The following is a 270,578-nucleotide window of genomic DNA, read 5'->3' as shown; positions in this document are numbered from 1 at the left end:
CACCAACCAGGGGAGGGGAGCATCTTCCCCAGCAGGCACCCCAGGATCCTGGTCTCTGGTCCCTGCCCAGCCCAGCCCAGGCCAGTGGCCCCACGGTCCCCACCGTGTAGCTGTCAGGCTCCTCCGAATCCTGGGGAGACGCTGCCCCCAAGAGCAACAGCAGCAGCGCCCAGAGCAGTAGAGACCCGGGGAGGCAGGAGGCGAAGGGGAGCATCCTGGGACTGGGAGGTGGTGGGCAGGGGTCAGGGCGCCCCTGTCACGGCACCCCCATTCCCTGTACCAGGACTCAGAGCCCTGGCCCCAGCCGCCTCCCCCTCGGTACCGCACTTAGGACCCCGGAATCTCCCAGAGCCGAGGGCTGACTCCTCACGCGGGCCGACTCCTCAAGCAGGCCGGGGTTCGGGGCCCACTCGCCCGGGGCCGCCCCGCCCCCGCCCGGTCCCACAGCGGCGCGGGCAGAGGAGCGCAGGCCTATCTGCTCCTCGCTGACGCCGACTGGGCCGAGGCTCCGGCTCGCTCTTTTCCCCCACGGACAGCCACTCACTTGGGCCCGCGACGCCCCCGCGGCCCGCGGCTCCGGCGGCTCGGCTGGCTCCCGCAGTGCCTGCGGGCAGACGGACGGGCAGACGGCGCAGCTCCCTGGACGCGCAGCCCCAGGAAGCGCCCCCCGCCCGCCCGCCTGCAGCGGCGCGGCCCACCCCGGCGCCTCCGCCCGCCCCTCGGCGGATTCCTGAGCCCGCGCCAGGGGGAGGGACCCCGACCCCCCGCTTCTCCGCCCCTGGCCGGCCGCAGGCCCCCACCCGGTCCCCCGCGGCGCCGCCCGGAGCCGCCTCTCGGCTCTGGGCCAGGGTCCCGTAGGGCTAGATCCTGGTAGCACTGGCCCTGATACCAGGCCCCCAGACTCACTCGGGAGTCCCCAGGCCCTCACTTTGTGCACCCCTCACACTGCGCACCCAGACCCCTACCTAATCTGCGCCCCTAGAATTCCATCCTGTGCGCCCACATCTTCATGTGGAGGCCCCCAGACTCCTGCTGAGCCTCCCAGGATGCCGTCCTGGGCCCCTAGAGCTAACCTAATACTGGGGCTACCAGGTCCTCCGTTTAGACCCTAAAAAATTGTCCTCGGTGCACCCGAAAGTCACTCTGGAAATACTACAGCTTCCTTCAGGGTCCCCAGACCTCGCCCGAGGACGAGGCGCTCCCAGGCCCAGAACCGTGGGTCTCCGTTCCCTCCCCCTCCATCCCCAGGGCCGTCTTCAGCCCGGTGGTCCCTTCACTCCAGGACAGCCTCCGCGAGCCCTCGGTCCTGGAGGCTACAACAGTTTGGGGGCGGGGGCTGCAGTTCCCTTTTGGCCCAGAATGAATGGAAGCCCCTGAAAAGGCGGACAGGGCCAAACTTGAGTGTGCAGAACGCCAGGATGTTGTGCCAGAGCCTTCCCAGCCCTCCTCCTACCCTCGTTCCCTGAGCCCCCGGGTCTCCGCCTCCTCCCCCAAGCGAAGGGTGCGCCTCTGGAGGTGGAGTTTGGGCGGAGCTGGCTCCCAGGAAGGGGCGGAGCCCCTCCCTGCGCACGTCTTTGGGCGGAGCCGGACGGAAAACGGCCGCGTGTCCAGGGATCCCCGGCCTGGGGGCAGGCGGCAAATTCGCCGTTCCCTCCCTTCCCTTTCTTACCGGTGTATCCTCACTGTAGCCCCGAATGCCGCCCTGCTAGGGGAGGGGACGTACCTAGGAAGGGACATTTCGGTGGGTCCCAAGGTGAGCTCTAGATTCAGAGTGAACTGGAGAGCGTCTCCCCCACCCTAAATGCTTCCCAGCTGCTTGGGTGAGGAGGCTAAAAATAATAGCTGTTTAAACTCAAAAAGATAGACATTAACAAGGGCTGGCAGGCACGTGGAGAACATGGAACCTTCATACAATGCGGTGGGAACGTAAGATGCTGCATCGCTTCGGAAAAATCCTGGCAGGTCCTCGACATGTTGCAGGACCCAGCAATTTCAATCCTAGGGATATACCCAGGGAAACGGAAAACGTGTCCACACAAAAACAACGTAGAGAGCAACACTATTCATAGCAACATTTCTCTTCATAGCAACATTATTCGTAAGCGCTAGAATGTAGAAAGTTTCATGTCCATCGACTTATGAATGGATAAACCTGAAGATAAAAAAAGTGGTGGAATATTATTCAGCCATAAAAAGGAATAAGGGACTGATATGCACCACCACGTGGATAGATCCTGAAAACGCTGTACTGGGTGAAAGCAGCCAGACACAAAAGGCCACGTGTTCTGTTTATGTCACAGCCAGAATAAGCAAATCAGGGAGACAAACTAGGTCAGCCTCTAGCAGGGGAAAAGGTCATGGGGAGTGACTGCTGCTGGGTATGGGGTCCCTTTGGGATGGTGAGAACACTCTGAAATTAGATCGTGGCGATTTGATGATTGCACCATTATGCAGATACACTAAAAACCACTGAAGTGTCCACAAGGGTGTTTTTAGGGTGTGTGAATTACCGCATATTATCTCAATAAAGCTGTTATTTAAAATAATATGAAAATAGCCCTGGCTGGTGTGGCTCAATGGATTGAGTGCCAGACTGTGAACCAAAAGGTCACCGGTTCAATTCCCAGTCAGGGCACATGCCTGGGTTGTCAGCCAGGTCCACAGTGGAAAGCGTTCGAGAGGCAACCACAAGCTGATGTTTCTCTCCCTCTCTTTCTTCCCCTCTCTAAAAATAAATAAATAACATCTTTAAAAAAAAGACTAAAATCTCCCAGCCTCGTGGGGCTGGCATTTAAGGGGGAAAGGAGTGGGTCACAGAGGGAGGCCACCCAGCCCCACACGCCCAGTCTCTCCTCCCCCAAATTTCCACAACCCCAGCCCCACAGAGACGGATTTTATGATGCCTCCCCCCCCACCGTTGGCGCTCACAGTGAGACCTCAAGCCCTGAGGGCTGACGTACACGGGCCTTAGTCAGAGGTCACACACAGCCCAAGGCTAGCGTGGGGCATCTGACAGGGTCCAGAACCATGGAGCCCGGTGCTGCTCTGCGGACAGTCTGTTTACTGAATTTTAGCAAAAGCAGCATGGCAGTTTTTTCCAGATAGAGGAGTCCCTTGGCTTATTGTCTGGGGTGGTAGTCAGGGTGGAGCAGCAGAACGGGACAGATTCCTAATGAATGAAGAAACGAGGTCGTGAGCACACGAACAAACGAGGCCCAGGATCGGAGCCCTTCCCCGTCCCGCCCCCCCATATATGTGGACGGAACCCCTAGGAAACGAGTTTCTTCTCCCCCATCTCTGGTCTTGGGGGCCTGGTTCCCAGCCTGCAGCCTCACAAGGGAGAACTCCAACCTAAGGACCCCTTAAAACTGAGGCAGCAGTGACACGTGCACCCCTGCCCAGCCCTGGAGCTCACAGACTTGGCCTTGCTCTGTCTGAGATGCCAATCCACTCTCTTTCTGCACCCTGACCCCCACGCAGATTGTGATGGGAAGGGGATGAGGAACAAAAGGAGGCCAGAGTCGCCTCTGGCTGTCCCTTCCCCTTGCATTTGCTTGTTTAAAACCCATGATGAAAGCCCTGGCTGGTGTAGCTCAGTGGACTGAGCGCGGGCTGAGAACCAAAGTGTCGCAGGTTCGATGCCCAGTCAGGGCACATGCCTGGGTTGCAGGCCATGACCCCCAGCAACCGCACATTGATGTTTCTCTCTCTTTCTCCCTCCCTTTCCTCTCTAAAAAATATAAATAAAATCTTTAAAAAAAACAAACCATGATGACTGATTGTTTAGTCAACAACACCCATCAAGCCTGCACTGAGCTCAGCTACATCCTGGCTCAGCTACATCCTGGGAGCTGGGGACACAGGCACCGCAGACACTTCTGGCGTGTTTGGAAGGAGGATGCCAGGCAGGCGCAGACACAGCGGGGGCTCCAGGGGTTGCAGGTCACACCAGAGGCTGGGAGAGAGAGCAGGAGGGCTTCTTGGGGGTGACCCTTGCGGCGCTAAAGGAGCTTTGTAGGATGAGCAAGAGTGCTTCCCCTAGGGCACACTGACCACCCTCCCTCCACACCCTGTGAGCGGCCAGGGGCCTCCCAGAGCCCCCTGGGCTTCCCCGTTGCAGTGCTGATGGCTTTGTGTCACTGCCTCTTAGACCCTGTTTCCTTAAGGGCAGATCCATCTCTGGATCCCGAGTTGCCCAGAACAGGGTGGGCAGAAAGCCTTTGTTGAGTAAAGAAAAATGGGTGGGAGGGGGTGTAGGCAGGCAGAGGGCTACGTAGGGACAAGTAGGGACAAAAGCTTTAGTGCCTTTCTTAATTCAAAAGCTTTAAAGCTTTTTGCTTGAGGGGTGTGCCCTCCCCTCCCAGCCTGGTTTCTCCTCAGTGGTTTCTCCAGCCACGCCCCCTCATCCCCTCCAATTTGGTGTGCACAGCTTCCTGCCTACTCTACCACTCTGGTCCGCAGCAACATGGCATTGACCGTCTGTCTCTCCTGCGTCCTGGCCCTGTTGGTGGCAGCCCCGGCCCAAGGCATCAGAGGCCAGGTAAGTGCCCACAGTCCGTTTCCCGTGCCCTTCCCTCTGCAAGCCCCACGCCTGGGGCTCACCCCTCCAGAATCCACTGTGTGCCCATTTCTCAGAGGGAGCAACTGAGGCTGGAGAGGCGACTGATATGCCCAAGCTCGCACAGGGAGACAAAACAGGCTAACTGGCTGATCTCCTCGCCCAGTCCTGGCTGGAAGCCACGGTGTGGTCCCAGCAATGATTCCTTTGTTCAACCCCCTCACCCTCCACCCTTGCTTCCTTCTAGGAGCCAGGTCCCCGGCCACTGGAACTGAAAGAGGCCTTCACTTTGTTCCAGATCCAGTACAACCGGACTTACTCCAGCCCAGCAGGTATCATGGCGCCCGTACACCTGCAGTCCAAACCCACTTCTGTTTAGCTGATGAGGAAATCAGGGCTCGGGATGAGGAATGGGCTCTGCCAGAGCTCTCAGTGGGACGGTGGCAGGGCTTGGGGTGTGCTCCCCGTTTCCCGAATGCGAAGGGGGATGGGGTCATTCTTGGCTACGAACAGGGAGGGAGCTGGCCGCTGCTGGGGGTCTGCCCCGTCCTAGAGGGTCCTTCGCCTGCACAGCCACGGTCCTCACTGCTGGCAGTGGACAGGAGACCATCTAGTCACGAGTTCATGTAGGGGACACCTAAGGATGCACCTTTTGTCCCTGAGCTGGGCACCCCTTCTCCACCCCGTTGCCAACCCTGTTCCTGCCCTCTCTCTGGGTCTCATCCACAGAGCGATAACCTGTGGGTGTCTTTCATCCCATGTGATGGACCTGTACCCCACCCTCCCCCACCCCTGCCACCCTGCCGGGTCCCAGCCCCAGGCCTGTGGTCAGAGGTGTGAAGGGGGCGACCTGACAACAGGAAGCCTGTCTGTGGTCTCCGACCACCTACTTTCTTTTCTGAGTCACTTGGTCCTCACACCTTTTACTTGGCTTCCCCCCAAACATGGGCAGAGATGTCCTTCCTGCGTCCTGGGGAAACCCAACCCTGGGTGGGCTGGGGAGCTGTTCCTCTGCCCAGATACCTGCAGCAGAGCCTGCAGGGGCCACAGGAACCAGCCCTCCTCTGGGTGAGTGTGGGAGGGAGGACGCCCAGCTCGTGACCACTTCCTGCCCCTGGGGGGCTTGGGAGGCGGCCTAGAAAGACCTTGCTTTGGTCCAGAGTACGCTCGCCGCCTGGATATCTTTGCCCGCAACCTGGACCGGGCTCAGCGGCAACAGGAGGAGGACTTGGGCACGGCGCAGTTTGGGGTGACTCCGTTCAGTGACCTCACAGGTACTGGGACACCTTCTGGCCCCTAGGTAGTGGGTGGGGAAGCAGAGCCTTGTCCAGGGGGACTGGCAGATGGACAGGACAGACTGTTGGAATTCATTTCCCAGAGAGGGACCCCGAAGACCATAGGCCTAGGTGCTTGACCCAAACTGCCGAGAGCAGGGACAGGTACCCCGGAGGCCCATGTCCCAGCTCAGTTCGAGGCTGAGGTAGCAAGTGCAAGGGAATGCATCCCAGCAAGGAACTTGGTCTCTCTCTACACCTCGGCATCCCTGCCTTTGTCCCCCAGGGCGTTACGGGGACGCAAGTGGCAGAGGATGTGGATGGCTGGAGTGGGAGAAGCAGAATACGGGGGAAGGGGGAAGGGGTCAATGAGGTAATCTTGGTGGTTCCGTCTGTCCCTCAGAGGAGGAGTTTGACCGGCTGTATGGGAATCAGAAGGCAGCTGGAAGGGCGCCCTATATGGACAGAAAGGTAGGGTCTGGTGAGAAGGGCGAGTCAGTGCCCTCCACCTGTGACTGGCGGAAGAAACCCGGCATCATCACACCTGTGAGAAACCAGGTAACATGCCCCATCCAGCCTCAGTGGTGGGAGGGAGAGGAGAGGGGCAAGGCCCAGCCCCCTTACCCAGCCCCCACCTTCTCCCCACCAGGGAGAGTATTGTAGGTGCTGCTGGGCCATGGCGGCAGTGGGCAACATCGAGGCCCTGTGGGCCATTAAATGGCAGCATTCTGTGGAACTCTCCGTGCAGGGTATGGCTGGGAAAGGGGCATGTGTGCCGGTGGGGGGTGGGGCCTGGGCTCGGGCGCCCACAGGCCCCGTTCCCCCCAGAGCTCCTCGACTGTGACCGCTGCGCGAGCGGCTGTACCGGCGGCTTCGTCTGGGACGCGTTCATGACTGTCCTGAACAACAGTGAGTGCCGGCCTCTCTGGGGGCTGCGTGCGGGGGGTGCTCCGGGGCGGCATCTCCTCCCGGCCTCCTTCACTTCCAGGTGGCCTGGCCAGCGAGGAGGACTACCCGTACCGGGGGGAGACCACAGTCCACAGGTGCCAGGCCAAGAAGTACAAAAAGGTGGCCTGGATCCAGGATTTCTTCATGCTGCCGGAAAACGAGCAAAGTACGGGCAGGGTAGAGACCCAGGCGGGCGCGGGCAGGGGGTGACGGGGACGGACGGACCAGGACAGAGGCAGCCAGACTGGGCTATGGACGGGGACGGAGGACAGAGGGGGTGGTGGGGGTGGGAGATGGAGACAACCACGAGCCAGGAGCAGGGAAGGTGGGGCGAGCACGGCCTGACGGTGCTTGTGCCCCAGGTATTGCCCGGCACCTGGCCACGGAGGGCCCCATCACTGTCACCATCAACAAGGAGCTCCTGCAGGTGGGAAACGGCCGGGACAGGGGGAGGGCCATACGGGGGTACGGCCCCAGACTCAGCCCCTCTGCCCCTGCAGCGTTACCAAAACAATGTGATCCAGCCTGCACCCGGCACCTGTGACCCTCGGACAGTGGACCACGTCGTCCTGCTGGTGGGTTTCGGCAAGACCAAGTCGGTGGAGAGCAGGCAGGCAGAGGCAGACCTGTCCCAGTCTAAACCTCGGCCTCGTCGCTCCATTCCCTACTGGATCCTGAAGAACTCCTGGGGGGCCAACTGGGGTGAGGAGGTGAGTGGGGTCAACGGGGAGGGGAAGGACAGACCTCTCCCACCTTCTGGCCCTAATGTCATCCGACTTCCTAGGGTTATTTCCGGCTGCACCGAGGGAGCAATGCCTGTGGCATCACCAAGTACCCGTTGTCTGCCCGAGTGGACGTACCGGCCAAGAAGCAGCACAAAGTCTCCTGCCCTCCCTGAGCCCGCCTCTCAGCTCTCCCCGGCCGTGCCAGCTGCCTCCTCGCTGGCCACGCCGCAAGTCTTCCCCTGTCCTCCCAGTCTTCTTGCTATGGGCCGAATAAACCAACGGAAGAGCATGGATTCCAAGTGGACTCAGTTGGGTGGGGAAGAGAACAGATTGAGCAGAGACACCACTCCCGGACAGGTCCCGGCCCCTGCGGGGCCAACACACGCGCAGATCCCTACACACCGTAACGCTCAGATGCACACACGTGCGTACCCCCCACCCACGGCCCCCGATGTGGACCTCTGCACAGGCTCCTCCAAAGTCATGGCAACTTTATTGGCAGTGTGGGCGGGGCAGTGGGAGGGGGCCTCAGTCATGGTAGAGGCGCAGGAGGCAGCCCTGGAGGGTGCCCATGTAGCGGTCCCAGAGGGCCTGGTGCCTGCAACGACAACAGCGACGGCCGAGGTTGACCGCAAGCCCCCGCGCCAGGACGCTGCTCTGAGCGATCTGTGTACCTTCCCTCTTAGTCCTCACCGTGTTCTCGTGACCCTTCCCGTTACCATCCCCCGTTTAGACATGAGGAAAATGAGGCACGGACGGAGAAGGAACCTGCCCGAGGTCGTGTCACAGCTTCCAGGAGGTGGAGCCAGGACTCTGGTCTGCAGAGCCTCCCACCCCCGGGGTGGCGAAACAGGGAACCCTGAGTCTGCAGGAGGGCCAGGCTGGCTAGGGGGGTCTCTCACCGGAAGCCCTCCAGAGAGTGGGCTGACGCTGAATACTGATTCAAGAAGAGCCGCACGTCATTCAGTGGCCAGTGGTCAGATCGGCAGGGCTCCACGAACTGTGGGTCCGAGGGAACACCTAGTACTGGTCCAGCTCAGAGACAGGCCGGGTCGGGCAGGAGTGGGCGGCGGGCAGGGGAGCTCACCTTCTCCACGAGGTCCACAAACAGGTCTCTGACGTCCTTATTGTGGATCAGCTTGGCGGCCACATTCACCAGCCCCCGGGACAGGTTCTGCGGGGCAGGGAGCCTGGGAGTTCTGCCTTCTGCCTCTCCAAATCTATCCACCTCCCACAATCAAATAACTCCCCAATGTTTAGGAGCCGGCTCCCTCCATTACAGGTGGGCAGAGGGAGCAGCTGCGCCACCTGCTGGTCAATCTGGGGCATGAGCAGAGTTGCCTGGTGGGACAGGGAACTGGAGGCGGAAGATGCCCAAGGGACATGAGCTGGCTTGGACCACAGACCTTGAAGTTGGCTTCCATCTCGGAGAAGACACTGAGCTTTCCCCGGAGGGCGGTGCACACCAGGCTGCAAGGAGACAGGGTCAAACCCAGAGCTGCCTGGGCCTCCACTTCAGGCCCCACTCCATGGAGCCCCCTCCTCAAAGTCACCTCTTGTGCAGGTCCAGAAGGTCCTTGTCAGCCACCAGCACCTTGAGCTCCTTCAGGTCCTGAAGAAACTCCTTGTCTAAGTCCACGTCCATGTCATCCACCTGGGAGTCTGAGCAAGGCCCATGGAGGGAGTTGGGGGGGAGGGGGACAAAATACCCTCCTGTGACACCCAAGCTTTGCTCACCCACCACACGGTGCCCCCACAAGACAAAAGAGAAATCAGAGTGTCAGAGAGGCGGAACGCCTTGCCAGGCCACGGAGAGGTAGTGGGCTCTTTGCAGACCAGGGAGTGTGGGGATACTGGACCCTGAGCAGAGGCGGCTGGGGAGGGGCCCTGGAGGACAAAGAATGCCGGGAACTGGGGGCCTGAGGGAGAAAGCGCCGGTGGGGTAGCAGGCCCTGAGAGGGCGGGGGGGTGTCCGGGCACCTGGGTCAGTGGGGGCCTCACCGACGGCTCCGAGGGTCCAGTTCTGGATCATGAGCTCTGCACAGAAGGCAAAGTCGCCGAAGCTCAGGTACTGCAGCTTCTTCTTCCCTGTCTCGAAGCGGTTGTTGGCAAAAAAGACGATGGCTGCATAGTCCCTGCAGGGATGGGGGAGCAGATCTGTCAGGGCTGGAAGTCCCTTCTTGGTGAGCGGCTCCCACCTGCAGCATCTGCTGGGCATCTGAGTTCCCGCCTCTCCCCGCCCTCACTCACTGCAGTGACATGTTTCAAGTCACCTTTCTTTGGGCCTCCTCATCCATGAAAAGAGGTTTCAACCCAGGTCCCCAAAGGGATATAGCAGAAGACCACAATGGTAACTGTTACCACTTCCTGAGCCCTGGGGGCTGTGCCACGTGCTTTTATGTGGCACCTCACAACAGCCCAGTTGGTCAATGGCGGGGCTAGCATTTGAACCCAGGGCAATCTGATCCACATGCAGACCAGGAGTGAGATAACCATTCCCCCAACATAGCCAGGAGGTCAGGTGGGTGGGGGTGGGGAAGATGGACCAGCCTTGGGGTCCAGGGGAGTGTGCAGAATGGGGGTCCTCGCCTGGCACCTCACCTGGCCAACCGATCAGAAAGGAGGAAGTGTTGCTGGATGTTATCCACCAAGGAGCCCCGCATTTCCTCCACCACCTTGAAGACTCGTTTAAAGTTGTCAAACTGCAGGCAGTTAGGGGAGCAAGGGCTAGTCAGAGGTCACTCACCCAATAAACTGTTTATTGAACACCACCCCTCACCTATCTCCCCATGTGGCTACAGCATCTGTTACTCCTTCAGAAAGTTATCAATTCAACAAACATCCACCAGCATTTGCCGCCTTGCCTCAGATAAACGTTTACTCATGTCTACATTAGCATGGCGTTCCCCAGTTCTTCACAAGCTTGTGCTGGAACGGACCCTGGTGGCTAAGGCCCAGAAAGGAAAAAAAAAAAGAGCAAGTGCTAAGCTGTATGCAGGGAGCTCACAGGAGACACAGAGTAAAGACGTGAAATTCCAGAAGGGTTACTTCTTACCGGCACCACCAGAAAGTCTTGTGAAGGTGACATCTGACCCTGACTTGGATTTCAAGGAGTAGACACGGCCAAGAACAGAGCCCTCCAGGATGGGGCATCATGAGCAAAACAAAGCTGGATGCTGGGGAAATGTAAACCTGGAGAGGCTGGCAGGACCAAATCTAAGGAGAGTATGAAGGGCGAGGCCGAAGAGTGTGGCTTATCCAGGAGGGAGTGGGAGCCACTGCAAGTTTATGGACAGACAGGAGGAAGCTATGGTCAGACCCAGAGTTCTGTGAGGTCACCCTGGTTGCAGAGCAGAGGATGGCCTGGAAGGGGCACGCCAGGGAGAGGAGGCCGGGTAGGAAGCAGCTGCCACAACAGAGGTGGGCAGCGGCCAAAGGGGTGGACTATAGATGGAATGCTGTGTGGGTGAGGGGGCTGCAGTGCCCACCTGTCTTCGGCAGCTCTTAAGGGTAATGCCTGTTTTGGTGCTGATGTCATCCAGATCTTTCTTGGTGCCCTTGGACAGCTTCTTGCCCAGGACCTCTCGCACAAAGGCCTCATCAAAGGCATAGTACCTGCGTGGAGGCAGAGGACACTACTGACTTTCCACAAAGGAGGGGAAAGGGGGCCTGGGTTTGGCCCCTTGTGCTCTCAACTTTCTCACGGCCTGGGGAAGGCCTGTCCCTCCCTGGACCTCAGTTTCAGCCTGCAAAATGGGTATATGGTCAGAGTGGTCGGCATCCCACCTCTCGATGAGCAGCGCCTGTCGGGAGGGTGGGATCTGGAAGATGAGCTGGTGCAGCAGCTTGGGCGGTGCGTGTAACAGGCGCTCGAGCATGTGGAAAGTTCGATAGTGGTCCATGGTGTCACTCTGTAGCACCGCTGCGGTGGCGCCCGTCTGCTCCAGGATCCCCGAGCGCACCCTCAGGGCCACAGCGTCGCTCACTGGGGAGTAGGCGCTAGCATCAGGCTTTACCCCACCGACCTCAAAGCCCCTCCAGGTATTCCAGCCCCTATCTCCATACATCCCTCATTCCTTCTGCCCGCTTCCCTATAAGATGTCCAGGCTCCGCTCCTTCACCCATCCAAAACAACCGCTCGGCCTGATGGCCTCCCCCAGAAAGTCCCCCCACAGACCCGAGTAACCATCCAGCCAGAGGCGATACACGTCCTCATCAATGAGGGTCGTGTTCCCTACGAAGATGTCCAGCTCGTTGGTCATGGTTACGCCCGGCCGGGAGCAGCCGCAGCGCCCCAACCCGAGCAAGAGCAGCCCGGGCCGGGCGCGCAGCCGCCGGGCCACTTCCGGGAGCGCTGAGATTCCGTACCGGGCACCCGGAGCCACAGAAGGACCACTTCCGGGACAGAGAGGGTGGGGCAGGCGCTGCGAGGGAAGAGGTAAAAGCGGTGGAGTAGCTCCCCCTTTCTGCAGGAAGGGGAATCCCAGGCTCCTCAGTCCCCACACGTACGCGGTCCGTACCCCGGCCTGGTCAGTCTCCCCCTTTTTGGAATCCTTCCCGGTCACTTCCTCTTGTTCCCCCCACCCCACTTTCTCTTTTCCGGGCCCCTCTGTTTTGACCAGTATCCTAAATTTAGGAGTTTCACAGGGCTCAGTCCTAAATCTTTTCTGTGCAGTAAAGACGTGTAACCGACTTCCAAAGGCCTTTGCTGGAAGCCCCTCAGTCCATCCTGCGGATGAACATCTCTCCTGCGCTGGGACACTTGCTCTTATGCTTTTAGCACCCACCATCCTCCCCGCCCCACCACTAACTAATGACCTCTCTTATTCTGCAGCTTAGAACTCTGCCTGGAAGCCCACATCAGGAGGGCAGCCTATCTGTGCGTGTTTCTTTCCACGCTGCCTCCCCACAAGCCCCCCAAAGCGAAATAGACAGACCTGTCGGTCTCCCCACTCTATTTCTTCCCTGCGTTCCTATCTCAGTGACAGCCCCAACACCCACCAAGGTCTCCTAGCAGAAACCTGGGCTTTCTCTCGGACTCCTCCTCTCTCTCCACATTCAGTTCTGCTGATTTGCCTCCTGGATATTTCTAGTATCTCTTGTCCTCCCCACCCCCACTGACACTGCCCCGGCGCCGTCCTTCTGCAGAGCTCTACTGCCCAAGGGACACAGTGTTCTTACTAATCTCCCTGCCTGCACTCCCCCTCATTGTCCACCCCACACAGAGCAGCCTGAACAATTGTTTTTAAAACACATATTTTAAAATGTTACACCCTTGATTAAAATCCTTCCTGGCCTGTGAAAATGCGCCTAGTATTGAAAGCCCTTAAGTATCTGGCTTCCCACTGCCTTTGTTTCCTCACTCTCTTACCACTTTCTCCCTCTCTTACCACTTTCAAGAAGAAATCAGCGTCGTTCACCATGCTACTCCCGCTCCCTGAACTCATTGCTTGACAAAGCCCTATGTATTGTCAGGGAGCTTCAGACATCTAAGGAAAACTTTTTCGCGGGGAGAGCTCCCTCAGACCCTGTCTGTCCCTCTTCCATTTGCTTCTTGTTTAACTCACCTTGTCTTCCCTGACTACATTAAGACTTGAGGACGGGATGAGAATCTTAACCAAGTTTATTTCTGCATGGATCTTACACACAACAAAGCTTTATTGAACAAACGAATCCCTTGAATGCGCCCCCCCCCGGCCCCGGGCAGAAAACACCCCGTGAAAGAGAGGGCAGGCTGATGGTGAGCCAGGACTTTTGGCGTTGGCAGCGATGCTCAGTGAGCCCAGTCTTTCTCGAGATCGAGCTAAACTAGGAAGGGTATTAAGGTGATAGGTCTGAGTTCTGTCTGGGGTGGAGGGGCGGTGAGCGGGAGAGTTCCCGGGCAGACACCTGAGTCTTGGTTTTGAGAAGGAGCCGAACTAGGCTTGAACTTGAGAATTGGGAGGTACGAGGCTCCTGGTTTCGGGGTGACAGGCGCTGGTGCAGGGACCCACAAACCCGAAGATCAGGGACACTGCCGTAGGGAGTGGGCGGGGAATCGGCTCCGTCTACGCTAAGGCTCCGCCCCTTTCCGTGGGGGCTTCCTCGGATTGGCCGCCCTTCCTCAACGTCATGTGGCCCCGCCCCGGCGCGCGCCCCGCCGCGTGCCCACCCCTGAGCTGCTGCTGCAGCCTACGCTAGCCGGCCAGAGCCTGCCGCGGGCGGAGCCGGGTCCTGAGCCGTGCGGGGCTCGACGTGGGGCACCTGGACCGCGGCAGCGGGCAGGCGATGCTCCAGAGACCTGAGCAGTCATGGAGGCCGAGGCAGGAGGCCTGGAGGAGCTGACGGATGAGGAGATGGCGGCGCTGGGCAAGGAGGAGCTGGTGCGGCGCCTGCGGCGGGAGGAGGCGGCGCGCCTGGCGGCTCTGGTGCAGCGCGGCCGCCTCATGCAGGAGGTGAATCGACAGCTGCAGGGTCACCTAGGCGAAATCCGCGAGCTCAAGCAGCTTAACCGGCGCCTGCAGGCCGAGAATCGGGAGCTGCGCGACCTCTGCTGCTTCCTGGACTCGGAGCGCCAGCGCGGGCGGCGCGCTGCGCGCCAGTGGCAGCTCTTCGGGACCCAGGCATCCCGGGCTGTGCGTGAGGACCTGGGCGGTTGTTGGCAGAAGCTGGCCGAGCTGGAGGGCCGCCAGGAAGAGCTGCTACGGGAGAACCTAGCGCTTAAAGAGCTCTGCCTGGCGCTGGGTGAGGAGTGGGGCCCCCGCAGCAGTCCTGGTGGCGTGGGGGGCTCAGGCACTGGGCCGACCCCGGAGCTCACCTTGCCCCCCTGCGGGCCCCGCGACCTGGGCGATGGAAGCTCCAGCACCGGCAGCGTGGGTAGTCCTGATCAGTTACCCCTGGCTTGTTCCCCAGATGACTGAGGGCGCAGCTTCCTTCGCGCCGACGCCCGCCCGGATGTCCCCCCAAGCGCCGCGGTTGCGGTGTACCTCGGGACCTGGAAGCTGCCCGGCTGCGCACGAGGGGCCGCTGGCATGGACTTAGACACCCTGGCAATGAGGAGGGCCCCTTGCTTTCGCTGGCGGGGCAAGAGGGGACTGGAAGCTGGAGCAGAGGGACTGGCAAGGGGCTGGGTGGCGGCTAATAAATTGGGACGGAAGCAGACCCATGGGCAGCGTCTGTTTGGCACTCGCCGGGGTTAGGACAAGGGCGGGGACATTGAGACGGGATATCATGCCTCTACGGAGGGGCTACACAACTAAGGTGTCTGATCCTTCCCCATTACCTCGAGCCTGGGGAGGGATATGGGACCGTGGAAAGCCGCTGGCTACAACCCCCACCCCCGCCCTGCCAGCAGGCACCGGTACAGGCTGTGATCCGGCCCCTGAAGTGGCTCCAGCTCCCTTCCCTGCTCCTTCCTGTCCAAGACAATGGGGCAGGAAGCAGGTGTTGGGGGCCTAGAAGCCACTCAGCTGCCTCCTCTTAGGCTGGAAGGGGCCTAACAATGATAACAGCGCCCTCCTGTGGTACATGCAGGAGTAAGGTGGGGTCCCACCAGGAGGATAATCCTCTTGGCTGGCATCCCACAGCATTCTTCCTCTCAGTCCTGGTGATGAGGCGGAGCAGATGTAGCTTCGTTTGTCAGATAAGTCAGTGGAGGTCCAGGAATATCAAGTAATTTGTCTAAGGTCATGCAGTGAGTCCGTGGAGCTGAGTCTTGAACCCAGCACTTCTGGATCCAAATGTTCTCCCTTTAGCCTCTGGAGCCAATGTAATGAGACTGGAGCTTCAAGCCTTTTATTTCATTTTGGCAGATTTGTATAAAAATACTCTCTTTAGGAAAATAAATAGCAGCTGCCTTTGCGGTGGAGGCTTAGTTACCCTGGAGCTAAAGTCTTCTCAGAGCCTGGGCTGCAGCTCAGCTCATCACAGAAGTCTCTGGCACCTTCTCCAGCTGTGCCATTTCTGGAGGGGCCGACAGAATGCCCTAGTTCAGTCACCTGGTGCTGCTGGCAGTGGGGCTGGGTGAGTTAGTGTTCTAGGCTGGTATATCACCTGTCAAGGGGTAGGGTTGGGTGGGTCACAGGAAGAAGGTGATAAAGACTTAGGGGAGGTCTGGAGGGGGTTAGGGCTCCAGAAAACCTGTAGGGATCTACAGAGTCATCCGGGGCTGCCTCGAGTTTTCTTGCACAAATGGGAAATATTTTGTCTCTGATTTAAAGGAAATTGTGCTAGAGACGCCTGCTCTAGAGAGGCACCTCTAGAGCAGGCAGCTTTGGTGGCCCCCAGCTGGCTCCACCAGGAAGCAAAATAGGCTCAGTCTCATCTGGTAAGATGGAGAAGAACCCGCAGGGGTTGAGCATGGAATATGGCCCAGGCCAGCTGGACCAGTGGGTGTGGGTATATTGGCTAGGTGGCACCCGCAGGGAGAGGGACCAGTAAGCCTCATAATGCCAAGAGGGTAGGGGAGCCGAGGGGGTCAGAGGATGGGTCCCCACTGCTGCTGCTGCTCCTGCGATGGGCTGAGGCACAGGGTTCAGGGGTGCTGGGGTAGGTGAAGACCAGACTGGGGGTGAAAGGAGTCAGAGAGGGTGTGGTCACGAGCGTAGGAGTGTGCAATGCTTCGGGTTCAAGCACAGGCCCCGGGGAAAGGGAGATACAAGGAACAGGGGCTGGTGCGCTGCTGATACTGCCTGTGCCGCCAGTGTCACTCTCCTTGGCTCCTGGGATTTTGCAGATGGGGCGGTGGGCTTCGAGCACCAGCTCCAGCCGCTCCTTCTGCTTCTGTAGCTCCTCAATCTCTCGCTGCAGCCCTGATTTCTCGTCCTCCAGCTTGTCGGTCTCCTGTAGGGAGAAGGTCAGGAGTCAAGAAGCTGAGGTTGGAATACCGCGTAGCCTTCCAGATGGTGGTGGTGGTGATTGGGCGGTTGGAAGTAGGGTGAGCGGGGGAGTCTCCAGCAAGTCTGGACTACAATTCCCATGAGGCCCTGGGAGAGTGCAGGACTCCAATCAAGACCCGGAGCGTTTTAGGAGATTGTCGGCTTCAGCTCTGGTCGGCTGTTGGTCCAAGTACTTTTTCCTCGTCCTTCTTCCTAAGGACTGCCCCACCAGTGTCCCCTGGGGCCCCACAGGCACCCTCCGCACCGACCAGTGCTCACCGCTTGCAGGAAGTCGGTCAGTTCCTTCCTCCGGTTCCTGCACTTGGCCGCGGCCAGTTTGTTCCGCTCGCGCCTCACTCGACGGCGCTCCTCCTCCTCCGGGCTGATCTGGGGGACAGAGGGACCAGTGAGGACCAGTGTCCTGGGCCACTGGCTGCTGGGCACTCCCCTAGTGCGCTTGCCCAGTGGTAGGACCCTGGTGGAAGGCATGGCAGGACCGGGGCACCGTCTTCCTGCACTTCCAGGACCACCGCGCACCGACGCGTCCCCAGAACTCACTTCAGCAAACTTGCACTAGTCAGATTTCTTCCTCGCACCCGGCTTTTGCCCACTACGATTCTCCTCTCGGGAGGCACAAACCCGAACCCTCTTCATCTCCCAGGACTCAACAAAGATGCCTCCGCCTGCAGGAAGCCCTCTCTCATTCCCCTGACAGAAGTACCGGTAGCTTTTACTCCTTGGAGCCTTTGGGAGGCGGCCACTCCTTTTCGAGGGACCCCTATTTTTAATCTCTTTATAACCAAGTCTCCTTTTCTCCAGGGATTGTAAGCACTAGGAGGAGCTGAGTGCTGCTAAATTGTTATTTACTGGAAATCTGTGTGCCAGCATAGTGCTTTTCTTAGATTCTTTTTCTAAACTTTATTCTTTTAGAAGAGAGAGAGAGAAACATCGATATGTGAGAGAAACATCAATCAGTTGCCCCTCACCAGTCCCCAACCAGGGACCTGGCCTGTGACCCAGGCATGTGCCCTGACCAAAACGGCAACCTTTGTGTTTGCAGAGCAACACTCAGCCAGGTGAGGCGCACAGGCCAGGGTGCTTTCTTAGATTCTTAACGCTACTTTCCATGTACGGAACTGAAGCCCAGGGGAGATGAATAACTTGATTTGGTCCTAGAGCAGAAGTTAAAATCCTCTCACTCTATTCAACATTGACTGACAGGCCAGCTGATGGAGACCATCTTCCCCACAAAGGACCCCACTCGCAGCTCACAGCCCCAGTCTGAGAGGACCCAGGGCCAAAGCGCCCTCAGGACAGGGCTCAGGGAGAAAGGCCAGAGCCTGGCCCAGGGGCTCACCCCATAGTCCTCTTCCGGGTGGTCCCGAAGGCCAGCCAGGAAAGCCTCCCCGGCACACCTTTCCCAGCCAGTAACTCATCTTTCCCAGGATCCCAGCCTCCCTCCCCATCCTCTACCCAGCTGTTAGAGCAAGCTGTTTAATGTGCAAACCTCACCCACTACCATCTCATATATTCACATGCTCCAGGGTTGCCCTTACTGGTGTAGCTCAGTGGATTGAGTAGCTAAAGGTTGGGGTTCAATTCCCCGTCAGGGCACATGCCTGAATTGCGGGCCAATGGATATATTACACATCAATTGTAATATATCCACATCAATGTTTCTCCCTCTCTCTTTCTCCCTTCCTTCCCCTCTCTCTAAAAATAAAAGATAACATTAAAAAAAAAATGCTCCGGGGAGAGGAAAGAGGTGCCACTCCCTTAAAGACTATCTCATTTATTTTGGAAAGGACATTATTAGCAGCGTGTGGGTAGGAACCCCGGTTGGGGAGGCAAAAGTTCCCAGCTCTCTCCTTCAAGCCTTCCCTTTGCTCTGAGTGAGACAGTGTGGCTTGCTGGTTAGAGTCTAACTTTAGAATTGGGCAGACCTGTCTCATTACTCAACACTTGTGTGATCTTGGGCAAGTGACTTTACCTCTCTGGGCCTTCATTTCCTTGGCTGTAATATGGGGAAAACCAGAGTACATTCCCCGGAGGGTGTTTGTGAGGTTTTCAGTGAGACAGGGAAACTGAGACTCAGAGAACAGCTAAAGGCAACCTTCCTTCTGTTCTTTCCCAGCTGCACGGACGGAGCGTAAGCTCACCCTCCTGTTCATGTCCGCAGGTGGGTACCCTCTACTGTCCATGCGCCTTTCCACATGCACCGTACATGTTCTCACTTCCACTGATGTTCTTTTTTTTTAAAAATATATTGATTTTAGAGAGAGAAAGAAAGAAAGGAGAGAAACATTGATTTGTTGTTCCACTTATTTATGCATTCTTTGGTTGCTTCTTGTATGCACCCTGACTGGGGATTGAACCTGCAACCTTGGCATATTGCGTAGATGCTCTGACCAATTGAGCTACCCGGCCAGGGCTCCACCTCCATTCTTGCTCGTGCCATCCCCTCTGCCTGGAATGTCCTTTCCTTCAACTCTATCTATGCAAATCCTACCCCTCTTCCTAGGCTTATATGCCTCCACCTCCAGGAAGCAGTCCCTCATCCAGAAGGGACCTCTTTGTCCTCTGGGTCTTCCTAGAGGCTCCTCTCACTTTCCACCTTGGCCAATAGTCGCTAGCAGTGCTACCTTCTCCCTCCTTCTAAGCCTGCGTTCTCCTTCGGGGCAAGAGCTGCCACACCCCCGTGGGCATCAGAACCATGCAAGGCCTCTGCTCCTTACCTGTTCACAGGGCCGGCGACGCACGCCTGGAGGTGGCCCCAGGGCCCGGATGACTCCTGCCCGGGGCTGTGGGTGGCTGTACTGGGGATAGGCCAGAGGTCTTGGGTAGCTACCAGGTCCCAGGAAGTGAGGCTGAACCATCCACTGTGGTTCCTGGCTGCTACTCAGCGCGCTGATGCTTGGGACGAGGTGAAATTTCTGAGGGATAAGACATGGAAGATCAGGAGTGTAGTCTGTGTTAATTGAGGGGCTTCCAGTGAACAGAAGCCACACTGCTGTCCACCCTCGAGACAGACACCGAGACACCAGAAAGAGCAAGAGCACAGCTTGGCAGTTAGAGAGACTGAATGACAGCCCCCTGTTCCTGAGCTGTGTGGCTTTAGGCAGGTCACATAACCTCTCTGGACCTCCATTTCCTCATCAGAGCTAATACTTTTAAAATACGAATTCCAGGCACTGTCCCAACCACTTCACAAATATTGACTCATATAATTTGCACAACAGTATCTTCATTTTCAGACAGGAAAACAGTTGTCCTCAGACACACAGCCAGTAAGTGGGAAGCGGGGCTTGGTCCCCGGCTGCTCAGCTCTTTGCCACTCCCGAGAGAACGTACGTGACAAGCCTGGTCAGGGCTGTGGAGGACAAGAGCCATGGCTCTGGGTTCAGGCTGTTTCAGTTCTGATCTTGGCTCGGGCTACTTACTGGCCAGGGCTTTGGGCACACTATTTGACCTCAATGTGCTTCAGTTTCCTCGTTTTTATTATTGTCATAGGCGAGGATTATGGCATTTCATCAATGCTAAGAAGTGCCCTTTTTAACCTTTAGTAGCCAATCAATTTAATTGGCTTTTTTTTTTTTTTTTTTTGGCCCCTGAGCGAGTGCGCGTTTCCCAGAGGTACTGAATCGCTGGGTCAATGAGCGGTGGCGTGGGCAGAGCAAGTCCCTATTCCATCTCCTGCTCCAAAAATCCATTTAATATGTGGTCCTCAGAGGATGTATCAGATGTGAAGCTGAAAAGAACAGATCTCTACACTTGATCTTGGCCAAAAGGCCAAGAAGCAATGATAATTGGCAACTTGAAACAATTTAGTGGCACAAAATAATGGTGGGTTTTCAAATCAATGGGGTCTGAGATTCTGTGAAATACGGTAGATAAGGAGAAACCTGCCCAGCAGGATGCCTGGTTGTACAGTTAGAGCTCCAGGTATTACCTGCCACTATCCTCTTTCAGCCAGAAATGAGAGGGATGGATTGAGATGGGGGTTCAGTGTTGGGAGACAACTGGGTTCTAGCCCTGGGGCTGGGCTCTGGGTGTGTGCGCCCAGTCCTCCGGGAAAAGGCGGTTCAAGCCCAGGCAAGTCCGTGCAGCGGTGTCCCTGGCCCGGCACTGGGGGCCCAGTGGCCCAGTGACCCCAGTTCCGGGCTCGAGGCACCGCCGGCGGTATCTCCTGCTCCCGAGGTTGTCCAGGCCCGGGCCGCTCCGGGCCAGGAAGGGAGGGGCACCCCGGGTGAGTCAGCCGCCGTGACTCGGCCTCCGTGACTCGGCGGAACGGACGCCGCTCCTTCCCTCCCCTAGCGACACGTGCTCGTGGCCCCTCGACAGGAAATGGGCACCTGCAACCTCCGGGGTCCCCCCAACCGCCAGTGGGCGCCAAGAGTCGGGGGAGCGGGAGTTGCCCGCCGCATGAACCCCGCACGTTCCCACACCTTCCGTTTTGATTGGCCCCAACCTGTAAAGGAAGGGGTCAAGATCCAGTCTCTGGAGCCCACCAGATTCCACGGCGCGGAGAAGGGGGTAGGGACTTGGCGACGGGGTAGGGAAGGACAGGCAAATGGACAGATACACAGACGACCACAGGCAGTGCCGAGGACTCCCGGTCTGGGGGGGCTAGCCTGTGGACGGATCTAGCCTCCTTCCTGTGTGGGACGCCTGGGTCGCAGTTCAGATCCCGAATCCCACCCCGGGAATTGAGTCCGAGATGAATCAGACCCTGTGATCCTGTCAGCGCTAGGGCTAACGCAGGTGCCGGGACCCCACTCTAACGCAGACGGACAAAGAAATTAGCGCTGGACAGGAGGAACTAAAGAAGTTAAGGACAAGAAGAAAGAAAGACGGAGGGACGGATAGCAGACAGCGAGAGGAAAAGGGGCGACCGAGAGAGGGGACGCTCGCAGATTTTTGTTACACCTACCCCCGCGCGCGTTTCCCTGGGCTGGGGGGAAGGTGTCCGGGGACCGCGGAGAGTGGGCAGGACCCGCGGCACGGCACCTATACCAGGTCCCTACTGCTGCTCCCGGCCCCAGTCCCAGCGCGTGTCGGAGTGGACCTCAGCGTCCCAGGCGCTGTTTCCCCCGGGTACCCCAGGCGTCAGCTCCTTCTCACCTGCTGGCCTGTCGCCGGGGGCTGCCCCGGGCCGCCGTACGCACCGCTGGCCCCGGAGCTGGGTCCGGGTTCCCCGAAGTCTCGGAACATGCCCTGCGCTGGCTGATCTACGGGGTCAGCGTCGGCGGCTTGGATTCTGACTCACCCGCTCCTCGCGTAGTCTTTTCTTTTTATGAATGAAAAGGGCTGAACCACTTCAACTAGGGGGTGGGGGCGTGGCGCAGCGGCGCGGGTCTCCTCGCGGCTCCGCCTCTCCCGACGCGCCACCTTTTGCTGGTCCGCACCGAACTGTTCAACGCCTCCCGAGGCCCCGTGAGGCCTTTTCAACGGGAAAGTGGAGGATTTGGCGTCCCCTAGCCCCAGCGGCGGGTCCGCCCCCCTCTGACGTAGCTGCCCATACATGGTGCAATTTCCTCGCCGCGCCCAGGTGAAGCAGAGGATTCCCCGGCGGATTACTAGCACCTGAGAGCTGCCGGGAGCCGGCCCCGCCCGGCTCGGCCAGCCGGCGCAGTCCGAGTCGCGCCCCACTCCGGGACTTGCTCCGGCAGCCTTCTCACGGCCGGGTCCGGCCTCACCCGGGCAGGTTTCTTTATTTGTAAAATGGGACGAAATACTCATATAGCTACCCTACTGCGCGTAGGAGTTGGAATAAAGAATGTGAAAGGGTTTGAAAACTGTAAAGTGCATTATAAATGTGATTGATATTATTATTATTATTATATTATTATTATTATTATTATTATTAACTGGGTGCTTATTTCATGCCAGGAACGTACTACTACCACCCAAGGCTGCACATCGTGGCGTGGAGCCCTTCCACTGGTATTGTTTTAAGATTCGAGGATGGTAAAAAGTAACTAAATGACGAACCAGGGTTACAAAAATGCTTGTATATTTTAAACGCTTACAGTGAACAAGTTAATGTTTTGAATTACCCACAAGTCCAGTGCAAAAGAATTGTGCTACTCACAGGATAATTTCAGAACCTATAACGAGTTCTAATTCAGAGCCCCTCTAAGCAGCGAGAGCCTGCAGTGGGACACAGGTGTCCTGTGGCCTGAAAAACACCTTCTTTAAATATTGTCTGTGCTCTTCCACGGCTGTGTGGTCACCAGCCTTGTTTGAAGATTATGTCAAAGGTCTGTGTGACCGTGAGGCCAGGCTCAAATGTCAATAACCAAAGGCCAGCAACCCTGGAAGGTAGGTTTTACCTGGAAGGCAAAATCATCATCCCATTTTACAGACAGGAAAACTGAGGCTCGGAAGTGTTGAAATGAAGTGCGTAAGATCACTGAGAGAATGGCTGAAGCAGGCTGCCCGATCAGAACTGGGGCAGCTCCAAGCCCAGGCACCTTTTCACACCTGCAGAATGTCAGGGCTGAGGGGACCACCCCAAAGTTTCTTCTCAGCTTCCAAGGCCACGTGGCTTCAGCGAGCGAGTTGGGCTCTCCCACTTTCCTCTGGTACCTCTATGGAGCCCGCTCCAGTTTCGTCCTCAGGGGAGGAAGATTTCAGAGAGGTGGGAGCCTAGGTTGCCTTCCTTGGGGAGAGAGGGGGCAGGGAGGGGACTGTGGGTACACACAGGACTTAGAACCAGAAGGCCAACTTGGCCCTGGGCTTCCCGTCCCAGTGCTACCATTTTCTGTGTCTGTGACCCTGGGTGGTGGTGACCTTCCCTCTGAGTGCCAGTCCCTGTGGGAATAATTGAGCCTCCTGCTGACCTCATGGGGCTGCGGTGGGGTCAGATGAGGTCACAAATGTGAGAGTGCTCTGTAAGGTGTAAGTTGCCGCACGCCCAGAAGGTGGTTACCAGCCTGGTGCCGCTCCCTTGCCCCTGTCCTCAATGCTTATCTTTCTCTAAAAAGAAACCAACAGCAGTTTACCTCGAGCAATATAGGGGTGTATATGAGAGAGCGAGAGATTTTTTGAGGCAGTTTGACCCATGGAATAGCACATGCATGTTGGAATCAGACAACTCTGGGTTCTGAGTTTGAATTCTGCTCCTCGCCCACTATATGACCTTGAAGAGGCAGACCATCTCTCAACACCTCTGTTTGCTCATCTGTAAAGTGGAGACATAATGGCAATTACATCTCAGAATTGCTGGAGACTGGAAATAACATAATATCCCATGTGTAGCACGGCATGTAGTAAGAACTTGACAAATATCCAAAATAAACACACATGTTAATACAGAGCCCCAGGGCTGAGAGCCCTTGGGGGTCTGATCGTTTGGTGCAGGCACTCGTGCTGCGCACGCGCCCACACACAGGGACTGGTATCTGGACTCTTTGGCTAAGTCCAAGCTGGACAGGGTGACACAGGACCAGGTAGGGGCACACGCAAGGTCTGAGTCAGGTCAGCCTTGACTACCTCCATCTGCCTGCTCCCGAAACAACACCCTGCCTGCTCCCCGGACAGCCCGGGGACCGTGACTGAGCGGGGGCTCAGGTCTCCAGTGTGTGTGTGTGTGCGTGTGTGATTACATGGCTCTGAAAGTCCCTTCCTGCTCTAACCGTCGGTGGAGCCACAAGAAGGTCTTTCAGAAGCAGCACATTCCAAGCTCCTCAGTCACTGACTCCCGCCTCGTGGCTGCAGAGACGTTCCTGGCTCCTGACCTCACCGGCTCCCGGCCAGGCGAGGATCCCAGGGGGCGCTGATCGGGGCAGTTTGGGTGCCCGGAGGTCTGCGAGACCGGGCCCTGTCTCCCGGCAGCAGCCCCGTGAGCTGGGCTCAGTCACTGCCCCCGCCCCCCAGGAGCCCGGTCTCCTGGGGCTGCAGTGACGAAAAAGGAGGCGGTGGAGGCGTGTGGTTTGCATCCAACAGGTTCTGTCAGTGCCCCCAGGGCCTTGGAGGTGATGTTTGTTTTTTCAGTTTCCATTCACTTTTAAATCAAACTTTATTTATTTTTAAAACTGAGGGGCAAGCCACCCAACATACAATTAACCGTTTTAAAGCATACACTTCAATGGACTGCTGCGCATTCCCAGTGTTATGCAACCACCACTTCCATGCAGTCTCAAAACTGTTTTCGCCGTCCCAGGAAGACACCCCATACCCTCTAATTAATCACTCCCTCCTCCCACCTCCTCCCCATCCCCCGGTGGCCACGCGTCTGCTTTCCGTCTCTACCGCTTTGCCAGGTCTGGACGCTGCACAGCAGTGGGATCCTACAGGATGTGACCTTTCCCATCTGGTTTCCTCCACTTGGCCTGTGCTTTCCAGCTTCATCCATATTGTAACTGGTACCCCATCCTTTTTATGGCTGAATAATATTCTATTGTATGGCTACACTACAACTCATTTATTCATAAGTTTATTCATTTATTTTTTTAAGATTTTATTCATTTATTTTTAGAGAGGGAAGGGAGGGAGAAAGAGAGAGAGAGAGAAACATCAGTGTGTGGTTGCTGGGGGCTATGGCCTGCAACCCAGGCATGTACCCTGACTGGGAATCGAACCTGCGACACTTTGGTTTGCAGCCCGCGCTCAATCCACTGAGCTACGCCAGCCAGGTATTCATTTATTTTTAATTTTATCGTTGTTCAAGTACAGTGTTCTGCCTTTCCCCCTGCCTCTCCGCCACCCCCCAGCCATCCCCACCTCCCTTATTTATTCGTAAGTTGATGGACATTTGGCTATTAGGAGTGATGCTCCATGGGTATTTGCGTCCAGGTTTTCGTGTGGACACATGTGTCCATTTACCTTGGGTCATCCAGAAACTCCGTTTAACCTCGCGAGGAACTGGCAGACCGTTTTACAAAGCGGTTGTGCCATTTCACGTTTTTACCAGTGTGCGTGAAACTCCCAATTTCTCCACATTCTTGCCGACACTTGTTATTTTCCATTTGCAAAATGAAAGACGTCCTAGAGGGTGGGAAGTGGTATTTCACTGTATCTGATTTGCATTTCCTTAAACCAGCCGTGTCCCTTAGTGAGCAACAAATACCTTTTTTTGTGCTTGTTGGGCATTTATATGTATTTTTTTGGACAAGTGTCTATTCTAGTCCTTTGTCCGTTTTTTATTGGATTGTTTGATTTTGTTGTTGTTGTTGTTGAATCTTTTGAGTTTTTAAAATATATTCTGGCTACCCAACCCTTATCAGATATTTGAACATTTACCCCTATTTTTTCTTCTGTTGATTGCATAATTTTGGTTTTTATATTTAGGTTGTTGACTAAATTGAAGTTTAACATACAGATAACCCTGTGGGGTAGCCCTGGCCAGGCAGCACAGTTGGTTAGAGCATCATCCCAATAAGTCAAGGTCGTGGGTTCAATCCCCAGTCAGGGCACATATAAGAATCAACCAATGGGTGCATAAATAAGTGGAACAAATAGATCTCTCTCTCTCTCTCTCTCCCCCTTCCTCTCTCTCTAAATTAATCAATTTAAAAATATCATACATACCCCTGGCTGGTGTGGCTCAGTGGATTGAGTGCCAGCTGGCGAACCAAAGAGTGGCGAACCAAAGGGTCACTGGTTCGATTCCCAGTCAGGGCACATGTCTGAATTGAGGGCCAGGTCCCCAATTTGGGGGCATGAGAGGCAACCACACATTGATGTTTCTCTCCCTCTCTTTCTCCCTCCCTTCCCCTCTCTCTAAAGTAAATAAATAAAATTTAAAAAATATATATCATACAGTAAAGTGCCCTCATCCAGCATGTTCAGCTAGGTGATTTGTACATGTATGTAAACCCATGTAGTTACCTCCCTGCCAAGATATAGGACGTTCCCAGGAGCTCAGAGGGTCCTCACGCCCCCTCCCACCTCCAGGCCTCACCCATGGGTAACCCCTACTCTGACTTCCATCATCACAGATTAGTTTTGCCTGTTCTTGAACCTCACAGAAATGGAATCATACCACATGTGCTCTGTTAGGTTCGGCTTCTTTTACTTGACCTGTCTGCGGGGACTCGTCTGCATCCCCGGGCAAAGCTGTCGCTAGGTTTTCCCAGCCGTTTTCCCAGTGGCCGTGCGGCAGTCCACTGCGAGACCAGGCTGCAGACGCCCCCACCACCCCCCTGGTGGCGGTTTGGAGGGCTCTTCCGGCCTGGGGCTGCAACGGATCAGGCCGCTGTGAGCATTCTCCGTCCGTCTGTCCCCAGGCGGCCCACTGCCCTGGTTTCTCTTGGACACGTGCCCAGAGGTGGAACCGCTGGGCTATAGGGTACACGATTGCCCTTCGTTCTCTCCAGCAGGTCCTCAGAGGGGCTGTGCTGTTCCCCACCCCACCAGCAGCGGGTAAGGTCTCTTCCGGCCACCCCACACCTGGAGGTGGCATTTCAGTTCCCTTCAACAAACACTATTCTCACTTCGTTCTGGCCCTGTCCTTTCGCTTCTGGGTGCTCTCCACAGCCTCCAACCCCGCTCTCTCCTCTCGCTGCTCACCCCCGCATCCTGAGGGATGTTTGAAACCCTGACAGCGTTGCTCTGGCGGGGAAGCTCAGCTGGTTAGCGGGTCGACGGGTACAGGACTGATCCTCTGTCAGGACGTGTACGAGAGTCACCCCATGAATACACAGATCAACGCAACGCCACATCGATGTTTCTCTCTCTCCCTTCCTCTGTGTAAAATCAATCAATAAAGTAAAATAATAAAATCAAACACGACATTATTCACAGAGGAATGTTTTAAAATCCGGAGCATTTCACCCTCAAACTTGGACCCTTCCAAGTGCTGGCACCTTTTGCGTGGAGACGCAGGAGGGCCTAAAGCCTGGGAAGGGGTGGGGTGGGGGATGCTCCACACACCCCATTTTCTTTTAGGGTGTAGTTGGTTGGGGGGGCCTAGCGGGACTTGAGGGTAACACTAGTGGCTCGAGTTCATTGTGCTCCGATGGGGCAGACATGGTTCAAAGTGATGGATGAACCCTCAGAACAACCTGCGGAGACAGAGTAATAATACACCCATTTTACAGATTCAAGAATGGAGACACAGAGAAATTAAGCAACTTGCTGAAAGCCACACAGCCAGGATTTGAACCTAAGCAGTGTCCAGAGACCGACCTTCTCACCGCCTTGTTAGTTCTGTCTCTCAAAAGAGGCCAGAATTCTTAGCACGGCATTCTAGGCCCTTCCAGGCCCTTCCAGGCCCTTCCTGCCCCGGGCCGCCTGCCCGGCCTCCTCCCGCGCCAGCACCCAGTTCCTCTCTCTGCTCTAGGCTCCCTGCTGGACTGAGCATCTCACCCATGCGCAGGCTGTCCCCTGCCCAGGCTGTCCTCCCCCGTTGCCGCAGCTGGCCGCCTCTTTCATCCTGGAGGTGACTACCCCCTCCACTTCCTCAGGAGGCCTTCCGCAAGTCCCTACTTTACACCATGCACCATGGTGTACACTTCCATGGAACACCATAGCACCATGCAGGGTATTACTTTCTTTAAAAAATATTTTTTATTTATTATTTTTGTAGAGAGAGGGGGAAGGGAGGGAGAAAGAGAGGAAGAGAAATATCAATGCGTGGTTGCCTCTCAAGGTCTCCCTTCTGGGAACCTGGCCTGCAACCCAGGCATGTGCCCTGACTGGGAATCGAACCGGTGACCCTTTGGTCCGCAGGCCGGCACTCAATCCACTGAGCCATACTATCTAAGGCTATTATTACTTTATTTTTTAACCTGCTTAGAATAAGTTTTAAAGATTTTGCATTTCGAGGAAATTACATGTACAGTGTGGAAGAGAAGAATTTATTTTAAAAGCTGATTTTCATTTTTTACTTTGCCTTATATTTTTAAATTTGTCATTGCATCTCTTTTTCAACTCTAATCCATTTCCGTGCCTCACGGTCCAGAAGCAACGCCAGGGCGTGTGGTGCAAACCCTCCCCGCCGCTGTAGCCAGTGTCTCCAGTGGCTTTTTGCCCAGAAGGTAGCCTCCTCTCCATCCTGTTTTGTTCCTTGCTTTTCTGTTTTCTTATACCTTGGTAATCCTTCCACTGACTACGTGAAAATCTGCCCCATTTAATTAATTAATTAATTAATTAATTTTAAAAAGATTTTATTTATTTATTTTTAGAGAGGGAAGGGAGGGAGAAAGAGAGAGAGAGAAACATCAGTGTGCGGTTGCTGGGGGTCATGGCCTGCAACCCAGGCATGTACCCTGCCTGGGAATCGAACCTGCAACACTTTGGTTTGCAGCCTGCACTCAATTCACTGAGCTATGCCAGCCAGGGCCTTAATTTATTTTTTATTATTATTTAAATCCTTACTCTGGGGTGTGAAGAGAGAGAGAGAGAGAGAGAGAGAGAGAGAGAGAGAGAGAGAGGGAGAGAGAGAGAGAGAGATTGGTTGCTTTCTGGTTGTGTCCTGATTTATCGAACCTGAAACCTCGGTATGTGCCCTGACCAGGAATTGAACTCGCAACTTTTTGGTGGACCGGGAATTGAATGCTCCAATCAACTGAGCCACTCAGACAGGGTAATCTGCCCCATTAAGAAACAAAACAAAACAAAACAAACAAAAAACCCAGAAAACAAAAAACCCAACTACTTTGTTGAGGTATATTTTACATTCAATAAAATTCACGCCTTTTATTTTTATTTATTTATTATTTTAAAAAAGATTTTATTTACATATTTTTTAGAGAGAGGGAAAGGGAGGGAGAAAGAGAGGGAGAGAAACATTGATGTGTGAGAGAAACATCCATCGGTTGTCTCTCATGCCCCCAACCAGGGAACCTGGCTTGCAACCCAGGCAAGTGCCCTGAGTGGGAATCGAACCTGCGCCCCTTCAGTCTGCAGGAGGAAGCCCAACCCACTGAGCAACATCAGTCAGGGCAAAATTTACACCTTTTAAATGTACTGGCATGCGTTTGACTATTATATACCCCCGTGTCAGCAGGTTCCAATCAAGATACAAAATGTTTCCACCCTCCAGAGAGCTCTCTCAAGCCTCTTTGCAGCCCCCGGGAAAGAATGACTCTTCCACTTGGGTGGGGGTGGGGAGCAGGCTTCCTGACACTGGAGCATTTGAGTTGGGGAGACAGTCCCCGAGCCGGAGCCTGGGGGCACAGAGGCCAGGGGCTGGGGGAAGGGCGGCCTGAGTGTCCTGGACCCCGAGCTGGAAGGGGGCGCTGACTGAGGCCTCCGCCAGGGCCCCTGAAGGGCGGGCTGAGGAGCTTGACTCGGGCTGGGGGACGAGGGAAGCTCTGAGTGGCGTTTGAGCAGGGACTGGTCTGTGCTCAGGTTGACGAGGCTGCAGTCTGGGGAGGAGGGGAGTCCCAGGGAGCCACTTGGTGGGGGCTGGGCAAAGGCAGGGGACAACAAGAGGGGGCTGATTCCTCCAGGGCCTGGTTACCACTCTTCCCATTCCCCGGATGCCAGCTGAGCACCCACGCATGTCCCTGTGCCGTCCTTTGAGCTCCCTGCCACTCCGCTGTCCTGGCAGTCCTGTCCCTTTGAGGGAGGTGAGGACTCTGAGACTCCAGAGAGGGACGGGAGGTGGGCTACCACCTCCCCTCCTTCCCTGCATCGCCTCCCCGCCCAGGCCAGTGCGGGAGGGAGCATCAGGCCTGGCCCCAGTCCCGGCGCATTTCTGATTGGCTACGCTATCTCAGGGCAGTCCCTTTCTCTCTGGGAGCCTCAGTTTCCCCTTCTTGCAGATGAGTGGTTGACACACTGTGATCCTTAAAACCAGAGGTTTCAGTGGCGGTCCACCAGGGGAGGGGTGCGTGGGCTAGGGAGGCCACAGGGGACGACAGCGGCAGGAAGTCCGAGTTAGGTGGTCCGGCCGCGAGTCCCAGCTCAGCCAGTCCCGGCTGTGCGACCTGGCCCATCCCTTTAACGTCTCTGTGCCTCAGTTCTCCATCTGTGAAAGGGGTGTGATCACGGCCGTGCCTGCTTTCAGGGTTGTTTGTGGGAGCCCGGGGGCGGGTGGCACCCCGAACGGGACTGGGGCAGTGAGAAGCGAACACGTGTTGGTGAGAATTTTCTTGCTGTTACGTTTAGTGCTGTGTCGACCGTTTTCTCTGAATGGAGGGCATCGAGGGTTCCTCTGCCTGTGCCCAGGTGGCCCTGCCCACTCAGCCTGGCCCGCAGGTTCCTTGGAGCAGCTCCTGTTCCCGGCAGGCCCGGGCCTGGGGTAGTCGGGGCCTGTCACTCAGTGCTTGGGCTCTTCCTAACCTCTCAGACCCGAGGCTTTCCCCCACCCCCAGACTCCAGGGTGCCAGCACCCGTTCTGGGCCAGGAGGGGGATGAAATACTCATACTCGATGAAAGGCTGACGGGCTGGGCCGGGCCAGTAAAGCGCCCCACCCTCACTGGGAGGACCTCCAGGCACCCGTGTAAACTGAGTCATGGGGGGCGAGGGGGTGAGTCATGAAGCCTGTGAGTGGGAGCCAGATGGGTCAGAGTGTGCCTGAGTGGGGCCCTTGGCTGTCCTCCGTGGAACCTCTGTTCCCCTCCAACACCCAGCAAGTCCCTGCAGGGCTCACGCGTCCACCTGGGGCCCGGGAGGGCGTGCCTGAGTGAGTGTGGTTTCGGGGAGGGGAGTGGCAGACAGGAAAGGGAGGCTCCGGCTCGCACGCTCGCTCGCTCGGGGAGGAAAGGACTGGGGTTTGGGAAGGAGTCGGAGCCCTAGCGAGGACATTTTGGCGGGAATGCTTCACTGCCCTCTCCTGGCCTCTGCAGGTTCAGCTGACTTGCCTCCCACCCCAAGGAGCCGCCGGCTTTCTCCCTTTAGCCTGGGAGAAGCCGGGGCCCAGAGGGTGGCATGTCTGTCTTCTAGGGTTCCCAGGAGCCAGAGCTGCTCAGGGACCAGGGACACAGCCCCCTGACACGGGGTGGTGTATAAGCGCTCTTGGGAGTTTTGGAGGCCACTGGAGGATTCCTAGCCTTGACCATGGCCAAGTTACTCTCTGCTTCAGTCTCCTCAGTAATAGCAGGGCTGTGAGGACCCAAATGAGAACTGCTTCGAGTAGTGCCTGGTGCGGAGGAGGTCTGTGTATGTGTTTGCTCTTACTATCTAAGCTGCAATTTCCTCATCTAAAAACACGGGTGCGGGGGCTCTGGCTGGTGTGGCTCAGTGGATTGAGTGCCAGCTTGAGAACCGGAAGGTCACTAGTTCAATTCCCAGTCAGGCACATGCCTGGGTTTCGAGCCAGGTCCCCATTTGGCGGCGTGCAAGAGGCATGCCACTGATCGATGTACTGTATCTCTGGCACGTGGATGTTTCTCTCCCTCTCTTTCTCCCTCCCTTCCCCTCTCTCTAAAAAAATGAGTGAAAAAATGTGGGCAGGATGCCAGAAGTGTCCTGTGTCCAGCTGTCGCTCGGGTTCCAGTCCCCAGGGAAACTGCCCTCTATGCCCTGCGTCCCTTTCCAACTCGGTCCCTCTGTCCAGCCTGGGGCATTTTCATGCCCTGCTGGGAGGCCAGTCAGCAAGGAGAAATGGGTCTGATGGGTTCTGAGGCAGGTGCCCTCAGGTTACCCCTCAGTGTCCGTCGGTGTCTGGGGGACGCATGGCAGAGAAGTGGGGAGTTTCCCTCCTTGGATGAATCAGCTGCGTGACCCAAGGCTCTGTCTCTGCCAGGGCCCCTCCCAGCAGACAGGAGTGGGGCGCAATTGCCCTGCTGGGAAAATCCCCAAAACCTTGCCAAAGCTTTGGCTGAAGCTTTATCCCCATTCAGCTGTTTCTTGTTCTCCCTGATTCAGCGCCCCAGCTGGGCTCGGGAGTTAGACAACGATTCTCCCCATTTCCTGGCCAGCCCCTCGTGAGCCTCCTCCCTGGGGCTTGGGGGTTCACGGTGCATGTGAGGGAGAGAAGGTGGGGTGTGGGGTGTCGCCCCTCTCTGACCTCAGCCATCCTTCCTGTGGTTTGTCGAAGGGAGCAGAGCACAAGGGTTGTCCTAAGCTGCCCAGCCTAGCCCACCCTGGACTGGGCCACCTCCTTACTCCCGGGTGGGAAAGGGCCAGATAAACAGGGCGGGATGTCGTCAGCTTGAGGGGCTGGGCCTTGGGGAGCCCTTGGCAGGGCCTGGCAGGGGAGCAATCCCCACGGCAGGCCCGGGAGGTCCTTCCTGCCCAGCCCGGCAGTCACTGTACTCTCTGGGCCTCAGTTTTGCCACCAGTAAATGGGAGTTTTAAGTCTCGGCCTGGCCTCTCCCCCAGGCAGTTCTGAGGACCCAGCGTGTGTGTGTGTGTGTGTGTGTGTGTGTGTGTGTGCTGTGCAGATCAGATCCCCCGGCCTTGCTGGGTCTCGGCTATCTTCGCAGCCCCCGAGGCACTTCCTCACAGCGGGGGCCCAACGATGCGCCCGCGCTTCGCTGCTGATGGCCTCGGAACTGAACCAGCTACCGAACCTCTCCGGGCCTCCGTCTTCTCTTCTGCGAAATGGTGACACCGACAGAGCCGGGTGAGGCTCAGATGAGAGGGTAAACGTAGACACGCAGCCCAGTGCCCGGTCCAGGCTATGACAGAAGGAAGAAACAGGCCCAGAGACACGAGTCACGTTCATTCAATCCCTTACGTATTCGGTCCTGATGATTTGGTGCGTGTGCCAGGCCGAGGTCCTGTGCTGGACACTGAGGCCACCCTGAGGGGTAGAGCGCAGCCGCTGTCCTTGAGGGGCTCCAGACACACAGGTGACAGACACGGGTGGGTGGGTGTTGCGAGAGCCCGGGGCGCAGGTGGCTGGGGGAGAAGCCGTGGAGAGAATGAGCGCGTGGCTGTGGGCCTGGGGAGCGGAGTCAGCCAGGAGACCAGGGGAAGGTCAGGTCCGCCGGGCAGAAGGGACGGCATCAGCAGAGGCGCCAAAGTGAGAAAGGCCAGAGTGTGTGCGAGAAAACCGCAAGCAGCTCGTGATTCTGGACCGTGAGCGGGAAGCGGAGAGTGGAGACATGGGGTGGAAGGGACTGGCGGGGACCGGGTTCGAGCCGCACACTCATGCACCCGCCCTGCCTTCACTGAGCGCACATTCTGGGCATGCAGCTTAGGGGCAGTGGGGGACAGGCATCACCCAAGGGAGAGCATGTGCAGCCTCCCCATCCTCGCTGCGTGACAGGTGTGCCAGCAGAAGGCACAGCCCGAGGCTCAGGGCTGTGTGCCGGGGGTGAAGGCAGTGCCAGCCGGCTCCAGTGGGGTGGGCGTGGGCAGAAAGGGGCTCCTGAGGGAAGCGGGGGGCCGTTGGTGGTGTGGGGTTAAGTCATGGCTTGGTCGGGAGAGTGGACTCTATGTGACAGGCTGGGGGTCCGCAGAAGGGCTTTGAGGAGGGGAGGGTAGCTCTGCAGGAGAGCTGGGGGGTGGAGGAGGAAGTGGGAGGGACACGGGGCAGAGGGGACAGGCAGCAAAGGTTTGGGAGTGTGAGGAATGAACTCAAGCCAGGCTGTGAGGATGGCACAGGGATGAGTGTGTGAGATGCTCAGTGACAGAAGGAGAACCAGGTGGTGTTGGCACCACCGGGACATCTTCCCGGGACCCCGAGGGCTTGGCCCGGATCCTCATAAGCTTCGGCCCACTTTGGTCAAGTGCAGAGCACCGACCGTCCGAGGTAGGCGGGGCGCCACACTCCAGTTAGACCACCCAGCTCTGGGGACTTCCCAGGGCTGGGCTGACGGGGGACGGGGAACGGACTCAGGCCTCGGGGAGCCGAGGGTGGGGAGGAAGCTGGGGAGGGGGCCAAGTCAGGATCGCGTGACTCATCCACTTCCACCCAGTCAGCCCAGTGGCATCTCCGCTCCCCTGCTCCAAATTCCGATTTGGTGAGGCTGCTGGAGGCTGAGTCAGCTCCCGCACGAGAGCAGCATCCCAAGGGGCTTCCTGCCAGACGACCTGGCCCCCGACCAAGGCCAAGGCCAGGCGGTGGGAGGGGGCAGAGCCGGGCTCTAAGGCTACAGCAGCCTCGGCCGAGTGGGATGGCCCAGCAGATCACGTGAGTGGACATGCCCCACGTGAGTGGACGTGCCCGTCGGCTGCGCGGAGCTCGCTGTGGAGGAGGCCGGCGGCCGGGCGAAGCTCGGCGGCTGCGGAGGCCTGGCTCCACTGTGCGGCCCTGAGGGTGCTCCCTTCCCCTCTTGGCTTCCATTTCCTTGACCACAGAAAGGTGGCAACATCTCCTTTAAACAGGTTGTGAGAATTAAGTAATGCATGTGGAAGTGCTTTGCCAATTGTCCAGTAACGGTCAGGGGAGGGGAGAGGCAAGGTGAACGGGAGGGCTTCCAGGGCCATGTCTGGTGCGGGCCGTCCGCCCTCTGTTCACCGGACCACGTGCCCTCACCTAGAACCGCCAGGACCAAGAGGGCACCTTTCTCTAACAGGCCTAGTAAGTACAACCCGTGGGCTAGCAGTGGCCCTTGGACTTTGCCGGGCCAAGCCCCTGGGTTTATGGGAAACCACCAAGAAACCAGTCAGGGCTCTCTAGGACAAAGCAAAGCAGGGCTGACTTTGCAGAGGCGCTCAGAGAGGTTCCCAGGCCTGGCAGCGAGGTGCGTCTTCTTGCTGGGGGCAGTTAGAAGGGGGGCCTGGTCAGGGCGGAGAGGCCGTCTCTCTCTCAGCCTGGCCTCTCTCCAGCAACCAAAGCAGGCACCCACCAACACAGTACTTTAAAAACCACTCGAGACACAGACCCAAGCTGGGCTTTATTGAAATGCCGAGAGCAGGCACATGACAAGGTAGTGAAGGAAGGCAGGAAGGTGGTGCAGGCTGTGAGGTGACAGGGACAGGCAGACCCCGTGTCCATGGCCCTGGCCTCCTCCTTCTTTGCCAGGGGCTGAGTGGGCACAAATCACCGCCCCATCCGAAAACAGTGCCATGCTCGGGCCTGCAGGGCCTCTGCGCCCTGGACCGTGGAGGTTCCCAGGAGAGGGACTGGAAGCACTACGTTTTCTCTCGTGTGAGGGAGAAAGAGAAGAAAGGGGAGGGCTGCAGGAGGGGCAGGGATACGCAAGGATGAGGTGGCCAAGGAAGGTTCTCCTCCTGGGTGTCGGCACCCAGACCGAGGTCCTGGACGCCAGAGGGGAGCAGCAGCAGAGAGGCTGAGGGTCCAGCCCTCGGAGAGCCAGAGCCTCCAGGTGATGGGGACTTGAGTCAGCCCTGAACAGAGGGCAGAAGTTCAAGGGGATCGAAGATGCAGGCAGTTCCGGAGTGACCTAGTCCTCAAAGCTGGGGGACTTGGCCTCGTGGAGACAGGGAAGAGCAAGACGGGAGGATCCATCCCTAGCAGGGGGCCCAGAGGGTGGTCGTCCGTGCATGGCCCTACTAGGTCAGCTCCACATTGTTGGCACGGTCCAGCACACGGGAGCCCCGAGCACTGCCCCCTAGCTGGAAACGGCTCTCATAGAGAGTGGGGCAGAGGTGCCAGCGGTTGGCCCGGTAGATGCCCAGGTAGGTGTAGACATCGGGCTTGTAGGTGAGCAGGCACTTGATGCCTGCCGCACGGATGGCGGCGTCTGCCTCCAGCACACCCAAGCGGTCCGTGAAGTCATCCGTGTACACGCAGATGACCTGGCGCCCGCCCTCCTTGGCCCGTGGGCTCACCTTGGCCACCTGAAGCCGGCCCTCCACCACGGCCCGAGCAATGCCAGCCCAGGCGTGGTCCAGCTTGAAGCCAGGTGCCAGGTGCATCAGCCACTTGCCTGAGAGCACGTGGTGGGTGATGGCCAGCTGGCGCAGAGTGGCTGGTGTGATGGGCCGCCCACTGGTCTGCAGAGCCTCCCAGGCTGCCTGCAGGCCCTGCACGTCGCCGGAGTTGGGGATGTAGCCCTGCCCATAGGCTGCAATCCAGCCCACTGGCTCAGAGTTGGGCGAGTTGGGGTCCCCATAGCGGGTAACTTGGGAAGGTGGGTACTTGGCCAACCAGGCATCCAGCTCGGAGGCAGGTGTGGTGCGTGCATCAAACACCAACCAGGGGTCCATGTCAGCTGCCATGGCCTCGGCCGCCAGGTGCTCAGCAGTGAAGCCATCCTCCCGGCCGCCTGGAGAGTCCTCCTCCTCCAGCTCCTCACCTGGCTCTATCCTGCTATGAGGGAACCGAGTTAGGGTTCATAGCGGATCTCCAGCTTGCTGGGCCCTAGTGGGTGCCAGGCACCAAACTAAACTGTGTGGCTTCTGGCAAGGCTAAATGTAAACGTCCCAGTGCCTCGGCTGCCTCGTATTTATAATGGATAACAACTGTTCCTGACTCACAGTGCTGCAGACAATGGTGTTATTACTACTCTCCCTGAATTACAGAAAAATGAAGCTCGGCTGAGAAGGGTCTTACCCAAGGTCACACCTATGGTGGTCGATAGGGGCCAAATGTTAATTCAGGTGTGGGAGCAACTGGCCCAGCTACCCTTCCTGGCCCCGCCAGTGACTGGCAGGCATCCCGAACGCTGGCATTTAATGCAGGGAGGCGAAGGAGCCCTGGTTCGCGCAGCACCGAGGCAGGCCCTACAGGGCCAGGCCTCCCGGGCGGCCGTTATCCAGCCCACTTAAAAATGAGGACACTGAGGCCCAGAGAAGGCAATGACGGATCCGAGGCCTGGAGGGCGATGCTCGGGTTCGAACTCAGGCTTGTTAGAGCCTACAGGAGGGCCGCGCCCCCGCCACTAGCTCCCACGGCCAGAGCTTGGTCCCCGCCCGGCCCTGCCCCCTCCCGCCGCCCTGCGGTCACCTTCGGCCTTCGCTGCGCTCGGCACCGGCCCAGCTCCGGGCCCGGCTCCGCTCCTGCCGGGGCTCCGCGCCACCGCCGCCGCGCCCCACCCCCGCCACGGCCGCCGCCGCCGCCGCCATCTTAGCGCCCCGCCGCTTCAACAACAACTTTATAGACAAGCGCAGCGCGGGGCGGGACCACCGGGCCGCCGCAGCCGCGCCGCGGGGCGGGGCCTGCCGGGGAAGAGGCGGGGCCGTGCTGACCTCAGGGGCGGGGCCAGGGGGAACCGGGAGGGGCGCGTCCGCGGGAGGCGGGGCTAACGTCCTCTCTTCTGGCCGGGGGAACCGGCAGGATTGCCGGTGCTGTCACGGGCTGACGCGCACCGCCTCGGAGGCTCCGAGGGAGGGCACTCTGGCCCTCTGAGCGGCGTTCCCACCGGCGGCGCTAGGACCGCGTGGGGCGCGGCGGGGGCGGAGCCGGCGGCACCAGGACCCAGGGGAACCTCGGCAGGCAGGAGGCGAACAGGCCCCGGGGCCGGGAGGCTGCTGGCGGCGGCGGCGCTGGGCCCGGCGCGGCAAGAGTCCCGGAGATGCCGAGCAAGAAGAAGAAATACAACGCGCGGTTCCCGCCGGTGAGCACGTGGTCGGGGCCGTGAAGAGAGGGCTCGGCTCCCGGGAGGCTCGAGCCCAGGCCCTGCTTGAGGGCGGGCGCATCGCAGTGTTAGGGGGCCCAGACGCCCCGCCCCCTTCTCGGCCCTCCCCACATCGGTGCCCCCCGCCCCCTTTTCCCCGGGATACCCCCTCGCTTCCCCAACACCCTTCTCTGGGGTAGAGGTGACGGGATCCGAGCTCTCTGCCTCCTTCCCAGGCGCGGATCAAGAAGATAATGCAGACGGACGAAGAGATTGGAAAGGTGGCGGCGGCTGTGCCTGTCATCATCTGTATCCTGTCGGGGGCTGGCCGGGTCGAGGGGTGTGGGGGAGGGAGGCAGCCCGGGGTGGGCTGGAACTCCACTCCTGCGTTCTCCTTGACGGCCCTGAGCCCGGGCGCTGGAGCTCTTCCTGGAGTCGCTTTTGAAGAAGGCCTGCCAGGTGACCCAGTCCCGAAACGCCAAGACCATGACCACATCCCATTTGTAAGTGGCGAGGGGACGAAAGGGCCCTGTGGGGCTCTGCCCCAGAAGTTCACACGCTTAAGAGAGGCTGTGCCCTCATCGGGCCCTGGGCGGGGAGGCTGCAGGTGGGAGACGACTGGGAGATCAGCAAGGCTTTAGAGGCCGGTGGGTTTGATCTTGGAGAGAAGGGGTTGGGCCTTACAGCACAAAGGCGAGGTCTGATGGTGGAAATGGGGTGGAGGTTTTCCAGCCTCCGTTCTTCTGACATCCCGAGCTTCTTGCTGCCCATTGCTGAGAGCCCAGACATCTGAGCCCTGCCAGATGCCCTGCCCTCCCCACCCCCTTTTCAGGAAGCAGTGCATTGAGCTGGAGCAGCAGTTTGACTTCTTAAAGGACCTGGTAGCATCCGTGCCTGACATGCAGGGGGATGGGGAAGACAACCATATGGACGGGGACAAGGGTGCCCGCAGGTGAGGAGCCAGGGCCAAGTGTCCTGCAGTAGAAGACCAAGGCCAGTACAGGAGTGGGAGGTGGCTGGGGGTGGTGAAGGAGCAGGGAGATGGACTGTACCTTCCCAAAGGGGCCGGAAGCCGGGTGGCGGCAGCCGGAAGAATGGTGGGATGGGAAGCAAAGGCAAAGACAAGAAGCTGTCGGGGACGGATTCGGAGCAGGAGGTGAGTGAGGCCCCCAGCCCTCTGTTCTGCTCCTCCAAGCGGGCGGGAGGCCTGATCCCATCCTCACCCGTGACCTCTTTTTGCCTCGGTTGCTTTGTAAGTGGGGGCTGTGGAGGTCACCCTCCTGTCCCTGCCCCTCCAGGGGTCTAGGCTTTCCAGTGATGGGTCCATGCCCTTCTTGTCATCTCTGACCCCTGCCTTGCTCCCAGGATGAGTCTGAGGACACTGACACTGACGGGGAAGAGGAGACACCCCAGGCCCCACCCCAGTCCAGCCACCCCCCTGCCCACTTTCAGAGGTAAGCAGCTCAGTGGCTCCAGGAGGGGACCAGCAGACTTGTTCCTCTGGCCCCCCTGGCCCCTTGCTTCTGTGGATCGTGGCAGATCTGGGGAGTGGGAAGGGGGGAGCTAAGGTGGGCTTACAGACAAGGGACTGTGCTCTCAGAAGGGCCCTTCCTCCCTGGCGCAGAAGGGAGGTGGATGGGCCTGGGCGGGGGCTGTGGGGCCTGGACTTGGCCCCTGTTTGGTTCCGAGGGCGTGGGCTATGCGCTGCATGTGTGGAGGGTGGGGTGGGGCTCAGTGGGCACTGGAGAGTGACCTGACCTTCCTCTCCTGCTTTCTGCCCTGCAGCCCCCCAACACCCTTCATGCCCTTCACCTCGACTCTGCCTCTGCCCCCGGCACCCCCGGGCCCCTCAGCACCCGATGCAGAGGACGAAGAGGACTATGACTCCTAGCGCCCTCTGCCCCCCAGGCCACACCCCCTTTTAGTTGATTTTAGTTGTTCTGGGGGGAGGAGAGCTGTTCTTAAATTTATTAAAAAAATAAATAAAAGGGGACACCCGTGTCTGTCCCGGCCTCTGTCCAGGGCGTTGTGGCCACCTTCCCATCCATCCGCCTGCCTTCCCCACGCTGAGCAGTGAAGGGAGGGGCTGGAGGCCGGGCGTCTGCCGGGGCAGGACCAGGGGTGCTGATGGAATGAAGGTGGGCGGAGTGGTATGGGGCCGAGCCAGCAGGTGCTGGTCATGCTCGGGGACAACCTGTGTCTTGTCGTGTGACCCTGGGCAGGTCCCACCCTTCTCTGAGCAGTGTCTTCTCATCTCTCCGGTGGAGACCCTTCTGCCCTGCTGTGGGCCACTTCACGGGACAGAGAGCAGGAGCAGCAGAACTGTGGCTGGAGCGCCGCCTGCCACCATGAGGGGCGGGGGAAGGGGCAGTGGGAGCAGTCGGGTGAGGCTGTGCAGGGTCTCGGAGCTTGTGCTGCGCGGGCCGTGGCACCGGCGCTCAGCCTGTGCCTGTTCCGGAGCACAGATGTGCTCTCAGCGTGCGACGACGGCCCAGTGAGGCCAGGCCGGGGGCCTGGGGAGCAGTGGTAGGACTTGAGCCGGCTTGAGAGCGCTGGCGGCCGACTGGACGTGGGCTGAGAGGGAGGGAACCCTCAAGGACTCTCGGGTTTCTTTCTGTGGCACTTGGGCAGGGGCCTTTTCTAGTGGGGACACAGGAGGAAGAGCAGGGTTGGGCCTGAGGGTCGTAAGTTAGGCTCTGAGGGACCTGGGGTGCCTGGGGCTGCTGAGGAGGGGTGTGGAGGGGCTCCTTGGATACTGGGGACCTAGAGAGGAGGGGACCTCACGCTGCAGGGAGGGGCGGTCCATCAAAGGAGACCAAAGAGCAGCCAGAACCAGGGGCCCCCCCAACAGGAGCCACTGGTGGTGCCCACCCAGGGGTGCTGGGAGGTGGGAGGGCCAGCTGAACGCCAGGACCCCTTGCAGGCGCTAGGGAAGCCTTGCCGGAGCTGGCTCAGTGGCTCCGTGGTTGGCGAGGTTGGTGAGGAGGGGGCGGAGCTGGCGGTGAGAAAGTGAGGGCAGCAGCAGCAGCAGCAGCAGCAGCCGTGGTGGTGACACTGCCCCAGGCTGTGACACGGAGAGAGCAGTGGCCCAGAGCAAGGAGGAAGGGAGGCTTTGTTTCTGTTTTTGAAGATGCCAGAAATGCAAGCTTGGAGTGGTGGAGGGCAACGGGAGAGGATGGGGGACAATTGACTCAGTGAGGTGGAGGGTGCCCGAGGCAGCGTCCCCCCCCCCGCCGCCCCCCGACGTGGGAGGGTGGGGTGAGTCAGTTTAGGCGGCTGGACTGCGGGGCTGAGTTTTCACCGGAGGTGTCTGGCTTCTGTGACACGGGAGGCTGCCGGCACGTGGGTCCTGGCTGCCCCCTCCCATCTGCTCGCCCTCTGGGTGCGGTGGCACCTCTCGGGGAACTGTCTCTCCTCTGCGCAGCCTGCGGTGTGTGTGGCAGACCCCACTCCCTGGGGTTCAGGGGCGAGAACGTGGTGCCAGCCTGGCCAGTCACAGCGCCACCCACGCCCTGGCCACAGTGGGCGGGGCAGGCCGGCCGTGACCCCTGGGGTTTCGGGCGGGACTGCAGGGAGAGGGCTTTGGTGTGGTCGCTGGCTCCCCTGTGGCTTGAGGGACAGCAGGAACCCTCTCGAGGGCCCAGGTGAGGGTGACAGCGGCCACACCGGGGAGGCAGAGCTGGCGGGAGGAAGGCCGGGCGCTGCTGGAAGCTGCTTCGGACCCTGAGGGGCGATCCTGGCCAAGAACAGGGCCGGCACGGTAGCACCAGCAGGCTCAGAGTCACGACGTCCGGTGATGTCTGACCACCTGCCCAAGGCCTGTATGCCTAGGCTTGCTGGTCGCGTGAGCCCGTAAACACTCCCCCTTAAAGGGAGCCGGGTTTCTGTGTCCGGGAACTGGATCTGAGCTCTGGCTGACAAGGGACCACGAATGGGGGTGGTCCCCGTGGGCCCAGGAGTGCGGTGGTTTCTCTGGCATATGGGGGGGGGCTCAGGCCCAGGGACGGTGGGCGCCTGGGCCCACAGAGTGGGGAGCACGCCGAGAGGCCAGGAGGGATGGCGGCGGGAGAGGGAGACACCCTGTGAGCCTGCCACTGGGGTCTGTCTGAGCTCGGGATGCCAGGGCTGGGTGGCGACTGCGGTGGGCAGGGAGGCCAGGGTGCAGGGAGCACCGTGGTGCAGGGGAAAGTCTCGAGGAGGCGCAGGTGGGGGTGGGATGTCCAGGAGCCCTGTTTCTGCTGCAGGACCTCACAGGCCGTGGGGAAGGGCCTGGCTCGGCCTTGGCCAAGTGGTGGGGGTGCAGCCCCCTGTCAGAGGACAGGGCCTGGCAGCCTCTGGGCGCCTCCTGGGAGTGGGGCACCATGGCCTTGCCCTGTGGGCTCCCCTGGGCACAGGACGGGGGCAGCCTGTGAATATCCCATCTGCAGAGCTACACCTGGGAACCCGGTGATTTCTTCCTTTCTTTAAGGTTTTATTTATTTTTAGAGGGGAAGGGAGAGAGAAAGGGAAAGGGAGAGAAACATCAGTGTGTGGTTACCTCTTGTGTGCCCCCCAATGGGGACCTGGCCCACAACCCAGGCATGTGCCCTGACTGGGAATCGAACCGGCGACCCCTTGTTTTACAGGCCGGCACTTAATTCACTGAGCTACACCAGTCGGGGCTCTTCCTTTATTCTCTATCCATTGAAGAGCCTTGAGCCTCAGGCCAAGTGTGTCTGAGTGCCACAGCCAGCCTCAGCTGCACCCTAGGGTGTGAGTGTGACCGATGTGTGAAATGGGGCAGCTTTTGAGGTCAGTGTGGGAGTCGAGGACCTTGACCTTCATGTGAAGAGTATTGATCCACCATCCCTGCCAAGTGGAGAGCCTCCCTGCACAGCCCACCTGAGGACGCAGCCAGCAAACGTTCATCGAGCACCCGACACCGTCACTCAGCAGGGAAATGAGATGCTCTGTCAGCGCGGGAAGCCGGGAACTGGGGAGTCTGGCGTCGCCAAGTGCTGGAGAGGAGGGGGCAGCCCCCAAAGTCACACTGCCAGTGGGGCTGTCAGCGGGCGCCACCGCCTCAGAAACAGTGTCTCCTTGAGACTACTGACAGACGCTCCCCGTGACACAGCAGTCCCACCGCTAGGCACACGTCCACCACAAGACACGTGTGAGAACGCGCATGGCCCCCAGGTGGAAACGAGCCAAAGGCCCGCCGACCGGCGCGTGGGCAGAGCAGCGGTGGGACGCTGTGTGCAGAACAGCAACGAGGAACGGGCCACCTCGCGCGCAGCAGCGCGGCTGGACCCGTAGTTGTTGTGCTGAGCAGGGGAAGCCAGACACAAGAGTACACACTGGGACAGCGTTCGTTTGCACGAGTTCAGGGCAGGTGAGACTAGTTCCTGGTGATGGGAGTGAGAGTAATGGTCACTTCCAGGGCTGGGGCAGGCTGGGAGGCGCACGAGGGAGCCTTCCGGAACGGGTCTACGCTTCGAACCGAGTGGCGGTTTGATATAAAAATATATTGAGCTGCACACTTAGAATGTGTGCGCTTTTAGGGTATCGTAAAATTTGAATTGATCTGCTGAGACCCTATCACGCAGCAGACGCTTCCAGGTAGTGGCGACTGTGGGGGCAAAACGTCCTTGGGGTTTGCTTCTGATGGGGAGACACAAAGAAGTTACATAGGATGATACGGTGGGAAAAGCGGGGAGTGGGGAGCCCCGGCAGGAGGAGCTGCCCCGGCCGTTCTATAGGGGGCACAGGGGAGACCCCGAGAAGGCGAGGTGTAAGTACAAGGGCCCGTGAGGGAAGGCGGGCAGGTCACACCGCTCTCTGCTGGCAGAGCAGCTGCGGGGCAAAGGCCAGGGGCACTGAGACATGACTCTCTCGAGTTTCCCTCTGTGGTCCCCTCACTGTCACTTCCTCAGGCACCACGCAGGGGCCCCCGCTCCAGAGCCACCAGCCCTCTCCTCCGCCTGCCTTGGCTGAGGGGTGCCACTGGCAGCCCCTCGGGGCCCCAGACGCTCTGTGGGAGGGAAGAAGGTAGTGGTGTCTGTGTAGGAGGGGCTGCTCCCACACACCTGCCCCAGGGGCAGGGGGGAGGTGGGGAGGAAGGAGAGCTGAGGGGTGGAGAGATCTTGCCGGACCTGAGGTGTGAGCGGGCCTGGCTGTGGGCTCTGTGTGGGCTCCTCTCTTCCCTCTCCGGCTGCACCTTCCACACCCATCGGCTGGGGCCTCCAACAGCGCCCCTCGTGGTCCCTGGGCAGGGCGAGTGTGTGGCCCTCTTCCTGCAGCGGTGTCACCGTCCTGGTTTTACAAACGGGCGACTGAGGCTCTGAAAGCGGGAGCAGTGCTCTGCGTTTGCTCCCTGGCTCAGAGGCCGGCTGGGGCTTCTGCACAGGCCCTGGCAGGGGTGGGGGATCCAGTGTGCGTGTGGGTGAAGCCAACAAACTCCTCTCTCTGAGGCTGCCCACTCCCATCCCTTCTCAGGCTCCATAGGCTTGGTCCAGGGCACGCACGGGACCAAGTTCCCACTCCTCTGGGCTATGAGCTCTGTGCCAGAGGAATGGCACCCTGGGTCACGGGGCCTGGTGCCTCCTCTCCTAGGGCCCAGCTTTTGTTGAGAGTGGCAGGTGGTTCCGGACTCTCTCAGGGGGCTCCTTGGAGCTGGCTGGGGGTGGGTCAGGGGCTGTGTGATGCTCCCCCTCCACCATCAGAGTGAGCTATCTTTATTGTGAAACTGCATCCTTCCTACTCTGTGTGCATGCATGCGTTCAGGTAAGACTTCTGCTCCCACCGCAGTAAATCATAGCTGCAAAGGAAGATACAAGGTCCACCCTGGCTGGAGTGCCTCAGTGGACCGAGTACCAGCCTGCTAACCAAGGCGTCGCCGGTTCGATTCCCAGTTGGGGCACGTGCCTGGTTTGCAGGCTGGCGATCACCGGCCAGCAGTGACCGCAGAACGCTGTGGATGGCTCGTCAACACGCGAGAAAAACATACACAGAGACAAGCAGTTTCTGTGGGGAAGTAGGACCGAAATGGCCACTCTCCGGTGGAAAAGAGCGCCCCGTTCCCCCTCCAGAGAGGCTTTTTATTGGTTTCGTTTGCATAAGAATTCAAGTAAAGCTCATTAGTCGTTGCTAGGAAGTAAGGATCAAACAATAGATAACAAGGAAGTCTGAGAGCCTATTGTGAGTCAGGGTCAAAGAGCTGTAAAACTTTGAGGAACAAACTTACTTCTTCTTTGGACCCTTATCATTCAACTGAGAGGATTCTAAACAAAGCAGGTTTCACAGGAGTTTACATATTCTTTCTTAGACCTGATCACCCAGGAACCTGCCCTTTTTAGCAGAGCTGCACCACCCTGTCATTGTTTTAGGCTTAGGCGGAGCAAGGGAACTAAGGCAGCCAAGAGATAAGGAGATTTTCTCCCAGATGATGAGGACTCAGGCTATGTCAAAGCCGAGGAGTGAGGGTCCATCACCCCCTTTTGCTGTAGCCCCCAAAGTCCTTTCTTGGGGGCCTCCCACGTGATCGTGCCTGTCTTAGATTGTTCCCCCTGTGGGGAATCTTACCTGTCATTGGCTAACCGACCAAGCATTGGGGTTCAGTTATGAATGAAGCAGCAGAAGCAGCACTCCTACCAGGGAGATAAGCTTTTGTCTCCTTGCTGGCTTATGGTCCCAAGGGCATTCTTCAGCCTTAGCCTTGGCGGGGGTTACAGCTTCCGATACCAGGCAGGTCCCTAACAGGTTCCTAGTTGGGGGTGTGTGCGAGGCAACCACACATTGATGCTTCTCTCCCTTTCTCCATCCCTTTCCCTCTCTCTAGAAAGTAAATAAATAAAATCTTAAAAAAAAAAAAAAATACAAGGTCCGGCATGACACGCGTCAGGTTGGCGGGACTAGGAAGTCAGATGACCGACTGCCGGAGGGAGCAGGGGACTGGGAGTCCGGAGTGTGGGGTACGAATGTGAACCAGAGGGACCTTTGAAAGGGTAGCTTTGCAGCCAAGTGTCCCCCCGGCAGTTCCACTCCTTGGTAAAACCTCACAAATGGAAAGACATGACTTAGGTGTTGGTTTGAGGTGGCCAAGAGTAGGAGGCTGGCGGTGTCTGTCACTGGGGACCATGCAGCAGACAGAAATGTCGACCACTCTCCAGTGCATGTGTTCAGTGAAAAACAGAGAAAGGCACCACCAGATCCGCAGCACAGCAGCGTCTGTACAAACTAAACACAGGCCAGCACAGGAAGCGGGTACATTTCTGCCCCGGGCTCTGTGACTTGAGCAAGTGACTGCAGCTGTCCACGCTTCAGTTTCCTCATCTAGTTTCCTCGTCTGTACAATGGGGGCAGCAACAGCGCCCCCTTCAGGGACAGGTGATGTTTACGTGAGAGATGACACGAAGAGCTCAGCACAGCGCCCGTATTGAGTCCACATTACCCTGGCTGGCGTAGCTCAGTGGATTGAGCGCGGGCTGTGAACCAAAGGGTTGCAGGTTCGATTCCCAGTCAGGGCACATGCCTGGGTTGCAGGCCACGGCCCCCAGCAACCACACATTGATGTTTCTCTCTATCTCCCTCCCTTCCCTCTCTAAAAATAAATAAATAAAATCTTTTAAAAAACAGTCCACATTAAAGGGAGGTTTGGCGGGGGGGACCCTGGTGATGCATGGAGTGCCCCAAACCAAGGAGCATGAACTGCTTAAGTCTAGGTACCCCATGTTTAAAGGGAAAAGTAAAAAATACTGCCAACTGTCTTTCAGAGTGGGCTAAACCAATCTGTCCCCCGGATAGTGTCTAGAGAGGACGCACGGAGAGTGGCCCTGCTGTGTGCCCAGGGTCACACGTGTTTTCTCGGTCCACTCACTCCACAATGTTCCCTGAGCGCCTCCTCGGTGCCGGGTGCTGTTCTGGGCCCTGGCAGAGGAGCTCCTTCGGGGCTTCCTCGCTAGGTGTCGAGGGACCCGCTGCCGGCAAACACACCCACAGCTCATGTCAGAGGCAGCGAGTGCTGTGAAGGAAAAGAAAACGGGGGTGGGGTGAGGTGGGGCAGGGCAGCGGGGTAGTGTGCCCAGCACTGGGGAGGGAGGGGGGCTGCTGCCCTAGTTTCCAGCCGCAGGTTCTTCCCCAGCCCCTGTCCCCGAGCTGCTGGCTCCTTTCACTTTCCCCTTCCCCTAAGTTCTTCGGGTTTTGTTTCTGCCTCTGGGTTTCCTGCCCCCGCCCACCACCTTTATCTGGAGTTGTCACCTCTTACCGGCAGCTTGGGGGTGGAGGGGCGGGTGACAGACAGGGTGGGGGCCTGGGCCCTCCATATCTCCTCAGAAGGCTCCTCTGCATCATCGCCCACGTGCTCTGACCCCTGGGGGTCCCACTCGCTGCCACGCTCAAGGGAGGAGGGGCGCCCAGTCGGGGTGTGGGCTCCGGGGCGGCACTCCCTGCATGTTAGTTCTAGCACCGCCCCGTCGGCCTGGCGCTTAGCAGACGACCCGACCTCTCTGTGCCTCAGTCTCCTTACTATAAATGGGCAGGGTGGAAGGGTGTGGTGAGCTTCGCCCGGTGTTCACAGAGATCCGCTGACCACCGTGTCGCGCCAGGCTCCGTTCTAGGCACTGGCATGCGGCTGTGAAGGAATCTGGTCCCGGGCCCTCTGTGCTTGACCTTTGGTGAGGGCAGGGATTCTCACTCCGGCCACGCACCGGAGTCCCTGGGGAGCTCTGAAGGTGACTGGTGCCCCGGGCCCGTCTCCGAAGGTTCTGATCCAGCTGGCTGGGAGGCCCGGGCCTTGGCGCACTTGGACGGCCTCCCGCGGGTTCTAACCCGCAGCCCGCAGCCGGGGTGGAGAACCACAGCTGAGAGGAGCCCTATGATGACACTGAACGAGGCCGTGCTCCGAGACGCCCAGCAGACGATGCTGTTCTGTCGACAACCTTCCAGCGTTCGCTGCCTGTGTAACCGGAAAGGACACCGGCGTTCGGGCTGTCTGTCACCACCAAACCCAATCAGCAATGACAGCGATTGAATCTTTACGGACGCTTTCCTCAGATGGCCAGCGATCCCAGAAGATGGTGGGTTCACACCCTCACATACCATCTTGCCTTCTCTTTTCAGGCCAGACTTTTTATAAGGGGGTGGGGGTGGGGTGGGGGAGATAAACAAGGAGCGGTGAGGGCTTGGAGATTCAGAAGCTGCAACATTCCTGTCCTGGGCAGTTAGCTGTTCCCAGGGGACGGTGGTCCTCCGTCTCTCCCTGGAACACAAAGGTCCGGATGCTTCCAGTTGTCCCCAGGCGGTGATCTCTGGCCAGTGCCCCAGGAGGTCGGCTGTTTTCCCAGGAGCCAGGACGGGCCTTATCTGTAGTTTCTGAAACAAAAGCTTTAACGTATACATTACTTGCTAGGCTTATAGCTTTTCACCTTAAGCTAAAATTTCCCAACTCTTGAGTCCCCTGTTGCCTGGGTGATCCCAGCAGACCCCTCGCTGGCCGCCCTGCCTCCAGGGCCCCGCTGGCTGCCCAGGCTCTCTCCTGGGCGGGACTGGAACACGAAAGTTTTAATGTTCGTGAAACCTTATCTATTTGTTCCTTCTTGTTATTAGTGCTTGTGGTGTTGTATCTAATAGACCATTGCCAAATCTAAAATCATTCCTATTTTTTCCCCTGAATTTTAGCTCTTACCCTTAAATCTGTGGTTCATTGTGAGTTAACATTTGTATATGGTGTGAGGCAAAGGTCCACACTTCATTCTTTCACACGCGGAAATCCAGCTGTTGCAGCATCGTCTTCTGAAAAGGCTCTTCTCCTCCCCCTGGGTGGTTTTGGCAGCCTGTCTAAAATCAATGACCATAGGCCCAGGCAGGGCGGCTCGTTGGTTAGAGCGATGTCTCAGTGTGCCAAGGCTGCGGGTTCGATTCCCAGTCAAGGCACATATAAGACAGACAAGAATCAAACAATGAACGCATAAATAAGTGGAACAAAAAATTACCATTCTTCTCTCTCTCTCATCAATAAATTTAAAAAATAGCCCTGGCTGGCGTAGCTCAGTGGATTGAGCGCGGGCTTCGAACCAAAGTGTCGCAGGTTCGATTCCCAGTCAGGGCACATGCCTGGGTTGCAGGCCACGGCCCCCAGCAACTGCACATTGATGTTTCTCTCTCTCTTTCTCCCTCTCTTCCCTCTCTAAGAAATAAGTAAATAAAATCTTTAAAAATAATAAAATAAAATAAATCTAATGGACCGTAAAGGTAAGAGCTCTTATTTCTGGACTCACAGTTCTAGTCCACTGATGTCCGTGTCTGTCCTAATGCCGGTGCCACACTGTCTTGATTGTAGTAGCTTTACACTATGTTTTGTCACTGGGAAATATGAGCCTTCCAACTTAGTTCTTTCTCAAGATTGTTTGTTCATTCTGGGTCCCTTGACTTTCCATGTAATTTTAGGATCAGCTTGTCAATTCCTGTAACAAGCAGCTGTGATTTCAATAGGGTTGGAGTTGAATCGGTTTGGAGAGTGTCCCCATCTTCTGGGTTAGTTTTTCCTGACAGACACTGTCTCCTGGTTCTTCATGAGATTTTTCTCCTTCTTTGTGTGTGTCTTCATTTCTTATTGGGTGCCCAGCATTGTGAATTTTACACCACTGATCTGGACTGTATTGAATTCCTTTAGAGAGTGTTGGACTTTTCCTGGCAATTCAATTGTTACATGGGGATTACTCTGATCACATCTAGACTCATTTCAAGCTTTTCAATGATGGGTCCGGACGAGGGTAGCCTTATTAAGGGCAGCCTGCTTTGGGTGCGCTTCTCAGGCACGGCCTGTCTGGGTCTCTGCTGAGTTTTCCGTGTGTGCGGTGAGATTTCTCTGCTCTGACCGGAGATGATCTCCTCACGGAGATTTCCAGTCTGGGGGTTCCCCCCCCATGCCTGCACAGAGCAGTACCCCCCAAAGCTCAGAGGGGCCTCTCTGCAGCATCTGGAGGTCTTTCTCTGAGCAGGTGCCGCTCTTGGGTGCCCTACCCCACAAATTCTAGCTGCCCTTCGCCTCTCCAAACTCTGGTCTCTGTCTCCTTAACTCAGGCAAGCTCACTGAGCCCCTCTGTCCGCTCCTGCCGCGCACGGCAGGGAGGCAACTGGTTCCCTCTGGGCGGGGTGGCAGGTGGAGATGACGTGGAAGGAAGGGGATGATAGGGCTCGCCTCCTTTGCTCTCCTGCCCTCAGGGGTCACAGTCCTGTGCTGGCAGATTTCTAACATCTGAAAGGAGTTGTTTCTTCTACTTTGTCCGGTTTCTCAATTGTCTGTGATAAAAGGATAAAAGGATCGTTTCAGTCCCCGTTACTTCCTCCTGGCCAGAGTCAGAAACCCCTCTCACTCCTCGGAACGCCCCTCATCCCTTTTGCAAGGCTCCCCCCACGCGCTGACCTGGATTACAGTTATGGGTGCGTGCTTTACCTGCCCACTGGACTGGGCCCATCTCGAGGGGAGGGGGCTTGTCTCATTCACAGATGCATCTCCAGGGCGTCTCACAGGGCCTGGCACGGGGTGGGAGGTGGCGGGCAGGTTTGTCTGCCCTGCCCTCTCGCTTTAGGCCGCCCTCAAGTCACGCCTCCATCTTTAGAGAGCTGCCCCCGCTACGCCAGCCAGGTGGTGCCACCTGGACCGCTGTCAAAGCCCCTCCCTGCCAGGTCCTTGTGCATGGCCCAGAAACAGCCGTGAGACTCACAGCAGGACATGCCGGTATCCTTCCGCGGGGCTTTTCTGCCCCGTGTGGGGAGAGTCCTCGCTCTGCTCGGGTGGCAGAGGTCCGAGGACAGCAGCCTGGCGCTGTCTGCAGCCAACATCCCCGTCGGACAGACTGACGCGGACAGAGAGAAACAGAGACACAATGAGGAAGAATGAGGCACACACACGCACACACACGTACACGCATACACACACACACACACACGCACGCGCTCACACAGAGAGGCGACAGGACTCGATTCCCTCCCTCCCGGCAAAGCTGAGGTCAGCAACATCCCTGATGGTTTTATGACTTAGCAAAGCCAGCCAGTTACTTATTTTGATCATTTATGGCTTAATTTAGTTCTGTCCATTGCAACCCCGAGGGGCCTGACTGGTGCGAGGCATTTCCATGTGTTTGCTGAGCCGGTGGGACTCATTTGCATACGCGCCTCCTTCCCGGTGCAGCTGAGGTCGCTTCCAGTGAGAACACGGAAGGCGAGAGAAAAAGAGATGCAGGTTGGAGAGCACGAAAATATAATTAAACAGAGAAAATGCACATCGGAACTTAAACACTGAACATATAAACCCACAGCCCACAGCGTTCTATAAGGCGCTGTATTAACTGAATGTCACAGATTTGACTCCGATTTCCTGGCAGCCAAAGCAAAAAAAAGGGAAACACAGTAACTTAGCACCCCCTCCCCACGGGCAAAGAAGACAGAGTCTGCATGTTTCCTGGGGGAAAGGAAGTTTTTCCTAGACCTTAGCTAAATTTTTCCTGAACTTTTCCTTTTAGCTCCAAAGGGGAAGTTTCAGACAGGGCTCTGTGGGGAGGAGCTGAGTGATGGGGACAGCCCCACTGCACCGCCACCACCGCTGGAGTTCGACAAGCCTGCCCTTGCCGTGTGCAAGCCTTGGGTTGTGGGCCTAGGGAACAAGGAAGGTGGCCCACTCTAGTTGTTAACTGGCGACCTGGCCTTGACCTCTCGGTAGCTCTTGTCGCAGCTGGTCACTCACTGCTCTCTGAAACATTTCCTTCCCTTGGCTGGCAGCCCTCATGCCCCTGGCTCCCTTCTTCCCCACCGACCGACCTCAAGGGGCGGCGGGTCCAGGCTCACAGTCCCCGGGCCCTCCTCCCCTTTCCTCTCTCGGCCCTGCCCGGCCCGGTCCTGCAGACCCTCTCGCCCCGGCCCTCCAGTTTACTCTCTACACAGCAGATGGAGGGGGTCTTTTAAAGATTTTATTTATTTCTTTTCAGAGAGAGAGGGGAAGAGAGAGAGGCAGAAAGTCAGAGGAACATCCATTGGTTGCCTCTCACATGCCTCCACCTGGGGACCTGGCGCACAACCCAGGTGTGTGCCCTGACCGGGAATCGAACCAGCAATCTTGGGTTTGCAGGCCAGTGCGCAATCCACTGAGCCACACAGGCGAGAGGAGTCTTTTAAAAACACAGATCAGCTCATATCACTGCCCCTCTTAAAACCCTCCACTGTGATGGCTGCTTTGGCCAACCCAGATTGATGGGCTACAATAAAAGATTATTTTTGTCTCCCAATGTCCCTCTAAAGTTCATAAGGGAACCTGCTTCTCTGCCCCCTAAAGGCCATGACGACTTCCTGTGCTGTGTACCCTCACAGTGCGGCGGTCCCCTGAGGCCAGTGGGCAGGGTCTATCAGGAAGCCCAGTTTTGTGTGGCGGCTAAATCTCTAACCTCCATGCGACAGTCTCTCTCCACTTCCCCAGCCGTTTGGGCCCCACGGACAAGGAGGGAAGTCAGTGGACAGAAAGTGGGTGCAATGTTCTTCCTCCGTCCTGGGCAAGACGGCATCTTGCTTTCTGGGTGACCCTGGACTAAGGCGGGCTCTCACCCCGGGGGAGCTGTGATGGCTCCTTTGTAGCTTCCCCCTTGATTGCAACTCCCCTCCCCGGGGGAGCGGGCAGGGCCTCCCTCTTGGCTGGTTCTGGTTTTCTCTGGATGGGCACACACAGACCCACACTGTTGGGTAACCCCCTCCTCGCCCGCCGCCAGGTAGCAGAAGCCCCCTGGGCAAGACCCCCTGCTGCCCTGCCGAGGGTCAGTCCCCAGCGTGGTTCCGCAGCCTCTCCTGGAGGTCTCATAGATCGCTCGCCCCCTGGGCTGCCATGACTCCGTGAAGCCCACCTCGGGCTCTCCACACGGCTCCTCAAAGCACTTCTCCCAGGATTTGGGACTAGAAGGCAGCCCCCCAGCCGTCCTCGGAAGGGAGTGCTGGAATTCAGTGCGGCGTCAGCTCTTTCAGACGACCCTCCTCGCAGAACCCCGTTTCCGGATCCACCCTCCCTCCCTTTACGCTCTCGAGTGGTCCAGGGCTCGAGAGTGACACGTGATTTCTTTCTGTTTTCTTTACGATTAGGACCTTGGCCCGCGGCAGCTGAGTGTGGAGCTTCCTTCCCTCTGTGCTGGCCCCAGTGCCACTCCCCGGATCCTGTCGCACCTGCCGTCACGCTCATGACGACAAATCCAAGGTCCTTTCCGTGGCCTTCGGGCCCCACGGGACGTGATCTGACCCCCCGAGCTCCCACAAAAGTTTAAAATATCAAAATGTTAAAGGATATGACCCATAATTGTATGTTAGTCCATATACAAACTTAATCAAAGTGAATGCCTCCCCAGAAAAGTATGACACGCCAAAATTGGCAGAGAAGTGTAAAAACACTGCAACAGATCAGTACCAGCAGATAAAATTATAGTCGAAGACTCCGACGTGACAGAGCCCTGACGGGGACGCTCGTGCAGGGACGCGCCGCCAGGCTTTCCGGGAACAGATGGTCCTTATCTTATCCAAGTTGTTCCCGGAGACAGACAACGAGAGAAAGCTGCGCGGTTCCTCGTGTGACTCAGACCAGATGAGGACAGCGACAGAAAAGGAAAGGACAAAGCACGTCACTCTGCACACGGACGTTACACTGTCCGCTCACAGACAAAATTATAGGAGAATGCCCACCTGGGGGCCGGTAAAGGACTTCAGGCAGCCGAAATCCAGACCCCTGTCCAAAACATGCACAGATCGGGGAGGGGCGGGGGAGTGGAGACAACTGTGTGCTTCAAGAACAATGATAAAAAAAAAAAATTTACAGATTCATGTCAATATCAAGGATTTCTGCTCCACAAAGGCCCTCAGTGATGGTGCTGACCGACAGATGGCTGCGACCTCGTGAATAAAGAACTCCTGCCAGTCAATAAGAAAAAGACAAGAGCCTTGGCTGGCATGGCTCAGTAGACTGAGCACCGGCCTGCAAACCAAAGAAAGGGTCACGGGTTCGATTCCCAGTCAGGGCACATGCCTGGGTTGCAGGCCAGGCCCCCAGCAGGGGGCGCACAAGAGGCAACCACACATTGATATTTCTCTCCCTCTCTTTCTCCCTCCCTTCTCCTCTCTCTAAAAATAAATAAATAAGATCTTTAAAAAAGAGAGAGAAATGCTTCATCAGGTGATTTCGGCCTGTGTGCGAACATCACAGAGGCACCTACCCAGACCCAGGTGGTCTAGCGTCCCACACACCGAGGCCGTGTGGCGGCGCCTACCACACGCCCGGACAGCGTGTCACTGTACAGAACAACATGAGATTAAGTCAAGCACAGGAGGAACAGATGCCATCGAGGGGCACGTGAAGCTGCTGCGTTTGGAGGAGCCTGGACTACGGAGGGGAGGGTTGGGGCCGAGGCGTGCACACCGGGGCAGCTGGGAGGCCGCGGATGAGCTCCCTTGCAGAAGAGCGCGTGAGGCTAGAGACGCGGTCTGAAAGCACCTGGTGAAAACGGTGCCCTGAGGAGCCCAGACCTGTCCTCTGCCAAGCATGTCAGTGGCCAGACTTGGTTCAAAAAATCAGTTGTGTCGGGGTCTGCAGGGCCCTAGTTCCCTGAAAATGAAACCCCCGTGCCTTCCACCTGAGGTCCCGGGGGTAACAGTCAGCAGAGGAGGTGGATGTGGGCGGGGGGGGATGGGATGACAGCTCACCAGAAAGAGCTGAGCTTACCTGTTTGGGGAGACAGGAGACCTCCTTCACCTGCAGCGTCCTTTAGGCTGTCGAGTAGGTTGGGCTGGTTGCGGAGGTGTTAGTCTGAGCGCAGGTGAGGGTCTGCAGCAACAGGCGGCTGAGAAAACGTGCCTGCCTCCGGGGCATCTGCTGGGAGGTACTTCCATAACCCCTGTCACCGGGCCGTGCTGTGGGCTCACTAACACCTCTCACGCAGCCACCACGGGCTGCGGGGCTGTGTGTACCTGTGTGTGTGTGAGCCGACTCAGTCCTCACCGCAGCCCTGGGAGACAGAGGCAGTCATCACCACCCGCGAGTCGCTCACGAGGAAACTGAGGCGCCGAGAAAGTACGCAGCCAGTGGAGGGGCTGGGATTTGAACCCCAGTGCCTCCTCCATGCGCATAGCCCTTATGTTCCACTGCCTCCTAGTGATGGTTAGTTGTCATTACAACAGTAAAAACAGACGTTTACTGAGTGCATTGCCTTTGGGGTTTCATTTTCCTTGCAACAAACCTAAGGGATGGGCCGGTTCGGCGGAGAAGGGAAGAAGAGACTGGTCCAAGGTCACAGAGCTGGTGAGAGGCCACTCCAGGGCCTCAGGCTGGCGCCGTGGGTGGTAGTGGTCAGCACCGGGTGTCCCTCCGGGGTTTACCGCAGCAAGGCTTTATGGCGCTGCTAGGCGTTGGAGATGAGGCTCAAATTCTCTCACCCCCTGAAGAGCTTTCCTCGGGTTTGAGCTCACCTGCTGCCTTGCTCTGGGACGTGGTATTCAGCGTCCTGGCCTTTCCTGCCTGGCCAGGGCCTGGGAGGGCAAGTGGTTTGAGCAAGACCTCGTGAGAGTTCAGTTCGGTTCCCACAGGGCCTCCTCCACCAGGGCTGGGGGCAGCCCCGGAGGCAGGCGGAGGGAAAGGGCCCGTCTCAGGCGCCGCCTGGCCATCCTCGTAGGGCCTGAGGGCCCTTCCAGGTGGTCGAATCTTGAGGTCCATTTTACAGACAGGTGGGGAAACGCAGGCCAAGGAGAGACAGGGGACTCAGACCCGGTCAGTGTGGCGGCCTAAAGAGGCGGGACTTGGCCCTGAACTCCCAGGCTTGGACTGCTCCTCAGCATCCTGCTGAACTGTCCCATCCGGAAGGAAGTTGGGCTCCCATACCCTGGCTGACCCTTCCTGGCCTGCTGTTCGCCAGGGCCCTGGAGACTGGCTGAGGACTGGTTGCCATAGAGATGGTGGGGAGGACAGTTCCAAGGCTGGCAGATGGGGCTGGGGGGCGGGGCCGGACACCAATATGCTAAACGCCCACCAACAGTTGGCCAGGACCAGGTCGCGGAGGCCAGGGCAGGAACCCCGGCTCCAGGCTCCAGGGACAGCTCCAGGGCTGCTCAAGCTCCTCTCAGGCATCCCCCAGGCTGAGCAGGTGAGGGCGGCCCTGCCGGGGGACTTCCAACGGCTCACTTCCAACCTTCCCAGAGAGCAGGCTGGCTCTCTGGGGTCGGGGCGGCCAGGGGTGAGGCAGGCCCTTGAGAGGCCGCGAGGCTGGAGCTGAGGCCCAGGTGAGAGCCAGGGAGGCTCGAGGGTGGAAGGGTCCGAGGGAAGCCTGCCAGGATGGGGCGAAGGCCAGAGGATACCAGGGGAGGACTCCCAGGCCTCTGGAGGAGCGGCGCTGCAGGGGGCGCAGCGTCGTGGGGAGGACACCGAGTTTCTTCCACGTCGGCTGAACAAATCCGGGGCCCTGCGGGGCATTCAGAAGAGCCGCCCGGGGCCAGAGGCAGCACAGTGCAATGGTGACAAATCTGGGCTGTGGGGACAGACTCAACGTGTGCAGGTCCTGGCTCCGCTTACTGGCTGTGTGACCTTAGCCAAATGACGTCATTCTGAACCTCGGTGTTCTCATCGGCGTGAGGGGCAGCGTGAAGGGAAGGTGAAAGTCCTGAGCTGCTGCGGTTTGAATATCATGGACTGAGGTGGCTGGCAGTCCGCTTCAGGGCCAGCCAAGGCGCAGAGAAGCGGAGGCCCCCTGGGGAGGCGCGAGGTGCTCTAGGAGCTGGGCCCCCTCTCCTGTCTCTGCCCAGAGGAGGCCCGGGAGCGGTGACAGTGCGATTCAGGACCAGCAGCCGCGATCTCAGAGCGTAGGGCGGGCTGCGAAGAAGGACCGGACGTCCAGGGCCAGGAACAAGAAAGGGCATGCTTCTGCCGAGGCTGAGGAGTAAGCAGCTGTGGGAAGGGCCGAGGGTGGGTGGGTGGGATGCTGGATGTCAGGCCCCGCTGGGGGCTGGCACCCTGACCCTGACCTCTGCCCCCTGCCCTCTCCCTCCTCAGTCTCTTCTTCCCCTGCCCTCGGAAACCCTCCTTCCCTTTCCAGTGGGCCTGGGAGCGCGTCGCCAGAAACAGTCGAGCTACGCTTCAGCCTGGCTCCCCCTCGGCCCCTGGCCAGCATGCCCCGCTCTTGGCCTTGGTATCCCCCAAGCACAAGTCCAGCTGCAAGTCCACTGCCAACCTCCTGGAGGCTCACGGCTCACGCCGGAAGACGAAGACTCAGAACGTGGAGACAAGTCGGCAGCTCAGAGCCTGGAGCTGCGTCTCCATCCCTTCCAACCGAGAGGACGGCCGAGAGCTGGCGCTGCCCCGTGGGCATGAGCGTGGCCTCCAGCCGCCTGGGAAGAGGTCAGGGTCCGAGTCGGAGTCCGAGGAGGCTGCTGAGCTGGAGGCCCCCAGTGCTGAGGAGGCGGAGAGGGGTCTGAGCCCGAGGGATCTGCCCCAGCTCCCCAGGAAAGGGCCGATCCCCAGGGAGAAGTGGTTTGCAGAGGCAGCGGAGGAGGGTGAGGAGGAAGAGCACAGGGCCCCCCCCAGAAGGAGGGCGGGGGCTCTGAGAAAGGGGTGGAATTCCTGCGAGGAGGCCTCCGAGGAGGGGGAGCTGCAGTGGCAAGGGAGCAGCGCCGGCTCCGGCAACTCCCGAGGACCACGGAGGAGGAAGGCAAGGGCCCCGAAGCTGGAGGGGACAAGGGACCTGGAAGAGCTGCGGCAGCAATTACAGCAAGACCTGGACTGTGGTGAGCGTGAGGGTCGATGCCCGGGTGCCCCAGGAGGTTCCACATCGGGGAGAAGGCTGGGGGGCCAGGGCCTGAGCCAGGAGTTCAGGCAGGTGGCAGGCCTGGGCTCCAGGGGCTGGGCGGGATTGCCCAGTCGGCGGAGAGAGAGGGCAGTCTCTGACTCTTCCCCGCAGGGGCTGGTCCCACAAAGCATCTCTCAAAGGCTTTGCGGGCTGCCGTCCAGACCTCCAACAGGAGCGAGTGGGCCCATGCCTCGGGGGATGACGAGACCCTCCTGTTCGTCAACTTCCCCAACCGCACCTTCCACAAACGGCAGGCGGCCACCAGGTGAGGTGGAGAGGGGAGGAGGCTGGGTGGGGGCCCGGGCAGAGCGTAGGGAAGGGGGCAGTTCTCCAAGTGACGCTTAGTCATCCATCCTCTCCTTCTCTTCCTTCGTCTCTTCATCAGTCTTCTGTCCATCCATCCATCCATCCATCCATCCATCTCTCCGTCCACCCATCTGTCTGTGTGTCTGTCCGTCTGCTTGGCCAACTGTCTGTTGACGTGGGCAACTTTTTCAGTCTCTTCCCATCTTCTATCCACTCCTAATTTACTAACTAAGTGATCAATGCAGCACATACGGAGTGTACACTTATGGTCCGTGGGATATAAAGGTTGAACACTCGGTCCAGACCGACGAGGCTCTGGGCCTGCGGGCGGAGCGACAACAATGGCGGCAGAGTTGGGTGATCGCCGTGCCCGGGGCTTGCACGGGAGACGGGGGTGGGGGACGGAGGGCGCAGTCCGGATAGCCTGTGCAGCTGCCGGCATCAGTGGGGGCTGGGACGGGCCTGAACCAGGTGGCCAGGGGAGAGGCGAGAGGGGTGTCCACTTGGAGGCTGGCTCAGTGGGCCTCAGGGACGGGTTAGAGGTGGCAGGTGAGAATCCGTTCGGCATTCTGGTAGTGCCCTCCATGCCTACCCTGTCATCTCCTGCCTGAAATCCGCCCGTGCCTCCTGCGCCCTCGGGACAAAGCCCGGCGCCCTCGGTAAGGAGGCTCCTGTCTCCATGCCCACCGGTCAGAGTGGCTGTTGTGGCCCGTGCTGGCCCTCTCTGCTGTCCTGGGACTGGCCCTCTCCCTGCTCTGCCCAGCTCGCTCAGATGCACCTTTCGGCTCTCCAGTCAGGGGCCCCGCCAGTTCTCCTCCGTGCTCGCCTCCGTCATGGCTCTTGCCTGCCCCGCCATGTGGCAGGGGTGCCGGGCTGTCCATCGGTCCCTGTGCACAGCCTGAGGGCGGGCGGGTGCCAGGCCTTGTCAATCACAGCATCTCTGATGCCCAACATGGGACCAGGTACGTAGTAGATGCTCAATAAATACATGCTAACTGAATAACTGCATCTACCCCTTTGCCTGTCTGTCCATCTTTCCATCTGACCACACCCAGGTCTGCAGGAACTCCCCAAAACCAAGTGTCTGTCCAGGCTGGGCACTGTTCTAGCTGCCGGGGATACGTCGGCGGTGAATGTATCAGGACAGACGAGAAACTGTGCTGCCGGGAGGCTTACATTGTACTCGGGCAGAAGGAGAATTGATAAAGGAACCAAGCGTTTAGCTAGAGCTGGGCAGTACCAGAGGGGTCGATGGGCCGGTGAGGGACTCTCTGTCCCCGGCACGCGAGCCAGGGCCTGACTGATGAGAAGGAACTGGCCTGAGATCTGGGGGAAGAAGCTTCCAGGCCAACCGAGGTGGTGTCTATTCAACCGTCCGCACCATGCACCCGCCCCTCCGTCCATCCATTTTGTTTCTTCTTTCCATCCATTCATCCATCCACCTGTCCCTCAGACCAAAATACACTAACCTAGCCCCGCACTGCCCTACCTGGTCCCTGAACCCGCCCCCCCCCCCCGCCCCCGCCACCATGAGGCTCCTGTGCCCCCCACACCTCTCTTCCTGTTCTCCCCCACCCCGCCCAAGGAGCCTGCTGCAGGCCTGGGAGCGGCGGCAGCGGGAGGAGCAGCAGCAGGCCGAGCTGCGGCGCGCCCGGGAGCAGCAGGTCCAGCAGCAGGTGGCCCGCTGCCTGGCGGCCTATGCGCCCAGAGGGGGCCGAGGGCCGGGGGCCGCCCGGCAGAAACTGGAAGAGCTGAGGTAGGAAGCCCGGCTTCGGGGGGGCCTGGCGGGGACGGACAGAAGGTCCCAAGAGACCCAGTCCTCCCCTGCCCTCCCCTGCCCTCAGGCCTGAGCCTCCGCTGCCACCCTCCGGCGGCTCGGGCGGGCCGGCCGGCCCCTTTGCTGCACTTCACAGACCAGGACAAGGGGGCTCAGGGGGAGGGGCTGGGCCAGCGTCGCCTGGGGAGTACCAATCTCAGGAGCTGTCAGGCGCTCAGGTTCAATGTGCTACGTGCTTCATCACTTTCAAATCTTGTTCTGTTCCAAAGCCAGGCATACTTGCTATAAAAGTTCAGCTATTACCAAGAGTGGATGCACAAGGTGAACAGCACCTATAATCCCACTCCTGAAGAAGGCAATGCCCATGGTCAAGGTGAAGAGTCATCTGTTTTAGTCTCTTCCTATAGCTTGACCATTAAAAAAAAGACAAATGCGTATTTAAAAGAAAATCTCTTTGAGACTTATAACAGGCCCATGAGGTGGGTATTATCGCCATCCCCATGATTCTACAGATGAGGAAACAGAGGCTCAGAGAACGGAAATAATGTACCAAAGGTAGCAAGTGAGCAGCGAAGCTGGGATTCCAACCCAGGCAGCCCGTTGGCCGCCCGCCCCACTGCCTGGGAGGGCTCGGTGCTCACCCAGTCCTCAGGCAGAGGGCACCGGGATCTTCCCCCAAAGCCCAGCCAGGTGAAACAGATAACGCTGAGGTCACCACTGCCGTGGACAAGGAGCACCTACTGGGCGCCGCTGGCACCAGGGCGGCCCCTTCCTGGCTCCGTCTCCCTTCCCCCTGGGAGATGCCTTCTGACCAGACCTCAAGTTCATTGCTTTTCACAAAGGCAGAAAGCGGAAGGTTTCAAACTCCAAGGGGCAGATGGCAGTGAGATGAGTATTTCAAACCCTCACCTTTCATTTGCCTCTTGGGAGCAGGTATTTCCCACGGGGCCTCGCAGCCTGGGAACTTTCCTCCGTCTGAGCTGCAGCGGAGACTCCGGCCTGCCCAGGAGGGAGGGCACAGAGAGGTTGCCCTGGGCGGGGAGGTGAAGTGCCTTGCATGGGATCAGAGGTGATGATGGCGGACGGGGCCGACATCCACGGACACCGCCCCCTTCCTCACTCGGGCTCCCAGACCCGTGCTTTCTCTGAATTCTAACAGAAATGACAGAAGGATCAGGCAGGAGAGCGCACGTGACATCACGGGCAGGACGGAGACTGAATGGCAGCTCATGTTTCCCAGCGCCCCGCCCCCTTGTAACTGCTGTAAATTCCCTCCTACACGGCAGACTCCTTGTGGCAGTAACTTCTGTTCCTGGCCATGAGTTTTCAAGTCTCCCTCTCTTTCTTTTTAAAAATATTTTACTTATGTATTTTTAGACAGAAGGGAAGGGAGGGAAAGGGAAACAATGTGTAGTTGTCTCCCTCACGCCCCCTACTGGGGACCTGGCCCACAACCCAGGCATGTGCCCTGACTGGGAATCGAACCAGTGACCCTTTGGTTCGCAGGCCGGCACTCAGTCCACTGAGCCACAGCAGCCAGGGCTCAAGTCTATGTCCTTTTCCTGACCAGAGGAAGATTCCCTCCCTGGCTCACAGCCAAGGGTCTGGGCCCTGCAAGGCAGTGTTTTCTGCAGGGCCCGGGGGCCAGCGAGAGCTAGCCTCCCCTCCCCTCCCACACTGTCTGTGGGTGCTGCCACCACGCCCTGTGGCCTCTCTTTCGTGCCTCTCGGATGGGTACCCGGACCTGTGTGTGATGGGGCCGGAGGGCCCCTCCCGCTGTCAGGAGGCTCAGCTTGCTGAGCAGACACATTTCTGAGAAGGGCACAGACTGGATTTTGTAAGTGGGTTTGTGCTTCTCCAGCGGAAATCTTTCGGGATGTGTCCTTTCATTTGCAACACATTGTCTAGTTCCTGTGTCCCATTTCCTAAGCTGTCTGCTTATGGGAACCGCAGCAAATGCTGGCAAGCTTGTCCGATCCCTGCCACAGCACAGAGGAGAAAACAGCCCAGAGCCCAGCGCAGGGCTGTGGCCAAAGCCACAGCTTCCTCCTCACAGGCGCAGTGGGAGAAGGTGCGGGCGTGGACCAGGGAGGGGAGAGGCTGCGCGAGCAGATGCCCAGTTGCTCAGAAGCCAGCGTTGGCCCCTCTCCCTCAGGGGCGGCTGGGAGGACGGGCGAGCCCTGGCTGCACAGCCCGGAGACTTCAGCTCGGGTCCCAGCTGTGCAACCTTGGCCAAGCCGCTCAACCCTCCTGAGCCCTAGGGGAGCTGCGGTAGAGTGGGGCAAACACTAATTCCTACCCCAGTGACCTCAGGAGGGATCCAGGGCGAGGACAGGCGTGAAATGGCCTTGTAAAGGTGAGGGCGGGAGGACTCATAGTCCTCAGTGAAGACGAGTGGCTCACGAGTGGGGATGGGTTGTGTCCAGGGCTAGCTGCCCAGAGGCCCGTCTCCCCGCAGGCGCCAGGAGCGAGAGCGCTTTGTTGAGTACCAGGCCGAGCTGCAGGGCATCCAGCACAGGGTGCAGGCCCGGCCCTACCTGTTCCAGCAGGCCATGCAGGTGAGGCAGGCAGGTGGCCTCCCCCTGAGAACACGGCTTCTCACTGGGCCTGTGGGTAGGGGGTGCAGAGTGGGAGAGGGCCCCCTTAGATGGGACCCCAGGCTGCAGCCCATGTGGAAGCCCTGGACCCCCTCAGTAAGCAGAGCCCCACTTGTCCTCGGTGGCCCTGGTGCAGAGCAGGACACCGCCCCCCTTTCTCTCTCCCCAGGCCAATGCCCGGCTCACCGTGACCAGGCGTTTCTCCCAGGTGCTGTCGGCCCTGGGCCTGGATGAGAAACAGCTGCTGGCTGAGACAAGCAAGGGCACCTCCAGGAAACCCAGGTGAGGCCGTCCAGCTGGCCAAGACTCTGGCTCTGTCCAGCTGTGGGGAGAAGGGGCGCCACCACCAGCACTCCGGGTCCCGCAGGGTCTCCTCCTGCCATCTCCCTGTCGCCCTTCAACTTGGGCTGGGAGTCTGGGGAAAGGCCGAGGGAACTCGGTGGGCAGCCCTGAACCCAAGCTTCAGTCCTGCCCTGTCCACCCCGCATCCCCCCTCCATGACCCCGAAGACTCCGCTCCTCTAGCAGGCAGCAGGTACATCCCCAGGCTCTGCCCTCCATGTCACCTGAGGAAGGTGGGGCCAGGGTTATTCCCCCACTTCTCCGTGAAGAAACTCAAGACCTGAGGGGGCAGGGTCTCTCCCAAGGACACGGGAGTGAATAAGCAGCAGAGTCAGTCTGGGAATCTCGGCCATCTGAGTGGCTACACATCAAGCCTCCGTTGTGAACTGGCTGCATGCCAGTCCCCCCCTGTATACTGTCCCTTATGCTTTAGAGTAACCCGCTGCAGAGCAGGGATTATGAAGCCTAATTCACAAGAAGGAAACTGAGGCTCAAAGACAGGAAGTCAGTCCCTCAGGGTCCCACAGCATAGGAGCCAGATTTGAACCTGTATCATAAACGGCAGTGCCCTTTCCCCTCCTACAGCCCGGGTGTCCCTGGGTGGGGGGCTGGGCAGCAGCGGAGCCCAGTGGCCTCTACCCTAGTGTTCATCTTTAAGGAGGCATAGGTCAACAGAGAGAGTGGAGCGCTGTTCTCAAAGCCCCCCAAGGACAGAATCCGTCGGCAGCCAGCCCGAGAGGCAGTCCACCCCAAGCCCAGACTGGAGATCCAGTCCCTTAGATAAAAATTAAAGGCTTTATGAAAAACACAGTGTGGAACTGCTGGTGGTGGTGGGAAGAGGCTGTGGGCTGGGAGGAGGATGTGGTGGGTGGGTAGGCAGCAGATTGAGCTCATCTCCCCATCCCCCCAGGGGCTCTGGGTGTTTCAGCCGCCAGCACCCAGCACACACGGCCTTCTGTCTGCTGCCGAGAAGTGGGGCATCTCACAGAGCACCCCCACCCCACCCCACCCCCCAGCCTCCAGCACATATGCTGGGTCCTAGAAATTCGAGAGTGAATAGGACAGGATGGCCTCTGCCTTTGAGAACTCCCAGTCCGTTGGGGGCGTGGGCAGACCTTTGAAGGGGCGCGTACATCACACCATAGCAGATGTATGCTTGGGGAACGCCAGATGGCGCAACTCGGGGGTGGGGGTGTGGGGGGAGTCAGGAGGGATTGCGTGAACTGGGCTTTTAACTTTAAGTAACTTCAAGTTATAGCCCCTCTCACGGGGGGAAAAAAAGCACACACACACAGTTGTGCCAAATTTTGCACCCCATTTCAGGGGTTTCACAAGCACACAGTTCTTCTGGAGCTCCTTAGCAGTTCACGGAGCGCAGGTTAGAACACCCATTCCGACCCAGGCCGGGTAGCTCAGTTGGTTAGAGCGTCAGCCCCATAGCCAAGGTTGCCGGTTAGATACGGTCAGGGCACATACAAGAATCAACCAATGAATGCATAGCTAATCAGAACAACAAATTAGTGTTCTTCTTTCTAAAATCGATACATAAAAATTGGGGGGGAAAGTCCAGAGAACCGGGGAAGGCAGCCTTTGCTGACAAAACTGGTTAGAGGGACTCAGGCTGGGCTGTGGAGCTCGGAGGAGAGTAAGCTGGGTCCTCCAGCACCCGAAGGAGGCACGACCCCAGGGAGTCCATTGGGGGACGCCTCACTGGAGCGGGGGAGCTGTCCACGGAAAGTCCGTGAGACAGTGCGCATCCCGCGGCTGGGCTGTGCAAGCGCAGGGAAGCCCGGCAGGGGCCGCCAGCTCCGGGGACGCCGGCTCAGATGCCCTTTAGGCCCTCATAGCTCTGGGGCCCAGAGCTCCATCAGGTCCGCGCACCCAGATGAGCGCACGCGCCATTGCACCACCGACTCAAAGACGCCCATCCGGCGGGAGGGAGCCGAGACCCAGCACTCCGGCTCCAATCCCGGCCTTCCCATGAACCTCTGGGGCAGGCGCTGGCCGAATGACGGAAGCAGCCGCTCTTAGTTTCCGGCAACACGACAGCGGCTGCCGGGCGACCCGGAAGTTTTCCCATTTTGCGTCGTCTGGGCTCGGTGGCGGCCGGGCTCGGGGCAGACGTACCACCATGGGGTCGTCAAAGAAGCACCGCGGGGAGAAGGAGGCGACCGGGACGACGGCAGCGGCCGGCACCGGGGGCGCCACCGAGCAGCCGCCGCGACATCGGGAGCACAAAAAACACAAGCACCGGAGCGGCGGCGGCGGCGGCGGCAGCAGCGGTGGCGAACGACGGAAGCGGAGCCGGGAACGGGGCACCGAGCGCGGGAGCGGGCGGCGCGAGACCGAGGCCCGCAGCAGTGCGCACGGGCGGGAGCGCAGCCAGGCCGAGCCCTCCGAGCGGCGCGTGAAGCGGGAAAAGCGCGACGATGGCTACGAGGCCGGTGAGGCACGGGGCCTGCGCAGGGGGCGGGGCGGGGCGGGCGGCCGGCCGGGGGTCCCAGGGTCCCAGGGTCCCAGGGTCCCAGGCTGTGGAGGCAGGGCCCGCCCAGCTTTGCAAGTGGAGGCAGCCACAGGTTGTCTTCGTCAGCACCTACCAAAAGGCCTTTTTAAGGGTATTTGGTGTTAAAGGTTGCCCTCCTCTACTAATCTCTGAGGACAGAGATTTTGTTTTCCTTAATTGGCTATTCACAGGCCCTCAATGAATGAATGAATGAAGGGAGGAGGGAGGGAGGGAGGGACAGGAATGGTGTCAACGTGTCAGAAGCAAGACAAAACCTGGTAAGGTGAGGGCAAATCGTGTAGGGCGCGCAGGAGAGACCTGAGGCTGTGAGATAGGTAGGGGTCTGAACAGAAAGGGCCCTGTGGGCTGTATTAAGAACTCTGAACTTTGTCCTGGGGGGTGGTAGAGAGCCATGGATTTGAAGCGGGAGTGAGTTGATCCCGTGCACATTTTGCAAAGATCACCGCATGGAGAACTGGGTCGAGGGCGGTGGAGGCTGGAGGCCAGAAGTGGCCTGCACCAAAGTGGCGGCAGCGGCGGTGGTGTGGAGAGACTCGGCCCGACGGCAGGGGTAGTTCCAAAGAGGAGTGAACGCGCTTGCGTGAGGGTGGAAGGGAAAGAAGGAATTGAGGGTGACTGGAATTTCGGCTTGAGCAGCTAGGTGGGTCGTGGCGTCGTCCACTGAAGTTGAGGAGTTTGAAAGAGAAGCAGATGTGGGGGGCAAGATAATGAACTCAGTTTTGGGGAGTGTTGCATTTGCTGTGCACTGGCGAGACCCAGGGTCTGGGCTCGATGGAGCGATGTGGGAGAGGCGAGTGACTCGGTGGCAAATGAAGGCCCCCGGGAGAGTGGGGAGCGTGAAGCCAGGGTCAGGGGCAGAGCCCAAGAAATGCTAATACTTTAGTAGAAGGTGGAGCATAACACCACGGGAAAGGTGGAGAGTGGCCAAAAGGCAGGAGAAGCACTGAGCCTTGTGTCACGGGGTCTGTGGGAGGAGGGCTGTTGGAAGGACGTGGTCGGAAGCATCGCACACCGCCGGCCGTCAGAACCGGAGCTGCAAAGAGTCCGTTGGATTTAGACGTAAGGAGGCTGGCGAGCCTGGAGACGGGGCACCGGAGGGGTTGGAATCCAGGGTCCCCGTGGGAGGGAAGGGGAGGAGGAGGGTCGTGGGGTGGGGGTGCAGGAAGGACCGGCGTGCCGCGGGAGTTCGGTCGGGGCAGCGCCACCTGAGGGTGTCTAGCTTCCGCCTGTGTTCGGTGAAGTTGTTTTCTCTTCGTGAGGTGGATGGAGGGAGTTTGAAATGCTGCTTTACCTCTGCGTTCCCAACATCCAGCACAGAGCAGGACAGCAAGGAGTGTTTTTCTTGACTCCGTGAATTGCAGAAGACACGGCCATGCTGCCGACACGGTCCCTGCCTCGCGGGGAGTAACGGGCCCAGAAGTGGCCGACCGTGCTGTGGAGTCTGGGGGAGCAGCTCGTTCTGATTGATGTACGGTTGAACCGGACGTCCTGAGGGACGTGGCACGTGGTCTTGCCGTTTGGCTGGGACTTTGTCGTTCGGAGTGAAGCCCGAGCGGGCAGTGCAGGTTCCAAACACAGAACACACAAAGGGAAGGCGTAGCAAAGAGAGGGGTGCGGAAAGTCGGGCATTTGGGGCCAAGGAGAGAAGGTGTGTCGATGAGGAGGGCTCCTCAGGACTGGGACTCAGCCAGAAGGAGGCACGCGGCTGGGCGACAGCTGCCGTGTTCCCGAGTCTCAGGGAGGCCGGTGCTGGCGAGGGCCCTCGTCTGCGGCCCTGCAGCCGGGGCCGAGGATGTGGCTTCTTGGATGCGCGTTCAGCTCCTGAGCCCTGCGTCCTGTCGTTCCAGCTGCCAGTTCCAAACCCAGCTCGGGAGATGCCTCGTCACTCAGCATCGAGGAGACCAAGTAAGTCCTGTTCCCCTGTCTCCACCTCTTCCTCCTGAAACAGGCAGGTGTGGAGCGGCCGCGTTAGGGAGGCTGTTCGCATACAAGGGCGCTCCGGTTGGAACCGGACGTGCCGTAAACCACGTTAGCCCACCGTCTGAGCTCTGGGGAGGACACTGAGCCCCCGGCCCGGGGCAGGAGGGCCCAGCACCCTCGTTCCCTGGTTTGGAGGCCAGGCCCTCCCATGCCGCGGACCGCCCCGGTCCGGCCCTGTGTCTGGGACCCTTCGCGCCGCTCAGTCCCATGTGTGTCCAGAAATGCATTTGGTGCCCCGACTCATTTTTATTTTTTGACAGCTCCTAACACTTGTATCTCTTGTCCTCAGTAAACTCCGGGCAAAGCTGGGGCTGAAACCCTTGGAGGTCAATGCCGTCAAGAAGGGTGAGTGTGTGGCCGAGGACGGGGGTGAGGCAGGGCGTGTGGGTGGAGGAGAGCAGGGCTGGAGCAGACGCTCAGTCGCCGTCGCGGTCTGTGTGTGTGCGCTCTCGGTGGGGACGGGACTCCTTGCTGTCGCCATGGCCCTCGGCTTGTTCTCCAAGTTTGGACGGTGGGCGTTGCCACCTCGCTCGGGCGCCAGGCGGCATTAGAAGGGCTGAGGGATGCACGCAGTCGCCACAGACTGATCGGGGCCGTGTGGGTGTTGGGTTGTTTTTTTAAGCGTGATTTGGGGGGGGTTGGAAGGCACAGAGGGTCCCATCATGCTGTGTGGGATGGCATGGGAGTGGGGGGTAAAGCGGGGGTAGGGAAGGGAAGGATCCTTCCCCCTTCCCTTGGCCCCTTCTGGCCCCCCGAGCTGGAAGGGGGCCGGGTGAGTGCCTCCCTCCTCTCCCCACCAGCCGTGGGCAGGCATGGGCTCACGTCTGGGCCCCCCTTCCAGAGGCGGGCACCAAGGAGGAGCCCGTGGCGGCCGACATCATCAACCCCATGGCCTTGCGGCAGCGAGAGGAGCTACGAGAGAAGCTGGCGGCTGCCAAAGAAAAGCGCCTCCTGAACCAAAAGCTGGGGTGAGGGGGGCCCCAGCCAGGGCGGGCAGGGGAAGGGCCCAAGGAGGCCGCCGAGGAGCTCTGTGGCCGGGGTTGGGCAGGAGGGGCTGGGCTCCCGAAGGCTCACGTGTTCCCTCTTCAGGAAGATCAAGACTCTGGGAGAGGACGACCCCTGGCTGGACGACACTGCGGCCTGGATCGAGAGGAGCCGGCAGCTTCAGAAGGAGAAGGACTTGGCAGAGAAGAGGGTGAGGACCTGGGTGGCCGGGGGCGTTGCTCGGTGCCTCTGGCGCCAGGGGAGCTGGTGAGGCAGGAGGCTGACCCAGGGAGGGGAGGCCGGGCTCAGGGGGCTGGGAGGTCCGTGGTCAATGGCATCTGCTCTGCATTCTTGGTGGCTTTCCCACAAGGTCTACGCTTTTTGTACTCCCACTTGAGAAAGCACTGTGGGTCTTCCGGTGACCCTCAGTAGCCCTGAGGTCATAGGTCCTTGTGCCCCGCCCCTTGTCCCGCAGGCCAAGCTGCTGGAGGAGATGGACCAAGAGTTTGGTGTCAGCACTCTGGTGGAGGAGGAGTTCGGGCAGAGGCGGCAGGTGAGGGGGGTGGGGTGGGGGCGGCACGCTGTCCTTGGTGCTGGGGCTCCGGGACTGCGTGGGTCAGGGCTCCTGACCCGGCTGGACCCTCCCCCTTCCTTCTAGAACCTGTACAGCGCCCGGGACCTGCAGGGCCTCACCGTGGAGCACGCCGTGGATTCCTTCAGGGAGGGGGAGACGATGATCCTCACCCTCAAGGACAAGGGTGGGTTGCGCTGGGGTCCTCTGGGTGGGGCGCAGGCGCTGCTGAGTTGAGGGCAGGTGTGACTGCCCGCTGCCCCCGCCGTGTCCCCAGGGGTGCTGCAGGAGGAGGAGGACGTGCTGGTGAACGTGAACCTGGTGGACAAGGAGCGGGCAGAGAAGAACGTGGAGTTGCGGAAGAAGAAGCCCGACTACCTGCCCTACGCAGAGGACGAGAGCGTGGACGACTTGGCCCAGGCAGGCGGGCAGCGCGGGGCTGGGGCAGGGCACCTGGGCCGTGCGGGCTCTGAGGGGTTGGCGGCTCTGGGGCTCTCCACTGGCCAGGCTGGGTCCCAACCTGTACCTCTCGCCTTGCAGCAAAAGCCCCGCTCCATCCTGTCCAAGTACGACGAGGAGCTGGAGGGCGAGCGGCCGCACTCCTTCCGCCTGGAGCAGGGCGGCGTGGCCGACGGCCTCCGGGAACGCGAGCTCGAAGAGATCCGGGCCAGGCTGCGGCTGCAAGCTCAGTCCCTGAGCGCGGTCGGGCCCCGGCTGGCCTCCGAGTACCTCACACCGGAGGAGATGGTGAGCTCCGTGGTCGGCAGCCCCGGGGAGGTGCTGGGGCGGCAGTGGGGGTGGGCAGAGCAGGGACCGGGAGCCAGGTGGGCCTGCGTCTGAGCTCAGGCTCTGCCCGGTGGCCAGCCTGTGCCACAGGCGAGCCTCGTAACTGTGAGCCTGAGGTGCACCATCTGAAGTGGGGGTGGTGGGAGCCCCCTCTTTCGGGCTGGTGCAGGGTTAGTGACGATCTGGTAAGTGGCGATTCTGGGGCTGTGTGTGGGTTTCGCTTTGGGGATTCCTGGGTGAACACAGAGGTCGATCGGCCGGCTCAGCAGCCTGCATGGCTGAGTGGCCAAGAGCAGGCCCTGGGGCCTCACGGCCGAGAGTCACAGCCCCAACTCTCCCCCTGAGCTGCTGGGGGACCCTGGGCAAGGCACTTAGGCGCTGTGCCTCAGTTTCCTCACCTCGCTGGTGGGGTGACACGCACACACCCCACGTCTTGTTTCCTGTAGGAAGCGTTCATCCTCGTGGGCTGGTGGTGGCCCGCCTCCCCGCTTCCCCCTTCACGTCTCCCCTCTCCTCCCCTCCCCTCAGGTGACCTTCAAAAAGACCAAGCGGAAGGTGAAGAAAATCCGCAAAAAGGAGAAGGAGGTGATAGTGCAGGCCGACGACTTGCTGCCTCTTGGGGACCAGACTCAAGACGGGGACTTCGGCTCCAGGTGGGCTTGGACACCGGGGCGGGGGGTGGGGGCGGGCCGGCCTGGGGGCCGCTGCCCACTGGAGCGGTCTCTCTCGCCCAGGCTGCGGGGCCGGGGTCGGCGCCGAGTGCCCGAGGGGGACGAGGAGGCCCCGGAGGAGGAGGAGAAGGAGCCCGCGCCCCAGCCCCCGCAGTCGGATGACACTCGCGTGGAGAACATGGACATCAGCGATGAGGGTGAGCGCCCGCCGGCTGAGGACGGGTGGAGGGGCCGGCGGGGAGAGCCGGGGGGGTCCCAGAGGGCGGCCTGAGCAGGCATCTCCTTGTCTCCACCAGAGGAGGGCGGAGGGCCGCCGCCCGGGTCCCCGGAGGCGCTGGAGGAGGACGAGGCGGAGCTGGAGCTGCAGAAGCAGCTGGAGAAGGGGCGCCGGCTGCGGCAGCTGCAGCAGCTGCGGGACAGCGGCGAGAAGGTAGGGACCCCGCGGCCGGGTGTGGGCACGGGGGGCCGGGCCTCAGCGGGGCCGAGCCGGACCTGACGCCGACCCGGAGTTCACTTGCAGATGGGGCAGGTGTCCAAGGTGAAAACACGGTGTTTCAGAAAACACAGGGGGTTGTGTTTACGACTTGATGGTAGAGAAAGATTTTTTCCTCTTTTGTGTTCAAAATACACAAAAAGAGGAAAAAAGGAATACACATGATGACACATATCATCTTATTTTTAAGTGTATAGTCTAGTAGCGCATCCATATTGTTGCGCAGACGCCACCGTGCATCCCCGTAACTCCGTTCCTCTCGTGAGACGGAAACCCCGTTGGCCCCGGCACTCGCTCCCACCCCGCCCGCCCCGGCACCCCGCGCTCTGCTCTCTGTCTGTGAGTGGGACTCCTCGCGGGGCCTCCTTGGGGTGGAACCGCAGAGTGTTTGTCTTCTTGTGATGGGCCTATTTCAAGAGAGAGGTTTTTAAAGATGTAAATGTAAAGCATAAGCCATGTAGGAAAAAACCTAACATTTCTTCTTAGAAATTAGGAACTTAAGTTTTCTTTAAAAGGTATCATGAAGAATGTGAAAAGGCCCCAAGAAGAGACTCGCCCATATGTGTAACTGTCCGTGGGCTGGTGTCAAGAATGTGTAAAGAACAAAGACTTGGCAAGACAGAAACGGGCCAAAGACCCAGCAGGCAGTGCACAGACCAGGGAAGGTGAGCGGCCAGGGGAATGCCCGGCGGGGCTCAGCTCCTGCCGTGGTCCCGGACGGGAGAGCTGGAGCAGTGACTCACAGGCCACGCCCCCGCCGCCTGTCTCAGACGCCCGAGTCTGACGAAGCCTAGCGTGCGGCGTGGAGCTGCCAGAATCCTTAGCACTTTGCAGGGCTCGTGAGTCTAATCAGATAGGGGAGACGGCAGCACATGCTTTTATAGTGAAAGTGTGTGTGTGCACGCACGTGTGAGTGTGTGTGTGTCACCTGCGGCCCGGAGAAACGCTTGCCCGTGCGCACAGGAAACAAGCCCGTGGCCGCATCCCGAGTGGCGGCAGGACACGCCCATCCTCGCTGCACGAGACGCCCGGACTGAGTTCTGCTCCCGTCGTGGGAGGTGACCGTGCAGTGGGAAGCCAGCGAACTGGAGCCACTCATGTCAAGATTCACTGTTAAAATATTTTTTTAAAAAGCAAATCAAGGTGCCTCATTAGCTTAGTAGCATGTTAGTTTCATAAAAAGCAGATCAGCCCTGGCTGGCGTGGCTCAGTGGACTGCGCACCGTCCTGTGGACCGAAAGGTCGCCGGTTCAGTTCCCAGTCAGGGCGCACGCCTGGGTTGCAGGCCAGGTTGCCAGTTGGGGGCGTGTGAGAGGCAACCAGACATGGATGTTTCTCTCCCCCTTCCTTCCTCTCTTTCTCTGAAAAAATAAATGAGTAAAATCTAAAAAAAAAATGCAAACTAGAAGAATTACAAGATTCAGATTCCATGATGTTTGAAGAACGCACGGCAAAATGACACACTGTTTGTGGTCGTCCCGACGTGGTGAACCTGGAAGGAAGGACAGGGAATTGTGACCACAGATGTGGGGCCCTGAAGGGTACTCGGGTGGTGGGTGTGCGTTTGCTTATTGCTATTATTTTAAAAGAAAAATGCATTGTTAGATACAACCCTTTTAGGTTTATGGTGACGTTCATTAAAAAAGAAGTACAGTAACGTGGAAGGGAAGGGGTGCAGAAGTGGGTGCCCTGGCTAGAAACTTCTCTGAGGAGGTTGCTTTGGAGGGCAGAGCAGTGAGGCTGCGTGTTGAAGACCACTTTTTTCAGGGTGGGGGTCCCAGATTATCCTGTGCTCTGGCGGTGACGCCACAGAGGGGACAGAGTGGGTGCAGTCGGGGCGTAGTGTCAGGAGCAGAGTTTGAGCGGCCTCGGCCGTACCAGGTAGGGGGGTGGGCGTCCGAGACAGGAGGGAAGGCAGGGGTGTGGGTGGTCGGGGCACTCAGTGCTGGGAGCACGGGAAAGTTCCAGGGGGCGTCTGAGTGCCCTGCAGCGTCGGGAGGGTGGGGGGTTCTAGAAGAGGTGGGTGGCAAGGAAGCGGCAAGAGAGGCCCTGGTGCACTCCCGGCCCTGGAGGGGGGCGTCTGAGGCTGAGGTAGTCAGTTGAGGGGCTTTGGAAAAGGGTTGGCAGGGCCATGGTCACGATGGCCACGTAGGGTTTTGGATGTTGGTCCAAAGGGCAGTAGGGAGCCACTGATGGCTTTGGAGCAGCGGAGTGACCTAGTCCAGCGAGATTGGTGCAGGTGCAGAGTGGACAGCAGACTGGGGTCAGGGAGGACGTGGGGGCCGTCAGAGGTCCGCTGTGGGCAGTGGGCATGGCGTGTCTTGCTGCTCCCAGGGAGGACCTTGGGTTCCTGGGTCTCCGTGGCAGCGTCCCGGCGCCTTCTGGGTTTGCCCACAGCCGCTCGCTGCTCCTCCAGGTGGTGGAGATCGTGAAGAAGCTGGAGTCCCGCCAGCGGGGCTGGGAGGAGGAGGAGGACCCCGAGCGGAAGGGGGCCATCGTGTTCAACGCCACGTCGGAGTTCTGCCGCACCCTGGGGGAGATCCCCACCTACGGGCTGGCTGGCAACCGCGAGGAGCAGGAGGAGCTCATGGTGGGTGTTCGGGCAGCCCCCTGCCCCCACAGACCTGCGCTGCTCGGGACCGGGGGCGGGGTGGGCTTCCCTGGGGGTCCGCAGGGGTGCGCCTGGGCTGATGCTGGGCTTGCATCCTCAGGACTTTGAACGGGACGAGGACCGCTCGGCCAACGGCGGCTCCGAGTCCGATGGGGAGGAGAACATCGGCTGGAGCACGGTCAACCTGGACGAGGAGAAGCAGCACCAGGACGTGAGGAGGGGCGGCGCGGAGGGGCTGGGGGCGTGGACGGGCCGGGACCACACAGCCTTGGCGGGGGGGGGGCGGTGCGGTTCGAGGCTTCGGCTGGTGGCAAGCCCCTCGGTGTCTCAGCGCCTCAGCCTCCCAGGCTCCCCGCGAGGCTTGAGGGAGGCGTCTGGGCACGCGGGGCCCGGCCGAGGGAAGGACCACAGCCGGGTGAGGTGGGGGCTGACTGGTGGGTACAGGGGGAGAAGAGTCCCCCTGGCCCACTCGCCCCCGTGTGTCGCCCCCCCAGTTCTCGGCCTCCTCCACCACCATCCTGGACGAGGAGCCCATCGTGAACAGAGGGCTGGCGGCCGCGCTGCTCCTGTGCCAGAACAAAGGTGAGAGGCTCCGGGCGCCGTGCAGCCAGGTGCCCGCACAGCCTGCTCCGGTCCCCTCCGCTGTCTCTCCCCTGCGCCCGGGGCTGCTAGCCGCTCCGTTTGCACCCAGTGGGGGGCGGTCTTGGGGCTGTACGGCCTGCTCTTTATCATCCCACCTGTGACGGCTTTGCTCACGTGCCCCCGACAGAGCACCGTTTGTCTCTCGGTGCCCAGTGTCTCCCCTGAGGAAGGATGGGGGGCCTTGAAGCAGTCCGGGCCACGGCACGGAGACCCCGGCGTTAGGATCCCAGCTCCACCATTTACTTGGTCGGTGGCCCTCGACAAGGGCTGATTCCTCCGGGTCTCTTCCGTTTGTCTGCAAAGCAGGCCTGACGCCTTTGCTCGCACAGCCCGGCTGTGAGGTCCCCGCAGGGCCCCCTGTGCAGTCGAGGGTGCCAGGCCCCCCTGGGGCTGCGCCCCTGGGCTGGGGTGGACAGTCCGGGGTCTCACTGCCTCCCTCCCCAGGGCTGCTGGAGACGACGGTGCAGAAGGTGGCCCGGGTGAAGGCCCCCAACAAGTCCCTGCCGTCGGCGGTGTACTGCATCGAGGACAAGATGTGAGTGCGGCAGGGTGGGCGGAGGCTGGGGGCTGGCGCCCGCTTGGGACCGCCCGGCCCCCAGGCAGGGTGGGCGGGGGCCGGCCCTGACGCCCCTTCTGCCTCGGGTCAGGGCCATCGATGACAAGTACAGCCGGCGGGAGGAGTACCGCGGCTTCACCCAGGACTTCAAGGAGAAGGACGGCTACAAGCCGGACGTTAAGATCGAGTACGTGGACGAGACGGGCCGGAAGCTCACCCCAAAGGAGGTGAGGGCCTCTGGGGGCCAGGGGGCACGGCGGAGCCCGGGCTCAGTTGGCCGCTGGCCAGGGGCCATGGGGAAGCATCCGGCGCTCTGTCGTCCCCCCGTGTCGTCCTCTCTGGTGGGCATAGCGGTCCCCCTCACAGGCCTGGTGGGAGGGGCAGCGGGCTCCTCTGCTCAGCTGCCCCTGTAGTGGCTGCGCCTGCCCTCGGGGCACCATTCTGGCGGGCAGGGTGCGGGCCCTGGACTTGCTCCTGTGCCCCCCCGACCCCCAGCTCCCGCTGGCGGCGCTTGCCTGACTGTGCTGCCCCCTCCCCGTCTTGCACCCCCACCCCACCCCACCTGTGCTGTTCCCCACACACGCCCCGGGGTTGCTGGCCTCCCCCGACCCCATGTGACCTGGCCCGCCTCAGCCCAGCAGGTCTCACCCGAGACCCTGCGTGCCCCCAGCGCAGCGCGCCTCTCTCCAGAGCCCGTCTCCCCTTCTCCCAGCCCCTGCCCGCCACCCTGGGTCAGCCGGGTGTCCACTCCTCCCCTGCCCTGTGGGGCATGGGCAGCTCTGACACAGTCCCTGCCGGTGTCCTCAGGCTTTCCGGCAGCTGTCCCACCGCTTCCACGGGAAAGGCTCGGGCAAGATGAAGACAGAGCGGCGGATGAAGAAGCTGGACGAGGAGGCGGTGGGTGGCCCTTGGGGAAGGGGGGGGGGTGGCTTCTGCATCCGCCGGTGCCGGGGGGCTGGTGGCTGGGGCTGGTCCTTCTGGTGCTAACTGGCCACGGCCCCGCAGCTCCTGAAGAAGATGAGCTCCAGCGACACGCCCCTGGGCACCGTGGCTCTGCTCCAGGAGAAGCAGAAGGCCCAGAAGACACCGTACATCGTGCTCAGTGGCAGTGGGAAGAGCATGAATGCGTGAGTGGGCCGGCGCGGGGGCCCGGGAGGGGGGCGGGCGGTGGGCCCGGTGCTCGCACTGCAGCCTCATGCCTGTCTTCTCTCTGCAGGAACACCATCACCAAGTGAGGCCGCCCTCGCTTCCACTCCCTGCCCCGACTTTAATATTAAATAAAGGTCCCTTCTTATTTTTTCCTCCCTGGTCATGGTGCAGAGTCCAGGGTTAGACCAGGAGGAGAGGCAGGCAGTGTTGGCAGGAGCATCGACGCCATCCTCGGGCAGGCTGAGTGGTCCGCTGTGCGACCTCGGGCAAGTCACTGAGCCTCTCTGAGCCTCAGTTCCGCCATTTGTGCAGGGCGTCTTACGGAGATCAAATGAGCTCATTCACTCATCCATTCACCGGGAATTCGGAGGTGACATGGCTCAGAGTCTGGCCTTTGCGAGGTGAGGCCTGGTCGTCGGAAGACGTGAATAACTAAACAAGATGCAGGGAGAGAACCAGCCTGGACCCTCTAAGGCGCTCCCCCCGACCCTGGCCACCAGCCAGCCGAAGCCAGGCCAGTGGTTTACGTTGTCAACCCCCTCCCCCACCACCCTGAAGGTCACGATCTGTCTCCTGCAAGACAGACCTTCTGGTAAGAAGTGGAGGCTCGGGCACCCAGTTTCCAGTGCCACACAAGTCACTGCCTGCCAGGCCCCAGACTGCCCAGCCTGGCAGGGCAGGGCCTGGGTCGAGTGTCCCCCCGGAGACCGGTCCCGGGAGCGGCTGCAGCGGGGAAGACGGGCGTCCTGGGGTGACTCGGAGGAGGAGGCCTGCAGTGCTGCCGAGGGGCCGCCGGGCCCGGAAACGGGGAAGGGTGACACGCGGCTCCCCAAGGGAGCTGGACAGACCGGGTCCCGCCCCCGCCTACGTCCGGATGTGTTCCAGATGGCTCAGGTTGTTTCAAAAATGAGAAACGTAAGCAAAGAACAGAATACAGCCGCCTTAGCCGACGGCTCTGGGCGGCAGCTTCTGCTCGGCAGACGCGCCCTGCAGTCTCCTTTCTTGGGCCCCCGCCTCCCCGCCCTGCGGTCGGCCCGACTGAGTCTGTGCCTCAGCTCCTCCCTCGGGCCCCTCGGTGGTGCCCTGGTGCCCGCGGGGCGTCCGGCCTGCGCTTAGGGTTTGAGGAGCCTCAGTCCGTTTCTCCCAGAAGCCCACACGGGCCGTCTGGTGTCGACAGGCAGTGCCGTGTCCCTGGGGGTGGCCCGTGGCACCGGCCCTGGCCAAGCTCGTTGCGAAGCCCACGCTTCATCCCCTGCAGGCGACAGTCCAATGGTCAGGGGGCCGTCGCCATCGTCGGAGCCAGAAGGGCCTGCGGCAGCCGTGGACCAGGCTTCCTCTGAACTCCGACCCTGGCGACTGGGAGGGCAGGAAGTGGCGGACAGGGGCTTGGCAGGTCTTGCAGAGGTGGGCCTCCTCCAGGAAGCCTGTCCAGTTGACACCATCGTGACCTCCTGTCCTGTCCTGTGGCTGCTGACCCCCAGGCCAGGTGCCTACCCTTCCCTGCCTGATGCACGCTAACACCTCCCCAGAGCGCCTGTCCACCTGGCCGGGCCAGGGGCGGGGATTGAGTCAGTTCAGCCCCTAGGAGGGATCGGGGTCCCTGAACCCTTTGGTGCCCGACCCCCAGGGAGGGTGTGCATCCGGCCTGGCCGCCCAGTGGAGGGCCCGCCGGCAGTGCTTCGGCGGCCCGGGGGCACTGAGGCAGCGGTGCCGTGGAGCAGGCCGGTATGACGGTCAGCGAGCTCTCAGCCGGGGCTGGGGGCAAGCTGGGCGCTGACCCCGGGCGCTCTTCCGTTCACTCGCTGGTTGACCTTGGGCAACAAATACCACTGAACCCCGGCGTTCCTGTGTGCGTCTCGGGACGTGATCTCAGACTCGCGGGGCTGGCGTAAAGCAGAGCTGAGAACTCCTGTCCTCTCGTGACTTCAGCACACGCGTGCTGAGCACCTGCTGCCCGGGCCCGTGGGGCTCCGACGAGGCGCAGCCACTGACCAAGGACACTGCCGGATGTGAAGGCCCTTCTCGGCCTGGTGTGGGTCCTCCGTGCCGACTGTCCGAGGCAGGCGCGGCCCGGGCCTTGTGCAGGGGCAGGATGGGGCCCCTCTTCTCTGGTGGTCCTGCTCTCTCTGGCTGTGCCCACCCCCTTCAGGTCCTCCAGACCCCTTCAGCCTGTGCCCCTCCTGTCAGCTAATGGTCCCTTTTGGTGCTTCCCCCACAGTGTGGTGAGGACTGTCCAGCCCACAGGACCAGGAACCTGCTCCCTCCCCTCCTCCTCCTCCAGAGCTGGCTGGGTTTAACACGCCTTCTCTCCAATTCATACTCTGGGGGCCCAGGCAGGGCCCTGCATCCTAGGCACCCTGGTGCAGTGGGGGAAAGGTGCCCCTCGGGGCTGCCGGGCACAGGCCCTTGGAGCACGCTGGTGGGCTGAGTTCCCACCCGTCTTCACCCAAGGTGCTATTCTTGGTGCCCCTGGGACCGAGCGAGGCCCCCTGTCCCGGCTTCCCCATCTGATCCTGTCATTGTCCCGTGGTGGCCTCAGGACCCAGGCGGTCCATGTGCAGACTGGGGGTGACCTGAGGGGCCAGTCAGGCGAGGGGCCCGCTCTGCGGGGTCGGGCTTCTGGGGCTTGAACGTCTGGTGACATGATAAACATTGAAGTTCCCTTCCCTTCCTTGGCCGTGGGCCTGGGTCTTCCCGCCACCCACTGCCTGCGTGATTCTGGCACGTTCCCCAGCTCCAGAGCCCCCCTGGCTCCCACTCGGGTGGTAGCTGCTGCTTCCAGTTCTCAGTGGTATCTCAGAGCCCACCTTTTGCCTTTACGGTGCTCAAAGATCTCATCAACAACTCTTTCGATAAAATTCTCACAGTTCCAGTAACTGATCGGGCCCTGGCTGGCGTGGCTCAGTGGATTGAGCTTGGGCCTGCGAACCAAGGGGTCACTGGTTCGATTCCCAGTCAGAGCACGTGCCTGGGTTGTGGGCCAGGTCCCCAGTATGGGATGCATGAGAAGCAACCACACATTGATGTTTCTCTCCCTCTCTATCTCCCTCCCTTCCCTAAGAAGAAATAGATAAAATTCTTTAAAAAAAAGTAACTGATAAACGTTTAAATCTCCTGACTGGGCTCCGACTCTTTACACTAAATCTTTAGTATAGCACTGAATCTTTATGCTGAAATTGGTTTAAGAGGAAGAAAAAGACAAAAAAAAAATCCAGGATTTCCCTGCCTCTCCTGTACTAATTGTATTTCAGAGTAACCAAATGGTTGATGATGGAGAGCTTGTCCTTACGGAAAAATCCCAGCTCAAGATAGAGAACTGGGGATAGCACTGGGAAGCCACCTGTTTTCAGTGCCTCGTTAACTCGTTAACGAAGGATGCGGGCAGTGATGGTCAGCGGCCGCCAAGCCCGCAGGTGAAAGTCGACAGGAAACCTTGTAACAAGCGCACGTTGCCATCAGCTGCTGAACCCACTTTCAACGTTGACATTGTTAAAAGCAGAACAGGCCTCCCTGCACGATGCGGTAACATCACCTGGGAAGCATTCTTTTCCGAATAATGGCCCTGGGTTTACCTGCCGGTGTCCAGAAAGCAGGGGGGGACAGAGGAACGTGTTAGGCGTCATCACCAGGGAGATTCCACAGGCAGATGAGCTGGTTGAATAAAACAGAAGGCATGAGAAAAGGCGACAGATGAAAAAGGTGCAGGAGACATTGAGAGGGACACAATGGACACTTCGTTTGGATCCCGATTCAAATAAAAAAATTGAGATTACCAGGCAAATTTGAACAGATTGGCTACTAGATGACATTAAGGAATTAATTGCGTTGGGCGTGGTACTGGCGTGGTGGTTAGGGAAAAATTAACTCTTATGCTAGAGACACACATGTATGAATGTAATCTGCACATACATTCACATGTATACTCCAGTACTGAAGAATAAAAAGCCCTGACCGGCCTGGCTCACCGGGTTGGGCATCAGCCTGTAAAGTGAAAGGTCACCAGTTCGATTCCTGGTCAGGTCCCTGGTTGCGGATGTGTGAGAGGAAGGAGATTGATCTTTCTCTTGCACATGGATGTTTCTCTTCCTCTCTTTCTCCCTTCCTTCCCCTGTCTCTAAAAATAAATGGGTAAAATATTAAAAAAAATAAAAAGACATGGGGAGTAGGTACATGTGAGGCAGGATTAGCAAGATGTTAATAGTATTGAAACTGAAAGATGGGCACAGGGGTTTAATTATTCCATTCCATCCACGTTTGAGCATGTTTCAAAATGTCCACTAGCCCTGGCTGGTGTGGTTCAGAGGATTCAGCAATGGCCTGCGAACCGAAAGGTCAAGGTCGATTCCCAGTCAGGGCACACGCCTGGGTTGCGGGCCAGGTCCCCAGTGGGGGACACGCGAGAGGCAGCCTATCTATTGCATATTGACGTTTCTCTTCCTCTCTTTCTCCCTCCCTTCCTCTCTCTGAAAATGAAATAAAATCTAAAAAAAAAATTCCATGATAAAACTTTGTTGAAAAAGAGAGCTAAAAAATGTTGGCTTAGCAACAGAAAAAAAGGACATCTGTGCAGCCAAAGACACGAACAAGAATGCTCAGAACAGCGCTATTTATAACCGCCCCACGCTGGGAACAGCCCGCGTGTCGGTCTGCAGTGCAGCGCATCAATGGTGGAGAGTCACATCGTGGAGCGAAGAGTATGGGTGCGTCTCAGACATGACGGAGGTAGAGGCCAGACATAAAATCAGACACTGCCTGCTTCAATTCAGTGCAAAACCAGGCAAAAATGACCTGTGCTGTCAGAAGTGGGCATAGTGTTTCCCGAGGTGCAGACGGAAACAGCAAGAGCGGCCTGAGAGGGGCCACGTTCGTCCGGGCGGGCGGCGGATGTCCCAGCCCAAACGGCAAACCCTTCTTCCCTCCTCCGCCTTTCTGCCTTTTCTGTCCAGGTGCTCGACAAACGGGATGGCGCTCCCCTGCAGCTCCCCTGCAGCTCCCCTGCGCCGGTGCGGGAACTCCTTACTCAGCCTGCTGATCCGAATGTTCCTCTCTTCCAGAAACACCCTCACAAACACACCCAGAAACAGTGTTTGCCCAGCCCTCGGGCATTCCTTGGCCCGGTCTAGTTGACACATAAGGTTAACCAATACAGAGAGCCACCTAAAATGGTCTAGAAAATTACTTTTCTTAAAAACACTGGGTCCTCTTCCATGCAAGCAATATTTTCTGCCCTTCTATTGTTTTTCTCCTTATGTCTTCTGAGTTTTTAATACCTTTTCTTTTTACTGGCTTGGAGGTTACACACTGTATTTCTTTTCTTTCTTTCTTTTTTTTTTTTTAGAGAGGGGAAGAGAGGGAGAGAAATATCAATGTGTGGTTGCCACTCATTCACCCCCCTACTGGGGACCTGGCCTGCAACCCAGGCACATGCCCTGACTGGGAATCGAACCAGCAACCCCTTGGTTCACAGGCCAGCACTCAATCCACTGAGCCACACCAGCCAGGGCTCTATTTCTATTTCTTAGGTTACTCTTAGCATTTTCACATGTGTGTTAACCAAGTCTAAACTTAGTCAGTAGGTCTTTCTCCCTATTGCACATGGATGTTTCTTTCCCTTTCTTTCTCCCTTCCTTTCTCTCAACTATACAAAGCCTTCACAACCCTCTAATTATAACTGTTCCCTCTAGTCTTGTTTTTGTTCTGCAGAACCTGATCTTGACTTTTTAAGAACCACCCCCAAATTAGCATCATCATTAATGAACTTGCTCCTTGTTCCTTCTTGCTTCTCGGGTCTCTCCTCTGGGGTCATTTTCATTCTTTCTGAAGCTCATCTTCTAGAAGTCCCTCCTGTCTGCTGGTGGCAAACTCCCACACTCTGCCGGCCTGCACGCCATCATGTTGGCACAGGGTGGGGACGGCTGCGCTCACTCATGGGGCTGTGGGGAGGCTTAAAGTGGGTCCCGCTGGCCGTGGGTCTGAGGCTCTGACGCCCTGGACAGATGGCGCTGGCCTCACTCAAGGCCTCCGCTCGGCAGGCTGGGTCCCGGCCATCCTGCAACTCCCCTTCCCTGAAGCTCGGGGCACCACCAGATCCTGCCATCTGGGGTGACCCTCATCAAAACCCCTCAGCCTGGCATTGCGGGCTCCGCACCTCCCGGAGTCAACAGGCCCAACACACACACGTTACCTGCCCTTCCTCAGACCCCGGCCTTTCCCTCCTGTGTGCACCTGCTCTGGAGGACACTTAGAGATGCCAAATGTCCCTGTGTCAATATACGCTCCATCTTGGGGAGTGGGGGAGAGACAGGAGGGGTCCCCCAAAGGTTCTGATTTGTTAGCCCTGCACAGAAAGAAAGGGGGGACCAAAAAGGGGGACCTCGCTGCTGAGCCTCATCTCACAAAGCTCCGCATGCCCCCAGGTAGCAAAGAGGATTGATCGCCAAAACGCTAAATTAATGGGAGATGTCAGGTGACTGGGGACCTACGTGAAGGAGGAAGGCACGCGGAGGCTTCAGAGATGAGGCAAAGAGGACAGGTGAGTCCGAAAGCCTTGGCTGTTTCTAGAAGGGGAGCAGTTGCAACAGTGGGGTGAGGGGGTCCCTGGGGAGAAAGCCCCTTCAGAGATCAGGGTTCTGAGATCTCAGCCCCTCTGCCCACCTGACAGTGTCCCGTGGCCTCCTGAGTCCCGAGCCATTTTCTGCAGCCAGGTTTCCGGAGGAGCCGTGCACAGCCCAGGCGCTGCTGTGCGGGGCCCCTGCACCTGACTCGGGTACTTTAAAACGGAAAGACCGAGGCAGCTCCCTCCTGTCTCCAAGTTCGTGAGCACATGCTCATCTGTGTACGCCAGAGGGCAGGGGCTGGGGAGGCCTCCACAGCGAATTCCCCCTGCGGGTGCGGAACCCGTGTCGCCAGCGGCGGACCCTTTGGCTGGACAGGGGCCGTCGCTACCGGACTGTGTAAGCACAGTGGATGGTTTGGGGTGCTGCCCCCCGGGACACAGGATGACTTGCAGGTTGGACGTGCTTATGGTGACCCCTGCTGGCAGCTTCTGTAAATGTTGACTGAACATGGAGCCAGGAGCCGATGCAGCAGGAACCACAGTGCACACCACCAGGGGCAAGAGTCTCCTCACACGAGAACTGATGAGACCGGAGGGACCCCCAGCACGGTCCCCATGCTGGACAACCTGGAGTAGCTAGTGACAAAGCTTCTGGCACGTGGCGCCTTGCTGTGAACTAGCAAGGGTTACATCACGGAGTGGGTACTTCAGCCTCCGGTATGGTCAGACTCGTCATAGCCGTAGCTGGGAAGATGGCCGCCCCCACCGGTGCTCGGTAGCCGGCCTCGGCAGGCTGTTGCTGGCCCTCCATTCCCACCACCAGGGGAGACGCGCCTTTACACCTTCCGCAGGGACTTCGGCTTGTCTTGCAATGTGGAGTTGGGCCAAATTCAAACCCGTGAGCCCGCTGGTGTCCTGACTTTGTGTGACATCAATGACAGTTGGACAGTGGTTCCTACTGAGCGAACGCCTGCTGCCTTGCACGCCCCTCGGGCACTGGTGAGCGGGGATGCTTGGGCTTGCACGAGGACAAGATCCAGGGTGCTGCAGCCCAACCGGCCTCCTGGGGAGGCATCTGGGGCAACTTTCTAGGAGTTAGTTGCTGGCTTGATACCTCCAACCACACGGAAGGAGGCCCCACACCACTTTAGCTCCTCTGTACATCAAAGGCAGCATCCTCCACTTCTTTTTTATTTTTAATTTTTTTTTATCTTTTTAGAGAGGGAAGAGAGGGAGAAAGACAAAGAGAGAGAAACATCAATGTGCAGTTGCTGGGGGCCGTGGCCTGCAACCCAGGCATGTGCCCTGACTGGGAATCGAACCTGCGACATTTTGGTTTGCAGCCCGCGCTCAATCCACTGAGCTACGCCAGCCAGGGCCCACTTCTAAGAATTTTATAAAAGTCTGTGAACTGGGCCACCAGACGAGAGACTGAGCCTGCACGGGCCCCTGTGCAGGAAGCCTTGAGGGTCAGGAAGCTGTGGGCCAAGCCCTGCCCCTGAGCCCCTCTCCTTGGATGTTCGGACCTTGTCTCAGCCTCAGAAACCACATTCCACCGGCACTCGCTGGCCCCCGGGCTCCCGCACTCACAGACGTGTTCCTGCTGCTGAGAAGTGCGAGTGCCCATACTCGTCGTGGGTGCTGGCCAGGTTTCAGCGGCCAGATGCTGCCACACTTTGCCTGAGGATTTCCCTGCCACTGAAGCCGACCTACCCACACACCTGTCTACCCACACACGGGCAGGCCGGGCCAATGCCCACCTTCGGTGACGACTGGTGGGAGTTGAAGGGGACACAGCCCGGCTGCCTGGCTCCTCAGGGGCCATCGTCGAAATGGCTCCCGAAGTTCTCTACAAAGGAGATTTCCAGTGCGGTCCCCTGTAGTTTAAACCTGCCACGGAACTCACCCTGAGCTGAAAAAGAACAGGAGGGACGGGCTACACAACAGAAAGGGCACACTTGAGAAGCTAAGAGATGTGGAAGACAGCAAGATCTGAACACTAGGAAGTCTAGAGAGAAATGTCACCAGGGAGGGAGAACACATCTGAAGAAATGGTGGTGATACATTTCCCGGAATAACACGAACACGAAGCACCGTGGATCGAAAAAAAAAAAAAACCCAAAGAGTGCCAAAAGGAGAGAAAAGGAATTACCCACACCTGCATACATTACACAGAACTTTAAGAGTATCAGAGAGAATGCTTAGCAGAGAGACAAAAACACGTCATAGACACGGAAACAATGATCAACTGATGTCAGGTTGTTCAACAGCACCACTGGATGTGAGAAGACAAAGCAATATTTTCAAAGTATTAAAGGAAAAGAATTTGGAATCTAGAACATCCTGTCTCTCCAAAATGTCTCTTTACTATAACAGATGGGTCCCCACATACCAATTATTACAATGAGTTCAGTGAATTAAACATTTCAGTTCAAAGACAAATAGTGAGTCTTGGCCCCATGACTCAGTTGGTTGGAGCGTTGTCCCGTGTGCCCAAAGGTTGTGGGCTCGAATCCTGGTCAGGGAACATATCCAGATTGTGGGTTCGATCCCCGGTTGGGGCACGTATGGGAGGCAATCAATGAATGTCTCTCCCATCAACGTTTCTCTCCCCCCACTTCCTCTCTCTAAAAATCAATAAACATATCCTCAGGTAATGATGAAAAAAAAAGACAAACAGTGATTCAGGTTTTGAGAATCCACCGAACGCCTGGAGACACCTGGCGCACGGAAACACGCAGTAGCAGACGCGGATGGGAGCCGTTTCACCGGGCAGAGAGAGCCCTAACCGGAAGATGCCCGGGCGGCTCTTCCAACATCCAGTGAAATGAACCCAGGTGCAAACGCATCCGCAGAGATGGGAAGAGTCCCTCTGCAATCAAGGGCTCAGTGACAAAAAGAGGTAGCGATCTTAACATGCTGTACTTCACACGGTAAACTGGAGATGTATCCAGCAAAAACTGAGCCTACAGAAGCAATCATTACCCGACTGCTGGGGCCCACGGACAGCGAACGCCAACGGGCCCGGTCGGGGGGAAAACACCTCCTGGCACTGCCCGCGGCCGCAATGGAGGGACGCCTCACCCGGGCGCTGTCCCAAGACAAACCCTCCCACACGAACACGAACACAAACAAGGATGGTTGGGACAGCAAAACGTGGTGTGGCAGGAGAAGAAAACCCCCATGAAAAAGTTTCTATGCTCTATAGCTTCTTTGATAAGCAGTGCTCTCTGTAACACTTGCAAAAAGCTATTTTTAGGTAAGGAGTCTTCACCAAGGCAATGGCCGGTTATCTCAAGGCCAAAACTGACCTTCGCTGCTTGCTTTCAGAGGCTGGTTCCCCCTCCCTTTCTGCCTGTGTAACTAGTATATAAAGAAAGCTCCAGCTTAGACTCTGCTCAGAGGATTTGCATGGTTTACCCACCCCCCCAGCCCATGCGTAATAAAGTTTGTGCTTCGTCATCTCCGAGTGTGAGTGATTTTCCGCAACATTTTGGTTCCCTGACCGGGAAACGACTCACGCAAGCAGGCATTTTGCCTCCGGTGAAGGTGACCGGGGGAGTCGGAGGGGGAGCCCTGCCACAAGGGAAGGAGCACGTGCCCTGGTTGTTTCAGGCTTCCCGGGGCGGAGACTCCCGCGCCGCATCCCCAACCTCTCTAAGACCCAGGTGGAGGGGGAGAGATGAACCACGAAGTGTCAGAGGTGCCAATCGGAATCGGTAAGTGCCCCGGGAACCTGACCCGAGAATCAGAGAGAGATCGATCACCTCTTGACCGGAAAATTTAGGAGTCTGGGCCAAGACCCAGGCCATTGGACTCCTTCTCGGGAGAGAAACAGTTAACCTCTGTATGACTGTGTGTGTGAATGTATCTGTGACTCCACGAGCCGGCCAGGCTTACGGAGTCTGATTGGGCCCTCGCCTATGGCGGGCGTGTGAAAGATCCCCTTTTCCTTTGTTTGTCTGCGTCAGTTGGGAGAATTCATCATGGGGTGGGGGGTTTTTGCCACAGTACTATATTGCATGTATGTGGGAGATCGGACTGCAAGCCATGTGGGTGCGCCGCCATTTTGGGTAAAATGGAGGACGAGCCACGTGAGTGCCCCCCACCCCGGAGGGTGGAGCGTGAATTGTTGTCATCATCTTGGACAAATAGTCATGTGAGAGCCCCTCCATCTTGGAACTGGGCAAGGTGCCAGGCTAAGGGCTCTCTTCAGATTATAGGCTGTATGCTGCTGTGTGAGCACTGCATAAGTCTGGTTCCCTGTGTAACTGGCTCTGAAGGACGTGAACTGAGGTCCAAGGGTGAGTATCTGACCTATAGGGTGTTTTCAGTGTCTGAGCTTCAGAAAGCTGCGGGATGTCCCTGCAAATCTAGGGAATTTTAGTAGAAGGTACCTGCAGTGCCAGGGACTTTCGGCTGTCACATGCTGAGTTTAAGTATAGTCCTTCCCAGAATGGGAAAGGAACCAGGATTAAAAAAGAATAATGGTTAAATCTGAATGAGTAAAATTATGTATAAAGAATGTAAAGTTTTAAACCTGGAATAAAGGAAACCTCAACTATTTGTTTTCTGGTTTTGTGGGAAAAGAGCAGTGTTGTTTCTGATCAGAAACCCTCTATACTTAAAATCTGTTTAAGGTTGCCTGTAACCGGTTGGGGAGAATGCCTTTGCCACTCGGGACCCAGGAAGGGTCATTTGGGGCTGATGAGTGCTTCAGCTAGAGGCAAAGCAGCATGTCTCTGCCAAAAGACTGGGCCTGAAGGAGCACGTCTCTGCAAGGCACCAATGAACGCATTGGTGCAAGAGAATGCCCCTACCTGTGTATTGTTCTGGAAACTCTGTGTTTTGGATTTTGCTCTGTATCTGCTCTAAAAGGAAATTAAGGATTCCAGAGAAGGTTGAAACTTCATACTCTGTAAGAAAGTAAATAAGAATATTTATACTTATAAGAATAAGAATATATATATGTGTGTGTGTGTGTGTGTGTGTGTGTGTATGAATAATAAAAGGTTTGTGGGAAACTGCAAAGATAAAAGGAAAAGGAAAAGTTTTAGGAAGGAATTATGTGGTGTTAGTTAATAATAAAAGGTATAGGGCATGGAGATGCAATCTTGGTGGATATCAGGAGCTGTATAAAAGAAAAATAAAGGGTTTGTGAATGTTGCAGAAAGTCTGTGGAAGTAAAGGTTTTAAGAAGCCTGGCGGATATCAGAAGTAAAAGGATTTTACTTCACACTTTGTATTTTTCTCCCTACCTGATCCCTCCAGAATTTGGCATTCTGAAGGAGTAAGTAATGACATAAGGTTTCTTTGCATAAAACCAATAAGACCAGTCGTTAATAGTGGTTTTGTTAACCAAGACTTTGACTGGAATGTCACGCCTGAAGGAGGCATGTATGGGTTCTGGTCGTCACCAGAAAGCCCTGAGGAACTGGGATTGACTTGCAAAGCTAGCGTAAGCCCACGAGAAAAGCCTGGTACTTTGGTTGGTTGTGCAGTTCATGGCAGTCTTTCCAGGGAAGGAACAAAGGTTGCTTTCCTGAAAGATGGCCAAAAAGGAACCTGTGGGCACAATAAAAGCCTTAAGGATCTGAGTGAAACAACCGGTACAGGTAAAGCCAGATGGCGGATGTGTGGCTCTGCTTCTGTGCCCCGAGGGGCGGACTGAGAAGTCAACCTAAAGGTTCCCTGTGTGAGTTCCAGCAAAGTGGAACTAAAGATCATAAGTAATCCAGGTTGCCCTTGGTGTGTTTATGCAAACGAACAGTCAAAATAATAAAAAACCCCACAGAACTCAAAGTAGTCCCTTTAATAACAGTGAGGGTGATCTTAGGGAGAAAAATTGTGGTTCAAGGAAAATCACAGTGCTCAGTATTAAATATCTGAATGATGCAGCTGTCTTAAAAGCATCTTTTTGTTTAAAAGTTAAAACTGGTTTTGTAATATCATCAAAGATGTATAGTTTACAGGTATGAAAAACCTGTCAACTTGCCATTGGTAAATGTCATTGCAGGAAAGACCTTGCAACTAAACGACTTTCCAACAAAACAATCTCACAGGCACAGAGACTGGTTTGGGGACTATTGTGTGAATTAACCTGTGTGTTCTTCTGTTTTCATAGGACGTATGCCTGTAAGGTCCTTCCCCTTACAGGAAGGACTCGTCTCCATGCTGCACACCCGCCCCCCGACTTCAGGGCACCCCAGACCCACAGGTAGGTAGAACAACGTCCATTTCCAGCTGGAAGCAGTTACAAGACGATAAGACCTTTGTCCATTGTCCTTTAAAAGAATTTAAAGTGGATGTATATCTAAAATGAGAAACTGTTACAGGGTGCCGCCAAGAGAGGGGACCCCAAATGGGTATTTAAAATGGGGTCTAGAACTCAAAGTGTCCAGAAGATTTTAAGATGTCTTCACCCCTTCCCCCACAAGTGTAAGTTGGGGAGGGACACACAGAGCAAGAACATGCAGGGCTGTTTTGTACAGCAACAGCTTTACAGCTAACCCATGGCATGGTCATTTAACATACCTACAGCCTTCGGCTGGTCACTTAGATATGCTGAATAGCTGTGGCCATGCTCTGGGCCAGGGAGATAAAGAAAGACTCCCCTGCCCAGGATGTGACTGGGAGGCAGGTCCCCCGAGTTACAGCACCTGTGTGGGAACTTGAAGAAGATTGGCTCCATAACATGGGGCCACACCTGCCCAGACCCATGATGGCAGCCGGATGGGAGCAGGTACCGGCCCGTCCAGAATCTGCGGGCCATCAGCGAAGCAGCCGACAGCCGCCACCTGGTGGTCCCGAACCCATATACCCTCCTGAGCCAGCTTCCCCCAACAGCAACGTGGTTTACCTGCCTTGATCTGAAGGATGCCTTCTCCTGCATTCCTGTGGCACCTTCTAGCCAACCCATTTTTGCCTTTGAATGGAAAATCCACACACAGCGGTCAAGACTCAGTTAACCTGGACTAGGCTGCCCCAGGGGTTTAAGAACTCCCCAACCTTATTTGGGGAAGCCCTAGCAGGAGACCTGAAGCCCCTCGCTAAGAGGGGCTGGACCTGACGATTCTGCAGTACATGGACGACCTCCTCCTGGTGGCCCTCCCAGGAACGGTGCCGGGAGGGAACGCACATGCTGCTGAAGTGCCTGGCTGAATGAAGGAAAGAACACCAGAAGCACATCCTGAACACACTCCTGCTCTTCACGTCGAGTTGCAGAGGGCACGCACTGAGTGTCTGAAGTGCCCCCACAGCCGTCCGTGCAGTCCTCCGTCATGGCCCTTCACGGTGCTCTGTTGGATTCGCCTGCCCCAGTGGCCTGCAAGCTCCCTCGGGGCTCTGGCAGTGTCCCCAGGCTCAGAGCTCAGCAACCAGGCTTGTTGGAAGTACTCATGGTGTGATCAGGGGCATGGACAGAAAATGGCAGAGTTGCCAACACCCTCCAGAACCTTGTCTGATTTCTGAGGAAAATGCTTGTTCTCCTGAGGAAAAGCCAGCCTGCACCCTGCGGCTGTAGAACTTGGCCCTACTACCAGGCTTTCAAGGGTCCAGACATTAAGCCCCTAGAATGGGGAGGAAATGAAGAGAAAGCCTTCCAAGATATCAAGGGGTGCCTTAGTAATGTTCCTGCCCTTGGACTGTCAGAGCCGGGGCAGCCTTTTGATCTGTATACCCACAAGAGAGACAAGGTAGCCTTTGGGTCCTGACCCAGCCTGTCGGACCAAGGCAACACCCGGTGGCTCACCTGTCTAAGCAGTTGGACCATGTCGCCACCAGCTGGCCACCTCGTCTAAGGGCAGTCGCTGCTGCCGTAACCCTCTTGCAAGAGGCAGACAAGTTAACTCTAGGCTAAGAAGTCAGTCTTCATGTACCACACGCAGTGGACAGCCTCCTTGCTGGGCGGGGGCATAAGTGGCTGTCGAACCCTAGACTGACTCAGTACCAGGGCATCCTCCTCCAAGGAAACCCGAGGGTGCATGTTAAGACCATGAAACAAGTCAATCCAGCCACCTACTTACCAGCAGAACTCGGAGAGCTGGACCATGACTGTCTTAAAGTAACCAAAAAGGTCCATGCCAGCTGGCCAGAACTCCAGGACCAGCCCCTGGCCCAACCTGATGTCACCCACTACATGGATGGAAGCAGCTATATGGTTGAGGGCAGGAGAGTCCCTGGGTATGCAGACCAGAAAACTGGACTTCCCTGGACAGACTTACTGCCGCTAGCATTGTCTAGGTTGCAGGAGTCACCCCTTGGATCCACTACAGCTGGGCCAGGACAGCAGCAGATCCCGAGGACCTGAGGACTAGGCCTGCACCTAGAATACCCACACTGAGGCACGGGAGGACGCCAGCCAGTAAAGAAGACACCAAGGAATGGACCATTGTCCCACAGGGTACCTGACTTTAATCGGCACCTTCGCAGGAGCATTGGCAATTGGACTAGTGACTGTGGCCCCTGGGGAATGGAATTCCCGCAAAGCGGGTCACCCTAGAAATAGTTTGTCTCTGTTTAATCTCTGTATTTTAATTTATTGTATGCTTTGCTTAACAAATGCGGCCCCTGTCTCAGCCCCAGTCTGCAAATGTAATACCCCTGGGCATAAAGTTGTGCTCAATGGTAGAGTGGTCTCTTGCTATCTCCCAGGGTCAGCTTTCAGCTCCTCCACTGGCATGCCATTGGGTTGCGTTCAGCCACAGCAATCCCTCTGCACTTGGAGAGGGAAGGTATACCGTACTGGAGTAATATCCAGGACCATGGAGTACCAGACCTGGAGGTGTCAGGCATATGGGACCCTGCAGCCTCTGGACCTTAGTCCAACACCTAGGGCTACAGTGACTCGTAGGGAAGCCACCAAAGCGCTAGCCCTCCAGCGGTACCAACACCAGTATCAGCAGTTGTAACCCTCCCAAGGACCTCAGCCTTATAGCCAGGTATTAGTGATGCTAAAAGGGATAAAACACCTTATAGCATCAAAGGGGGGAATGTGGCAGAAGAAAAACCCTATGAAAAAGCTTCTATGCTCTGTAGTTTCTTTGATAAGCAGTGCTCTCTGTAACACTTGCAAAAAGCTATTTTTAGGTAAGGAGCTGTCACCAAGGCAACGGCCGGTTATCTCAAGGCCAAAACTGACCTTCGCTGCTTGCTTTCAGCGGCTGGTTCCCCCTCCCTTTCTGCCTGTGTAACTAGTATATAAAGAAAGCTCCAGCTTAGACTCTTTGCTCAGAGGATTTGGATGGTTAACCACCCCCCTGAGCCCGCGCGTAATAAAGTTTGTGTTTCGTCATCTCCGCGTGTGAGTGATTTTCCACAACAGTGGGAGAACCCAAAGGCTGTCAGCGGAGGGAAAAACATGACACAGACCCGCAGAGAGAACATACTGACAGTCAGACGCACCACAGCGGCACGGCAACAGGGAGAACCGCGGGAACGCACGACGGAATGCAAGAAGTCGCCTCCCAAACATGAGTCTGTTGACCTTCTCATAGGGCTGAAATGCCTTTTAAAAGCTCTTTTAAAAATACATACAGATATAAAAAGGAAACAAGGGCATCTGAAAATCAAGAAGAGGGTTACCTTGCCCAGGAGAACAGAGAATGGAGTGGGCGGGGCAGGGTGGAGGTGTACGGTCACCTGGGTTACCGTCCAAACTCCCGCTTTTGTGGCAGTGGGTCTGAAGCTGTTTACACGACCAAAAATATCCAAGTAAATATTTAAATACATTTTATGGACCAAGAGAGGAATCATAATGGAAATTAAAAAACATTATAAACTATACTTCACACCTATCAGAATGACTATTTTTTTTAAGTTGTTTTAGTAACTTTCTTTTTTTTAAGATTTTATTTATTTATTTTTAGAGAGGGAAGGGAGGGAGAAAGAGAGAGAGAGAAACATCAATGTGCAGTTGCTGGGGGCCGTGGCCTGCAACCCAGGCATCTGCTCTTACTGGGAATTGAACCTGCGACACTTTAGTTCGCAGCCCGCGATCAATCCAAGAATGACTACTATTAAAAGAAAAAAACCTGAACAGAAAATAGTGTACTGGGGAGTGTGTGGAGGAACTGGAACCCCTGGGCATCGCTGGTGGGAATGTAAAATGGTGCAGCCACTATGGAAGACAGTATAGCAGTAGCTCCTTGAAAAATTAAATATAGAGCCCAGGCTGGTGTGGCTCAGTATATTGAGTGCCGGCTGGTGAACCGAAAAGTCGCTGGTTTGATTCCCAGTCAGGGTACCTGTCTGGGTTGTGGGACAGGCCTCCCAGCTGGGGGCGCAAGAGGCACCAATCTATGTTTCTCTGACATGTTGATGTTTCTTTCTCCCTCCCTTCCCTCTCAAAATAAATAATTAATCTTTAAAAAAATTAAATATAGAATTACCATACAGTACAGCCAATCTACTTCTAGGCATATATCCAAAAAAATTGAAAGCACGGTCTCTAGCAGGCACCTGTGCAGCCATGTTCGGAGCAGCACTATTCACAACGATTAAAGGTGGAAGGAGTCCCAAGTGTCCGCTGACCGTGCATGGGTCAGTCAAACGTGGCATATTAACACACATACAGCGGGATATCATCAGCCCCAAAAAGGGAAGGAAACTGCCCTGGCTGGTGTGGCTCAGTGGATTGAGCGACAACCTGCAAACCAAAGGGTCATGGGTTCGATTCCCAGTCAGGGCACACGCCTGGGTTGCAGGCCAGGTTCCCGTGTGGGGGTGTGCAAGAGGCAACCATGCATTGATATTTCTCTCTTTCTCTTTCCCTTCCCTTCTCTCTAAAAATAAATACAATCTCTAAAAAGAAAAAGGAAGGACATTCTGACATGTGCTACACTGCAAACAAGCCCTGAGGGCTCAGTGAAATAAGCCCAGACACAGAAGGACAAATACGTGTGATCCCACTTGTCCGAGGCTGTCCAGTCAAACCGCAGCAACAGGAAGCAGAGGGGTGGTTGTCAGGGCCCGCGGCAGGGGCAGATGGGGAAGCGTTAAAGGGCATAAAAACATTCCGGAGATGGGTTGCACAATAATGTAGAAGGATGGAACTCTACTAAACTGTATTTTTTAAAATGGTTAAAACACTAAATGTTATGTATGTGTATTTGAAATACAACTTTAGAAAACGAGATACAAGTATGTGCAGAGCCGCATCAGGGAGATTTTAGCCTGGTTAAAATCTCCAGGTTAAAACACTCACGGGTTACCTACTTGCAAAGGGGGAACGGCACCACTAGTGGGGCGTGGCCGGGGAGCGGCCCCTTTAGCCATGCATCAGTGTCAGCTTGACGCTGTACCACGCGCCTCGTGGCCGGCTCGAGGCTCTGTCGGCTACACCTGTTTCACCCAAATCCGAGCACAAAAACGACGACACGAATTCAACTGCAGGGCGTCTTTATAAGGTAGCTGGACGGAACCTGCCACGAGTCCATTTTATAAAGAACAAAAAAACATTAAGGCATCTCCTGTTCTAAATTAAAAAGGGCTACAGAGATGTAACAATTAAATATACAACCCGTGCGTGCTGTGTCTACAGAGAAATAGAACTTGCAAATGTTCTACCCTGATGAGGGGTATTATGGGTACTTATATTACAATTCTTTAGGTTTGAAAATTCCCTTTACAGTTTCGGGTGGGTGAGGAGGTACAGCTGAACACTCATGAGCTAAGCACCCAACCGAAAAGGTCAGAAAACCGCAGGACAGACCCAAAGGGAGCATATGAGTTCAGGGGAACAGAACAAGAGCAGGAATTAGATAAAAAGAAGGAAGCTGACAATGACGAGGAATGACAACACAGAGTTGGTATTTGAAAGAGACTAATAACTAAACACCCGCTGACACTACAAACATAAGGCCAGTCTACACATGATTCTGTGCCAACAAATTTAAACCCATCGGTAAAAAAAAAATGAGGAAATGTGAAAACATTGTTCCTTGAAAGTATAGCTGATTCGGGAACAGAAACCTGAGCAATCCGTCATCAGTAACGACCTGGAGTTGAAAGTCCCCCCACCATTCCCCAAATGCCAAGCATAGCGGGTTTTACAGTAAGTGTTCCCAGAAGTGTTAGGAGTGCAAAATTCCAACCTTCTACGAGCATGTGGAATGCAGATAAAGACTCAAGAACACCCTCCAAGTCATGTCAGGAGGTGCCGCCACCGCCACCCGGACAGAGAAACCAGACAGGGGCCGTCCAGGAAAGGGGGAGCTCAAGCCATCTCCCCCACGAACCTGGATGCCCAAACCCCCAATGTCAAAAACCAGCTCCAGCAATACACTGAAAAGCACGTCACGACTCTCTCACTGCAGGGCTGCAAGGGTGTTCTGACGGCAGAAACCGTGTCGAGCGGTCTCGCCACATTCACAGACTGGAGGAGAAGATCCACGCGGCAGCTCGGAGGGCCAAGCGCACTCCTCGGCGCACACACGGGGCGGGGCAGAAGCAGGTTTCCGTTGTTCGCACGGAAGGTAATGCAATAACGAATAGGTAGTAACACGAGAACAAACTCTGTGTTTCACACACTCACAACCGTAAGCCTGCTTCTGCCCCACCTCGTGCCTGGGTGGCCGGGTGACAAGGGGAGAACGAGAGCTGGGCTGCCTGGGGGAAGCCCTAGGGGAACCAGCCCGGCTGAGACGGCTGGTCCCACAGGGGCAGAGGGGCAGAGGCCGACGGGCCACAGGTCTCAAGCCTGACTGCGGCGGGGACCAGTACTGTCGGGCAACCGGTCGCCAGGACTGTCCGCGGCAGCTGGGAGGGGGAGAGAGTGTTTAGGGCACTCAGCTCGTTCTGGGAGATCTAGTCACGCAGGGGGAGCCCACCACGGAGCTGGGAAACAGAGGTAGAGACGAGCCTCAGAGAAGGACAAAGTGGGGAAGCACGCAGAATACAAGGACTCTACTTCCCCCAGGAGCTGACTGGCTGGTAAGAGATGGAGACTCGGAGAGGAAAAGGTTTCAGGGAGCAGGGTCTACCAGGCAAGCGGCAGGCCTGCTGTGAGCTGGAGGAGAGCGCAAGGCCTGGCTTGCAGAAGCAGTGCCAGAACAGTCACTCAGAGGAGTGCTCAGAGGGAAACGTACAGCCCTAAATATAAGGAAAAACAAGACTGAAATTCAATCAATAAAACATACAACTCAGAAGCTAAAAGTGAGAAAATAAACCCGAAGAACCAGGAAAAGACTAACAAGGACATTCTGCAAAGCTAGTCCAAGAAAATACGCAGAAACCAGGACACATTCTTGCGGGTCTGATCTGCGGCTCTCTCTCGGCCACGTCCCTTTTGCTGGTGCAGGAACCAGGTCATGTGGATCAGGTGTGGCTCATCTCGCGTCCCCCAGCCCCCACCTCCCTACCCAGCTGCAGGGATTGCTCAGGAGCGGGCAAGGGACTGAGCAGAGCCAGCGGTCTTCCCGGGGATGCCTGCACCCGGAGGAAGGGACCCTTTGGAAGGACTGAGAGGAGACAGGAGTTTCCCGAGGAAAACACTTGTAGGGAGAAAGGGATCATCAGCTCAGAGGAGCAGAGGTAACTCGAGAAGTAACCGGGCAGGGAGCCCGGTGGGGTCCTGCCGGCCTGGGTCAGCTCTGCCTGAAGCTCCGCTCTTATGCCTCGGGTCGCCTCGGGTCGCCGAGCCAAGTTTTGCTTCTGCTCATTCAAATTAGATTTTGTCGCTTTATGAGTAATTTACAAAAGCCCTAAATACAAACTACGACGCATGACTTTTTGCCCCCCAAACCTTAAATGTACATCAACTATATGATTCTCCAAAAAAAAAAAAAAAAAGTGATAAAAATGGACTCAAAAAGAGAAAACTTGAATCAGAAAAAAATTAAAAGGCAAAGATCCACCCAGAAATAAAGGCATCAAGCACCGATGTTTTTTATAAATACATTTTACCAGACTTTAAAGAAACAAATCATTCCTTTCTAGAAATTCAAGCTGGAAAAAAAAAAAACAACGATGAAATGTTTCTAAACCCATTCCACATGCTAGCCTAATTCTGTTATCAAAATGCGGCAGGGCGATCAGATCGCTGAAACAAAAAGTGAAACTGGCCCAGAGACAGCTATAAAACCCCCAGCTAAATACACATTACAGAACTAAGCAGGGTTTACATCAGAATGTGAAAGCGGTTCCACATTAGGGAATGTATCAATCAGTACAGAAAATCAGTACAATAAAACACAATCTTCTGATTATCTCAGCAGACGTCAGAATTCATCACGATGTGCTGACTGGAGGAGAAACCCCCCAGTGGGCTGGAACCGGACACACCTTCGGCCCAGTGAAGGTTATTCACCAGAAACCCAGAGACGGGCTCAGATTTCTTCAGGAAACGTGAGACCCACCCCTGCCCACACAGGAGCAGATGAGGGCGCCCTTCAGCATGACGCCGGAGGTCCTGGCCTCTCCAGTCCAAGCAAAAGAAATGAGCACAAAGGATCGGACGAATCCTCCTCTAGTGGAAGATCTGACTTTTAATCAGAAAGAGAAGAGAATCAACTGAAGAGTGAATGAGAATGAGAAAACTCAATGAGATCAGTGAGGTGAGCCCACGAAGAGCGACAGCCTTCTGTAGACACCAGCAGCGGTCAGAAACGTAATTTCGAAAGACCCATTTGTAACAATAAATAACTCTTAAGAATCCTAAGACTAAACTGAACTGGAAACACTAGACACCAATATGAAGACAACACTTTGCAGAAGGACAAACATGACCTCATTTTCGGACAAGAAGACTCAGGAACCCTCGCCAGGCAACTCAATATGCCCCAATATGGTTAGAGCGTCAGCCCCAATATGCCAAGGTGGCAGGTTCAATCCCCAGTCAGGGCACATACAAAAATCAACCAATGAACGCATCAATAAATGGAACAACAAATCGATGTTCCTCTAAAAATCAGTAAATAAAAACTTTTAAAAAGATTCAAAAGTGTTAAGACAGCACTTCTCTCCATATCAAGCTGTAAGATTTAAATTCATGCCAATGAAAACCTCAACAGGACTTTTAAATGAAAACTGACAAGCCCACTCTGAAGTTCTTACGTAAAAAAAAAAAAAGAGGAAATTTTCAAGGAACAGTGGGGCAGGGAGGAGGGAGCAGTATCGATCACACTATAAAACGTGCAACAGATCAACAGATTAGAAATTTCACAGACATCCGTACATATATGCACAGGAATGCAGTTTATTTAAAAGAGGTATTTAAATTGGTGGGGAGAGAATGACCCATTCCATAGACAGTACAGGGACAAGCGGCCATCCCTTCACAAGAAAAGTTAGCCATTTCCCATAAAACATAAACACAAGCAAGTTAAAAAACACACATACGTATATATACACCTCTACCTCCTCTGGGTTTTTGTGTGTACGTAGATGTTCTGAAACATGTACATATACATACACACAAGCACATACACATACACACACATTTCAAGCTGCACTAAGCAAACAGAAGAGTGTGATGAGGAGCAGATGGAGGACAGGCCGGGGTCCCACTGAATTACAGTGGGAGGTGGAAAGACTGAAGACCCACAGGCACACTTGCGGGGTTGGTGAGGAGGGGAGAGTTCCCACCAGTGGCTACTATTTCTACTTCTTTTTTTAATCCTCACCAGAGAACATGCTTATTGATTCCAGAGAGGGAGAGAAACATCGATGTAAGAGGAACATCAATTGGTTGCCTCTCATACATGCCCCAGTGGTGGACCGAACCCGCACCCTAGGCATGTGCCCCAATCAGGAATCGAAGCCACGACCTCAGCTTACATGGCGACGCTTCCACTGACTGGGCCGCACCGGCCGGGGCTGGCTACCACTTCCTAATGACGTGTGCGCTGTGGTAACTAGCAGAGGAGGGGGATGCAGACAAGGTAAGAAGTGTTGACATGCACCTGAGTCGACCTGCTAGGCAGTGCTGAGGGCCCACCTGCAGTCTGTAATGACAAATTTAAGGTACAACCAGCGAGCCGCGCTGGCGGTTTTCTCTAACAGCGGCAGGCCCAGCAGGGACGAGTGACTGGGTTGGCCGGGGTGAGGTCCGAACAGGTGCGCACAGTGGAGGAAGACAAGGGAGTGGAGGGTGTGGGCCATGGAATCTGTGTTGCACAAGGAGGAAACTGAAGATAGGAGAATAATGGTGGGAAGGTGGTGGGGATGGAGGACGAAGATAAAAAATTTCTGCAGAGGCGGGAATTGAGCAAGTGAGCAAGAAAGCCAGGAGGCGGTGATTGCACAGGTACCCGCATTGAAAAGGTGCTGCGGTTTGTACTGATGCCAGGTGTCCAGGAACGAGGGGTGTGGGCAGCAGGCGCGGATTGGAAGACACGAGCATTGGTGATGGGAATGGAAGGAACACAGCGCTGAGTGGGCCCTTCCACGGGACGGAGGAAATGAAGATGGGCAGAAGGAAAAGACTCTACGCCAGGAGACCAACTCTCCGACGCCCGAGCGGTGGCGAGAAGGCCAACGCCAGCGCTGAGCGGTGTGGTCCAGCTGGATGAGTGACCTTCCTTAAAGGGGAAGGTCACCATTTCACTCCTGGTCAGGGCGCATGCCCAGGCTATGGGTTCAGTGGATGTGTCCCTCTCACACTGCTGTTTCTCTCCCTTCTCCCCCTCCCTTCTCCCCCTCCCCCCTCTCTAAAAATAAACAAAATCTTAAAAGGTCAATGCCAGCAATGAGGAAGAAGGGTGTATAGCCAGAGGTTAAAAAAATAAAACAACCCACAAGCGAGACGAGGTGGTTCACAAGAGGGTGGAGGAGCAGCGGTCCGAGCTGCCACGAGGGCCCAGCGACCGGGGGTGTACACGGCCGCACGGAGGTGGGCACCCCGGCAGCCACGGGTGACGGGAAAGGCAGGGGCAGCAGCTCACGAGGCACTGTGAAGTCATCCTGAGCGTTTCTGAGAGGTAACAGGGACCAGGCCCTATGGCTGTGATCCTGGATCCGTGCGGACTGCGAGCAGGCAAGAAAGTGGGACTGTCTGTCCCCAGCTATGATATACACTCCAGGAGGGACAGCATAAGGCCTGACACTTACTGGGAACCCGCCCCTTACTAGGTGCCCAGTGAGAAGAGAGCAAGAACCCGGAAAAGACTGCGGCCATTCCCCACTTCCTGCTCGCTCGGCCCACATGCCCACGCAGCCTCCAACTCAAGCTCAAGGGGAAACCTTTAACGTCACCACAGGCCCCTCCACCCCAGAGAGCCACTCGGACACCAGCACGCGTCGTCACCCGCCAGGGGTTTAATTCTCCTAGGTCGGAAGGCCAGTTCAGAGAGGGGTCCTGCCTCGTCCCCACCCGGGGGGGAGAGCTGCAGAGCGCCCTGGAATGTCCGAGCTCAGAGGGGCCGAGGACCAGTCTCTGAGCACGAGGAGAAGTGGGTCCTGGGGTCTCAGGCTGCCTCCTCCTCCTCCTCGCTCTCCTCCTCACTCTCGTGGTACTGCCTGCGGTTGGTGTTCACGAAGAGGTCGGAATCGTCTTCAGAGCTGGACTCGTCTCCTGATGACTGCGGCTCAGCTGGGAGTTCTGGCTGGGTCTGTCTTCATGGGGGAAAAAAAACAGAGTTAGCGCGATGCCTTCTGGGAAAGCCCCACCTGCAGTCAAGAAGCCTCAAAAAAAAATAGGGCCCCTAGTCCAAGCAGTCAGGGCTCAGTGAGTCAGACAGAGGCAGAATGAGAGCAAAAAGCAGAAAAACTCAGCCAAAGGAATCAGGCTAAAGACCACCCATCCCCCCACCTCAAAAGTTTACTACAGTCAATGCTTTTCATAGTAATGACTCTGATACCAATATGCAATGGACCCACAATGCGTGCCAGAGACTATACTAGCAATTCTACAAGCTCCTATAGTCCTCGTGAGGCTCCCATTTTATAAGGAAGGAAACCCAGGCTTAAGAGATTAAGCAGCCTGCTTAAAGCCCAAAAGTGGGAAAGCCCGGATTTTAACCCACAGCACCTAACTTTCAAGCCATGTGTACTGACACCCATGTAGGCGCTCTAACCAGGGAGAAAGGCAGGCTCTACCTCCCCCTCTAGGCACTAAAGCCGGACGCCCTGTTTGCTGTCTTCCCTACCCCACAGCTCCATCCTAACCTGTTCCTGCTGCTGTTGTGTTTCTCAGCCACTTCAGAGAAGGCCTCGGGCCTGTGTCAAGAGAAGAGCCAGGGTCAGAGGGAACAGAGAAAGCTCTCAGCATAAACACTGTTTCCAGCTGCCTGCGATGCCATGATCTTCCTCCTCCAGTTTCACCACTAGGAAGTCAGTGCCCCCAGAAATCAGCCAACCAATGACCAAGGGGACCACCTACCAGAGCCCCTCCTTCTGCAGAGAGCGCACATGGTCTTTGCAGAGCACAAACGAGATCTCAGCCTTCACCTTTTCTCCCTCTTCAATAGGGTCAACAATGAGAAAGTCCCCTGCAGGCAGAGAAAAAGCGCAGTCAATCCAGCTCGCAGTGGCAGCAGCGGAGGCCGAGGTCCCAGGGAATGGTTGCAGCTCCTGGAGGGCCGTCTCTCTCACCTCTCTTGATCCAGATGTTCTTGCGGTACTTGGAGGGCATGCTCACCAGGAAGCGCTGCCCCTGGGCTGTCTCCACTTCGTGCAGATTGTTCCCCGGGGTCCTGAGTACCTGATCCAGGAGACCAAGAGCCAGTGAGCCTCAGCAGCCAGCTCACAGACTCAGTGAGCTGCGCTGCACCCTCCCCCCACCCTAGGGGCCCAGCAGGAGCTTGCGCCCAGTGCTACTCACCCTCACGATCTGCTGCTGGTCAGAGGGCACCATGTGCTCCCCCAGCACCTCCTTCACCACATGCTTCCTTTTGGTGGCCTGAGACATGCCGGGTCCTATCCCAGGGCGGCGAGGGACACAGAGGCCGTCGACTTTTCCTCCTGACTTTCTTGGGTGGCAGGGTGAGAATCCAGGACTGTTTTGAAGATGGGAAGGGACTGTTAGCTGAGTGACACAATGGCCTGGTTAAGAACGTGAGTTCTGAAATCTAATTGTTTGCACTGAAATCCTACCATGACTATTTCCTGTGGACAAAAAAAAAAGGGGGGGGGGGTTCTATGTAGAAGTAACCTCCCAGGGTGCTCCTAAATGGGCAGGTCATGGTGGGCGGTTGTGCCTCAGGCCTGTAACTTCTTCAGTGGAAGCTGTTTTGTTTTGTTTTTTAGGAGTTTCTTTATTTATTTTTAGAGAAAGGGGAAGAGAGGGAGAAAGGGAAGGGGAGAAATGTCCACATGAGAGAAACATCAGATGGTTGTCTCCTGTTAAGTGCCCTGACTGGGGACTGAATCGGCAACCTGGGCATGTGCCCTGACCAGGAATTGAACTGGTGACCCTTTGCTCTGACGGATGATGCCCAACCAACTGAGCCAGGGTCACTGGTCAGGGCAGTGAAAGGTTGTAAGGCAGCCAAGTAATACCCCTGGAAAGCATGACCAAGCTCAAGGAACACATAATCTTGTTAACTATCCTGTAATCCAATCCCTACCTAGCTTCCTCCTACCCTCGTGTAATCTCTTTAGCTCCCTCGATTTCAAGTGCATAAAAGAAACTGAAAAATTTCTAGAGCGCTCAAGATCTGGCTCCCTGGCATATGTTGTCAGGTTGGCTCAAATAACTCCCCCCCCCAAATTCTCTTCACGTTTGTTTGTCACGTTGGTGATCCTTGCTGTTCAACTCCTCTAGGCCTCTGAGAAAAAGAATAGCTAACCCAGAACATTGCTATTAGAATGGGATGATGTAAGCAAAGCATTCAGTACTGTGTATGACACGCAGAAATAACACGTTGTCCTAAGCACTGGCGTAATCACAAAAACTAAATCGTTCTGGCAATCGATCAAGGAGGAAAAGATAAACTGTATCTTCCTCAACATAGTTGTGCGTCCCAGAGTAGCACAGCTACACAACACAGATACACAATCTCTCAAAACACTCCAGGCAGAGGATAGTTAGGAGACCACCGCAAACGGTCCGAGCCAGGAGCGAGTTCAGTAAAGGGCGAGGTGAGCCGCCTTGGTTTAAGGTATCTGCTCTATTTGACTTGGGTTCTCAAGATGATAAGGACTCGCACCGCCAAGACTGGTGGTTTTCAAAAGAAACTCCAAAGTGCTACCGCTAGCTGCCGTTCCCGGCCTTCGTCCCTTCCCTACCACGGAGGAAAGGTGCCCTGAGAGAGACCCACACTTACTTTCTGACCCCTTTCTCCCGCGGGCGCTGCCTGAACGACCCCGTTCTCCAGGCTGGACGCCGGGAGCGGCTGGCTCACGACTCACTTCGCAGCCGAGCGAAGCCGAAAGCTCAGAAAAGAAACTTGCCGGCTGTCACAACGGTGGAGTCGGCTTAGACTCAGGTGCCGGTTCCTGCCCCACTCTTAAAAGCTCGATTGAGACGAGGGCGACACGAGTCGGCCTAAGTCGGACCCTTCCGAGCACCGTACTTCCGGCGCTCTGCGGTAAGCCTCCGGCCACACTTCTTCCGGCTTGTCCGTCCCTCTAACTCTTCCCTCCGCCAGGCCGGCCAAGGCTAGGTCCTTGAGTTCCGGACTTCGTGCAGTGGGGAAATGAAGTTTTCTCCACAGAGGTTTCTGCTTTCTGAGACCGAAACGCTGCCCGAGAACCGAGACTATACAAGGGACCCCGGCTTCCCGCGAATGGACCGGAAGGGGGCGCCTAATAAGGTCACGGTCGAGGTCCAGAGCGCCTCATCTCTATGGCTGTAAGGGGCTAGAAGTACCAAATTTAACTTTTTAGGCGGCTCTGGAGGCGACCCGGAAGCGGAAGTGGAAGAAAGTTCTAGTGGGTTGAGGTATTAGCGGGAGCAGCCGGGCGGCGGGAGGAGCCGTTACGGGAGCTGGAGCTGTCGGTGAGTGCCAGGCGCGGAGCAGGACCTGGCTTGGAGAACAGTGGAGGTGCACGGAGGAGGAGCGGAGAGAGGGGTCGCAAGCGCTGCGGCCGGCCGAGGGATGGGCCCTCCAAGAGGGCGAGGCGGCGGGACCCGGCGCGTGGGCGCGGCGGCGCGTGGAGGGGTCGGGGCGGGGCTGGCGGGGCGGGGCTGGCGGGCGCGGCGGGAACACAGGCGTGGACCCGGCCGGGCTGGGAGTAGGTGGACGCGTTCTGGCCTGCGTCCGTGGGCAGCCTGTGGGGCGAGTGGGACAGGGAGACCCTTTGTTTGCTTTTCAGGCCAGGTAGCTGTTCCGGGCTGTGTCAGTGCCTTCTTTTGCCAGCCAAGGTCACAGAGGGTGTGACACTTTCAGGATGAGCCCTGAATGCCGACTGGGAATTTCCCCACTGCCCTGCGCGCGCCACCTGATAGGGCGGGATAGTCTTTCCTCTAGAGCAGTCCAAAATGTACCTCCTGCAGGGAGTCGAAGAGATTTCTTTCTCGAGCAGTGGGGGAGACTCGCTTTGGCTCTCAGTTTTCTTATCTGTGAAATGAGGGGTGTCGAGTGGGCACCCTAATGGCTGGTTTCGCTTCCTCTGAATAATAGGAGATTTGGACTGGTGGGCCTTTGGGACCTCCCGGGTTTTCAGCCCTAACCTACCGTTTCTTGGGATACCCAGGTAAACCCTGAGCAAGATGACCACCTCCCAAAAGCACCGAGACTTCGTGGCAGAGCCCATGGGGGAAAAGCCAGTGGGGAGCCTGGCCGGAATTGGCGAAGTCCTGGGCAAGAAGCTGGAGGAAAGGGGCTTTGACAAGGTGTGGGTGGCTGCGTGCAGCTGGGGAGGGCTGGGGTGGCCGACCGCGGTATCGCAGGGCAGCTTGGGAGTGGGGAAGTGAGTTGACCTGTTGGGGGTGGGCAGTGATACGTAGTCTGGAGAGAGAGCGGGGGCGGGCCCTGCCTCCTAGGCTCCTGTGCTTTGAACTGCGCGGAAGTGGCCTCCTGGTTCTCAGTCTCAGAGCACTGAGCCGCCCGTCCTGTACTTTGCCTGTGTTGCAGGCCTACGTGGTCCTTGGCCAGTTTCTGGTGCTAAAGAAAGATGAAGACCTCTTCCGGGAATGGCTAAAGGACACATGTGGCGCCAATGCCAAGCAGTCCCGGGACTGCTTCGGGTGCCTTCGGGAGTGGTGCGACGCCTTCTTGTGATGCCCTCTGGGGAGCCCCCGACCCCTGACCCCAGCGTTGAGTCTCCGGAGTTCGCAGCTGAGCGGGGGCTCCTCCCTCGTCCTCTACAAAGGAAACAGTTGCTGTCTACTCACCTCCGATATCCTCCAGGGTCTTTGTGGGAGTTCTCTCCCCTCACCATTTCAACTTTTTTGGGATTCTTGCTCTTGCATGCGTCTCCCTTCTCCTTCCCCTCCCAGTTTCAGGTCGATAATTATTAGCTTTTCTGAGTGGATTCCCGGTTCCCTCCCTCACCCCCACCCTCACCTCTGGTCTGTTTTATGCCATTTGGCTTCTCTTTTGACAGAACCGTCACTGTCCATACAAAGTTTTTTGAGTCAATAAAGTCAGTGGCCTTCAAGACTGGGCTCTGTGGGTTGACAAGCAGCTGGGTTGGGAGTCGCCTCGTCCCTGCAGGCAGACAGGTCTGCCGCACTCCTTATCAGCACAGATCGAAACTGGCAGCTTCCTCCTCACTCTGGAGGACAGCCACCCTGGCTGCACAAACCTCGGACAGGTGCCTTGGAGTGTCTCAATCCCTTCGTAATGTGGGAGAGTGTGGGTTAGCCCCTTCCTGGGATCCAGATGGGCTGTGGCGTTCCAGATGCCAGTTGAGTCAACAGCTGGGCTAGGCAGCACCTGATGGAAAACTCAGTGGGAGTCGAAGGTACCAGGAAGGGGTGGGGCCCAACGTGGGTAAAAGTTCAACTGATTGCTGTGTGCTCTCCCGGCCTCTGGGAGGAGCGGGCAGGACTCTTGCCCTGCTACCTGAGCGAGGCAGAAGAGCACAGGTATCACGGGGGGGCGGGGGGGGGTACCCTTTCGCCTGGTACACTTGTGTCCTCTTCTTGGTTGAGCACTTAGTGAACCAGGCCCATAGCTAAGATTTTTGCAAACACTCTAATTCCACGATAATAAGTAGGCGTTTCCTCTTCCACAGGTGAGGAAACTAGGGGCTCAGAGACCAGCAAGTAATATGTTCATGGACTTGCTGGTGGGAGGCACCAGAGCGGCCCTCAGACAACTTGGGAACGTGTACCTGAGAGCCCCGTGCTCCTTGGTCATGAGCCTCAGTTTCCCCACTTGGAAAATGAAAAGGAGGTTGTTGCAGTGATCAGAGGGGATGCTAGCTGTGCGGCACCCAGCCCAGCTTGGCTTTCAGTCCGTCAGTACAGCAAGAGGAACTACTTGCTTACAGAATTTTCCTGTGTCAGCAGAGCTTGAATGTCAGGTTCTTGAGTCTCATTGTCATAGAAATGAGCACTGAACTCAGTATGAGATCGAGCAGATAGCGTTTATTAAAAAGAGCTTGCCTCCCTAACGGGTGTAGCTCAGTTGGTAGGGCATTGGCCCGCAAATCAAAAGGTCACCAGTTGGGATGCAAATGAAGGGCTGCTGATCAACGTTTCTCTCCCTTTCTCCCTCCTCTCCCCTCTCTAAAAATAAGTAGTTATTTTTAAACGTGAAAAAGTTGGTGCACAAGAGAGCTAGCCAGAAAAGAGAAGGCGAGCTCCCCAGCGGGTTCTCGTGGACGGGTTACACTGGGGCCTCGGGGTGGGCGTAGGGCTCGGAAATGCCGGCGAGGCCGGTGTCCCCCATCGTCATCTGGCGGTGGTCGAGCGCCCAGGTAGTCACAGGTGTGTGCCACAGTCAGCGGGTCACTCAAGGGACCTGTGAAACAGTGCACACACAAATACTGTAGTGGCCATTTGACCAAGTAACGATTTTACAGAATACCGATGTTAAGGGTGTCACAGCACTGGATACTAACCGAGCTATCTGTGTCCCGGCCTTGCGTCAAAGGCTTGGGATGCGTCGTGATAGCTGGGTTCAAGAAGTGCAATATTAAAACAAAAGCCATGAGGTCTTAAGCCCAGCGTGTAAAGACACACACTGAGTTATAACTCAGCGGCACAGCCAGAAAAGAAAAAGGCAAGGATGTTGTGGTTGGTTGCGCCCTCTTTCCCCGAAAGGCGTGGCTAGGTTCATTTCAGCTCCAAGATGTGACAGAAAGCAAGGAGTCACAGTCAGGCCCCTCGCCTGAGTTCTTTCCATCAGGGTGGAGTCCGCTTGCGACCCCCTGCACGGTCCCGGGAGGCTTACTGTCTGGTGAGGAGAGGCTGGCATATTCAGTACAGAAACGGGCAATGGGAGAGAGTCTCACGGTCTCAGCAGGGAAAAGTAGGGAGAGAAGGTTGATCAATTCTACTGCATTGACAGAAACTTTCTCCAAAGGTACCACCCACAGGCGAAGGGCACCACTCACCCGGAGCGGGCAAGGGCGCCTGCAGCGCAGAGACCGTGGGGGCTCTGTCCAGAGCGCGTGCGGGACTGCGGTGCAGGGAGGGGGCCGGACGGGGAAGCCTGGTGAGGGCCTGGGAGGCAGCCCCAGGGGACACCCCAGTGCAGGGCAAGCCCACGAACAGACTCGGACTCGAAGTGCGAGTGAGGGGCGGCGTGCTGGTGAGGGAGTGGCGCACGGGAGCCGACGGGAATGCCCACTGGTGCGAACGCCGGGGGGAACGGTCGGGTGTTTTCTCGTAAAACTGAAGTCCCACCCTGGGGCCCAGCAGCTCCACTCCCGCGGGGCTGTGACCGAGGACCAGCGCGGCTGCTCCAGCACCCGCCTGCGCTGTGACACCAGCTCTGTAACAGCCCCGACTGGAGCTGCTAGTGGCTGTGACACCAGTGAACATGAACTTGCTGCCACACAAGGGTTGAATCTCAAAACGTCAAGTAGTGTGCTTCCATTCTTGGACAGTTAAGTAAATTGTGGCTTGGGGATCTCTGTGAAGGTGGTAAAAGGAGAAAAGCTTGTTGCGGAAGTCAGCGGTGACTGCCTTCGGGCAGGGGCGAGGAGCGGGGCAGCCTGGGGGCGGCGGCGGCGGCAGCCAGCACGGGCACTGACCGATCGTTCAAGGAACCCGTGTCCTGTGCGCTCTTCTGTGTGTCGGCCGCACCTGGGAACAGGAGACGAAGAGAAGGGAAACGAGAGAGACCCGGGGGGGGAGGGGGGCACGCGTGCACGCAGCCGGGAGCTGGCGGTGGTGCGCAGGGGAGAGGCCTGAGTGCAGGGCTGGCTCTGGGGAGTGTGGGCGGCCCCTTGGAAGGGCACCAGCTGGTCGGCAGGGCCCGGCTCGCGTTACAGGCCGCTTGCTGGGAGTGCGCCAGCGTGAAGCACAGACCCAGGTGGAAATAGGGGCTGTCCCAGGAGCCTCGGGCCGTGCTGTGTTTCTGATGCTCTCCTGGGTGTGTCCAAGTGCACTTCAGAGTCCCCTCAGCCTTGACCCTTGTACTGGGATGCTGCCCCGCAAGCCTAGTGTCCTTGGAGGCAGGGGGGGGTGGTGTCGGTGCCCAGCAGGGCCACAGCTTCTCCCCATCCGAGTCCTGATCCTGCCCGGCTGTTGTCGGCACTCCCTGAGGTGTTCCTCCTCCTCGACGCCCTCACCTGGCACCTGCCCACGCTCGTTGCCCGGCGCTGCTGCCCTTGGCTCTGGCGCTGGGGCCCGTCTGCCGGAACTGTGGGACGCGCTGCCTGCCCCGCGCGGTGGTGGGCTCTCCCTGCCTCACCCGCAGGCTCTGTCTCTGAGCAGCTGGAGCCGGTTTCTCACCGCTCCCTCGGGGCCCAGGCAGACCTGTGACGGCTCGGAAAGGCCCAAACCCTGTGTCTGGGCCGCTGAGTCCGTCCCACACAGCTTCCTGGGTCAGTCCCAGGGCAACAGGAGACTCGGCGTCTAGAATGTGCGCTGTGCCACTGGCCTCTCAGAGACACAGCCCCAGCTCGGCCGGCAGCCGGGGTGTCGGAGGAAGCGGACACAGGTGGGGATGGGGGGTGGGGAGAAACGAGCTTATCTGTCAGCCCACACGGCCCAACGGGCCTGCTTTGTTGGCAGGCACAGGTGGGCCTGCGAGTTGACAAGTACTGACTCAGTGTCATTGTCCCACCCACACCCTGCTGCCCCTGCGCCCAGCCAGAGCTTGGCCCCCTCAGCCAGTGTGGTGTGAGTGTTCAGACCTGGCCCAGCGCCCTCGGGTCCTGCGGGGGTCCTGCCACCCCTGGAGAGGAAGTAGGGGAGGCTACAGGGCGAACCCCAGCCCACCGCATCGGCCCAGTGGCAGCCCAGACAGTGTGAAGGCTCGCAGTGTGGGTGCTGGTGACTGTCAGCCCCCCTTTCACGTTGCCCCCTCCCTGCAGGGGCCAGGACTCCTGACCTCGAGGGGTCGTAGCCTGAAAGAGCAGCTGGGTCCAGGTCTGGTCTCCGTTCCTCCTTTGGTCCCTGCAGCCTGCAGCGAGGTGCCTCGCTGCCCTCGGCCCCCACTCAGCGGTGCGGGGGGGTGGGGGAGTGAGGATGCAGCTCTCCCTGCTGCAAAGTCACCCTTCCAGGATGGGGTCAGGCGGGAAAGGGGAGCAGAGCCCTGGGGTAAGGGATAAAGGTTAAGGGTTCAACGAAGAGGGTTTCAGGGGGTCAGCATGAAGCCCCTTGGTGGCCTGACCCTGGGGTGAAGGGAGTGTCGAGGGCCCACCCTGGTCAGTGAGACCCATTGGCCAGGGCCAAGGGAGTGGCCCCTTGGGCACCGTGGGCTGCAGCAAAACTGGAGGCCCTGTGGCCAGTGGGGCTGGCCAGCCTTGGGCTCACACCTGGCTGGGGCCTCCTGGAAGCCAGAGTGGTCCTTCAAGGGTCAACGGGCTGGAGCCCGGCCCTGGGAAGCCCTCCTGCGGTGGAAACCACCTCCAGGGGTTTGCGCCTGCACCGCAGGCCTCGTACTCCGGTGGAGCAGTCTGGGACTGACACACTGGGATGCTGGCCCTTGGGTGCCACCCCGGACCCGCGCCCCCCCGCCGCCCCCACTGACCTGCTTTAACCTCTAATTTCTTCCCTGTAAAAAGAGGAAATGCCACCTCTGCAGAGCTGCTAGGAGGATGAGCGTGCCAGTGTTGAGTCCCTGGCACGTACCAGGAGTTCAGTGGGTGTCCGTTTCCCTCCCCCCACCCCTCTTTTCTCTCCAAGACCCTGCTTCCAGCTGTGTGACCTCAGACAAGATGTCCTCACCTCTCTGGTTAACTTTCTTCATCTGCAAAATAAAGGTGATGCTTACTACTTTGTGCTGCTTATGAGAATAGACCAGGGGGAAAGTCTTTGCTAATTGTTGGGTTGGGGTGCAGGAGACTCGGCATCACCCAAGTGTCGCAGGTTTGATTCCCAGCCAGGGTACATGCCTGGGCTGCAGGCCATGACTCCCAGCAACCGCACATGGATGTTTCTCTCTCTCTCTCTCCCCCTCCCTTCCCTCTCTAAAAATAAATAAATAAAATCTTAAAAAAAAAAAAAAAGACTCGGCATCAGCACAGAGGAATGGCAGGTAGGTGGGGGGGCCCGGCCTCCGCTGGTTTCCCGGGAGTTGTCGGGGGTAAGTGTGGCCGTGGCTGAACTCCAAGTGACGTGACAGCAGACCTGGGACAGCCAGAGGGGGCTCCTGGCCCCTTGGGGCTGCCCCTTCCTTTCCCTGGGCCTCTTATTCCCCCTCCTGCTTCTCTCAGGTCAGGTTCCTGCCCCTCCTCCCCAAACCCACCTCGAGCCAGCCAGCGGCTCTCTCACAGACTGGGGTCTGTCCCTAAGGCAGGCACCTGGGCCCACAGCAAACGTGACAGTCCTTGGGATCCCAAGATTGTTTTCACAGCTGGGAAGAGAGGGTGGGGCAGCTTCCAAACTAGGCAGTGACCGCACTCGGTACTGGAAGATGCTGGATGCTTAGTCACTGATCACGGTACGGTTGGCCCTTGAACACCGATGGCCACCCCAAACTACTAGCTCTCTACTGACCAGGAACCTTCCCAATAACAAAACAGGCCATTCACACATGTCTATGTTGTATGTATTATACCCTGTATTCTAACACTAAAGTAAGCCAGAGAAAAGATGTTAAGAAAATCATGAGCCCTGGCTGGTATGGCTCAGTGGATTGAGCACCTGCCTGTGAACCAAAGGGTCGTTGGTTCGATTCCCAGTCACGGCACATGCTTGGGTTGCAGGCCAGGTCCCCAGTGTGTGTGTGTGTGGGGGGGGTGCGTGAGAGGCAACCACACATTAGTGTTTCTCTCCCTCTCTGTCTTCCTCCCCCTCCCCCCTCTCTAAAAATAAATAAATAAAATATTTAAAAAATAAAACCTCAGAAGTGGCAGCATTAAAAAAAAATCATGAGGATACATTTACAGTATTTCTTCAGGGGGGGGGGACATGCATAAGTGGACTCATGCAGCCCAAACCCCTGTCACTCAAGGGTCAGCTGTAGTAATGACCACTTACCCAGCACGGACTGTGTGTCACACCCGATAAACCACTGCCTCTGCCAAGGCCGGGTGCAGGTCCTCGACCCCAAGCACTGACTGGACCTTAGTGTCCCACGGGCAAAAGGCCTGCTTCCCCCTGCCACGGGGTGCAGGGTGGGTACCGTGCTCCCAGCCAGACACAGGGAATCCCAGCAAAGTCCGGGCTGCGTCATGCTCACCTCCATACTGCTGTGATGTTACCAGATTGTTCCACCCCTGCAAGAACTACAGTGCCCTGTTCTGCTGGTACTTCCAGCCCACGCCCGGCTTCCCTGCGAGTGACCCAGTCTTGGGCCGGTTATTAATAGAACAACCCTGAAAGGGATTAGTCGTCCCCTTCGGATGAGGGCACTGAGGCTCTGGAAGCTCGAGGGGCTTGTCAGAAGTCACCCAGCTAGTAAGGGGCAGAGCTGCTATGACAAACCCTTCTGGCCAGTTATCATGCTTTGGTCTCGGTGTGGTGCAAGGGCGAAGGTTTGAGTGGGACTGTTGGGGCTCAAACGCCAGCGCCACTGTTTACTGTTCACCCTCCGGGGCCCTGGCAGGTCGCTAGTCCCTGGCGGCCTGTGTCCTCTGCTGTTGAGTGGGACGTAGATTCCCTCCTCCTGCCGGCTGCGAGGGTCACACAGCGTCCAGCGCAGCACAGCCACGTCCCTGCCTACCTGCTGTTCACACGGTGCCCTGCCTGCTCCGAGCACGGTGCCCGTGGGGTCCTCACAGCGCCCCATTTTACAGAGGAGCAAGCCGAGGCAGTGACGGGTCAAGTACATTCTCCGAGGTACTGTCAGTGCATTGGGCGGTAGTAAGAACTTGCTCACAGCTGCCAGTATTTCGGACTGAATGGGCCTCCTGTGAACCGTCCCGGCACTTTTTGCGGGTGAATGCCACTGTCCTTTCCTTCACAGGACTGGGTGTGTCCCGGAAGGCAGGGCAAGAATCGTGGCGCAGAGGTGTGCTGGGAAGGGGTCCTTGCCAACCTGGGCAGCCCAAGCGATCTGTCCGTAAGCGGGGGCGCCCGGCAGCCGCGGGGCGGGGCGGGGCGGGGCGGGGCCGTGTGTGGTTGGGCGGGGCCTCGGAGTCCTGAGCCCTTAAAAGCCGGCGGCGCCGGGTAGCCAGGCACTGACGACTATGGCGCATCCTAACACCCCGCGGACGCTGGGCCTGGCCCTGCTGGCGTTCTGCCTCCTGGCGCTGCCCCACGACACCGGGGCCCGGCCAGGGGAGACCTTCGTCGGAGGACGGCAGGACCTGGAGCTCAACGATCCGCAGGTGCAGAAGGCGGCGCAGGCGGCCGTGGCCAGCTACAACATGGGCAGCAACAGCCTCTACTACTTCCGAGACACGCGCATCCTCAAGGCGCAGAGCCAGGTGCGGCTGGGCCCACGGGACGGGGGGCCGTGGGACTGAGGCGAGGGAGGCGCCAGGTTAGGGGAGAGTCACAAGAGTAATCAGGATATTCTAACACAACATTTTTAAAAAAGGTTTTATTTTTAGAGAAAGAGGAAGGGAAGGGGAGAGGGAGAGAAACATCAATGTACAAGAGATACATCCATTGGTTGGTACTCGCCCCCCCCCGCTGCAGCTAGGGACTTGGCCCACGACCCAGGCGTGTGCCCTGACCAGCATCCAACCCGTGACCTTTGAGTTATTCGTAGGCCAGCGCTCAATACACTGAGCCACACCAGCCAGAACACACACATTTTTTAAAATAAAATTTTAAAAACTAAAATTCATACCAAACATTCACAATGAACAAAATACCTACATTTCCGATAGACAGAATCCAACCCTGACCGTGCACAGCTGTTTCGCCGGCCTCACACTAGTCCCTGCCCTGCCCTGCCCTGCCCAGCTGACTGGGCGGGGAGGCCATGGGCTTCGGGGTGGCGTGCACCCTTGGGTCAGCCCCCCGCCTGGCCTGGACTCTGGCCTACTTCCCAGGGACCCCGGCCGGGATGGGCCTGTCCCCCCACTACCCCCGTGTCTGATGCTGGTGTGCCCAGGGGACGGGGAAGGGGAGTGGGAGACTGGAGAAGGGTGCGGGGTCTGGGTCAGGGGTACTGTCCCGGCACGTCTGACCTGCCTCTGCCCTCCGCCCCAGCTGGTGGCTGGCATTAAGTACTACCTGACCGTGGAGATGGGGAGCACAGCCTGCCGGAAGAATGCGGTGACAGGAGACCACATGGACCTCACCACCTGCCCCCTGGCCGCAGGAGCGCAGGAGGAGGTAACGTCCCCGCAGCCCCAGGCCCTCGGGCTGGCCAGCCTGAACGAGTCTGGCCGGCCAGGCGGAGCCTCTCCCAGCCTCCCGGATGACTCAGCCCCGGGTTGGGGCGGCCCCGCGGGCAGAGGACACTGGGGCTTCCGCAGCGAGTGAGCGCGCTGACTAGGAGGACCAGGGATCTGTCTCTCATCCCCTGAGCCAGTGACGGCCCCTCATGGTGGGCCCGGGCCGACTGTCGGGAGGAGGCAGGCCTGGACCCAGGCTCACCCCTCCTTCTCTTCCCTTGCTCTGCCTGCAGACGCTGCGCTGCGACTTCGAGATCCTGGTGGTGCCCTGGGAGAACTCCTCCAAACTTCTAAAGCACCACTGCGTGCCCGTGTAGTCGGCCCTGCAGTCGGCCCGCCCCTGTGGCCATGGGTGTGGGAGGGAGCGGGGCCATCGGTGGAGGGCACTTCCGGTCAGTGGGCCGCATGTTGCAATAAACTGCTAGCATTGCTCCTTGCAGTCATCTCTTCGGGGTGCTTCGCTCCGCCCTCGCGCGTCCACCGCCCCCACTCCTGGCAGCTCCCCTCCGACCCCCAGCCCAGCTGAGCTGCTGCTGGCCCAGCCCAGATGGTGCTGAGGGGTACAGGGTTCAGCCCCGAATCTGGAGTCCTTCAGGCACCCCAGGGTGACAGACACGGGAACGATGCTCCCGATTCTCAATATTCTCAGAGTTCAGGGGTGGGAGACGAAGTCAGGAGAGGGATGGCACCCCATCGGAGGGGAAAGGGTAGGAGTGGGTGAATTCTCTGGGGAGCACCTGCGCACCCCTCCCTGTCAGCCCCCAGGACAACTCAGGGTGGCATAAGAGGGAGGGGGGCGTGTAGGTCAGCCAGCACGGTCTTGGGACTCTGAGCTCTCAGCCTGTGAGATTTCTCTACCCACATGTGGCCCAGAGATGGCAGAGCCCCCGCAGGCCAACACCAGGAGGGCTGAGACAGTGACTCTCAAGGACACACCGCGGGCCACACACCAGCGCGGCTCTCCAGGGCTTTGCCCTGGGCAGGACCCCTGGAAGGGGCTGGACCAGGAGCTTCCAGGGGCTGGTGGGGTCAGATCTGCTGCCCACAGGAGGAGTAAGGGGCAGGCACAATTGAAGGAAAACAGAGTTGCAACATTTTTTTGCACATCTGAATTTGCAGCTACAATTCGTACTGCTCCCTCCCACACACACCCAGAACTCCTTAACACACTAGACACGCACATACAGAGAAACCCAAAGCACACACTTGGGTGCACCCAGACACCACACACACATCCAGAAAAACACGGACACAACCTAGCAACCCAGAAGCACAGACGCACACACGCGGACACACCCCCACCTAGAAACCCCCCGGGGATGCACACGCGATTCCCAAACACGGTGCCAGAGACCCACACGCTCCGCCCAGGGCTGTCCGACACCCACACCTGGGACGGGGGGGCGGCGACCGATTCCTTGGGAGCACTAGGCGTGGACACCGTCAAGCCCAGGCAGGCAGAACGCGGTGGCTGTGGAGAGCACCGCCACCCCTGCCCGCTGGCTCCTAACAGGCAAGGACTCACACCGGGGCTCCCAGCCCTGGGCAGGGACCTGGTGAGGAACAGTCCCAGCGCCCAGGCCCTGCCCTCTGCCTTAAAGGCCACCTGCCTTAGAGGAGGGGACCGGGAAGTGTAAAGTAGGTGTGACTTGTACGTGGAAGACGGATGAGCCGGGTTTGACCAGAGTGAGGGCTGCAGGAGAAACTTCCGGTCCCGCCGCTTCTGCTCCAGCCTGTCGGATGCTGCAGCTCAGACGCACCAGGGGCAGGTGGCCGGGGCCACTGTTGGGGAGGGCTCCCACGTGTCACCGAGCAGGAGTTCCCAGCATGCAGCCGGCACAGGGAGGGGGCAGGAAATGCTTGTTGAATGAATGTGTGAGGTGGTGGAGTGAGGCGAGGCCTGGAGACACCTACCAGATGGCCTCTCCGCCAGGTGGCCCAAACCCCAGATGGCATGTCCTCTGCACGGCCATCCCTGGGCCCCGGGCCAGCCAGTGCCCACACCAGGCCAGAGGGACGGGGAGGTGCTGCTCCTGTTCTGGGGCCTGGAGCCTTCGCCACTACCTGTCCAGCGTAGAGGTGCAGGGGTGGTTGGGAAAACTGTTTGCCCCACCCTGGAGTCCCACTCCTGACACCCTCCAGCCTGTGCTGCGTGACGGCTTCACTCTGCCAGAGGTGAGGTGGGTGCTGTGGATCGTGGGAGGCCCTCCTCTGGACGGGAGCCCCCAGAGCCAGGGCTGGGCATGTGCCTGACTCGGTGCTAGATGTCCGGCGCCCAGCACAGGCCCAGGCACTTGGGGCCTTCTGGGCTCGTGACACCCCTATAGTGGACACTGCAGGTGCTGGTAGGCCTGGATTCCTGAGTGCTCAGCCCCCGTTCTGCATTCTGTGGGTTTCCTGCATCCCGAAACAGGGGGCCAGCCCTGGCTGACGTAGCTCAGTGGATTGAGCGCGGGTGGCAAAACAAAGCATCGCAGGTTCGATTCCCAGTCAGGGTACATGCCTGGGTTGCAGGCCACAGCCCCCAGCAACCGCACATTGATGTTTCTCTCTCTCTCTCTCTTTCTCCCTCCCTTCCCTCTCTAAAAATGGATGAATAAAATCTTAGAAAAAAAACAACAAAAAAACAGGGGGCCTGTTCCCGCCAGTTGTTTCTCTCCTGACTCCCGGGCCAGAGACGGCTTCCTCCCCGAAGCAGGATGACCGCCCACTCACCCTCTGGCTCTGAGCCGGTCTACTTTCCAGCTCCCCCCGTGGAGCAACAGGCTAGGGCACGGGGCCCTGGTGGGGCTGGGAGAGGGTACGGACGGCGCCTGTCACGTGCAACACGCACACGCACACACGTGCACACACACAAGACCCCCTGCCCGCGCCCGGCCCAGCCAGTGAAGACACGGGGCCCGCTGGGCTTTCAACACTCTGTTGGGGCCCAGCCCCGCAGCCTGGACAATCGCTCCAGCGTGTCTGGGGACTTGTCCCGACCGCCCCGGTGGGCAGCGTGCCAGGGGCCGAAGTCTGTACCCGCCGTGTCCGTCCAGGAGTCACTTCCTGAAGTCCTCTTCTCCAGCCTGCGGGGCGGGGCGGGGCGGGAGGGTGGCTGAGCCGCCGGCCTCTGCCTTCTCAAGCGCCCATGGGGCTGTGGCTCAGGGCCGGCCGCTCTGGGCATGGCCCCCCACCCCCCGCCTGGCCGTCCAGGGTCCCCTACCCCGGCCCTCCCTCCTGGCCCTGCCTGGTTCACCTCAAACGCGGTGTCCACGATCTCGTCGATGACCGACGCCTGGGAGCGGAACTTCTGCTGGTAGTGCTCCACCCCGGCGGCCAGCTGCAGGAAGTGGAACAGGAGCTCCTGCTGCCTGTGGGGAGGGGGCGGAGGCGAGCCCTGGCCGGCCTGCCTGGCTGGGCCCGGGAGACGGTTCTTCTTGCCTGCCTCCCCCGCCCCCACCCATACACTCACATCGCCCTTGACCTCCGTTCCCAGGCAGGACCACAACTTTTCCGAGTGTGGCCTTGCCCCTCCTAAACCACCCCCCACCCCATCTGCCCGTACCACAGAGGGTATTCATGGTGCGTCCTCCCAACCCTCCGTCCCCTCCACCCTTCCGCCATCTGCCTGCCCCTCCCACTCCCCCATACCTCCCCGTGCACCGTTCACCCCCAGTTCATCCACTCGCCCATCTGATCACCCCACCTTTTCACTCACTCGCCTGTCCCTCCATCCACCCTGCTCGTCCCTGGGCCCCCATCGCACCCCTTCACCACGCTGAGCAGTCAGTCACCCCCCTAAGCCCCACCCACTCCCCATTCACTGACGCCTTCGCCGCCTGCCCGTCTCACTGACCCGTCCCTCCGATGACACTGAAACCAGCCTACACGGCAAGGCGCGTGGAGAACATAAACGAGAGACAGCCCCTGCCCTCAAGAAGCGCAGTCTGCGGCGGAGCCAGCAAAGCAAACTGAGTGTGTTTACACTGTGACACGTGCACACACGGGATCGGGAAGGGCTCCCAGAGCGAGCACTGCTTGGCTGAGTTGGAAAGGTGCGAGTGTTTGCTGGGCTCACGCAGGGCCCTCAGTTCCCCATTCCAGAACTGCGGGGCACGTCCCGGGGGGGCTGGGGCAGGCCTCAGGTCGGGGGAGGCTTCAGGGAAAGGCTGGATGGAGGTGGAGACGCCCAGGCAAGGTCAGAGCAAGACACCTGGACCTTATCCTCGAGGAGGCAGGGGCCCTTGTAGGGTTTCAAAATCGGGAGGAGAGAAAAGCCGAAAATGCTCTTTAACAGAGACCACTCTCTAAATAAATCAAAAGGAAAGAAAATGATTTAAACAAGCCCTGGCTGATGTAGCTCAGTGGATTGAGCTCGGGTTGCGAACCAAAGTGTCGCAGGTTTGATTCCCAGTCAGGGTACATGCCTGGGTTGCAGGCCATGACCCCCAGCAACTACACATTGATGTTTCTCTCTCTCTCTCTATCTCCTGACTTTCCCTCTCTAAAAATAAATAAATAAAATCTTTAAAAAAATGATTTAAACAAACACAACACAACACAGAGTGCTCTTGGTGGAGGTGGACTAGTGGGGGAGGAGCTGGAGGCCAAGACACTCCCTGGAAGGACAGCACAGGCACCGAGGGCCCAGGCAAGAGGCCGAGGGCTGGAGAGCTGGGGCGTGGAGGGTGGATGGGGGCGGGGCCAGGAGGTGGAGCGGGCAGGGTCGGATCTCAGCTCTCCCAACTCCTGGTCACTGGAGCCTGGTATCGACAAGCCAAGAACATTCCAGGGACAGAGGACAGTGTGGACAAAGGCCCAGGGGTGGAGAACTACGTGCTCTGCTGGGGACATGCTGGGCGAAGCCAGGGTGTGAGGGGGCAGCAGTGGCTGCAGTGCCATGAGCAGGGTTGGCAAAGGCTCGACCACGGGGCCCCTTGGGGCTTGGGCTCTGTCGGTGGGGGACGAGCATGAGGTGGGTGCGGGAGTCCGGCGCCCTATCTGCTGCTTTAGGGCCAGTCTGGACGTGGTGGGGGGAGGCCCGATGGTTAGAGACAGGGCTCTCTGGGAGCCGGGCGGCAGGAGCCCGTGCCAAGGTGCCCCCACCTCAGTGAGCACAGCCCTGAGCCCCTAGCTGTCCTGGCCCAGCTGACCACCCAAGTCCACAGAAATGGGCTGTGGCCCACCCGCCTCATCCTTGCACTCGGCTGGAGGCCAGCACCACCTCGAGGTGGGGCCCTGCGTGCGCAGGTGCTCGTCTGAGCCCTCTGTGTGTCCCTGGAGTCCTCGCTGGGCCTGGCCCGGAGCAGGGCCCGGGGATGCTCCTTCAGTGAGAAGATGAGCAGAATCACCGCCCTCCGGGGTCTCTCCGCGGCCTCTCCTCGGCCTCTGCCCGTGGGCCCTGGCCTCAGCGGGGCTCTCACGGCCCTTCCGGTGCAGCTGGGGGTCACACGCGGTGGCACAGGGCAACTCTTGGTGGCAGAAGCCTCTCGTGCTCTGCACACCTGACCCACAGGCTCTGCATACGCCTGGGCGCTCCGCCCCCTGCCACAGAGGGGGCCCGTGGACCTTTCCCTGCCAGCCCGGCGGCCGGGCCCCGGAGCTCTCCCCTCACACCCACCGCCCCCCTCCCTTCGGGTCTCCTTACTTCTCGGTCATGGTCCCAAACTTCTTCTCCAGGAGGCGCTTCTGCCTGGCGTGCTCACTCATCACCTCTTCAGGCTCTGGGAGTGGAGAAAGAGCAGGGAGGTGCAGGAGGTGCCTGGGCTGAGAGGGAGTGGAGGGAGGGAACCCCACGCGCCACGGAGCTATGCAAACAGGGGCCGACAAGGTTTTGCCCAGGACTCCCGCAAAGAGCTCTCGCTTCTCCAGGCGCGGAGTGTGTGGCAGTTTTATGTGATGAACTCAGGCCCGCAGGCTCTTCTGCACTGAGTGTCTGTCCCTGACGGAGAGGACGGGAAGGAGGAAGTGGGGGAGCAGGCGACCCCAGAGGACCTTGGCTCCCCGTTAATGGTCCTAACAGTGGGAGCCTGGAGCTCAGGTTCTGAAGTTCTGAAGATTTTTTTTTTAAGTTTATTTATTTACTTTTAGAGAGAGGGGAAGGGTGGGAGAAAGAGAGGGAGAAAAACAGCAGTGTGTGAAAGGTACATCCATCAGTTAGTTGCCTCTCACACACCCCCAACTGGGGCCTGGCCCGCAACCCAGGCATGTGCCCTGACTGGGAATCGAACCAGTGACCTTTCGGTTCACAGTCTGCCGCTCAGTGCACTGAGCCACACCAGCCAGGGCTCTGAGGACCTTTCAGCAGGAAGCAAGAGTAGTGGGCTCAATATAAATGCACACAGAAAGTCACGGGTGTACGTATGAACAAGTACAGGAAACTTCACGTTTGTGAGCCGCTCTGGACAAGTGTGTATGTACTTGACCTCGACAAAAGCCTCAGACAGCCGGAGCCATCTCATGAAGACCGCTGCTGGAAACTTATTAACAGAAACGAATGTTTGGTAAACCATAATCTGGCTAATTAGCCATTTCGCCAACGGGTCTTTCAAGAACTGACTCTCCGTGTAATTGGCTTTTGGAGGACTGCCTTAGTCTCTTTGGACCAAAGTTGTAAGCTTTGAAAGCTCATGGGGGAGGCAGCCAATCAATGAGAGAGAGATGTTTCTCTCCCTCCCTTCCCCTTTCTCTCAAGAAAACAAAAAATAGAAACAAAAAAGGAAAGAAGGAAGGAGGGAAAGAAGGAAGGAAGGAAGGGAGGGAGGGAGGAAGGGAGGGAGGGAGGGAGGGAGGGAGAAAAGGTCGTTCTCTTGAGCCTCAAGATTCTAAAACTTGGCCCTGGCCGGCGTAGCTCAGTGGATTGAGTGTGGGCTGTGAACCAAAGCGTCGCAGGTTCGATTCCCAGTCAGGGCACATGCCTGGGTCGCGGGCCAGATCCCCAGTGGGGGCCACATGAGAAGCAACCACACATTGATGTTTCTCTCTCTCTTTCTCCCTCCCTTCCCCTCTCTAAAAATAAATAAATGAAATCTTAAAAAAAAAAAAAAGATTCTAAAACTCTAAGACTGAGCCTGGAACCCTGTGGCCGAGCGTGGAAGGCGGGGAGGGCCGATACCTGCGTCGGCGAGCTCCGTCAGCGACTCACACAGCAGCGTCTCGTGGAACTTGGCGGCCCTCTGGGAAGAAGAGGCCTCGGTCCCGTGGGAGTCCCAGGCCTGCCCGCCCCACCCCGGAAGCCGCCTGCCAGACCCCCAGCCTCGGCGCCCCCCCCCCACGCTTCCCTGATTGGCCGCCCCGCCCAGCCCCGCCCCGCCCAGCCCCGCACCTCCTGCTTCACTTTCTCCAGGCCCTTGAGCAGTGCCATCTGGAAGTTGTCCACCAGGACGGCAATCACGAGGCTGGAGGTGGGGGAACAGTGGGGTGCTCTCAAGGACGAGGCTGGAGGGGAGGCCAGCACCCTTCTCTGGGTTCCTCCGGGCCCGACCAGGGTGAGAGGGCTGGGAGGGGCTGCCCTGGGGTTGGGGGCGGGGGCGGAGTGGAGCTGGGAGCCCAGCAGGGCAGCGTCCTTACTTGAGGAAGATGAAGTACTGGATGATGATGTAAATCATGAGGATGGGGATGATGTGCCAGGCCCCTGGGACGCGGGGAGGGGGTTGAGGCTGTGAGTCACTCTCCCCCTCCCCCGCCCAGCCCTCAGGGCACCGCTGCCAGCAAGGTCAGAAACCCCACTTTGGAGACGGAGAACCAGCCCTCAGGGGCTGCCCCCCGCCCCCCCCCGCCAGCCTCCTGCCCTGCACCCAGCCCGGGGCCTGCCCCACCCTGGGCCTGGCTGTCCAGGTAGATTTGGGACCAGTCGTCCAGAGTGAGCAGGGTGAAGAGGGTGAAGATGGTGGTGAGGATGTTCTGGAAACGCTTGGGGTCCGACTGGCGGAACATCGCCCGGAGCACCACGGAGAAGAGGACTGGCTGTCAGGGCCAAACCCGGCTGGCAGGGCCCCTTGCACCCTCTCCTCCTGCCCCGGCCCCTGCCCCGCACCCGCCTGACAGGCTCCGGCCCCGGCCCCCGCAGCGCAGGATACAGAGGCAGGTAAACATGAGGACAAGGATGGCGGCGATGGACGGCAAGGACCGCACCAGGGTCCCGGTCACTTCCTGGAGGCTGGTCAGGAAGCTGTGGGCAGAGGTGGACAGGGAGGCAGTCAGTGGCGGTCGGGCTCTGTGCCCAGGAGGAGCCAGAGCTGATGCTGAGCCCAAGGGGTCCCCCACGTGCTCATGACTTGGAGGAGTCCCGGCCCCTCTCTGGAAGACGAAGAGGATGATCCGACAGGAGGCCAATCAGAAACGGGCTGGAGTCTGCAGCCTCCTCCTCCCCGATCCCTGCAACAGGTCCAGGCCCGTGTCCCCTTTTCCTTCGGAGTCCCCGCGCCAGGGCGGGCCGCTGTGGCCCCGCTGACCTGAGCCTCCGCAGGACCCGAACGGCCCTCAGGGCCCGCAGGCTCTTGAAGACCTTGAAGATCCGGAAGACGCTTTGGTTGTAGATGGTGCGCTTGAAGGAGCGGGAGTTGAACTGCATGAGCGAGAAGTCCAGCACGGCCATGACCATGATGACGAAATCTGAGGGCACAGGGCACCTGAGTGCCACCCACGGCGCCCCCAACGCTCAAACCCCTGCTCCCCCATCCCCTTTCGTCCTTAGCCTCCCTCGGGCAGTTCAGTGGCACTCGCGAGTGTGCGTGAGCGCACACACACACACACACACACACACACACAGACGGCCCCATTCCCACACACCTAGGTTGTTCCAGACGTCATAAAAATAGTCGAGGCCCATAGCAATGATCTTGAGCACAGCTTCCACCACGTAGATGGAGAGGAAGATGGAGTCAAAGGCCATGAAGCACCACTCTGCAGGGACAGCAGGGGCTTGCTCAGGGCCGACCCGGGCAGCTCTGACCCCTCTCCCCTCCTCCCCATGGGAACCGCTCACACAGCCATTTGGGGAGAGCCTCGCTCTGCTCAAATAGCTGTGTGTCTTAACTGCTCTTTGCCTCAGTTTTCTCGCCTGTAATCGGTGACAGTAACGGCCAGCCTGATAGGGTTTTCGTGAGCGCGAAAGGCATTTAACACAGTAAAACGCTTATAACGGAGCCTGCACCAGGGAGCATGCAAGAAATGTCAGCCATTCGTTTTCTTCTTCTTCTCTCCTTAGGTATGCCCTGTATTTCACCCTGCTGCCGGGGTTTGAGGGGCCGTCTTCTCCGGTTTTCTACTCTTACCCCTCCAGGGTCTACTCAGAATCTCCTGGCCCCTGGGGCCCGCCTGGGCTCCCAGCACCTTTCCGCGCGATGCGGCATCCTGAGGGCGGGCGCGCCACCTCGTGGCCGCGGCCGCAAACAGCACACCCTGCAGCTCAGCAGGCCTTTCTGACTGGCTGCCCCAGGGACCTCGGCTCGCTCTCCGCGCCTGCCTGGTCTCTAACACTGAGAACGTGTCCGCTTCCCAGGGGTGAGATTCAGGTAAGGTCAGTGATCCGAATCACTCGGCACTGAGTCAGGCCAACGCGAAGCCTGAAGCTGCAATAGCCTCCTCCTCCTCCATGTGAATGGCCCCCCCGGCTCTTACCACCCCGGATCTCGACTTCAGCGAAGGTCTGGGCCACCAGCATGATGGTGTTGAGGCAGACGACGAGGAAGATGAAGGCGTCAAAGACCAGGGAGTCGGTCAGGGTCCTGAGCATTTTCCGCAGGCCTTGAAAGAGGTTGCTGAATTTTTCCCACAACCAAATGTGCAGCTTCTTGTGAGCCCGCTGGACCCTGCCGGCTGTAAGGGAGCCAGAAGGTCAAGTCAGTGTGGGAGGAGGCCCCCCGCCCCGGCCTCCTCTCGGGCTGGGCTGCCATTCAGCTTCAAGCCTGCCTGCTTGCTTGCCGTTCGCTCACTGAGGTGCCTGGGTTGGCCCTGTACTGGTACGGGGCCACGGGCCCGACCCCTTCCCTGGGAGATGCCAGCCTGTTTGGGGTTCGGGGTCTGCTTGGGCACGTCTTGAGGGTGCATGCTCCTACATCTCCACACCTTTCTTTACTCACATGGCAACTTCTGCGTGGAAACCCAGTCCTCCACACCACCCCATCCTCTGGGTAAACTCTCCCTTTCCTTTTAAGATTCCGCTGAAATATCTTCCTTTGGCCGCTTTCCCTACCTGCCCCCCCCACCCCCCAACTCCCACCCCGGTCTGTTAAACATTCACCCACCTCTGCTGGTCTGTGTGGCTGTTGCCACGTCTACTGAACTACTAGAGGCCGAGGTTGGGGGTGGTGTATTAACAGCCAAGGTCGGTCCCTCCCTGCCCTCAGACAAGGCCCTCATTCAGGTACTGCTCCCCGGTGTCTGTCCTTAGGAAGCTCACAGTTTGGGGTGGGAAATATGAGAAAATAGAATCCACAAATGTTCTGACATGGAGGACAGTTCTCCATCACTGGGTGGTCTGGGATTAGTTGGTTAAGTGACCACCTTTGGCCTTGAAGCCCCTTGGGGGCCGGTCTTCCCTGTGCTGCCAAGGTCCAGGTAGGCCAGGTACTCATATTAGGTAGGAGGGGATGTTCGAGAAGTGAACGTGTGAATGAATGAAGCAGTGACTGAATGAATGAACAGCCGATGGCCGAAGAGGTGCCTGCCTGGTCCTAGGAATGAATGAACGCCTGCACGATGAAGTCAGGTGAGTGCACGCCGATCAGACACACCTGCAGGGAGTCAGGCCTCAGTCTGCACGGTCCGGTGCAGGGCCTAAGCGAGGTCTGGAGTCTGGGTCGGGCAGTGGGAGTTGGAGGGGAGGGCGAAGACTCACTTTTGCGCTTCTGCAGTTGCTCATCTTCAGCCCAGCTTCCTGAGGTTTTAGAGAAGGAATCCCAAGGATGGACTTTGCCGGAGCCCTTGGCGGCATGCGGGTGCCCTGCACCGTGGGGTCGAGCCAAGCTCTGTGTGCGCGCCACGCCGGGTGGGAGGGCTGCGGAGGAAGACCGGGCGGGGCCGAGCCGGATCGCGCTGCGGGACCTGTGCGAGCCAAAGCCCCGGGCTCCGGCGTGGTGGTACTCCTCGTAGTGCTCGCTGGGGATGCGGAGGGGGCGCTGTGTGCCCTGCTGCTGCTCTCTGTGGCGGTGCTCGCCGTGGTGGCCACGGTGGCCGTGGGGGTGCTGGCTGGAGTAGTGAGGTATGGCTTGCTGGGAGGACGCCCCGTAGGCAGGGTGGGGATGGGTCTCTCCAGGATGAAGAGGCCTTTTGTGGTGGCGGGCTTGATGACGGTGGCGCCTGCCCTGGTCCGAAGCATCGTGGTTCTGGGGCCCCCCGTGGTCGGAGGCCTCGCTGTCATGGTAGACCTCTTTGTGGGAGGAAGGCTCGCCTTCCGGAGGGAGCCCACTGTGGCGGCGGGGCCCCCTGGCGGGGTGGGACTCACTGGGGTCGTAGAGTCTACTGTTGAGCCTCCCGCGGCTCTGCTGGCGCTCGTCATCCAAGACGTCCTCCGCAGAGGAGTGCCGGGAGGGGACAGTGTCGCGGGAAGCAGCCGTGGCAGGGGGTGTGGAGCGCTGGGCTCTGCCACGACGCAGGGAGTGGCGGCGGCGGCGGCGGTGCGAATGGCGGGAGACGGTGCGATCAAGGGAGTCTTGGAGTTCGCTGCGGACTCCAAGGCGCTGGGGCGCCTCGGTGTGATAGGACACACCGCGGTGACGGGACCGGGACCTGTGGTGGCGGCGGGCTCCCCCGCGACCGGGCCGGCGGAGCAGGGCTGGGGCGCCGGGGTCAGAGGTCACGTCCAAGTCACTGGCATCTGCCTCGTGTGGAGCCTTTTCGGCCGCTGAAGATTGATCCATGACGACGATGGGAACCCCGAACAAGAAGAAGTCAAGACCAAAGCCCAGCGGGCCCCTGGCCGTTCGGCGCTTCTCACCGGAGCCGGGGCAGCGGGGCTTCTGGGAAGGCCCGGCTCTTCCCGCGGAACCCTCCCCTCTGTGACGTCACAGGCAGACCCCACCCCCCCCACCCCGGTTCACAAATGCCTCCCGCGGGGCTGCAGCTCAGAATCAAAGATCATCGAGACTAACTCCTTCCCTGTAAACTTGGGAAACCGAGGTCAAGGAAAGGGAAGGGAATGGTCCAAGGTGACCCCTCGGGTCAATGGCAAAGCTCGACAAAGAGCACAGCGATCTTCTGTCACACACCGAGGGCCAGTGGCTTTGCCCTTCCCGTGGGTCCGTTGAGAAGCACCACTTTGCCTGGGGACAGAGGCAGGCTCAGTCAATAGCGTGGGCCATCTCACGTGGCAAGGACACGCGGCCTGTGCCGCCGCCGCTGCCTCTGCTGCCGCCACCGATCGCCTCCCCGTGGGAGTTCGCACGGTTCACGAGTACGCTCCCACTCGGCGAGCATTTTCGGAAGCCTGCCGCAGACCTCTGTCGTGGGCCCACAAACACATCATCGAGTTCCCAGTCGTGTTCTTCCCAAGTCTCTGCGAGTGGCCAGCCCCTCAGGTACTGCTCATGAGCTTATGGCGATGGGCACCACAGGCCTTCTTTCCTTCCCCACCAAGAGGATCGCCCCGGCTCCTCCCACTGGGGGGATTTCCCCTCCCTTCACCACCCACTGCCAGGGCGCCCTGCAGCGGGGCCTTCCGTAAGTCAGGTTCCCTGTTCCCCTTGAGGCTGTCGAGTGTGAACCACAGGGGAGCAGGGGCGGCTGTGTGAACAAGCACCATGGGACTCGGAGGCACCCGCCTGGCCTGTTCCTTTGTGCAGTTCTGGATCCGCCTGGCCCCAGTATCGTCTACCCCGCTCCAGCTCCCAGTGGGATGCCGCTGTGCGAGTCCAATGTCACGATTCTGGGGCTCAGAGAACACTCAGTTTATCGCGAACGTTCAGTTCCCGTAATCACTCGGCATTCCATAAACCGGGCAGTCAGCCTTTCCTGAGGTCCAGCAACAAGCCAGAAACTGCTTTTCAGAGTGTCGAATTGTTGGCAGAGGCCAGCGCGGCTAAAACTCCAGGAGTCGTAACTCTGATACCCCTACTGGGACTTGCCAGGGGTACCACATGGCATCGTTGGCCGACACCTAAGTCAGGCACGTGGACATACCAGGCACGATGCCCAAGCGCTAGGGCCGCTTGTATCACGGCCTCTCCAAGAGCCTGTTTCAGATCCGGACCTGACACTGTGGTATTTATAGTTTGCCCCATACGTGAGTCAAAGCACCTCGTCCACGAGTGATACGTGCTGGCTCCAAACTCTAAAAGACACGCTGTGCGTGTATCACTTCTCTTTCTTCCTAGTGTCTGGTGTGGGGCGACGTGCCCCTCACATGAGAAGGTATCTGACATTCCCCAGACCTCTGCTGCACCAGGAACTTTCCTGCTGTGGCAGGCCCTTGAACTTCCACAGGGCTCACCTCCAGCTCTCCGGCACACCCCTGTCTGCGGCACCGGAGGTGCTTGATGTTTCCTGCTCAGAGTCTGGTTGGCACAATGGCATCCATTGAATGTATCAGCGCAGTGCTCTCTGTGTTGTCAAAACTCTCGTGGTCCCCCTGGACCCTGCCGTTTGCAGGGCATGGAAAAACCTGTTCTATGTAAATGCAAACTGAGTGCAGTTCACCGCACTCGGGGGAATGGAAGAGAAAGCACTTGCTGGTTCAAGAGCCACACACCGGTTGCTGGGGCTGGCATTGATTTTCTCCCATGAAGATATCACATCTACTCGCAGCTGTGATTGGCGTCGCCACATCATTGAGTTCCCTTTTTTGCCTGTAAGAAAAAAGAGTTATAAGGAGATGTGTTTAGAATCACTACTGTTGCATCTCTCACATCCTTGGTGGTGGCAGTAACCTCAGCTATTTCCCCAGGGCCGTGCCATCACTTTGGGTTTATAACTTGGCAGGGGCAGAAGGAACATTCCAGGGGTTTCCGCTTGGCCCCCTTTTTTGCAGTGTCAGGGAACCGGTGGGGGATTCTGCCAGCTGCTGAGGACTGATCTCGTGGTACATTCCGGGAGGGGAATAGCCACAGCACACATCCGAGGGCCTCAGGACTGTGGCCTTGGGTCTCTAAAGGCCTCCGGTGCTAACTGGTCTCCATGGGTGTGATATTCAAATGAACATCTGTAGCTGCAGTGAATCTGTCATTTTAGCAGAGCCGGAACTATGTTCCCCAGAATTCTCTCCCCTGCAGTCCTGTCTTAGCGGGGGCCACAAGTGACATTTTGTGCCAGATTTGGAGAGTAGGAGTGAAAGAGGAGTTGTGTCCTTTTTCCACCAGGAAGGTTGGCGCGGGGCCACCAGAAGCAGTCACAGCTCATTCGCAATGACCTTCCTTGCTGGCTCACCTTGCTGGCAGCGGCTGGGCCCACGGCTCCTCCAGCTTCCGCCAGATCCTCCAGCTTCCGTCACTCCCGTTCCAGGTGTACGTTGAGCCCCTGGACAGTGTGCCAGCCTCTCCTGTAGGTCCCGTGCGTCATCAAAGCTGGAGGCTGAGATGCAGCAAAATGTGGACTCGGCTTCTGCTCCATGCTGTGTGGGTTCCAGCTCGCCCTCGCAGGTGCCTCCCCCCCACATACACACGTTCGTCCCAGCTGCCTGCTGGCTGCTTCAGGCTCCAGCGCCAGCTAAAGAGACAGTGGGTCATGTAGGTCTTCTCCCTACAATATAATCGCTCCCCATAACTTTGTTTCTCTGATCGGATCCTGGCTGATATAGTAGCTTTAAAAGATACAAACTGCCAGTGTTCTTTGTTAGAAGAGCCTCAGAGCTCCACCCATGTCTCGTGCCTTTGTGCACGAGGGCACATGAACCGATGCCCCTGGCAGACTCCTTATGTTAGCCAAGCGCTTGTGCCGGGTTTGCTGCGCCCCCGAGCAGTGCTGCGTGAGCCCTGCGTCAGGAGCAGCACCACAGCTCGGGGAAAGGGGGGGAAGTGGGGTGAGTATATAAGCAGCTCCAGTTCTGCCCCGACTTCAGTCCAGAATGCCCCTTGAAACATGACTTCGAAGTATCCGTGCCCCTACTCCTCCAATACGGACTGGCCTCGTGACCCGCTTTGGCCAATCAAACGTGGCGGAAGTGCCGAAGCGAGAACTTGTCCCTGTTTCGCCTGCTCTCTTGGACCCACACTTGGCGGATGAGAAAAAGCCCAGGCTCCTCTGCTGCAGATCAGAGAGGCCAGATTTTTCTGTGTCCCTTCCACCACGGGAGGCTACAAAGAGAAGTCGACTTTCTGCACCCTGGAAGGGGACCCTCCCAGAGCCCCGCCATGCTGGCACCCTCGCCTCAAACGTCCAGCTCCAGAAACTCTGAGAAATAAATGTTTGTTACTTAAACAAACAGACAAACAGAAAACATAAGAAAGACCACGTGGGGCACAGCCGAGTCACCGCGGCTGAGGCCGTCTCAGAGCAGCCAGCCCCAGCCCCCAGCCACCCTGATGGCTGGCCCCTGAGTGAGCTCAGCAGCCTGCAACCAGTCAAGCTCAGCCCGGGTCAGCGGAGCCACAGAGATGAACCAGAATCTGGGGAGAAATAGTTTTTTTTAAAGCCATTATATGTTGGGGGGCGGGGTTTGTTACGCAGCACATAGCTAACCGATACAGGTGGCATGGGAAAAGGGACGCTTGCATTGGATTTTGGAGAACAGGTACGAGCTCTCCCGGTGGGGAAGAAACAAGCACTGTGGGTGCGGCACCTTCAGGCAGCAATGTGCTGCTGGTGAGTGTTTAATGCCCATTTCTCCACATGTCGTTCTGACGTGAGTGTTGGCCGATGTTTTAATTTTTGTTAATGAGTGACACGCTTTTCTCATGAAGGGCCGAGCAGTACACGTTTTCGGCTTTGGGGGCCACACACTCTCCATCGCAATGACTCAACTCCGCTGTGGTGGTGCAAAATGCCCCAGGGTGATAAGCAAATGAATGAGTGTGGCTGTGTTGCGATACATCTTTATTTACAAAGAAAGGCGGTGGGCCGGATTTGGCTTGTAGTGTGCTGATCCCTCGTCTAGATGAACAAAAAAGCGATAAATCAATCTCTGACTTACAGTGTTCGTTGATTTGTAGTGTAACTCCGCCCACCGTGGCTGATGCCCACCACCAGTGTGAAGTCACCGAACACTGTTTGGGTGAAACATGCAGCACACGATTCTACAAGACTTCCACCAGACACATACCATGGATACAGATATCCTTAAGAGTATGAATAATAATAGTCCTGGCTGGTGTGGCTCAGTGGATTGACTGCCGGACTGCAAAGCAAAGGGTGGCCAGATCAATTCCCAGTCAGGGCACACACCTGGGTTGCGGGCCAGGTCCCCGGTAGGGGGCATGTGAGAGGCAACCACACATGGATGTTTCTTTCCCCCTTTCTCCCTCCCTTCCCCTCTCTAAAAATAAATAAAATCTTTTAAAAAAATGCAGTCTGCCTACAGAGAGGAGACTGCGTTTGCCGTGGGGAGCCTGAGGCAGGTAGGCAGGTGAGGGGGCTGTTGATGTAACCAGTACAAAGAGAACGAAGTTTCTCTTTGGAAAGAAACTCCAAAGGCTTGGACAAAGAAGACAAAGATGTGGTGGGGAAGGAGGGGAGATGCCAGTTATTCGGGAGTCAGAACGTCCGGGACATCGTGACAGGCAGGTGGCGCTGTGCAAAGGCTGAGGGAGACGTTGAAGAGACCAAGGACCAGGGCCTGAGTGTCCGCGGGAACCGGCGCCAGCCCCTGAAACTGAGAGCACGGGAGGAGCTGGTCTGGGCAGAAGATGAGCCGCTTGGTTTCGAACATGGTGCGTCTGATGAGCCTGGGGACACCCACTGGGAAGGGAGCCCCAGGCCAGAGACAAAGCCGGGACAGAGGGCCAGGGTCTGGCCTCTCGTGGCTCCAGCTCCTGGGAGTGTCCTCACTCCTGCCTCTGGCCTGGCCCTGGGTCACCACCTGTGGAAGCCGCATCCCCTCTCTGGGACTCAGTCCCCGCATTCGTAATGGGGTATCAGGCCCTGACTCCCATGCCCCGCCTGCATGTTGTGAAAATCCCATGAGATCGGGGCGGGCGTGGAGGAGGCCCTTCCTGTCCTGTGCTTTGCCCGCCGGAGCGTGGCAGGAACTCCTGGGGTGGAGAGGCAGGGCTGGCTGGGGTGCTCGGATCCCTGCAGTCCTGCTGGTTCACAGGAGCGAATCTCAGGCTTATGAGGCGGAGGAAGGGGCTGCCACGGGGGGATGTGATCCCCCCATCACATCCCCTCCCCTCGGGCGCTCCTGCCCTCCGGTGCCCTTTCCAGTCCACCAGCACCTCCTGGGCAGCTGCCCAATGCAGGTGGCAGACGGCCAGCTTCCTCTGCCTGTGCCCCCGCCTTCCTTACCTCTGCCCCTTCCTCCCACTCCCGGGGTGGGGGTGCTCATCTCAGGGGGCTCTTTGAGAAGGAGCCGGTAGGGGTTGCTGGGTGTGTGTGAGGGGGGTGGGGTGGGGGGGATGGGACGGACGGCGACAATGTGTCCCTGTGGTGGACACGGGCTCGGGAGCCCGAGCGCTCTGCTTTCTGTCCCAGAGCAGCTTCTTCCAGCCGGTGAGCCTGGGCACGTCGGCTTTTTTGTATCTCAGTTTGCCCTTCTGTGACAGAGGTACAAGAGTAATCCCCATGTCACCAGGGCGTTGTAAGAACCCAGTATATTAAAGTACATAAAGCACGGAGAAAAGCGCCAAGCACATGGTGAGTGCTCGCCCAGTACATGTCTCCTCTCCTGAGCGTGCCTCCTCTCAGCGGCACCCGTGCTGTATCCAAGGCCTCGCTCCTGCCGACTCAGTGACCTCCCCCTTCCTGTGCAACAGAGGTCCCTACCTCGGGTGCTGCTGTGTCAGGAGTGGGTTACAGATGGGCTGTGGTGGCGACCCCCTCCGCTCTGGGGACAGCCTGGCTTCCCCTGCTGGTCACCTCGGCCATTCTGTTGACTGCAGTGTCCCATGCAGAACAATCTGAACTCGGAAGCGTGATGATCAAGGCCTTCCATAACCCGGCGTTGGCGCCTGTCTGGAGTACCCTCCCATGTCCCTGTTCTCTGCTGACACCTCTCTCCTGCAGAGGCTCAGCTCAGGCAGATGCGCCTGCCCTCCTCTTCACTCCCACCGCTCTGCCCGTCCTCCCAAAACCATCACCAGCAAGGCCCCGCCTGCCCGTGCAGCGCCTCAGGGCGAACCGGGAACAGGTACCCTTACCTCAAAATGCCTTCTTCTACCTGCCGGAAGGCTCTAGGGACGGATGTGCCAACCCGTTAACATCTACAACGTGGAGGGTGTTGGGCCTGGGGGAGCCCTGACAACACCGGTGCCTCGGGGACACCTCCATGGGCCACGCACTGTGCTGGGTGCCTTATGTCAAATACTGCTCATTCCCCAGGGGGCAATCATCACTTCGAAGGTGAGCAAAGTGAGGCTCGGAGGCTGAGACCAAGGCCAGGTGAGCGGTAGGTGGCAGAGCCAGGGTGTGAACCCCGAAGCCTCTGAGGTAATCACCTCCATTAGAGTTGCCACCTTGGTTGCTACTTACACGCCTGCCCGAGACGGTAGCGGGAGCTCCCCCAGGCAGGGGCCGCGTCTCCCCCACTGCCGAAGCCCCGGAAACACGACGCAGAGCGGGCACGGGGTGAGCGGCACCACGTGTGTGTGGACGGGAGGAGCCTCTCTGCAGGGCATCGGGGTCCCGGGGGCTGTTCCCCTGAGGGGTGGCTGAAGCCGGAGAGGTTTGGACCAAGGCGTCCCAGAGACCCCTTTCAGCCGCCAAAGGCTAACGTTTAGCACAGTGACTGCTCGGGGTCTGTGCTTGCTGCCACGTCGGAGAAACCGTCTCCCAGGCACTGTTGGTCCCAGGGAGCCCCTCATCCAGGTCTCCTGAGCCCAGAGGCGGGCTCTCTGCTGAGAGGCGCGGGTTTGAGAAGGAGAGTCCACCCACCCGAGGGGGGGTGGCGGGACAGGCCTATCGGGGCAAATCTGAAAGCCGAGTTTCCCAGGGGGATCCAGAGCAAGGGGAAGGGTGTTCCTGGCAAACACATGACGGGAGGCCAGGGCTGGAGACGGGGAGACGGGGGTGGGGTGGGGGCTGGAGGTGGGGGTGGGAGTGGCAGACAGACAGACACCTTCTTGGCCCGGGGCCCCAGCACGCTTGTCTTTGGGTAGGTGACTTGGAGTCGAGTGCAATATTTTACTGCAGTTTAATGCTGGAAGCCTGATTGTACATTTGCCTGTCTGTAGTTACTGCCTTACTTGCCTTTCCAGAGCTCCACTGCTACAAAGCGGGGTGCTGTCCACACAGCCCCCTTTCAAGCCCAGGGTGTGTCATACAATCTGTCCACCAGCCGCTGCGAGCTCCGTGGCCCGAGCAGGCCAACGACGGTCTCCGTGGGAAATGGAGAGGAGCTGCTAGCACCGCCTCGGCGTCCCCGCTCGCCCTTCTTCTGGGGCAAGGCCCGGGTCAGCCTGGCCTGGGACAGGCGAACTTCTCCCTTCGAGTGGCCCAGTGGCAGCACCCAGGAGCACAGACTCCAAAGCTGTACTGTCTGGGATTGGATCCTGGGGGCCGCTTTCTAGCCGTGTGACCTCTCCGAGGTTCAGCTCCCTCACCCATAGAACGGTGCCTGTCTCCTGGGGGAAGGTATAGACGCCCCTTGCACGAGCGGCTGGCACACAGCAGACCACGCCAGCTTTGCTCACGTGTCTGGGTAGGTCCATGTAGCTGTACGTTGTAAAGAAGAAAAGAAAGTGACAGGAAACGTCCTGATTCTCTGCTGGTCTTCAGAGACAGAGAGAGCTTTGCTCTGCCAGAGGACAGTAGAGGCAGGGAATGGCCCTCCTTTGGGTCGGGATTGCCGCCTCCATGCAGGAAGAAGGCCAGGGGTGAAGTTGGTGATGCAAAAAGGGGAGGAACCACGCGGAGTCCCGCACCTCCTCCCGTGGAATGAGCCCTCCCCCCACCCCTCTGCCTGAGCCCTGTCCGAGGAGCTGCTGTTCCGCTCTGACCTCCCGAGGTCCCTAGGTCCCTCCTCTGTGTCCTTCTGTCCCGTGTGAGCTCCAGGAGGAAGGAGAAAGGCCCCTAGCTGCCTTGGTCCCCGGGTCCCAGGTTACAGAGATGGTGCTCGAAAAAGGTTGCTGAATGGAATGAAAATAATGTCGATTCTCTTGAAGGGAATGAATGGGGCTGAGGCGGCTCAGTCCATCCAGGTTGAGCTTCTGCGAAGAGCAGTGGAGGGTCCCCCCCCCCCCGCCCCTTATAGTGCCCACAGCCGTTCCTGGGCACCTGGCTCATCCTCAAATGTGGGGCATCTGGCTTCCAATGAATGACACACAGCCTGCACATCTTAAGGATATTTTATTTAAAAAACAAAAACCAACAAAAAGCCCAACCCAAGAACTCTTGGTTCTGGGAGTCTGGGAGCAGCTTAGGTCTGTGGTGAGGGTGGAACCTGGAAGACAGGTGGTGTGGGGGCCTCTGACCCTGTGAAGAAGAGCAAGAGCCCCCGGAGGCTGGCAGGCAGAGCCCCCCTCTGCGGCCTGCGCTCATTCGCTGGGAAAAGACCCAGAGAAAGGCAAACTAGACAGTTCTGGACAGGCCCGAGACCGCCTGGAAAAGTCGCCAGCCAGTTAGGAAGCAGGACAGGATGGCCCGGGCCTCAGTCGGGCCTATCCGCACCCTCCCGGGTGGCAGGGTTCAGCCCACCCCAGGGAGGCGGGCTCAGATAGGGAGACGCACCCCCAAGGACGGCGTGAGGCTTAAGCCTTTCGGAAGTTGGGGCCCAAATGAGGCAGAACCTGGAGGCAGCCCCAGGCCAGACTCCAGGAGCTCAGTGGCCTTGGGGAATGCGGGGCAGTGCCCGGATGGGCCGAGGCGGTGGGGGATTGTCCAGGACCGGTTCGGGCCGGGCCCGAACACCAACCCGGCGCTTCTGCTTGCGCAGCAGGTAGTTGGAGTACTGTACTTCGGGCATGGCCAGCTTGAGGCAGGCCTCAGTGGCCGGGCCGGCAACACCGCTGGGCAGGTCGTAGCCCATGATGTCCACCTTGCGGCTGGGCTGCCAGGGCTGCAGCTGCTTGGTGCGGATCTGCGCGGCGGGCCGTAGCACGGGCTCCTCGCCGAAGCAGCTCCGCAGCAGGCGCTCCCGGGCCTCACGCAGCTCCCGCGCCTCGCGCTCCACGCAGGCACGGCCAGCATGCGCCACGCGGCGCCAGAAGGTGGCGTTGAAGTGGTCGTAGAGGCCCGCGTCGAGCGCGTTCCAGGCGCGTGCGGCCTGCGCCAGAGACGCGGGGATGCTGGCCAGGCGCGAGCTGGCCGCGCGCGCGTTGAGCTTGGCGTAGAGCACGTCCTCCAGGTCCCAGGCCAGGAGCCGCCGCAGCAGCACGAGCGACTCGTCGAAGTACTCGGCGATCATGACCAGCGAGAAGACTTCCTCCACCTGGCGGATGAGGCCCGCCAAGTAGGCGGCGTCCTCACGCGGGCTGCGCTCATTGTCGCCGCCCAGGTCGTAGGCCAGCGTGTTGTGCGCGAACATGGCGAAGTGCTCGCCCGCGCGGTAGTAGGTCTCGGGCGCGTGCAAGAAGGCCTCGAGCGACGCGTTGGGCACGCGCCGGAAGGCGGGGCAGTACTGGTTGTAGTAGCTGAAGAGCGACTCGAACATGGCAGCCGGCTCGCGCAGGATGGTGACGTAGACGGTGCCCGGTGGCATGAGGCGCTCGAGCTCCGCCCGGTCGAAGCGCAGGTGGCTGGCCAGCACGTGCGGCAGGCGCGTGGCCGGGTGCACGAAGTGCGCCGAGAAGTTTCGCGGATAGCAGAACTGGTGCTCGCAGGTCGGGTGCGGCAGGGCCACCGTCAGGTTGTGGCGCTCCGCGAAGCGGAACAGGATGTTCTGCACCGTAGTGCCCGCAGTCTTATGTGTCTTCAGGAAGGCCACGGTCATGTGCTTGGGGCGCGGCGGCGAGTCCCGCAGAGGCGGGCAACTCAGAGGGAACAGCTTGGGGTACCTGCAGGATCCAGGGAGGGGTGCAGGGAGGAGGGTGTAAGAGGTGTAGCAGGACTTCTGCCCCTCCCCAAGGACTGTGGGGTGGGCCACAGAGCGGCTTATTTTGGGCTTTACCCACAGAGCAGTGGAGGGGCATGGAAGGCGGCCTCTAAGATGACCCACGTGATCCCTGCTGGCCTCCTGGTATTCATGCTCTTGTGTATTTCCTTCCCCTTGAGTGTGGGCGGGACTTATTGATGGCTCTAGGGAATAGAATGGGGCAGAAATGATGGGTGTCACTTGTGAGATTGTGGTACAGAAAGGCTATGGCTTTTATGTTGGTGTCTTTCTCTAAGAAAACTCATGCAGAAGGGACAGCAAGCCGCCGTCCTGTGAGCAGCCCTGCGGGGAGGCACCATGGGGCAACAACTCCCAAGGACCTGGGCCTGCCTTCAGTCCATCCCCCTACTCAGGCCTGCGAACAACCGGAGAGTGAGCTTGGAAGGGGGCCTTCCCATCAGACCTGCAGAGGGCGCTGCAGCCTCGTTAGCAGACCTCCAGCCACAGGCACCCGGCTGAGCCCCGCTGGGATTCCTGATCCGCGGAAGTGAGGTCATACGTGTTTGATACGCGCAGCTGCTAAGTTTTGAGGCCGTTCGGTTACACAGAAATAGGTCATTAATACAGGGCCAGTGGCTCCTGGAGATCCTTGAGGAATTCTGCTCTGCGGGTGCAGAGAGCGAAGACCAGAAGGAAAAGACTCATTTACAGAAGTCTGGCAACTCAGATAAAGTCACCAAATGCTCTTGCTATCTGTGTTCTTTTTCTTTTAAAGATTTTATTTATTTATTTTTAGAGAGGGAGGGAGGAAGGAAGGGAGAGAGGAACATCCATGTGTGGTTGCCTCTTGAGTGCCTCCTACTGGGGACCTGGCCACAACCCAGCCATGTGCCCTGACTGGGAATCAAACCCGTGACCTTTTGGTTTGCAGGCGGGAGCTCAGCCCACTGAGCCACACCAGCCAGGGCTCTGTTTCCTTGTTCATGTTTACTTTGCCTCCGGCTCCCCACCTTGTGGAGGCGTGGCTTGGGCTCTGAGGCAACCCGACTGTCACATGATTCTGGTAAGACCTCCGGATCTTGATTCACTCATTCAGCCCATGTGTTTTTTTTTAACATTTCTTATGTGCCAGGCACTGTTCTAGACTCCAGAAATATGATAGTATAAAAAAACAGAGAACAATGCTAGTCTTCAAGAAGCTTTCATTTCTGTGTCCTTGACCCTGAAACAGGGTGTTCGGGATTACAGGTGAGCCACGAGCGCTCTTCAGACTCTGCGTCGCTCTCCGGTTTCTTTCCTGCCACCGTAAGCACAGTGTCGGGAGGACAACTCTAAGCAGCTTTGAGGACAGCATGGAGATTTCCTGTCCGCGGCTGATTCAGGCTCGCGATAACGTCTACACAGACATTAAAGACCAGCCAATCCTCTGGCAAGGGGCCCAGGCCCACTGACACCCCTGTCCGGGGCAGACGCCGTAGGAAATAGGGAAGGGGAGGCCCTGAGGGGGTGCCGAGGTGTGTTGGGGTCACCTGTGAGCCAGGAGTGGGGTCGGGACTCCTGTTAGTTGTCCCATGGCATTCTGCGTCAGGGTGACAGGCTGGGGCACACATACCATCGTTTCTACTTCACAGACGAGGAAACTGGGGCCCGGAGAAGTGAGGGCACTTGCCCGGCACAGCAGAAGCAGTGGGAAGTCTGCGGTGCTCTGTGGGGGGCGCCCCGTGATGGGCGCGGAGGTCCTGGGCCAGACTAGAGTCCCCGGCGAGGTCACTGACCGACTTTGGGACTCTGAGCAAGTCACCCACCCTCTGCATGAAGGTCAGTCCCTGACCTGGGAGGCTGTGTGGTTACAAAGATGTGCGGGAAGCACTTTCAGGAGAGAGAGGGAAGGAACAAAGCCCGGGAGAAGACAGACTCTTGCGGCAGGTGCGTGGAATGGGAAGGAGCGCTCTCAGGTCTGGTGCGAACCAGGCAGCTGGCCGCAGGAGAACCGCCCCTCCCCCCACTGAAGGCCCCAACCCCTTACCAGCTGAGTTGTGTCCCCTGGTGGATGAGGAGGCTCAACGTGCTGCACCCCAGCACCAGCAGCAGGATTTTCCTGCGGCTCATCATCTTCGTGGCCTGCTGCAGGCGCTGGAGGACGGTGGGCATGACGGGGCGCGCACCCCCGGGCTGGCCAGGGTCTCACTATCCGGGACGCCCTTCGCTGGCGCTCATGGGGGCTCCTGAGGCTCTGGCAGCAGGGCCAGGGTTCCTGCGAGGCCTGGCAGGAGAAGGAGGCGAACAGGTTTACCGTGGGCAGAGGCTGATGGGCGCCGAGCCCCAGCGGACTGCTGCAAAGGAGCGCTCCCCAGAGTGGGGCGAGCAGAGAGGCCAGGGAAGATCAGATTCCTGCCTCCCTTCACCAAGACCCTATCTCCGCGTTGCTCCAGATAACTCCGTCTTGGGTGGAATTACAGCCTCTGGGGTGTGGCCAGCCCTGCAGGCTACAGCCACGGCCTCCCCTGGGCCCCGTCTCCGCTTCTCCGCCTGCCCCTAATCAGTCTCTGTCTCCTCGCCGTCTGTGTCTGTCTCCCCGGCAGACTGGCCTTAGCACCGGGGCTTGGCTCGGAGCACAGAAGCCTCACCCCAGGGTCCCCCCTGCCCGAGGGCTCCTTACCTGATGGTCGCAGCCAAGGGTTGGTCTTGACGCCCCAGAAACTGAGCTCCTCAGAAATTGACCAAGCCTTCACCTTCTCAAATCTCTGACCGAGGGAAGGGTCCGTACTGCAGGCTACTGTGTGTGCTGCACTATCACCTACTCAGTCCTGCTCGGTCACCTAACCCCCAGCAGGCACTCCACTTTACAGACGAGGAAACTGAGGCTCTGACAGATGACGCCCCTTGTCTGGGCCTCACTGCTGGTGCCAGCGGAACCTGGAGTCAGGCCCGCTCTTTCTGGCTGCAGAGTCCATGCCCTCAGATGGGGGTGCTGCTCCCGCAGAGAGCTGGTTTCCGCAGCCCGCCCGGGCTCCGGCACTCCCGCACGCTTCTGAGCCCCCAGCCCTCCCAGCTGGGCTCCTGCCCTGAGGGGCCCTGAGGGCCCCAGACCAATACATCCTCGAGGGAAAGGAAGGAAGGACCTGAAATCCCGGAACCCTATCCGGATTCCACCCCCGGACACCCGAAACCCTGGCCACCCCGTGCGCTCGCTCTGTGATGAGGCAGCGAGATGGCCGCGTGGGAGGTGCACGGCGGTGCGGGGAGTGCAGAGGGGCTCCCGCTGGCTGTCCTGCTGAGAGTCTCCGGGAGAAGGTGGGCCTCCGTCCCCGGTGAGGGACGGCGTGAGGGGCCGAAGGGCCTGCTTCCCGGCCACTCACCTGTCCCCACACACGGATGCCTCGGCTCAAGGGCAGTGCAGCCCCTGGCAGTGCCTGTGGAAAGTCTGCTTTGGAAGCAGTGCCTGTCCCCTGGCCACAGGTGGGGTGTCTGCCCCAGGGCCCTCCGTGCCCAGATGCTGGTTCAGCTTCTGCCTCACCTACGCTGCTCTCCAAGGGGGGGGGGGCTGGGACCCGACGGGCACGTGCAGGTGCGGAACTAGGGCACCTGGGCCCCAGGAGGGGTGAGCTAATGTGGAAGCTCTCTGACCGTCCCCTCGCCTGGCAGCCCTGGCCTTGGCTTCCGGTCCCGCTCCTTCCCCCCCCTGCCCCCCCGCCCCCGACCCCAATTAATCCTGGATTACGTTTAAACCCGTTCGGGGGAAAGGTGTCTGGTCAGGCCTCGCCCCGCTCCCCGAGCCCCGTCTCCTGGTTTCTGCCAGCAGCTGGCAGACACACTTAACCCGTCTCTGGAGCCAAGGAGGGTGAAGCGTGCAACCACAGGGGGCAGCCGAGGGCCTGGCCGAGAAGGGAAGCCCAAGCCCGCTCACCCCGGGTCTTCCCCAGGACTGTGGGGGCCGGCGAGGGCCAGCCCTGCCTGCAGGAGGAGGGCAGAGCGCGTGGCCCCTCGGCATGCGGACCTTCTTCCCTTCGTTGCTGAGCCTGCCTAGGGGACTTGGTGACCGCACGGTCTCCCAGAGGCGCACAGTGGGGAGCCAGCCCGTTGCCATCTTTGCTGAACTCGCTGAGGCCACCCTAAGTTTTCAGAGGACGGTGGGTCAGCCGAAGGCCTCCAGCCTTGAGGAGCCCGCCGTGGAACTTCCTCAGGCCGGATGCTTCAACCAGGCCCCCCAGAAAGGGACGGCGGCCTGCCTGGTGGTCTTCTCCACCCCATTCCCCGTCGCCCAGGGAGACAGCCAGCCAGCCAGCCAGCCAGAGCCCCGCGTGGGGCTGCCCTGGAACAGGGAGGGCGTCATCACAAGAGTTCTCCGGGCACCGGTTTCCGCTTGGCCACCAGCAGTGACGGGCCACTCATCACCATCCGATACAGCCCGGCCCACTTCTCAGCAGCCCTGGCTGTCCACACGTTCTTTCTGGGACAGCTGGGAGCTTCAGCTTAGGCCCTGCCACCGTCCTTCCGCTCCGCACGGTTGCTCATGCCGCCCTCCTAGACCCCACGGACCCTCTTTCTCCACGACAGGCCTTCAGGTGTTTGAAAGCAGTAACCCTGTCTCCTCTGGGTGGGCACTGGGCCAGGGCAAACACTCCGGGTCCCGCAGAGGGTGCTGCTCAGACACCCGGACATCAGAGGCAGCCCTCCCTCCCTTGGCAAGTTCACCACGTGGTGCCTGATCTGGAGACGGAGTCAGGGCTCTGGCGCCCAGGAGGGGCCGAGTTCCCCCCTCTCATCGCCAGGCTGGGGTGAGGCGGGTCTGCTGGGGCCAGGCCCTGGCTCCTGCCCATCCTACGCTTCAAACTACTTCCCAGCTCCCCCCCATGCCTCCTCCGCGGGGAGCGGGGAGCGTGTCCCTCAGCCATCCCAGACGGGTCAGCGCGCCCAGCCTCATCAGAGAGTCAGTGCTAATTTTAGGCAGAACGCCCTACCTCAGGCTGCTGCCCGCTTTTTGCAAATTGCTTTTCTTTCTCCAGGGAACCAAAGAAGAAAGGGAAGAGCTAACCAGAGCTCTGCAAACTGGCCTGGACGCCCACCCACCCTCAGAGGAGCCCTTTTCTCTCCCTGCTCCAAGCTCTCAGGCTGATACTGGTGTGTGTAGAGGAAGAGGGCGCCCTGTCCTGGACCACCCAGCCCTGACGACCTGGCCGACCCTTGGCTGACCTGGAGACTCCATCCTCACCTGAGGACCGTGCAGCCCAGTGAACGGGGACATCGCCCCTGGCACTCGAGAGGAAGGGGCCAGAGGCTGAGAAGGCTGCAAATTAGTGTCCCAGGAGATCAAGTATCTTTCCACCCCCCGCCTCTCCTGCCCTCATCCCGGCCTGCACGCGGTCCCTCTAGCCCCCTTTCCCTGTCATCCTTCCCCACGTCATCCCCACCTGCACATTCCCTTCCTCTCTTCTCTCCATCACTGCCTACCTCCCCTCGCCCCAATTCCCTCCGTTTCATCACATCCTCCCCCAGGGATCTGTCATTGGGATCTGCTCACCCTAGGGGATAGGCCAGATTCGCTCCCTCACCCAGTCCTCTGTCACTCCCCAGGGGGCCCCAAGTCCTCCTCCTCAGGGTCTCCAGGCGCTGGGTCCCCAGGACACTCTCCCGCCCACCCATCGTCCTCATCCCGGTCCAGTCCCCCCTGCCCCCCAGCCGCAGGTTGACTACCGCAGTACTCACGCGAGGGCTCTGCCTCCGACCTGGGTGGCGGGTGGTCGCCGCTACCTCCCAACCCGTCTCCTGAGATCCGCTGCGGGGCCGCGGGTGCTGGGGCCCTGCGCACCAAGTACCCGTTGCTCGCCTCTCGGAGCCTGGATGGGATCAGGTGGCAGCGTCTGCTGGGCTTCGCTGCTCTCGACTCTGCCCGCTGCCCGCCCCCCATCGCACGCTGGAGGCGGGGCGGGGGCGGGGGCCAGCAGCAGCGCGGGGGAGAGGGAGGGGAAGGGAAGGGGGCAGCGCTGGCTCGCGGGCAGCTGAACAGTCTCCGGGAGGGCGGCATCTTCGGATGCGGTCATCTTCCCTGGCGATCTTGCTGAGTCCGGACACCAGCGTGGCCGGCTCCTTGCCCTCATCGTACAGAAGGGGAAACTGAGCCCCAGAAGGTGTCCGGATACGACAGCACTGCTGCACATCCCTGGATCCCACTGGTCGTTGTTGGACTGGTGGGTCCCCGGGGGAGTTAGAGGCACAAGTACATTTATCTATAAGCATGCGATGCTCCCTGCTTCCTCCCCTTCTCTTCCACCCCCACCCCTGGGTCTGGTCTCATTTGCCCTCACACCCCTGGGTACCTGTTCCCCTCCAGCCCGAGGGAGCCCCTTGCTGCTGACCCACTCCCACTCTTTACGAGGACCCCAGACCCACTTATTCCTGACCAGAGCCTTTGTGGGCCTGGGACCTCTTGCCCAGGCACTTCGCCTGGGCCTGGCTGCTTCCACAGTTCTGAGGCTGCAGCAGTGATGGATGTAAAGGCTCTGTGTGAGCTCGTGTGTGTGTGTGTGTGTGTGTGTGTGTGTGTGTGTGTGTGTGGCGGCGGCGGGGGAGGGGGAAGGTCTTCAGTTTTCTACTGCCCTCTTAGTTCTTAGCTCCCACCACCTGGGCGCTGGGCAGCAGCACCTCCCAGAGTCCCGCCAGACACCAGGAGCCCCACATTTAGTTCTGTGGTTCTCCCAGACCCCTGCTTTCTGTTGCCCTCTTGGCCTGGTGCAGCAAGGATCCTGGAGTTGCAGCAGCCACCCTGAAGCTGGCTCTGGAAGGGACTGGATTCATTCTAGACTTGCACAGATAGGTTTCGTGTGAGGACCCTAACTAAGGAGGAGAAGGGAAAGGGGATGCTCAGCAGCAGGATAACTGCTTGTGGTCTCTGTTTGGGTTTTCAGTCTTCCCCTCTGGACAGTGGGGGTCCTACCCTGCTTGGGTCCCAGAGCTCTTAGGACAACATGGGGCCCTGCTTGGGCTGTCACTTTCTGGCCTAAGCAATGCTACCTCCTCAGCCATCAGTCCTTAGTTCTCCTGCCTCGGAGACTCGCAGCCCCTTCCCTGCCGCATACACAGGCCTCGGGGCCTCTAGCCTCAGATGACCCGCCATTAGCTCTCCAGTTTCAGGGAGCAGAGAGACACTTCCTTTGTATCAGGACTGGTTCTGCTCGAGTGGCCTGACAAGCTGGAGGGGAGGGCAGCGCTGCTTTTCCTTGTCCCTGCTGGCTTTGGCTTCTCCTCAGGGAGTGTCAGGAGACTGGGATGGTGGTAGTGATCGAAGTGGGGAGGGTCAAGGTTCAGGCAGGAGCGAAGAGAATTTCCTAGCCAGTCCTTTACTCGGTCTCTCAAACCTCAGCTGCACTGGACCTGGCGGCCCATTCTTTCACTGCTGCCAGCGATTTCTCTGCTGGAGGCGGTGGGTGAAGTGGAGCATGCTAGAGATCTGAGGGGCGTGGGCGTTTGCGGGGGAATGAGACCATTTCACCTGAGTTTCCTGGTTGTTTCCCCCCATGCACACATACGCACACAGGTAGTGAGCCTGCCAGTCGGAGACAGAGCTAGCCTGGCAGAGGAACCTCGGAGCTCGAGGCAGGCGTGGGGAGAGAAACTGAATTGACTGGTCAGGATAGGGAGAGGTGAAGCCGGGCAGGCAAGGGCGCACCTGTCCATTTCTCTCCCAGGGACACGGGCCACTGGTGCGGGGTGGGGCAGGAGGCAGGGTCGACTTCCCAGGAGGCTCCTGGGGATGAGGGAAAAGTTCCTGAGTTTATTTTGGACATTTAAAAAGACACAAATCCTGTCGCTGGAAAGACTGTTTCATTTGCTTCCCCTCCAGTAATCATTTATGGAGCATTTCTTGAACGCCAGCAGGCCCCTTCTCACGTTCTTGGGGATAAAGGTGGGGAAGATGGGGCAAGAAAGACTTGAAAACAAATGGTGGAGGTTTGAACGTGTTATGGGAGCTCCATGCAAGGACAGGGACATGGGAGAAAACCTAACGAGACGACATTTCAGCCGGCCTGAATGTTGGGAAAAAAGGGCTTTAAGCGTGGCCCTCTCCCCCAGGTTGGTAGCTGGAGCTCAGCCCGGGGAGGTCCGCTCTTCTACCGGCTCTGATCCCATTTCAGCGCGTTCACCTGGGCTGGGGGTGGGCGGCAGACAATCACACAGTTTTATCACAGGTATGGGCTGCAACTTCCCGCTTTTTGGCGCCCTCAATGCCTGGCCGCCGGGGAGTGAGTCCTTAGGGGTCCTTGGGAACGTCAGCGTCCGGGCCTCTCTCGCTTGATTTGGGTGTCGAGCCGGGAGACAGCCGGCCGGCGAACCGGCAGATCAGACACTGAAAACAGCCCGGTTTGCTCCGGCCCCCAGCGTGCCCAGCGCAGTGGCCGGACGCCGTACTACAACTCCCAGAATGCTTCGTGGCGAGGCTGCCTAGAGACAATTGGAGAACAGCAGGGGGTGGGTCTCTATCCCAAAGGCCTTCCAACCCCGGAGGGGACGTGGCGGACGGCGCTGCCGGAAGTTCCGGGAAGTGGGCCCCCCAGTCCGGCCCGAGCTTCCGGTTTGGTCGCGCGCTTTGCTGTGGCTAAGATGGCGGCCGAGCATCTTGAGCCTCCCAAAGGAGAGTTGCAGCTGCCGCCGCCGCCGCCACCTGGGCACTATGGCGCCTGGGCTGCCCAGGAGCTTCAGGCCAAACTGGCAGAGATCGGAGCTCCAATCCAGGGTGAGGGGCCCTGGAGGTCAAGAGCGGGCAGCGCAGGCCTGCGGGGAAGCGGAGTCTGGTTACCCCGGAGACCCGGGGGCGGGTGGCGGAGGAGGGCTGCCGGGGCTTGACTAGGGCCGCCTGGCCTGCTCGGCCTGTGCTACGCGCTTAATCCTCTGCTTTGTCCAGCAGGGAGTCGCGAGGAGCTGGTGGAACGGCTGCAGAGCTACACCCGCCAGGTAAGAGTTGCCAGCAGGGTGTCGGGATAGGCCGAGCTTCTGCAGGAAGCCTTCATTCTTTGTGTACCTCCACACAGCAAGCGGGTCTTGCCCTTTTTGTCTGTTACTGCCTTTACATGCTCTATTGTAACCGCTTCTGTACACATACTGATTTCCCCCAGTGCTCAGCCGGAGCTCCGGCCGACAGGCACGGGGCAAATTTTGTGGCATGAGCGGGAGCGAACGTCGTTTAGTGGAACAGCATGTTCTTGGACTGACCAAGAGCCCTTTCTCTTCTGCAGACCGGCATCGTACTGAATCGGCCCGTTCTGAGAGGCGAAGATGGGGACAAGGCTGCTCCCCCTCCCATGTCAGCACAGGTAGGGAGATTGTTCCCCTTTACCACGCCCCTTCTGGTTAGGGTATCCTTTCCCACGGGTGGTGTACCGGGGATGCAAGTAGCTGATTGGGCAGGGACTTAACTGCAGTGACAGAGGTAGGAGCTCTTCAGTTCTCCCATGGTCCTATCCTGGCCTCCTTCCCCAGTGTCTTCTCCTCCAAATTCTACCGATCGGTTAAGATTCAGCTTAAGTATCTGGAAGCTTGACTTGATTCCCCCCTACGCAGCTGGATGTAATGATCATCTTTGTCCTGGGGCACAGTTCCTGTGTTATTCATTAAAACATTAGGGCTCACTTTCTGATTTGACTTCATACTACCTACATTTAGTGAGTTATTGGGGCATACTGCCTCCTGCTTATTTAAGTCCTTTCAAATTCCCTGTTCTTCATGATCCAGGATATGAGTCTGTTTCTCTGGAGTGGTGTTTCTGACCGGGGGCCCATTGACTTCTGTGTGTGGGGCAAGGAGTCCTCAGATGGCTTTTAGAGCTGTCCATGAGTCTCCTGACGTTGTATGCAAAATCTGTGCTCAAGATATTTTTCTGGAGAGAGTACCACTAGCTTTCTTTGGTTGGTGCCCCAGCGTTAACATCTGCTCTTGGTGTTGGTATGGAGCATCGTCTGAGTGCAAGAACTGTGCGTCATTTGACTTTGGATCCCGGCATCTGCGTGATAGTAGATCCCCAGCAAGCGTCCGCGGTAGATAAATGCTTCTGAGATTATGGTCATGTTTTCCCCACAGCTGTCTGGGATTCCCATGCCTCCGCCACCCATGGGACTGCCCCCTCTGCAGCCTCCTCCACCACCCCCACCACCTCCACCAGGCCTTGGCCTTGGCTTTCCTATGGCAGTTGGACCCCGCCCCCCCAACTTGGGGCCCCCGCCTCCTCTTCGCGGGGGTGAGCCTGTGGCACTGTCAGAGGAGGAGCGGCTGAAGCTGGCCCAGCAGCAGGCGGCGTTGTTGATGCAGCAGGAGGAGCGCGCCAAGCAGGTAGGGCAGCTGGCAGCCTGGCCTGGGGTGTGAAGGGGGAGTGGAGTCTTAGAGGTGGGTTTGGGGGCCAAGCCTTCTGGGAAGGTCTGGGTCAAAGACTAGGGCTTAGGCCCGAAGCTGGAAGGGGACCCCAGGAAGCAGAGCTGTAGTGGGCTGGCCTGGGGGCACCGGTGCTGGTGTGAGCTGGTTTTCCTTTTTAAGCAGGGAGATCACTCACTGAAGGAACATGAGCTCTTGGAGCAACAGAAGCGGGTAAGGCCCCTCATTTCCATCTTTGACCCCACGGCCTGGTTCCTTGGCTGTCACTTCTATAGCTTCGTGTCCCAAACAAGATGGGCCATGCCAGGTTACTTCGTCCTCGACGGAGTTTCAGCCAGCCTCTCCCAAATAATTTCATCTTTCTTGTAGCTGAGGCGCTGGTGAGCTGTGGACTGCAGCCTCTGTGTGTGCGTGTGTGTGCATGTGTTTGTTTGATTGGTATGAAATGCAAGCTAAGAGTGGTTTTCATATTACTGTAGGAAAAAAACCCACGAGTGTGTAAAAGGGTCTATACAGTGGCTTAAGTGTTTACTGTCTGGCCTGTTACAGGAAAAGTGTGATGATCCCTCCTAGTCTCACCGGATGTCATTTTAGGTGCTGTGAAGAGGGCTCTGGGCTAGTGTAGTCATTCATATCTGATTGAGACTAAACGTGATGCAGGAGACACTCGGCCCACCAGGTGTCCTATGTCAGTTGTTACCTGACGGAGCGTTAGGAAAATGGCACTAATAGCATCAGCTGTGAAAATAGAAATATTCATGAAGTACTGTCTTTGCCCAGATTGTGCTAGATCTTGGGGCAGACATAAGTCAAGAATTCACTCTTTGTTAGAAAAAACTTAATCTTTTGGACCAAACTCTGGCTAAAAAATAGAAGTCAGGGTTTAGCTAAATATCAAATTCTCTGCTGGGAATCAGAAGTCTCCTGGAGTGTTTCTTGGTGTTATTTCCAGGGTGTGTGTGTGTGTGTGTGTACGTGTTTGTATGTATGTATGTATATATGTATATGTATGTGTGAGAGAGAGAGATGAGATGAGAAGGGCTCCTTTGTTTGGATCAGTGTCCCGGGGTGGCGGGGCCGCCAGAACGCCGGCGGTGCCTGATTGTTCTCCTGGGGCCTGTTGCCCGGCTGAAAGGACGCACTGCCAGGGCTGCCTGCCCGGCGGATTGCCCGACTGCGGCCCCACGTGCACTTCCCCCCTGTAGGCCGCGGTGTTGCTGGAGCAAGAACGGCAGCAGGAGATTGCCAAGATGGGCACCCCAGTCCCTCGGCCCCCACAGGACCTGGGCCAGATCGGTGTTCGCACTCCTCTGGGTCCTCGAGGTGAGGCCTTGATAGCGGAAGGGAAGGGCGAGGATGGTGGTGAAGAGTTTATTTATTTAAGTATGGATCACATTAAAAAAGGACGCACGTCAAAAGTACGTAGTTCCACGAACTTTCATAAACGGAACACACCTGTACACCTGTACAGCCAGTACCTGGGCCAAGGACCGAAACAGAACCAGCACCCCAAAAGTCCTCCTGGCTCCCTCCCATCCACTCCTTCTCCCAAGGGCACTGTCGCCCTGACCTTTAGCCAGGAAGGTAATATTTAAAATGAGTGTTCTGTCTCCTCTCACGCCGGGTTTCTTTCTTAGTTGCCGCTCCAGTGGGCCCCACTCCCACTGTTTTGCCCATGGGGGCCCCAGTTCCCCGGCCTCGTGGCCCCCCACCGCCCCCTGGAGATGAGAACAGAGAGGTGAGGTTGCCGATTCCTTTGCAGGGAGAGGAAGGAGAGCGGTTCAGAAGGGGCTACTTCCGGGCTTTCAGAGGAGGGTTCTGAGAGAAGGCAGGCGGACTTCCGGTGGGGAGGGAGGGGCACACGTGGTTCAGACGTGCGTAGGTAGGCCGGGGGGACATCTCTGGGGCAGGGCCCTGCAGTTCGCTCAGAGGGGGCGGGGAGCCCGGCTGGTATCGTCCGCTCTCTGCTGGTTGTGTTGTCGTCTGGCCAGCAGCTTTCCCAGTACGGGAGGCGGACGTCCTCGGGAAAGAGGCGCTGAGGTTACCCCTTCTTCCTGGCTTGTCTGGCAGATGGACGACCCCTCTGTGGGCCCCAAGATCCCCCAGGCTTTGGAGAAGATCCTGCAGCTGAAGGAGAGCCGCCAGGAGGAGATGAACTCGCAACAGGGTGAGTGCCTTGCGGTGTCCTGAGGGCTGCAGGAACAGGGAACCCGGAGGGGCTGCCGCCCGAGGCTGCATTCCTCTCTCCGGTCCGAGGAGGGTGTGGGAGGGTGTGGGACAGGACCCGCCCTTGATAGGGAGGGGCTGCTGGGAGCACGTGGCGGGGCAGCCACCTTGAGAGGAGACCCATGGCCGCCTCCCTCCCTGCAGAGGAAGAGGAGATGGAGACAGACATGCGCTCGTCCCTGGGCCAGTCAGCGTCGGAGACTGAGGAGGACGCAGTGTCTGTGTCCAAAAAAGAGGTACGGAGCGGTCCGGAAGCAGTGGCTGCAGGGGGTCTGGGCACCGAGGTCACTCCCCTTCTCGGTGCTCAGTGCGCAGCAGCTGCTGTCGTGCCGGGTTTTGTCCCCGGCATCTCGTAGGTGTTTTTCACTCAGTTGCCGTAAGTTCTTCAAGTTCTTCTTTTTTTTTTAGGTTTTATTTATTTTTAGAGGGAGGGAGAGGAAAGGAGAAAGGGAGAGAAACATCAGTGTGTGGTTGCCTCTCATGCACCCCCTACTGTGGGCCTGGCCTGCAACCCAGGCATGTGCCCAGATTGGGAATCGAACTGGCGACCCTTTGGTTCACAGGCCAGTGCTCAATCCATTGAGCCACCCCAGCCAGGGCAGTCGTTTGAGTTCTGAGTACAATGCATGTTTACATTTTAAAGCTAAAAGACCTGAGTTTCTGAGAAGTATGGTAATTTATCCAGAGGCCCACAACTTAAGAGGGGCAGAACTTTGGAGTCTGACTTCAAAGTCTCTTTTCTTTTTAATAAAATATTTATTTACTTTTAGAGAGAGGGGAAGGGAGGGGGGTAGGGAGGGAGAACGACAGGGGGAGATACATCGCTCAGCTGCCTGTCGCATGGCCCCAGCTGGGGCCTCGCCTGCCACCCAAGCACGTGTCCTGACCAGGAGTCGAACTGCTGGCCTTTTGGCTTGTGGGAGGAGGCCCAACCCACTGAGCCACCCCAGTCAGGGCTCAGGGCCTCTTTTCTCAGCCTCTTGAGGAAACTGGGGGAGACTAGAGGTTGGGGGCCAGCACGGTGCTTGGATGCTCTGACCCAGTTGGTTTCACTTGTTCTGGCAGAAAAACCGGAAGCGTAGGAACCGGAAGAAGAAGAAGAAGCCGCAGCGGTCCCGGGCGGCGTCATCTGAGAGTTCTGGGGACCGGGAGAAAGAGCCAGCCCGGTCCCGCGGCTCCGAATCCCCGGCCGCCGACGTTGAAATTGAGTACGTGACCGAAGAACCTGAAATATACGAGCCCAACTTCATCTTCTTCAAGAGGATTTTCGAGGCTTTCAAGGTACAAGGAGCAGCCCTCCCTGGGGCGGGGCTGAGCGGGGAGGGGGCAGGGATGGGGAAAGGCGGGGTGAGCAGGACGTTCCCTTGGGGGCGGGGCTCAGGAACTGGGGCGGGGCCTGGGGCCCCGGGGCCGGGGTTTCCACGCCGTCTGCCTCCTCAGCTCACGGACGACGTGAAGAAGGAGAAGGAGAAGGAGCCAGAGAAACTCGACAAGCTGGAGAACTCTGCGGTCCCCAAGAAGAAGGGCTTTGAGGAGGAGCACAAGGACAGCGACGACGACAGCAGCGACGATGAGGCGGTGAGGCCCCTACCCTCCCCCTGGGGCCGGGGACTCCAGGGCGGGCTGGCGGTGAACGCTGGTGGGGGAGGGCCCCTGTGGTGGCGAAGGTTTGGGGTGGGGTGGGCTGGGCAGCCTGACGGGCACCGATGAGTCCTGCTCTAAAGAGAGAGCCCTCCTGTTCCAGGAGAAGAAGCCGGAAGCCCCCAAGCTGTCCAAGAAGAAGCTGCGCCGAATGAATCGCTTCACTGTGGCTGAGCTGAAGCAGGTGAGACGGAGCTGGTCCGGCAGGCGTGGAGCTCCTCGACGCCCCGTGGGCGGTTTTGCTGTGGGCAGGGGAGCCTTGAAGGAGGCTGGGTGGGGGCGGCTTCGGCAGGAGCCCTTGCAGAAGGAGAAAGAAGAAGCTGTGGACCGGAGAGGCTGGGGCTTTTCTGAGGTGTGTTGCTGTTTCTCAGCTCGTGGCTCGGCCCGACGTCGTGGAGATGCACGATGTGACGGCACAGGACCCCAAGCTCCTGGTCCACCTCAAGGCCACTCGGAATTCCGTGCCCGTGCCGCGCCACTGGTGTTTCAAGCGCAAGTACCTGCAGGGCAAACGCGGCATCGAGAAGCCCCCCTTCGAGCTGCCCGACTTCATCAAACGCACAGGCATCCAGGAGATGCGGGAGGCCCTGCAGGAGAAGGTGAGGCCTGCCTGGGGCCCCGAGGCGCCCTGTGCGAACCATGTCCTGCCTGGGGGCCTGCTTCAGAATCGGGGTCTGGTTCCCCAAACCCACCTTCTTAAGAATTGTCCCATTTCCTGATCTCTGGTTTGGACGTCAGCACTGGAGGTGACACGTGGTGGGAGGGTCAGTCCTCACCTTGGCGCCCAGAGCTAGCTCTCCTGTCTGCTCCCGGAGATGCCTGGTCCTGAGCGGCTCCAGTGTCCCCCTCTCCCCCTCGCCCCCTCGCCCCCTGTGCCGGCTCTCGGCCAGCCGTCTTCGGTCCCCACACGGCGCCTCCTTCCTCTGCTGGTTGCTCTGGCTTCGTCTGCAGTTACCTGCTTCCAACGTGACCGCGATCCACTTCGGGGCTAGAGATTCACGGTGGTTGTGTGACTTTTAAATTTAAAAGTCTTAATTAAATACCTTGAGTGGGTGGCAGTTGTGTGTCCCGCAAACGTTCAGGAGGTGCCAGAGCACCAGGGGAGGTCTCTGCCTCCCAGCGAGGCGCTCCCCTGCCAGGCCTCTCGGGGGCCGTTCGTGAGTTCGCTTCGTAGGGCGCGTGTGTTCTGTTCAACACGGAGTCTGTCACGTTGAGGGGTTTGAGCAGGAGGGACGTTGGTGACTTTCTGAAGGAGACAAATGAGGTTTCATTTCAGCTGGTCTGGGAGCGGGGAGCCAGATCTGTTAGGAATTGAACTTGCTGAATCCCTTTTCTGCCATCCTCCCCAGGAAGAACAGAAGACGATGAAGTCAAAAATGCGAGAGAAGGTTCGGCCCAAGATGGGCAAGATCGACATCGACTACCAGAAGCTGCACGACGCCTTCTTCAAGTGGCAGACCAAGCCAAAGCTGACGATCCACGGGGACCTGTACTATGAGGTTCGGGGGGCTCGGGGGTGGGGACTGGGGCAGCGAGGCGAGGCTGGGCCTTGGGTCGTGGCTCCGGGACTCCTGGTCTGAAGGGCTTTGGAAGCTGGTACAGTGTGGCCCCTCCCCTCGGCCTCCAAGTTGTCCATTAACTCTCCCAGAGCGGGATGGAACTGGGAATCTTCAGATGAGGCGGTTTTTTGGAGAGGTGCAGACCATGTCTTTGAAGGGATATTTGTCAATGGGTGGTTTAGGGACAGAGGCAGATGCTTTTCGGAAACATTTAATATTGGGGAAGGGACAAAACTTCTTTTCTGATTCTTAAATTATTACTGACTGCGACATCCTGGAATTCTTGAGGCGGGAGGGTCTTGGCAGTCATCCGGTCGAATGCCCTCGTTTCACAGATGAGAGAGCAGCCCGGAGTCTGCCCGGACCTCACAGTGGACTGGTCAGAGGACTGGGAGTCTTGCTTTCCAGACCCCTCCTTCCTGGCCTTTGTCCCTTCGGCTGCGCCGGCCGGGGAACGAGGCGACGGGAGGCGGACTGGGAACTCGGCCGTGCTCAGTGTGGGCTGGGACGTCTCGTCTTTGTTCTCGCGTCCTCTTGCCGGCGAGTCCCTGGTGTGTGTCTGGTGCCCACAATACAGCCTGCCCTGCTTTCTCCCCAGGGGAAGGAGTTCGAGACACGGCTGAAGGAGAAGAAGCCAGGAGATCTGTCCGATGAGCTAAGGATCTCCTTGGGGATGCCGGTGGGGCCAGTGAGTGCCAGCGACCCGGCGGGACACGGAGAAGAGGGCGGGAACTGGGGCGGAAGGGAGACAAAGGGGTAGGGCCGGGCAGACGGTATTCCGTTCCCTCTCTCCTGCAGAATGCCCACAAGGTCCCTCCCCCGTGGCTGATTGCCATGCAGCGATACGGACCACCCCCGTCGTACCCGAACCTGAAAATCCCTGGGCTGAACTCGCCCATCCCCGAGGTGAGCGCTCTGCTTTCCTTTGTTCTCAGCTGCCTCTGCTCTGAACTAGAGCGAGGTTTTCTTTCTCATTCCCCCATGCGTTTTTATTTTTTTGGAAAAATAAAAAAGAATAATGGATTTTGTTATTTAAAAACCCTGACATGCTCATCTAAAATAAATCAGAATCAAGAAGTACAAAGATGAAAACAAATCACAATTTTATCGCTCAGAAATAACCGGACTTAACATTTGGTGAACGTGTTTCCAGCTATCGCCCTGGTATGGACGTGGATGGATACAGAAATAATTTTATGTCAGGAATGGCATTAAGTTCATTTTTATTAAAAAAAAAAAAAACCCACAAACAAACCGTTGCCTTGGCCGGGTGGCCCAGCTGGCTGGAGCGCTGCCCTGAGGCACCGAGATCGCAGTTGTGATGCTCGGTCAGGGCACGGGGAGGAAGCAGGGGATGAACGCATAAATCAGTGCAACAACGAACCGATGGATCTCTCTCTCTCTCTCTCTCTCTCTCTCTCTCTCTCTCTCTCTCTCCCCCGCCCTCCCTCCCTCTCTAAAATCAATAAATAAAGTTTTTTTAAAAGAATTAAAAAAAATTAACAGACAACAAAGTCATTGAAGTAAAAAAGAAGTAATTGTTCAACTTCAGAATTTATTTTCTTAAGATTTTATGTAATTTTTAGAGGGGAAGGGAAGAAGAGGGAGAGAAACATAAATGTGTGGCTGCCTCTCATGCGCCCCCTACTGGGGACCTGGCGCACAACCCAGACATGTGCCCTGGCTGGGGATTGATCAGGTGACCCTTTGGTTCGCAGGCCAGCACTCAGCCCACTGAGCCACAGCAGCCAGGGCAGAATTTCTCAAGAGAAGTAGATTTTCTAAAGGCTTTTCAAAAGTTAGGAAAGCGTCAGGTAGAAGCGGGGGTCGTGTTTTTTAATGAATGTGTTTCAGTTTTAGACAGCATGGGCTACACAAAAGCTGAAGTCATTCACATACTTTCCGTCTCTCATCTCCCTGTCCCGTCGCCTCCAGATTTTTGTTGATTATTACTGTTGCTTTATAATACCTTTTTACATAAAGGTATTAACTCGTCTCTGAGACCATAATTTCCGGAGTCCCCAAGTGTTACTTTTCTGTACTTGGGAGCGTGACGTTGTGCTAGGCCTGCAGTGCTCCTTGCGGAGCGTGGGGGTGGCACTGACCGGCCTTTCCTGTCTTGCAGAGCTGCTCCTTTGGGTACCACGCTGGAGGCTGGGGCAAACCCCCCGTGGACGAGACAGGGAAGCCACTCTACGGGGACGTGTTCGGAACCAACGCGGCCGAGTTCCAGGTGCGGGCCACGGCTGGCCAGCTTGGCCTTACTGAAGGTCATGAAGTTTGAGAGAGAGTTGGTTTATCGCAGGGGTGTCCAGCCTTTTGGCATCTCCGGGCCGCACTGGAAGAAGCAGAGTTATCTTGGGCCACACGTGAAATACATTGTGACACGTTAAATATATTGTAACGTGTAATCACAAGAAAATCTCCAGTGTTCTAAGGACATTTACAATTTCGTGTTGGGCCGCATTCACAGCCATCCTGGGCCTCGTGCAACCCACGGGCCACGGTTTGGACACCCCTGGTTTATGGCTTCATTGCCAGTGCGCTGGGCGTTGCGAATTTTCAGTGTCTGAAGAAGGGCGCGTGTTCTTCCGCGCTGTACTGCGCGTGCGAGCCCCGCCGGAACACGAGCTCCCACTGCGCGGAGGCGGTGTGCCCCTGGCGGTGCCAGTTTCCCTTTACAGCAGCCTGACGCAGGATAGGCAGCGGACGTTTGTTAAGTGAATGAGTGATCTCTTCCAGACCAAGACTGAAGAAGAGGAGATTGACCGGACCCCCTGGGGGGAGCTGGAGCCATCTGACGAAGAGTCTTCGGAAGAGGAGGAAGAGGAGGAAAGTGATGAAGACAAGCCGGATGAAACAGGCTTCATCACTCCTGCAGACAGGTGGGGAAGCAGAGTCGGCCTCTCTGAACTGGTCGGTCTGTCCTTGGGGACCTTGTCGTCACTCCAGGGCTCGTTCCTCTCTCCACAGTGGCCTCATCACTCCTGGGGGCTTCTCCTCGGTGCCAGCGGGAATGGAGACCCCGGAACTCATTGAGCTGAGGAAGAAGAAGATCGAGGAGGCGATGGATGGGTGAGGAAACGAGCAGACCGAGGGGGAGGCCTTTCTCCTCCCTCCGGCATCCAGGTTGGCTGGCCAACGTTTGTTGTCGCCTGCCCCCCTGGACACACAGTTACTGAACTGCAGCTCTGTGCCGGGCGCCGCTCCGGGCAGAGGGGCGGCAGCAGTGGGAAAGGCAGGGCAGATGAAGTTGGCAGAGGACAAGATCGTTTCCGACGTGGATAGGACGGGGAAGCTGGGGAGACTGCGTAGTGGGGTACAGAGGGGCTGGGGGTGGGGGGGCTTTGGGAAGGCCTCACGGAGCGGGAGGCATCTGAGCTGAGAGCTGACAGTTAGGAAAGAGCCAGCCTCAGCTCGGGGACAGAGGAGCTGTGAGTGCAAGCAGCGGGAAGGCCCTAACACAGGTTTGACACAATTGTGCTTCTGAAGCTCTTGTCATTAGGTATGTAAACATGTGGGATTGTTACATCTGAGTGAATTGATCCTCTTTGTTGTGTAATGATCTATTCTGTTTTTTTGTTCCCTTTTTTCTGTTTTCCTGTTTTTTGGATGAATGAACTTTCTTTTTTTAAGATTTTTTTTTTTTAGAGAGAGGGGAAGGGAAGGAGAAAGAGAGGGAGAGAAACATCAATGTGTGGTTGCCTCTGGAGCTCCCCCTACTGGGAACCTGCCCCAGGTCTCTGCCCTGACGGGGAATTGAACTGGTGACCCTTTGTTTCGCAGCCTGCACTCAATTCAATGAGCTGCACCAGCCAGGGCCTAATTGAACGTTTTTTATGATTCCATTTTGTCTCCTATCTTGACTTAGTGACTGTAGGTCTTCGTTTTATCATGTTAGTGGGTGCCTTAGGGTTTGAAATATCCATCTTTATCACAGTCTGCCTTCAGATAGTGTTATACCACTTCCGGGTAGTATCAAGAACTTCACAAAAGTGTCTTGCATTTCTTCCCTCCTGACTTTGTCGTGCATTTTACTTTTAGGTTAGAAGTCCTACTCGCCATGATTATTAGTTTTGTTTCAGTGGTCAGTTATCTTCTAGAGAGAGTTAAATAGTAAGAGTCATATGGTAACCTACGTAATTGCCAGGCATTCTTCCTTTTCTTCTGCTGTGTCTAGGTGGATGCCCGGTATCATTTTCCTTCCGCCTCAAAGTGTCCCTTCAGCTTTGCTCGTCGTGACACTGCTGGTCGTGGGTTCTTTCAGCTCCCGCAGTCCGAACACGTCCTCGCTCGGCCGCCTCTCCAAGAGATGTGTGTGTGTCAGGCATGGGGTTCTAGACCAGCTGTTTCTTCCTTCCTTCCAGGGGGTTTAAAGGTGCTCCGTTGTCTTCTTTCCTCTGTGGCTGCTGATGAGCAATCTGTCGTCTGCACCCTTCCTTTGTGCCTCTGCACACGCGGTACTTTTCTCTGGCTGCTTGTAAGATTTTCTCACTGTTTCGAACAATTCGATTATGCTGTGCACTCCAGGGCAGTGTATTGTGTGGTTTTCTTTAAGTTTCTTTGGAGTTTGTGAAACATCTTGAATCTGGGTTTATGGTTTTTATTAACTTTTGAAAAATTTTAGCCATTTTTCTAAACATTCTTTTTGTTCCCTTTCTCCTCTCCTTTGGGAACTCCAATTATGCATCTGTTAGACCTCTTAAAATTGTTCCGCTTTTCACTGATGCTCTTCATTTTTAAAATGTGTTTTTTCTCTTTGTATTATGTTTTAGAAAATTTCTGTTCCTTTTCTCTGGTTTCTAATCTGACTTTTAATCACATCCATTATAGTTTTTATCTCTAGCAGTGTGATTTGGGACTTTGTTTTTTTTTCCCCAGTCCTCACTTGAGGATATGTGTGTTGATTTTTAGGGAGGGAGAGAAACATCAGTGAGAGAGGGAAACATTGGTTGCCTCCTGTTTGCACCCTGACAAGGGACCAAACTGACAACCTAGGTATGTGCCCTGAAAGGGGATTGAACCTGTGATATTTTGTATGGAATGATGCTCCAACCAACTGAGCCACCTGGCCAGGGCAGTTTTGGGTCTTTTATATCTTCTGTGTCTCTTATTTAACTTTTGAACAAATGGAATGTAGTTATAACATTTTAGCCCTGGCTGCCATGGCTCAATAGATTGAGTGCCAGCCTACAAACCAAAGGGTTGCTGGTTCAATTCCCAGCCAGGGTGCCTGCCTGGGTTGTAGGTCAGGTCCCCAGTCGGGGGTGTGCAAGAGGCAACCATGCTCTGATGTTTCTCTCCCTCTCTTTCTCCTTCCCTTCCCCACTCTCTAAAAATAAATAAATAAAATTTGTAAAAAAAAAAAAAAGATTTTAATGTACTTGCCTGCTAAATGCCAACATCTGTGCCAGTTCTGGGTTGATTTAAACTGATTATTTTTCTCATTAAGGATTGGATTTTCCTGCTTCCATACATGGGTGTTGGTTTTTGACTGGATGCTAGACTTCGTAAAACGTACCTTGCTAGATCGAGGATACTTTTGTCTTCCTGTAAATCTTTAGCTTTGCTCAGGGATACAGTGGAACCTCAGCTCTCGACCTAATATGTTCTGGAAAACTTTACAAGCAGTTTGTTCAAAAACCACATCTTTTGTTGCCTGAGAGACGCGTGACTGATCACATAGGTACCGACACGAAAGGGTCGTCGGGAAGAGAATCGAGGCCTGAAGTTTTTTTAGACAACTGAGACATTTTTTTCCTTGAACAGCTTGGTTGAATTGTTCGAGAACCAAGACGTTTGAGAACCAAGGCATGACTGTACTTGGAAACAGTTTGATCCTTTCAGGTCTTGCCCTCAGGCTCAGTGGGCGGGACTGAGGCGGTTGCCGCCCCCCGTTGCTGAGGCGCAGGATGCTCCGTGCGCTCTGCCCGCTGCCTGGTTAACCAGGCGGTGTTTTCTGTCCTGCTGGGACCGGGCGCTGTTCTCAGTCCCGGGTAAGCGGCCGGTACTGTTCCCAGCAGTCCTTTCGGGTGCTTCCTCCCCCGGCCCGGGTACTGCCTCACATGCAGTGCTTGCCTGAGTCCTTGAGGGGGACCTTCTGCAGGTGTTGTGAGCCCTTGGGTCTCTGGCCTGCTTTCTGTTCTCCAGTGCCCTGTCCTGCGATCTCCAGCACTTGCGGCTTTCTCTCTTCAACTCGTGGAGCCCTTCAGCTTCTCCATGGGTTACCCCTCGTTCTGTGGTCTGCAGGCTCTCCGTGCAGGGGGCTGGGCGACCGGGGGACTCACTTCATTTGTTACCTATCTCTCAGGAATCACTGTCCTTCACTGTCTCGTGTCCAGGGGCTTGGCAGCCACTGTTAACCACTTCTGGGCAGTATTTAGAAACTTACATCTATTTTGCCCCCTTATTTTGGTGGTTTTAGGTGGGAGGGTACATGTGTCCCTGTTGCACCTCAATAGGAAGCAGAAATCTCAAGTTTTGCATGTTTGAGAAATAAAAAGAGAGACGGGTACTGTGGCTGAGTGTGGTGAGCAGGAATCAGGGACGGGGTCAGACTGTGAACCCTTCAGACCATGGTAAAGAGTAGGAGCGGCATTCATTGTGACCAGAAGCCTCACTGGGTTTTGAGCAAAGGAAGGACAGCATCTGGATTCCATTTTAAGGCGTTTGCTCTGCCTGCTGTGTGAGAGTAGACTGTCACTGCTCCCAGGGGAAGAGGTGGGGGTGAAGCCCTGTCTGGGTTGACAGTGGTCGATTTGCTCTTGTGTTTCAAATGGAATCCTTTAGGTAGCTGGTGAGACTGGCTGTGGATGGTGCTTACACCAATGGAACGGTTGGAAGTTGGAGTTATTTCTGTATGCTGAAACTCCAGGCACAGCGTTGGGCAGGAACTGCCGTAGCCTCTTCTCTTCTCTTAGCTTCTCTGTACCCGAGATCTTCTGGAAACTTTCAGCCTCTGACCCTTCGCCCTTCTTTGCACGTGGTATAGTCCTGGTCTGTGATAACCTGAACTTGGTTCAGGGGGTCCCTTCGCTCAGTCTCTGCACTCCTTCCAGGCTGTGTGCCCCGCAGTCAGCACCGAGCTAGTTCTGTTCTCGCATGGGTTTCCGTGACCTGCAGAGGAAGCTTGGGCATCATTTCCCTCCAGTGTCTCAGGATCTCTCCCGCTGGGTGCTGGGTGGAGGTGCTGTTTGTGTCCTTTTGCTTCCCTTTCATTTTGGTCTTGACCCCTTTGTTCTCTGCAGAAGTGAGACGCCCCAGCTGTTCACTGTGCTGCCAGAGAAGAGAACGGCCACCGTTGGGGGAGCCATAATGGGATCGACCCACATCTATGACATGTCCACGGTGAGCACTCGGTGGATGCTGCTTTTGAGGACTGGATACGGGGCAGAAGCCGGGGTGTCTGAGCCTCTCTCTGGAAATGACAAGGCTCTGATCCCCTTTGTAGGTTATGAGCCGGAAGGGCCCGGCCCCTGAGCTGCAAGGTGTGGAAGTGGCTCTGGCACCTGAAGAGTTGGAGCTGGACCCCATGGCCATGACCCAGAAGTATGAGGAGCATGTGCGGGAGCAGCAGGCACAAGTGGAGAAGGAAGACTTCAGTGACATGGTGGCTGAGCATGCTGCCAAACAGAAGGTAGGAGCTCCCAGCAGAACCTCTGGCTGGGGCCTGGGACTCCTTTTTCAGTGGAGTGGTGTCCTCTAGTGGGGAGAGTGAGGGACAGCTCAGGGCCTGCTGCCCTGAGCTTCCTGGGTGCTGAAACCTTAGAAATGGTCTGGTGGGCTGCCCTCCTTAAGGGTGACGAAACAGGCACAGGGAGGGGAAGGAACTCATCCAAGTCTGAGAAGCCAGTTTCAGCACTTTTTCCACAGACCTCTGTGGCTGTGTCAGGCTGCCCACCCTTGTTTGGGGGATCAGTGGGTTGTTTAACCTGTTGTGACCTGTTTCTCTTTCTCTCCTTTAGCAAAAGAAACGGAAAGCACAGCCCCAGGACAGCCGTGGGGGCAGCAAGAAATACAAGGAGTTCAAATTTTAGGTCCCCGTCACACCCCCAGCCCTCCTTCATACCCTCTGCCTGGATGCCTGGGCTTCACACATGGGTTCCCAAGAGCCAGCTCTCCCACATTCCCAAGGGCTTGTCATTTCATGTTCTTATTTTAGACCTGTTTTGTAAATAAAGCTGTTTCCCAAGGAAAGAGATGAATATGTTAACACTCCTGACCCTCCTTTGTCTCCTTTTAGTCCCCCTCCTGCAAAAGGACTAAAACAGCCTTTTTCTACACCTTCAGGGCTGCCCCAGTGACCAGGGGCATGCACCTGGATCAGATGGTGTGGTTGAGACTGGTGATGAAGCCCAAGCTGGGCAGAAACTGTGTTTTACCACGACCTGTCTTTGTAGGAAGGCTCTGGGGAAAGTACCTGAAGCTCTGGTTTGACCTTACTACTTTGTCCTTGGGGGCTAAAAATAGCCAGCTTAGCGCCCAGGCTGGGCGAGGAAGTACAGTGGGCTTGGGAAGTAGGCCAGGTCGGGCCTTTCTAACAGACCTCGTGGCCAGAAGAGTCCAAGTCCTATGGCGCAGAGACAGCCCAAAGTCTAGATTGTCCCGGGACCTTGCCATCCATGGGAGGTTTCGATCGTGGGGGCTTGCTCTGGGGGTTAAACGGCATTTGCCGAGCACTGGGGAGGTGTCTCCTCCTGCTGTCCTACCGCGGGTGTTGGGAGCGCACCAACAGCGGTGCCCGTGTGGCGGCAGGCTTCGAGATGGTTTCTGGAGCAGGGAGTGTGGGAAATCCCACGGAGGACGTGCAAATTGAGCAAGGCTTTGGGGGAATAGAATTTTAGGTATTTTCTAAGTAGAAAAAAACATTCCAAGAGGAAGAAATTGAGGGCAAGGGTGATGGCCTTGGGCCTCTGAAATGGTTTTTTGGGAATGGGGCTGTAGAGACAGAACAGGGTTGGTTCTAGAAGGGCCAGAGTTTAGCTTTTGAATTCACCCGTGCCAAAGGCCTTTTGGACTCTAGGTCCCTGAGCTCCCCCTTACACTAGAGCAAAGCAGGAGAGGAAACAACGGCCCGTGGGCGCCTGGCCGCTGGGTGTTCACACCCGGGGGCTGCCGGACTGGGTGCCAGGTCTGCCCGCGGGAAAGCGGGCTAGGAGCGCCAGCGGCTTTTGCCTGTCCTCTGCAGACTCGAGGGGGCCGAGGCGCGCTCTCGCGGCAGCCCCCCTTCCCTGGGCTGCGGCCGCGCCCCGGAAAAGCGGGGTTTCCGCTGGCATGGCTGGCCTGGCTACTGCGGTCGGGAGGACAACGGGGGAGGGGAGGACTGCATCTGCCCGCTGCGCTCTCGTGCAGTGGATTTGGGGGAAGAGCCCAGCTGTGCCTGCGCAAGCCACAGACCCCCTCTCCGAGGGAGCGAGGAGTGCGCGCCCACAGACCCGCCGGCCGAGCGCGAGCCCGGGCCCCGCCCCTCGGCGCTGGGTGGGGCCGGCGCGAGGCTGGGCTCCCCGCCCCTCCCCGGACACGCCCACCCCAGTGTCTCGGCGGCGCGAGCCGCAACAGGCAGCGGCAGGCGAGCGCGAGGACAGCGCGCCGTGAGGCCCCGCGCCTGCGTGCAGCCTCTCGCTCGCTCGCGCGCTCGGGCGGGCGGGCTGAGGAGACCAGTCGAGCCCCCGCCGCCGCCGCTGCCGCCGGGGGGGAAAAGCCTAGGCGTCCTCTTGGCGTCGCCTCGATTCCCGTAACCCCTCACCCCTCACCCCCGCCAGGGCCATGGCGGAACGCGGAGGGGTGGGCGGTGGTCCCGGAGGCGCCGGGGCTGGCAGCGGCCAGCGGGGCTCTGGGGTCGCCCAGTCTCCGCAGCAGCAGCCGGCGCCGCAGCAGCCAACGCCGCAGCAGCCAACGCCCCCCAAGCTGGCCCAGGCCACCTCGTCGTCCTCGTCCACCTCGGCGGCGGCCGCTTCCTCCTCGTCCTCTTCCACCTCCACCTCCATGGCCGTCGCGGTGGCCTCGGGCTCCGCGCCTCCCGGCGGCCCGGGGCCAGGCCGCACCCCTGCCCCGGTGCAGATGAACCTGTACGCCACCTGGGAGGTGGACCGGAGCTCGTCCAGCTGCGTGCCCAGGTGAGAGTCGGGCGGGGGGACCGGGCCCTAGGGCCAGGGCTGGGGTAGGCCCCCGCCTCCCATTCCCCTCTGTCCCATCGCCCAAGGGGACGCCCCCTTCTAGACACCCCCCCCCCCTCCACGCTCCCGCTGGCGGCCCCGCCGCCCGCCTGGCCCTTGCCTGGCCTCCGGAGACTCCTCCCGCGGAGACCCCGCCCTCTCCTGGCAGCCGCACCTTCTGGGTCGGGCCGGGACCACCCTCTTCCCTCCCAAAGCGGGGCCTTCGGGATTTTCAAGCCCTGGGCCTTCCTTTCTTTGCTCTGACCGAATCCGGCCTTCCTGACCGTTTCCCCGCATAAATCAGACTTTCCCCCCTGCCTTGCCGGTGCCCGTGGGCTGTACATACGTTACATAGATGAAGGAATAGATCTCTTTTGATATTATTGTTTCCCAATATACTCAGCATGTGCCAAAGTCAGCTGTCACCTCCTGCCAGGGAAAGCCCATACATTAACCCTAGGGGCCTCTAGTTAGTCGTCAGTACACATGTTCATTTGAACTTAAAATCACATACATTCTCTGCCGGCCTCTACGGTCTCGGAAAAGCCCTATTCAGTGTGTCTTCAGCTGTATTTTCCATCCCCCTCCTTCCTCCTCCAGGAACTGGTCACAAATTCTCCCAGCTCTGTAGGGCTACATAAAATTACCGCCTTGCTCCCAAACTCAATCCATTCCTGACTGTTGGAACCATCTGGGGACTTCCCTTCTTCCATTGGTAAAATTTGCCCGAGTTTGGGATCTTTTCTGGCAAGGCAGTCGCTCTACCACTCGTGCGGGGCCCTGTGCAGCCGCCCGGCTTCCTCTGGGATAGACACTGGGGCAGGTGTTGCCCAGCAAGCCCGGAGAGGTGCCTGGAGGTGATCTTTTTGTCGCCTCGGAGTTGAGTCTGTTGCCCTGGAGTCTTGGGCTCACTTTTTACTGCGAGCCCAGCCTTGGGCAGATGGCTGTGTGCCTGGGGAAGAGGGAGCATTTGTGTGGTTCCACCCTCAGCTGCATTTTTTTTTCTCCCCTCCCTCTTTACTTTGAGTTATTGCACGCATAGAAAATTTTGTCGATATGTATATGTCCTAGATAGACCATTAAAAAAGGATGCGGAGTACGTCTCTGGCCTTGACTCGGCCTGAGAAATAGAGCATTACCAATTATGCAGAAGCCCTCAGGGTGCCCCTTCCCGACCACATTCCCTTCTTCCCCCGCAAAGGTAAACACTGTCCTGAATTGTGTGTGTTTATCGTTCCCCTTGTCTTTGAAAACTGGCTTTATTATATGTGTACATCTGGTTTTTAAACTTCTAATGTTTTTGAAGTTTATGTAAATGCTATTATAACTCTGTGTTCTGTGACCTATTTTAGTGTGTGTGTTAAGTTTTTTTAAACTTAACATTAGGTTTGTGAGAATCACCACCGTTGCATGCTAACTGTAGTTTAAATGTTTTCACCAGTGGGTAGAATTTCACTGTACGAATGTATCATCATTCTCCTTTTGATGAACATTTGGGTTGCTTCCTGTTTGTTAACATAAACAGTCACGCTGTAAACATTTTTGTCCAGGACTCCTGGCGCTCCTTGTAAAAGTTCCTTTCGGCTGTCCTTCTGTGTGGGGTGGAATTGTGCTTTCAGGGTATGCATCTGGAACCTGTTAAGATAACGCTAGTTTGTTTTCCATTCGCTCCACTCTGCTCTCCAGGTACTTTGTGTTTCATCATTCACTGTACCTACTTACACTTGCTTTTTATTCTGTCCTTCCCTTAGGGTCATCAGGAGCCACAGTAGTTTAGTTTGCTTTGGCCAGCACCGTAGCACAACACCCAACGCAAGTGGGAGTTTAGTATTTGTTTCTATTCCTCTCTTGGGCCTGAGCAGGCCTCTCTTTATATAGGCTCCTCTCCAGATGAAGTATTCTAATCTCCCTCTTTGAAACATAAAAGCACAGCACCCTTCCCTTGTGAATCCGGTGCGTCAGTGGATGCTCGCCCATCCTTTCTTCATGTGGGTCTCCGTGTCGGACTGGTGACGTTGGGGCCGCCGCAGCTGCCTTCTCCAGCTTGTTAGGTTGTGAAGGCATGAGCCGACTGGCAGGAAGCTGCTGTGCAGTGGGAGTTGGGGTGGTGGGAGGGTTGGGGGGGGTGGAGGGTATGTATGTGGGGTGTGTAAAGAAAATCAAGGATTGCTATTGATTTTGGGTCTGCTCCTCCGACAAGTCCTCGTTTATTAGCCCAAGAAACAGCCAGGCGTCCTGATCACGTCGGTAGTTGTTATGCTCACTTGGTGTGAGAGGAGGCTTAGGCTGGCTGGCTTTCACCTGCAGGGGGTGGGCAGTGTGTCTGGTCCGTGACCAGTCCGTGAGCTTGTCAGCTGCCCTGCTCTGACTTTGTTTTTCCTGGCTCCTTGGGGAACACTTGTGCTCTTTGGAGCCTGCCGTTTTATCTGCAGGACGGAAAGTAACGCCCCGTGGAGGAAAACGGCTTGCTGTTGGTCCTTCGCGTTATTAGAGCCACCTGGTTAATTTGAGGTCTCCTCGGTGTACTTGTTCATGTTGTTCAGAACGTATTGGCAGTGTGCACCCCGTATGGAGTCTAGGATTAACATTCTTGTGGCGTGCAACGCAGGACGCAAACGGGAGACATATGCTCTGAAGACATATAGACGTGATTGGGATACAGGAATGTTACGGGAGTCAGTCTTGTGAAATGTGATTCCCTGCCTGGCGCAGAGAGTTGAAAAGTTGAATGTTAGCGTGGTCACGCTCCTTTTCTTGCTCCCTATAGAAGTATAATTTGCTTTTGAAAAAAATCCCTTCCCTTTTATTAGGGATTTAAATAAAGATGGGCATTGTAGTTGTTTTTGAGGAATATACAATGCTCTTTTTTTTTTTTTTTTACATCTTCCCCCGAAGAGGGGTAAATATAGGGTTTGGCAGAAATAACGCCTGCTTGAGAGTGGTTGGTAGGGTAATGACATGGGTGTTATAATTTGTAGTTTTAACTTGAGCATTTCACCTCAAATGCCATATGATGTGCTTGAGTGTGATATCGTTATGTTATAGAATTTCATGTTTATCATTTTGAATAAAAAGGGGGCGTTATTTGTGCCGGACCTGTATGTGTTTATTTATTTTCAAGAGAGGAAGTTGGGGGTGGGGAGAGAAAGAGAGGGGAACATCGATGTGGAAAATATTGATCAGTTGCCTCCCGTATGCACCCCAACATTGAACCTGCAACCTAGGTATGTGCCCTGACCCGAAATTAAACCCTCAGCCTTTCGGTGTGTGGGACAACGCTCCCACCAGGTGAGCCACCCCAGCAGGGCTGTATTCTGCTTTTATTCAATACCTACTAACTTTCCTTATAACCCATAGTAATTAAAACAAAAAGCTTTTTATGGATGAAGAGCATACATACAGTTTGGCTTTAAGATAATTAAATTAGTAGAAATTGGAGGGAGGTGGGGAGGAATGGGTGGGTGGGCTGGGATGGGAGTAAAGGACAGAAAACTGTACTTGAACAATGATGAAAATAAAATAAATAAAAGATAATTAAATTATTCTAGTCATTGCCATTTTTACCAGCATTTTTTAAAATAAAAAGATTAATACGTGTTCAAGATTAGAAATTTTAAGAGGACAGGAAAATGGAAAGTGTAAAGGAAAAAGCCCTAGTCCTGTCTGTTCTCACTCCCTAGAGACAGTCACAGGGAAACACAGTTGGCTTTGTGATTCTGTTATGAGTAGGAAGGTCTATTACAGTTTTATGAAATTCACAGCTTTTTTTTATAAGACTTTATTTATTTTACTTTTTAGAGAGAAAGAGAGAAAGAGAGACATCATTGTGTGAGGGATACATTGATTGGTTGCCAGACCCCCCCAACCAGGGACCTGGCCCCCAACCCAGGCACCTGCCCTGAATGGGAATCGAACTGGCGGTCTTTTGGTTCACAGGCTGGCTCTCAGTCCGCCGAGCCACACCAGTCTGGGGGCAGTTCACAGCTGTCGAAGCTGGCATTGTCTTCCTGCCGTACTCAGGTGGCCTTTTCTACTGCGGGTGGTCCGTGACGTGGGTGGTGGCGTGGCACCGTGGTAGGCGCCGTGTGGCGTGTTGATCCTCAAGAAAGGGTTTTGGAGTCTCACGTTGGTTCCTTCTCTCCACTTTGTACATGAAGTTTTTCCCGGTATGTTTTCTGGTTTCGAATTGCTTAAGAAGGAGGTGTAGAACAATTATTAAAATTATTAAATTTCACAAGTATACAACATTTCCTCAGTGGCGTAAAACTGTTAGGAGACAAAACACGCTCTCCGGTATTACTCAGACTGTGTCACATTTGTCCTTGAACAAAGCACATGTGCATACCCTTGTCTACGTGTCTACCAAGGGAAGGACTCGGCAGTTATCAGTCACGTGTCTCCTTAGTCCACTTCTTTTACGTGGGTACTGAAGTTAAGCCTTATCTTATACAAGTGCTAAGGCCAAAGGAGGTGGCCATGGCTAGGCTGGCATGACTGGCCCGCACAAGTGTTTCCTGAAGGCCATGAAGGCACGTGGGGGCAGCTGCCTCTCTGACCGCGAAAGCACCAGGCAAGCCAGGAGTTTTGCTCTGTGTTCTTATGGTATACTAGGGAAAACTCTTCCACACCTTAGTTTTTTTTTTTTTTTTCATGCATTGCTTGCGAATACTTTTATTTACTCTGTATTCTAAGATGTTGTGGATAAAATATTCAATAAATATACAGAGTTCGGCACAGATAACACCCCTTTTTTATTACAAAATCTTTTATTACAAATTCATAAGCAGGTAATTCTGTAACATAACAATATCACACTCAAGCACACCATGTGACATTTTAGGTGAAATGTTCAAATAAAACTATAAATTATTACACCCATATTATTACCCTACCAACCACACTTAAGCAAGCGTTGCTTCTGCTGGACCCTATGTAATAGGAGCTATAGCTTCACAGGAAAAAGTACTTGAATGATAGGTATGAAGTAAATGTAATTGCCCTGGCTGGTGTGGCTCAGTGAATTGAGTGCAGGCCTGTGAACCAAAGGGTCGCTGGTTTGATTCCCAGTCTAGGGCACATGCCAGGGTTGCGGCTGGTCTCTCTGGTGGGTTGCAGTAGGGGGTAGGGGGTGCTGCATAAGAGGAAACCACACATTGGTGTTTCTCTCCCTCTTTCTCCCTTCCCCTCTGTCTAAAAATAAATAAATAAAATCCTTTTTTTTTTAAGTAAATGTAATTGATCAAATAAGAGAGACCTGGTGAAATTTCTGTTATTTCCCTAGCATTAAAAGTCTTAAAAGCATATTTGTGTCTTAGAAGATTTGAATTTCACAGTGTGAGTGGTGTAACAGGATACCCTCTCTGGCAGGGTAATACTATCCACCGTTCCTGTGGAAGCTCAGATTCCTTAAGGTAGCGAGAGAATGACTTTCACAGAGTCCGTTTTACGTGTATCGATTTACAGATCTTTTGGACACATTAATGGTTATGTGATTTCTTTTTAAACTAGTTTTCCCGTTTCTTAGCTGAACTGGTAAGCTGCCACTGTCACTCTCAGCGCTTGCCTCTGTGCGCGGGAGGGAGGGAGTGCCAGTCAGAAACTGTGCGGGCTGAGTCTTTCCACTGCTTCACCCCCGGAGGCTTCGTCCTGTCTCGGCCCGGGCTTGAAGGCTCAGTGGGCCCTCTGAAGTTCCGAGTCACTTGGCGTGCGTCTGCAGCGTCGCATTCTGGGCGTGCTACCCTGGGCACGCAGGGTAGAGGTGGGAATGATGGCAAGAGCCGGTCTTTTTCCAGTCCGGGTCCGAGTGGTATTAAGGGCTCTTGAGAAAAGACAGGGTTTGAAGTTGGTCTTACGTCATCTTTCAGAGGTCCCTTGGGCTGGACGTGAGCAAGGCGGTTTGGCTCCAGGTCGGCAAGCACTGACAGAGTCCTCCCTTCTCTAGGCCTACTTAGACGACTAGCCAGCGCGGCTTGCGAGGGCTCTGGAAAACCGAGATGTGCCTAGGTACCGGCTCTCGGGGGTGCTTCCCTCTCACTGCCATTCACAGGCCAGTTGTTCGGTTTTGTCTTCTTACGAACGGAAGAACAGCTGTAGTTGCAGCTCAGAGATCCACTCCGGCAGACCTGCCGCCCGCCTCCACCTCGGGGAGCACAGTAGTGGAGAAGGAGAGTAAGTGATGATACGTTGTTACCCAGCTTATGTGTCTCCCTGAAAACGCTTCCTTAAAACATTCCATTCGACATTCAATTATGTCTTTAGGGCATAAGCTGTTTCATCTTCAAAGCTGTGCCAGTACAGTAGCCACTGGCTGTATGCGGTCTGGGCGTGTACGGGAGGGAACAGATTGATGTTTCTCTCTCCGGTCAATGTTTGTCTGCCTCCCGCCTCCCTCTCCCTCCCACTCTTCCTCCCTCTCTCTCCAAAACCAATAAACATGTCCTTGGGTGAGGATTAAAATACATACATACATACATACATGCATGCATGCCTCTTCTCGCTATTCAAGGGCTCGTTAGTTTTCAGTTGTTAGTTTTTTTCCCTTTAAACCGTGTCACCTTCGAGGCCTCTCACCCCTTCCTGGAGGGAACCGGCTTCCTGGAGCCTCCCCGCCCTTCGTCTCCCGCATCTTTAGGTCTTAGTGTCCGTGGAGAACACCGCCCGGAGGTGTGTAGACGGTAGGGTCATGTATTATACTAATTTTTGTATTTTATGTATTACTTGGTGATTTCTAGACTATCTACCATAAACGTATATTACAGAAAATACCAGTAAATGTTGTTTTTAAAAATACGTATTTAAAAATACACATTGACACTACTTGACTGTATACCTCAAAGGAATGAACATTACACATTTATATCACAATAAAGCTATAAAAAAAGTACATACTGAATGGATGAAGACATGGGGGGTTAAAGCTTCACCCCACTCATGACCTTCCTTGGCCCTAGAATTGCTTGTTCATTTTTATTGATAGCAAAAATGGTGACTGGATGGAGAACATTCTAGAACATTGCTTTTTCGTGGTGGATGGGTGGTGAGGCAGGCGCAGGTGGTGAGGTAATATCGATAATGGCACATTTATTTATTTAATGTTTGTGTAAATTCCTTTAGAATGTAAAGTACATGAAAAGCCAAAGTATCTGAGTTCAGTTCTAGCTTCACTAGTTTTTCTGAGCCTGAATACTCTTCTTCCTCCTTTCCCTGGGGGAGTCACGACCCTGCGAACTCCCAGACGCACCTGTGTCTCATTCATCCTCCCAGCACCCTCGGGGCTTTCAGTCCTGTAAACACAGACATTACTAGGTAATATTCCATAGGTTATTTTGGCAAGAAAAAAAAATAGAACTGTGATGTGCATCTTAGAAATCACACTGTGAGTAGTTTATGCTGCATTTAGTGTGTGTGACCTAGTATAGATCTAGGCAGATGCGAAAAGAGGGATGTTTTAGAACTTGATTCCTACTACAGCACCTGGTCCTCTCCTGCAGGCTGCGGAACTCCTCCAAATGACAGTCTGCCTCTCAAAGTGTTATTGTGAGCAAGATTCCTCCCAGGTGGCATTTCGGATGTAAGTTTCCTCATTGTCTCAGAGGAAATTTAGGCTGGTTGCTGTGCTTAGATACAGGGAGGTGTTTCTTTTTTCCAAAACACTGTGTGTTTGTCTGTCTGTCTGTCTGTGAGTTTCCTTTCGTTCTTCTTTTCATAGGTGAGATAGTCCTTTAAAAAAAATTTTTTTTTTTTGCCCTGGCTGGCATAGCTCAGTGAATTGAGCGCAGGCTGCGAACCAAAGCATCGCAGGTTCGATTCCCAGTCAGGGCACATGCCTGGGTTGCAGGCCATGGCCCCCAGCAACTGCACATTGATGTTTCTCTCTCTCTCTCTCTCTCTCTCTCTCTCTCTCCCTCTCCCTCTCTCTCCCTTTCTCCCTCCCTTCCTTCTCTAAAAATGGATGAATAAAATCTTAAAAAAAAAATTTTTATCCTCACCCAAGGACACGTTTTTTCATTGCTTTAGCTTCCAGTTTGAGAGAGTAGCTTTTCCTTGCTTTATGGTACCTCTCAGCACACGGCACTCGGCTATTTGTCATTGGCCCCATCCGCCGCCAGCCCGGTCTCCTCCCAGAAGGCAACCACTGGTAGCAGTTTGGAGGGATAGTTAACAGTGAAAGTCAGATCCTGTGACTCCCCTCCTCATAATCTTCCCAGTTAATTCGTTTAGCAGATGTCTCTTTGAATAAGACTTCTTTTCCTGACTTAGGAGATCTTCCTGGTGTGGCTTTTCCTGGGTCTGCGCCCTGATCCTTGACCACTCTCCCCCGGCCCCGGGCAGGCTGGGCCTAGGCACGTCGCCCTCCTCGCCTTGGGGCTTTTGCTGTTCTCTTGGGCTGGATGCCCTGTGCCCGGATCACCATGTGGCGGGCTCCTGGGTACCATTAAGGTCATCATTCAGTTGACTTGCCACCTTGATAGCTGACCTCACCTGCCCAGTCCATTATGGGAGTTTATACAGATCTTTACCAGTAATTATTATCATTTGAAATGATCCTGTTCATTTATGTACAAGAATTACTTTGTAGGTGCTTAATAGATTTGTTAAATGAACAGTGCCCATTTATTTATAATGTTTATTGAGTGAAAATCTATTATACACACTTCATTCATTTAGCAAACATTTATTAAGTATTCCCGTGTACCAAGCACTGCCCTAGGTGCTGGGGAAAACGGCAGCAAACAGGTTGATTAACAAAGTCCGTGCTCTCCTAGTGTACTTGCTAGTAGAGGGCGACAGTCTTAAAATAATTAGATCTTTGATGAATGGTCAGATGGTGAGTAGCACTGTGGTGAAAAATAGGTGGGGAAGTGAGGGTGCTGGAGGAGGGCTGTTTCAGGTAGCGTGGTCAGAGGACACCCCTGGTGAGGCGACCTTCGAGCCCGTGCCCGAACGGAGTGAACCTGGCCATTGAGCGCTGAAGGAAGGTGCCGTGGTAACCTGCCCAGGTGGTGATGGAGCTCCCCTTCCCAGAAGGGGACATCGCGGTCCAGCGAGGTGAGGGCATTTTTGCAAGGCTACTCAGTTTAGAGGTGGGTAAGACAGGGATTTGTCTTCATGACTCACGACTGTCGGACCCCAGAGCTATTTCTCTGTGTGAACTTGGCGTCCCCCAAACCCTGTCTGGTTCTCATAGCTGACACATAGTATTTAACATAGTGTTTAATGCTTTATACTTTATCGTGTTGGAATTACAGAATGCTGCTCTATTACCAAATTGTAGGCAGGGAGATGCTTCATAGCTTAGTGGCTGTGAGTATCTGTTCCAGAGCCAGTAGCCAGGATTTCAGTCCTGACTCTATTGTTTACCATTAGAGTGACTTGGGCAAATTATTTCACCTCTCTAATACTTCAATCTTCTCACCTGTAAAGTGGGCATAATAATGGTCCCTATCCCTCATTTATTTATTTATATTTTTTTACATTTTATTTATTTAATTTTAGAGAGAGGGGAAGGGAGGGAGAAAGATGAGGGGGAGAAACACCAATGTGTGGTTGCCTCTCATGCGCCCCCCTACTGGGGACCTGGCCTGGTACCCAGGCATGTGCCCTGACTGGGAATTGAACCAGCGACCTTTGGTTCACAGGCTGGCACTCAATCCATTGAACCACAGTAGCCAAGGCCCTAGCCCTCATTTATAATGAGGGTTAAGTGAGATTAATACAAGTTCAATGCCTATGTGGCATATAGAAAATACTTTAAAATATTAGCTATTACTATTATTACTTCTATCTTAATGCCAGTCCAGCATCTCTGTCTCCTCCACACCCTCCAAAAACTGCTTTCTTTCTAGAAATAGGGTAGTTCTCTGTTAGTATTCTGATTTCCTCACTGGGACCCTGAGTGCACAGTCAAGGTCCCAGTGAGGGACCTTGAAAAAAAGGTCTAAAGTGAACCTGGAGTTCACTTTAGACACAGCTCCTGCCAAGCCCCAGGCTTAATAGACTAGAAAGTCAAAGCAAAATATTTTGGTTCTCTGAAGCAGTGGCTGAGTCGGGATCCTGTTTCTACATCCTGCCAGCTTATACGAACGGAAGAGATGGCGCAGGCCCCGCCTGCAAACCACAACTTTGTTTTGAGCCGGCTTGACTTGACAGCTTCCCTGTTCTGCCCGCTGGCTTCTTAGCTCTGCTTCGGCAGCCAGAGGAGCAGCTAAACCGGTTTACAGCTAGCCATTTATCACCCGGAAAGGCTGAGCGACTCCAAGGCAAATTGAGGGTTTAAATTGAGTTGATACTTTTCTCTTGTTTCCTTAAGCTTTCCTTTTCATGTTTCAAGCTGTGGAAAAACCACTCTCCTTTTACAGGAGAAACCTGAAAATGATGCAAGGGCTATCATGAAGCATTGGAGTCTTTGTATGTATGTTAATTTTCTCCATCAGTAAGCACCAAGCCTTTATTTTCCCATTTTGGTTGGAAAGCTATAGGAGTATTTGCATGTTTCTGGTTCTTCCTGGAAAATTAAACAGACTGGCCTCTTCTCGCGGGTGGACAGCCGTGATGAATGAGGTCCTCACAGTGGTCACCGGGGCTTGAAATGAGGAGTGTGGACTGGGGCCTGGTGCCTGACCGTTGTTAAACTTGTGTTCGCTTTTAGTGTTGTTTCTGTCTTTGTTTCTCTCCCTGGCTGCCAGTGTGCCTTCTTTCTGCTTTGTTGCTTCTAATAGTACACCATGGGCTGAAGAACCAGATAGTCAAATATGTTAAGAATGAATAGGCTCTGAAATCAAGGGATTGTAAAATATAGCTCAGGGAATATAGTCAATAATATTGTAGTATGAAACTATATATGGGGCCCGGTTGGTACTTGAAATATCGGAGGGGTCATTTTGTAAAGTATGTGTGGTCTAACCACTGTGCAGGAATGAATGGGCTTTGAACGTAGTGCTAGGAGCAATGAGCCTTGTAAACTGAGACCAGGAGAGTCACAGCTGGGGTCTTTTAGGGGCTGAGCAGAAACTTTCTGCTTGCTTCTCTTAGGTTGTGCTCCAGAGAGGCAGGGCCACTGGTGAGTTTAAGGTTGGGGTTTAATCTTCTAAAGTCTTAGGGAGTGAGGAACTCTGTTGAAGACACAGTTAGAGATACAAGTCAAATTTTATGCTTGGATTAGAGAATTATGGATTAGTAAATAGAGCCCTCTATCTTGTGCTTGGTTAAATTTTTTTGATTGCCTCCGGGCAAGTCACTTTTCTTCCTGATTTTAATTTTTATTTTATTTGTTTATTTTGAGATTGCATGTATTAAAGCTGGGGACAGTGAAAGCAGGAAAGGCTCAGGACAGAAGAAGCACCAAACAGGAGAGAGCCCAGCCAGGGTCAGCCTGGGGCGAGCTACCGCTGCCCATCGCGCCCCTGGTTTCGATCCCGTGGGGACCCTCACAGTCTGGGAGATGCACACCTGAGACGGCGGGGAAAGGGGTGGGCGGGCTCCTGGGAGGGAGACGGTGCCTCTTCCTGACTTTGAAAAGCAAAGACACTTGTTTTGTTGTTGCTTTGTTGATTTGTTATGGAGGGAAACACAATGTTTGTAAGATGTTTGCGCATCCGTGTTCCTAGGCATCGTTGCCTCAACGTCTCTGGGCGACGGCGGTGGAGCTGTGGGCGTGGTGGCGTGTTTGCAGGCCTGCGGTAGGCCGTGTTCGCGGTGGGCATCATCCGTGTTGCCGCGCAGGCGGGTTTCTGTTTGGCACTTTTCAGCTCACAATCCATGGAATGTGGCAGTATTATCTACCTTAAGTCTTATCAAAATTAATAAAATTGTCCTATCAAAATTAAAAGATGTGGAGAGTAGTCTGCAGCATCCTGTCATCTCCGCCATGCACCATGTTTGCTGTGGATGGAAATGAACAAGCAACTCTGGAAACCAAGGTCCTCTGGGAACATAAAAACTCTTGTGGCTATTAATGGATTTAATTGTGCTTCCTCTCTGCCACCAAAATGTGCAATAAATTGTTTATGCCCTTGCCAGTTAATTGTTCATTAACTGTACGTAATATCATTATTGCATTGTTTTTATTACTCGTAGGTAATTCCCTATATCTTTCCTTTATAAATTTATAAAAAGGAATAGCTATAATATTATTAAACATTGCTCATTAATCTTTTCAGTTTATTTTTCTCTCCGTGGAGAGAAAGGAAAGAATCTCATTGGAGAAACAAAAACTTGGGCTGGAAATGGGAAATGCTCTTCTAAACTAAGATTTGGCATGAGATAAGCTTGGTGTGCTTTGGACGCAGGCCAAGTGATACGCTTCCTCAGTTCTCAGGCGGCCTCGCTGACAAACGAACACCATGTCTCCGTGTGGTCAGGCATCGTCTGGTTTGAGTTCATTTAGGAGAAGGTTTTATAGACAAAGGACTGTTTGGGATGACACTCTTTGGGTTTTGTTTTGCTTTGTTTTGTTTTGTTTGATACCCATTCAAGTATTTCCTCCTATTGTTACAATATATCTGGAAGAAAAATGTATCAGCTAGTTGCTGTAATTTTTTTTTTTAAAACCCCGAGCCCAGAATGCTTTGGCTTTAGAATTTGGTCTCTTATTTGGCTTTACTTCACTACGCAGGTTTGGATAAGTGTCTGTAACTCTTCCCCTGCCTGTTAGTAACTTCATTTAGTCAGCAGATGCCTACCAGTGTGCATGCCTGTCACCGTCTCAGACCCCGAGGAGAGAGCCGTCGATTAAACAGACAAAAGCCTGGCTCTCCTGAGGGTTACCTTCCAGGGGGCAGGCAGGGTGGGCAGCAAGTGAGTGAGCCAGTGTCATAGGGTGTGTCACATGGGGAAAATTAAACTGGGAAAGGGGGATGAGCGGGGCAGAGAGTGTTACAGTTCTGAGCAGGGCACTCTAGGAGACCTCGGGAGGTGAGCCGCCCCTGTGGAGCCCGGGTTTAGGCAAATGGGCAGAGGAAACAGCAAGCACCGGTGGATTCCAGGAACGTCCAGGAGGCCAGTGGGCTGGATCCACGTGAGCCAGGCGGAGAGCGGCGGGAGGGAAATCAGAGAGGTAAACAGGACCAGGTCTTCCGGCTTTGACCTTGAGCGAGATGGGAAGCCGTTTGGGGGTTTCTTCCAGAGGAGAGGCACGATAGTGACTTCTGCGTTAAAACAACCACTGGCTGCTGTGTGTAGAGTGGCCTGTAGAGAGGGGCAGGGGTGGAAGCAGGGAGTCAGTCCAGTTAGGGGTATTGAGATGATGCGGTGGGTGCTGATGCCGGCTTGGCCCAGGGTGACAGAGGCGGAAGAGGTGAGCAGTCTTCAGATTCTGGGTGTATTTTCAAGACTAAACAATTTGCTTATGGATTGGATTTGGGGTATGATAGAAGAAAAGGATTCAAGGATGACTTCAAAGTTCCATTTAACTTCCTTTTGTCAGTTTTCTATTTTTTTTTTTTTACCAAAGTTAATTATTGTTTTCATTTCTGTCTTAAGTGACATTATGTGAGATAAGAAACCTGTTACAGAACTCTTCAAAGCTCTTGAGGAAATTTATTTCTATTTTTGCCATATGTAATTGGGAGTAAGTTTCCTTGGGAATTTACTGGGCGATGGAGTAATCCATAGGTTGGTAATTGATTGTGTTAGAAATCTAGATAACTTCTTTTTATGCTGTGGGCCATGTTGATGCTATTGGAGCAGCTGAGTCTTAACACCCCTAATTATTCTGCTGTCATAATTGCTTGGTCTGGTATCTCCTCTGTGAATCTTACTGATCTGATCGTTTTTGATGAGGGAGCTGTGCTGCAGAAGCTATTAACAACTACAGCACAGGGCCTTCGTTGGTCACCCAATGAAGCTGAAAAGGAAGAAGCATCTGTTTCCTGCCCCCCCACCCCACCCCCCAAATGACTGGTTTGCTACAGTAGACAGCCTCCCTCTGCTTCCTAGGAGCTGCTCTGTAAGGAGGAATCCTGCTGCAGAGTGATCTAATTTGTGTAATCTTGAAGGTGGAGCTATTTTTGAAAGAGAACCGAAAAATAATGGAGCCCTTTGCTTGTGACTGCCAAACTGGGTCTCACTGATCTAAAAGGAAGAGGACTCAGACCTCGTACTTGGAACTCTTATTTTCCTCCTGTTCTGCTCACCTCTAGATCAAGTTTACGATGGATATATTTAAGTAATTACTCTTGGAAATGGCAGCTGGGCTTTTTTCCTCCCCTCTCCTCCTCCTCCTTCTCCTCCTCTTTCTTCTTTTTTAGATAAGTATATTACTTAACGTGTGATTTGGAAAATGTGACTGGCAGAAAAGAACAGCTACAAAGTTCAGGAATTAGGATTCTCTTTCCAGTTCTTTTGGTAGGCCGATGGGTTGTAACTGGTTTTCAGCACTCTCAGACTTTATGGCCTCTTTTCTACCCTGAAATTCCCAGACAATAAAACTCACCAGCATATTTATAACATCTTAATTGTAATATCATGAAAGGAGGGCTATTCGTAATACAGTATGTGTTTCTAAATGCAAATTCCCAGGAGACATTTGTACATGTTCACAGCACATTAGAAACTATAGCCATTGGGTGCTGGCAAGCACACATAGCTTATCTCTGAACATGACACCCATAAACAGAGACTGATACAGGTGTATTGCGTGGGCGACTCAGGTGATATGTGGCAATGCCATCGGTGTATGATTTTGTAGAATGCTGAATAAATCTTCATCTAGTTCTACACAAAACCAAATACAGTCTTTCCTCTATTTACACAGTAGTTACAGTTCAGTGTACGTTAAATGGTGTAAAAGTCTATTTAGTTCTAGGTTTAGGTAATTATAAACTGCTTCTTATTTGCATATGTATGTGTCCTGCAGGACCAAATGCAGATTTATTATGAAGCTAATGAAGCTTAAGCTTCGAGGCCCTTCATGCGCACCTGCCACCTCCATGGCCCTATACTTAATTTTTAAAGAAAACTTTTAATTGAAGTCTAATACATACTTAGAAGAGTACACATAGAATAAGTATAGTTGATGAATTTTTACAAATTGAGCATACCCACATAACTAGCACCCGTATCAGGGAACAGAACATTACCGACACCCCAGACATTGCCTTGCCCCCTTCTAGTCTCTGCCTGTCCCTTCCGCCAAAGAGAACTGGTACCCTAACTTCTAGTAGCCTTAGTGTTCCTGCCTTTGTCCTCCACACGGTGCGCACTCTTGCGTCTCACTACTTTTGCTCAGCCTGATGTTGGTGTGATTCACCCACATTATTGCCCACGGTTGCACTTCTTACATTCCGGTTGTATAGCATTCCGTGTGTGACTGTATCACAGCTTATTAACCGTTCTGCTGGTGATGGTCACGTGGAAGATGTCCAGTTTGGAGCTGCTGTGAGCAGCGCCACTGTGAACAGCCTCGTACCTGTCTGCTGGCGGACGTGACAAGCACTCTCGTGCACGTCATCTCATTTTTCTCGAGTTTACAGCCAGGAGTGGGATTGCAGGGTCGGGGGGTCTAAGTCTGTCCCGCTCAGCAATACCAACAGTTGGTATTCTCTATCTTTTTCATTTTAGTCATTCTGGCTGGAGGTAAAAATGGTGTCTCCAGTGGTCTCACTTTGCTTTTCCCTCATTATGTTGAGTACCTTTTCATAAACTTATCAGCCGTTTGCAATACCGCCTTTTATGAATCGTGTGTTCAGGTCATTGCCCAGGGGATTGAGAAATCCCTGGCTTGTTATTGCATAAAAAGGTGATAGGAGTTTGGAAAGTAAGTTGTGAGGGAGGAAGGATATATTGTCTGTGCAGTTTTAACATGGAATAAACTCCGTGCCCATTAGACAGTCTCCATAGTTAAATACCTGTAGAATGCAGACGCTTGCCCTTTTATTTATTTATTTATTTTTAAAAATATTTACTTATTTTTTAGAGAGGGAGGTAGGGAGGGAGAAAAAGAGGGAGAGAAACACTGGAGCAAACGAGAAACATCAGTCGGTTGCCTCTCACACGTGCCTGACCAGAGACTGAACCCGCAGCCCAGGCGTGTTCCCTGACCCCGAACTGAACTGGCGACCTCTCACTTCGTGGGACGGTGCGCGACCAGGTGAGCCACGCCGGTCAGGGCCGTACACACATGTTAGAGTCAAGTTGTTCTCTGAGGCTTATTTCAAAACAATCTTTTGATGTTATCTGGTAGATCCAAATATGGAAGGTTGTTTGTTTTTCACCATTACCTCATCCTCCCAATAAAATGAATAATGTTGGTTTGATTATTATTCAGGGTTTTATTATTATAACTATAGAAAGGCAAGTCACTGTTGAGCTATGTAGTAAACTATGATTTTCTTTTTCTGGCCAACTTTAATTTTTCCTGGCATTAAAAATTGTCTTTCTGGTTTTGTTTAATAATAGCTAATATTAATTGAATACATAATATGTACTAGGTGCTGTTCGAATTGCTGTCCGTGTGTTGATTTATTTATCAGATTAAATTAGTAGATTAAATCAGATTAAATGACCAAAGTTATAAATATATCTTTCCTTAATATTTTATTTATTCATTTGTAGAGACGGGGGAGGGGGGAGGCGCCGAGGGGTTAGGCGACTCGCCCGAGGAAGCGATGTGGCCCGAGTTCAGACCCTGGCGGCCTGGCCTCAGGATCTGTGCTCTCAAGTACCATGCTGAGTGGCTTTTCTATTAATATATACCTACACATTTATTTTATTGAGGTAAAATTTAAATGCAGTGAAATGCACAGATTTTGGGCTTCTGATTTGATGAGTTTTGACAAACATACGCATTTGTGTAACCAACACCTTAAACAAGATATAGAGTATTCTTACCCCCGCCGGTCAGCCCCCACCTCCCACCGGCAGTCACTGTTCTGGTGTGTGTCGCCACAGGTTGGTTTTGTTGGTTGTTGAACCTCGTGTAAATGGGATCATATGGTATGTGTTCTCGTGTTGACCTTTTGCCAGATTCATCCATGCTGTGTGTGTGTGAGCTCATTCCTTTTTATTTTCAAGTAGCATTTCACTGGAACAGATACTACAGTTTGTTTCTTCATTCTCCTGTCGATGGACATATGGGTTGTTTACAGTTTTTGGATTTCCTGACTAAAGCTGCTCTGAGCATTCTTGTACAAGTCTTTTTATGGACACATTTTCGTTTCTTTAGGGGTAAATATGTAGGAGTAGAATGGTAGCTCTTAGTGTAGGTGTATGTTTAACTTTTTTAAAAAGATTTTATTCATTTATTTTTGGAGAGAGTGGAAGGGAGGGAGAAAGAGAGGGAGAGAAACATTGTTCAGTTGCTTTTCGCACACCCCCAACCTGGGATCTGGCGGGCAACCTGGGCCTGTGCCCTGACTTGTGCCTTGACCCGGAATTAAACCTTTTGGTTCACAGACTGGCACTCAGTCCACTGGACCACACCAGCCGGGGCCTCATCAGGGCTTTTAAAAAAACTGATTTTTGCATCTTTCTTTTCTCACTGAACACCTTGTGGAAATCACTGTAGGTCAAGAGATTTTTGTTCCACTTTGTTCTTAATGGCTGCACACATTCTATTTTAGGATTTGGTTGTTTGATCATAAAGGGATAGGCGCTGGACTCAAGGAGTAAGAATGGAGTGGGAGAGGCTTTCCAGCAAAGGTGGACGGAATGAGACAGAGAGGAGGACTCGGCAGAGCGGATCTGCCGCCTGAGGAGACAGGACAGCTAGAAAAATGTGGTGGGGAGCTGTGTCACTTGGTTTTGTTCGAGAAATGAATGTTTTTGCCTCCAGCATACCAGGCAGTCGGAGGCACAAGCCATGCACACAAGTCCAAGGGCAGGACTGGAGTTGGAGCGGACGGACAGAGCTGCGGGACAGAGTCGATGACCCCTTGGGAGAGGGCGGAGTCTGGCCGGTGGGCTCTTCATTGGTGTAGACCCACAAAATGGGGTCTCTTCCTTCCAGGCCACGATCCTGTGTCTTTACATTTGATGCAGTTAAGTTCTGTTCTTTAAAAAAGCTGTCCATTTTTTCAGAAGCAGAGTTTTTATTTTCATTTTATATAACATGGGCTGAGAGAGTCTTTTGCTAAATATAACAATGTGAGGCACTGAAGACATTTAAAAGTTGAAACCAGAGCTACCTGATTGGAACTCCCTTGATCTCTGAGGTGAAGCCAACCTAGGCTGCACGTGTGATTAGCATCATTGAGGTCTCTTTTACGCCGGAGAGAGGATTGTAGTAAGTACTAAGTGATGGATGCGTGCTGAGTGGGACAGACCCTCGGCTATTCTACTGAGACTCTTAGCCTTGGTACCACATGGATCCACTGGGATGGTGAGGATGTTTAAAATCCTGGGGTCCTCAAAGTCAGTAGTGGAAAATAATAATGCCAGCTCCTGTTTAGGAACAAAAATCTAGCCCTCCCCAAACCCCACTCCAGGAAAGTTAAGAGGGATGGTTGTTTTTTTTTGTTTTGTTTTGTTTTGTTTTCAGATTGGATTACTGAAGTTCAAAGCTGGAGATGACCTACTAGCTCTGTGTAAATAGTAGAGTTGAAACGATAAAAGCCCTGTTGACTTCATTTTGATCAGGGGAGGGGAAGTGAAAGGTGCCCCTGTTACTGTTTTCCCGGTAACTTCAAGAGACAATACCAGATGTCAAGTATATGTAAAGTGTGCTGGGGAGGCTGCACGGATGAGTATGTTACAGGCCTGTCCTTAGAAGAGTTGCTGTCCTGGTGTGAACGGCTAACAGCGATCCGAAGCGTGTTGAAATCGGTGAGAAGCAGAGGCACATGCTGAGGTAGTACAGGAGGAAGGGGTGTTGATTCCTCTGTCGGGTCTGGTATTGGAACTGGAATTTTGTCTTCAACTGTTTGTTCTGGAAAAAAAATTTTTAATACACAAAAAACAGAGAAAATGGGTAGTGAATCCCGATGACCACGTCACCCAGCTTCATTACCAGCTCAAGGTAGTGTCAGCTGTTTCCCCACCCCTCCCCCGCTTTCCTCCCGAGATTATTTTGGAGCAAATCCCAGACATCATAGGGTTTCTTCTACAACAGTTTTGGTATGTGTGTCTAAGAGATAGGGACACTTTTAAAAATTCATAACAACAATACCATTACCCCTCCTAAAATAATTAACAGGAAGTCCGTAATTTCTAACTTACAGTCAGCTGAGCAGGACCTCACAGAGAAGATTTTGGTAGGCGGTGAGTGGGGGAAGGAGGATTCGGGCCGCGGGAACAGCCTGTGCAAAGCGGACAAATGTGCCGCAGTGAGAGGCAGTGAAAGTCCGATTCCGGCTGCGGCCACGGAAGTGGAAAGGAAACGGCAAGCCTGAGTCACTGTGGAGGAAAACTCAGCGGGGTTTTCCAGCCGAGGACAGTGTGCGTATCTTCCCTGGGCGTCTGGCTCCCGGCGTGGGAGTGGGCGTGTTGAGCCATCTCGAACGGGGCCAGCCAGCCCCGTCCTCCTCTCGGCCAGGGCCAGCGCCTGTGAGTGAGCCTCCGCTGGCGCACAGCCCCGGCCGCTCGTCCACGCGCCGTCTGTCTGTGGCCGCCGCCCGCGCCCTTCAGCCGCAGAGTGGGCGGTTGCCGCGGGGACCCCACGGCCTGCCAAGCCCCGAGTGGTTACTGCTTGGCCCTTTATGGAAAAAGGAGTTTCTCTAAGAATTTCTCTTCCTGTTTGATTGTTATTTGGTTATTTTGTTTGTTGTCTTTCTCCCCCCACTAGAGGTAAGGTCTTTTGTCCACTGCTCTGTCCCCAGTGTCTGGATCAGTGCCAGACACTTACCAGGCGCTCAGTAGACAGTCGTTGAGGGAATGAGTGAATGCACTGGCCTTTTTGCTCCTCTTCTGCGTCAGACATCGGAGCATCTTGGGGCACGAGGATGGTGTGTTTTTAGGTGGCAGTGATGCTATTACATAAATTTCTTATAATTCCCCCCTACAAAGTTTAGAAAATTGTTTCATCAAAACAATGGAGTCTTAATTTTTTTTTTTTTTATCCTCACCCAAGGACATGTTCTCATTGCTTTCAGAGAGGAAGGGGAAGAGAGAGAGAAACATCTATGTGAGAGGGACACATCGGTTGGTTGCCTTCTCGTACATGCCCCGACTGGGGATCAGACCTGCAACCTGGGTGTGTTCCCCGACTGGGAATCAAACCTGTGACGTTTCGATCTCTGGGATGATGCTCCAACCAACTGAACCACACCAGCCAGGGCGATACAATGAAGTCTTAAGGAGCAGTGAAAACTAGTAATTAGGGAGACTGCAGAAATGTGGGGACGTGTTTCTGATGGGTCAGAGTCTTACACATGGCGACTCACTAAAATACACATGAGTATGGACAAAGACCAGAGGATAATGCAAAAATGAAGTCACTGTTTTAAGACAGTGGATACCTTGGAGATGCTGTGGGTTCGGCTCAGAACGCTGCAGTAAAAGGAATATTGCAGTACAGCAAGTCACAGGAACGTTGGTGTCCCAGCAGATCTAGAAGTTATGCTTACACTATACTGTAGTCTGTTGAGTTTAGAGTAGCATTATGTCTAATAAACAGTGTACAGACCTTAATAAAATACTTTATTGCTTAAAAAATGCTGACCATCATCTGAATTTTCAGCAAGTTGTAATCCTTTTGCTGGTGGAGAGTCTTACCTTCAATTTGTAAAAAAAGTACAAGTAAAGCAAAGTGCAATGAAATGAGGTATGCCTGCATTGTTTTCTCACTTCAGTAATTAATTTTAAAATATGTAATTTCTCCATGCCTCCCTCCCTCCCCACCTTCCATCTCTGCACCATGTCCAGAAATCCAAACTTTAGTGTGGATCACAAATAATGCAGTAATCAGAGATAAGAGTTTATGTGGAATCGCGGCATTGGAAAGATTGATGGGCATTATGGATCGATGTTTCACTCTATCCCTTGATAAACAACTACAGTATGCCTTCCAGCAGCAAGTATGCCTGCGAGCATCCTGGTTTGGGTTTAATTTTGTAAGTTCTCATTTAGACAGAAGCCCTTTTACTTGGAGTGGAGCATGAACAGGCATGGTGGAGTGGTCTAGATGACACTGTCTTATGTTGGTGGCCCCCCTGCTCCTATTCAGAGATGCGCGTTCTGGTGGCTTTGTCCGTGGTGCCATAGAAAGGCAGCATTTCTCTCGTGGATTCAGGCCGTCATTTGGAGTAGTCATTTGGGTTTTTTCCCATGTCACTTTCAGGCTTCTTTTAAAAACATGGATAAGTCTTTTCTTTGTACCTCTGTTTCTCCATGTGCAAAATTTTTGTTCTCTCATCTCCCAAGGACGTGTGGGAGTCTTTTTATTGAAATAGATTTGTGTTTGTCCTACCAAATTACATTTCTGGGTTATATATAGTTAGGTTTCCAGCCATTGCCTCTAAGCCTCGTCTGAGTTTCTCGTTGGGGCAGCACAAAACAAAATACAGAAAGGTTTCACAGTTTCAGAAGCTCACTCTTGAAGGGAATATTACTTCCCAGGTATAGCAGATGGGAGGATGATGAAGTACCTTATTTTAACTTAAAATAAAACCCAAACTCTTTCCAGTAGTCACAAGAGTTACGTGATAGAACTAACTCCCTGCCCAGGCTTATAATCTGACCACCTACTACTTCCTTGTGGGTCGCACTGTTTTGCCCACGCGGGCCTCTTGTTCTTTACGTCCCAAGCGTTTTACTGTCTTACCAACCAGTGACTTTCCTCTTCATGCTCTGTTGAAAGTTACTGACTCTTTTTTTGTAATCTCTTTTCCTTGAGGTGAGTTGAACCTAGTTCTCTCCAAAGGCAATTCCTGGTGTTAAGTGGAAACTGTTCCTGTCGGAGCCAGTGTTGCCATTAATACGTGAAAAAGAATGTTGTCAGCCAGCACAGTGCTCTGCTTATGAAATTGCACTTACTGATGCTGCATTCTGTGAAGTTCTCACGATATAAATGGCACAAGTAATTTGATAAGTTATGACTCCAGAGAATTCCTTACATAGTAAGCCAGCATTTTGTTTTCCTCCTCAGAGGGATACATACAACATTAAATTAAGTTTGTCTTGATTGCCATACACTTTATTTTTTTATTTTTTAAGTATATTTTATTGATTATGCTATTACAGTTGTTGCATATTTTTCCTCCCCTTTATTCCCCTCCGTCCCGCATTCCCCCTCCCGTCAGGGTTCCCCCGCTTAGTTCATGTCCATGGGTCGTCCATATAAGTTCTTTGGCTTCTGTATTTCCTATATTATTCTTAACCTCCTCCTGTCTGTTTTTAACCTACCATTTATGCTTCTTATTCCCTGTACCTTTTCCCTCATTCTCCACCCCCACCACTGATAGCCCTTCATGTGATCTGCATTTCTGTGATTCTGTTCCTGTTCTAGTTGTTTGTTTTTTAGATTCAGTTGTTGATAGTTGTGAGTTTGTTGTCATTTTACTGTTAATAGTTTTGATCTTCTTTTTGTTAAATAAGTCCCTTTAACATTTTATGTAACAATGGCTTAGTGACGATGAACTTTAACTTGACCTTATCTGGGAAGCACTTATCTGCTCTTCCATTCTAAATGATAGCTGTGCAGGATAGCGCAATCTTGGATGTAGGTCCTTGCCTTTCATGACTTTGAATACTTCTTGCCAGCCCCTTCTTGCCTGGAAGGTTGGTTGCCATACCCTTTGAGCTGGTTTTCCTGCCTGTGCTGAGACACACATATGAGAGTATAATTGATTTCTCTACTAGTACAGAGATGGAGGGAGTATCCTCTTCCTGCCTTCGTCTCATGTTGGTTCATGGTCTTGAAATAATCAAAAGGCACTTATCACGTGCCTTATTGCTTCATGATCCTTTGATAAACTACCAGAGCTATGACCAAATGCCTTTGGATCTCAATGTCATGTGTTTTTACTTCGTAGCACATTCCACAAAACACTGAAAATCTGGTGGGTGTTCTCTGTGATCCTTTTCTGTAGATTCTCTTCCCGAGTCTGTTAACCATGTTTCTTGTCCTGGGTGTTAGCTTCTTCCCCAGACTGGTGATCTGCTGGTAGGTAAGTTGAACTCAGTTCCAATAGCTTTTATAATTGTGTAGTAGAGGCTTTTTAAAAAGTTTTTAAATGTCTTTTTTGCCCTTTTATCCTTCTTTATTTGTTCACCCATCCATCTGTTCTTCTGTTTTTCCATCTGACATTTATTGAACATTCACTAGGTATTAGTTGTTGTGGAACCTCCTTGGTCCTCTTCGCTGTAGCCCTGGCCTTAACATATTTCTTTTTGTCTTCTTACTCCATTTTTCTTTTTCATCCTCACACTGAATATTTGCTAATACTCTGTTAACTGTAACTTCTAATTAGTGAAGTTAATTTCTTCAGTAGATGATTCTCTTCTTTATTAACTTTAGCATTTTACTTGTTTTATAAATAGGTCTATCACAAATGCTATTATACAAACAGAAATAAATATGATTTTCTTTCTTCCGTTTTTTCCTTCCTTCATTCCTTCCCTCCTTCTCATTATTACTGTAATCGACTCATGTAACTTCAGAAATGGAGAAATGGTCACTGTCAAATTGAAATACAGTGTAAAACACAGCTTCGTTGAAATGCTGTTTGCATACTATACATTCATTTAAATTCACTCATTGAAAATGTACAGTCCATTGGATTTTAGCATTTACAGACATAAGTACTTTTAAATTTTCTAATAACCATATTAAAAAGAGAAGTAGCAACAGATAAAATTAATTTTATTTTTAAAAATATTTTATTTATTTAATTTTAGAGAGAGGGTAAGGGACAGAGAAAGGTAAGGGAAGAAACATCAGCATTCAAGAGAAACATCGATCAACTGCCTTTCCCACACCCCCAACTGGGGACCTGGCCGGCAGCCCAGGCATGTGCCCTGACCCCAAATTGAACCAATGACCTTTTGCTCTGCAGGACATTGCCCAACCCACTGAGCAATACTGGTTAGGGCCAGATGAAATTCATTTTAAAAATAAATTTTATTTATTTATCCACTTCATCTAAAGTAAATGTAATCGATATAATAAAAGAATTTACCACTGCTGCAGTTTTTAAATTTAAATTCATTAAAGTTAAGTCAAAATTTAAACTGTAGTTTCTTAGGCTCACTAGCCACACTTTAAGAGCTTAGTAACATGTGGTTAAATGGTTATCATATTGAACCACGGAGCCCTAGAAGGGCTGTCTTGTTGTTGCAGGATAATACTGCCTCGGGCAATTGTGATATTTATTGAAAATGCAAATCTTCTGACTCTTTGGTGATGAAGACATTTTGGGCCATGAATCAATTACTTGGCTGATGTAGTCAAGAGACAATGTGTTTCTTTGATGATGGACCGTGAGAGAGAGAACCGAAGATGCAGCAAGAGCCTTTTAAAAGTTACTCTGAAGGAATGGAAAAATTGGCCAAAAATCTCACTTGGTTTTATAACTTTCCGATTTATACATACCCAACTTCAACATATGGATGCACTTAATTGATATTTAGTACCTGTTTTTCTCTTAAATAAATATGATTTTGGCTTTTTTTTTACCCAGTTTGTCTCGTAAAGCTTTTCAGTGTTTTGAGGAGCAAATAAAGGTCTAGAGTTCTCTTTTTCTGGCTTTTTCATTACTCTCTCTTTTCTTCATGCTCACCTTTTCCTCTAGACTTTAGTACAAACTTAAAAATCATTGAACAATTTAAAACTATTAGAAATGAAAGTAATTTCAGATCCCCAGAGGTGTTGGCTGGAAATTAGTTACCATCGTTTACTTAGTTGGAGCTCACTGTATTGACTCTTAACAGTCTGGCGGTGCTCAAAGATTAAACAGTTTAACCATTTCTCTCAGCCTACGCCATTCCTGGACATACACCTAAGAGAAGCGAAAACACATGCCCATGTAAAAACTCGTATGTCAATGTTCATAGCAGCATTACTCACGATAGTTAAAAATCAGAAACAGCAAGTGTCCATCAACTGACGGTGGGATAAATAAAATGTGTTATATCGGCCTAGTAGAATACAGTTTAGTAATAAAATAGAATGAAGTACTGATTCATGCTTCAACATGAGTGAATTTTGGAAACATTGTGCTAAGTGGAAGAATCCAGTCACTTCTGGTCAAGGTGGAGGCATAGGTAACACAGCTTGCCTCCTCATGCAACCACCTCAGAATTACAACTAAACTACTTAGTAGAGAACAGCCGTCGTTCAGAACTGTCAGAAATCGAGTTGAATGGAAGTCTGACAACTACAGAATTAAAGAAACCACATCCATCCAGACTGATGGGAGGGAGGGATGGAGATGTGAAGTGGGCTGGTCCCACACCCACGTGCAGTGAAGAGAAATCAGGAGGGATGTCTCAGCCCCACAGCAGGACCCCAGCGCAGGTTTCCAGTGCCAGGAAGATAAGTCCCCATAGCTTCTGGCTGCAAAACCCAGTGGGGATTGAGTTGGTGGAAGAAACTCCTGGAGCCCTAAGCTGTTCCTCTTAAAGAACCAGCACACAGACTTACTCAGATTCGCTCCCTCTGAGCTCCAGCACCAGGAAAGCAGCTTGAAAGGCACCAGTGGCACACACGGAGGGACTGAAGTGTCTGGCATTAAAGCGAGTGCTGGGGGACAGCTTTCTCCCAGACAGAAAGGCAGGCAGAGGCCATTGTTCCTTTTCTGAACTCTCTCCCCACAGTCACAGAGCAGGCAGGCAGTTGCCATATCTGAGACTCCATCAACCTGGCTAACACTGTTTGCCCCGCCCTGGAGATACCCTGAAGTTCTGCCCCACCCAACTTATGGGCTCACCCAGGCTGTTAGCAGTGGCTTTTCCATATGAATGTCTGATCTTGGCTCATGCGTCACAACTTCCTAAATTCTCTTAAATAGGCAAAAGCCAGCCTCAGTGAACCCCCAGCTGCCTGTACCTCTTGCCAAGTGCCAGGCCAGGCACTAGCAGTGGCCAGGCTAGGTTCACAGCTTGACTTCACCTGGGAACCTTTAAGCCCAGCACAAGTAACAGCCCTCTGCAGATTGCTTTGTAGCTCATGCAGGGTGACCCTGGGAAGAGTACAGGTGGGGGCTGACCTTGGCCTGCACTACCCAGGAAACCCCAAAGCGTGTGCACCCAGTGGACAACTACAGACCACATCGGAACACCGCCACCCTGTCCCCGCATAGCTGATCCTCCACAGAGGGCAGAGTCTGGTGGTCAGTGGTCACAGCCAGTCCTTACAGCTGACTGACCTGGGTAAATCCCTCACATCGACCTGCCAATAACATTCAAGACTCAACTACAAGAGGAGGGTGTACTCAGACCACACAGAGGGCACATCTCAAGTACCCAGCTTGTGTGATAGGGGAGGCTTTGCCACTGGACCCTATAGGGCACCTACTACATTAGGCTGCACTACCAAGACATGGAGTCAAAGCAGCTCTACCTAATACAAAGAAACAAACACAGGGAGGCAGCCAAAATGAAGAGGCAAAGAGACATGGCTCAAATGAAAGAACAGATCAAAACTCCAGAAAAAAGAACTAAACAAAATGAAGATAAGCAATCTATCAGATGCAGAATTCAAAACACTGGTTATGAGAAGCTCAGAGAACTTAGTGAGGACTTTAACGGCATAAAAAAGATCCAATCGGAAACAAAGGATACACTGATTGAAATAAGAACAATTTACAGGGAAACAACAGTAGAGTGAATGAAGCTGAGATCAATGGGATCAATGATATGGAACATAAGGAAGCAAAAAATAACCAATCAGAACAAGAAGAAAAAAGAATCCATAAAAAACCGAGGATAGTATAAGTAGCCTCTGGGACAACTTCAAGTGTTTCAACATCTGCATCATAGGGGTGCCAGAAGGAGAAGAGGAAAAAAATTGGAAATCTATTTTTTAAAATAACGAAAGAAAACGTATCTAATTTGGTGAAGGAAATAGACATGCAAGTCCAGGAAGCACAGAAAGTCCCAAACAAGGTGGATGCAAAGAGTCCCTCCAAGACACATCATAATTAAAATGCAAAGGTTAAAGACAAAGAGAGAATCTTAAAAGCAGCAAGAGAAAAGCAGTTAGTTACTTAAAGGGGACTTCCCATAAGAGTGTCAGCTGATTTCTCAAAAGAAACTTTGCAGGCTAGAAGGGATTGGTAAGAAATATTCAAAGTCCTGAAAAGTGGGGACCTACAGCCAAAATTGCTCTACCCAACAAAACTATCATTTAGAACAGAAGGGCAGATAAAGAGCTTCCCAGACAAGAAAAAAAAGAAGTTCATCTTCACTAAACCATTATTATGTGAAATGTTAAAGGAAATAATTCAAGAAAAAGATCAAAACTATGAACAATAAAATGGCAATAAACAAACATCTATCAACAATTGAATCTAAAAAACAAACTAAGCAAACAAGAACAGAGACAGAATCATGGATAGGGAGAGCACTTTGATGGCTGCCAGACGGGAGTGGAGTGTGGGGGAATGGGGGTAGAGGGGAGGGGACTGAGAAGCACAGACAGGTACAGAAGCGCCACGGGGATGTGAAGTGCAGCACAGGAAGCGGAGCGGCCAAGGAACTTACGTGCAGGACACATGGACATGGACAAAAATGGGGGCATTGCCTGAGGGACTGGGGGGTGCTGGGTGGAGGAGGGCAAAGGGGGAAAACTGGGACAACTGTAATAGCATAATCAATAAAATATAATTAAAAAAGAATCCAGTCACATAGTTTATTTATATGAAATGTCCAGAACAGGCAAATTTACAGAGACAGAAAGCAGGTTAGTGGTTGCCTAGGGCTTGTGGGATTGGGGGCAAGTAGGGAGTGACGGCCAGCTAACGGGTATGGGTTTTCTCTGGGGGATGATGAAGGTGTTCTGAAATGGATTGTGGTGCTGGTCGCACAACTCGGGCTGCCGTGGCGACAGGTGAATGGTGCACTTTAAGGGGACGGATTGTGCAGCGCAGGAATTATCTCCAAGAAGCTGAGAGGCAATAGTTCCGACGGTTAGTGTGCAGTAATGGCAGTTCACCACCTCCCCACATGGCCTTACCTTCTTTTCTGTCTTTACCTACTCCCCTTCAAATAAAAATGAAAAGAAATAAAGCTAAAAACCTTCCTTTTTCTCTTTATTAGTCTTTTTCAGCCCAAATTTCAATGCTTTCCTGACCACGCCTACCAATCATGTTCAGCATTTTTCATGGGTAACTTACATTATTATCCTTTTGTAAATATATGTCTTGTGAGTGTCATTAGACCCTGAGGCCCTGGAGAGAGAACATACTGGGGGTGAACGTTTAATCCGAGGCAGTGCCGAGGTGCATTGCATGTGCTCTGGTATTTCCCCCCATGAGGGTTCCTGTCCCACGCTAGTAAGCAGCAAGGGGAGGATTCGAACCTAGGTCCATTTGACTCTGAACTCTGTATGCAAGTCAATGTCCTTAACGACTCTACTGCTCTCTCTCCATGATCTCCGAAGCTGAGGGCTCAGTGGTCTGGTCTGTGGGTTAAATATTTTCTGATTAATTGTTGTGTGTTCTGATGCCTGTTTAACTTTTTTCCTGAAACATTCCAAGAGACAGATGAAAATGTATCACTAGGGGTCTTGTTTAATCCAAAGACCACCTGCTACAAACACAAAATTTCTTTGGAATCCTGTGTTTAACCTTGAAAATTTGTGTAAATTCAGCATTTTACTCTGTGCGCGTGCACACACAAATATAAAATCATCCCTCCCTACTCCCCTGACCCCGATTCCAAGTAAAACTGCTTGTGGAGTCCTGGTTCCTGGTGTGATCCCGGTGCACTGAGGGGTGTGTGTATACTACTTCCAGGAGCAAATTGTGTGGTCCGCTCCTTAGTCCCACACACTAGCCCGAACCCTGCATTCCCACCAGTGACCTTCCCTCCCAGCTCCAGACCCACGTGTCCGAGCGCCTCTTCGACATCTGCGTCTGGATGTTCAGTCGGCGTCACAAGCCTGCTGTGACTTGGGATGGAGCGCGATTCTCCCCACAGCCGCACACCTACTTTCCCTCCAGCTCCCCCATCTCAGTAAATGGTCCTGTCACCCACTTAGTAGCCTAAGCCACACACCTGGGAATTCTCCTGTATTCTTCTTCATACCTGCCACATCTAATCCATCGGCAGGAGCTGTTGATTCTGCTTGGAAGATACCTTGGAGCCGTTCCCATTTCTCGTGTTTCCCTTGCTTTCTCTGTAGTCCGAGCCATCAGCGCCTGCGCCACGCAGGAGCTACCTAACTGGTCTGCGTCCACTCTCGCCCTTTACAGTTCTCTACCCAGCGAGAGTGATCTTGAGTGCAAATCTGGTTATTTTACTCTCCTGCTTAATACTCTCCAGTAAAACCCAGACTTCTTATCATGGCCTACAAGATTCTGTTTGGCTTGATTTCTCCCTGCCTCCCCAGCCTCGTCTCTTACCTCCCGGGTGTCATCCCGGGCACATACCTGGGTTGTGGATTCAATCCCCAGTTGGGGTGCGTGTGGGAGGCAACCAATCGATGTTTCCCTCTCACCGGGATGTTTCTCTTTCTCTCTCTCTCTTTCTAAAAGTCAGTAAACATTTCCTCAGGTGAGGAATAAGACAGGAAGATCTAGTCTACAGTAACAGAAACGTGCTTATCTGGGGCCAGGGATGGGAGCAGATTGGCTGGGATGGGGCACCAGAAAATTAGGTTTTCAGGTTATGAAAACTTTAGGGGGGTGATTACACGGGTGTATAAATTTGTCAAATCTTATTGAAATGCACAGTTAAAATTAGTCCATTTTGCCCTGGCTGGTGTGGCTCAGTGGATTGCGCGCCGGCCTGTAAACCAGAGGGTTGCTGGTTCGATTCCCAGTCAGGGCACCTGCCTGTGTTGTGGGCCAGGTCCTGGTTGGGGATACGTGAGAGGCAACCACACATTGATGTCTCTCTCCTCCTTTCTCCCTCTCTTCCCCTTTCTCTGAAAAGAAGTAAATAAAATCTTTCAAAAAAAGAATTTAAAATTAGTCCATTTTATTACATACGAACTTACATCTCAATAAAGTTGATGAAGATCTTCTGGTGCCTACATGCAGGAACACTGGGGTTCTTTTGTCTTGTTTACCTCCCTGCTTCCTGGGCAGATAACTTTAAATTTCAGGGTCCCCGGGCCTTCTGCTGACTCATCCTGGTCATCTGGCATTCTTGTTTATGAGTAAGTATCAACATCTTTTGGGTCTCTTGTCTTCTATATCTAGCTGGTAAAGCATCTTTTTAATTGCAGCGCTATTGGTTATTTTCAGAGGTTCTATTGGAACTTGACTGCTTGGGCTTCAATACCAAAGAATAAGTACTTCCGACAGAAGTATGGCTATTTTACAATACAACAAGAAAAAAAATGCAGTTCATTTAGCTTGATAGGAAGACATAAACAAGTGAATATTTTAAACTTTCCGTTGTTTTAGATATGATGACTTGCGTATTTGGATTATAGGGTAGACGTACTACTTCAAAAATCTTAATTCTTTATGATTTATTCTGTTCCTGTCAATTTAGAGGCTGCACTAAAAACTATCTGCAGTGAGGTGGGGCAGCTAGAAGACTGATGATGAGCCTCTTGCTCTGACATTATTAGAATTTAGTATCAAGCAAGTTTTCGTATTTTGATTTTTTCCCTTCCGAGAAGCTAGTCCTTTCTTCCTTAATGAATATGTTTATTATTCATAAGTGATATATACATATACCACCTTACAAAACATTTAAGCCGTATGTAGTGTATGATGTGAAATTCCTCCCAACGCTCCCTTACTTCTCGCGCCCTCCCCAGGCTAAATCATGGTTAAGAACTTCGCATCTACTGTATTCTTCTAGATCTTGCCCAAAGCATTTAAATGCAATATATATACAGATTCATATAAAGACTTTGCATAAGCAGAATCACCAAGACTTGTTCAGTGTGCTCATTCCCCATAGCAGGGTATCTTGGAGATTTTTCCATTTCTGTGCTTAGGGATCTCTCTCGTTCTTTTAAATGGCTGTATAGTATTCCACAGAATGGACAAAACACAGTTCACTTGATTAATCCCACTAAATGGATATTTAGTTTACTTCTAATTTTCACTCTAGCAGTCAATCAGAAAGTGAATGTAGAATAATGTAAATAATTTGTGAGGTTTTTTTCCTTTATAATTCAGTTATGTAATTATTTATACTACCTTTTTAAAAAGCTTATGGGGATAAGAAGTACCTCTCTGATATTGTAATGTTGAAACGGCACTGCAAACTTTTGCAAGATATGGTGGAATACAAGTTCTCTGTGATTGTGGCCTTTATTTACCACTGCATCCTCAGGGCTTTCTCAAGTGTGATTACAAAGCCATAGGAACTATAAGTAGTTAGAAAATTATCTTAAAATTTTACGTGGTCAGTTCAAAAGCATACATCTCTAAGGATTACACTAGAACCATACGAGAAGCCAGCATGTAGTTATGGAGGGTTAATATTTTCCCACTGAACTGGAGTCAAGCATGTGTGAAAAACGTCCCCCTCCTTTCCTTCTTTTTCGTTTTGAAATCCTATTAATATACATCACTTCTGTGGAGCTTTCTGTCATCCTGTGCTGATGACCAGCTGTTGCTGGTTTATTAGCACTGGAAATCTTAAAAACAAATACACAAAATACCTGTTTCTTCACATTTTCTTGTCCTGTATATAGGAGGATCCTGTATATAGGAGGTTGAGTGTCTCAAAAACTCTCATGACATAAGCACATTTCCTCAGCTCTGCCTTTTGGCAAAGAGCAGGGGTGGAGAGCAAGCTGACATTTGTTTTAGCCGCCCAAGGAGGGCCAGACGGCCTTCCTGTTGGGTTTTGCCTGCTTGCGTAGTTATGCAACAGTCTGAGGACAATTTTTAATGTCATTATGTGGCCTCGTTGTTACCCTCGTCTTCCTTCCCCCCTTTCTTTTTTTGGTTTCTGATTTGTCACACACTGTAGCGTGAAGGTGTTGCAGTTGGTAGAAGTTACTGCATTTCCCTGGTGGTTTGAGTTGCCTTGGCTGTAAGCTTCCTTCCTCTTGGGACTATATGAAACAGCTTTTTATGTCTGAGGGTTTTAACTTCTTGTTAACCTTTTAATGTATTTGATTGGATGTGTTTTGAAAGAAAACCATTTCCTCTATTCAAGAATTGCTTTGGCAAGAAGTTGGAAATCCTAGAACCTGGTTGCAGAGGCATGTGTAGCTACTCGTTATGAGTGCGTGGGCTCAGGTCCCTGAAAGCGTCTCCCACCGTCGGTGTGCACACAGACGCCTTCGGCGGGAAGGAGGCTGTGCTTGGAGGCAGTGGAGCCGCAGCTCCAGAGGCCAAAGGGTGCAGTGAAGGGACGGAGTGAGTAAGCAGGAGACCTGGCCCGCGCATTTGGTTCACGACTAACCTGGAGACAGTTGACTCCCCTGTCTCTTCCCCCTATCGTTTCTTTGCCCTGAGTCATGAGATGCTAAGCTTATTGTGGATGAATAAGGTTGTGTTTATAAAAGGGCTCCAGTGTCTACCCAGAAGTTGCTTGCATGCATGTAATATTGTCTATTATCTTTCCTAAGGGTGGTTCAAAGGTCCAGCTGCCTTTGATTTGTCTGAGTGTCGCTCATAGGACATAAGTTTATTTGATAACTCAGGAAATATTTACTGAGTATCTATCATACGTCAGGCATTTTGTAGGTTTGGGAAAGAGAGTGGTGAACGGAATAGGTAAACTTCCCTGCCCCCGTGGAAACTAGGTTTCAGCTGGGGAAACGTCTGCGTGAGAGAGCACAAGTGCAATACCGTGATGGACAGTGACAAATGCTGAACGGAAAACATAAAGCAGGGAAAGAAAACAGGAAGTGGTAGAGGAGGTAGTGTGGCTTAATGATTATTGTAAGGAGTTTCTTATGTATGTATGTATGTGTGTGTGTATGTATGTGTGTATGTATTTCCCGCCTGGCCGTGCAGACAGGCCAGGGGCAACAACATGGGGCTATAGCGGGTGCTGCTCCCTCACCCCATTTGCTGCCTGGCTTGCAGGTGCCCTACGGATTTCCTTTTAATTTTTATTTAATTTATTTATTTTTGGAGAGAGGGGAGGGAGGGAGAAAGCAAGGGAGGGAATTATGGATATGTAAGAGAAACATCAATGGGTTGCCTCTCACAATGCCCCAACCAGGCACCTGGCCCGCAACCCGGATACGTGCCCTGACTGAGAATTGAACTGATGACCTTTCGCTCGTGGGATGACACCCAACCCACTGAGCTACACCAGTCAGGGCGGGTTTCCTTTTCAAAACTATGCACAGCCCTGGCCTGGTAGCTCAGTTGGTTAGAGCATCGTCCTACAGGTTCGATCCCTGGTCAGGGCACATAAAAGAATCAACCAGTGAATGCATAAATAAGTGGAACAACAAATTGATGCCCCCCCCGCCCCCCGCCATGTCTCTCTCTTTCTCTCTCTCCCTCTCTCCCTCTCCCTCCCTCCCTCTTTCTCTATAAAATCAACTAAAAATTTAAAAAGACACTGTTAAATATTAAAAAGTAAACAAAACTATGCATAGTATTTGATGCATTCAAAATCAGTGTTCTGAGCCCTAGCTGATATGGCTCAGTGGATTGAGTGCCAGCCTGCAAACTAGAGGGTCACTGGTTCGATTCCCAGTCAGGGCACATGCCTAGGTTACAGGCCAGGTTCCCAGTAGGGAACATGCGAGAGGCAACCACATATGGATGTTTCTCTTCCTCTATCTCCCCCCCCACCCCGCCCCGTTCCCCTCTAAAAATAAATAAATAAAAACCTTAAAACAAAAACCAGTGTTCTGAGAAGGGGTCCACTGGCTTTTCCAGACTGCCAAAGGGACCCATGGCACAGCAAAGGTTAAGGATCCTGCAGCAGAGGGTCATCCATCCAAGCACGTGGGATTGAAATATGTTTATTTCTGTTACGTTTGATATGATAATGATAAGGTAGCCTCCTCCATGTTGATTTTCCTATTATGTCTGGTAATTGTGGCTTTTCAGGTTTTCTTTGAATGATTGGAAGCCATCGTTCGTTTCTGAGGCTAGTGGTGCAGGAGAGTCGTTTTTCCATCTGTGTTCTGCAGAACCCTGGGGTACCCTGACGTCTTTCTGCAGACCCAGTGGTCATTTTAAATGAATGCCTAGACCTTTCTCATCCAGATTAGTCTAAACAAGTTAGTCAGATGGCTGGCCTGGAGGGAGGCAGAAATAACGAGGGTAGATTGAGGGGTTGGTGCGCATTTTGGGATGTAAGCAATGTGGATTGTTAACAGATGCAGGAGCGGGTGAGCCGCTGATTTAACTCCTTAGGCCTGTGCCACTGAACCACTAGCTGGGCCTCGCTCTGGGACCTGCTCTCTGTGTAAGGGTAGGACATTCTGAGGTTATGTCTTTTGTTTTCCTTCTCACCCTCCCCTAGTTTTTGGTTTTGATTTCACGAGCATCATGTCAGCTAGGAATGTAGATTAAAAATAAAAACAGCCTTTTCTTGATTTGGGGAGATACGGACAGTTGAATAATCGATAGACTCTATTATGGTAAGTGATGGGATAGAAATAGGCATAAGTTTCTGTGAGAACACAAAAGTGGGGCACCTCCCTGAAGTGGGAGTTGGGGGGTGGCCCAAGGAGGGCTCCAGAGCCAGTAGCACCAGAACTGAGTCGAGAAAAAAGCCAGGGCCTTGCTCTGCTGCGCACGGCCCTTCGTTTGGCCTCTTCCGACCGCAGGAACTCCTCTGGTGTGGTGCGGGGTCAGCGGATGCTCTCCGGCCCACCGCCTGCCTTTCTGTAGCCCGCGAGCTGCACCTTTTTAAGTAGTTGGAAAAACAATAAATAAAAGGGATACGGTATTTTGGGATTTGTAACATTTATTGAAATTCCAATTCCTGTGCCCATAACTTTATTGGAACTTGATTGGAACACAGCCACACTCATTCAAGCATTGTCCCCGGCTGCTTTGTTTCTCCCTAAAATGGTGCAGTGGATGGAGTGTTTGCAACAGAGACGGCACGGCCCACACGGCCTCAGATGCTTAGGCCCTTTATAGATCGAGTTTGCCCACTTCTGCTTTCGTGCCTTTTCAATGCCCTAATGACATGCAGGGGCTGAAAAATGTTGCTCGTCAAAAGGCACGCATGAAATCCTGCTACCTTCTGCCGGCCGGTGGTGAGTTGTGCACAGGAAATGCCTGAGACTTCTCTTTTCCTATCTCCCTCTAAAACATAGTGCACACACACCTCAGTGCACAGTGTCAGGCACTTACATCATTCTTGTTTCGTCTATTTTGAGTTTAGTTATGGGGATTTTTAAATATGCCTCCAAAAGAGAGTATCGGGCACGAGTCAAAATGTGCTTGCCCGAAGGGTAGGAAATATGGGGTCCACTCCCAGCTGCAGTGTAAACTAGCCACAGGACATCGGGAAAATCCTTTCACTTCCTTCCAGGTCTCTCTAAGTGATTGGGTCGATGAGTGAGTGAACTGGATAACCTCTAGGTACCTCTCAGCCCAGCAGAGACCGGGCCTGATTGTTGCATGGCGAGGTGCAGGAGCACGCACTTTGGCGTCAGACGGGCCTGTGTGTGAATCCTGACTCTGTCACTTCCACCCAGCTGATCTTGAGCAGCTTATCTGATCTAAACTCTTCGTGCCTTAGCTAGCTCACCTGAAAATGTGGCTGTGAGAATAACCTTAAAAGAACAAAATGAGCTTGTGTTGCTAATGCTCCTGGAGCTACAGGGGGGATGAATAGGGATGGAAAGGGATGACTCGGGGTGGCGAACACACAACACGGTATACGGACGATGAGTTACAGTATTGTACACCTGAAACCATGATTTTATTAACCAGTGTCACCCCAAGAAAGTCAATAAAAAAGTAAAAAAACAACACTCTTGGCACTAATATGTATTTAATCTAGTGTAACTATAATAATTATTATCAATCTGTGAACTCTTACTGATATTATGAGACATTTTAAAAAGCAAAGATCTCCTTGCAGTTTGTTTCAATGATTCAGTAATAGCCCATCAGCTGTGACTTAGTACATTTGCGTTTTTGCTAATAACTGGCTTCCTAAACACTGAGTTCTTTGAACCAAAACTTTTCCTAACTGGTAAATTTTCTAGCTCATGTTTTATCTTGAACTGACATATAAAGTGAATGTGGAGCCGTGTAAACACATTCAGTCACATTACCAGTTTGCCGTGCTTAAAGCAGATGATGATGGGGAAGAGGTTTTGTGGGTCCCGTCATCAGTCCTCAGTATCAACTTTCCTTCCTTTTCACTCATTTTCAGTTATTGAGCTGTTTAAGGAATAATTTCAGTTCCCCCTAGGAAGGTTAGTTCTGATGAGACTTAAACCAAGGAGTTGCTAATGTTTGTTTAGCATAGTTTTTGATGGTTTAGAGGTACTTACTCAGGACACCGCATTTTCTGTCTTTGACTAATTTTCCTTTGATCTCAATTCATAAAAGTTTATTGAATACCAATTATATACTTTTTAAAGCAAACTCAATGTATGAAATAAAATTTGTGTTTATGATTTGCTTAATGAAGAAGATGTGGGCTTTCTTTAAATAGGCAGCTCTCCCAGTAGAATCAAGGTGACTACAACTATATTATATATCAGTGCATAGTAAGCTAGGCAAGGATTAGGTTGTGTGGTTAAGAGAAGAGGTTTTGGAGTCTGATACATATTTTGCTGTGTGTAATGCGCGCCCACGTTTTTGGCCCAAACTTTCAGGAAAAACGAATCTTTGATTTTAAATTTTCATTCAATTATTTATTTATTTATTTATCTTTAGATACTTGTGGGGTTTTTTTTTTTGTATTATAAAGGAACTTTAGCATTTATTTTTGAACATATTATGGTATAAGAAATTGTATGTAACTAATAATTACAAAACGCAAGGACAGATACAAGGTATTTCAGGTACTACCCGTGTATAATGCGCATTCTTATTTTTCCCTAAAAAAATTGGGGCAAAAAAGTGTGCGTTAAACACAGCAAAATACAGTAACGTGGCTGCGGTTCAAAGCCTGGCTTTGCCATGCACCTACTCGCCGTGTGTGATCTTACTTCCTCGTGGGAATCACTCTGCCCAGCGGGTTGTGAAGGTGAAGTGAAATTATGCAGGGGAAGCGCTTAGCCTGGTGTCTGATGTACGGGAAGTGCTTTCGTCATTCCTGTTGGTTTAGGTTTTTTAGAGGTCTGTACAGCATTTTGCTGTCTTTGAGTACAGACTGAATCTTCCTGTCTCTGAAGCGTCAATTTTTTGCTACCTAATTAATACCAAATTCCAGCTTTAGTGAGCTCGTGATGGTTTCCCTTAACTTCCCGGCCTCTTTCTTTTCTATACATTACCTACGCCTTGTCTGCCTAGAACACCTTTCTTCTCATTTCTTTTTCTCCTGACTGACTTACCCTTCAAAGCCCAGTTCAAGGGACTTGTCTGCAGAGCCTTCCCGCGCCCTCTCTGCTGTGCTTCCAGAGTCCTGGGCAAACCTCTCTCTGCCTCCCATTGCTGTCTGGCAGATGGGGGAGCCCCTTACGGGCAAGGCGCTGGTGCTCAGCTCTGGGAATACGGCAAGGTGGTGGGCTAGACAGAATGTTCTCAGGGCCTGTGTGTCCCGGTAGGGAGACAGGTGTTTGAGTAGCCGTGAGCGTGCACAGTGCTGCCGTGAGGAGCGTGGGGTGCAGTGGGTACAGCAGGAGCTTTGGACCGTGTTTGGACACTTCGAGGAAGCGTTTTCCTAAGGAGGCGATGCGTGTTTAAGTTGAAATCGGAATGATGCGTAGCGGTTATTTAGTGAAAACAGGGAGACTTCCAGGTGGAGAAAGGTGCCTGAATGGGGTGGTTTGGGCAAGTCACTTAGCCCCTCTGTGCTCGGGGTTCTCAGTTGTGACGCAGGTAGCGACTGCCCCACAGCGCTGTCGCGCACACGGAGATGCCTTCACGGTCACTGTCTTCTAGCTAATAGTCCGGGGGGGGAGCACCTTCCCCTCCTCCAGGCCGGTCTCCGGGGCCAGGTTCATGTAGTGAACTGCTGCCTGTGTGGGCCCGCTGACTGCCCTTGTCCTTGTACCCTTGTTCTCGGCCCGGCCTCAACCCTTTCTCGGGTGTTAGTAACCAGAACAGGCTTCTCTGCTTTGTTTTGGTGGTGTTAACTATGGAGACCCAACTCTGCCTTCCACTGCTGCGTGAGTCTCGTGATGCGCCAGACTTTCTAGGTCAGTGGTGTTGCCAGTTAGAATGTTTTCACCTTTGAGAAACAGAGAAAGAAGCCAATCAGTGGCTTAAACACACACACCGTATTCCCAGTAAGGAGAAGTCTGGAGATAGGGTGAGTCCAATGTTGGTTAATTCAGCGGCTTAAGTTCATTTTCTCTCCCCGCCCTTCCATCTTCAGCGCACTGGCTTGCCCTGGCTGGCTCCCCGGGGTCTCAGGGTGTCACAGATGGACACCAGAATGTACAGCTGAAAAAGAGGAGCTGTTTTTTCCCCTATGTCTCGCTCTCTTTATCATGGACATTTGGGTTGTTTCCACCTTTTGGCTATTGTGAGTAAGTCAGCTAGAGAAAAGGAAATCAAAACCTCGGTAGCTTCATTTGCTAACCTGCCACAGCTGGTGCAGACCGCGGCGGGCCTGCCGGGAAAGCACCCGGCCAGCAGAGAGAGTTGCTTGTTTGGGCCTTACTTCCCCTTCGACGCCGAGTCACTGGGGTGTTTCCTCGCTCGGAGACGCATCTGTCAGTCATGACAGGGTTCCAGCAGAGCAGTGACGGGAAGCAGGCTCGCAACGGGCAGACCAGGTAGTCCCTGGACAGGGAAGTCCCAGCGGAACCAGAAAACTGGGTCTTGCTTTCCTTAATTGGAGCCTGACTTAGAATCAGATATTGAACTGAGAAAATAGTATTAGCCATTAGAAAAAGAATTTAAATTACTATCTGTCCATATTTAGAATTTCTCGCAGTCATTTCCACTGTATGTAACACTGAAATCCTTTGTGGTTGTCTGCTGCAAAAATGAATCTTTGACCTGGCAACTTTAAATGCTTTTGACACCACTGGGAATTTTGAGAATTCTTAATTTAATCTGTGCTTGTCCAGGGGTGGAGGCAGGGATGAGGGCGGGCTCGCTCCTTTCGGAGTGAAGGCGATGCTGTGAACCAGGGGCCTTCGCTTCCGGAACGCATGTTAGCAGGTAGCGATTATTGGCACAACAGGTCTACCTTTTATTTCTGAAAGCGGCGAAGAACCAGCCAAGCACAGAGGTGAGTGGGAGGTGGCTGGCGCTGAGGGGCCCTGCAGCTGTCTGAGCAGCACGGTGTGGCAGGTGACGGGGGTTCTAGCGAAGTGGGAAGAGAGAGGCCCTGGTGTGCTGCTGCTGACTCGAACTTCCTCTGCGCGGTGCGGCGATGACGTGCCTCTCCCTGGGCTTTCGTGAGGTTAGAACATCAACTGCTTTTCTCTTCTTCCCCATCCCGAACTGCACGGGTTATCCCTTTAATTTAGCTGATTCTTACTCTCTTCTGTGGTAACTAGCTCTTGTCAAGCAGGGACTTGTGCTGACAAGGGAAGCAGGAAGGCCCTCTGGTTCCTTGTCTAGGCGATGTCTGCAGCCCTTTCCCCCATGCACTCCTGTTGGTGAGACTTACGGTCTCCCTGAAGGGAAGGAGGAGCTTTAAAGGAGAACCACGCTTAACTCAGCAGGTTTTTCTGAACTGAGTTTTGAGTTCTCATTGTAATCTTCCACTGAGTCACTGTTCGTGTTTCTCCTGTGCACCTCCGTTTCCTGATTGGTAAAATGTGGATGGTGCTGACTGCGGAGGAAGGTTGAGAAGAAGAACTAATAAGAGAGGCTGGACTGCACCCAGGCTAGAGGGGGGCCCTCCCCAGCAGAGAGAGGCCCGGGCGCTGGCACTCACGGTGCCGCCTGGGCAGAGCTGGCTGTGGCGGGGGGCGAGGGGGAGCGTGAGGCTGCATTTCTTCCCTCACGAGCTGAAAATGTAATTGAGGAGCCATGACCCCCACAGAACGATGGCCATGGCCGGGGATGTGCACTGTATAGCTTCAGGTACACGATGCGCAGGTGTGATGGATAGAACCTTCTAAGTGTTTCAGGCAGTAACTCAAGAAGTACTTTTTTCTCTGTAGGGGCACCGTGATCCAGACTCAGTCTGGTAAGTGAGAATTGATGTCCTGTACTTTTATACTTTTCTAGGTTAAATGAATCTGATAAACTATAATAAACATTTTTGTTTTCAAATTAGTTGAGGAAAAGACTATTTCAAAAAGTGAGACAAAAATGGAATGTGCGATGTTATGTACGTGTATCTCCTGGATAGATGTGCACAATGCCACCCGTTGGGGAGCCTCGCCAGCTCAAATAAAACCTGAACTTGTTAAAACCTGCAAGTTTATGGGGAACACAAGGGACGGTGAAACTGTTTATGTTTGGGGGTGCAATTAGCAAATTTCAAATTGCAGGTGCTTTACAGGAAAACAAACCAGTTTCGTCAACTAATAAATGATAAGGGGAAAAGGAGAGAGGGGCAACCCGTAGATAGACCTACAAGATGAATGAACCCATATATAGAGATCTGATCAGAGAAACAAAATGAAGAAAAAATGTGAGTCAATCTGAGAAACGTGGATACCGTGTATTTGATATATTGAGAAACTTACTGTTAATTATATTAAGTGTGAAAATGGTATGGTGGATGTGTTTTAAAACAGTGCTCTTCAGAGACACACATTGAAGTGTGTGCATGGGAAGAGGAATGGTGTGGGGGGTTTGTTTGGGAGCCCCCCGGGCAGGGGGTGGGCGGGAGTGGGGGTGACAGGGTCGGCCGTGCAGCGGGCTGAGTGTGGGTGGAGCGGGTCCGTCACAGTGTTCCGCTGTGCGTACGTTTGATATTCCAAATACAAAGTTCAACTCTTTCATATTAAAAAATATATAAAGAGCGATGTTTTAACAGATGCAAATCGCGTGGTTGCTGGGAACCTGAGGTTAAGAGCTGGACGACTGCACAGGGCCCGCGGGGCCTTTGGGTGTTGGGAGTGTTCCGGATCCTGACGGTGGTGATGGCTACTTGGATGCATTTGAAACTCATCAAACTGTTCATTCCGAGTGGGTGCATTTTATTGTATGTAAATTATACTGTACTCAAATTGATTTAAACATTGATTTAAAAATATTAAGAGTTTTCAAGCCCTGGCTGGGTAGCTCACTTGTTTAGAGCCTCACCCTGATACGCCAGGGTTGCCAGCTCGATATACAAGAAGCAACCAATGAATGCATAGCTAAGTGGAGCAACAAATCAATGTTTCTCACTTGCTGTTTCTCCCTTTCTCCCCCTTCCTCTCTAATCAATATAAAAAATTAAAAACTACTAAGGGTTTTCACATGCTGCACACACAGTGTTACATGGCGACTCCAGCGGTTTGATGCTGCCTCACGCTGCCAGGCCGTGGGGCTCTCGGACTTGTGCTGCCTCGCAGCTTTGCCCCCACTTAAAACAAACTTGTATCATTTGCACTTTTGATTTTGCTGTAGCATCGTCGTCATCTTTCTTGCAGCCACAGAGTCAACTTGAATTTTGTCATAAGTTTGTTCATGTGTCTGTCATCCAAATGGACACACGCATTTGATGCTGGGAGGGACATTTAGCCATGTCCGATGATGGTAAGTCAGAACGTTCACTGCGTTCTAATAGTCATTGAACACTCACCGCATCACAATAATCAAGAACTGAGTGTAAACCTGAGCTGAAAACTATTCAGCTAGGTTCTAATTTTGACTCGTTTTTCACCCAGCGTACCAACCAACAAACCAGTCAGGCAGTCAGCATTTATTAAATACAGTCTTTGCACCGGCCATGGAGCTGAGTTCTGGGTTTGTGAGAATGAATGTGATACAGTCCTACCCTGAAGGATACAGCTTTCCGGGTGGGAAGGCAGTCGGGTTTACATACGATTTCAGCAGCATGACCCATGCCCTGGTGAAGGTGGGTGCGCGGTACAGTGGCGGCCGCCTCCCTCCGCCCCGCCTCTTACGGTCGGATGAGTCAGCGGAGAAAATGTCAGGCAGTTTGAACAGAAGGAACATTCCTTTTACCCCATGCATTTGGGTTTTGGGGTTTCTTTTTTTTTAGATCTCAAGTGCAGAGTTGACTTTGTCATACTATTTAGTTTATTGAACATTATATTGACACTGAGATCCCTTTTCTTTTTATTATTTCCCATTGTTGTCATTTTCCGTCTCTTCTGCCATTCCCACTGCCAGTTTCCATTATCATCTTCTCTAATGTGTCTAATATTTATCCCTGGATGTGTTTGTATCCTTTACGGTGGTTTTCATAAGTTTATATAAATAATGTCCTTTACAGTGTTTTTAAAATTTATGTAAATAATATAGCTGTTTTATTAGAGCTATATTTTTAGTTATAGTCATGTTAGCTACTTTATGGATTTTACCACCTGTGTCCACCACGTTTTATGTATCTGCTCCCCTAGGGAGGGGCCCCTGGACTGTTCTCCATCTGCCTGCACCACGAGCAGTGCTCTGACGAAAGGCCTCGCGTGTGTCCTCTTAGGCACGTGTCCCAGAGTTCCTTTAGCCGAATGCCAACGGGCATGTGTTAGGTCGCAGAGCGCGCTCCCAACTCGTTTCACTAAGTGTTGCACGGTTGCCGCCTTCATGAGCCCGCCACGAAGTGCAGCGCTGCCGTCTGACTTTCGGACATCCGTCAGTTTGGCAGATGCGGTGTGTTATCTTGCTTTTTTTTTCTTTGTTTGCTTATTTTCTTTAAAAAATTTCTCTTGCTGCAGAAAGCTTTATTGTTTCCATCTGGTCCAGTGCATGGGTGAGGACTCCAGGATAGTTAAAAGGATGCTTAGTGGTTTCAGGGATTGGCTCAAGCAAAAGCCAGGCAGGAATGCAGAGGAGTCCCTCAAAGGCCTCTAGTTCCGAAGCCTCCTAGTGCTGCTTGAGGATGAGCCTTTCAAAGAGACACTCGCCCAGCCCAGCCTGCGGAGGTGAGTCAGGTGTTGCCCATCTTGATGAGCTGCACCTGCTCATCCAGGACGTGGGTCTCCAGGAGGCCACAGAGACGAGGGCCTGTGCGGTGAGAACCCAGGGCCTGCAGATCCAGAAGGGCCCGCCTGGTTCAGGCTCTTCTCCTGACAGTGGCAGCTTCCATGGTGCCCTGAGTTCTACCCCGCTCATCCTGGCAAGGCTTCAGCACGCCCTGGAAGGGAACGCAGCCACTGTGCTGGTTTTGCATCTTCAGGAGATGCCGGGCTCTCTCGCACTTCTTGGCCAGCTCCCTGAAGTGGCCCCCCGCCTCCAGAGCCACACCGTGGAGGTGGGAATAGCAGCCCAGAGAGAGGTGGGGGAAGGTGGCGTAGGAGACCCGCAGAGGCAGGTTGGCCAGGCAGCCGATGGCAGCCTCCGCCTGGTAGAATAGTTCTGACAAATTTGGCAATTCATGGTTGCTCAGCAGTAAGGAATTAAGGTAAAACAAGACCAAACGGTGTTGGCTGGTCTAAGAGGCCAAGGATGGCTGAGATGGCTCCAAAGGTGGTGACCAGAAAAGAGGTTGGGGGTGGCCGGGGGCTGGAAGAAGGGGTGTTCCTGGCTCTGTTCCGTCTAAACACTGTGGACGCAAGAGCCAGATGCAGGGGACCACCGAGGGCACTGCCTATTTTGCTTTAATTCACATTTCCCTGATTACTAGTGAGGATGCGGGTCTCTGTATAACCTGGTTAGTCTTTGGATTTTCCTTTTATGAATGACCTGGTCACATCCTTTTCTTATTTTTTCCCAGCGAAGTTCCTTATATGTTCTAGACATTAATCCTAAATCGGTTATAAATGTTGCACACGCTGTCTTCCGGCGTTCACCCCCCTGTTAACTTCGTTCCTAGTGTCCTTTACCCAGCAGAAACCCTGTTTGATGGTCACTTTTTTCAAGGAAAGAAATTGTGCTTTTGTCTCATTTTGTTTTTTTAAGTATATTTTATTGATTATGCTATGACAGTTGTCCCATTTTTTTCTCCCCTTTATTCCCCTCTACCCTGCATCCCTCCTCCCACCACCATTCCCCCGCCCCTTAGTTCGTGTTCTTGGGTCATACATGTAAGTTCTTTGGCTTCTCTATTTCCTATTCTATTCTTAACCGCCCCCTGTCTATTTTGTACTTACCTACTATGCTTCCTATTCCATGTACCTTTTAAAAATTGTGCTTTTTGATGTCTTATTTCAGAAATCGTTCCCCATCCTTAGATCACTAAGAAATCCTGTATTTTCTTCTAGTTAAGAGAAGCATTCATTTTATAGGTATCTCTTAAATTTACATAGTCTCCAGCTTGATTCTTCCGTTGATCTCTAAATGTGTCCATCTACTGGGCACCTGACAGCGCCATCTGAATATCTAACAGATACCTCACGTTCAGCCTTGCTAAAGCAGGTCTCTGTATTTTATCCCTTATTCGTCTAAGTAAATGGGCACCACCATCCACCCTGCTGCTTAAGCCAACAACCTTGGGGTCATCTTTGCTCCTTTCCTTTTTCCTGGTCTCTCCACATCCAATCTGTCAGCAGGTTCATTCTGTACGTTTGAACTCCAGAATCGGTCTCAAACCTGTGCCTGTTTTTTCAGCTTTGCCTGCCACTCACTGTCCTAAACCAGGTCCCCACCCTCTGTCTTCTGGGCTCAGGCAGCGGCCTTCCCAGGCCCCCGGCGCCCGCCCCCCCCCTTCCCTCTAGCCTCTCCGAATTGTTAGAAGCCAGAGTCCCCCTTCCCAAACATTAGTCAGAGCGTGTCATTTCCCTGCTGAATGACAACCTCCGCTCCGCCTCTAGTCACCTGTCTCAGCACCAGCGGGACCTGCCCTTGTGCACAGTCCCTCTCGTCCCTCCTTGTCGTGCCTCAGCCAGCAGGTCTGTTTCTTTGTTTCACAGCAAGTTTGTTTCCGCCTCAGGGCATTTGCTCCCTTACCTAGAATGTTCTGCCCCTGGCTGTCTGCATGGCTGGTTCTTATCTTTCAGTCTTAGCATTTCCTTACCGCCTCCGTGTAGCCTTCCCCAACCACTCAGAATTAGGGCCCTTGCCCCACTGTCCTGTCTGTGTCTTGTTTTCCAGGAGTCCTCATTACTCTCCGGCTCTGTTGTCTGTTGTATTTATTTGTTGTGCTGTCTTTATGGAGTCGGGCACTGGGTTTGCTTCACTCACGGCTGCCTCGGGGCTGCGTCTGTGCTCTAGGACGCGGCGGCAGTTAGGAACCATTCTGAGTGAAGGAATGGGCTTCAGAGTCCTTGTCCCCTGCCGCCGGGAGAGCTGTGCTGCCAGCTGGGGGAGAGGTGGGCAGCTGTCCTTTGGGCGCCTGGGATTTGTGTCTGGTTCTGCCGCTTCACTGGTTTTGGGACCCTGAGCGAGTCACACACCTCCCCTAGGTGCGTCTGTCATTGATAGAGTGGAGGTAACAACATGAACAGTAATGGGTGTAAGGAGTAAATGAGATCACTCACGGAAACACCTAGCAGCCGCCCCCAGCAGTGTGTGCCCCGCCCCCTCTCAAAGCTGCCTCCCTGATTCTGAAAGGTCCTTACCTCCTCTGGGCCAACTCCTAAACCCCGAATGTCTGATGTAAAACACAGTATTTGTGACAGGTTTGTTGTGTTAAGGAAATTTTAAGGTAATATTACTAAATTGCACAGGTGAAGAACCATTCTTGTCCACCGTGGGAACAGGTGAAAACAACTGGCAGCCAGGGACATCGCTAATGACAGTGCGAGCGGCATCCGTGTTGTCTAAACCACTAAACCTGTTTTTCATCCTCTTTTTCTTCCTCCTCCTGCCCCTCCTCCAGCCTTCCTTCCTTCCTTCCTGTCTGTCCTCATGCGCAGCCGCTGGAGGCCTCCTTGTTGACATGCACTTAGGGCCGAGGATGCCGCGAGCCCCGGGACAGGTCATCAGAACAGCTAGTGATGCTCGTGGTTTTTAACACCGGTCGAGAGATGTCTTGGGTTTGCTTGCCAGCCGGTTGGAGGTCTGAGAGCCACACAGAGGCGATCAGGCAGAGTTGCTTGCATGTATTGTCCAGGCTCAGATATTTGCCAGACTTTTTTGTTAAATGCACCTTAAAGCAGTTCTTTCTTCCTTTTTCTTCCCCATCATGAATTTAATTATTTACAAAAGTGACTAATGGGACCAGTAAGAGTCATACCAGTATACTCGCCCTGGTTAAGTGTGATACTAAGCAAGATATTTAACTTCCTTCTTTTTCAGATGCCTATGCTATATACGTCATGTTTATTCTAATTTCTCAGTGATAGGAAAAGCTAGTTCAATATATCCATAAAACATACTTATTCCCGAAGTGTATGTAAATTGTTCCAGGTCTGCTACCTCTGCCCGGGCCTGAAAACCCCTGTTCATTTAGTTCCTTTACCCCACAGCCTGGGCCGAGGGGCCTCCAGCACACCACAGGCTGACCGTCCTTTCTGCGGAGGTCAGAGCAGCCAGGGCTGCGTGAAGAAGTTTCTTCAGCTTTCTCTGGCCTCCCTTACTCTTGGGTACCAAGTGATGCTATCTGTCATTGCCCTTGCTGATTTGGAAAAGCAAATATAGAAGCAGATGGCAGATAACGGATTTCATTTGTTTTTAATGATCTTTTTTCTCTGTGAACCTGGCTGTGAAGACATTTCTAGTGGTTTATAGGTTAGTATAGTATTTCCCAACGTGGGACTACCCAGTTCGACTCTTCTCCCTGCACCCTGGCTACAGCCACGTTGTCCTGGGCTGATGGCGCCCCCTGATGGCCTGCAGAGAAACTCCGCCGAGTGGCAGCCTCTTCCCCCACTTTCGTGGGGGAGTCTCTTTCTGCGCATAATTTACACATTTTTACTCTATTTTGCATTTTAGGTATTGATGCTTGAAATAATCTGTTATCTCCTCTTTGAGCTTATTTCTTATTTATTGCTACCTTATAAGTATCTTATTTCTTCTCCTTATTCGTTCTTTTCATTATATATTTTTGAACTGAAAACTTTCCCAGTCATGGCTAAAAGTGCTTAGTGGCACATCCTTACTAGAGTGAAAGGAAGCACTAGACTTGGAAGTGAAAATAGAAGCCAAAATAGACACACTCTTGCCGACTTCTCAAGTTTCAGAGACACCTAAGGAGTTCCCTTCAGAGTCCGCACGGATTTCGTTAGCCTTGCCAGCCTTCCCCAATTACATTCGTTTGCCTTAAGGGTTAGACTTCAAGACAGATGAAAGTTCTGAATTTTATTTTACTTCATGAATTACTAGTGTCCAGCATCTCTGAGCCACTGTGGGTTCAGCATGCACTGGTAAACTGGCTTTCCTTCCCTCCTGCTCCATATTTTCAGTGCTGCTTCAGGTTCTCCCCAACCGACTTGCAAACGAGCTTCCTTCCGGAATACAGCTCATCTGCAAGTTACACCTGGCAATGTTTGTGCCTTTTAGCTCATGCTCAGACTGCAGTGAAAGTGACGTTGATACCCAGGTGTCTCCCCTGGGTTGTGGCTTACAGGGTTTTACATGACAAAGACGCATACTGCTGAGACCTCATACTTCACCTTCCAGCCCTAACTCGTTCTCAGAAGTCTGCTTTTGCTTTCAGGAATGGAGAAGCCTGGGGCGGTTGGGGGCTGAGCGGAGAAGCAGGATTGCCCCACCCTACCGCCACAGGAGCTCAACATCTCCCGAGCACAGGAGTCATGATTCAACAAATCGTTCAGACCAGCCCCCGTGCCGCCCCCAGAGCACACTATGTACTTAAAATAAAAAGTTAGGCCCCCCACATCCAGATGAGCATCACAGAGCAGCCCTGGGGCCGTGGGGGACAGCTAGACAGGGGCGGGATGACTATGCCTCTGGCCTGATTGGGTGAGTTGGGAGCAGGAAGCTTTGCTGAAGGGGTGGCTGATTGCTGCCCCCAGTAGGGGGGACCTGCACCCTGCTTCCCCCTTGCCCTCTAGCCCCTTCCATGACTGCCTTGGCCCATACCTCTCCAGCCCCCCAGGGGCCCAGACTGGGAGGCTGGAGACTCGGGGTATGGCCCTTGCTTAACTTAGCCTAAGCTTGGGGGACAGTCCAAGGGTTGGAGGGTGGGTGCAGGCTGCTGGGTTATCTGGTGCCTTTGGGAGTTTTGTTGCTGGGGTGTTGACCCCTAAAGCCCCAGAGCCCCCCACCTCTACCCCAGACAAGCCAGTGGGCTGAAGAATCACCCTATTCTCTGCTCCGCGCCCCTGACTTGGCCTGGAGGAACAGTGCTGGGAGGGAGAGCGTCGTTAGGCTGGTGGCCCACACAGCCCTTCTGTGGAGGGTAGGGGTAGAGGGCGCTGCGGTGGCAGCAGCCAGGTCCAGGGTTTGGCCAAATGCTCCTTTCCCTGGGGGAGGCCCAGAAAGTGGGCTGGGGCTTGTTAAAAATACAGCCCCTTTTCCCTGCACACACGGGACAGGTGCAGTAGTGTCGAAATTGGTAACGAGGTGCGCAGCAGCTGGGGCAGTGGCCTCCAGGGCTGTCCTGGAGCGGTGAAACAGGAGGGCAGAGTTGGCAGCACCGGAGACCACTCCTGTGGGTGCTACGTCTGTGAAGCCCTTTCCCAAGGCCTTGTGTTGCGTATGGTTTTACATGCTAATGGGCGACGGTTGGCCAGAGGAGACCTCCTCAAACCCAGGCTGGCCCAGCCCGTGTTTTCCTGGAGGGCACCTAGTCGGTTCCCGCCCTCCTACTTCACAGCATGCCCCTTGGTAGGGAGAGGGTGTGGGGGGGAGTATTTCAGGTCTCCGGAGCATCCGTCACCTGTGGGGGCTCCTTGGGAGTCTCTGGGGGACCATGTATTCCCACTGGGGTCCATGGGATTATGTCTCCCCCTACCCAGGCTCCCTGGGAAGCCTGTTTTCCTCCCAGGGTTCCGGGCGTGTCAGGCTTAGGCCATCTCTCTTCCCTGGGAAGGGGTGGCCACTGAAGCCTGCCCGGGAGGGGATGTTCCTGGCCCTCCCGGCGTCTCTGCACTGGAGGGTCTCTGGCCTGCAGCACTTTGGGGACAGACTGGACAGCTTTGAGTTGTTTCTTTCTTCCAGGGGCTCTGGGGCGCCTCTGTCTCCTGGTAGCAGGAGGGCTTATGGTAGCCAGGAGAAAGTCTCTTTGGGGGCTTCTCCACGCAGTGCTTCTCTGGCAGGCGGGACTGCATCTCTCTCTCTGTCTCTCTGATCGAGGAGTGGGGTCAGGGAGCTGGGATTTGGGCGTGTCAGGCGCATGGTTTGTACCACTTCCCACGGCCTCACCCCTTCCAGGAAGGGCCCCTGCCTGGCCCCCACTTCACCCCCGTGTCTGGCACTGCCAGCGCGATCCCATTGGTTGGTAATGATTTCTGTCTTTCTCTTTCCCTGACTTCCCCTCCACCCCCTGGGGTTTGGTTTGTTTGCTGGGCTGTCAGTGGAAAACCCGTGTCAACTTATTCCAAGCTTTACAATGAAAATGTAAAAACTGGAAAAAATATAAAAAGTTAAGACTAATGAGCATCATGGTTCTTACTCTTTTTGGAGCTGTGAGAACCTGTCATTATTCCATTTCATGCTTTTAACTTTTCAGAGCTGACACACTCTTTGGGATAGAGTTGTGTAATTTCAGAGTTTGACGGAACCTCGGTGATGATGGAGCTTATTTTTCCCATCGAATGTGATTTTCTCTTCCGAAACCATCTTTAGAGGTTGGCTGTTCAGCCTTGGCCTGCATCCATTTACGGACTCTCCTAATAGTCAGAAGGTTCTTCTGTATGTTCAGCTGACATTCAGCTCAGGGGGATTGCTGCCACCAATCCCGATTCAACCGTTTATGGCAACGGACGGCTCAGTTTTTCCCTCTCACGCAGGAGCGCCCTTCTGCCGTCGGACAGCCCGCAGCCTCCCGGGCCTCTGCAGGCGGGCTCCCTCCCAGCTCGCTGTTCTGTTCTCTTTCTTGTGATTCGGGAGCCTTTGTACAATAAAGAAGACAGTCCCTCTGTCGTTGACATAAGTTGTGAAATCTCTCCCCACTTTGTCCGTTGTCTTCAGGCTTTGTTTACAGTGAGTGGTATTTTACCACGCAGATTTTTTTTCCGTAATGTAGTGAGATTTATCAGTTTTCAAAACTGACCTCTGCATTTTGTATCCTTAGACATAATAATCATCAGGATTACTTTTTATCCTTAGGAAGCCCTCCTCCACTTAGAGGTTATTTAAAGAAATATTTTTCTCATACTTAAGTACTTCAGTGGATTTGTTCTTGTGTTTAAGTCTTGGTCCTTCTGGAATTTATTTTGGTATAAGAGGTAAGGTTTTGGATTTATCTTTTCTTCCAGGTAGCATCCAGTTATTCCAACACCATTTATTAAATTATTCATTTTGTCCTGTCGATTTGAAATGCCACTATGTTAAGTTCATGACATAGCTTTGGATCTGCTCCCAGGATGTCTTCATGTTTTGCTGCCAAGCAAGCCCTTACAACGTCTCATGCCTCTGTTACTGAGTTGTTTTGGCCTAAATATAAAACTTCTTACGTACTTAAACGCTCGGCCTGTCATCTAGCCTGTCAGGGTGGTGTGGCTCTGATACTTCTGCATCCGCAGCCTCTTGCTCTGTGCCACCTGCAGGGCAGCAAGCATCTCTTTTATGTCGTTGTCCAGGCCACTGATTTAAGGGGCTGGCCAGGTAGGGCTGTCCTTGGGACGGCAGTGGAGAGCCGCTTCTCGCTCCTTCCTGTGTCAGAGGTGCAGCGTGGGAGAAAGAGCTGAGACCGTTGGGATCGGTTGACAGACTCCGTTGGGCACCCCTTCTGCTCATTCTGTCTCATACTGGAGTGTGCACAGGCACGGCCTGGGAATCCTGTTAAAATGCAGGCTCTGGTTCAGTGGGTCTGGGGTTGGGCTGCGAGTTTTGTTTTGTTTCGTTTTTTTAAGATTTTATTTATTTTTTGAGGGGAAGGGAAGGAGAAAGAGAGGGAGAGAAACATCAGTGTGTGGTTGCCTCTCGTGCCCCCCTCACTGGGGACCTGGCCCGCCACCCAGGCACGTGCCCTGACTGGGAGTCCCACCAGTGACCCCTTGCTTCACAGGCCAGCGCTCAGTCCACTGAGCCACGCCAGCCGGGGCTGAGCGTCTGTCTTTCTAGTAAGGCCCTAGCCAGGCGTGTCCAACCTGTGTGGCCCAGTACAAAATTGTAAATTTACTTAAAACATTATGAGATTTTGTTTTTGTTAGTGTTTATGTGTTTAATGTGTAGCCCAAGACACTCCTCTTCTTCCAGTGTTGCCCAGAGATGCCAAAGGTTGGGCACTCCTGCGTGAACGTGTTAGCCACCTTCACTGGAAAAACCCCAGGTCCACGAGTGCTGTTTGGATCTGGGGCGCCGTCACTGAGAAAACAAAACGAATCACAGGTGGAAGCTTCTCCTGCCTTGACTCCAGCTGCACGGCTGGACTAGCAATTCTGCTGTTTCCAGGTGGGTCAGGTCCACCTGTCTGGTAAAGAGGCTATTTTTTCTGATGCAACATTTTAAACTGAAGTCAGGTGATTCTGTTAATAAAAATGTCAAATAATAAGAGTGATTTCCCTCCCCAGCAGTATTAGATTATGGTGTTATCAAGAGTCTTGCAATTGAATTACCTTCCTGTAATCAATCCCGCCTTATCAGTTAATGCTACTTGTAATGGACTGCTGGCTTCCAAAGACTTTGTGTGGATTATTTAAAACTCCCCGCCAGCTGTCTGGAAGAGGCATGTCCACATTCCTCAATTAGCGCGTTCCTCAGGCAAACACTTGTGCGGCTGGCTGGTGCTGGGAAGGCGTCTGGGGCAGCTGCTGGGCACAGAGAGCTGCCCTGTGTGTGGGCGTCTACGAGCTGAGCCTTCCCTGTGTGTAGGCGTGTACGGGCTGACCCTTCCCTGTGTGTGGGCGTCTACGGGCTGACCCTTCCCTGTGTGTAGGCGTGTACGGGCTGACCCTTCCCTGTGTGTAGGCGTGTACGGGCTGACCCTTCCCTGTGTGTGGGCGTCTACGGGCTGGCCCTGCCCTGTGTACACTCGGCTAGACTGGATCTGGCTGCCTTGGGGTCATTGTCAGTGCAGTTTTGCTCTTCTTCCTGTATACTTGTCAGGTGGTACCACCAACCCAAGGGAAACACGAATGAAATTTAACTTGCCGTGAGCTTTGCCCTGATTTAATGCAATGCTCAACTTGGGGAGCCATTTGCTATCGGAGACTTTTGGGGTGGGGAGCATTTTAAGAAGTTTGAAGTGATGTACAATTAATTTAGGATGAGTTGTGTAGAAGAAATGCTTTATTACAAGCTTGCAGTGTCAAATAATAATATTGAAAAATGCTTTTAATTTGGGGAGATTTGTAGACATCAATCTAGGAGTCAGAAATTCTTGAACTTTGGTTCCTGTTTGCCTCTTACTGATAACGGACTATATTTAGTTTTTCCTGAGTTGGGCTCTTATCAAGGAATGGGAAGGCGAACAAAGAGCAACAGTAATACCTGTTTGCCAAAAGACCGGAGCGGCCACGCGGTCCTTTGCTGTTTTAGTAGGGCAAGGTACAGCGACAGGACACGGTGCTAGTGTAAAACACTGGATCGTGTGAGGAAGAGAACAGGTATAGTAGAGCAAGGGGAATAAATGTTGGGTCGGATTTTGCACAGATAGGTACAGAGATTAGGTGGCCAGCTTTCAGTGGCCTGTGGTCGACTTCAGATGCGAGCCGGTAGACCGCATGGCTTACGGGGAGGGGAAGGAGGACAAACACGGCCCGGCAGCTTCTCTCCTGAGAGGATCCCCGTGAAACCGCCCCGTACTTGGATAAGACGGGAAAGAAACTGTCATTTGGTTTACCTTTAGACTGGGTAGAGTTCTTCTAAAACCATCTTGTAGCCATCTTTTAGAAAGTTGTATCTTGCTTTCTCAAGACCTGGAAATGCATAGAGTAATAGCTTAGGAAGACAGCTAGACATTTTTCCTTATGGTCTCGTTGGATTTATAATGCAGTTTTATGTCACGTGCCTGAACGGTACTCTTGAAGATGAAAGATTTAAAAGTAACTGAGGACACAGGCAGGACTTGGGTGGGTGGAGTGAGGAAGTCAGCAAAGCTCTCCTCAAAAACAATGATACACTAGGCAGAACTGTCAAAAACAACCATTCGGGGGCTCTGAAAATCGAACAAACGCAAACAACAAACCGAGAAGCATTTATCCGTAAGAAACTGCTGAACTTCACATAAGAACAGTGGGAGTTTTTGACGTCCTGGCCCGGGACTGCTCCCTTCACCCCCATTAGTCCGGTAGTTCTCCCGGGGCAGGGCAGGGCAGGCCACGGAAACCCGCGAGGCGGCTGCTGGAGGACGCACACTTGGTTTGGGGCAGAGGATGAAAGCCCGTGCCCGCTGGCATTGTCGGTAAAAGTAATGACCCCGGTAGCAGCTGAGCGAGGCAGCTCTGGTAGCCTAAATAGCTGTCCCAGATAGCTCAAGCAACAGACTGGTGGACAGGCCAAAACTTCAGAGATCCTGGAAACGACACAGGCATGGAAAGGCTTGAGAAGCTCTCCACACGTTGCTGACTGCCGAAAAGCGTGTGCACACGTGTAAGTGGGGCTGGGAAGGGCCCAGGCTCTCCGCGTATCCTGGTTGGCTGAGTAAGTATGCAGAGGGGAGGCACCAGGGCCCAGCAGAAAGTAAAAGTTGGGGCAGACCCGAACTTTGTATTCCACAGCCCCTACACCGATCCATACACCGATCCACGGGTAGAGGTGGAAGTCTAGCTGGTTCTCGCTCAAGACGTGTGAGTGCAATCTTTAACCCATTAGCCAATTATTGGCTGATCACCGAACTGTGTAGACACAGGGGCAGCCCCCAGAAGGTCAGGCTTAAAAGCATAAACAAGAATTTCCAAAAAGCAACGGAGTAGGGACATCATGGCTGCACACCATGGGGGAGACAGATTCTGCAGATCTAGTCCAGGGACGTTACTAGCACGGGCCGGTGCCCGCTCAATCTGTGCAGCTTGTAAAATACCCTCTGGGGGGAGGGGGGGCACGGAGGTATATGCTCAAAGGCTGGTGGACCCACATACAGTTTTTCCTCAGCTTTGTAAAGTGGTCCTTTCTAGAGGTTTATGGAAATGTCTGTTTATATTTCCAAAGTAAATTAGATATTTTTCTACAGTGTACCATTAATACTTTGTAAACACACACACACACACACACACACACACATACACCTTTTAAAAAATTATTCATAAGCCCTGACTGGCATAGCTCAGTGGATTGAGTGCAGGCTGCGAACCAAAGTGTCGCAGGTTCGATTCCTAGTTAGGGCACATGCCTGGGTTGCAGGCCATGGCCCCCAGTAACTGCACATTGATGTTTCTCTCTCTCTCTCTCTCTCTCTCTCTCTCTCTCTCTCTCTCTCTCTCTCTCTTTCTCCCTCCCTTCCCTCTCTAAAAATAAATAAAAATCTTAAAAAAAAAGGTTTGCTTTAAAAAAATTATTCATAGTGTGACACTGTGGGTACTCAGTCTATAAGCAACACTTAACTTTCTACTTCCATTCTACCTCCTATGTTCCTCTTCTGGGTTTGTTTTTTGTTTTTTGTTTGTTTTTTGTTTTTTTTTGATGTCTATTTAGTGCATAGTAAAAATCTTTGGGGGCAAAACTGATCTTACTCATATTTATTAACTTCTACCCATCCCATTTCTCTGTTCCTTTTATGAATTGCACACAGGGAACCATCTATGTGTATTTACACTCTGTTAGAGACATAGGAATAGTAATTCCGTGCGGCAGTTGGAACTTAGTGCTGTGATCTGCAGTACCGTTACTCCACAGTTCTTCTCTCTCCTCCCCCGCAGTAGCCAGCATGCCTATCGGAACAAAACGCAGAGTCCACGAGGAACCCCGCTGCCCACGCCCTCCAGGCAGGACCGAGTGGTGGTGGCTCCTCGGCAGGAAAAAGACTCATTTTCTAGGATCAGAATTCCAGTTCATAGCTTCTTTAATTTGGGGCCTGGGCTGTTTTTCTTTTATGTTTCTTTTTTCTTTTCATTAAAATAGAAAACTCAGTCGCAGGCCTTTTTATTACATGTGGCACGTGGACTGCTTGACTTACTAAATGTCTAAGGACAATCAAAACTTTACCATTGAGATGTTATTATTCATTATTTTAAAACTTATCATTGTTTTGTACGTAACACTATGTAGTTAAAGATAAGATGTTATTTTAAAAATCTTAAAAGTATATTTAATTGTAAATTGGATTGGAGGAAGTTTCCAATAAAGAAGGCAGACTGAAGGAGGTGCTCAAATCCTCCCACAGATAACAACTAGGAAGTCCGGACAAAATATAACAACCTACTAAAAGCATTCAAAAACAGCAAAAGGAGAGTAGACTCCTAAAAAATTATAATTGGAAGGAGCAAGACTTGGAAGTTTGTGGCTCTTTTTGCCAAAAGTTTTGCTCCAGACCCCATGGTGGCTGTAGGAGAATGAAATGATATTGGAACACAGCAGCTGCATAGATCAGAGGGCCGGAGAGCAGAGGTCGGGGGGCAGGGGAACAGCTGGAAATTTAAGAGGGAAATCCTGGAAGCCAGAGAGTGCTGCAAAAAGGGTGAGGCCCCAAAACTTGGCCTAAATCCCTGTTGACTGATTGATTAGTCGGGGTTCTGCAGACAAACAGAACCAACGTGATGTACATGAGGAGATTCATTGTAGGAATTGGCTTATGTGATTATGGAGGCTGAGGAGTCCCACTCTCTGCAGTCTGCCAGCTGGAGAAACAGGAAAGCTGGTGGCACGATTCAGCCCGAGTCCAACGGCCTGAGAATTGGAGGGCCGATGGTGTGGTCCCACACTGAGTCCGAGAATGCTGACGCTGGAGGGTAGGAGAAGATGGGTGGTTCAGCTCAGGCAGAGAGGGAGAGCAAATTCTTCCTTCCCCTGCCTTTGTTTCTATTTAGACCCACCCACACTGGGGAGTGCCGTCTGCTTTACTCAGTTACGAATTTAAATGCTAATCTCTTCCAGAAGCACTCTTACGGACACACCCAGAAATCATGGTCGACTGGCTGTCTGGGCACTCGCTAGCCCAGTCAAGTTGACACATAAAATTAACCATTACAAATGTGCAGGGAGACTCCAGTGGACCCAGCAAAACAAAAATAAAAACCAATTAACTAAACAAACAAACAAACAAACAAAAACAACGGGCAAAGTCAAGAGAGGTATCAGTCCTTGAAAGGCAATCTTATACTATCTGAAAGTGTAAGTTTGATGCTTTTTTTTTTTTTTTAACTGCACGCGTTTCTAAACTGCACTGCGCAGGCAATAGCGCGAGCTGAAGCCCGTTGGCTTTGGAAGACAGACCCCGACGTGCAGAGCAGCTGGAAAATTAGAGGCAAAGCACAAAAACACAAAAACCACAGGGTGTGAGCCATCAAATCTGTGTATAAGCGGTCCAAATCTTTGGCTGTCTGCCAAATTACACAGGTGCAGGGGAGACCTCAGTTAGCCAGCCTAAAAAAGCATCAGCTAGAAGCTACAAGAACTAAGCAGATTTATTTATTTTTTTTTAAACAGAGAGGGGAAGGGAGGGAGAAAGAAAGGGAGAGAAACATTGATGGGAGAGAGAAACACTGATCAATTGCCCCTCACACCCCCCCAACTGGGACCCTGGCCTGCAACCCAGGCATGTGCCCTGATTGGGAGTTGAACCAGTGACCTTCTGGTTCTCAGGCCAGCCAGGGCTCAAAGGGGAAAGGGAGGGAGAGGGAAACATCCATCAATTGCCTACCGTACGCACCCACTGGGTACCAAACTCGTCACCTAGATTTGTGCTCTGAAAGGGAATTGAACCCACAGCTTTTTGTATAGTACCAGGATGATGCTCCAGCTACCTGAGCCACCGGGCCAGGCCAGGGCTAAATAGCTTTTTAAATAATACCATGTTACTAACAGCATGATTATTTGATACAGGTTAAGTGGTCTTTGGGTTCTTAGCACCCTTGGCTGACACCAACCAAGAATCACTCCTGGAGCTAGGGAGGGCTCCCCCTCTTGGGATATGACTGCACATTTGTTCTTTCCTCTTTTTATTGAATTATGAAAGATCTTTTGACTTTCTGATGTGACAGGTAAGAATTTAATGCAAAACCCTTTATTTTCTTCCTTCTCCCTCCCTCTGGTATTTGGAAACTATATTTTCAATTTTTTGTTGTTGCTAACTTTTGTAACTTAAATTGTTTTAATTTATACTTCTATTTCTGGTTCCACTAATACCAATATGTTTAGTTTTTCTCCTTGTATCTAAAAATTGAACACAGAGGTGCATATATCTTTTTGAATTAGTATTTTTGTTTTCTTTGGATAGATACCCAGAAGTGGGATTGCTGGGCCCTGTGGTAGTTCTGGTTTTACTTTTTTGAAGAACCTTCGTACTGTTTTTGCACAGAGGCCGCACCGGTGGGCAGCCCCGCCGGCAGTGCCCAGAGGTCCCCTGTTCTCCACGCCCTTGCCCGTGCTCGTCGTTTGTTGTCTTCTTGCTAACAGCCAGTCTGATGGATGCGAGGTGGTACCTCGTTGTTGTTTGCGTTTCCCTGACGACCAGTGATGTGGAGCATCTTTTCATGTGTCGTTTGGCCATCTGTTATGTTTGGAGAGATGTCTGTTCATTCAGGTCCTCTACACATTTTTAAATTGGATTGTTTTATTGGTGTTAAGTTGTATGAGTTCCTTATATATTTTGGATATTAACCCCTTATTGGATCTATCATTTGCAAAGAACTTTTCCCATTCAGTGGGTTTTGGTTTTGTTGATGGTTTTCTTTACAATGCAAAAGCTTTTTATTTTTAGTTTAATGTAATCCCACTTGTTTTTGCTTTTGTTGTCCTTGCCTGGGAAGACATATCAAATATATATATAGCTAATGTCAAAAAGGTTTTTTTTCTAGGACTTGGATGGTTTCTGGTCTTAAGTCTTTAATTCATTAATTTTGAGTTTATTTTGTGTATAGTATAAAAAAGTCATCCAGTTGTTTTTTTTTTATTTTGCATGTAGTTGCCCACTTTTCCCAGCAGCATTTATTGAAGAGACTATCTTTTCCCCATTGTGTATTCTTGCCTCCTTTATCATAGATTAATTGGCCATATAAGCATAGATTTACTTCTGTTCTGTTCTATTGATGTCTGTTTTTATGCCAACACCGTACTGTTTGGTTACTATAGTTTTGTAGTATAGTTTGCAATCGGGGCACATGTTACCTCCAAGTGTGTTCTTGTTTTTCAAGATTGCTTTGGTTATTCAGGGTCTTCGTGGTTCTATATAAATTTTAAGATTATTCGTTCTAGTTCTGTGAAAAATGTCATTGGTATTTTGACAGGGACTTATTTTGTTTTCACAACTGCATAGTGGTCCATCCTGTGAATATACCATAATTTATTTAACTAGTCCTGCGTTGATGGATAATTCGGGTCTTCCAGTCTGCTACTAGAAACAACATATATCTGGCCCTGGCCAAGTGGGTCAGTGGGTTAGAGTATTGTCCCCATAAGCCAGCATTGTGGGTTTGATCCCCAATCAGGGCTCATGCAAGAATCAACCAATGAATGCATAAATACATGAAACAACAAATATGTCTCTCTCCCTCCTTCCCCTCTCTCTAAAATCATAAATTAAAAAATAAAACTTTAACTTTAAAAAGAAAAAGGTAACAACATATATCTGTAGAGTAAATTCCTACAGTGAAAATGCTGAGTGAAAGAGTATTTGCATTTGCAAGGTGGGTAGAAACGACAGAATTGCCCTCTGTAAGGATGCGCCAGCCTAGGTTCCCACAGGCAACGTGTGAGTGCCTGTTCCCCCACAGCCTTGCCCCGGTGTTAAAGGTCTTCCTCCCTTTCCTCCCTTCCTGTAGGGCAGGGGTCCCCCGCCTCCCTCCTTCTGGTCAGTGGGCACAGCCTGAACTCTGCCTCCTGCCTCCCTGGTCCCCCACCCTGGTCCATAGAAAATTGTCTTCCATGACACCGGTCCCTGGTGCCAGAAAGGTTGGGGACCGCTGCTTTTAGGGGGTGATGGTGGCTTTTGCTGATCTGACAGGTAAAGGATGGCCGTTTAATGGTGAGTCCATCCCTGTGAGGCTGACGTAGGAGTTACCGCACTTTCACAAAATCGGTGGAAAAGCCCAACTTTCTTTACATTTTACAAGCTGCAAAGAAATGCTAACAGATCAAGAAATTAACCACAGGACCTAATTAGAAAAAGATTTGGCAACATGCCCAGCTCATCCAGTGGCAAAGGGAGAAAATGCTCTGCATTTTGTGACACTGTTTAGAAAGGGGTAATTTGAATGCCCTCTAATCTGGGCTGGTAATGTCCAATTAAGAGTGTTAGAATGAAAACACTCGGGCTTTTTATACTTAGTGTGGCGAAGCGGATTTTTCCCTCCCCCTGGACTCTTCCCTTTAAATATATTTACATTGAATGGTGAAGATTACCGTCTAGTTAAACAAACTGAACGTTTCCTGTTTTCTCTCAAACCAGTGTGTGTGGAGTTGGAGGAATTTAAGAATTCAGAGTAGGACAGAGCCCCGTCCTTCAGACGCATGCAGGACGGGTGACCGTGGCTCAGGACAGAACCTGGTGAGGGCAGTGCAGGCAGAAGCAGGGCGGGCCTCGGAGAAGGGGGCAAGCCTAGGGAGCGGGCGGGGACAGGAGGGGGCAGTATTTAGGGTGACCTAAAGTGATGAGTAGCCGTAAATACACAGATGTAGAGGCAAGGGAAGGTTTTTCAGTTGGTTTTTTTTTTTTTTTTTAAATCTGGCTTAGGTGACAGAATGTGAAACATGTGTTTTCTTGGCATTGGTACACTCTGGCAGAGAGTCAGACTGGAGTTTAGCACCACAGTTTGTATCTAATTTAGGCGACATAACCTAGTTAAGAACACAGACTCAAGCTAGACAACCCTGGCCGCCGCCCACTGGCTGTATGACCTGGGGCAGGCTGTTTCACCTCTCTGTGCCTCCGCCTTCTCTCCTCTGAAGGGAAGGTTACGGTGGGTTTGAGGATCAAGTTGGCGGATGCGGGCTGCACATTGCAGTGCCTGGCTCGGCGTTTCTGTGCTCGCTGTCGCCACGGCGTTGTGCCGTCACGGGGTGACACTTTTTATACTCAAAAAGAATATGTTTCTGTCCCGATAGATGTGGCTCGGTGGGTTGGGTGTTGTGCTGCAAACCTAAAGGTCACGGGTTCAATTCCCACTCAGGGCACACGCCTCAGTTGTGGGCCAGGGTCCCGGTCGGGGGTGTGCGAGAGGCAGCCCATTGATGTTTCCCTCCCTCTCTTCCTCCCTCCCTTCCCCTCTCTCTAAAAATAGTTTGGTTGGCCAAAAAGTGCCTTTGGTTTTTTCCATACCATGGCTCTAGGAGCACTTAGTTGTCTTGAACTTAAGTCGAAACTATTTTGTTAGATCGTATTGTGATAGCTTCCATACCAGCGTGCATTTAACAAAAAACATCAAAATTGGTGAATTTTGGTGCAGTCATTTTAATATTGAAGATGGAAGGAGATACGCAACATTTTTGGCATATCATGCTTTATTTCAAGAAAGGTGAAAATGCAACTGAAATGCCAAAAAGATTTGTGCAGCATATGGAGACGGTGCTGCGACTGATAGGACATGGCAAAAGTGGTTCGCCCAGTTTCAAGCTGGAGACTTCTCGCTGGACGGTGCCCCACGGTGAGGGAGACCAGTTGAAGTGGATAGCGATCAAGTGGAGACATTCATTGAGAACAATCAACATTATACCGACATACTCGAAATATCTAAATCAATAAAGTTATTGGTGAAAATGAAAAATGTGGTTTTTATATTATGGAAAAAACTAAACAGACTTTCTGGCCAACCAAATATTGTTAGAGAGAGGGAAATAAGTAAATCTTCTTTGGTTCACAGTCCAGTGCTCAATCCACTGAGCCACCATACCAGCCAGAGATAAAAACCTTTTTTTTTTTTTTTTTTAAGGAATATTTTCCTGGTTACGAGATTAACACATGATCGCTGTGAGAAATGTGGTATATATAGAAAAGCATTTTTAAAAATGCTTTTAAAACCTTGCCACTAGGAAACAGTGCCAGCAGCATTTTGGCATCTTACCTTTAAAGCAGTCCCGCACGGTGAGTAAGACCATGGACGCGGGAGCCCACCTGCTAGGGTTCCTATCCTGGTCCCACCATCTGTTCATCTCTCCGACCCTCTCAGTGTGCTCATCTGTAAAGTGTGGGAAATAGGCCCTGGCTGGCGTAGCTCAGTGGATTGAGCGCAGGCTGCGAACCAAGGCATCGCAGGTTCGATTCCCAGTCAGGGCACATGCCTGGGTTGCAGGCCACCGCCCCCAGCAACCGCACATGGATGTTTCTCTCTCTCTCCCCCTCCCTTCCCTCTCTAAAAAAATAAAATAAAAATAAAATCTTTTTTAAAAAATGTGGGAAACAGTACTGTTCCTAGAGCGAAGATTAAGTAAGTTAAGAGATTGAAGCATTAGAACAGTGGAAGGCAGAGGCGGTGCCAGGTGAGTGTCGTTGCTGCTGTTGGTCTTCCCTTTGTATACGGCCAAGAGGTAAAGGGTCCCATCCCTCGGCCTCGGAACAGAGAGGACAAGCGAGTGGGACTGGTGGCGGTGGAGGGGGCAGACAAAAAGTACCCCCAGAGAACACACGCGCACGCACATGCACACGCTTGCGTGACCCGGAGCGAACGATGGCTTGCTTACGGAAAGGCGCTGTGGTGGGGGAAGGGAACTTAAGTAGTTAGTTACCGGCGGAGGCTGTGACTTGGTTTCAGGGGTCCCCTTTCCTGCAGTTTTGCTTTCAGTGGTTAGTTACCCACTGTCAGTGGCAGTAAATTTTGTCAGTAAAATTTAGAGTCAAGTCTCACTGTAGCAGAGATAGCAGATCAACTCCTCACCTCTGTGACCTTGAAAATTGGCTCGGATTCTAGCCCCTGGGGCCCGTGGCGCTGTGGATGCGACGAAACAAATTCACACAGACTACTGAGCCCGGAGGAGGAAAAGGGACAGCGTGGCCACTCTCTCAAGGGGAGAGCACCTCTGCCTTTGCCTTGACATGCTTTTTATTGGGTTCAATTTGCACGGGAATACAGGGTGTATATGTAAAGCTCATCAGTCATTGTCAGGAAGAAATGATTAAACAATAGATAACATTCAGAGAACTCTGAGGGCTTATTCTGAGTCAGGGTCAGATAGTTAAAGGGCCATAAAACTTTGGGGAACAAACTCACTTCCTGCTTGGACCCTTATCATTTAAATTCAGGGTATTAACAAAGCAGGTTTCGTAAGGATTTTATGCATTCTTTCTTAGGCCTGATCGCCCTAGGGAACCCGCCTTTTCCAGTACAGGGCTGCACCCACCTCCAGCATTGTTTGAGGCTTAAGGCATTGTTTGAGGCTTAAGTCAGGCAGGGGAAGTTAGGCAGCCAAGAGATTAGGAGACTTCTTGCAGACAGAATGAGGACTCAGGCTATGTCAAAGCTGAGGTGTGAAGGTCCATTGCCCCTTTTTCCTATAGCCCCCCAAGTCCTTCCCTGAGGACCCCTTCGTGACCATGCCTGTCTTAGGTTGTCCTTCTTTTGAGGAATCTTATCCTTCATTGGCTAACCCGTCATCCACCCGGGGCCAAGCAGGGTGAAATAAAAGGGGGCAGAGGTGACGCCCCTACAAGGATGATGAGCTTTGTCTCCTAAGTGGCTTATGGTCCCAAGGTCCTTTACTCAGCCTTAGCCACAGAGGGTTACAGCTTCTGAAACCAGGCAGGGTGGTTCCCAACAGAAAATAGTATGTCCCTGGGATAACAATGTGGTGGGACATAATTGAAACACTCCAGGTACTTGTTTGCTGGATCTTTTTTTTTTTGTTGTTCATAATTCTAGGGAGACACCAGAGTTACTTTAAAAAATTTTTTTTAAAAAAATATTTTGTTGATTTATTCCATCCAGGTCTCTCCAATCACATCTGTCCCCTACATTCTTATTCTCCTTTGCTGGACCTTTCTCTTCTGCCAGCCTTGTAAACATTGGCATGCCCAGGGTTCCAGTCTTGCTACCCCTCCCCCTTTTTTCAACTGGAACTTGCCTCTGGAAGACCTCAGCTGTCACCCTTGCTTTAAACACCACCTTCACCCTGGCTGGCGTAGCTCAGTGGATTGAGCGCCGGCTGCGAACCAAAGTGTCGCAGGTTCCATTCCCAGTCAGGGCACATGCCTGGGTTGCAGACCATGACCCCCAGCAACCGCACATTGATGTTTCTCTCCCTCTCTCTCTCTCTCTCTCTCTCCCCCCCCACTCCCTGCCTTCCTTTTCTAAAAAATAAATAATAAATAATAAAATCTTTTAAAAAAAGAAATCAAAAGTAATTTTAAAAAACCCCACCACCTTCATGCCATGACTCCCACACCTGTACCTCCAGCCTCTTTCCCTGGGCCTCAGGGCCCACGGCTGGCTGCCTGCTTTAATTTTTCCATTCGGATATTTAACTGTTGCAGACTTAATAATGACCTGACTTTTCTAACCTGTTCACCAAAAAACTTGCCCATTTCCCTCTTTTCAGTAAACACTACCACCGTCCATTTTATGCGTTCAATTATGCATTCAATCCCACTGAGTTGCTCAAGCCAAAAAAAAAACAAATATCCTTGAGCTTTCTTTTTCCCTGTACCCTGCATTCAGTTTATCACTATGTCCTATCAGCTCTAGCAGAATGTTCCTGAATCCCACCCTTCTGCCCGTCCCCACTGCTACTGCCCCAGACGAGACCTTCCCGTCTCTCCCGTCTTCTCCCTGTCTTACCTGCAGCAGCCCCCAGACAGGCCTTCCTGTGGTCCGCTGGCCGCCGGGTGGCAGTGGGGTGAACTGGCGCAGATCGCCGCACATCATGTACTTGTTTCTAACTCTCCACTGGCTGTACCGCCTTGTCCAGCCTCCGTTTGCCCCTCTAACCTCGCATTTCACTGCTGCCTCGTTCACTGGGCTGCGGACACAGCCCAGCCTCATTGAACGCCCAGCCTCATTGAATGTTTCATCCTCCTCCTCTGGCTGCAGACACAGCCCAGCCTCATTGAATGTTTCATCCTCCTACTCTGTGGATTTCCTACGTGTGCTTCCCTAAGTAAATAAACTACAACTTGTAGTTTATTTTTGCTGGGTTTTGAATTTGATACAGTGTTGCACTCTGTATAGTCTTTTGCAACTTTGTTTTCACTCAGCAGTGTGTTTGGAGATTAGTGAATGTCGGAAGTCATTTTCACTGCTGGGTAGCACTTTATTGTGTGAACATACCCCAGTTTATCGTCTGTTCTTCTGACATTGTACATTTGGGTTCTGACGAGCATAACACAGGTATTATCTGGTTTACAGAGAACTTACTGAGGGGCAAGCACGGTTCTTAGTGCTTTCACACCTATGAGTCCTCACGACAGCTCTCTGCATTGGTGTTGTAACCCCCGTCCTACCAGTGAGGAAACAGAGGCATGGGAAGATGAAGTGGTTCACCCGCGGTCATAGAGCTAATGAAGGCCATGGGCGCTTTTGCACGCGTCTCCTGGTACACGGGGCGGGCATTGCTCCAGAAGTGAGATTGCCGAAGCCTGGCTTTCACGCGCGTCCAGCCTCACAAGCCCAACGGCGTCCCACGCACGTGGGTTCCAGCCGACACGCTCACTGGCGGCACCTGAGCTCCCGCTGTGCCCCACCTTCACCCACACGTGGTTCTGCCGATTTTGTGGGTGTACAATGATAGTTTGATTTCAGTTTTCATTTCCCTGATTCCTAATGAGGTTGAGCATCTTTTCATACATTTATTAGCCATTAGTGTTTCCTCTTCTGGGAACATGGAACATCTGTTCGTGTCTTTTACCCACTTTTCTATTGACTTGCCAGTCTCTTTCTTATTGAATTGTAGGAGTTTTTTACATTCTGGACCTTTTGTCAGTGTTGGGAGTTTCAAGTATCGTTTCCAAGTTCGTGATTTGTGTTTTAACTCTATGGTGTCTCCCAATAAACAGAAATGCCTAGTTTTAATGCCTAATTTCTCAGGGTTTTCAGTGTCTTAATTAAGAAATCCATTCTTGCCCTGTCTGGATGGCCCCACTGGCTGGAGTGCCGCCCCACGCGCCGAAAGGCTGCAGGGTCAGTCCCCAGGTGGAGTGCTCCCGGGAGGCCACTGACAGTGTTTCTCTTCCACATCCGTGTGTGTGTGTGTGTGTGTGTGTGTGTGTCTCCTCTTCCCCTGCCACCTCCGTCATAAATGTATCCTCGGGTGAGGATTAAAAAAAGAAGAAATCCATTGTTTTTTTTTAGATCAAATTTACCATCTTAATCTTTTTTAAAAAATATTTTATTTATTTTTAGAGAGCGGTAAGGGAAGGAGAAAGAGAAGGAGAAAGACATCAATGCGTGGTTGCCTCTCGCATTTTTTTCTGGGTGCTCTGGTCTGTTCCATTGGTCTCCTTTTCTTTTCCTTCAACACCACATGGGTTGGTTTTGTCTTGAGATAAACGGGCATGCAGGAGGTTGATGGGATGATGTAACTTGCTGACATTTCTCAAGAACAGAAGTTGAATAAAAGGGATGGGTGCCCAGTCACTGGAGGCAGACACAGTTTGGACTGAGAATGGCATCCTGACGTTCTCACTGTAGATGAAGCAGCAGCGTTTCCCCAGCAGATCACCGATCCCTTTTCTCACCAGTTCCTTACGTTTGACTGGATCTTCTTTCTCTGAATTTTTCTAGGCTGTTCAGCTTGACCCTGAAGAAGCTTGTCATGCTAAAGGAGATGGACAAGGACCTCAACTCAGTGGTCATCGCCGTGAAGCTGCAGGTGAGCTCAGCAGGGTTGTTCGTTCGGGGTTCCAGGAAGCTGGGTGGCTTTTGCCCGCTGCTGGGCCTTCAGAAATACCTATGGGACCACCTCTCCCTTCTCCCTTCCTTCACTCAGCAAAGCAGTGCAACAGCGGAAAGATGGTTGAGCTCACGGGACCTCCTGAGTCCAGCACTGCCTCTTAGTAAAGCACTCGATTTCTTTAACCCCCGGTTTCCTGCTCTGTAGAATAAACGTGGTTCCTGCGGCCCTGCCTAACAGGGTGGGTGTGGAGACCAAGGGATGCAGATGCTGGAGTGTTCGGTGCGCTGTTCAGTGTTCAGAAACGACCGGGGTGGCTCGCGTCCATCGCAACCCCGTCCCCAGGATTCATAGGCCACGCGGGTGCACGGGTTGGGGTTTTCTTTGGAGGTTTTCTGTAGGGTAGAAGAAGGTCAGAGATTATTATCTCAGAATTGGAAATTAAGATTTTACTGGGATGTTTCATGTTGTGGGCAGTCCCCACACGTAACTCCTCACACTTGGCTCAGTATCTTCAGGAGACCCGGAATATCCTCCGTGCCTTCGTGTGTTCTAGGCATTCCTGAATTTTCAGGAAGGAAGGGGGAAACTGAACTACAGAGACGCTAAGGGGTGTGTCTGTTGCCAGCAAATCACTGAGCGGCAGAAACGGGACTCGGCACTGAGGAGCGGGTGACTGGTGCGGTCATTGAACACCGTTACCAGGCCTTCCTCGGCGGAGGGGTCCGGTCTGACGACAGCTCCCTGGAGCTTGCCGAGACTCCCAAGCGCCTCTGGGGTCGTTAAATTCGCATTGGATTCTCCGGCTCAAGAACGGTGTATTTGCTGAATTCTTATCCGTCAAAAAGCAGTCAGCTACAGGGTATCTCCCTGCTATAACCGGCACGTTTTATTAGCTAGGTCGGCTCTTACGCAGCAGTGTTTGGTGCTGACATTGGCTTCATTAATGTCCACGTCTGAGGCACTCGCAGTATGTGAGCCGTACACTGAGGTCCTCGGCGCTGTGTCTGAAATAAAATTATCTTAATTTAGTCCTCAAAACTTAAAACATTTTAATTACTTCTTATGAATTCCTGTGTGTCCCAGCTCAGTATGTTCTGACTCCCTGCTCATCCTTGCGCGTAACCCTGCGGGGCGGGAGACAGTGCGGGCAGCGACGTGCAGGTGGGCACTTCCGTGGCTGCCCTCCTCTCCTGGTTCGGCACCCGCCCCCGGTCACAGGCAGTGCTCCGGTTTGGGGGGCTGCCGCCTTTGCTGAAAACTGCTGCTTTCTAGTGACAACACCGTTGGCATGGTTTTAAAAGATCTCCGCTGCTGCTCTTGCCATCCCTGCAGTTAAATACCGTTACCAAGAGAAAGGATTTCTTTTATTCCCCGATTAAGTATTTAACGTTCTATAAAATTTAGAATTATACCAGAAAACTAAAAATATTCTGAATTTTTATTGTTTTATTTCCAAGCAGCCGAAAGTAATTACAGTTGCTGTAACATTAATTTATCCAGTCACTTATTCATTTATTCATTCATTTAACAAATACGTATTAAGCCCCTATCATATGGCGAGCTTGTTCGAGGCACAGGATAGAGCAGTGGACAGAACAGACCGGAATCCCCGCCTGTAGGGACCTTAACGTGCTGGGAGAACCCCAGTCTCAAAATGAGGTCTGCAGACCCCGGGCCCCTAACACCCTTTCAAGAGAGACAGGAGGTCAGAAACAATTCTCATGGTATTACGGTGGCGTTACTTGCCCTTCCCGCGGTGGTGACATTCGCACTGAGGGCACGAGTGCGCTGGTGGGGGAGACGGCAGGCCCGCAGCTCCCGCCGGCGGCTGCCCCAGACCGGACCGGGAGTCCTTGTGCTGTCACCGTCAGACTCAAAGGAAGGGAAAAGAAAGGCCAGTCTTTCTTAAGGATGTCCTTGAAGTGGTAAAAATTGTGAATTTTCTTGCCTCAGCCCTGCGGTCCACGCCTTTTTAGTATTCTGTGTGATGGAGTGGGAGACGCGCAGGAAGCGCTCCTGCTTCAGAGCGGAAGATGCCGTTGTCTCAGGGGCCAGGGCTGGGGCGGCCCAGGTGTGAGTCTCACTGCAGTCACTGCTCTTTTCGTGGGGCGCCGGGTTTACTTGGAGAGAAGAGCTTACCGCCCAACTGGTTTTACAGGCGTGGGTATTTGGAAGATATTTTCTCGAAAATGAACTTGAAAAGTTTGTTGAACTGCCACTTCAAGGGAAACAACTGAGGATATTTTTGACCAGTGATAAATAAAATCTGAGCTTTCACGTGAAAATCAGAATTCTGGAAAGCTCGTCTCTGTCACTGAAAGTTGAACAGCTTCCCGATTCTTACAGTCCTTATAGACGTTTCTGAAGATACCAGTGGTGATGGTAATGACTGATTTTTTTCAATATTGTATAATGAAATGGGTAACTCTTGAAAGATTTATATAATTCAGTGAATTTATGTTTTCCAAATGACCAATCCATGAGATCATATAATTTTGCTGGGTAAAAGATTCATTCAAAGACTAAAATAGACTAATGGGTTGGATTTTATTTTTAACTTTTTGAAAAAGATTTTATTTATTTATTTTTAAGAGAGAGGGGAAGGGAAGGAGAAAGAGAAGGAGAGAAACATCGATGTGTTGTTGCCTCTCGCACACCCCACACTGGGGACCTGGCCTGCAACCCAGGCCTGTGCCCTGACTGGGAATCAAACCAACAACCCTTTGGTTTGCAGACTGGCACTCAATCCACTGAGCCACACCAGCCAGGGCTATTTTTAACTTTTTATTCAGAATAATTTTACATTTACAGAAGTGATGCAGGAGTGGGATGTACCCCTCACCTAGCTTCTCCCAATGTTAACTTCTTTCTTAACCATGGTCCATGTATCAAGACTCAGAAGTTATCACTGATGCTACACTGTTAACAAAAATTACAGACTTTATTCAGATTTCCCAGTTTTTCCACTGAAGTCCTTTTTTCTGTTAATTGATTGGATTTTAGAATATAACAGAATAAAAAGACTTTGATATGGTTTTGATTTCTACTTTGCAACTAGCCTTTATGAGACTACTGCTTGCAGAGTTTTGGTGTGGTATCAGAGAAGAGTGTTCCAAAATGCTCCTTCTTTTTCTAACTCTGTATCTCTTTGGGTCTGTATTTTTTCCCCATATATTCAACCAAGGCAGTGTTTTGCAGTAGACTGAATACAGAAGCAGATATGAGGACCCAGCTGCCTTCTACTAAGCAAGTCACTAAAGCGATTTGCGGAAATGTACAAGTGTGCCGTCTCTTCCCTGCAATGCTGTCGGGAATGTGAAATGGTGCAGAGTTTCCAGACTTTGGGAAACAGCCCAGCAGTTCCTCCAGAGGGTGAACATAGTTACCATATGACCAAGCAATTCCACTCCTAAACGTTACCCAAGAAAAATTAAAACATGGCCCTGATGGGTGTGGCTCACGGGGTTGGGCCTCACCCCACCAAGCAATAGGTCGTGGTTCGATTCCTGCAGGCCAGGTCCCCGGTTGTGGGGCGTGAGAGGAAACCATCAGTGTTCTCTCGCACATCGATGTTTCTCTCCTCTTTGTCCCTCCCTTTATGGAATTGTATCTCAGTTAAGCTGTCCTTTAAAAGTGTATGCCATTTTCTTTCTAAATTGTTTTTGTTTTGAAAAGATACTTTTATAAAAATATTTTTATGTAAACACATAATAGATCTATTATAGTTATTTTTAATGAATTAGTATATATTTTTAAATATTTGTTTTAATTCTAATATGATAAATATTGATAGATATACCCACACAAAGATCCTGAGACTGAAGAGTTTAAAATCATTGTAGTAGAAAGAAAGAGACAATAAACATAATAAATAAGAAAATTATATCCAGGCTTTTCTTGAACTTTAACCCATCCTTGAAAACATTTTGGATGGCAGGAGCCTATCTTCCACTGTTTAACTGGGAAAAATAACATATTCTCAGACATCAAAAACCTCAGCTGTTTCCTGGAGTATCCCTACAACACTTTTAAATATCTACATTACAATCCACTGAGAATTTTTTTTATTATTATTATTATTATTAAAAAGCCATTTAACCCTAGCTGGTGTAGCTCAGTGGGTTGAGTGCCAGACTGTGAACCAAAAGGGTCTTGGGTTCGATTCCCAGTCAGGTCAGATGCCTGGGTTGCAGGCTAGGTCCCAATTTGGGGGTGTGCAAGAGGCAACTGATTGATGTTTCTGTCCCTCTCTTTCTCCTTCCCTTTCCCTCTCTCTTAAAAAATAAATAAATGAAACCTTTTTTTTAAAGCATTGAAAACACCAGTGACCTAATTTTTAATGCATTAATATTCATTAACAGGTATTTTTATGTGCTGTAAGTAATGATACTGTAGTATCAGATATAAATTGTTTTGTTTCTATACTGCAAATGAACGTATACTGTTACATAGATTTTAAGTGACATGTAAAGACACTAAAGGTAGTTTTGCAATTGGACCCAAGTTGGTGCCCCAGGCACCTGGAAGAAGCAAGGGTTGGGACCCCTGAAGGGCTCAGGCTGGAGAGAGAGGAGGGAAGGGTGAGAGCAGCCGTGCACCACGCTTTAAAAGTGTCTGGGGGGCGGGGGGTGGAGGGATTGAGCAAAAAGGAAAAAGGGCTCATGGACATGGACAACAGCGTGGTGACTGCTGGGGGGACGGGGTGTAAGGCGACTAAAAGGTAATGGAAAAAAAAACACAGTAAAGATTAAATTAAAAATTAAAACTAATAAAAGGGCCCGAAGTATGGCTCCACTGTACTCTATGTCCTATTACCTGCTCATGCGATTCGTTTGAACAGGTTTGCAATTCAGGTAACGCATTTGGGATAGGAATGTTTGCAGGTATTTATAGCACATGTTTGGATAGTGACGGTCCCGATAACACGGGCCGCTGCTGTGGGAAGGTGGTGTGTCCTGTGGGGACATGAGTCATGTAAGAGAAGGAGGGTGGGGCATGTCAGGGACAGGGGGGCGGTGTCGGGAGGGAGTTACAGATTACAGTTTATACTTGGTGGTCAGCGTGGGCCTCACTGAGAAGATGGCATTTACACTGGGGCTTGGAAGGAGGTGAGGGAGGGGCAGTGCAGCCTTCTGGAGGAGGAGCATTCCGGGCTGAGAGAAAAGCCGAGGCAAAGCCCCACGGCCGGCATGTGTCTGGGCTGTCCCACAGAATTGCAGAGTCAGGGAGGAGGAGGAGGAGGAGGCCTGGGACGGGGAGAGGACGTGCGCAGGTTACCGCGAGGCCTTCTGGCTTTCATCCTGTGTGGGTCGGAGGGTTTTGAACAGAGAAGCGGTGGGGCCACTCGGGCTGTCGTGTGGGGAGTAGGCTGAAAGAGGGATCCGGAAGACCGGTTAACAGGCTGCAGCAGTGACTCTGGCACGAGGTGAACGTGGTGGCAGAGTTTGGGACTCAGCAACTGGTAGGGTGGCAGTGCCACTGAGTGGGATGGGAAAGACCGGGTGAAACAGGTCGGAGAGAAAGATCCCAAACTCAGCTTACCGTGTTAGGTTTGCGATGTCTGTCAGTCATCGGTGGGCGGGGTGTCGAACAGAGTTGAGTGTATGAGTTGAGAGTTCAGGGGAGAGTTCTGGGGGACAGAAATCGTTTGGAGAGTCATCGGCATATTTGAGACCATGACATCACATGAGATCCCAGGAGTGGAGTGAGCATGAAGAAGAGAGCAGGTGTAAGGGTTGCGGCTCCAGGCCCCCCAACATTGGGAAGTCGGGAAGAAGGAGGACCTGCAACCAAGGCAGAGCAGCGAGAGGGCAAGAGGAAATGAGGCGAGCGCGGGGTTCTGGCAGCCAGACGGAGCGAGTGCTGCTGGACGGAGAGGGTGACGGCCCCGTCAGAGCTGCGGGCAGGGCCTGGAAGACACAGCAGATCCCCCGGCTTCCTCCAGGGGAGGTGAGCTGAGACCCGGTCAGTAGTGGTTTCGGCGGACCGGAGGGGCGGGACGGCTGACAGGGGTGCGTTTAGGCAGGAAGGAGAGGACACTGCAAGAGAGCAAAGACAGACGGCTTTTAAGGGGTTTTCTATAAAAGGAAGGTGAGGTAGGGGTGGTAGCCAGCAGGGCGTGTGGGGACAAGAGAGGGCTTTCTTTTTTTCTGTCACAAGAGAAATACAGCATGCTATTGCTAAGGGAGATGGTCCAGGACAGAGAAGGGAGCTGATGATGCAGGTGAGGGAAGCACGGCTGGAACAGTCTGAGCAGGTGAGAAGGGAGGAGATCGCACCTGGGGCAGTCGACCAGACCGGGGGGCGGGGGAGAGGGGAGGACTCGTGAGTACAGACGTGGAGGGAAAGTAGGCGAGTGTGGCGGGCCTCGTGGGAGCTCCTTTCCCAGTGTTTCCGTTTTCTCAGCAGAGTAGGAATCGAGGTTATCAGCTTGGAGTGAGGAGAGGGGTCGGGAGGTGTGGGGGGTTTCGGGAACCCCAGAAGGTGTGCGGTCGCCACCAGGCAGAGTGGGAAAGTGGGAGGGCGTGGGGGAAGCAGGTCCGCTTAAGGTTTGGGGTCGTACATTCATTTATTTATTTTTAAGATTTTTGTTTATTAGAGAAATAGGGAGGGAGGGAGAGAAACGTCAGTGTGTGGCTGCCTCTCACGCACCCCCAGCTGGGGACCCGGCCTGCAGCCCAGGCATGTGCCCTGACCGGGAGTCAAACCCGCGACCCTTTGGTTCTCAGGTCGGTGATCAATCTGCTGAGCCACACCAGCCAGGGCATGGGGTCATAAATTTAAAGCCAGAACAGTTGGCCTGTTATATGGCTCTCTCCAGGCGTGTTCAGCTGGTGCAGTTGGATTTGAACAGGGTTGTAACTTCCAAATGAGGACATCAGAACAATAGCAGGCAGAGGACTTAAGGGTGTGTGCAAGGGCATGTTCATGAAGACTGATGATGGCTTTTGAGCTGCACCAGGAGGAAAAGAGAGACAACTGGAGCAGAGGAGAAGTGAAGGGATGGGAGGATCCGTGGTCCCGGTGGGTTTGAAGGGTTATCATTGTGGACCAACTGGAGAGAATGAGCTGAAAGATACGAAGTGGCAGACTGAATGGGATGCATGCCTGTAATTATTGCTAATGATAAGGCCCCCAGTATGATCGTGTGAGTGGCGAGGACCAGTGTGAGAACAAGATCGTTGGAAGAGAAGAACTGTGGGATTTAGAGGTCAGGATGTTGGAAAGAGCTACTGTGTACTGAAACCATGACGAGTGATGACCGGACTAGTATGTGGGGAGAGGAACAGTGAGTGAGGAGCCAAAGTCCAGCCATGAGTCGAGTGACTAGCAGTTCCAGGGGGACAGCGACAGCAGGGAATAGAGGGTACTGTCGACACACGACATCAGCGCCAGGGGGCGTCTAGAGAGGTGGAGGGGAGAATGTTCTGCAGCTGGTGGTGAGGACCAAGAGGACACCTGTGCCACTTGCAAGCACAGCGGGGTGTGGCTTGTGGGAGAAGAGCAGCCACCAGCAGAGAGGGCTGCCAGGAAGCGGTGTCTTCAGGGGAGGTCATGTTTCAGCTGTGGGGGCTGCCCTGGTATTGTAGGGGGGTCAGCAGCCACCCTGGCCCCCACCATCTAGAAATAGCACACACACACACACCAGCTGCAACAGCCAGAAATATCTCTAAATAGTACTGGATGCCCCCTCCTCCAGCAGAAATATAGAAACTACGTTTTGGATTCTTCCAGCATCTCTGAGATTTATTTTACGGACATTTCTTAAATCAAATGCCTACATAAACTTAGGTGAAAACTTCGTCAAGATTCTCATTTGTAGCAGAGGTTACTATAAAAAGCATCATCGAACAGATAAAGCAGAATTTCCTGTATTATTTTCAGTTGGCAGAATGCTCTTCTAATTACAAACCATTGCAAAATGTATTTAGGAGATTTTCCTTTTCGCATTAAACAAAATCTGCATTTTATTTTTAAAAAATCAGAAATGGATAAGAAATCCAAAAAAATTTTTTTTAATTTCCAAAGGAAAAGAATTGCAGAATATCTGCTCCGATATAGCAGAATAACTTTACAACCTTAGAGTAGTAAAGCTTTCTTAGCTAGGACCCAGCATGCATTAAACATGAGAGAAAAAATAACATTGACTATATCAGAATTAAATATTTTATCAAAAGATTATTAAGAAAATAGGCAAAATATTTATAATACACATCTGACAATGTCGTGTATAAGTTTCAAAATTTAAAACTTAGTAACAAGATAAGCAACTTGGGCAAAGACGTTTGATCAGGTACATATTTCGTAAATGGAGATTCACGAGTGACCCACAAATTGCATCCACGGTGGTATTCCACCGTACGTGCCCAGTAGAACCCACGAATCAAGGACTGACCACGCCCAGTGTGGGAGGACTCGTGGGGCAGCTGCCGCTCTCGTGCACTGTGGCCGCGGCGTCAGATGGCACCAGCACTGGGGCACTCGGTCTGACCGTTTCTCATAAAATTAAACACGTGTCTGCCCTAAGACCTAGCAATTCCTCTCTTAGGTGTTTGTCCAAGAAAATGCAAAACACCAGCAGCCTTAGCCATGGTGGCCAAAAACTGGAAACAATTTAAAATGTGAATGTTCAACAATGGGTGAATGCATTAAGTGTGGTCCACATATCCGTAGAATGGAATCCTAATCAGCAGCAAAAAGGAATGAACTGCTGATACACGCGACAACCTGTGCTGACCTCAAACACGCGGTGTTGGGCAGAAGCAGCCCTCCCAGAGTAGTGCATACTGGGTGGCCCCGTTTCTATGGACGTTTAGAACAGGCAAAACCAGTCAATGGTGAGGGAAAGCAGAGCAGTTCTTGCCTCTGGGAGTGGTGCAAGGTTGGGAAAGTTTTGGAGGGATTTTTCTGGAGCGATAGAAATATTCTCTGTCTTTATTTTTAAGTATTTTTAAAAAGACTTTATGTATTTATTTTTAGAGAGAGGGAGGGAGGAAGAATGAGAGGGAGAGAAACATCAATGTGTGGCTGCCTCTCATGCGCCCCCTATTGGGGGCCTGGCCTGCAACCTGTACCCTGACTGGGAATGTACCCTGACTGGGAATCGAACCAGTGACCCTTTGTTTTGCATGCTGGCTCTCAGTCCACTGAGCCACACCAGCCAGGGCAGAAATGTTCTCCAACTTGATAGACATGTGGGTCACATGACGTATGTGCTTGTCACTCATCAGTCTGTGCACTGGAGATGGGCACTTCACTGGATTTAAATCAAACCTCAATTTTTTTTTAAAGAAAAGTCATTTATAGAAATTTACTGGCATTCCTCAGACCCTCCTGCATATCTCTTTTTATAGTTTAGGAATAGTTTAGCCTAACTTTTTTTTTTTTTCAGGGCTAGAGACTGCAGTGTCTAACCCAGTTGGAGTTGGACTGGGGAGGGGGACTGAAAGGAAAGGTTCCTGGGAAAAATTACATGTGAGCTGAGGCCTGAAGGACAGGTTGGCTAGCTGTTTGCAGAAGCACAGGAGAGCATCTGAGAGTAGGAAGAAACACGCGTGAAAAGGCCAGAGACGGGACAGCGCCTCTGACGTGTTGATGAGAGAGGGAGAGGCAGGCTGAGGTGAGCCTGGGAGGGCACCCCTCCCCTGGGACACGAGTACCTGCCCGCCTCTTCCCCGAGAGTGTTGGGAGAATGCAAACGCGGCAGCAGATCATTTTCGTGTGAGAACCTTTTATGAACGTGCAGCATAAGGCAGGTAACATCATACCTGTGGTGGCACCTTGGTTCTGACACAAACAACAAAGACCAGTAAGATGTTGGGACTGGTAAGTATGTTTGTAGAGTTTAAAAGTTTGCTTCCTGGCTGGTGTGGCTCAGTGGATTGAGTGCCAGCCTGCGAACCGAAAGGTCGCTGGTTCAATTCCCAGTCAGGGCACATGCCTGGGTTGCTGGCCAGGTCCCCCAGCTGGGACATTCAAGAGGTGACCAACTGATGTTTCTCTCACACATCGATGTTTCTCTCCCCCTCTTTTCTCTCTCCCTTCCCCTGTCTCTAAAATAAATAAATAAAATCTTTTTAAAAATAGTTGTTTGCAAATATAATATTTCTCTCAGTCTGATTTTGGGTGACATGAGTTTGATGTATTTTTTTCTTGGTTTCAGGGTTCAAAAAGGATTCTTCGCTCCAACGAGATCATCCTCCCGGCCAGTGGGCTGGTGGAGACGGAGCTCCAGCTGACCTTCTCCCTTCAGGTGAGACTCTGCTCGACCTTAGGTCACTCACATGCCACGTCCGGGCTGGTCACCAGACAGGCCTGCCGTCTGGAAACTGTTTTATCCACGGGCAGACGTAGCTCCACCAACTAGAGTTACCCAGTGAGTTTGCCGTTAAAACCACCTCGCCAGCGCCAAGAGCCAGGCGGGCTGCTGAGAAGCACCCGCTGCCTCATCCTCCTCGTTCCTTTCCTTCGAGAAGGCCGTGCGCCCACCCGTCCTCCACTCTGTGCGCCGTCATCTCTTAGTGAGCCCTGGAACACACCCATTTTGCCCTCGTGTTGTAATCTCCCGAGACTCCCTGCTCTTCCCCGAGTCCCTCTCGTGTCGTCATCTCAATGGCCCAGAATGAGTGAGTGCACGGAGAAAACACGTGCGCACATGGCAAGGAGAGAGGCGGTTTTCTGAACGTGTGCTCCGTGCCGGGCTCCGCTCCGGGCAGAGGGGCGGCAGCAGTGGGAAAGACAGGGCAGATGAAGTCGTCCGAGGACAAGATTGTTTTCCACATGGCTAGGACGGGGAAGCTGGGGAGACTGCATAGTGGGGTATAAAGGGGCTGGGGGTGGGGGGACTGTGGGAAGGCCTCACGGAGGGGGAGGCATCTGAGCTGAGAGCTGACGGTTAGGAAAGAGCCGACCACAGGAGGATCGGGGACAGAGGAGCTGTGAGTGCAAGCCGCGGGAAGGCCCAACGACCAGCACGCGTTTTGCTTAGTTGTGCTTCTGAAGCTGGTATGTAAACGTGTGGGACTGTGTCTTCTTGATGATTGACCCCCTTTTCATGAAATGGTCCCTCTGTTCTGTTCTTTGTTCCTTTGGACCGCGGAGCTGCGCAGCCAGGCCCCAGGCAGAGTCAGGCCCCCGACAGCAGCGTTATGACACGTCTTCGTCCCCCAGCTCCCCCGTGAACAGACGGGACACAGTGGAGCACAGAAGGATTGTGTGCCCTCTAGCAGGACCAGAACCCACCCAGGGCCCCGCTGCTCACTGACCATTCTCGACTCTGGTTTGCACTCGGCAGTACCCTCACTTCCTCAAGCGGGACGCCAACAAGCTGCAGATCATGCTGCAGAGGAGAAAGCGTTACAAGAACCGGACCATCTTGGGCTACAAGACCCTGGCCGTGGGGCTCATCAACATGGCAGAGGTGAGAGGAACACCGTCTCCAGCCTGTTGGCCTTTAAATCAGAGACTCTGAGCCCTGGCTCATGGGACTCAGTGGACTGAGTGCCGGCCTGTGAACCAAAGGGTCTCCGGGTTGATTCCCAGTCAGAGCACATGCAGGGGGCACAGGGGAGGCAACCACACATTGATGTTTCTCTCCCTCTCTTTCTCCCTCCCTCTCCCTCTCTCTAAAAATAAATAGTCTTTTTAGAAAAATTAATAAATCAGAGAGTCTGAGAGAGACACCAAGCCTAGCAAATGATTTTCGCAGCCTATGCTCTGGGTGTTCTATTTCATAAGTCAGTTCTTATATTGGAAATTCAGGGTATACCTCTTTTATCAAGTTCTGTGCTGGCTCTGCACAAAAACATTTTTTACTTTTATTTTTATTTATGTATTTATTTTTATTCCTCACCTGAGGACATGTTTATCGATTTTAGAGAGAGAGGGAGAGAGACATCTATTGGTTGCCTCCCATATGCGCCCCAACCAGGGACCAAACCCGCAACCTAGGCCTGGGCCCTGACGGGGAATCAAACCCTCGACCTTTTGGTTTATGAGATGACACTCGAACCAGTCAAGCCACCCTGGCCAGAGCAAGTTTTAACTTTTAATAAACGTTATTTATTTATTCACGATACAAGGGAAGGGAGGGGGAGGGAGGTAGAGAGAAACATGTGAGACATCAATCAGTTGCTTCCCCTGTGCGCCCAACCGGGGACCCAACCCAGAAGCCAGGCCTGTACCCTGAGCCGGAGTCAAACCGGCTACCGTTCCCTGTGCAGGACAGCGCCAGCCAACTGAGCCATGGTGGTCAGGGCCAGCTTTTCAACGTTTTTTTAAAACAATTCAAACTTATAAAAAAAGTTGTAAGAATGGTATAAGGAATTCTCATATACCCTTCACCCAGATTCCTTAATGTTAACATATTAGCACATTTGCCTTATTTTTCTCTGTGTCTGTGCACATCTATACATACTTTCTTTTCTGAACCGTCGAGAGTACGTTGCAGACACGATGCCTCATTACACACTAATCCTGCACTGTGTTATTTCCTGAGTTATGTGAACACCAGGCCTTCCTAAAGATCAGGGCGTTAGCACGCATGCAGGATTGCCGTCTCGGCCGCAGTCCCAATGCACACCGCGCCCAGGGCTTCGGGAACACCCCACCAGGCCCAGGATTTAACCTAGGAGTACGTGTTGCGCTTAGTGGTCGTGTCCCTTTAGGGTCCTCTGCCCTGCAACAGTCCCTCAGGTCTGCCTTGTTTTTTATGCCCTTGATATTTTTTTAAGAGTACAGGCTGGGTACTTTATGGAATGTTCCTTATTTGGGTTTGTCTAATGTTTTCTGAAGATTAGGTTCAGCTTATGTATTTTTGGCAGAATCACCACAGAAGTAATGTTATCTTCTTCCCGTTGATTTGTCCCATTACTGGTGGGGTTAACTTTTATCACTTGATTACGATGGTGTCTGCCAAGATTTTCAATATAAATTTAGTAGATATTTTGCGTTTACCAAAGAAAAAAGTATGTATAGGGAAATATTTTTTTAAATATTTTTTAAATTTATTTTTAGAGAGGGAAAGGGAGGGAGAAAGAGAGGGAAACATCGTTGTGTGGTTGCCACATGAGTGCCCCCTATTGGGGACCTGGCCCACAACCCAGGCATGTGCCCTGACTGGGAATCGAACTGGCGACCCTTTCATTTTCAGGCTGGCACTCAGTCCACTGAGCCACATCAGCCAGGGTTATAGGGAAATATGTTGAGACTACGTAACAATCTTTTTCCTCCTCGTATTTTCACCAAGTTTGAGTGTCTACGATTCTTTCATACATCAGTTAATATTTTGATGCTTACAAATTGAATTTCTAAGCCCACCATTCCTTCTATATTTATTAGTTGGCTTTCTGTTATAAGATAGAGTTTTACCTTCTTCCCCACTCATTGATTGGTTCATTTGTATCACTCATGGACCTGTGGATCCCTGCTTTATTCAGTGGTACCTAATCTGCTACTACCGTTATTTTTAAAAATATTTTATTGATTTACTTTTAGAGAAAGCAAGGGAGAGAAACATCAATTGGTTGCCTCTCGCATGCTCCCAACTAGGGACCTGGCCTGCAACCCAGGCATGTGCCCTGACCCGGAATCAAACTGGCAACCTTTCATTTCACAGGCCCGCGCTCAGTCCACTGAGCCACACCAGCCAGGGCTTATTATTTATTTTGATACTCAAATTATCTCAAATTTGGCCAGTGGGAGCCCCTTCAAGTTGGCTCCTGTATCCTTTCAGGTGCCCCATCATTTTTTGCATACTACTTTACTTTCTGATATAAAGTATAATGCTTATCACGTACTGTTCCCGATCTGGCCTTGGAATGAACTGATTCTCTGAAGATCTCTGGTTCCCTTTAGTGGAATATGGTATTTAGAAACCAAGATCTAGGTACTAGGAGTGTACATTTTATATATATATAGATATAGATAGATACATTTATTTTATTGCTGTTCGAGTACAGTTGTCTGCATTTACCCCCCCACCAGTCCCCGCCACCCAGCCATCCCCACCTCCCTCCCCTGATCCCACCCCCTACCTTTATTTTGTCCACGTGTCCTTTAGAGTTGTTCCTGAAAACCCCTGACCCTTTTCCCCCCATTATGCCCTCCTACCTCCCCTCCAGTTACTGTCAGGTTGTTCTTAATTTCAGTGTCTTTGGTTACATTTTGCTTACTTGTTTGTTTTCTTGATTAGGGGAGTACACATTTTCTTAACTGGGCTATCACCACTTCTAGACAGGTTCAGGAAACCTGTGCACATACGTGCATGTGCATGCATATATATATATATATTCGTACACATGGTACCTGTTTCCGCACCCGTATGTAGCTGTCTGATCACGAGCTCACGCTCCAGTCAGTTCCGGTCCAGCACCACCAGCTCGCTCCAGCCTTCCCACGGGCCTGATCCCGTCCCCGGCAGTGAGAAGCCGGGCCCCTCCTCTGCGGGCCGTGTCTGCTTGCTCCCGCGGTTCCCTCGTGTGCCCGGCAGAGCCTCTCAGCCCTGACGAGGGGGAGCAGAAGGGGGCCACGGATCCGTTTGAAAACTTATTTCTGTGCTTCAGTACATTAAATAGGAAAAAAACTGCGAATAGAATAAATTCTGTTTATTAAAACTCCATAATAGATATGCGGGGTTGCCCTCACCCACCTTTGTGTCCTCTGCACGTTTGGGTCATTCTGAGGGACCCGGGGGAGTGGAGGGACGCGGACTCCACCGGCCCTTGCGTCCGTCCTCCTGTGCTCGGTCCCGTTTCCGTCGTGCAGCTTGCGAGCGCACGCAGATGGCCGGCGGCAGGCCAGCCCCGCCAGCCCGGAGGGCTGGTTTCTCTGTGACTAGGGACTCGAGCTAAAACGCCGTCCTGGGGACTGGCAGTCATTTTCGAGCTCAGGCCTTGGTTTTCATTTGTAAGCACACGCTCTGACCAGTGGCCGGCGCTCTGCAGACAGTTTTAAAGTAGGACCTTGCCAGCAGTCGGAGAAGAGGAGCCACGGGTTTGGAGGAAAATGTCTCAGAACGCCATCCCCACTGGCCCGTGTCCACCTGGAGTTATGAAAACGGACGGGCCTGCCGTCCTCTCCGCGGTACGGTGTCCCCATTGCCGCCCTGTGACCGTAGGTGATGCAGCACCCGAACGAAGGGGCCCTGGTGCTGGGCCTGCACAGCAACGTGAAGGACGTCTCCGTGCCTGTGGCGGAAATAAAGATCTACTCCCTGTCCAGCCAGCCCATCGACCACGAAGGGATCAAGTCCAAGCTGTCTGGTAAGGTGTTTGCAGCGGCCCCTGAAAATACAGTGGGCCTGCCGTGGCTGTGGCCGTGGCCTTCCTCCACCCCTGCCGTGTTTCTGCCCAGGAGAGCCATGTTTTCACCAGTTGGTGCCCCGGGCCAGGCCTTCCCATTGTGAGGTGTCTGTCTGTCTGTTTGCAGATCGCTCTCCTGATATTGACAATTACTCCGAGGAAGAGGAGGAGAGTTTCTCGTCCGAACAGGAAGGCAGTGATGACCCGCTGCACGGGCAGGTGACTCTCCACAGCCCCTTCCGTGCAGTGTCTGGGGAGCCCTTCCAGACCCCCTGGGGCTTTCCAACCTCAGTCTGTCCCCTACCCACCCAGGACCTGTTCTATGAAGATGAGGACCTGCGGAAAGTAAAGAAGACCCGGAGGAAACTCACCTCGACCTCCGCCATCACAAGGGTGAGCCTCAAAGGTCTGGGGAATGTGTGAGCTGAAGTTTTCAATGGGCAGGTCCGGGGGTGGGGGTGGGGGCGGTCTCCTCAAGGTTCTGATACACCCTGTGTGTCTCCTCCACCACCACCTGATGAAGAGCCACACTCGCAAAGAACCAGCGTTACTCCTAGGAGCATTTATATTCTTCTGCTTGTCTTGGGATTAAAAAAAAAAAAAAGGTTGAGAACCTCTGTTTTAGACTTTGGAACAGGTTAACGCTTCCTCGGGGGGCAGAACGCCTCGGCCACCCTGCGCCCCTCCCCAGGTGGTGACTTCAAACCGCACCGCCCACTGCACGGAAGCCCTGGCCTCCCTAGGGGGTCAGCATCTTAAATCGTTTGTTGAATTTACCCAGAGCTAACAGGCTGGTGCTCGGAACTGTGGGTTTGATCAAGTTCAGTTACAGTAGGTACAGTTCCTGCCTAAACAGGTACGGAGCCTTACAGACAAATGCCTTTGGATTGTGTGTGTCCTGCACAGGATTTCCTCGGGGGTCACTGTTGGTGGTGGAATTACAGTTCTGAGACGCTTACTCCCTGTGTTTCTAGGTTAACGCTGACTGATTCTGTAGTTCTGTGCTAAAGTGTAGGAGAGGCAAAAGCATTAGGAGTTTTCAGAAGAGAAACTCAGTTTCATTTTTTCCCAGAGGCTTCCTGAGCCTCTCTAGTGCAGAGCTGGTCTAGCAACCCCAAGAGCAGAGGTTCCCACCACCTGCAGGAGTGGAATAAACATGGGCCAGACCTCCCAGGGGTGTTGGAAGGTCTCCCTTCCAACACTGTCATCTCCCACCGCCCCCCCAACCCCAAGGTACCACTGGGCCTAGACGTGAATCCTCACAGCTACAGCCTTGGTTTCCCCCCCGAGCAGTGACCAGAGAGTGCGAGAACTGCTTTGTTGTCCTCAGGTGTCTCGTCCTTGATTGGCTCTCCAGAGCAGCGTGGGCATGTCACCAGCCGTTGTCCTCGGAGAAAGGGGAGAGGGGAGCGTGTCGCTCGCTCTCCGCTGTAGTTCCTCTGCGAGGTTTTTCTTTGTCCCGTTGTGTAGCCACAGAGAGGCCCTGTTTTCTTCCCACGGGGAAACCGCCCCTTCCTGTGGTCCCCGTAGCCGCTCCCCACTCCATCCTATGGCCGGAGCTCAGTGCTCCTGTTAACAATGCCCGCGCCCCCAAAGGCTTTTGTTATCAGCCGCAGGCACGTCTCAGTCAGGTTTCCAGACTTAATCATTGTTCTCCAGTTTCTGTCTCCTTTCGTGCACGTGCTCTGTTCTCCCCCTGCCGAGAACATCTTGTGCTAGACGCAGTGATCGGCTTGCTGTGCTCTGAACACATCTTATGCTTCTGTCACTGTGCACTCGCGTTTTTTTCACTTCTGCGAATGACCTTTACGCTTTTGGAGGCCGTGCCCTTTCTCAGAGGTGTGGCTCAGGCTGACCTGCAGGTGGGTCTTTTCACCGTCCCCCGAATAGTGATGCCCTTATTCAGGCAGGAAGTGCTGCTGGCCACATGCCCAGAGCTGGACACAGGGATGAGGGAGGCCCTAGTGCGCTCCATCGGGGGCTTGCAGTGTCTGCTGCCACAGACACATCGAAACAGCCCAGTGGGACAGGTGCTCGGGGAGAGAGCTCTGTGTGAGACGCAGAGGTGGCCGGAGGGGCCGCGGCCGGCCCTGAGCAGGAGCGCCGGGATAGCAGCCGGGCTTCAGGGTGAGGTGCTGACATGTGCATTTCTGAGGATAAAAAGAACTCCGCCCGCTGGATTTGGGGAGAATATTTAATCAAGGTAAAAGATACCAGTAGAGAGTCCCCCCCCACCCGGGTACAGAACAGCATGCAGCTGTTCACAGAACCGCAAGCAGTTAACTTCCACTTGAACGCGAGGTTCAGGGGTTGCACGTTAAAATGACGCTGGAGACAGGCAGAACCAGCCTTCGGGCAGGTGCGGGGCGGCTCTCCAGGCCACAGGGGCCCACTGAGGCCTCTGAGCTAGAGGGGTCACTGCAGATTCAGCAAGCCAGGCTGGGGACTGGCTGGATGGGTGAGCGGGCAGTGCCACCGCCAGGAAGCCTGCTGCGGTTGATTCCGGGGAGATGAGAGGAGAAAGGCCTGGATGGAGGCAGTGGTGCCGCAGCTGGGGCGAGGGTAGCAGTGAGGGAACACAGCGCTGTGGGGAGAGAGGGGCGGGGAGAGACTCCAGATTTAGACTTGGGCGCCTGGGTGGAAGGTGACATTAGTAACCGGGGAGGGAACACGGGGACGATGATGAATTCCGTTTGGGAAATGCTGAGTTTGAGGTCCCTGATATATGCAGGTAGAAGTTGCCAGTTGATACCACAGATCTGAGGGTCAAGAGAAAGTGATGAACTGCGGGTGCCCATGTGGACGATGCCAGAGCCAGCGTGGTGCAGGGCCCCTGGGCACCCACGAGACCTCCTCCTTGCCCCCTGTACACTGGAATTAGCCATGCGCGGCTGCCTTCCCTCGTAGGTTCTGAGTGCCAGAGGATAGACGCTGGCTCCTCCCGCCTCCCTGCCCCCCACAGCCCCACACAAACTTGGGCACTCGGTCTCTCTCTCAACTTGATGTCCATTCAGAAGTGGGTGTCGTTTGAGAACTGTTGTGCAATTTGTCCCCACAGCAACCCAACATCAAACAGAAGTTTGTGGCCCTCCTGAAGCGGTTCAAAGTTTCAGATGAGGTACGACCCCTTACTCCCAAGGTCGACGGTGAGTAGGCTCCCCTGAGCTGCACCCTCGTTCCCGGGGTGCACTCTTGGTTGCCACTGGGAGTCAAGATTCTGGGACCCCCACATGAGAGGGCAGCTAAAGAAGGACTTTAAGCTCCTTGAAATGGGAGGAAAGGCTTTGCATGTCGCACCCAAGACTTCTCAGTATTTGGAGACAGGTGGCAGGGTTACACCCAGCCATCGCTTAATACTAAGCCTCTGGTTTGGGGGTTAGTAAAAAGTCCAGTTGTCGTTGTCGGTTCCCTTTTCCTCCTGTCCCAGGGGGACATTGTGAGCAGTAGCCCGTGAGGTGGGCGTGTCCTCCATGGTCAAACCTGGAGTGCCCGAGAGTCGGCCACTGACAGAGCAGCAGCCTGGGCTCTGGCCGGCCCAGCGCCCGTTCCCAGCGCCCGTTCCCACAGACTTCTCAGTGGGCTGAGAAGAGGATGAAGGCGAACGTTGTTGAGAGGTGTCCTTGTCACGTGGGCTGTAGGAGGCAGAGCAAGCCCGCGTGGGGTCACGGGCTCCAGGTGTCTCGTGCCCGTTCTTTAGGAGAGGTGTGTTGGCACTTGCGCTGTCCTTCCTGACACCAGGTCCATAGTGTGGGGCGCTAGCGGCAGGGGGAAGGTGGCCTCCCCACACCCCTGCTCTCTGGGCTGGACCACAGCCGGCCAGCAAGACCACCCCGACGGCCAGCAAGACCACCCGACGGGTGTGAAGGCGTGGCCTGTCCCCTGGCGGCGCCCGTGCGGGGGGAAGGGGCTGCACATCTACCGCCACTGTCAGCGGGGTCGCCCCACACTCAAGGGGCGTCCCCCCTGCAGGTGGGCTTCGGGCTGGAACACGTGTCCCGGGAGCAGATCCGAGAGGTGGAGGAGGACTTGGACGAACTGTATGATAGTCTGGAGATGTACAACCCCAGCGACAGCGGCCCTGAGATGGAGGAGACGGAGAGCATCCTCAGCACCCCAAAGCCCAAGCTCAAGTGAGGCCCAGCTTCCTCTGGCAGACTGCCTCCTGGCACACTCTCCTTCCCAGACCTCATTCCCTCCCTTCCCCCACCTCCACCCCCCCCTGCACCCCGCCCCGCCCTGTTACCAGGGACTCTCAGTTCCTCATTCTTGTCGAACCTCCAGCTCTCTGGATAAAGACCATCGTTTTTTGCCTCTCACTGGCGAGAGTCCTGATGGGACTTTCCTGAAGTCCTGCCCTCCAGGTCCCCACCTGCCTAGCCTCTGCTGTGTCCTTCCTCAGCAGGTGCCCTTGAAGCTCAGGTCGTTGATCTCTCTTGGACACCGGCTCAACTCAGCTCTCCAGGAGCAGCTGTGCCGGGCCCCGGTGGCCGCTGACCCTGGCTGTGCCTCTCTCCCGCAGGCCCTTCTTTGAGGGGATGTCGCAGTCCAGCTCACAGACGGAGATCGGCAGCCTCAACAGCAAGGGCAGCCTCAGCAAAGACACCACCAGCCCTGTGAGCAAGACCAGTGGCCGTGGGGCATGGGGGAGGGACCCGGGGAGTGTTGGGGCTTAGCACCCCGGGCCCTCTGCTCTCGGCACATGGGACCTCAGAAGGGCAGACTGCTCTCGTTGCAGCCCTGGGGGTCCTCATCTTGGTCCTGGCTGGGGCTCAGTTCTCTGAGGGCATTGCTGTGGCCGTGCGGCTGTTCCTTTCGGTCTGATCCCACCGTGGCTTGGAGCCTTCCCTCCCAGGGCACACAGCGCCTCCAGACCTCTCGCCCAGCACCTGTCGCGTGGTGGCTGCGAGTATGGCATCCGGCCAGCGGTAGACAATTGAGCATTCCCGGCTGGGGAAGAACAGGTGTAGAGGGGGAGAGAAGCGCAGAGGTGTGTCTGTTCGGGCAGCACTGAACATACACAGGTTTACTCAGAGGAGGCAGTGCTCTCAGATAATTCAGAACTTCGTGGGCAGGCTTCCATGTGGCCGGGCGAGCAAGAGGAGAAAGGAGCCAACTGCTGTGGCACCCCAAGCGCCCGGCGTCCCCCTGAGCCGTGTCCCCACCTGGGAATGTTCTCCCAGCAGTGGGCCAGTGGCAGCAGCCCGGGTTGGTGCTGTAACTGCCTCAGGCCCTGGGAAGCTCTTCTTCCTCTCATTTACGACTAAATGCAAGAAGACATCATGGATGATTTTAGAAACCACAGCGTCTTTTCTTAGATCAAAGAAACAACCCTTTAAGTCCTCCTGTTCTTGCCGCTTTAAGAGAGGTAATACAAAATTCATCCTGCAAATAGGTATGAATAGTGGGGAAATAATACAAAGTGTGTAAGGTGCCTCGTTCCCTGAGAAGTGTTGTGTCTGTGGAAGGGCTACCCCAGCTCCCGAGTGTCTGCAAACCATCAGGACCCAGTGGGCTGACATACTGCGTGCTGCCACCAGGTGGGGCTGTCTCCCACCTAATCCCTCGTCCTGGTGAAGGCGCAGCAGGCCCAGTCTGGCGCTGGAACAGTAGCACCAGGTGGGTCAGCGATGATGCCGCTCGCAGGATCCCCCGACAGAGAAACCTCAGGCCTCCCACTTGCAGACCCCGCCCTTTTCAGCAACTCTCCAGCCCAGGCTCGTGTGATCTGGAGTTGAGGGCGCCTCACTTTGTCATTCATATTTAGGACGTGGCTGCTCTGTCTTCTGGGGCGGCTGGATGGCCCTGCCGAATTGTCACTGTGTGTGTGGACAGATCCTTGACCGCTAGAGCCAGGTCGATCTTAAATATGAACATAAGTGATGAGGACCTGGCCCAAGGAGGACCGTTTCGGTGTCCTAGGAATGCAGAACAGGGCTCTGCTGTAACACCGTGCAATTAAATAATTAGCTGAGGTAACGACCCAGAAGCCCCAGCACAGCACCGGGCATGGGGTGAATGCCCAGTAAATGCTAGGGGTGGTTGGTATTAAGTCGGCAAAAGAAATCAGTCTTTACAGCAGAGGGGCCTCAAGGCCCCTGTTTGGGCAAAACATCCACTGGGGGGAGGGAGGGCTGGGTGGAGAGCCCGCGCTCTGGAGTCAGATTCCGAGTTCGGATCCCGACCTCAGCGGTCCACTGACCGTCCTTGGGGCAGTTGCCACGCCCGAGTTCCCTCGTCCGTGTAGCCGTGCAAAGCACACGCCTTACAAGGCGGCGGGGAGACGCAGCCGAGCGGCTGCAGATGGGACCTCCCGCACGGTGTTCGGTGGGCGGCTGGAGCGATGCGCTGCGGCTGATAGGATCTAGGTGTCTCTTCGGCAAGTCTTTCAAATTCTGGTCTCCTCGGCCAGATTTCATACTCACTTGGCTGATTCCCTGTGACATTTCTATTTTGAAGAACCCCATATGTCTGGATGTGGGTGTGCGACTTCGGGATTCTCGCGTGTGAGAGGCACTTCGGGGAGGGCCTGCGGAGCGGGGCCGTGCTCTAGCGCAGGGAACTTCCGGGCGTGTGGGGGGGGGAGGGCGGAGGACGGGCCTGCGTGGGCGGGACGGCCCACACGTGTGTGTCCACCCGGCCTCCCTGACTTCTTAGCGTCGTTTTTAGTTTTTCTTTCTGCTCCCCGAATCGGAGAGGATTTAGTTTATCGCTAGAACCAGAAGGGATTTCTGCTAGTAGAAACTATTACGGTTGTTGAGTTTTCCCAAGACTTCAGCACACAGAAGCCTCTGAGCTGATACCAGCAGGCCCTGACAGAGCGGGAGATGCAGCCTTTCAGCCAGGACTGCCTGCCGCCAAACACTGCTGTCTCCGTAGCACTGGAAATGATGGTGTTAGAGGCTGGCTAGTACTTCATGAAGATGCTAGCTGGAAATACCGCCCCCCCGCCGCGCACACACATACACACACGCACACACAGGAGCCTGCGCATCCTCTGCGGCAGCCAGCATCGCCCCACGGGCACAGCGCTCCGCACTGCCGGCGCCTCGCTCCAGGGCCACGCAGTCAGACAGACACGGCCACTGCCCGGGCGGTGTCCCGGGGTCCTGCGGTGAGAACAGCCCTGGCATTTATAGGAGCAGGAATAGAAGCGTGGTGTCCGAGCGTGCTCCAGGCGGGGTTGCCGGGAGCACCTAGAAGAGTCCGTCAGTAACCAGCAGTGCCCTTCAACCCCCGCTGCAAGTTCCTGGTCTCGCCGGGTGTGGCAGCTCTGCAGCGGAAACAGGCTGTGGCCGTGGCGGGCTAGACGAGAGGGCATGCTGCTTTGAAACCGCCCAGCAGAAGGGGGCCACGCTGGGATCCAAAACTGAGTGAAATCCGCTTCAGACTTAAGTCTGACCCTGACTTCAACACGGTTCTGCTGTAACGTTGGTGGTGGTTGTACACAGCGTGCAGACGGCCTGACTGTGCGGTCTGCAGGCGGCCTACTGTGCGTGGCCCCGAGCCAAAGCATCTCAAGGTCTGGGGTCACAGGGTCCGGTTGAAGCCTGTTGGTTTCGTCTCGCAGATGGCTTCCCAACCAGGGGTGATTTCTACCTCCCAGGGAACATTTGGCGATGACAGCGGACATTTTTGGTTTTCACAGCGGGAGGCGGGGTGGGGATCAGGGGCTGCTCCTGGGGTCTGGCAGGTGGAGGCTGGGGATGCTGCTGGACACCCTGCAGCACCCCGGGCAGCCCGGCTCCAGGGGAGGGCCTGGCCCAAACTGTCAGGAGCATCCAGACGGGGAAGCCCTGGTTCGGAGAATGACACAGAGGCCTACTTCTGTGATCCTTGTTCACTGGTTTGCCAAGCGATCCCTTTAGCCTATTAGCCTGGTATCGCTCAGTGCTCTTTAGCTTTCTGATACTTCGAGGAAGGACTTTGAGTGAGGAGGAGGGAGGCGGGGGATACCTTGATCTTTTCTGACTGTCTGGTTCCCCACAGGAACCAAGAGGTTCACTGAGACCAATACCTTTTCTCCGGAGCAGTTGAGACCTTGCTCTCTGACAGTGTCGTCAGTTGGCTCAAATACACTCCTGTACATTTTTTAAAATACGCCTTTCCTCTGAGTCCCACAGCCCTCAGCTGAGCATGACTTGGATGTTGGTATATGCACAGCCAGAGCAGTATTAGCAAATATGAAAATCTGACTGTGTATCTGTATCCGCAGAATACATTTTGCATTTTTATGTGAAACACTGATAAGAGTTGGATACAAAGGGAGAATTCATTCACACCCAAGTGGCTTGACACTGGGTGTCTTTTGCTCAGTGTATTCCGTTTGAGGGTTTTCTAGAGGGTTTTGTACCCAGCAAAAAGTATTTGGCTACCATGGATGTCTTCAGTCTCAAAATCAAAGACCTGTAAGATCCTCCCTTTATTTTCAGCAATTTCTGGCGAGCAGACGAGGCCCCAAAATGTCCCTCCTGGGCGGGGGCCTCCCTGCGTCCCGGGCAGGACTTCACGGACCCCGCAGCAAAGCCCTCCGGACTGGGAGTCTCTCTTCCCCAGGGGCACCTTGGGGTAGTGGGAGAGTCCGGGCTCCGTGCCCCACAGTTACTGATTTAAGTGGTTATAAAAATAACTGACCCTCCTGGGGCTTCGTTTTCACCCAATTAACCTCCTTGTAAGATGAAAATCCCAAAGACTGTATTAGGTCTTTAGAAGTAAGTGAAAGTATTTTAAGTTTCTTAGGTACCTAGAAAACAAGTTAGTGGTGATTATTTGGATTGGTGATGACTAATTATTATAATTTTTACAGATGGAATTGGCTGCTCTAGAAAAAGTCAAATCTGCTTGGATTAAAAATCAAGATGACAGCTTGACTGAGACAGACACGCTGGTATGCATGCTTCGGCCTCCCACCTCGGCTGCTCAGAATAGCTTCTGTGTCTTTAGGAATAAAGGCAAAAGGACCCTTAGGACCACCTTGGGAATTTTGCTTAAATTTGTGGGCTTGTGAATGTCCTGTGTCCTCTTTCTCCTGAAATCCTTGCCCATGGAATGGGGACCCTGGGGACCAGGTCAGTCCCCAAATTATCGAACCAGAAATGTTCTCATTCTGCCCTTTAATTCGATCAAATGACGGTTTGGATAATTTCTCATTCTCTGTCGCCCTCGTGTACTTCTGAGAGGGATGGTGACCAGCATCTTCCCCTAAAAAAACTACCTCTTTCTCCCATGTTGCTCTTACTGTGGCCTGGCAGCCACCACATTAAATCTCCAAGGAACTCCCGGCGCGCTCCTTGCTCTGAGACATGCTGGAGCCGCCCCGGGGAGCGGGCCAGGCCCTAGCGGAACGGAACGGGCGGGCCGGGCTGCACCGTGTCATTACACACACACACACACCGGGCAGCTGTGTGTGCTGAGCACTGAAGGTGCGGACACGAGAACGCGCCTCGGCCTTGGAGGTGCAGCCCTGCAGCAGGAAATCCAGCCTGTGCACAGCCCGTGTGGAGGCCCAGGGAGGGACAGAGGGGTGCCACCGGCGGGAGGACAGCGGGGCTGGGCCTCACGGGATGTGCCGCGGTTCACCCAGTGGGACGGGAGGCTGGGCATGGTGGGAGGGAGCAGAGAACTTGACCGAACACCGCCCGGGGGTGTGCTGTGCATCAGCCTTACAGTGAGACCTGGGAGTTCAGTGGAGTCCAAGAAAGAGCTATGTTAAGCTTATGTTTCTTATACTAAATAATGCTGCATTAAAGATCCGGTGCATGGCAAAACATTAGGCTTGATTCCAGGCTGATTTAAAACTTACTCTTCAACTTGCACTCTGTAGTTCAGCGGCGATCAGAGTAACCCAGCTTTCACTCTCGCCCACTTTGGTCCAGCCTGCACAGTGGCTGTTTACAAGTGGAATTCAGCCCTATCTATTACTTCCTGATTAAAACTCTCCTTCCCACCTAGAGAAGCTAGGTCCTCAGTTCAGGCCTGTGTGCTGACAAACAGTTTGCAGATGCGGAGGACAGACTGAATGCTAAGGCGGTGCCCAGTGCCGTGGGTGCCCTCTGTTTTACAGTGAGAGAGCCCCCATGGGGTGCAGCAGGAGCTTTGGAAAAGGAGAGGGAGTGGCCGACACTCCTCGTGGTGGCTACAGGCCCTGGCCAGGCTCTGTGAGGCTCCTGGCGGCGCTGAGTAAGCAGTAACGCTCGCTGCCCCCCTTCCTCCTCGGCAGGAGATCACTGACCAGGACATGTTTGCAGATGGGAGCACCAGTCTGGTTGTGCCGGAGAAAGTCAAAACCCCCATGAAGTCCAGCAAAACAGATCTCCAGGGCTCTGCCTCGCCCAGGTACTGAGGCCGGGAAGCAGCTCTGGAAGCGGGGGTAGAATGAAGGAAGCCAGGCAGATGGGACGAGGCTGCCAGCGTGCTCCGCGGAGGCTCGTGGCCTGGGGGGAAGAGTGGGCCGGCAGTGGCTCGGGCTCAGAGGGGCTGATGCACCACCTCCTTTGCACGTGTCTGGCAGCAAAGTGGAAGGGGGGCACACTCCCCGGCAGAAGAGGAGCACCCCCCTGAAGGAGCGGCAGCTCTCCAAGCCCCTGAGTGAAAGGACCAACAGCTCCGACAGTGAGCGGTCCCCGGACCTGGGCCACAGCGCACAGGTACCCTCTGGCACCCCTGGACCTCGGTTTCCCTTTCGTCATCTTCCCGGGCAGCTGAGTGAGAGGAAAGGAGGACCACTCTGCAACGCTCTAAGTGAAAGCTGTAAAAGCAGACCTACATGGAGGAGCCTAGCGCACTTGTTATCTACTACTAGTCTGTCACTGGCTTCGGGGCTGTTCGCAGGGGGCTAGGGCACGGAGCAAGAAATGCTAGCGTTGTCCCAGCCTGCCGTCCGCCCCAGGTGGCAGTTCCACGCCTTCTGGTTGGTTCCGCCTGCATTGGCCACTGGAGTGGGGATTGCGTGTTGACTCGGGTTCTAGAGGACGGCAGCCGTCAGGGTCTCGCTGGGCACCCCAGCCTGACCTCGGACACCTTAGTGCCGGAAGACCTTAGGGAGTGGGCTGCGGCAGAAGCGCAGAGGGAACTGGACCCTGGGGACCGGGTTTGCCTTTTGAAGGCCAGGGGCTCGGGGGCTTGGGGAAGGACCTCATTGGAGCCGACACCTCACACGGCTCCTGCCTTCTGGAGTTCACGGCAAGCCTGTTGGTTCACCTGACAAATGCCATTGAGAGCACAGTTTGTGGCAGCGTGGCCTCCTGGGTTGGACGCTGTTACCTAGCTAAAGATGAACCCAAGACTAGAATAGCCCGGCGCCTGGGGCGACGTGTTGTCCCTCCTGCTAATCTTCTGTCCTGGGAGGCCCCTCGTTCCTGCGGCCCCAGGCCCCGCCCAGCACTCCTCGCCACGCCACTCGCGTTAGTGCTCTCCCCAGTGCCCTCATTCCCGCCACACACACACACACACACACCCCCCCCGGGAGCCCCTGCTCAGCGTCCTCTCCCCCTCCTCTCCCGGTCCTTCCAGGACACCTGTCCCGTCTGCCCGCCCGGCCCGTCAGGAGGGCTGCCGAGGCTTTGTGCCCGCAGACGCGTGTGCTCTCCCCAAGGACTGGCTCTTCGTCCTCCTCCTGTCCGCTGTGGTCGGACCAGCGGGACCCCGACCCCGGGTCTGCTCCGCAGCTCCCTGGTGTCTCCGAACGCCCTGCCCCGGGAACCCTCTGCCCACGAGCCACCCAGCGCCACCCTCCCGCTCCCCGGGAGCCGCCTCGCAGACACCTCTGTCCCTGCAGATCCCGAGGAAGGTGGTGTACGACCAGCTGAACCAGATCCTGGTGTCAGACGCAGCCCTCCCGGAGAATGTCATCCTTGTGAACACCACGGACTGGCAGGGCCAGGTGAAGCGCCGGACTGCAGGGCCCGGGGTGGCGGGGGGGAAGGGGTCTGGAGAGCAGGCAACACCAAGGGTGTGACGTGAGAGGCAGGGCGTGGAGGAATAAGGGAAGGATCCCCGTGTCTCAGCTTCCTTCCACCCTGAACGAACTCTGGACTCTAGTCCCACTTCTGTCATTTTCCATCCTGTGGGGCCTTAAGTCACTCACTTCCGGTGCCTCAGTTTTCTCATCTGTGAAGACAGCAACAGTATCACCTGTTCTGCCTCCTTGCAGGGCGGTGGTGTGTGTCAGAGAGCATCACGGGAGGAAGGTCCCTTAGGAGTGCCGAGTGCTGTGACACCCGCTGGTTGCCCGTGGGTTCCACGAAGGCAATAGTTCAGAAGGGGCAGAGCAACCCCCACCCGCCACCGCCGTCCACCCAGTTAGATCCCGATGCCCGAATCCCTCTTCCCCGGTGGTCTGAAGGGCAAAGGACAGGACCCTGCCGCTTGGTCTGGGCCCTGCCTGCCCTCCTGGCCCCTGTCGGGGAGCTGCGTCCCTGCCCCACGGCCTCACCAGTGCCCCTCTCCTCCCCACCCCCAGTACGTGGCAGAGCTGCTCCAGGACCAGCGGAAGCCTGTCGTGTGCACCTGCTCCACCGTGGAGGTCCAGGCCGTGCTGTCCGCCCTGCTCACCCGTATCCAGCGCTAGTAAGGACTCGACTCCTCTCCTGCCCTTTGGGGTGCCTCTCCCCTCCCCCTCCCCCCGACCTCCAGGCAGTGGCAGGATCCCCTGGCCTCATCAGACCAATAGTCCACGTCGGTGCACGGTGGGGCAGTGGCAGGTCGTGCTGCTCAGATGTCCCTGCTGGCCCCAGAGGGTCAGTGTGTGGAAAATGTCATTCACCTGCCCTCCCTGCCTGCCCAGCTGGACTCCTGCCGCGCCTCGACCTGCCTCATCCTCTTCTTAAACCCAGGATGGAGAAGGCCAGGAGGAGAGGACCCGGGCTTTGCAAAGACCCATCCCTCCATCCCTCTACCTGCCCCACGCTGCGCGGTGTCCAGAGCCGGGGTTTCCCCTCCCAGGACCTCCTGCGGGACCCAGAGTCCCTGCGGGGGGGAGACTCTGGGCATCCTGGCATCTGGGTTTACGCCCACCTGACCCCAGCTGGGGGCATCGCTGACCTGTCTCCCTGTTAGCTTCAGCCAGCTCCGGTTTCCTTCTAGACAGTGACCTGTCCTCTCTGATCCCGATGTCTCCCTAATTTCAAAAGCTCTGGCTCACTGCCTTTCTCGGTATTATTTTGTTTGTTGGTTTGCTCCTCCCCTGTGGGTTACTGAGATCAAGTCAGGTCCGAGCAGGCTGCTCTGAGCAGGCTGCTGGCAAACCCCCGGAAGGCGGTCGTGACCGTCCCCTTGCTCCCCAGCTGCAACTGCAACTCCTCGATGCCGCGGCCGGTGAGGGTGGCAGCCCTGGGCGGCCAGGCGTACCTGAGCTCCATCCTCCGCTTCTTTGTCAAGTCGCTGGCCAGCAAGACCCCCGACTGGCTCGGCTACATGCGCTTTCTCATCATTCCCCTTGGTAAAGACGCCAGGTCCCCCTCCTGTGTCAGGGTATCAGGGTGGTGGGTGGGGTCCGCAGAAGGAGCGGTCAGGGGCCACAGGCCAGGCCGCCATCCCATCCCCTCACCAGCTCAGCCTCTGTGGTTTCCACCCGCCAGGTTCTCACCCTGTGGCCAAATACTTGGGCTCGGTCGACAGCAGATACAGCAGCGCCTTCCTCGATCCTGCCTGGAGGGACCTGTTCAGCCGCTCGGAGCCCCCGGTGACCGGTATGTCCCCTTGTAAGGCACCGGGGCAGGGTGCGCCTGGTCCAGGGAGAGCCGGCCTTGGCCGCAGGAGGCCCGCGCACACGCCTCTTCCTCCCCTGCAGCTCTGGCGCTCCCCGCTGCTTCGTACTTTGGTCTTCTCAGCCTCATTGAGTGGAGGCGCATTCAGTGTAGCCCTTCCATGCCACCCTGCACGCTTCCAGTCTCTGCCGTCGGCCCTGCTCCTGTGCATCTAGAAATCAGGAAGGCCGAGGGGCGCAGTGCTCGGGAGGGGGGGCCGCGCCAGGTTGTACAGGTCAGACACGAGCGGAGGAGGGCTGCTCGGCACCTCCTGGTGCCCAGATGCCACCGCACCAGCCACGTCGTCCCGGAACGCAGGGTGAAGCGGCAGGGGTGGCGCGAGCCGGAGCTCTGTGAGGCCGAGGTGGCGGGGGCTCCCTCGGACCCTGCAGCAAGTGACAGGCACAGACTGGTGGGGTGGAGGGGCTCCTCCGGGCTACAAAGTCGGTGTGAGCACCGACGGCGGCCTGGGGGAGAGCAGGGCCGCGAAGGGCAGCAGGCAGGAGGGGTGGACGGGAGAGGACAGAGCCTCTGCCCCTGGTGCCCTAGAGTCGGAACCAGCAGGCCTGTAGAACCAGCAGGCCTGTACAACCCCCGCCTCCACTCGTGGGTCTCAAGAGCAGGGCTCTCGGTGTGGGCTGTTGGGTTTGCCTGCTGAAATCAGTGGGAGTTACCTCCTGGCCTCTCTGCAGAGCAACTGGATGTGGTGGGGCGGGTGATGCAGTACGTCAACGGGGCGGGCGTGACGCACCAGCTTCCTGTGGCTGAAGCCATGCTGACCTGCAGGCACAAGTTGTAAGTTCCACTTGGGGAGATTTCCTAGAAATAGGCGGGGTGGGCTGGATCAGTCTCGAATCTTTGCTGTTTCACGTCTTCCTTCCTGCCCGTTTCCCTGCGTAGGAACCCTGGAAAATGGGAGAGACAGTGCTTTTACTGTCCCCCACCCAGCCCGCCCTCCCTTGCCCCGGGCCTCCTCACCCATCCGGGCCCCTCAGTCCAGAGAAGCCCACCCCAGGGACTGAGACTCCAGAGTGGGAGCAGGGGGTCTAGGGTGCAGAGCCGGGTCTCGTGCCTCCATTCCGTGGCTCCTCGTGCCTGAAGCTGACGGAGAGAGGCCGTGGGGCGTCTGGCCCGCTCAGAGCCACCGCAGAGCACGAGCAGCCCTCCACACGGCCGCCCCCGCTGACGGCGCGGCTCTCCTGTCTCTCCCCACAGCCCCGACGAAGACTCGTATCAGAAGTTTATCCCCTTCATTGGCGTGAGTACAGACTGCCCTCTCCTCTGGGCCCCACCCGTTCTCCCGGCCTCCCCGCACCCCCCGCCCCCCAAATGCACGCACACGAGACACTCACCTGGACAGTGGTTCTCATCGGAGGCGATTCTCCCCCGGGACATCTGGCGATGTCCGGAGGCATCTTGGGTTGTCACAGCTGGGAGTGGAGGTGCTGCTGGGATCTGTGGGTGGAGGCCAGGATGCTTCTAAACACCCTGCCGTGCGCAGGCCAGCCCCCGCCACAGAGGGCGACCCGCCCCCAAGTGTCGTGGTGCCGAGGTGGACAGCCGCCGGGCTCGCACATGCGCTGGCTGCTCCTTTCTGGAATCACGGACCACCCCCGATCGTCGCCGGTACCTCCCGTCGAGTACACCCGGCCCTGCACCTGGTGCCATGGCCTGGGGAGCACGTCCGGCGCGTGGCTCCTGCAGCCCACGGAGGGGAAGCTGCCTCCGAAAGAACGATAGATGGTGTTCAGAAGAGAAGTCCGAGAAATAGGTGGTTTCCATCTCCAGGGTCAGAAAGGCCCCTGAGAATAAGGGTCTCTGTCCCCCATTTAGACAAGGGAGAGTCCCTCGCCTCGTGGGTATCTTTGGTGCCAGGGAGTGCTGATCTTGGGTTCATTTGGTGGTCGCTGGGCCACACGACACAGACCTACCGAGGGAGGGGGCCCCCCCGCCGGGACAGCCGACCCGACCTCCTGCTGGGGCCAGGCGCTGCCAGGGAAGCGTGACCGAGACTCAGATTTCCGCTCCACGCAGGGGATGATCGAGCTTCCCTTCCGAGTCAGGCCGTGCCCTTTCGTGTGGTCTCCTCAACGACACCTCCCAGCCTCTGGGGCAAAGGGGCCAGTGAGGGCCCCGCTGCCCCTGCCCCGGTCCTCTGCTCCGCTCAGGTGCCAGGTGTCCTGAGCGGATTTGGGAGGTGCCTGAGCCTGGGGAGCTGCGCTTGCCCCGCCCGTGCTGCACAGAGCCTCCCGTCCGGCTGGCCCAGTCCGTCCTCGTCAGCCACCAGGGCTGCTCCCACAACTGCGTTGGGGGCCCTGGACCGTGGCCCGTAGCCTGGGTGGCGGCCAGCTCACATCTTCACGGAGCTGTGGATCGCTGCCCACTCCGCGCTGCCGAGGGAGAGGCATAAAAAATGTAAATTCAAACCACTGAAGGAGGTGGCAGCCTCCTTCCCCGGCAGGGGAGCAAGAGGAGTCGTATCCGGGAAGCTCAGCGTCGCTGTGCGACTGTCTGGGACCTGAGAAGGCATAGGAAATTTAGGACTCGTTTCAGGAATTGGCAGCATCGTGTTCTGAGCAGCCAGCCTCACGGGGCCCATCTGCACTTGACCTTCACTGTACACCAGCCCCCTGAGTCCACCTTCTGTGGCCCCCAGCCCTGCTGAGCTCCTGCCAAGGGCCAGAGCCCGGGCCCGCCAGTTCACGGGACTGTGATCACTTGGCACTACAGCTCTGGCATTTCGTCTGTCTCTCCCTGTGCCCTTTGCTGACCACTGGAGGGCGCCCTCTGTCCTTCCCAGAATTTTCTGTGCAACACCTAAAATCATTTGGGAAGTAGGAATCAACCCCACTCACTGCCGTAGAAGGGGTGAGGCTGGCCCGTCCTCACTGGTATTCCCCCGGATCCCAGGGAGTCTGGGAAGGGGGAAGGAGGAAGGAGGAAGCAGCATGGCCGCTGCTTGGCTTGGTGCCAGGGCAGGTGTACAGCGAGCTCCTCCCCACCCCGTTCCGGTCTCCCTCAGCTTCCTGAGGGTGGCTCTTCACTTCTCTCTCCGCTGTGAGGGATGGTCTCCCGCCCATGTGATCTGTGATCTGAGACGAGAGGAGACCAGGTGCCCCGGTCCCTGTCCCTAGAGAAGAGCCGCAAGGTCTCCTGTGCCCGCCCTAACTTCTGGAACTGGGTGTTTCCGTATCTCTCTAAGATCTGGGCTACTCCGGATTCGCAGAGATCTTGAAAGCCTATGATCACACAGTGTGTAGTGACGGTGTTGTACCCAACCACCTGCTTCTAGTTGGACCGGAGCGCGTGCCGCTTCGGGGTGAGGACCTAATGCTCTGTCTCCTTCCCTCCCAGGTGGTGAAGGTGGGTCTGGTCGAAGACTCTCCTTCCACGGCAGGTGAGGGCGGGACCCTTTTGCCTCTGTGGAGCGTGGGTGGGTCCCTCCCGGCCTCCTCTGGCCCAGTGGGCCTGAAGGTGAAGACTGTGGGTGGCTGTGGTGGAGCCAGGGTTCGAGCAGGAGCTCTGGGGGCACCCTCACTCCCCAGCGAAGCGTTGGGGGGGGGTGGGTACTGAGGCCCATAGGGGAGCAGGCTGCCACTGAGCCAGAGGGGCACCTCAGCTCCTCGCCACCAGCAGGTCAGGGGTGGCTTTCTGCGGCCAACTGTGTCTGTCACCTGACAGGTGATGGGGACGACTCGCCTGTGGTCAGCCTCACTGTGCCCTCCACGTCACCGCCCTCCAGCTCGGGTCTGAGTCGAGACGCCACAGCCACCCCTCCTTCCTCCCCGTCCATGAGCAGCGCCCTGGCCGTCGTGGGGTAAGGCCCTCTCACGCGTACCTGTCCTTCCCGCTGCCCCCTCTGACAGGGTCCAGGCCCCCCGCCAGCTGCCTGCGGCCCGGCGGCACAGTGAGAGCACTGGGAGTTCAGGGGGTAGGACGGCGGCGAGAGTGCAGGGACTCGGTCAGTGACCGGGCAAGTCACCGCACGGCTCTGTCTGCCTGTCTGGGCGTCTCGGGGTTGAATGAGAGGCCCCTGTAGCCTGTGAGGTGCCCTGCACACGTCTTGCCTCGGGACTGCCCAGCGCCGCAGACGGAGTGGGGGTCGGACACGCCCGGCCCGAGCTGCAGCTCTGGGACATGGTCAGTGACACTCATTGAAGCACAGTGAGGGGCTTCGTTTGAGGTGGGGCTCCCCTGACAGGCGCAGGGAGCGCTGCGCGGGACTTTGCAGCGGGGGACAGACGGGGCCAACGTGAGCAAGTGAGGGTTTAGAGCCATGACGTTGCGTGGGGTCAGGGGGTGGAAGGTTACCGAGAGGCAGGCTCAGGGTCGGGGGTTCTGGCCGAACTGACGTGGTCACGGGATTCTTTTCTTTTTTTTAATAGATTTATGTGGTAGCATGTATCACTGCTTCATTACATTTTTTTTTAATTGTTATTTTTAGAGAGAGCAAGGGAGGGAGAAAGAGAAGGAGGGAAACATCAGTGTGTGAGAGAAACATCGATTGGTTGCCTCTTGCGTGCCACCAACTGGGGTCTTAGCCCACAACCCAGGCACATGCCCTAACCAGGCATTGAACCAGCGACCTTTCGGTCCACAGGCCGGCGCTCAGTCGGTCTGCTGAGCCACCCCAGCCAGGGCATCAACAGGATTGTCCTCCGTGGAGACAGGCTGGGGCATCAGGCGTCTCCTGGGGGTGCGGGGGAGGCAGGGCAGCTGACCAGGGAGCCAGAGTGCTCAGACATGAAGACGGGGGTTCTTGCTGGCTGACTGAGCAAGGATTTTGCTAAAACTGGGTTTTATAAGGAGGTGCACACACAGGTGGGCCTAGAGAAGACTCAGGAGCCCGGCTGAAGTGGGTCAAGCCAAAAACCTTTGTCCCCCGGACAAGTTACAAAGCTTCATCTCCGGCTCTGAGTGTAGCGGTGACGCAGCCCGGTCAGTGAGGCGTGGATAAGAGCTTGTGTGTCAGCACCTGGCCCTGGGGAGGCGCTTCTGTCTTCCCCTCTCCTAGTCCATCCGTCCGTCCGTCCACTCGGGGTCCGGAGGGCTGGCTGGTGGGCTGGGCCCCGGCAGGGTCAAAGCAGCTGTGTCGGTTGCAAGAGGTGCTGCAGAAAGCAGGGGGCGGGGGACTTCTTTTTTTACCCCCTTCTTAAAAGATGTTATTTATTTACTTTTTTAGAGAGGGGGGAAGGGAGGCAGAAAAAGGAGAGAAGCGTCAGTGTGTGACAGATACATTGACCGCCCCCCAAGTGGGGACCTGGCCACAACTGAGGCATGTGCCCTGATCAGGAATCAAACCAGCGACCTTCCGGTTTGCGGGCTGGTGCTCAGTCTCCACTGAGCCACACCAGCCAGCGAGGGAATTTCTTTAGGATCCAATGAATCCAAAGGCTAGAGCCCCGGGCCAGGGAGGCCTCTGTCCCGCCGAGCCTGGGGGCAGAGGGGCGGGCATTTGCTGGGGGTGGGGGGAGCAGAGGGGACGGAGCTCCTGGGTCAGGAGCAGGAAGGAGCTCCTGCTGCTCCTCCCCTGGGTCCCCTTCTTCTCCCCTCCCTCCGCCTTCGCCTCTCTCTTGTCCCTCTGACGGTGGTCCTCGTGGCGGCCCCAGTGGAGAGCGTGGGCCCTGGCCGGCGGCTTTTCCAGGACCACCGGTGACAGTGTGGGTCTCTGAAGAACATGAAGTGTCCTTGGAGGGAATCCCACGTGTGGCCCCCGTGACCCCGGGTCTGGGCTCCTGGGGAGGCCTGGGGACCGGCGCTCACCTCGACCTCCTTCCCGGCCAGTTCGAGCTTGTGTTTCACAGAGCCGCTGGAGTGAGGCAGAAAGAGAAATGTCAGATGATTTTTGTAGCCTGTGTTCCTATTGCGTCTGACGCCTCCTTTCAAGATGAATATCAGCTCTTTTTCTCCCGGGAGCTAAAATTACCCGTGAGCTCGAGGTGCCATAACTAAGGAGGACGGAGGTCAGCACCCACCGGCCTCCCTCCCCGGGGCTGCTCGGCCGCAGCGCTGCTGCTGCCGCCGCTTCACCCCCGAGCCCGGTCCGCCTGCCCTGTGTGCGCATGCGCACGCGCCGACCCCTGTGCCTTGGGGGGCGGGGTCTCTCACGCGGCGATCCCGGCCGTTACCCTCTCCTGGCTTTGTCCCCAGACCAGGCTGACCCTCCCTCCCACGTGAGCCACTTTTGTGAGACTGTAGGGGACCGGGAGCCACTCAGCCGGCCACCTCCTCTGCCCCCCCACAGCCTGCTGGTCCCCAACTCTGCCCCCCACGGGGCCACGTAGTTTGGAGCTGCGGGAAGAGCCTATTCCCTGTTGCTGTTCCTTCCCCAGGAGCCCCAACAGTCCGTATGGGGACGTGATTGGCCTCCAGGTGGACTACTGGCTGGGCCACCCCGGGGAGCGGAGGCGGGAAGGTGACAAGAGAGACGCCAGCTCCAAGAACACCCTCAAGAGCGTCTTTCGCTCAGTGCAGGTGTCCCGCCTGCCGCACGGCGGGGAGGCCCAGCTCTCCGGCACCATGGCCATGACCGTGGTCACCAAAGAGAAGAACAAGAAGGGTAGGTGACATCTGAGGCCAGGGACCGCCAGGGCTCCCAGACTCACTGTCTCGGAGTCTGGGACGGAATCCGCTTGCGGGAGACCTTGGAGGAGGGAGCAGCAGCGCCAGTATCACGTGGTCCAGCCTGGGGTCGCCCAGGGGTCCCGCCTGCCCCTGTGGGACGGCACCATCCCTCGCACCATCCCTCCGTAGCGGAGGGCTGATCCCCAGGGAGTCATCGGTCCCTGTCTGCTGTGCGTCGGCTCCGCGAGGACCGAGGCAATGAGGGCCGCCATGAGGAAGTGAGCCTTTCTGGCCGCTGCCCTCAGGGATGGACGGTGTGACAGAGGAGGACACCTCCATGCCACAGCCCCACGGTCCCCCTGGCCCCTGGAGCAGTGCCTTCACACCCAACCCTGGGGGCCACTCACGCCTCCATGAGCTCAAGGCATGGCTGTGTTTTGCAAGTTAAGGGGAATACGGCCCCTCCCAGATCAGAGGGGTGGCTTTAAGGCACCAGAGGTCGAGTTGCGGTGGTCCTGGGTCCTGTGCTTTGGGAGACTGGGACAGGGACCCCCACAACCCGCCAGGGCGGGGGCAGCACTTGCTTCGGGTTGTGTGCCGCAGACCTGACCGGGCACTTACAGAGGAAGGCGGGGTGACCCCAGGGCGCTGACAGCACCCCTCCCCCAGCTGCCAGGAAGGAAGCTTCCTCTCTCTGCTGGACCCCACCCCCTTCTCCAGGGCTCCCAGAGCACCTGGGCCACTTCCCGTTCATACTTCCGTTCCTCGGAGGCCCCTGAGCGGGCAGCCGGGGGGCCGTGCCAAAACCTGCACCTGCGTCCCCAAGACTGGCCTGGGGTGGGCCACCAGCCCAGCGGTACCCTCCTGTTCTTGCCTCATCGGAGCGGGCGCAGGGCCAGGGCCGCATCCCAGGCAGAGCTGGTGCAAACACTGCCGGTGGCCCGCCTCCCAGCTGCAGCAGGCACAGCCCTACAGGGCCTGCGCCTGCCCCCCAGGCCACCTAGAGCTTCAGGCTGGAAGGGACTTCAGAGACCACCCTGCCCCAGGTCCTCATCACACAGGAAGGTCCCTGAGGCCTCGGGGAGGGGACGGGGGCCTGTGCTGAGACTGCTCAGGGACTCCCAAGATCCTGGGAGCAGGGGACGGAGCATCGGCTTTCTGCAAACCACCCCTGCTTCCCACGGGAAGGAGGCCGTGGGGTGGGGGAGGAGAGGCTTGGCTGCTTCTCCCGGGGCCGTGGCAGACGGGCTCCTGCTTGCTTCCCAGTTCCCACCATCTTCCTGAGCAAGAAACCACGAGAGAAAGAGGTGGATTCTAAGAGCCAGGTCATTGAAGGCATCAGCCGCCTCATTTGCTCTGCCAAGCAGCAGCAGACCATGCTGAGAGGTGAGCACAGCCCGGGGAGGGGTGACAAGGGACTGGGGGTAGGGGGGCGATACCTCCCTGGGGACCCTGGGAAAATGTCCTTAGCAGTCCTGGTCACGCCCTCCCCGTCCGTGTCACCCCCAGTGTCCATCGACGGGGTCGAGTGGAGCGACATCAAGTTCTTCCAGCTGGCGGCTCAGTGGCCCACCCATGTCAAGCACTTTCCAGTGGGACTGTTCAGTGGCAGCAAGACCACCTGAGGGCACCGTCTCCTGGCCACTCTCGCTCTTGGCACTGCCACAGCCTCACCGCCTGCGGGCAGGGGGAGGCCAGCAGGCCCGGGCTCAGCCCCCCTTCCCTGGTTCTGGGCCTGCGTCTCCCTTGCCCGGTCCTGAAGGACACTGCCACTGGGGACACTGCCCTCCCCACTGCTCAGTCCCGTCCCTGGGCAGACACCGCCCCACCCCCCACCCCGTCCCTCCTGCTCTGGGCCCGAGGCATGTTGATTTTGCCTTGGGGCGCCAGTCCCTGGAATGGAACCCTCCAGGCCTTCCTTCTTGTGACTCCCAGCCTTTTCCCGCGTGCACAGGTGTGCACAGGTTCCCTCCTCAGAAACAGGGAACTGGCGTCCCGGCCCACAGCGGGGAGCCCAGCCCGCCCCGCCCCACCCACTTCTGCAGCCCAGCTGGTGGAAGCTGCTCCGCCTGAGCCCAGGGGCCCCTGCTCTGCCACTCCCGCACCCCCCGGCAGCGTTTCTGTGGCCGTGCTGTGTGTTTCTGTGATGGGGAGGCCTTCCTGGCCCCCCACACACACCCTCACCGCGCCCCGGCCCCTGTAGGCGAGGGGCGCGGTGTCCTCAGCGTTTCTCCGGTTCCTCGCGTGGCCAGTCTCCTGGCAGTCGTCCCGTGTGATGCGCCCGGGCACCGGCCCCTGTCCTGTGGCTCCCCTTGTTGATTCGCCCTCTGCCCCCGCCCCTCCCCCGGCACAGCCCAGTCTCCTCCTGGAACTCTGGACTCGGCAGAGATGGGAGGCAGGCCCCACCGTGTGCTGTCTGTGGCGCCCCAGCCCGGCCACCCCTGTGCCCAGCATGTCTGTCTGTCTCCCTTTCCCTGCCGTGCTCGTCACCACCTCCCTCCCGGGCCCCTGGTCTGGGTGGAGGCCCCCTTCTCCCAGCCCGGGGCCCCTCCAGCAGGCTCCATTCCTCCCCTCTCCCCTCGCATCGGGGCCTGAGCCTCCCCCTGGCCTCGACCATCAGCCTTCTCGGGAGAGGCTGAGCACACTGGGTCAGGGTCCCAGCCGCAGCCCCCCATTCCCCACCAGCACCTCCAGAACTGTACCGTTGCCCTCCGACCCCTTCCAGAAGTTTGCACAGGACTTCGTTTTGAAAGGTGTCTGTCTCGTTCTCCGTACCTCCCCCAGACTGCCCAGCCCTGACCCTCGGCTCAGCCTGGCGTTCCCGAGCATCCCCGGCCTGCGCCGCGCTCCCTGCCGGAGCGGGTGCGGAGTGGGGGGACCGGGTGGATGCTGGATTTTTCATTCAATAAACCGGTGGTTTCTTACCAGCTGCAAGCCGTGGACTTCTGTGCCCCTCCCTGTCATCCGGGGTCTGTGCAGCCCCCAGCCCCTGCACCAAGCAGCCAGCTCCACTCGAAGTCAGCCAGGACTGGCTTTGGGAAACGGCAGGTCCCGTTCTAATGGCAGAAACAGGCGTGAAGGTGTCTTGCCAGGAGCGGGCAAGCAGAGGTCAGAAACAGACAACGCCACTGCCAGTCTACCTCCCATTTTTTCCGGGGACTCTCCATCCCCAGTCCCGGCTCCCAAGGCAGGGACATGTCAGGGACTCATCTGACTGAGGATTCGAACTCGGCTTCTCTCCCCTACTAGGCTGACATCGTGCCGTGGTTTCTGGAAGTTGGGAAAAGCCCAAAGGCTCTCTGCCTCTGCAGGGGACAGGGGTGGGTCTGGGGTCCGTCACTGAGGTGTCCCTGACGCCCTTAACCTTAGAGCCGGCAAACAGCCCCTGCGCCCTGGTGCGGAGTTCCCCGTGTTCCCCCGGGACAGGCCTGTGGCCGAGCTGCCACCTGTGAAGAGGCAGCGTCCTCACCCACAGGACAGCCGCAGGGGTGGGCGGCCAAGTGCGGCAGGCTGTCATTGGCTCCCCGAGCCCTGTGGCCAGATGCCCTAACCGAGGGTGGCCCTGGGGCCCTGGGTGTGGCCCTATGCAAACTCTCTCAGCCTGGAAGAGGGAACCAACCCTGCCTCCCACAGGATGGTCCAGCGAGGCCTGTGGGAGTGTCCCAGAGTGCGTCCTGCACGTCAGCCACCACACGAGGCGTGCGGTCTGGTCGGCGAGAGGAAGCCCCTCAGACACAGACCAGAGAGGACACGAGTGGTCCCCGGGGCCGAGCAGCGGAGGCCGCCAGCAGGGCAGGCGCTGTGGGCACCGGGGAGCCCCTGGGAGTGCGGGGCGGGCGGGAGTGTGGGGCAAGCAGACCAGGCTCCCAGCTCCTCGCCTGCTCAGGTTCCGGCTCAGGGCTCAGAACTGAGGCGCGGGAGATGGGAGTGAGGGGGAGGCAGGAGCTCTAGCCGCCTGCCCAGGCCGGGGCCTCGCTGCGGCGCCCGACTCCCTCCTGTGTCGGTGGTCCCTACTACTACGGCTCTTTCACGGACACACAGTGAGAGCTCCCACGTGGAACACACCCTCCCTGGTCCCCGACCCCCTCGCTGCCCCACCCACCGTGTCTGGGCGGCCAAACCCAAGGGTCCGTCTTCTTGTTCGCCCATCGGTGGCGCTGGGTGTGCATTGTCCCTGCCGGAGTCGCCTTCTGCGTGGCCTGCGGCCAGCACTGCCCTCCTCCCACGCGACAGGCCGCTCTCTGTGGGCCTCCCTTTCCGCCCCTCCTCATCGGGCAGCCGGGAAACACTGGACACCCCGGGGCCCCAGTCCTGCCCGCCCCCATCCCCCCAGCCCCCCTCCCCCAGCCCCAAGGTGTGAGCGCCCCCGGCACAGCCTTCTCCCTTCCCCCTCAGTTGCCGAGGCCAGAAACCTGGGCTCATCAGGGCCCCTCATTCTCAGACCCGGTGCCCAGTCCACCAGCACGTCCTCTGACTCCCCTGGGACAGACCCAGCATCCAGCAGCTCCTGCTGCCGCCACTGCTCCCTCCTGTCTGCACACTGCTACGGGCGCCTCCTCGCCTCTGCCTCCACCCGCCCTTCCTGTCGCCTGTTCGCACAAGGGGGCCAGAGAGAGCCTTGTGCAGTGTTAATCAGATTGTGCTGCACCACGGATCCAAGTGGCCCCACGGCTCGCGGGGCCGTCCATCACAACCTGCCAGGCCCACCTGGTCTGCCCTCCCGGGGGCTGCGGGATCATCTCACAAAACTCGCCCCTCGCCCGCTGGCCTCCTGCACGTTCCCCAGACACGCCCTGCGCAGTCGGCCTCAGGGCCTTTGCACGAGCCATCCCCCACCCCACCCCCGCCCGCCCATTCTGCCCCCCCGCCCCAGGTCCGTGTGGCCTGCTCCGTCCTTCAAGTCCTGGCCGGAAGCTCATCTCGGAGAGACCTTCCCTGCTCACACCCTGTCCAAGCCAGCACCTTCCTTTTCTCTCACCCTTTTCACTCACCCTTTTGTGTTAGTGCGTCTCGCTCCTTGGCATTCATTACTCTTTCTTAGTCTCTCCTCACGAGACGTCAACTCCAACAAAGCGGGATCGGTTCCCCCTGCCGTATCCTTGGCCCCCAGGATGCCCTCTGGCTCGTGACAGGCACACGGTGCGTGTCGGCGACAGGGAATGAAGGGCCCTGTCCTGTCGCGACAGGGTCCCGCCTCCAGACTTGCTGCTCAGACCCTCGGAGGACTCGGCCCGGGGACACCCGAGTTGTCTCGGGGGCCCTGGAGGAAGAACACAGACCCCCACTCTGAGCAGAGAGGCGGGAGAGGGTTGGACGGAGAGGTTTCCAGGCCCCCAGGAACGAGGCAGCGCAGATGGGAGGTTCTCACGGAGGCGCCCGCCCACCAGCCGCTGGGGGTGAGGGCCCACTGACCGGCGCAGAGCTGTCCCCGAGCCGCCAGGGACACTCCCAAAGGCCGAGCGGTGGCATTTCGGCACAGAGTATGGGAGAGCCCATACGTTACCTACACACCAACTCCAGACTCGCTTTACTTTTAATCTAAATAAACTTTTTACTTTGAAGTGGCAAAGACAGGACAAAGTTGCTGTCTGCACCTGACCCGTCTCCCCCGTCACTAACGTGTTACATTAGCGTGACGTTCACCGTGGCCGATGCGCCAGCCCAGAGGCGTCATGTCCACTGAAGCCCAAGGTTCCCTCCGGTGCCGCAGCCTTCCCCGGACGCCTCTCCTGCAGGCCGGAATCCCGCCTGGGGCACACGCCGTGTTGAGCCCCCCGGGCTCTGACAGCCCCTCAGGCTTCGCCCATTTTTTTTTAAGATTTTATTTTTATTTATTATTAGAAAGGGAGGGGAGGGAGATAGAGAGAGAGAGAAACATCAATGTGCAGTTGCTGGGGGCTGTGGCCTGCAATCCAGGCATGTACCCTGGCTGGGAATCGAACCTGTGACACTTTGGTTCGCAGCCCGCGCTCAATCCACTGAGCTACGCCAGCCAGGGCAGTCCTCGCCCATTTTTGATGACCATGGCAGTTTTGAGGAGCCCTGGCCGGGTTTTCCGTAGAGTGCCCTTCCATCCGGGTCTGCCAGTGCGTCCTATCAAGGTCACACCGTGGACATGGCACCTCGAGGACGTGCGCCTGGACCACCAGGCCAAGGGAGCGCAGACCAGGCCAGGGGCAGCCCCGTCCGCCCTACCCCTCCCGGGGACAGGGGACACCGAGCTCAGCCACACCCAGGAGAGAGCAGCGCCCTCTGCGTCCACTGCTTGGAGTCCCTTCGCCGGCCACTGCGCTGCGCAGGGACTGGCGGCGGGACCAGCCCTCCCACTGTCGCCTGCGGCCAGACTGCTGCTGAGTGCTTCCTGTGGTTTATTTATTTACTTGTTTTGTTTATTGTTGTTCAAGTACCGTCGTCCCCATGTTCCCGCCCCCACTTCCCCCGCCCCACCCAGTGTCTCGGAGTCCTCAGCGCGGCCCTGGGAAGTTGGTCTGGCTGCGGCCTGCTTTTCACCCAGGAGGGCGTCAAAGGTCCGCGCTCCCCTCCCAACTCCAGGCTCCTCTTTCTACCCATGAACTTGCCCCGATACTCGCAGACGTCTTGGACCTCACGTGGTCGGGAGCTGTCCTCCGGTCTTCCCAGTCTTCCCAGTTCTAACAAGTAGCACCCGCATCCCTACTATCACTCGGGGGGAAACTGACGAGTCACCCCGTGTCACGACAGCGACCCCTGGCCACCCTGCCGCCATGACACTGTTTTCGAGCGCAAGCCAGAGCGCCCCCTGCCGGCCACCCCTGCTGGAGCCCCGCCGAGGTTTCCCGACGCCCTTTGAACGCAGCTGCCAACCACGTGCTCCCTCGGGCCGCCAGTAACTTCCCTTCCCGCTGCCTCCTGCCCCCCTCCCCCCGGAACCACAGCTGGCCTTTCAGTAATCAGATCCCTCTTCCCCACACCCAGGCCTCCCCATGCCCTTTGGTTCCCCAGAAGTGTTCTCCCCACCCCACACTTAACCCCTTCGCCTGCTCATCACTTCCTCAGAAAGGTTTTCCTGACCGCTGGCCCAAAGCCTGTCACCGGCCATCGGCGTCTGTGCCCCGCATCAGAGCGAGAGTCCCAGGAGGGCAGGGGCTGGGGCTGACGCGCTCAGGGTCTCGGCTCCCGCCCCCCACCAACCACCACTTGGGGGCCTGGCAAACACTCGCGAGGCCAGCTAAGTGGATGAGTCTGGGCTCAGTCGCCTGTCCGAGGCGGAGAAGGAGCCAGGTGACTCACCCAGGTCATAGGACTCCAGGCCACCTCTCAAGGGCCTGCCCAGATCCCAACTCCCTGACCGTCCATGTGTTGTCCTACACGTGCTAAGTCCCTACCGAGGGCCAGCCGCTGTCCTGGGTACGGCCGCACCGGGGTGATCACGGGGGTGGGCCCTTACCTACGTGAGAACTCTGAGACACTCAGAGGTGGGGGCAGACGAATAGACAGTTGCCACACAGCACGACAGGTTGCATGGCAGGAGGGGCGTCTAACCCAGCTTGGGGAGGGGGTGTCTGAGAAGATGTCCCAGAGCGATGCCACCTGAGCAGAAGATGCTCGACACGATGGGTGTTCCGGGCACAGGAACGGCACAGCCAGAGACGCCAGAGAGCCCAGCCCGTTCTAGGAGCCACGGGGGGTCCGTGTGGCTGGAAGGCAGGAGAGCCACGGGGACAGTGAGGGGCTGGGCAGAAGGGGGAGGAAGCGGCCGGGGCACCGAGGCGCCTTGCGGCTGTGACTGCCAGCTCTGTGGGCCGGAGCGCGGACCGGGCACTTCATCGTGAGACCTGCAGGGAGCCCAGAAAGGGCGTTAGGCGGAAAGGCTAGAGGGCGGACAGACTTTAGAAGACCACCTGGCTGCCACGTGCGGAGGGAAACAAGACCGGAGACCAGGAGACGTGGAAGGGCACCACAGCAGTTCAGAGACGATGTGGCCGAGACACTGGCCGAGACAAAGACAGGAGAGGCGGGGAAAATGGAGGCTTGAGCCTTATTTAAGGTGGGGCTCGGGGGGCGGGGGGATCAACAGGGTGGTTAGGAAATAGGGTCGAAGGAAGGAGAGAGTCAAGGGTCCGGACTGGCCCCCTGCCGTGGGTGAATGGGCAGGTGGCGGAACACCCCTGGAGGAGAAACACCCCTGGAGGAGATCCGGGTGGGAGGTGGCGGGTTCGGGGCGAGGAGGGTGCGCTCTCCACAGT

The 270,578-nt window shown here is 54.9% G+C and overlaps 16 protein-coding genes and 2 non-coding genes across 32 annotated transcripts in view; 10 read left to right on the top strand and 8 right to left on the bottom strand.

The window, feature by feature from the left end:
* Positions 1–1,494, bottom strand: part of EFEMP2 (EGF containing fibulin extracellular matrix protein 2) — a 7,118-nt gene extending 5,624 nt beyond the window's left edge. Inside the window, exons 1-3 of one of the 2 annotated variants that reach the window (XM_045855065.1) lie at positions 1,454–1,494; positions 545–604; positions 104–221 (exon numbers count right to left, since the gene is read on the bottom strand). In XM_045855065.1, coding sequence (XP_045711021.1) covers positions 104–214 — 111 coding nt within the window. In that variant the 5' untranslated portion in view covers positions 215–221; positions 545–604; positions 1,454–1,494. Of the gene's footprint in view, positions 1–103; positions 222–327; positions 350–544; positions 605–1,453 lie in introns of those variants that run through there. The other variant, XM_045855066.1, reaches the window with a different exon arrangement.
* A 2,939-nt stretch (positions 1,495–4,433) lies between these two features.
* CTSW (cathepsin W) lies at positions 4,434–7,798 on the top strand. The gene is made up of 10 exons (XM_045855439.1): positions 4,434–4,540; positions 4,806–4,890; positions 5,719–5,832; positions 6,236–6,390; positions 6,482–6,581; positions 6,661–6,741; positions 6,821–6,946; positions 7,143–7,207; positions 7,281–7,490; positions 7,565–7,798. Exons 1-10 carry the CDS (start codon positions 4,466–4,468, stop codon positions 7,676–7,678), a joined length of 1,125 nt encoding a protein of 374 aa, XP_045711395.1. The 5' UTR covers positions 4,434–4,465; the 3' UTR covers positions 7,679–7,798.
* A 183-nt stretch (positions 7,799–7,981) lies between these two features.
* Positions 7,982–11,870, bottom strand: LOC123829588 (FGF1 intracellular binding protein). 2 transcript variants are annotated; one of them, XM_045855440.1, is made up of 10 exons: positions 11,683–11,870; positions 11,292–11,490; positions 10,994–11,120; positions 10,107–10,207; positions 9,486–9,640; positions 9,059–9,167; positions 8,912–8,975; positions 8,593–8,679; positions 8,408–8,505; positions 7,982–8,103 (listed from the first exon to the last, which is right to left on the bottom strand). In XM_045855440.1, exons 1-10 carry the CDS (start codon positions 11,765–11,767, stop codon positions 8,034–8,036), a joined length of 1,095 nt encoding a protein of 364 aa, XP_045711396.1. In that variant the 5' UTR covers positions 11,768–11,870; the 3' UTR covers positions 7,982–8,033. The 2 variants fall into 2 exon arrangements, with proteins under 2 accessions (XP_045711396.1, XP_045711397.1); XM_045855441.1 differs by having other exon boundaries at positions 9,507–9,640; positions 11,683–11,869.
* Positions 11,871–13,262: 1,392 nt separating this feature from the next.
* CCDC85B (coiled-coil domain containing 85B) lies at positions 13,263–14,645 on the top strand. Of its 2 annotated transcripts, XM_045855477.1 has the most exons (2): positions 13,263–14,228; positions 14,397–14,645. In XM_045855477.1, the coding sequence occupies exons 1-2, from the start codon at positions 13,796–13,798 to the stop codon at positions 14,402–14,404; spliced, it is 441 nt and encodes a 146-aa protein (XP_045711433.1). In that variant the 5' UTR covers positions 13,263–13,795; the 3' UTR covers positions 14,405–14,645. The 2 variants fall into 2 exon arrangements, with proteins under 2 accessions (XP_045711433.1, XP_045711432.1); XM_045855476.1 differs by having other exon boundaries at positions 13,630–14,645.
* Positions 14,646–14,776: 131 nt separating this feature from the next.
* Positions 14,777–21,770, bottom strand: FOSL1 (FOS like 1, AP-1 transcription factor subunit). The gene is made up of 4 exons (XM_045855475.1): positions 21,482–21,770; positions 19,096–19,293; positions 16,640–16,747; positions 14,777–16,325 (listed from the first exon to the last, which is right to left on the bottom strand). Exons 1-4 carry the CDS (start codon positions 21,569–21,571, stop codon positions 15,927–15,929), a joined length of 795 nt encoding a protein of 264 aa, XP_045711431.1. The 5' UTR covers positions 21,572–21,770; the 3' UTR covers positions 14,777–15,926.
* Positions 19,972–20,161, bottom strand: LOC123829637. Its single transcript, XR_006787640.1, has one exon. It is a non-coding gene; the product is annotated as a U2 spliceosomal RNA (small nuclear RNA).
* Positions 21,771–35,022: 13,252 nt separating the features above from the next.
* On the bottom strand, positions 35,023–37,221 carry CUNH11orf68 (chromosome unknown C11orf68 homolog). 2 transcript variants are annotated; one of them, XM_045855412.1, is made up of 2 exons: positions 37,057–37,221; positions 35,023–36,420 (listed from the first exon to the last, which is right to left on the bottom strand). In XM_045855412.1, exons 1-2 carry the CDS (start codon positions 37,173–37,175, stop codon positions 35,661–35,663), a joined length of 879 nt encoding a protein of 292 aa, XP_045711368.1. In that variant the 5' UTR covers positions 37,176–37,221; the 3' UTR covers positions 35,023–35,660. The 2 variants fall into 2 exon arrangements, with proteins under 2 accessions (XP_045711368.1, XP_045711370.1); XM_045855414.1 differs by having other exon boundaries at positions 35,023–36,417; positions 37,057–37,215.
* Positions 37,222–37,348: 127 nt separating this feature from the next.
* DRAP1 (DR1 associated protein 1) lies at positions 37,349–39,683 on the top strand. The gene is made up of 7 exons (XM_045855415.1): positions 37,349–37,666; positions 37,903–37,975; positions 38,076–38,169; positions 38,499–38,618; positions 38,729–38,822; positions 39,032–39,120; positions 39,452–39,683. The coding sequence occupies exons 1-7, from the start codon at positions 37,625–37,627 to the stop codon at positions 39,555–39,557; spliced, it is 618 nt and encodes a 205-aa protein (XP_045711371.1). The 5' UTR covers positions 37,349–37,624; the 3' UTR covers positions 39,558–39,683.
* A 15,985-nt stretch (positions 39,684–55,668) lies between these two features.
* Positions 55,669–63,307, top strand: LOC123829497 (testis specific 10 interacting protein). The gene is made up of 8 exons (XM_045855279.1): positions 55,669–55,800; positions 56,456–56,589; positions 56,703–57,433; positions 57,607–57,760; positions 59,387–59,557; positions 62,037–62,136; positions 62,345–62,457; positions 63,175–63,307. The coding sequence occupies exons 1-8, from the start codon at positions 55,672–55,674 to the stop codon at positions 63,305–63,307; spliced, it is 1,665 nt and encodes a 554-aa protein (XP_045711235.1). The 5' UTR covers positions 55,669–55,671.
* Positions 63,308–64,579: 1,272 nt separating this feature from the next.
* Positions 64,580–75,635, top strand: SART1 (spliceosome associated factor 1, recruiter of U4/U6.U5 tri-snRNP). The gene is made up of 20 exons (XM_045855437.1): positions 64,580–64,960; positions 66,888–66,945; positions 67,310–67,365; positions 67,862–67,988; positions 68,110–68,215; positions 68,480–68,557; positions 68,663–68,762; positions 68,853–68,995; positions 69,116–69,322; positions 69,890–70,014; positions 70,096–70,229; positions 70,329–70,462; positions 72,942–73,115; positions 73,237–73,347; positions 73,631–73,718; positions 74,223–74,313; positions 74,426–74,561; positions 75,142–75,231; positions 75,340–75,461; positions 75,551–75,635. Exons 1-20 carry the CDS (start codon positions 64,648–64,650, stop codon positions 75,567–75,569), a joined length of 2,412 nt encoding a protein of 803 aa, XP_045711393.1. The 5' UTR covers positions 64,580–64,647; the 3' UTR covers positions 75,570–75,635.
* Positions 75,636–93,419: 17,784 nt separating this feature from the next.
* On the bottom strand, positions 93,420–102,497 carry EIF1AD (eukaryotic translation initiation factor 1A domain containing). The gene is made up of 6 exons (XM_045855120.1): positions 102,241–102,497; positions 100,797–100,971; positions 100,568–100,676; positions 100,356–100,464; positions 100,142–100,192; positions 93,420–99,589 (listed from the first exon to the last, which is right to left on the bottom strand). Exons 2-6 carry the CDS (start codon positions 100,881–100,883, stop codon positions 99,442–99,444), a joined length of 504 nt encoding a protein of 167 aa, XP_045711076.1. The 5' UTR covers positions 100,884–100,971; positions 102,241–102,497; the 3' UTR covers positions 93,420–99,441.
* A 135-nt stretch (positions 102,498–102,632) lies between these two features.
* BANF1 (BAF nuclear assembly factor 1) lies at positions 102,633–104,316 on the top strand. Its single transcript, XM_045855121.1, has 3 exons — positions 102,633–102,767; positions 103,613–103,751; positions 103,993–104,316. The coding sequence occupies exons 2-3, from the start codon at positions 103,629–103,631 to the stop codon at positions 104,137–104,139; spliced, it is 270 nt and encodes an 89-aa protein (XP_045711077.1). The 5' UTR covers positions 102,633–102,767; positions 103,613–103,628; the 3' UTR covers positions 104,140–104,316.
* A 1,595-nt stretch (positions 104,317–105,911) lies between these two features.
* Positions 105,912–106,076, top strand: LOC123829633. The gene has a single exon (XR_006787636.1). It is a non-coding gene; the product is annotated as a small Cajal body-specific RNA 1 (non-coding RNA).
* Positions 106,077–111,565: 5,489 nt separating this feature from the next.
* On the top strand, positions 111,566–113,213 carry CST6 (cystatin E/M). Its single transcript, XM_045855410.1, has 3 exons — positions 111,566–111,853; positions 112,587–112,712; positions 113,008–113,213. The coding sequence occupies exons 1-3, from the start codon at positions 111,614–111,616 to the stop codon at positions 113,089–113,091; spliced, it is 450 nt and encodes a 149-aa protein (XP_045711366.1). The 5' UTR covers positions 111,566–111,613; the 3' UTR covers positions 113,092–113,213.
* A 2,367-nt stretch (positions 113,214–115,580) lies between these two features.
* On the bottom strand, positions 115,581–124,617 carry CATSPER1 (cation channel sperm associated 1). The gene is made up of 12 exons (XM_045854742.1): positions 123,597–124,617; positions 122,378–122,575; positions 121,547–121,660; positions 121,210–121,369; positions 120,835–120,926; positions 120,574–120,717; positions 120,326–120,389; positions 120,081–120,153; positions 119,871–119,931; positions 118,404–118,479; positions 116,013–116,127; positions 115,581–115,842 (listed from the first exon to the last, which is right to left on the bottom strand). Exons 1-12 carry the CDS (start codon positions 124,615–124,617, stop codon positions 115,816–115,818), a joined length of 2,145 nt encoding a protein of 714 aa, XP_045710698.1. The 3' UTR covers positions 115,581–115,815.
* An 8,490-nt stretch (positions 124,618–133,107) lies between these two features.
* On the bottom strand, positions 133,108–140,696 carry GAL3ST3 (galactose-3-O-sulfotransferase 3). 2 transcript variants are annotated; one of them, XM_045855193.1, is made up of 3 exons: positions 140,517–140,696; positions 136,837–137,073; positions 133,108–134,772 (listed from the first exon to the last, which is right to left on the bottom strand). In XM_045855193.1, the coding sequence occupies exons 2-3, from the start codon at positions 136,959–136,961 to the stop codon at positions 133,599–133,601; spliced, it is 1,299 nt and encodes a 432-aa protein (XP_045711149.1). In that variant the 5' UTR covers positions 136,962–137,073; positions 140,517–140,696; the 3' UTR covers positions 133,108–133,598. The 2 variants fall into 2 exon arrangements, with proteins under 2 accessions (XP_045711149.1, XP_045711150.1); XM_045855194.1 differs by lacking the exon at positions 140,517–140,696 and adding an exon at positions 134,890–135,013 and having other exon boundaries at positions 136,837–136,939.
* Positions 140,697–143,374: 2,678 nt separating this feature from the next.
* On the top strand, positions 143,375–158,791 carry SF3B2 (splicing factor 3b subunit 2). 3 transcript variants are annotated; one of them, XM_045855369.1, is made up of 22 exons: positions 143,375–143,541; positions 143,713–143,759; positions 144,041–144,118; positions 144,882–145,130; positions 145,332–145,382; positions 146,375–146,492; positions 146,807–146,907; positions 147,240–147,336; positions 147,540–147,631; positions 148,461–148,676; positions 148,836–148,973; positions 149,140–149,220; positions 149,408–149,635; positions 150,386–150,535; positions 151,194–151,283; positions 151,394–151,501; positions 152,721–152,828; positions 153,338–153,480; positions 153,569–153,670; positions 157,843–157,942; positions 158,046–158,231; positions 158,560–158,791. In XM_045855369.1, the coding sequence occupies exons 1-22, from the start codon at positions 143,409–143,411 to the stop codon at positions 158,629–158,631; spliced, it is 2,688 nt and encodes an 895-aa protein (XP_045711325.1). In that variant the 5' UTR covers positions 143,375–143,408; the 3' UTR covers positions 158,632–158,791. The 3 variants fall into 3 exon arrangements, with proteins under 3 accessions (XP_045711325.1, XP_045711326.1, XP_045711324.1); XM_045855370.1 differs by having other exon boundaries at positions 143,710–143,759; positions 145,335–145,382; XM_045855368.1 differs by having other exon boundaries at positions 143,710–143,759.
* Positions 158,792–160,143: 1,352 nt separating this feature from the next.
* PACS1 (phosphofurin acidic cluster sorting protein 1) lies at positions 160,144–265,280 on the top strand. Of its 8 annotated transcripts, none has more exons than XM_045854937.1 (26): positions 200,146–200,220; positions 200,930–200,955; positions 201,754–201,921; positions 226,637–226,724; positions 236,911–237,000; positions 238,042–238,167; positions 241,864–242,008; positions 242,175–242,266; positions 242,360–242,440; positions 245,106–245,165; positions 246,017–246,177; positions 246,567–246,660; positions 250,851–250,931; positions 252,264–252,379; positions 252,555–252,690; positions 253,821–253,925; positions 254,505–254,611; positions 255,328–255,482; positions 255,622–255,732; positions 256,482–256,584; positions 257,005–257,047; positions 259,144–259,186; positions 259,471–259,606; positions 262,122–262,348; positions 263,620–263,739; positions 263,863–265,280. In XM_045854937.1, exons 3-26 carry the CDS (start codon positions 201,860–201,862, stop codon positions 263,976–263,978), a joined length of 2,598 nt encoding a protein of 865 aa, XP_045710893.1. In that variant the 5' UTR covers positions 200,146–200,220; positions 200,930–200,955; positions 201,754–201,859; the 3' UTR covers positions 263,979–265,280. The 8 variants fall into 8 exon arrangements, with proteins under 8 accessions (XP_045710892.1, XP_045710896.1, XP_045710897.1 ...); XM_045854939.1 differs by having other exon boundaries at positions 200,147–200,220; positions 201,754–201,905; XM_045854941.1 differs by lacking the exons at positions 200,146–200,220; positions 201,754–201,921 and adding an exon at positions 200,028–200,046.
* Positions 265,281–270,578: the final 5,298 nt, after the last annotated feature.

The sequence above is a fragment of the Phyllostomus hastatus genome, unplaced genomic scaffold (assembly GCF_019186645.2).
Source record: "Phyllostomus hastatus isolate PE091 unplaced genomic scaffold, TTU_PhHast_1.1 phas_scaffold_11, whole genome shotgun sequence".
Classification (NCBI taxonomy): Eukaryota; Metazoa; Chordata; class Mammalia; order Chiroptera; family Phyllostomidae; genus Phyllostomus; species Phyllostomus hastatus.
This window is presented reverse-complemented; position numbering and strand designations above follow the sequence as displayed.

Coding starts and splice junctions, on each gene's coding strand:
- CTSW (XM_045855439.1), top strand. CDS start 4,466: ATGGCATTGACCGTCTGTCTCTCCTGCGTCCTGGCCCTGTTGGTGGCA. Junction 6,582..6,660: donor TGTGGAACTCTCCGTGCAGG/GTATGGCTGGGA, acceptor CGTTCCCCCCAG/AGCTCCTCGACTGTGACCGC. Junction 7,491..7,564: donor GGGCCAACTGGGGTGAGGAG/GTGAGTGGGGTC, acceptor CCGACTTCCTAG/GGTTATTTCCGGCTGCACCG.
- LOC123829588 (XM_045855440.1), bottom strand. CDS start 11,767: ATGACCAACGAGCTGGACATCTTCGTAGGGAACACGACCCTCATTGAT. Junction 11,121..11,291: donor CAGGCGCTGCTCATCGAGAG/GTGGGATGCCGA, acceptor GCCTCCACGCAG/GTACTATGCCTTTGATGAGG. Junction 8,104..8,407: donor CACTCTCTGGAGGGCTTCCG/GTGAGAGACCCC, acceptor TTGTCGTTGCAG/GCACCAGGCCCTCTGGGACC.
- CCDC85B (XM_045855476.1), top strand. CDS start 13,796: ATGGAGGCCGAGGCAGGAGGCCTGGAGGAGCTGACGGATGAGGAGATG.
- FOSL1 (XM_045855475.1), bottom strand. CDS start 21,571: ATGTTCCGAGACTTCGGGGAACCCGGACCCAGCTCCGGGGCCAGCGGT. Junction 16,748..19,095: donor GTCGCCGGCCCTGTGAACAG/GTAAGGAGCAGA, acceptor TCTGTCCCCCAG/ATCAGCCCGGAGGAGGAGGA. Junction 16,326..16,639: donor TGACCGACTTCCTGCAAGCG/GTGAGCACTGGT, acceptor TTCTCCCTACAG/GAGACCGACAAGCTGGAGGA.
- CUNH11orf68 (XM_045855412.1), bottom strand. CDS start 37,175: ATGGCGGCGGCGGCGGCGGCCGTGGCGGGGGTGGGGCGCGGCGGCGGT. Junction 36,421..37,056: donor GAGCGCAGCGAAGGCCGAAG/GTGACCGCAGGG, acceptor GTTCCCTCATAG/CAGGATAGAGCCAGGTGAGG.
- DRAP1 (XM_045855415.1), top strand. CDS start 37,625: ATGCCGAGCAAGAAGAAGAAATACAACGCGCGGTTCCCGCCG. Junction 38,170..38,498: donor ACCATGACCACATCCCATTT/GTAAGTGGCGAG, acceptor CCCCCTTTTCAG/GAAGCAGTGCATTGAGCTGG. Junction 39,121..39,451: donor CCCCCTGCCCACTTTCAGAG/GTAAGCAGCTCA, acceptor TCTGCCCTGCAG/CCCCCCAACACCCTTCATGC.
- LOC123829497 (XM_045855279.1), top strand. CDS start 55,672: ATGCTAAACGCCCACCAACAGTTGGCCAGGACCAGGTCGCGGAGGCCA. Junction 59,558..62,036: donor CAGAAACTGGAAGAGCTGAG/GTAGGAAGCCCG, acceptor GTCTCCCCGCAG/GCGCCAGGAGCGAGAGCGCT. Junction 62,458..63,174: donor GGCACCTCCAGGAAACCCAG/GTGAGGCCGTCC, acceptor TTCATCTTTAAG/GAGGCATAGGTCAACAGAGA.
- SART1 (XM_045855437.1), top strand. CDS start 64,648: ATGGGGTCGTCAAAGAAGCACCGCGGGGAGAAGGAGGCGACCGGGACG. Junction 68,996..69,115: donor GCGTGGACGACTTGGCCCAG/GCAGGCGGGCAG, acceptor CTCGCCTTGCAG/CAAAAGCCCCGCTCCATCCT. Junction 75,232..75,339: donor AGAAGCTGGACGAGGAGGCG/GTGGGTGGCCCT, acceptor ACGGCCCCGCAG/CTCCTGAAGAAGATGAGCTC.
- EIF1AD (XM_045855120.1), bottom strand. CDS start 100,883: ATGTCTCAGGCCACCAAAAGGAAGCATGTGGTGAAGGAGGTGCTGGGG. Junction 100,465..100,567: donor GAACATCTGGATCAAGAGAG/GTGAGAGAGACG, acceptor CTCTGCCTGCAG/GGGACTTTCTCATTGTTGAC. Junction 99,590..100,141: donor CACAACAGCAGCAGGAACAG/GTTAGGATGGAG, acceptor TCCCCCATGAAG/ACAGACCCAGCCAGAACTCC.
- BANF1 (XM_045855121.1), top strand. CDS start 103,629: ATGACCACCTCCCAAAAGCACCGAGACTTCGTGGCAGAGCCCATGGGG. Junction 103,752..103,992: donor AGGAAAGGGGCTTTGACAAG/GTGTGGGTGGCT, acceptor CCTGTGTTGCAG/GCCTACGTGGTCCTTGGCCA.
- CST6 (XM_045855410.1), top strand. CDS start 111,614: ATGGCGCATCCTAACACCCCGCGGACGCTGGGCCTGGCCCTGCTGGCG. Junction 111,854..112,586: donor TCCTCAAGGCGCAGAGCCAG/GTGCGGCTGGGC, acceptor CCTCCGCCCCAG/CTGGTGGCTGGCATTAAGTA. Junction 112,713..113,007: donor CCGCAGGAGCGCAGGAGGAG/GTAACGTCCCCG, acceptor CTCTGCCTGCAG/ACGCTGCGCTGCGACTTCGA.
- CATSPER1 (XM_045854742.1), bottom strand. CDS start 124,617: ATGGATCAATCTTCAGCGGCCGAAAAGGCTCCACACGAGGCAGATGCC. Junction 120,390..120,573: donor CCTGGACAGCCAGGCCCAGG/GTGGGGCAGGCC, acceptor CCCGCGTCCCAG/GGGCCTGGCACATCATCCCC. Junction 119,932..120,080: donor TGGAGAAAGTGAAGCAGGAG/GTGCGGGGCTGG, acceptor TCTTCTTCCCAG/AGGGCCGCCAAGTTCCACGA.
- GAL3ST3 (XM_045855193.1), bottom strand. CDS start 136,961: ATGCCCACCGTCCTCCAGCGCCTGCAGCAGGCCACGAAGATGATGAGC. Junction 134,773..136,836: donor CAGGGGACACAACTCAGCTG/GTAAGGGGTTGG, acceptor TGGATCCTGCAG/GTACCCCAAGCTGTTCCCTC.
- SF3B2 (XM_045855368.1), top strand. CDS start 143,409: ATGGCGGCCGAGCATCTTGAGCCTCCCAAAGGAGAGTTGCAGCTGCCG. Junction 146,908..147,239: donor CTGGAGATGAGAACAGAGAG/GTGAGGTTGCCG, acceptor CTTGTCTGGCAG/ATGGACGACCCCTCTGTGGG. Junction 148,677..148,835: donor GGATTTTCGAGGCTTTCAAG/GTACAAGGAGCA, acceptor CTGCCTCCTCAG/CTCACGGACGACGTGAAGAA.
- PACS1 (XM_045854936.1), top strand. CDS start 160,361: ATGGCGGAACGCGGAGGGGTGGGCGGTGGTCCCGGAGGCGCCGGGGCT. Junction 246,178..246,566: donor ACCCCAAAGCCCAAGCTCAA/GTGAGGCCCAGC, acceptor TCTCTCCCGCAG/GCCCTTCTTTGAGGGGATGT. Junction 259,607..262,121: donor AGCGCCCTGGCCGTCGTGGG/GTAAGGCCCTCT, acceptor TTCCTTCCCCAG/GAGCCCCAACAGTCCGTATG.